Raw genomic sequence first — 282,171 nt, forward strand, 5'->3', positions numbered from 1 at the left:
TGGCAGGAAGATGATGACTCAGCTGTGGAGTAGCCCTGGGTGTGAATCACAGTTCTGGCTCTCCTTGGACAGGTAACCCTGAACAATTTAACTCACCTCTCTGAGCATGATTTTCTCACCTGTCCCATAAAGTGATGATGTTTCGCACTGCAGGGTTATTGCCTACATGTAAGAGAACAGCTTTGAAAACACTGAGCCTGATGGAATATTTATTTCCCAAGAGCATCTGAAGACAAGGTTTGCCAGGAGAACAACCCCAGCTTCACTTACTTGGAGAATTAGAACTTGGACCTCCCAGCCACGATCTTTACCTGGCCTTTTACCAAGCCCAGATCTTTATACCCAGGGGCCCTTACCTGCTCATATTTTACAGATGTCAGCCACTTTGAGCAATGAGTTGGTAAAAGTTATTCAAAGTTAGAGAGCAATAGCCCTGCCTTTTTTAATTCCTTCGATCAAAAAGTATTTATTGAGCACTTATTATGTGCCAGCCATTGTTTTGGGCACTGAGGATACAGAAACACATGATGAACAAGATTCTTCTTCTACTGAGCCTTACCTTCTACTGGGGAATGCAGACAGTCAGTAGATAAGCAAATAAACAAGAAACAATATCAGGTAGAGACTGTTACAGTATGGAAAATTAAAATAGGACAGTATGATGAAGTATCAGGAGCCACTCTAGATAGGGTGGCCAAGAAGGCCTTTATGAGGAAATGACATTTAATCTGAGAATCAGATTAGAACATTTAATCTGCTTAGAAGGGCCTACCCATAGGAGAATTGAGAGAAAGGGCAAAGGCCCTACAATGGACATCAGCTTGGAGTTCCCATGGAATACAAAGCACAGCAGTGTGGCTGGCATAAGCCAGGGCAGCTGGAGTCTCAGGGTGGGGAGGGGTTGGCTGGAGAGGAGTGAGGAAGGAAGAAACCAGACCACACAGTGCCTTGTCGGTCAGGAGTAAGAGACACGGCTTTGTTCTAAGACGAACTGAGTCCAAGACTAAAGAATGCGTTAACTCAGGCTGCCCTTTGGAGGGCCAGGACAGGAGCAGGACATCTCTTTGAAGGTACAGCAGAGGCCCAGACGGTAGAAGGATGTGGCTAGGCTACCAAGGTCGTGGTAGAGATGGGGAGAACTGGACACACTCAGAAAGTATCTTGGAAACTGTGTTTGACAAGATCTGGGGGTCAGCATGGTAAAGAGAGAAACCAAGACTAACCCCACAATGTTGGTTTGGTCAAGTGGAGAGTTGTGGTGCTGTTCACTAAGAAGAGGAAGATGGGGAAGGAACGGACGAAGGGAGGGAGAGAGGAGGAGATTTCAATGTACTCTCTGCACTTTACTAAAAGACTGGATCTTGGGGCTAGAGTCGGGACTAGATCTCCATCTGCAGGACCCTTCATCTTTCCATCCCCAGGGCTGAGTGCACGACTGTGCACAGCCCAGGGGCCCCAGTAACTTGTATGCATGTGACAGGGAGGAAAGAGCCCAACCTTGAAATTCCAGATCAGCTCCATTATCCACAAGCCTCTTAATGTCTCCACACTTCCATTTCCTGTCCTGTAAAATTGACCTAAGAAGACCTAGTTTGTCTATTCCATGGAATGATGTATCAAAATTACATGTGCAGGCAAAAAGCATTTTGGAAGTATAAGCACTGGGCAAACCTAAGTTTTATGGGAAGAATATGGTCCCATGTAAGAAGGTCAGCTTCCTGAGAATAGGGACCCGTCCATCTTGGTCATCATCTCCAGTACCTAAAACAGAGGTTCTCAATAAACACGTGTTGAATGGATGAATGAATAACAACATATTGTTATAGAATGGAGGGCTAGAGGTCATAAATACTAAAGACCCCCATAGTATTATGCCATAATACTCATCTGCCTGCTCCACCGTCCAGGAACTTATCTTATTCATCTTTGTAGGGCCACTGAAGTACAGCACAAAGTAGGTGTGCAATGAACACCTAGTGAAACTGATTCTCAGCAAACCAGAATCACCATCAGCTAACTCACAGGCACCGTGCCTCCCCAGATGGCCACATCACGCAGGGCCCTCGGATCTCCCCCTGCTTCCTGGGGCTCACAACCTCACAGCTTCCCCTCTCAAGCCTCAGTGCTCATGCAAAGCCAAGGGCGCCAAAGAGAAAGGGAACGTGGGACGCCATGGGACCAGCACGGCGCCTCAAGGAGAGTGCTAATGTCAGTAGAAAATGGAGTGGGGAAGTGGGGACAAAAACATCTCACCTCTTAGGTCTGACTTGTTCATTAATGTATCCAGTGCTTGGGCATAGCTTGTTCTCAAAAGATTTGTTGCACGAATGAACAAATAAATTCATGAATACATATTAAGACACACTGGGAGAGATCATAAAGTAGAATTTATATTTTTAAAGATAAACAGATTTTTTAAGAAGAATTCAAGTTTGAGGCAAACTGTATTCACCTGTGCCCTCTAGATTCCAGTGGCTACAAGGGGACTAAACATTCTCTGCACTTTGAGGGGCATTTGTATGAAAGGGGATTGAAAATGGAAGTTCCAAGTCAGCTCAGGTCTCTCCAAACACCATCTCCAAATCCTCTTAACTTGGCATTTAGGGAATTCACCCCCCAGAATTTATGCTCTTTAACTCAGCACCTTGCATGATGAGAAAAAAGTGGGTCATCTTCCAGGGACCCATGTAGAGTCAGCTTCTCCGATGCTCCAAACATCTCTGGCTGTTTCCTCATCTTAATATGAGGAACTTTCTCATACGGGTTGTAATGGTATCATAATTATACTGGAAAATCCCTTATGGTTTAGAAAATATTTAGGGGTGAAATGTCATAACGTCTTTATTTTAAAGTAATTGTGGGGAGAAAAGAAAGTACAAGTGGAAAATTGTTAGTTACTACTGATATAGATTGTTGGTAGCCATACCTGCCGCACCCAAAAATGGCGCCCAGCTTGAGAAAAAGTTGTAGGCAAAACAAAGACTACTTCTGGATAATCCCGCCACTTCCTGGCCGCATACCACATGCTAATTAGACCTTCACTTGCTAACCAATTGGCGTATCGTAGCAGCTATGCTAATGAAGCATCACAGGCAGCGCGCAATCAGCTTGGAGCATGAGAACTATATAGCTAGCCCAGTCTTTCCCTTTGGGTCCTTCCCCTGATGATTGTATCACAAAAGAGCTGAAGATTAAAGCTTTCTGCAGAAGAATCCTGCTGTTGTTGCGTGCTGTTCTTGCCGGCGAGGACGGGGCGTGCGACAAGTGGTGCCGAAACCCGGGATCCAGAACATCACCGGCACAGGGAGGACCCTTCAGACATCTGGAGAGGATTCAGAACTGCAGGACAGAAGAAAGCCCGGAGAGGTAAGTTCCGAGAGACGCGCTTTTAAGGGTGGTGGCTGATGGTTCTCTGTAAATAAAGAGGCACCATGGGAAACGCACCATCGTTAGTCTCAGCATTACAGGCAGTTCTCAAAGAGCGAAATTTGAAGGTCTCCACCAAAGTTTTAGGATCATTTGTAAAAGAAGTAGACCGTGTTGCCCCCTGGTTTATCTGTTCAGGGTCCCTCTCCATCCCGAGCTGGGACAAGTTAGGGAAAGATCTTGATAGAGAGGAAGAAGAGGGACACTTGAGAGGAGGCACTAGACCACTATGGAAACTGATTAGAGCTTGCCTGCAGGATGAAAAGTGAAAAGGTGATAAAAGCAGGTCAGAGAGCCTTGTCAGACATCCAAGAAAGTATGTCAGAAACGGAACGGGAGACAGAGCTAGCTCGCGGCCGAAAAGGGGCCGCTAAAACGAAAGTTAAAAAGCCCCAGAATGAGGGAGAGAGCCCGTCCAGGGCAAAAGCGAAAGAGCCCCGAGAAGCAGGTGACGACCGCCTCGGAGAAAATAGCAAATACCCCTGGAAAGAGTTGAGGGAACTCCAACTTTCCAATAGAGAATCAGAATATGAATTAATGTCCTCGGAACAGGAGGAAGAGACCAGAGTCTCTAGAACTGCTAAGTGCAAAGGTACAGAGGCCAGCAATACGGAGACGCAAACTAAAGGGAAAATGAAAGTGAGACGCTCCTCATCGCCCTTAGCCCCGCCGCCCTATGCGAGCGGCGCACATTCCTTCTGTGCTCCAGAGGATTTAAGGGCAATTAGACAGATGTTCCCCGTAATCGAAGACAATGGAGCACGTGCCCATCAGCCCCTAACCTATAAAGAAGTCAAAGACCTAGCAGAGGCCGTTCGGACCTATGGAGTCAGTGCTAATTACACCCTAGCACAAATTGAGAGGCTGGCAGAAACAGCTATGACGCCCTCGGACTGGCAGTACGTAGCAAAAGCCTGTCTTTCTAGCATGGGGCAGTATATAGAATGGAAAGCATTGTGGCATGATCTTAGCCTGACACAAGCACGCACCAATGCTGCTGAGGGACAGCCTGTGTGGAATTTTGACATGTTAACAGGTCAAGGACAGTGGGTTGCTAACCAGACCGCCTTCCCCGTACAAGTGTATGCGCAGATAAATGCGTGCGCAGCCAAAGCGTGGAAGGCTCTCACTAACAAAGGGGAGGTTTCAGGCAATTTGACGAAGATTATTCAAGGGCCAAGCGAGCCATTCTCAGACTTTGTTGCTCGCATGATGGAAGCTGCAGGCCGAGTGTTTGGAGATCAAGAACAGGCCATGCCCCTCATCCAACAACTAGTGTTTGAACAGTGCACCAGAGAATGCAGACAGGCAATTACCCCCTGGAAGCAGAAAGGATTGACTGCTTGGTTGAAAGCTTGCAGGGAGGTAGGAGGGCCCCTCACCAATGCAGGCCTAGCTGCCGCTATATTGCAGAGTCATAGACAAGCTAAGAACCTTAATAGGAATGTTAAGTGTTTTCAATGTGGGAAATTAGGACATATAAGGAGAGAATGTAGAAGCCCAACTTTAGAGCACACAACCCAAAAGACCCCTGGATTGTGCCCTAAGTGCAAAAAAGGCAGACATTGGGCCAATGAATGTCGATCTGTTAAAGACATAGAAGGGAAACCCTTAGAGTCGCCAAAAAACTCCCAGAGGGGCCCCCGCCGCCAGGGCCCACAAATATATGGGGCAACCAGTACACAAGTATCATTTGGGAGCAACCAAGCCCCCCGAGGAGAGCCACTCCAGGTTCCGCGGGATTGGACATCCGTGCCACCACCAGAATAGTGTTAACTCCACAGATGGGAGTTCAACCCATCCCCTCAGACTTTAAAGGCCCCTTACCACCAGATACAGTAGGGTTGCTCTTGGGGCGCTCTTCTGCTACCTTGAAAGGCCTTGTAGTCCACCCCGGGGTTATTGATCAAGACTATGAAGGACAGGTAAAAATCATGTGTTCAGCCCCCAGAGGAATCTACCCTATATCCCCAGGAGACCGTATAGCCCAACTCTTAGTGTTGCCTAGTCTCCATGCCAATTATCCAGCTACCACCACGGAGAGAGGAGAAAAGGGCTTTGGTTCCTCTAATTATAACTCAGCCTTTATAGTATTAGATTTAGCAGACAGACCAAAATTGACCCTTAAAATAGAGGGAAAAAGTTTTGAAGGAATCCTAGACACTGGAGCAGATAAAAGTATTATCTCTGCAACCTGGTGGCCCTCCAAATGGCCTGTAACACAGTCCTCACACTCTTTGCAAGGTTTAGGATATGAGTCTAGTCCTACCATTAGTGCCAAACCATTGAGATGGCAGGCGCCTGAAGGGCAAAAAGGTACAGTTACCCCTTATGTGCTCCCACTACCAGTCAATTTGTGGGGGAGAGACGTTATGCAGGGCCTAGGCCTTAAACTTATTAATGAATACTCCACCCCTGCCCAAGGCATGATGATGGATATGGGATATATTCCTGGTAAAGGACTAGGGAAACACCAACAGGGACGCACAGAGCCTATCCTTCCCAAAGTAAAAAATGACCGTCATGGCCTGGGTTTTTCGTAGGGGCCATTGAAGACGCCATGCCCATACCTTGGCTTACAGAGGAGGCCATATGGGTTCCTCAGTGGCCCCTATCCTCTGAGAAATTAGAAGCAGCTCACCATTTAGTACAAGAACAGCTCCAATTAGGACATTTAGAACCCTCTGTATCTCCATGGAATACGCCCATATTTATAATCAGAAAAAGGTCAGGATCATGGAGATTGCTTCATGACTTGAGAGCAGTAAATGCTCAAATGAGGCTATTTGGACCTGTCCAGCGAGGACTGCCACTTCTCTCTGCTCTACCCAAAGAATGGAAAGTAATCATAATAGACATCAAAGATTGTTTCTTCTCCATACACCTAAACACCAAAGATAGAGAAAGGTTTGCTTTCACCCTGCCAGCTATTAACCATGAGCAACCAGACGCCAGATTTCAGTGGAAAGTCCTCCCTCAAGGGATGGCAAATAGCCCCACCATATGTCAACTGTATGTTCAGCAAGCGCTAGCACCAATTCGCGAAAACTACCCCAAACTGAAAATCATTCACTATATGGATGATATCCTTCTCTGCTCCCCACAATCAGCAGAGATAGAAGAGGCCTATGTAAAGCTCACTAAATCCCTAGAGACTTGGGGACTGAATATAGCCAGTGAGAAAATCCAAAAATCTAGTGTTAGCAAATTCCTAGGAGCCACCATTTATACAGATGTAATTTGCCCCCAAAAGCTTGAGATAAGACATGATCAGCTGCGAACTTTGAATGATTTCCAGAAACTCCTAGGAGACATTAATTGGTTGCGGCCATTTTTAAAGATACCTACCACTGACTTGAAACCACTGTTTAAAATCCTAGAAGGAGACTCACAACTAACATCTCCGCGCTCCCTTACACCTGAGGCAGTGCAGGCTATCCATAAGGTAGAACAGGCCTTAATGACAGCACAATTGAATAGGATACAATTAAATGAACCCTTTGAATTATGCATCCTTCCTACTCCGGGACTGCCAACTGCAGTCTTGTGGCAACGAGGGCCACTGCTCTGGATCCATCCCCAAGCCTCTCAGGCTAGAACGATAGAATACTACCCCGCTGCCATAGCCAATCTCGCTCTGAGGGGAGTAAAAAACTCATTTACATATTTTGGGAAAGCTCCAGCAACAATCATAACCCCTTACAATATGGAGCAGATACAAACATTATGTGCTATGAATGATGATTGGGCCATACTTGCTTATAGCTTCTCAGGAACCTTTGATAATCATTTCCCAAAACATCCCCTCATCAATTTTGCTAGAAATCATCCCCTGGTGTTCCCTCGAGTCACTAGCTTAACCCCGTTGCCACATGGAAAGACAGTCTACACAGATGGGTCCAAGACAGGTATAGGTGCCTATGTCCATGATGGCGAAATTGTAACAAAAAACTATACACCCAATACTCCACAGATAGTAGAATGCCATATAGTTTTGGAAGTACTACAAACCTTTCATGAGCCTTTAAATATTGTGTCAGACTCTAGTTATGTTGTTAATGCAGTTAATTCCCTAGAAGTAGCAGGACTGATCAAAGCATCTAGTTCAGTAGCTACCCTGTTCAAACAAATACAATCACAATTACTCCTTAGACGCTCTCCTTTATATATGACTCACATTAGAGCACATTCAGGCCTTCCCGGGCCTATGACCCAAGGCAACCACTTAGCAGATCTTGCAACTAGAAGCATAGCTTTCCCTCTGCTAGACCCTGTCGCCACAGCTTCAAAGTTCCACTCACAATTCCATGTCACTGCTGAAACATTGCGCAAGCGGTTTTGCATAACCAGAGCCGAAGCTAGGAACATTGTTCTTAGCTGCCAACACTGCTGCAGTTTTCTTCCCACACCTCATGTTGGGATCAATCCTAGAGGTATTAAGCCTTTACAGGTTTGGCAAATGGACGTAACACATATTTCTTCCTTTGGGAAGCTGAAATATGTACATGTATCTGTAGATACTTGTTCGGGAGTCATATTTGCCTCCCCATTGTCTGGAGAGAAAGTTTCCCATGTCATTCACCACTGTCTTGAGGCTTGGAGCGCATGGGGGTTACCCCAAATCCTCAAAACGGACAATGGTCCCGCCTATACTTCTGCCAAATTTGCTCAATTTTGTCATCACATGGGAATTAAACATATCACTGGTCTTCCTTACAACCCACAGGGTCAAGGGATCGTGGAGCGCGCGAACCGCACTCTCAAATCCTATCTAATTAAACAAAAAGGGGGAATTGAGGACATACCCCCCACACCCAAAACAGCTATAGCCCTAGCACTCTTCACACTCAATTTTTTGAACCTGGATGCTCAAGGCCATACAGCGGCGGACCGCCATAATCAGTGGCCAAAAGACCCACAAGAACTGGTAAAATGGAAGGATGTATTATCTAACCAATGGAAAGGCCCGGATCCAATTATAATAAGATCCAGGGGAGCTGTATGTGTTTTCCCCCAGGGTGAAGAAAACCCCTTCTGGATCCCAGAGCGCCTGACAAGGAAGGTCCTGGACAAAGGAGATGACCTCTCTGTGCCTACTGATCCTGCTCTCGTCGCTGGGAACCCCGATTCAGGGAGTACTGAGATGGGGAATATTGTCTGCCTTCCCTAAGCCTATGCCAGTCCGCTACAATGCAGCAGTGTTTCCACGTTTTTTCACTACTAGCTCGAACATTAACCTGCCATATTTAGCCCTAGACACAGTGACAGCGCCTTTGGGAGAAAACCGGACCTTTGCTACCAAAGGGACGTTATGTTTCACCACTGGTGTGAATTGTACAAACTGCATTCCCCTCACACGGAAAACATATGGCTGGTATGATCCCCATGACCGGTATTCTGACGCCTCCTCTTCCAGAACTGCATTCATTTATGCCGACCTTACCCTTGAAGTTATTTGGATCAATGGTACTTTTGTCCAGCCCCATACTCTTAACATGACCCGTTGCTATAATACAGCCAAGTCCTGTGGCCAGTCTGAAAAGACGACCCAGTCACCGTATTGCCATAGACCCTACCAGCCCAGATATGCCCCCCAGTGTTTGGGAGACTATGAAAGAGAACCATGGCCCTGGACGGAGTGTCAGTCCCGAGTAACTACGTGGGTTGACGAAGCACAGTACTTCTCTTTATCGCCAGATATGTCTAGAGAAACCCTGTGGAGAACCCAGGGAGAGTCTAGCATCTCACAGGACATATCGCTTAACCCATTCCATAAATGGATGCTATGTGGGGCTAACGGGTCATGCACTGACCTTTCTCCCCTTAGTTTTCTCCTGGGAGGGAACAGTAGCGTAGGGAATGTCTCCCTCCTCACAAAGTTGGCAGGAAACATAGCCCCATATAGCGCTAGCATGGTTCAGCGTTACGTTGGAGCAATGAGCATGGGCAACCTCTGCGCTTACCGCCTCTATCAAATTATTAATAACACTGTCTCTCAGACTATCCCGCCTACCCCTGTTTGTCTCCATCCCCCATTCCTGTTTATCCTGTCCAATTATAGTTTTGATCTGTGTTCCAATTCCACCTGCTTTTTATCACAATGTTGGGATGCACGTAAGTATACCAATGCCTTAGTAGCCCGCATTCCTCGTTGGGTCCCTGTCCCAGTTGATGCTCCTGACTCCATGACCTTGTTCCGCGAAAAACGCGACTTTGGCATCACTGCCGTCATAGTAATCATCATGTCTGTGGCTGCAGTGGCTGCCACTGCAGCCGCCATTGCCTTGGACACCTCTATAAAAACAGCTACGGAACTCAATGATCTTGCAGAATCAGTGACCTCTGCCCTTGAACGGCAATCCACGCTTGATGGCAAGCTAAAGGGGGGAATAATGGTCCTCAATCAGCGAGTTGACCTTGTAGAAGAACAAATCGATGTGCTGTGGCAATTAGCCCAATTAGGTTGTGAGAAAAAATTTCGTGCTCTCTGCATTACCAGCGTTCAATATGAAAACTTTACGCGAGCAGCTAATCTGTCCCGAGGCCTATCTCGGTATCTTTCAGGAAACTGGTCCCAAGATTTTGAAGGAGCACTAGAAGAGCTACGGCGAGAGATAATCCACATCAACTCCACCAGAATAGACATCTCTGTGGCAGAAGGACTCTCTTCCTGGTTCCACAGAGCTCTCTCCCATGTTAAAGAGTGGGCGGGCATTGCTGGGATGGGTGTATTCATGCTTGGAGGTCTCATGCTCCTACTCTGGTTGTTGTGCAAGCTCAAAGCCCAACAACGGCGAGATAAGGTGGTAATTGCTCAAGCCTTGATGGCAGTAGAAATGGGCGCCTCTCCCCAAGTATGGCTCAACATACTCAAGAAAGAAGCGCAACTTTAGGTTAAGGTAGCCCTTGCACCCTGAGCCCTTGTGGCATTGCACCAGGTTAGGGTACCTGTTCGCTTACCCGAAGCTTCTCATACGAAATTCGGTGCAAGAGGGTCATTGCACAGGCCCAGACCCTTTGTACCGGGCGGTCCCAACGTCAGCTAGAGGGTGCGAGGCACTGCACTGCAAGAGGTCATGGGCCCCTCTGTGAGACATGCCTGATTGCATAAGGGTCAGTGTCCGCATACCCTTCTCCACCAATAGGACATCAAATGTTTCTGGAGATCAGGCCTCTATCTCCGCCTCAGCTGACAAGTTCCGCCCTGAGTTTCAACAAAACAAAAAAGGGGGAGATGTTGGTAGCCATACCTGCCGCACCCAAAAATGGCGCCCAGCTTGAGAAAAAGTTGTAGGCAAAACAAAGACTACTTCTGGATAATCCCGCCACTTCCTGGCCGCATACCACATGCTAATTAGACCTTCACTTGCTAACCAATTGGCGTATCGTAGCAGCTATGCTAATGAAGCATCACAGGCAGCGCGCAATCAGCTTGGAGCATGAGAACTATATAGCTAGCCCAGTCTTTCCCTTTGGGTCCTTCCCCTGATGATTGTATCACAAAAGAGCTGAAGATTAAAGCTTTCTGCAGAAGAATCCTGCTGTTGTTGCGTGCAGTTCTTGCCGGCGAGGACGGGGCGTGCAACAATAGATGATGGAAATATGGATGAGTATTATATTATTTATAATTTTCTATATGTTTGAAAATTTCCATGATTAAAGTAAAATAAAAATAAATTGCAACATCATACAAAAGTAGCGAGCTGGAAAGATTATGGAGAAGATTAAATGCAATGCTTATCACACACACATAGTCAGTACTCAGTAGCTATTAATTCCACTAACTCATGAGCTCACACATAGGCACACACTCTTAGTGACTAGTCCTTTGAAAATGTTCATAAACTCTTACTTGTAGGCAACGTGATAAATCAGACAACTGAATCCTATTTCAAAGCCTTGTGTAGTAGTTTTGTATCCAAGATCTCTTGGGCACAAAGACTGATGACATTCACAATGATGGGCCATCACAGTTACCAAGCGTTTCTTTCTGGAAAGAGGGATGAGGCAAAGATAAGAGCTATACCTTTGAAGTTAGATAGATGTGGGTGCACCCCCCATTTCCACACGTAGTAAAAACATGAACTTGGGCAACTGAATGACACGGTGGAGCCCCAGGTTGGTGCTCTTGGTTAAGAGCTTGTGCACACAGGGGCTAAGGTGCACAGCAAGTGGTAGGTGCAAGTGATGCTAATTTCCTCTGGCCCAGCGCCTGGGGAGACTCAAAGAATGGGCTACCATTTGGGTAGCTTAGGAAAGAGTTTGGATTTAGGTGGTGGGTGATTATTGTACACACTGACCTTCAGTTAGAATCAGTTATTTTGCATTCTGTTTTTTATTGATTTTCTTTTAATTGATGTATATTATGCTTCAAGAAGAAAATGGGAAATGACAAGCAAAGATTATTTCAACAAATAAGCTACTTTTAGAATGTACCCTGGAAGCAGGACTTATTCAAGCCAAAGCTGACATCTAGCCTGGTGGGCAGGACAGGTCTTAGGGTCCTCATTTTACAGTCAGGGAAACTGAGTTATCAACTGGCCAGAAAATGGGGGAGTCCAGTCAAGCCCTGGGCAGTGGGTGTGGATCGAGTGCGGCAGCTGTTCTCTCGTGGACAAAGTGTGTTTATTCCAGTGACAGGAAGAATAGAGAATGAAAGCAGAATGCGTCTTGATTCACTGTTCCAGCTTGCAAGTGGCAGAGCCATGGCAGGGAGAACATTCCAGCAGTGCAGGTGTGAGCAGGGTGGCACTGCACAGAGCAGCTGATTAGTTGGGACAGGAGGTCAGGTATGAACCGTTTTCTGAAGGCACAGAGCAGAGTGGCGAGGCCGCCCTGGCATCTGTGAATGTTCTGAAACTGGCAGGCATTAAATAAGACCTGGGACGAAACGACTGATGCTTCTCAGAGGGGTGAGGCAGAGAGGGCGTTTTAGAGCTGCCTGTGGGGCAGGAGATGCCCACCTGAGATGCTCACACGTCCCAAGGGGAGTACGGGAGAGGAGGGATGACGTCCTCCCAGGACGCTCACGGCACACTCCAGCTCTGCCTTCCGAGGAGGAGGGTGAGCTTGGCAGGTGTGTGTTCCTGCAGCCCCGTGTGTGCTCAGAACCCACTGGAAAGGCTTCTGCCAGACTGTCAGGAGGAGTCCGCCAGGACCCAAAGAAGTGTCCTTCTCGCAGAGGCTGGAGGTGAGCCCAGGTGAGGAGCGCGTAACCTCTGGCCCCGCGTCTGACGCTCACAGAGGCGCCCACCATGCCTGTGTGCACTCACCCTCATGAACACCCACTGAGCATTACTCCATGCCAGATGCCATCCACGGCCCCAGGGGATCTGCACTGCAGCTGAGCCCCGTGCAATCACCGTTCCCTCACTCAGCCATTCACTGAGCAGGCATTCTGAGCCCTGCTCCACACACCAAGTTCCGAAGCTACAGCCACGAGCAGGACAGACCTCAGCCCCGACCTCCCTGACAGTCTAATGGTTATAGGGCACTGGGCTCAGCTGGCCTTTAAAGCCCTTGGACAGACAGCTTGGCCTCTCTGAGCCTCAGTCTCTTCACCTGTATAATGGATGTTAGCCCACCTCTCCCATCAAGTTGCTGTGAGGTTCAGAAGGAAAGCATGTGAAAGCCAGGACCCCTAGGTGATGAGTGTTCTTGGGGAAACAGGAGGCTTTGCAAATTCTCCCCGAGCTATTTAGGTACAAAGAAGGCACCAAAGCTGTATGGAGTTACTTGCTCATAAATGGGGGAACAGGGAATTTCATAAAGAGGCCACTGTGAATGCAGTGGTGACTTATTGAGTGTAGAAGCCTGTTGGGGCAGGGCAGAAACCATTTCCACTTACATCCGAGGAGCATTTGTGGTGTACAAAGGTGTTTTTGTAATCCACGGAGCACCACGACAAGAGTTAGCCTTGCTCAGGTGTGACTTTGTCGAGGAGCAGAAGCTGCTTATCTAGTGTACCCTCCCTGGAGGCAAGAAACTTAGCTGCAATATTCAGTTAAGATCCTTATACCTGATAGAATTTGAGAATAACTGAATCCAGACTATGGAGAAAAGAGCTATAGGTAGATCTCTACACGTGTGACATAAACCAACGCACGTGCTGCAATTCCTGTCCGAGCTCTCAGACTCGCTCAGACAAAAATACATGCCCACCAGTAATTTCTCTTTTGCAGGAAGTAATTTTCAACTGGTTGAGAGAAAGAGAAAGAAGAAGGAGAGGGGATGTCACAAAGGAGAAGTTCATTAAAATCCGCTGGGGTGGGCAGACATTATTTAACAAAATATTCTTGGCGATTCTGACACAGATCCTCTACCCCAAGCTGGTAATCACTGCTGGAGGAAGTAGGATTGACATTAGCCCCATCTCTCAGAGGGATCCTGTTCAGAGCCTGCACCGTATTTGCCACCTTGATACTGCATAAGTCCTAGCTCTCTCACTGTCCCATCACCTGAGTACTCAACCTGCATCAGACACAGTGCCTTACTTTGGGACTGAAATGCCTAATTGATAAGAATTCTCAGTCTCTTGATCTGCAATTGTTTAGCTTTTTCCAGCTGTGCTTTATGGTTCTCTCTGTTGCTTGCCTAATAGCTACTGAGCAGCTCCTTGTAATGCCAAAACTTGGGGACACCCGTTATCTTCCTATAGACACCTTGCAGGAGTGCCTGCAGCAGATGTCTCTAACTGAGGGTGATTCCCCTCTGTTCATCCCTGTGGTGTAGCCACAGGGGGTGTAATATGGATAGCCACCCTTTTTAGCAATAGCAGAAATTCTGCCCCCCTGTGCATACATGAACAACTTTAAGTTGTTCCCTGTACTGCAAACAAAGAGGCATGCTCCTGTCTGAGGCAGCCTCTGGCTTTCTTGGTGACCCACTCACTTCAGCTCACTCATGTGTGGATTATCCTCCACAGCTGATTCAATATTAAATCCTCAGTTTAACACTGTCATGGCCAAAAGACACGGCGCCATATTGGTTTTAAAAGAAGAAAGAAGGAACAGAATGGGGTGGTCTCATCCTACCATCTCATCTAATTCCAAGCTTCCTGAGAACCTCCCGTCAATCATATGCACTCTTTCTGATAAGCTGTCATAAAGCTTTCCTGACCCTCAGTCTCTCTGCCTGTATGTAACCCAGATGCTCGCCTCTCTGCATCCATAAATGCTGTTTCTGCTTTGACTTTGGCTACAACTTGATGCAGAAAATAGCTTCTGTGACAGGTTCCATAAGAAATAGAGCAAGAAGTTCAGGACTTTTTGGTGATCATAGCTGCAGATCAGTGAAGTCCTGGAAAAGTTGATCACGCACTGCCAGCAGCATTCCACCCAAGAGCCCATGCTCTACAAGGCTTCCACCAAGGGGTCACTTTCCTAGCATTCCCACTCCCTCATGCACCCTCACTGGTCGCCCTCCACACACAAGCCTCCCCTTCAGTAGCCCCCACCCCACCCACAGGAGAAGGATTTCCTGAGATGGGCTCCTTGCTTCCTGAGAACATCTCTGGTCCAACCATAGTTCCCAGGCTGCATTTAAATGTTTCTCCAAACAAAGACAGTCCTTTCTAGAAGGGAGAGTGGAGGATATAAGTCTATAAGAAGAATGGGAAGAGTACTAACACGGCCTTTCCTGCCCCCTTTTCTGATGAGGCCCATGTGAAGGAGTGGGTGCAAACATTCTTGGTAAAATGCATATTATCAAATGCAAGGGGTTCTGATGGTGGTCGTAGCAGCAATGTGGCCTTAAAGAGATGGAAAAATTAGTCCAGTGTTTTTACATATTTTTACCCACAATGAACAATAAGAAACATACCTGACATCTAGATCTAACATATACATGTGCACATACACACACACACACACAAACCTGAAACAAAGGTTTCACAAAGCAGTCCCTACCTTACTATGTGTGGTCTCTTCTACACTTTTACTCTGTTTCCTTCCATTGCATTTTCAAATGTCAGCTGTGGTTTATGAAATTCCTTTCAAAACCCACCAATGAGACACCAGCCTTACACAGGAGAACCCTGATATAGTCCCACTCTTATTCTTTAAAAAGAAACCAGGGACCACTCAGTTTTTTAAATTTACTGCTAATCTACCCACCCACAAAGTATGTTGAAGGTGGGAAATGGCAAGGTCATGGTGTCCATGAGGGCATCATCATCATCTAGCAAAGGGGTGTAAAGAGGTGAGTGTGGGCAAAGACCGGCCCAAGTTCCCACCATCCAGGGAAAGGACTCAAAAAATACTACTAAAAAAAATACTACTGTGCATGTTTTGTTTTAACTACTCACCTGTAGTTTTTAAAAATAACAAAACTTTTATTTCCATTGTATTTTTAAATATTTCCATTTGCAAACACAGTTGATAAAAAAAAACTTTCTTATAAATGTTTATGACTTTTGCTCTGTGTATATAAATCTGCTAGAGACTGAGATCAAAGCGCATCAACGTTAAGGGGAAGACTTGGCCTTCAGGAGCCAAAGAACACAAATTCCTAGTTTTTTATAGCATTTCTCACTTAAAATACTCTTCCAAATAACATTGTTTATTTCCCTGTTCATGACAGCCTCGCTGTGTCGTTACTCCCATTTTATGGATAGGAAGCCAGGGCACAGGCGACAGCTCGCCCAGGGCCCGTAGTCAGCAGGCCGCAGGAATGAGAAGACCCTGATGGGCTCTAACGGGAAATGAGGAGGCAGCGAAGGTCAGGACCGCTTAGAGGAGGGCTGGGCTTCTCTTGGGGCAACAGGTATGAGACGTCGCTATCCCTTATAAATAGGACATTTTTCAAGTCGTAAATGTCACCTATACTTTCCACTACATCATAAATGATCCTCGTAGTATTATGCTAAGTGAAATACACCAGGCAGAGAAAGACAATACTGTATGATTTCACTTATAAGAGGAATCTAAAACACAAAACCAAACAAAACAGCAATAGACTCCTAGACACTGAGAAGTGACTGGTGGGGTTGGGGGGAGTGGGTGAAATGGGTAAAGGGGATAAAGAGGCACAAAATCTCAGTCATAATATAAATTAGTCACGGGGATGAAAGGAAAGCATAGAGAATGCTGTCGTTAGCTCAGTGACATCTTTCCATGTTGACAGTAACTACGCTGTTGGGGTGAGGATTTCATAATGTAGATAACTGCTGAATCACTGTGTTGTACACTGGAAACCAATGTAAAATTGTGTATCAGCTGTACTTCAATAAAAAATAAAGATCAGAAGACAAATTTTTAATTTGAAAAAAATTAAAAATTAAAAAATTAATGAAGCTTATAAACTTCACTGTATCATCCCTTTCCAGGCATGGATTTTGATTCCAAGGATCAATGCCAGAAAGCAGGGCTCCAAGGCCACCCCCAGCCCCAAGTCTCAATGTGAGACCCTGAGACATACGCCAAGGGTTCGCTGGCTCCACACCCCTCCTCCCAACACGGCACTGACTCATATTCTCCACTCCCAGAGTGGGTTTCCTTCTCCAAAATGTTTATTTATTTCCAAAAATTCTCACAAGGCTAATAACAAAAAACTGACATTTGTCTAAAAGAGCTCAGACTAGGAGAAAATGCAAAGCCCCTGAAGGGACAGTTGTGTGAACTTAAGAGAAGGGATTTTAAACCCCAGTTGCAAATCAGAGCAAGAGGTCATTGTGAGAACTAGACAGGAGACAAGTTCAACTGCAGTTGATCTATGCAAGGCCTAGATCCCTGCAGAAAAAAATATAAATAAATAGAACATACACTTCCATGTGTTGGGCTTACGGAAGAGTTCTCTTTCTAAGTTTCTTTTGTCTGACATTAACACACACATTCACACACAAACTGCACAAGTAAAATTTAGATGCACTTCATCAAGAATAGTTTATAACTTTGTGATTTATAGAAGTCATCTCTGGTCCATTAACCTGTAAAGTTCTCTCCGTGTACATGTAGCTCCAAAAGTTATTCTTATAATAGTAAATGCATGATTATATTCATTTTTTAAGTGCCAAACATGTTCAGCACAGGAGGAGATAGAAGGCTGGAAAGGCAGGCAACAGCTGAGTCAGAAAATATTGTATGTGGCACAGCAAGAAAATCATCCTGTTGGAAATAAGCTGCCATTGACCAATCGTACACAATGGTAGTTGCATGACCCTGTCTGCACTATGAAAGCTTACCCCTGTAGCAGAGGAAGGGTGGGGTAGAAGAGAGTGAGACTAGGAGCAGCATGGCCAGTTGGGCAGATAGTGTAGCGTTCCAAAAATAAGCCATGGTTGTCCAGAGGAGGTGAGAGGAGACAATTCTCCGTGGCCCTCTACGTCCCTGCAAGTCTCATGACCACCTTCCCTCTGTCCCACACTGCCTCTTCAAGGACCTGCTGCAAACCCCACATCTTTGGAAGGCCCAGCATCTCCCTCTGGAACAAAGGGAAGATGTGCTCAATGCTGGAAGAAGATGGGGTAGCATCTCCCTGCACCCCCCCAAGGCAAAGAGCAGGCATGTTAACTGCCCATTATAAAAGATTTGGGCTCCCTAAGCCCGGGGTTCCCCTCCTGCAGTGCATCTCACTGGGAGTACAGGGGGCTTCATTCTCATTGCGTTATCCTATGGGAATTGGAGCTCAGGGAAATGACACAGTGGTGCTGACACCCTGCCTACTGCTACTGCTCTGAGCAATAAATTGTCCTTTGTCTCTGACCCAGCATCTTGTGCCTTTTACCACATCCATGAAACTGTAGCAAGCTGATTGTTTACTTACAACCAGGGAACAGTCTCAGGCTCCACCATTCTTGACCCTGGGATATCATTGTTACAGCAGGAATGGAGAGAAGGGGATGGATGTGAAAGAAACCCTAGTGATTTTGCCAGTGAGAGAAGAAAAAAATTTTAATTTAAAATAAATGCACTCTCCCTCTTCAATAGCTAGCCTCTTTCCAAGGACATGTCTGTGAATCTAGTCGATTTTTAGCCTTCTCTGGTGCTGAAAGAGGTACGAATTAGGGGAAAATCTGAGAGGGACAGGTGATTGTGGGTTGATTTATAGCAAAAACAGTCCAGAGTAGATCACAAAACAGCAAAACAGAAGGGGAATAAAAGATCCCTGGGGTTGGGGATAGCAGCAGGCAGATTTTGAAGAGTTTTGGAGCTTTTCAGGGGAAAAAAAAAAAAAGAAAAGAGCTGCTCAAGTATAGTTAAATTAGATAGACAGGTAGAGAGAGAGAGAGAGAGAGAGATGGGTGGATGAATAGAGAGAGAGACAAAAATCACCAAAGCAAATGTCAATGTTTGTTGCGTAATATCAATGGAACCTCTCTTTAGTTCTTTATAGGATTCAGTAAAGGTTAAAATTTTGTTTTTGGTGGCTAGACTGCTGGTTGGTTTGTTTTTTTCTGTGAATACAAGCCAAGGCTAACTTCAGGGCAAAAGCCAAAAGTCGAGATATATTTAGGTTACAGGTACAAGACTTACAAGACAGTGATTTATTAGATGTGCCAGTTTAAAAACAAAAAGAGAGGAATCTGCGATAGCACTTGAGTTTCAGCTTAAGTGTCTGGTTTATGGGGTGCCATTTACCACACTAGGTCATACAGGTGGGGAGGCAGGTTCTGGGTGGAAGGTACAGGGATTGACCTTGGCTGTGGGGAGCTGGGATGGGCCTGGGGTGCAGTGGCCTGGGTGGGGGTCCCAGACAGTGACACAGCCTCTGCGGCAGTGGGATTGCCGAGCATGGATCCCTAGGGCCTCCCCAAAGGGGCAAAGAGAGGCAGGGAGGTGAGAGGACTCCGGGAGAAGTGGGGTCACCAAAGCCAAAGGAAGATGGCACTTCCAGAAGGAGCATCAAATGCTGCTGTGGTCTGCAGGAAAGAGACACGGGGATTGTCCCATTACTTCCCAGTCAAAGCAATAAATAAAAAATAAAAACAGCAGCAAGAGGCGTAATATAAAAGACTTTTTAAAAAATAACCATATTTCAAAACAAGGCCAACACCTTTGCCAGCCACACATGGAAGAGAAACACACAGCGATAAGTGGGACGGGAAGTGGGGCCTGCAGGGCTCTGGGCCAAAAGCCAGCAAGGGAGGCCAGAAGTTCACAACTGAGATGGAAAGAGGCCCAGGTCCTGGGCTGGGGGCCAGCCTCAGGCTCCACGCGGGAAACCTGGAGCTGAGAGGGAGCCCTCCACCCAGGAGAGGAGGCGGACAAAGTGGTGGTCACCGCGCAGGTCAGCACACGCATCAGACCGCCGCCTGGGCCAGCCAGGCAGAGGCAGTCACGAGGCCAGCCGGGCCCCGGCGCCCTCTGAGCAGCTCTCCTCTCCAGTCCAAACTCCACCCAGTGGCCCCCCAGTTCTGCCGGCTCGTCATCTCAATGCGGGGAGCAGCCACATGCCACCTGTCTTCCCCATCCCGGCACCACATCCCGGACACTCCAGGCAGAAAGCTGGGGAAACCCCAGCTCACCTCGCGGGCACCCCCTCTCTCGGGGACACTGCCCCGCACTGCCCAGTGTTTAATGCACGCAGCGGCTTTCTGACCGTCTGTCCAGGCTTTTGTTTCCTCGGATGTGAAGGTACGTGTGGCTCCTGTTACTCCATCTTGGCAGACGTGGAAATGCTCCTGGGGCTTCGGAGCCCTCCGTGAGCCCAGGCTCACCCTTCAGCCCCTGCCTCTTCCCCCACCCAGCTAGTTACTCAAACCTGTAACACGAGAGGAGCCTGCTGACTTGTTGCCCGCACACGCCCCTGCTTCCACCTCCCTGGGCCGCTGGCCTTTCCTCAGGAGCTCCTGGCCCCAGGCCCGCCCCACCTGCACACACCTGCACACACCTGCACACCTGCGCACACCTGCACACACCTGCGCACACCTGCACTCACACGCAGGTGTCAACAGCCTCCATCCTCCATTCCCAGAACACACCAGCACCCGGCCCCTTCCTCCTCCACTTGGACCCCCAGCATCTCATGCCTCTCGTGTCACTTTGGCCTCCACGGGGTCTCTGTTCAATCCCTGCCTCTTCCCCACTATGTTCTCCTAAACAGATGAAATAATATTTTCAAACTGCTCAAACAGCCATATTACTCCTCTGCATACAATTCTCCAATTACCTTTCATCACACTGAGTAAAATCTGAGGCCTCAGAGCCGCATGATCCAGCCCTGACTCTCATCTCCCACTTTGCTCCCCACACGCCACCCACCCTGGCTTCCATCTCACTCCTGGAAGGTGCCACGCCCGCTCCTGTCCCAGGATCATCGCACAAGCGATTCCCCCTCCTCTGCTGCCCAGAGGCTGGCTGCCCCCACTTCCGGTCTGTCTGCTTGTCCCCTCCTCAGAGAGGGCGCCTACGTGTCCACTCCATCTAATGCAGGCCCTGCCCTTGCCCGACTCTTGGCCCTCACCCTTTCTTTTCACAGCACTTACAGAGTGTGCCATTCCGTTCTGTTCCTGCTGGTTCCCACGGTCGGCCAGTCTTCCTCACTCGAATGTCACCGGCTGGAGGGCGGGCACACTGCTGCCCTGGCTCGGGATTCTAATCCCGGAACACAGCCCAGCACCTGGCTGCATGCATGTGAATGAATGAGTCAGTCTGTCAATCAAAAACTCAATGAATTGATGAATGAACAAGAAAGTGTGACTTCATCCAGAAAGTAGGGAGCAGCCCTTTATGGATTTTAAGCAAAGAAGTAGCATAATCAGATTCATATTTCGCTCTCGTTGCTCTGGGTGGGGTGCAGACATCGATGGAAGGGGCACCCCTGGTGATGTGGGGCCAGCAGGAGGGGGATGCAAGGGAGCACCTACTGCAACCTCAAGGAGGCACTACCGTGGCCGTGCAGTGTGCAGTCAGCACCGGGCACCAAGCGCCTCCCTAAATGCTGCATCCTCAGCGGCCCCTTGTCTCACCGTGGTCCCAGCCCGAGCAGCAGCGTTGCTCTTTGGGAGATTGAAACAGGTCAGACAAGAGTTGGCGGTGGCCATGGCACTGAGAGAAGTGGGCCAGCCTGAGTGGCCGGGAGGAGGCCCGGGGGCCGCAGCCGCCCCTCCGGCTCATGCCCCGGAGTCCTTCCATCTGCCCGGAGCACACTGGCTTTCCTTCCCAGGTCCTTAACCTGACTATGTATAATTTTTCCCAAAGTCTCCAGAGCTAATTATCTTAGCCATCTATCCCCTTACTGGCCATGAGTGGCATTTTTGGTGGAAAGGGGGCTCCAGAAGGACATTCAGAAAGGGTTGAGGTGCACAGCCTGAGAGCTCCAGGGCCTGTAACAGAAGAGAAAGAAGAGGGCATTTGTGTCACCTGGCGGTTCTTGAGCCATGTACTCACAGGGTGGTGTCTTGGGACTGGACAAGGTGTTCCAGGGAAAAATCCAAAAATCATAAAATCTCCCACTTTGTGAGTAGTGTGAGTTTGTGAATGGGGAATTAAATAAACATACAGAAAATCATTTAAGTTTTTCTTTAAAACATTTTTCTCAACCATTTAGTATACATGCCTTGTTTTTACCTCATTTTAGCTGGTATGAGACTTAGCAGACATAAGAGCAGTTCTTTGTCATGTGAAACCCCACTATTATCCTGGATCCTGCTAGGAATACCCTGACTGCCATGAGCTCTAACTTCACACACGACTGAGAAATATCACTCGACCTCCCTTGTTTTCCCATATAATAAGCTGAAATGCCCAGTCACCCCATACGTTGACAGTAGTGCCCAAATCTGGAGGCTCCCACTCCAGCCAGTCCTATTCCTGGTACAACCTGCTCTTTTTCCTGTTGATGTTCACCCTGCAGGTTTGCTTCCCATATCAGTCAGGATGAGCTCAGTAATGCTGCAGTAACAAACAACCTCCAAATCTCAGAGGTTTAAACACACAAAGACACAAACAGCTTACCCGTAGGCACATCCCTGGTGCAGGCATACATGGTGGGGCGTCACAGGAGGCCTGTTATCCTACCCACTCAGAAGTCCAGGTTGATGGACAATTCAACTAGAGGCATGATTCCAAAAGTGGGAAAGGAATGTGGAAAATCATGCACAAATTTTTTAGTTTCTGCCCAGAAGGGACACGCCTTCCTTCTGTTCAAATTTCATTAGCCAAAGTGAGTCATGTGGCTATACCTGATTGCAAAAGTGGCAGGAAGTACAAATTTACCATGTGGAGAAGGATTTGGTGAACAGCCCTAATGACCTCTGCATTTCCCTATAGAGTTCACAAGAAGAGGAGGAGGAGGAGCAAGACAAAAAGAAAAACCACAGAAGGAGGCAGAAACATTAGAAAGTGCTTGCTTGAGAGAGTTAAAAGCTGAAGTTTCCTGAAGATGTGCCCTCTGGGGTGATTTACTAACCCCATGAAGTCTCGGTTTCCTCACCTATAAGGCAGAACCAGTAGTGCCTGCCTCAGGTGGTGGGCATGCAGGTTCAGTTTAATAATCTCTGCAAAGTGCATCCCCCATGCCAGGCACAAGGCAGAATGCTCAGAAAACTGCTCGTATCTGCCTCATGCAGTATAGCTTTCAAATCAGCACACCTAGTCCTCCTGGCGAGCCTGGGAAGTCAAGAAGAGGGATCATTATTATCCATATTTTACAAATTTGGAAATGGGGGTTCTTGGAAATGGAGCTGCCCAGAGCCAGGTCTTCAGCCGCTAACCCAGTGCTCTTGCCTGGGAGCCCTCCCTCCCCTTCTCCCTCTCTTTTCTGGGGCCTTATTTTAAAAATTCACTTGTGGTGGGTGGATACTTAGGCATATAATAAAGTGACTGACTGAAAAATAATAATGTAAACTGATGAATTTGGCCTGGGCCAGAAGATATAACACCTGTGTTAGCAGAAGTTGGTGGAAAGCCTCTGGACATATTTTTGGAACATTTTTCACACATGTTAATAAAAAACTCACTCAGGCTGCACACAGAAGACAGACATGCCCAAGGACTTCAGGGGTCCCTGAGTGAGCTCACCCCCTCAAGGAAGGGGGCCCTGGAGATGAGGGAATCATGCCATGGTGGTTTCCATCCAACGGCTGCACGCATTGTTGCACTTGATAAACATGAAACTATAAGCTATGCTGAAAGGCAGCTGGAAACACGTGACGCAAATACCTGTGCCCCTCGGCCTCGGTCTGTGGGAGGCTGATTCCTTGGTGCTGAAAGTGAGATTTACAGCAGGTTCTGTCTTCTGACAAAGTGCACCCTTCAAGAGAGAACTCAGGTTGTCCAGAGAGACAAGCACAAGCTTCACTGCCTCATGGGATCATCCCTAGCCCCCGGCACAGGGTGGGGAGGGTCTCTAGGTCAGGGTGGGGGCTGCAGCCCTTGTTCTTCGGTCAGGGATTAGTGGATACAGAGAGGAAAGTGTTAGGGCTGGTTGTTACTCAGCAACCTGCATGTCCTGAGAAGCAAGCCCACCTCCCTTCCCGGAACTTCGGAGAGGTCTGGAAGCCCATCTCTGGAAGCATAACTTCCAGCACTCCTAACAGCCCCCACACACACCCTTTTCTTTCTGCCTCATGACGACCTCACAGCTGAGACCTTGACACATCTCTGATTGTTTCACATGTAACAGAATCTAGGAAAATGCATTCCCCTCAATTTCTGGAACTCGGGGGTGGGCTAGTCAGCTGGTTGTGGCTGAGCCTCTAAGGAAGGACCTTGACTCTTGTGTCCCAGGGGTCATGCACAGCAGGTGTAGACATGTCCGTAGGGGGGGATTTGGAAGACAGTGAGTCTAAGGTGGAAGCCTGCAAGGTGGGGAAGAGCTGAGTGTGCTCAGAGACAGTTCTGCCCTTTACTCTCAAAACTCATTAAAGTTACTCAACTCACGTTTACCTGTATGCTTAGTTGTTGTCTTTATTTTTTACAAATAAAACAGCCAAGGGGCCGCTTTCCCACAGACAAGGTCTGACCCGGCACCCACCCAAGACAGTACACACAGTTGCAACAGCAGAAACAGAAGAGGCCACGGGGAAGTTGACCAAGAATTTGCAGAAACTGCAAGAACTCTGAATTCTCACCACCCAAACTCTGGGTATTCATACTAAGTCTTCCTAAAGGCCCAAGGGACGGCTGAGTCACTCCTGTAGTTTCCTGTTAGTTTAGCCTTCCCAACCAAAGCGTAGGCTTCTTTGATGGCAGAAATTCAGTCTTGATTGTCAGCGTATCATTACCACCCCAATACCTTTCGCACACAGTCAGTGCTTAATTTCTGCTGATACGTTAAGCTGCCTTCACATTCCCTATACACCCAGCACAGCTCACTTAAGACTTGATAATGGACTGAAGGAGCATGAATAGCAACTAGCGCCCTGAGCTAGGAGCCTGAACAGCGGCTCAGTCATTCGCTAGCTGTGCCACCAGGACAAGGCGCATAGCCCCCTCTGGGCCTCCGACAGGCATTCAAAGTCTAGCTGAAGACACAATATGAGCTACTTGATTAAGTGAAGTGATGGTGAAAATAATCACTAGGTGAAGTAATGGTGAAGATAGAAGAGATTCATAAATTAAAAATTGCTATACAAATGATTTTTAAATCTTTTGGTACTATTAGAACACCTTGGGGATGTGACAAGGAATAAAATGAGATTCAGCACAGGCCACCCGTGACCGGGAACATGGGCGGATGAACCACCCCTTGGAGAGCACAGACAGGTCGTCTGCTGGGCGGTGTGCACACTGCCTGTTGCCGGCCCTTCCCCGCCCCTCCTCTCGCGGGCAGCCACCATCTCTGCCTCTGTCCCCTGGAGCCTCAGCAGCATCCGGGGTCTCGGCGTGCCCCCCCCCCCACCCAGCTCTTTCTCGCTGTGCCCCCAGTGGCCGTCTCTGTGTCTGCGCTTCTCCACCTTCCCTGCTGGGGTTTGCCCTGATCTCCTGTCTCTCGGCCTGTCTTTGCCTCTCTCCCTCCATGGCCTCGTGTTCCTCCCACTGTTAATCTCTTGTCCTTTTCCCTCTCCCTGTCCCTCTCCCGTCTCCCCATCTCTCTGTCTGTCTCATTCCTCTGTTCCTCTCTGCTCCTCTGCCTTGTCTCTGTGCCTCCCATGCCCACGGCCGTCTCTGTCTCCCTGTCTGAAGTCTCCCTGATGGGTCCATCCCTGCCCTCTTCACGCTCTGCACTGGCGCTCAAGGGGACGGATTCACCGGCAGTGTGCCCTTTCCCGTCGGCTGCACCTGGACTGCCCGCACTCACCATGACCATTTCTCCTCAGACCTTCCAGGTCAGCATAAACCTTGCCTGTTTCCTTAGGCAGCCCCGAGGCGCAGCCCCAGCCCTGGGTCAGAGGGGTCGTGGACAGGGAGGCATGTGCCTGGCCTTGCTCTGCCTGGGGGAAGAGCCCTGCCTCCCCTTCCCCATGCGGAAATCAGTCCCGAGTCCAGAATCAGTCCAAAACAAGACCGCCCGGAGGCTCAACAGAACATGTGGACATTTATCTTTCATCAATTTCAAGTTTGGGTGTATTTTTTTTTGTACTTTTCTTGTTGTCCAAGCATATATGCTCATAGTAGAAAATTCAGACAGTATATGAAGCAGTAAAGATGCAAGAAGAAAAGTGACTCCATCTCTCCCCACCCAGAGGTGGCCCCTGCTAGCATTTAGCCATATTTTGCTCCAGGCTTTTGGCCCTGCATTTTTTTTCTTTATGTAGACAAGATCACACTTGATATGATACAGAATCATGCAACCTATTTTGTTCTTTGAACAGTCTGCATTTTTATTTTCCTTTGTCCCTGTAAGCTTTTCACAAACATAATTTTCTCTCCTCCTGGGAGAAAAAGAAATCTTCAGTGGCTCCCCATTTCTTATTCATATATTTTAATTTGGCTTACCACTGTAGTTCCATCTCTTCTGATTCCAAAACTCACACTATAGCCAATCAAGCTTTTCCAGTAACCCTAAGGCATAAACTCACCTTAACCCCAGGCCTTTCACATGCTCTTCTCTTTTCTAGAACACAAGGGCCTGCTTTTCCTCAGGAAACAGCGTAGCAATCACTTTCCTCTGGAAATCTTCCCTAATCCCACAGTTTTGCCTTCCTCACCCTGACATCTAGGAAAGATGCTCCTAACATCTCATACTTTCCTTCAAGGGGAACTTATTCCTGTTCTCCATGGAAGCAATATTGTCCTTGTTGGAGGAGAAAACAGAGGCTCACAGAATTCAAAAATAACCCTAAGAGTGAGTTTCAAGTTTCAATCTGGAGCTGAGATTCAACCTGGAACTGAGATTCAAACCCAGATGTGTGGTGACCCAGAGCCCATGCTAGTCCCAAAAATACCACAGCGACTTCTATTTACTCCCTGTGAGGTTGGACAAGTCATTCAGTGTATTTTTTAAAATACTATAGATCTTCAATAGATCATATAACATTCTAGAACACATAAACTGCCACGGGGGAGCAGAGCAGGGACACTAAGTCTGCTTGGGAGGAAAGGGGATATGTCAAGGGGGCTTCAGAGAAGAGGTGACATTTGTCTTGGGGCACAGAAAAAAATCTCTACAGAGAAGGGAGAGCAGGACATTCCAGGCCAAGAGAAGAGCAAGTAAAAATAACCAAAGGCTAACCTGACGGGCCAAGAAGCCACACAAAGGTTGAGCAGAAGGAAGAGAGGCACCAGAGGGCATAGAGAAGGTCATTCGGCCCTAGTTCAGTTACCTATTAGCCAATAACAAAACACGACGAACCTTAGTGGCTTAGGGAAATTATGTCTTCTTTACCATGAGTCACAAGTTGCTGCGTGGTTCTTCTGCTCCACCCGGTGTCACCTGAGCCCCTGATGTGGCTACAGGGCTGGAGGCCTCAGTTCTTCTTTCTATGGGCATCTCCATGCAGCAGCTTGGCCTGCTTCACGGCACAACATCTGGATTCCAGAATGAAGCAACCCAAGAGCGAGGGTGTGGAAGCTGCCTGGCCAATTACTGGCCACACTTGGAAGTAGCATAGTATCACTTCGGCCACATCTACAGGCCACAGCAATACAGACCCAGCCTGGGGCAAAGGGCAAGCAGGAGGGCACCCCACAGAGGCGCCGATTCCTGTAGGCATTGCTCACTGCGGGGAGCAGGGTCACCACAGTCAGAGTATTAGCAGGGCTAGTCACCAGACAATGAAGGGCATCGTCGGCCAACCCAGGGAGCGTGGATTCTGTGTGGAGGAGAGTCATTCTCACCCACAAGGCTGCAACACCCTGGGTAGTTACAAGGTTAAAGTTTATTCTGAAAAAAATAAAGGAGCAGGGCTTTTTTTTTTTAGTAAATTAGAGTATATTTAAGGTTTCCCTCACAGAATGTATTTGTTTTCACATGCATTCTGATGTGCTATCTTTCCCAGCACTCGGGGAAGTACAGCCAGCTGTCAGCCTAGTGTATCTGAGCAGCAGCCTGGGCAACTATCCCCACATGGTTACCACACTACCAGAGGCAACTGGACACCAATAGAACAGGGACTTGTTCTTGGAAGATCACCTGCTGCTGTGTGGAGCATGAATCCTGGAGACAGAGACGCTGGTTTGAAGGTCCGAGAGATGCGAGAGGAAAGCCGAACTAAGACGGCAGGGGCAGAGATGACGAGAAAGGTGGCCCAGAGGCGGACCTCCCTGACAGGTGCTTCTGGTGCCTGCACGCCACCCTCTCGGCCTGCCTGGATTACAGCCAGCCCCACCCCATCCCTTCCCACCAGGGCTGAGCTCTCTTCATTCTGGCCCCGCAGCCTGTTTCCGTGTCAGGGAGCTCAACTGGGTGCTCACAAGGACCACGCGGAGGATGGAGACCTGGGACCCTGGGAGTGACATCCGCCCTCGGGGAGGCTGCTGCCCTGCCTCCTGGAGCAGCAGCGCTGGGGTCACTCTTCGCCGCCTACAGGTGCCGGTGCATTGAGCTCCCCTCGCCCTGCTGCAGTGGCCTTGATAACACCTCTTTTTGTTGACTTTTCTTCCTTCCCTGTCTCTCTCACTGTCATTTCCAAGATAACCTCCTAAATAAACTTCCTGCTCTCCTGTTCTTATCTCAGACTGTGCTTTTGGATCTTGAAACTAAGACAAAACCTAAGATAGACTCAATTTGGGGTTTCATGCCATCTTGAATATGGAAGATGATAGGAGATGAGAAATGAGTCGACCTGTGCATTTTCAGTGGCCTTTTTGGCTTGACATAAACTGAACCATACTTTAAACCAAGTTTAAGAAGACATCTGCCTCTCTCAAGTTATGCTGCTTGGGTTTCAAACAACTAATTTTGAAGTTGTTTCTAACTGGATTTGAATCCAAATCAAGACCTAGCTTCAAACCATTGGTCTCATCTCCCAGACAAATCCTCTTTCTGAGAAATAAATACATCATTGACAATACAGATACTTCTTCTAGAAAGAACCTAGGATCACATGTAGTTTTGTAATATGTCCCTTACTTTACAGAGGAGGAAAGTGAGGCTCTGAGAGGTGGCACCGCTTCCCAAGATCACAGCTCTGCATCACCACCCAGGGAGAGGCCATGAGGAGCCGCCCAGGAGCCAGTTATACCTGGAACAGAAGAGGTTGAGGGAAAGGTTGGTAGAGAGGAGAGAATGATCAAGGTGGTGAGTAGAAAGAGGAAAATAAATCAGATGGGCAGTGAGGAAGTGAACCCCATTACAGCCACAGCCTTACAGAACAGCTCACCATGGACCCGTGTCTCTGGTCCCTGAATTACCTCAGCTCCAGCAAGTGCAGTTCTGGCTTTCCTGAAACCCAGTGTTCCTCTCAGTGAAGAATGTGATCCAATCCAATAGGTGCAGGATTAACGATTTGAATTTCTACTTCTCTTCATGTTTACCACAAAGTAAGAAAAAAATTGCACATTAATGTGTAAGTTGACAGTGATACCCTTGCTAAATGCACATGTCTGGTGGGCAGAGCGTATGAAGCCCTAGAACATTAGGTATGAGGAACGTCTTAAAGAATGAGGGAGTCTCCCGACATGGAGAGGCTGACACATGCATCAGGTTGAAGGGGACTGCAATGGACTGTTACGGACTAAATGCATATGTCCCTCCAAAATGCCTATGTTGAATTTGGAGGTGAGACCATTCGGAGGTAATTAGGTTTCGATGAGGTCACGAGGGTGTGGCCCCATGATGGGATTAGTGCCCTATAAGAAGGGGAAGAGAGCAGAGTGTACATGCTCTCTCTCCCTCTCTCTCCCTCTCTTTCTCCCTGTTATGTGAGGATACAGCAAAAAGGCAGCTCTCTGGAGGAGGGCCCTCATCAGAACCCAGCAACACTGGTACCCTGATGTTGGACTTACAGCATCCAACAGTGAAAAATAAAAGTTTGTTGTTTAAGTCCCGCAGTCTATGGTACTCTCTTATAGCAGCTAGAACTAAGACACCAAGTAAGTGATTTACAGATTATATTATCTAGTGATAGCTCTCCCAACCCTTACAGAACTGACTGTAGAAGCTTCCTGCAGAGAAAGCACACATCAAATAATGCTACAAGCACAGGCAAGTAACAGGAAAATGGCAGTGTGGTCACATCCCTTACTCCCAGTGTAAACTTCTCATGAGCCACATAATAAGGGAATTTAAGAAGATCTGACAGGGAGTGAGCCAAAAGCTCTTGAAAACAGTAAGAGGACTATTATGTGAATTATGTCCCCTAAAAAGATACGTTGAAATCTTAACCCCCAGTACGTAGATTGTGACCTTAACTGGACATAGGGTCTTTTCAGAGGCAAATCAAGTTAAAATGAAGTCATCAGGGTGGCCCTTGATTCAATATGACTGGTATCCTTATAAAAAGGGGAAATTTGGACACAGAGAAGACCATGTTAAGAGACAGAAAGAGAAGGTGGCATCTATAAGCCAAGTAGACAAGCCTGGAACAGACCGTCAGAAGGAACAGACCTGTTGACACCTTGATCTCAGAGTTCTGTCCTCCAGAACTGAGGGACAATAAATTTCTGTTGTTCATGTCACCAGTCTATGGCATTTTGTTGTGGCAGCCCCAAGAAACTAATGCAAGGACTATGTGAAATATAGTTAGATCTATTACCATTAATGATGAACCTTACCCATGATGTTATACTTTGAGAGATTAGCTAATAGTAATATAAGCTATATTAATACATTTTGGTGATATATAATTTATAACATATAGGTATGGGTTGAATTGTGTATACCCCAAAATTTATATGTTGACATTCCAATCCCCAGTACTTTACAATGTAACCGTATTTGGAGATAAGGTCTTTAAAATGGTGATTAAGTTCAAATAAAGCCATTGGTGTGGGACCCTAATCCAATGACTGGTGTCCATATAAGAAGAGGAAAACTGAACACAGATACCAGGGGTTGCAGATGCACAGAAAGACAACCACACAATGAGGCAGCAAGAACACAGCCCTTGCCAGGCAAGCAGAGAGGCCACAGGAAAAACCAACTCTGACCTTGGACTTCTAGCCTCCAGAACTATGAGAAAATGAATTTCTGTTGTTTAATCCCCCAAGCTGTGGTACTTTATGGCAGCCCTAGCAAACTAATAGACATAAAATATATACTTTATACATTCAATATATATAAAAGTACAGGCTCAGGTATATTTGCTGATAGGTCTGTGAAGTCAGAGCACCTTGCTTGCTTGGCTGTCCTGGAGCCCCATGAGGGTCTGTCCCTTGTCGTCTCCTTGAAATAAATCTCCCACCACCAGAGTGGCCTGGCTAGCACTCCACCCCCTGCAATCATTAAAACCTGGTTACACTCTCATGCCAGGCCTTTTACCCCAGAGAAGCATGGTGGGCATGTCTGAGACCTAAGTCAGACTTGGCATCTGCCAGACGTTGGCGTGGCCCAGCAGCTGTTTTGTGAGAAGCACATCTCATCCAACCCAGAAACTACGATTCCCGCTTCAGCTGATCAGTTGGACAGGAACTGGCCAGTGTGTGGTAATGACCCATCTGACCCCTCCATTTAAAATTTTACAAATGATGTGTTTTACAGGTGGTCCAGGTTTCTTGTTCCTTTTCCTTTTTTATAATGCAGGACTCTCAGCAGTTTCTGGAAAAAGGCCATGTGACATCAACCCCGTCTCACATGAAAAACTATCAATACACTTCGGATGATGATTCTTCCAAATGAAGTAGTAAAGATGAGAGAAAGAATTCGAGCAGATGTAATAAAGTATTGTTTTCACTATAGGAGCTAATATGCATTAAGTCCTCACTATGTGTCAGGCACTGTGCCACATATTTTACTTAGACGTTATTTCAAATAATCCTTATTCCAACCCTGTGAGTGGCACCATTATCCCCAGTTAACAGGTGCAGAAACAGGCCCAAGTTCACGTGATTGCTTTATGGAAAAGGCATCATTACAACAAGGCCCTGATTCTAAACCTTCGCTATATATTGGTCTTTTTTATTGCTTTTCTAATACAGTCACAACACGTATTTTGACGAGTGAGTTTTACTAATACAAGACCTCATGGTCAAATCCAGTTCTTGAACATGTTTGGGTGTTGTTGGAGCAGCTAAAAGTCAGGCAAAATACCAAAAAGTGGTTATACAGCTTCATGGATTTGGGGAAGAGGAGCAGTTTCAGCAGCAGAAAAATATTTGTTCATGATATTAAGTCTCACCCAGAACAAGGATCCATAGAGGAAGTGGCGGTCACCATGAGCACAGAAACTCAGAGGCTGTCCTTTGTTAATTCCTACCTTCCCATTTATTACCTGCAGACATTCAGGAAAGCCAAAAAGGTGCTAGGAAATATTATAGGAGACAGACTTGACATTGAGAAAAGTTCATCCAGCAGAGCCCAGGGCCTAGAATGAGACCTGATGCCAGTCCTGGCTCTACTACTGCAACCGTGCTCCATCACTCAGTTTCCTCATCCGTGAAGTGGGGATAATCCTAGAGAATGCCTCCCATGGTTACCAAATAGCACATGTGATACACTACAGCAGAAGTACCTTTACCCGAATTAGTCAGCAATTACTAACTACCATATTCATCATCACAAATGTGCTTTGCCCACAAAATTGGACTTTCCATTATTCTTGGCTTACATCTTAATGGCCATGTTCTACAGGAGCATATTTGAGACTATGGCTCCAAATTAATTTGAATAAGCTACTACCAAGGCTTGAACTGATTGGACATTGATGACCTCAGGGGTGTGGGACTAATGAGGGGTAATGAGAGGGATTAGAAATTTTTCTTTCAATAACTCCATACTTTCGGTTTGTTCCAAAGCACTTAATGCCATTGCACATTTTTTAATCTAACAAAATAAACAAGTTGCGATGACTTTGAAAATCAAAAATAAAATAATTTCCTTTCCCACTCTATTCAATATACATATTCAATAAAGTCAGGATTTGGGTCCATGGAGGTGGGAGAGGTGATAATCACAGAGCAATGGCTCAGAGTACAGAGGACTTGAAAAATGTGTAACAGGAATAAGTTCACTGAGAGTTAAGAGGTAGATTCCGCATATTCCAAGATATAGAACCTGATTGCTATTTTTGCAAAAAATAACACAATAATAACAATAACTCATTCCTGCCTTTCCAACACAGGGCTCATGTTTTGCATTTTCTTTTAAGATCTGATCTATAGGCTTCATGCTCCCCACCTCACCCCCTCCTTTCACCCTCCCTCTCCTGCAAACAAGCCGGCGAGGGAGGGAGGGAACACACAGCACATGGGAGGCGGAGGACAGAGTTCACCCTGTGAAAAATCATTAATCATCTTGAGGTCACCAGCCCTGAACACGTTTCCTTCTCAAGCCCGTCCTGTGGGCGATCTGTCTCCTAACAGGTTTTGTAACGCTGAGTTGTAAAGCGTTCCTGATGAATTATTGTTGGCATTCAGTCCAAAGGCTTGAAGGCTGGAGTCCATGAGAAGAAAAAGCAGACCCTCTGTCCCGCGCCTGTTGTCCAGGGGGCCAGCACAGGGCTTACACTGTGTGTGCAGGAGGATAGGCTGTGGCCCCTCATCCCTGCAGCCTCCACTCCAGGAAGGGTCTGCGACAGAGCGGGGTTTAGCACTGTGCTTTGAAGCAGGGGGTACCTGAAGGCAGGTCACACCCTAGGCCACCTCTGGGTAAGGGCAGGATTCATGCCCCTATTTGCCAGATAAGGAAACAGAGGCCAGGGCCACAATATGTCACGTCCAAGGTACCCTAGCTACTTTGTGGAAGAGCCAGGATTAGAACTCAGGTCTCCAAACTGCCATTCCTTTCCTGTCCTCCACACTGCTTGTGCTGGGCTGTGGCCCTCTATTGACATGGGCCAGGCCCCCAGGGGACCTCATCTGATTCCACCCCTGCCTCACCGAAAGCCTCCAGTCCAGGCCTCCATCTGCCTGGAATGCTCAGCTCCCAGCTACACCATCCCCCCACTGCCTCCTCCTGGGCCTCCAGGGCCAGCATAAGGTCTAAACAAAGTCCCCCAGTCTAAACAGCCCATGCTGCTCTTGATCACAACAGCCTCCATTCCTTCCTCGTAGCCTTATCACGCTCAGTGTTATCTGGTTGATGCATTTGCTTATTTGTTCTCTATGTGTCTTCTGTGTTCCTTCCAACCCCAGCTCATCCACAGTATAAGTCCAGGAAGGCAAATACCACAGAGGTCTGCTTCTCCACTATGTGCCCAGCACTGAGAATGGTGACAAACCCTTGGTTAATTGATAAACAAACACTGATCACCAGTAATGTCTTACCTTCAGATAAAGCCTTTGCAAATATATGTGTGTGTGTGTGTGTGTGTGTGTGTATATCGACAGATGCATATTCATAAGTTTTCCAAAGTATTTTCACAAGAAATATTTTACTGTCACCTGTCCCAAGTAAGTAGGAAGAATAGGCTCTATTACAACCATTTTACAGGTAGGGAAATTGAGGCCTGGAAAGATTTAGTGACTTTTCCTCCTGACCCTAAAATTAAGTGACCAGAGCTCCCTGCAAGTCACTTGCTATATAACAGTAAGAAAGTCATTTTTCTCCTTTCGGATTTAGTCTCCCTACAATGGAGGACTGCAAACTCAAAGATCTTTTAGGTTCTTTCCAGGAATAATATTCTAGGATGGTGCTCCCCAAACTGTGTGCTTGGAACCCCTGCATCTGAGGAGATGGTAACAGCTGTTCTGTGGAAGCATTTGGGAGGCACTACTATAGGGCTGGCTCTAAGTTTACTCCAAGGCAGGTACCGTATCTCATTTCAGGTACAATACATCCAGGCCTCCTAAAGAGTAAGAAATGGAAAAGGAACAGAAATCTATCAGCCCATGCACCATGCCAGGCAGGTGCTGAGCCCTCTCTATGCATCAGCTCATTTAATCTTCAAAGCCCCCAGGAAGTGGGTATTCTTACTCACACCTGAGGAAATTCAGAGAGATGATGTGTACGGTAGAGGATGGCTGATCGACAAAATGACCTCAAAGATTTGTTAGAAACCTTAAAGGGCTTTGGAAAGCTTAGTTGTTGACATTTATTTGCTTTGCCATCAACTATGGGGAGCTGTGGCTTCACTTTCACCTTCCAAACTTTAATCAAGTGCCTCTACCAGCTGAACCTAAAAGGGATCTAGAACTCTAGCTGCAAGGGAGTCTGGGCAATGAGGTTCTCTTACCTTTATGTCCTCTGCAGTACAGGATGGCACACCAGGAGGAGGGTGATAATGATGCCGAGGGCCGATGACCATATTCGTCATTCAACCCATGCAAGTTGCATTATCAAAGTCTCCTCCTAGACTCTGGGAGGAGTGGGGAATTAGGGAAGGGAGAAGGAATTGGGACACGGATGGATTTGGGGTGGAGGGTGGCAACCAAGTCCAGGATGAAGACACAGAGCTCCTGCCCAGTATTGCCACAAAAACAAAAGAACTGAAGAGGGAAAGAAAGGAATCAAGCCATCATGAGTGAAGGTCACATTCTCTCAGTCTGAAGCCACCCTGGGGGCTCTGCTGGCTCCTCCCATCCTCTCTCTGCAATCTTGGGCATCTTCTTGCCATGCCCCACTCCTCAATCCCTTCTACCACTTGTCCTTTCCTTCCAGTCTGAGTATCAAATGGGTCACAACACATGGACATGATTTGTTCAGGGACGCACACATGAGAGACACGATCACGTCCCACCCAGCAAAGCTGAGTGGCTCCACCTGTTTGCCTTCTGCACTGTGCTTAGTGGTCCTGGAAATTCTGTAAGTGGCAGAGTCCTCTTTCAATGCAATTTCAGATCAGAGGAGCAGGATTTCATGTGATTTTCATTTTCTAGTGATTTCATGTCCAAGAATGAATATGTCCTATTTTTATAATCAAGAAAAATCAGGTTAAAAATACATTATCTTGGGAGGGGTAGGTGAGAGGGATAAAGAGGCAGAACACAGAGGATTTTTTAGGAAAGTGAAAATATCCTGCATGATTCCATAATAGTGGATATGTGTCACCATACCATTTGTCCAAATCCACAAAATATACATCGCCAAGAGTGAACTGCAATGTTTTCTAGGACTTTGGGCAGACTTTTGGGACATTTGTCAGTGTAGGTTCATCAAGTGTCACAGATGTCCCACTGTGGTAGGGAATGTCAATAATAGGGGAGGTTCTGCTTGTATGGGGACAGGGGTTATTTGAGAATTCTCTGTACCTTTCCTTCAACTTTGAACCTTAAACTGTCTTAATTTTTTTAAATACAATGTCTTCATCAAAATAACATAAAAGACCCAGTTATAATCTCCCTCTAATACATGCACACACATATATGTTTGGGTAGTCATGGCTGTGATGTAGCATTTATAGTTCTATTTGTGGGATCACAGGAAGTTTGAGCCCAAAAGGACCTAAGAAATCATGTAGCCAAGTGGAAACAAACACGTCCTGAGGACCCCAGGAATCCACAGATACCTCAAGGGCGCCCAGAGCAGAGGAGGAGGTTGTGACCAGGACATCAGCTCCTGCCTGGACTCACAGGGCTTGGTTCTCATCCGTTTCACAGTTTGGATTCGCCTATATGTTCCGCTTTAAAAAGAAATTTCACTGCAACACACACACAAGCATGAAAACTTGCATGGCTTTCGTACATGTAGGGAATAAGCCCAAAGCTATCTAGCTTCTGCCACTGCTCAGAGGGGGAAGCTGAGGCCACAGGAGCTTCAAGCCCGCCTATAGCCCCACAAAAACAGAAAAACAGGGTCTGGAACGGATGATCTGATGCCTAATCTGTTTTCCGTCCATGCCCTCCAGCAAGAATCCCAGGCTGAGTGGCCCAGCAGACATGGCCCTGATCCAGGGGCCAGATTATTGTTTGTGCTGTTTGCTTGCACAGTGAAGAACCTTGTTTAAGACCTAAAGCTCAGAGACATCCCTGGGAGACATCCCTGGCAAGACTCTCCAAATGGAGCCCACGGGAGAGTGTTTCAGAGCTCGTGGTCTGGGACGGAGGGGGCCGTGGTGAAGACAGGGCGGCTGGTCCAAGGAGGGGTGCGTCCTGCTGTTCCACGTCACATCCCTCTGCAGTATTATAAACACAAGTCCACTGTATGTTTTTAAAACATGAGAAGAAGCAGGATCTACCCGCGTGTTTTGACATAGCCTGCAGGGAGGGAGAATGGGACAAGCGGATCTCGCCCGGGCAGAATGTAATTGCTTCCCGCACCTGATGGTTAATCTCAGGCAGGCCAGGCTGTCCGACAGTCCCTCCACCCGGCCGCCCACACCCCCAGCGCAGAGCAGCCCCGGGACCCACCCTCAGCGCTGCCACTCATGTGCTCTGGCACTTGGCTCATCGGTTCCTCTCCTGAAAAATAAGAGGCTCGGCTCAGACCACAGTTTTCAAGGGGTCAACGAGACTCTGTTAGGTCCATTTCACAAAGCGGGTGACCTTGGTAAGATTTAGGGTGAAGTTTCTGCTGTTAAAAGGAAGCTGGAAATCCTCTGGATGAGTTGTTCTCATACCGCTTTCAGCTCTGAGATACTGTAATTATACGTTTTCTTCTCCTTAAGGTGCTGGAAGAAGTTTCACTTCTATACAAGAGAGATCAAAAAAGGCACATTCAGCCCTTGGAAAGCTAACTGAGGACCTCAGGGTCTGGGGAGCTCGGCATTGCCGCCCACTCCCATCCCCCCAGCATCAGCTGCTCCCTCCTCTGCCTCAGGTCAGCACCTGCGCCAGCCGCACTGCTGCACGTTACGCACTGCTTCCAGCCCACCACTGCTGTCACTCTGCCTCCTACCCTCCATCCCCTCTGAGCTGCCTGACGCCCAGGGCTGTTTCTTATTCCTGGCTGAAACCCCAGTACCTGACACAATACCTGGTAAACAACAGTAAGTGGAGGTTGAACTGAATTGCATTCTGGACAACTGGACTCACTTTCATACCCAGAGGTTTAAAGCTGTCTTTTTTTTCATTTGACAGTTTTCTTTTATTGGACTTTGTGCATATACATAGTTGTGGCTATGAAAAATAACAAATGCATATATAGTACAAAAAAGTAATGCATTAATGCTTTTAATTCTTACTAATGTTCTTATTTCACAAAAAGGAAAAGCAACACGTTGAACAGTTGCAAAGGAGTGGGCCCAGGAGGTCCGAAGTGTGATTTGCCCATGGAACAATAGCACCAGGTAACTCCAATATGGAGCCTGTATTTGAAACTACATCTGTCCGGCATCAAGGTCAACCAGTTTTCCAGGAAGGCTTGATAATAGAAATTTTTTTGATATCGTTAATGTATAATTACTTGAACAACATTATGGTTACTAGTTCCCCCCACATACCCCATTGCAGTCACTGTCCATCAGTGTAGTAAAATGCTATAGAATCAGTACTTGTCTTCTCTGTATATACTGCCTTTCCCGTGTCCCCCCATCCGCTACATTATGTGTGTAAAGCTATCTTTTAAATGTATGCAATTTCAAGAAAGATATTCTGGCCTGGTATAGAGACAGTATTATTCTGTCAGTAAGCAGATGTTAAACATCAATTATAAGCCAATGACTACTCTAGGGACTGGAAATACAATGGAGGATAAAACTGGTCCCACCTCTGGGGCAAGGTACTAGATTTATGTGATAGAACTGAAATATAGTGAGAAGTGGGTGGTCCTCTCCTCCCAGAGAATAAATCTTTCTGCTGTCATGAGTCATATATGAAAGCTGGGGCTTAAAGTGTGAAGGTCTCAGAAAGGAGAAGTCATCAGCTTTGGCTTCTTTACTGAGATAAGAACCTTCCAAAAAGGAGCGCCAACATGCCAGTAGAAGAAAGCACCACAGAGAAAGGACCTAAAGTGAGAGGGAAAGACTGTGCACATTCCTTCACAAAATTCCTGTCCCAAAGACTGCAGCATGTGGCAGAACAAGGATGCACTTTGACAGGGCTGGGTCTGAATCTGGTCCCTGTGATCTGCTTGCTGTGGGATGAGAGGCAAGTTGCCCTAACCTTTCTAAGAACGTCTTGGAAGAAAGACCACGAGTTTGGAAGGAGATGCATTGAGTCGGAAGTGGCTTTGGTGTTGCCAAGGAAGGGCCCAGGAGGCACATGGACAACCAGGCCTGGAGGTCTGGGGAGGGGTCTACACTAGGAGAGAGATGCTGGAGTTTACTTGCATGTGTGTGTCTCTTGAAGCCATTGGTGTCTATGACACCCAGGGAGATGTAGAGGGACAGTGGAGGGGTGGTGAGGGAGGAACCCCAGGGAACACTCTCAGGACCCAGAAGCTGGCGCCTCGGGGAGACGGTTTCCTCTTCTGCTCTTCTAGGACCTCGCTCAGGCAGCCAGCATGGCTCCCGGCAAACTGCCTGGAGAAGCTTTGCTCCCTGCAATAGTGTGAACTCTTTGAGGACAACACGCAGGTTGACCATCTTTGCATTCCCCAATCTAGCCCAGGAATTTTTCAATGAGTAAATGAACAAATAAAGTCTAGAATATATATTCTTTGCAAAACAGTTGAGGAATCTGTAAATGTTACCTTGGAGAAGATTTGACTCAGGGAACCAAAAAGGGCTGGTCTGTGGAAAAAGGCAGATGCCATCATGTCAATGTTGGAGGGAAATTATTTCAGCTCAGCACTGTAGCTGCCCCATGATGGAATGGGCCATCTGGTCTACTTCAGTTAGGTCTTCAGCACTGGAAACACTAAGCAGAGATGGGTGACATTCCCCCAGGACTGGGGCCCTGGGTGGGAATCTCACCACAGCCTCTAGGGAATTCAGCTCTGAGAGTGTGTGATTCCAGTACAGTGCCCAGGCATCTCCTCACCTGTGCCGACCGACTTCAGAAGGGACGAATGAAGCCCAGCCTTAGCAAACGAAGATGAGCTCTGTGCCTGTGTGGGCCTCACTCCACAGAACTTCTGGAAAGCCAGCAAGCCCAACATTTCCCTCATCAGTCTGGGCCCTCAGTATGGGATCCCTGCCTGACATATCTACTACTCCTCAGTTCTGCTCCCAGCCCTGACCTTTGATGGGAGGAGTGAGGACAAGACAGGTCTCAGTCTTATTCTCTGGCAAAGCACAAGAGTGAGACCTTCAAGAGAGAGGACCAGGCCTCCCTGACTCACCAGCTGTTGCAGGGGATAAGAGCAGGAGCCCCATAGGAGACCCCCCTCACGCTGGAGCCTGCAAACCTGAGGCGCTCCTGGGGCTACGGTGAGGGCTAAAGGCGTAGTACACATAAAGTGCCTAAACAGTTCTAGCGGGTCCTAGAGCAGGTTCTCAGAAGAAGTTAGCAGCTTTTATTATATTAGTTTTTTCTGTACCCAGCATGGTACCTGTCAATAAAGGTTTGCTAAATTAAAAAAAAAAAAAGGAAACTAACAACTAAATATTGATGTTGTGATCACTGACATATCAACAGACATTTATAAATTTCAAATAAGCACCCAGTACTGTGCTGGGTACTGAAAAAGACCTAAGTATAAAAAATACATGGTTCTTATTTCCAAGGATTTTGCAATCTGATAATAAAGACAAACAAATATGGTTATATTTTAAGTTCATAAACTTAAAGCAAAATCTAACACAGCTTTATAAAGTAACACAAAAGTCAGGCCCTGCTAGTTTGCTTATCTGATTAAGTTATAATAGGTTGTCTTATTTGATTAAGTTTTGAATTGTGAGGTCCTGCTAATAATGCTTTTGGAGACAGGGAAAACCATGTGGGCTGCTTCAACGGGAAAGATTTTAACTTTCTTTAAAAATGCCCTTAATTTTCTTACTATTTTACAAGTTGCCCTGAAATATTCAAACAAGGCAAGATGGAGAGGTGAGGGAAGGTGGATAAGCCCCGGCAATGTAAAGCATGTACACTGCATGTACATGCTTTGCCAATGTCATTCATTTAAATCCCAACCCTGAAACTACTGAACAGGTGTGGTTTTCCCTGGGCAAACCCTGGAATTGGTCTTCCCTTTCTTCTCCAGTGTGAGGAGACACAGAGATGCCTCCCTGGCCTAAGAAGGAACCATCCGGGATTCTGCCTTCAGACCTACCAAGGACCAGGGGGCAAAATGGGCTTTAGCCAGTCACATAGAACAGATCCCTTGCAATTGGTCACGGGATTATGTGCAAATTCACCATCAATGTCCTCCCCAAAGAAAACATAAGCACCATTGATTACCTTCTAATAACCATTTTATTACACATTTTATATTTATGAAAGGGCACTAGGAGAAGACTGTTATTATTTCTCTAATGCAAAGCAGATGGGCCTGACAGAGGTAAATGGGACTTGCTGGGTGTGGCCCTGAAAGTTTGTGTTTTCCCAGAAGGTTTTGAGCTGGGGCCAAACCAGACCCAGAAGTTCCCATCCACCCGTCTCCACACATGACTTTCATTAACAAAATTGCACTGCTCTTTTCTGCAGAAAGTGGTACCATTACTCTAATAAAAACATGTCCATTATGGATCAATTGCCACCTACGTGGTGGTGAGGAGAACTCAGACACAAGAGGGCAGGACTAGTGAAAACAAACTGTGCAGAGGGAGGCCCAGCCTCTGGGCTGACTTCCCAGGCCCGGGGCTGGACAGGATGGGATGGATCAAACCTGCACCTCTAGCTTGATCACCCTGGGTTAAACCTCTGCAGGTAGAACTCGGCCTTCAGAAGGCTTCTGTTCCGGTCACTGAGCCAGTGCAGTGTGCTGCCTGCACCTTGTCGGTGGAGGCCGACGCCAGCTGCCCTCCCTCCAGCCCGCTCTCTGCGATCACCTCCACCCCCTCAAGTTTGCTCCCAGCCTGGCTTTGGCTCCATCCCAAGAGCCGTCCCTGCAGTTTCCAGCCTCACGGTCACCTTTTAAATTTAATTCGGATTTCTTGACTTGGCCATGGTCATGGTGTGTTCCTACCACTGGCTCCATCTACTCATGGCATGTCCCCTCCCTGGCTGACCAGTCTCCACCAATATCTACTTGGGTTCTGAGATAACTTAACCTTTTGATAACCTAGGATGTGCCCATGTTGGTGGAGATGTTTCTCTCTATACCTGTGATGCTCAAGCTTTTAGGTGCATAAGATTTAGCTAAGGAGTGGTACAAAAATGCATTCCTGAGTCCTGTATTCAGAAATGCTGCAGGTCTACAATGGGCCAAGGATCTGCATTTCTTATGGTGAATAATACAAATGGAGGAGGCATCTGGGGCTCCCTTTGGACTGCACAGCCTTGGATGTCCCCACGTGCCTTCCGAGGCGGGGGCCCAGCTGGAGAAATGACAGCCACCTTTTCATCGGTACGATGCTCAGCCCTTTTCAGGCACCTTCATGTCCATGTACCTTTTCTCTCCTCTCTGATTCTCTCTCGTTAAGGGCACTATTATGTGCCTTTTACAGAAGAGGGAAGTAAAGCTCACAGTGGTGATGGGAGTCTCCCAAATGCTAGACCTCAGATCCGACACGCAGGCTACCAGCCCAAGCCTCTCCTCCATTCCCAGCCTGCTGGACATCTCTGCTAGGATGGCTGACAGCAGAGATACCATGTCCACACGTGAGCTCCTGGGCTTCGTCCCGAACATACCCTTCCTGATGATTTCTGCATCCCATTAACGGCAACCCCATCCTTCCATGTTATTGGTTCAATCTTCAGTCATCTTTAAACTCCTTGTTTATCATCCACAGAAATTTTTCCCAAATACATCCAGGATCAAACTTCTCACTGCCACACCACTACACTCTATTCCACCATCATTTATCTCCTCAGTCAGCTTCTTGGCTTGCAGACAGCCACCTCCCCACTGCGTGTTCACATGGCAGAGAGAGAGCACTGGTCTCCTCTTATAAGGGCACTAATCCTGCCCGGGGGCTCCACCCTCATGACCTTGTCTGAACTTAATGACCTACCAAAGGCCCTGCCTCCAAATGCCATCACACTGGGGCTTGGGCTTCAACAAAGGAATCCGGGGGACACAATCCAGTCCACAGCACCCATTTAAGTCCATTCCCACCTAGCAGTCACAGTGAGTCTGCAAAGCATAAGTCACCTTGTGCCTTATGTCCCCCCAAGCCCTCCAGCGGCTCCCGCTCACTGACTAAAACGCAGACTCCTCACGGGGCTCGCCTGGGCTGTCTGGCTCTCCCTGGGCCCCTCGGCTTCACTGCCCTCACCCACCGCTATTCTCTCTGATCTCTCCAGTCCAGGCATATTGCTTCCTCGGATTCCTCCATCTCTTGCCTCAGGCCCTCTTCCCTCTCTCCTCCCTCTGCCTGGAAGGCTCTCCCTCTACAGTCAGTCCCCTGCAGCCCACTTTCTCACCTCCGTCAGGTCTTTACTCAAACACTGTCCCAGAGACATCTTCCTAAACTCTACATAAAATTGCTGCCTGCCCCCCACCCCCCACCCCCAAACACACACAAACTCAAATCCCTTCCCTGCTTTATTTCCACCTTCTAATCACTACATCATTTATCAAATTACTTATCACCTCCAAATACACTCTATGGCCCAACTGTTTTGTTCAAAATCTCTCTAGACTATTCGCAACACAGGTCTGCAGGTATGCATCGCTGACCACCCACCCCCAGTGCCAACAATGCCTGGCAGACAGGAGATATGCAACAAATCTCTCTTGAATGAACAGACTAGAGAATAGCCCAGGCCTCACACGACCTCTTCTCCCCCTGCCCTGTCTCTCTGCCATTTTAACAAGGGGCGAGCGCTGCTCCTACCGCAAAGCAGACCCTTGGGAAAGGATGTGTTCTGAGCCCTTGACCGTGGACTCTTTGGGGACAGAGACCATGGGTCAGATGCCTCTGTGTCCTCCCTGGCATCTGAGATGGGACCCAGTGCCATCAGGTGCTGGGTAACTGTATGCTGAAGTGCTGAATGGGATTTTGGGGGTGTTCTTTGCCCTAAAATCTGGTTTCTTACCCTAAAGAGGGAACCTATTCTCTATTGGAAGAATTTTGAGAGGCAGAGACCCTCAAAGCATGGCTCCATGGCTATGAGAGAGACAGCTCTTGTTCAGACCCCTTAGTGAGCTCAGAAATGTAAGGAGTGGTTTGGCCCCAAGAAAACAGGTTTTGGAACCAGACAGGATGTGAATAGTGGCTCCACCCATCTGCCCTCTGGTCACATTTACAGTCAACTTCTAAGACTTGGTTTTCCTGTCTGTAAAATAGAAACAATCCCTCCCTCATAGATGGGTTGTAAGCATTAGGAGGAAACATTGTGGAAAGACCCAGCACCTGAGAGGCACTCAGTCAGTGGGAGTTCTATTAAATTCTGATTCCTAAATTTAAAAATACCATATAACTAGAGAGCGAAGACTAACACACACACAAAAAATGTGAGTTGGAGCTTGAGACTAAACGGTCCGCAGGGCTCTGCGGAAGAGGCTCAGTCCCGCCAGAAGAGCTGTGGGCGGGCGCGGCACCCCCCGGGCCGCAGAGCACCTGGGGAGCCGGGGCACGGGGGCAGCACGGGCCTGGGCCGCAGCAGGGCAGCGTATCGATTAAGAGGACTATCTGGGGAAGGGAGTGTTTTTCTTATTTATTCCTGCTTCAATACAGAAAGATTTGAATAAAGTCAGGACCAGGAAGACTATATTTTTTCAGGTGAACGTCAGGCCCCCAAAATGGGAAATGGAATCAGAATATTCAGGTCGTGAGGCTACATCAGTCTGAGGGAACTGATTTCACCCTGAGTGTCCTGGCAGCCACAGGGGAAGGAAACCAGAGGCAGTTTTGTGACTCTTTCTGTCAGAGAAGGAAAAAACACATATTGTTCTTGGTAAGGTGGAATATTTTTTCCTAGTACTGCGTTGTGAAGGAAATTTCTCATTCGAGTTATTTCGAACAACGCATTATGTCTTGAGCCAGATTCAGTATGTATAGCGAGGTGTACAAGGCTGTTACTTGGCGATCCCCTCTATAGAAGAAGGGAGTACTCGTCAAAAACCAGCAGGACCGAGAAGACAGGGTGGCGCATGGTTCGGTCGCCTCTGCGCCCCCTGGCACATCTCTGGGATGCCGGGGCTTGAGTGAGCCCAGGGCGAGGCCGCCTTGACGGCCTCCTCGCCCGTCAGCACTGACGCGGGCCGCGGGGGCTGAGCTTCCGGGGGCTTCCCTCCCCTCTTCCAAGAAGTCCCCCTCCTTACAGTGGCCCGCAGAGGCCCGCAGGACCCGGCTCCCACCTCCCCCCAGGCTCCTTCCCGCCCCCAGCGCCTTGTGCCGGCTCACTCTGACCTCAGCTTTTTGCGTGGGGGCTGCGTCCTTATCCTTTAGTTTTCCACCTACGGACACTTCCTTCTGGGGGTCTTCCCTGCCTGACTCTCTAAATTAGGCCTTTCCTGTTATTCTCTAGTCGTGTCCAGTTTTCTCTCCTCCATGACACTGATCACAATCTGTACACACTTTATTCCTGCTTCTGTCTGTGTATTGGTATCTCCCCATGAAAATGTAAGAGGGCTGGAATCCTGTCTGCTTTCCTCCATTGCATCCCTAGGGCCCAAGGGCATCTGACACAAAGTAAGTACCCAATACATATCTGCTGAAAAAGTGGGAAAAAATGAATGCTGAGAGCTTAGAGGGCAGGCTTTTCTGCTTTGAATCCTGGTTTAAAGATCCAACCACTCAAGAAGATAACGTCTGAGGAAACAAGGACCCCCAAACATTCACTCCAGAGAGAAGGGCCCACCTTCAAGCACACTGGTAGCTCACAGTCCCTGTGCTGAAAGGTAAGATTTCTCTCAAAAACTAGTTCTGGGTAGAGTCAAGTGTGTTCCTTGCTGCGGTGTTTGGCAGGGGCCGGGTGGGGAGCAGCACACGGAAGGGCAGTGGACTCTGTTCTTCTCTCCTTTCCAAAGCAACCCCAAAGAAGAGTTCCCCAGGGGGATGAAAACAGACCTCCAATCCAAGCTCCAAAGAGTACTACAGGGTGTAACAAAATAAAAAAGAGACACTGTCTGGACATGGATGAAAAAAAAAAATGCCTTACTTGGCCCTTTTCTGGCCCCCAGGGTCCACTGGCAGGGTCCAACGCAGCCCAGGGCCGCAGCCTCTCGGAGCGGAGCTTTCACCCTGCCCCCCGCAGAGAGGAGCAGCCACCGGACGAGGCCACCCACTGGGGCCGGCGGCCCAGACCGAACTGAAGGCTTATTATCACACTCCAGCCCTCTCTGTTCCCTTTGGTTTCCTCCTCCTTTGCCACACTCTTCTCCGGCTCCAAACAGACCGTCTGGTCGCCATGCCCAAATTCCAGCTCTCCAGACTGTCCTGCCCTACAGCCACCTGGAGCTAGGAAGGCAGCCTAGAAAATTCTCCAGCTGGAGACCAAGGCGGTCAGAGACCTCATTCCTGCTCGGCCGCTCGCAAGCTGTGGGGTCTTGACAAAACTCTTCTCGCCTTGGTGCGGCAATCAGGAAAATGAGCAAACTGTTCTTCATGTACCACCTTCATGATTATTACCATTTCTTCATATTACTTATTCTATTATTTAAAACATGATTATTATGTTTGCTTTTATCCTTACTTGTTAAACAATATCATGGCTTTGCTATGTATATTTTCCTAATGCACATTCAAAATACATAACAATTAAAAATTCATCCATCTACCACCAAAAGTCATCTTGTATTCCATCAGTCCAACATATGCATACTTTTGGAAATATTGGATTAGCTAAGTGATCTCTAAAATAAGTTTTTACAGTGCATAACTCTTAGAACAGAGGGAACTACCTTTAATTCCTGAGGGCACAAACACTGCGGCTGGGATTTCATCACATCTATAGAGATGAATCCACTGCTTGGTATCCATGGAATCCCCAATCCGCTGGTAATGGTAATAAGCCCCAGGAGTGAAAGCCCTATTCTTAGCATAACTTGACTTTTCTAGCATTTTGCCCCTAGTATATGTCATGTCTGAGGCTACATAATTGCAAAATGGAAATAGAAGACATGTATGTGGCCTCATTGGGTCTAGCAGGAGACACCCATGTAAGCTATAAGTTCCTTTACAGTGTGGTAAGGAGACCATGCTGCAAAGTCCTTAAGAGGGGCGACTGAATATTATTCACCTGGGAATCCTAGCACCTGACACAGGGCCTGGCAGGTGGTGGAGACTTTAGGGCTCCTCGACTGAGGTTCTATAATGGGGATATTTACACAGTACTCCAGGGGAAGAGTGAAGACAGACATTCTTTCTGCATAGGGAATGTCACAGAAGGCTCTGCTAAGAAGGCTTTTGAAAGATGACGCATTCCCTGGTGAGGAAGCTCCTCTGGGAAGACAAAAATAGCTTAAGCAAAGACCTGAAAGAGACACAGGAGAAGGGTAAAGACCTAGGAGTCATTTAAAAAGAGCAAGGCAGCGGTTCACCATAGGGAAGTGATGAGGACCAAATATATCCAGGTCAAATAGCTGGCCAAATAGGAGGCGTGTAGGTGAGCCACTGGGACTGAAGTCCATCTGTGAGCAGGTACAGAGGAGCGTTTAGAAGGAGAGAAGACGGCACGCTGGACCAAGACCTCAGCCCCAAGGAGCCACATGGCACTGAGGTCCTGGGCTTTCTATTTGCCTCAGATATTCCAGACGAGGTGCTGGAGAAGCCAGATACCCCAAACTCCAAGAAGTGTAGACAAAAAACTAGTGAAGGTGCAGCCTAACAAGGTAGGAAACTTTAAGACACTAATTGCTGTGCTCCAGCCAAACAGAAAAACCTTCAGCCCGACTCCTACCACCACCAGCAGAGGCCAAGTGGGGAGCCTACACTTCTACCCTCAACAGTCCGTCACAAGACACCCACCCCACCCCTCCACCGCATGGGGTCAGAGGGCAGAACAGAAGCCTGAACGTCCATCCCTACCTGTTCTGCTCCTTGGTGCCAGAGGACACCTAGCGGAGAGCCAGGACTTCCACCGCCGCTCAGCGGTGACAAGGCCACTCTCTGCAGTGGGGGTGGAGGCCCCTGGGGAGCAGCGAACTTAAAGCACCTCTGCCTCTCTCAGCCAGGGTGGTATCGGCGGAGGCCAAGGGGGCACTCCTCCTGGGGGTCACAGGGCAGCGCCTCCCTCTCCCACCACCGTAGTGTCCGAGGAGGCTGATGACAACAGAAGACTGAAATCAGGTCCAGACGCTCATAGCGTCATTCCTAAGGTGACTAAGTCTCAATCAAAAAAATCACTCATCATTCTAACAACCAGGAAAGTCTCAACTGGAACAAGAAAAGACAACCAACCATGGTGAGCTGCACTAAGAGAGCCCAGATGACAGAGTCATATGCCTGAGATTGTAATGCAGCCGTTAGTTACATGAATGTCTCAGTAAGAAATTACACACAGTCCTGAAGCAAATGAAAAAAAAAAAAAAACAGTGTCAGCAAAGAAATGAAGAATCAGAGAGAAATTTTAGAACTGAAAAATAACAATAACAAAGATTTTAAAATGGAAGGTTAAAAATCTGTGATCCATTCCAGGGGTCAGCAAACTATGGTGCACAGGCCCGATCCAGCCTGCCGTCCTTCTGTGTTAATGGTTTTGTTGGAACAGAGCCTTACGCTCCTTGGATGACACGCTGCTTGGGGCTAGAACTGCAGTGTGGAGTGATTGCTTCCAAAACATAGAATGTTTAGTAACTAGCCCTTTACGGGAGATGTTTGCTGAGCCATCTTCTAAGCTACCACCTCCCAAAACTAGAAAAAGAAGAGCAAACGACACCCATAAAGGGCCCTGACAAAAGTTTCAGGAGTGAGGGAAAGGCCCTATACCTTGACTTGGATGATGGTTTCATGGATTTCACATTTTTCAAAACTTACCAAGTGATACTGTTCAAATCTGTGCATGTTACTGTATGTAAAATATACCTCCAGCAAAGAGGGTGTCACTCTTCTGCTCCAGACCTCCCAGTGGGGCTCCGTTTCAGTTAAAGTAAAAGTCAGAGACCTCTCAGTGGCCTCAAAACCCTGCATGATCTGCCCCAGCACACTCCCCACCCACCCTACTGTTTGTCTAACTTCTTCATCTTCAACTGCCGCTCTTTCTCCCCGCCACCCAGGCCTCCCTGGAGGTTCCAGCTACTCTCCCACCTCGGGGCCTTTGCACTGGCTCTGCCTCTGCCTGGACAGGACACTCTTCCCCAGATACTCCAGTCATCACCCCCTTCACCTCCTTTAGGATTTTGCTCCACAGTCATCCTGTCAGTAAGCCCCACCCTGATGACCACATTTAAAACTGTAACACACTCACCCCACTCCACCCAGAGGATTCCCGGTCCCTTTGGCCTGTTCCTTTTTTCCTTTTTCCACAGCATCACCTTTGACACACTCTGTCATTTACTTACAATGTTTACTGCCTGTCTTCTCCCACTGTGCCAACATGCGCTCAAATGGAAGCACAAAGGAGGTAAGAATCATTTTATGGTGCTCGCTGCTTTGTCACAAGTACTCAGAATAGTATATGACACTTGGTGGATGCTCAAGAAATATTTGCTGAATAAGTAAATGAATAATAGATAACGGTTTTGGAGAAAATTAAATGGAAGCAAAGCATCTATAACCTTTATGTGACTGTGACAGATCAAAAAGAGCACTGACTTCTCATCTCGACCTCACCCTCTCGGAGCCCACATCCTGCAAAAAAGGATTTAGGGCATCTTCAAAATGGGAGATTGTGTCCCCCAGGGAAAGGGAAACATGGGGTTGCAGTGTATTTTCATACGGGTGTGGGCTCCATTCTCTCCAAAGTTTGATTTGAGTCACTCTATTTGCATTTACCACTCTTACACATCATTAATTTTCAGCACCTTTTAAAAAAGTGGCCAAGAAAATGAGGCATGATTATCAACATGTGGAATTCGTTTCAACACTTCCTCAATTATTGCTGCAGAATAAGAACCAACCATCTCAGGTCTTATTGCATTGTACCCGTAAGTGTCCTGAACCGTTCCTGTAATGTACAAAATAAAAGGCGCAGTCCTCTTTCCTAACCAGGGGAAACAGCTGTTTCTAGGTCTGGAGCACATGCTCTAGACGGTGGGCCTGAGAGAAGCTGATGAGCTCAGCAGGAAAAAACAGTTAGCAGAGCTGACCAGTCAGGTTCTGTTCACACTCCGTCAACTCTAACCATGGTTTGATTCCGTCTTTCTTATCAGCATTAATCCCTGTCAGTTCTGCATTTCTCGACTGGGACCCAAGCTCAGTCAACATTTTCACACAAGAGCAGCAAGAGTTAACTGTGATAACCACCCCCTATGTGACTGTCCAGGTCATAGGGACCATGTATCTCTGGAATCTTCTCTCCCCGACCAGTTGCCCTTGGCAATCATGTTTAACCTTTCGACTCTACATCTCTGGTAGCTTGGATTAAAGTGGCACCTGACCCAAGCTTCTTGTTTTTGAACTTGGATTCTGGTATAAGAGTCTTTACATGTGGTTGTAACTGAGGAGATATAAACTCGAGACTTTGAAGGCTGTTATTTTCCCATGATGGGAGCAAACCATCAGTAGAGAGACAAAACAAAACAGCTTTCTGACAAAGCAGAAACGAGACAGGGGAGACTGCCTGGGTTCCTGCTCGTTTTCCAGCTCTTGGTGCCTGACCCCCACCACTCTTGGCCCCATGCCTCTTGGATGCTATGAGCCATCTAGTTGTCTTGCTTATAATGACTCATTTTTTGCTTAACAAGCTCAAGTTGGTTATTTGCCACAAAGAAAGCTTAAACTAAGAATTAAAAGTTATAATCACAGCTAAGCAAAGAAGGCTACACTGTCCAAAAAATATAGGATCCTAATTAATTTATTTACTAATTATTTTCCCCTGGTTTGAATAATAGTTCTAGAAACAGTCCTAAAATTCCTCGTAAGGAATTCTGATTGCATTAGCTTTATAACTGGCTTCCCAGGCTCCCACCTGTCCTGTGATTCTTCCCACTTATCAAGTTATTTCCCAGATTCATAGTTTCAACCTCTTCTTCAATGTTTTCAAAACCAAGCTCAGTTCTTGTGACATGTCATCTGACAACCACCAAGCCTCCTTTTTGCACCTTTCACCTGCTTCACTCAGCACCCACTCCCCCAGAAAACGAAGGCCTCACAATTCCCTGTGATGCTCCTAACTCTGACCATGGTGCAGGGGGTCCTGGAGGCTGTGCTGACCAGTGTGGCTGCCATTAGTCACATGTGGCTGCTTAAGTTTACGTTCACTAAAATTAAACAAAATTAGAAGCTCAGTCCCTCAGCTGCACTAGCCACAGTGTAAGTGTTGGGTGGACACATGTGACTAGTTGTTACTACAATGGATGGCAGAGATGCAGAACATTTCCAACATCACAGAAATTTGCACTAGACAACACTTGTCTAAAGTGTCCTCCTTTCTGCCATCCCTACTGGTCCAAACTTGTTCATCCTTTCAGGTGAGACTCTGCATGAAAGTCATATAGATACTTTGTGAAATTCCAACATCTTAATTCAGTCTTCTCTTGGTAGTTGCTATAGACTGAGTGTGTCTCCCCCAAAATTCATGCCGAAATACTAATCCCAAATGTGATGCTATTAGGAGGTGGGGCCTCTGGGAAGTGATTAGGTCATGAGGGTGGAGCCCTTGTGAATGGGATTAGTGCCCTTATAAAGAGGCCCAGGAAAGCTCTCTGTTCCTTCCATTACATGAAGACACAGCACGAAGACAGTCATCTGGGCTCAGGAAGTGGGTTCTCACCAGACACTGAAATCATCAGTACCTTGATCTGGGACTTTCCAGCCTCCAGAACTGTGAGAAATAAACTTCAGTTGCTTAAGCCCCACCAGCTGATGATACTCTGTTATAGCAGCCCAAAGGGTCTAAGACAGCAGGTAAGCATCCGGGCTCTGGATCCTGGCTGGAATGTCGGCACTGCTCACTAGCTGTGAAGTTGTGTGGATAAAGTGAAGGTTCCTGTGGCCAGGATTCTCACCTGGACCTGGTTGGCTAGCTCACTACACACATGTAGGCAATACATTGTTATTGACCCTATATAAAGAGCTCCGCCCAGTGCTCTGGGTGACTGGGTGACACGGTGGCATGGCTGCTGCATGGCTGCACGGCTATAGGAGAACAGAGGCTGGAGTGGTGGCAATGCCAAGGACAGAGATTGAGATGGCTGCGGGAGCAGAGAGGCCCAGAGGCAGAGACAGGCTTGCTGCCTGCAGACTCGTTCTGAGTGGACAGGATTCCAGTGATTGACCTGCCACCATGGGAATAAAGTTGGGTATAAATGCTTTCACCCCCAAGAATGTTCCACTGTCATTTCTTTGGTTTCACTGAATCCACAGTGAACTTGTCCAGGGCTGAAATCCATTGGCAAGACACACTGAGCAACTCATTTAACCAGTCTGTGCTAAGTTTCTTCCTCTCTAAAACAGAGATAAGATCGGTACTTGCCTGGTGGCATTATTGTAAGCATTAAACAACTTATTAATACATGTATTAATGTACAGTATGAAAGTATGCAGAGCTGTCTGCCAAAACCTGACACAAAGTAAGCTCCGATTTAGTGCTGCCAGCAGCAGTGTCAACCTGGTTTCGCTATTTAGGTTCGAGTCTCACCTTGCATCCCTTCTAGATTCATTCCTTGAGTAGAAGATGCAAGTCTGATTCATCATTGCACCTCCCGCAGTGCCTGGCCTGACTCCTGCCCCTCAGTAGATATGCATATCTGTTTTTGTTTAATGAATGACTTAGGAAATGAATTAATAAACTAATTTACAGATGAGGACTTAGAACAGAAATAGAGGAAAAATATACAGAAATAATCAAGATAAATATCAAGAATCTAAGGATCATCAAAGTTAAGATCTAATTTAGAGTCTGGCATTTAAGCCAACTTCTTTTCAAAGAGTTTTGTTGCTGGCACCTACATGTCAATGCCTTGGCCAGCGCCCACAGCTGCACAGAAATTGCCAGCAACTGACAAGATGATGTGCCTGGCGCCCGCTGGCAGACACTGGCTTCTGGAGCCAGTCGCCCTCTGGAGGTGGAGGGGGATGAGCTGTGAGAGATGCTAATGGAGGAGCAGCTCTGATGGGCAGTGACATGCTGCCCACTGTTCTGGTTGCTTCAAGCTGCAGTTTGCAGGGGCTTCTTCACTTGGATGGGCATTAACAGCCGGTCTTCACACCCAGGCTCACTTTGTCTCACTGATCAGCCCTCAAAGGCTTTAGCTCATTAAGAGGCCTGACCCCTTCGGAATGCAGGTCCTCTTTACAAGCATCACTGAGAAAGGAGGAGGGGAGGGAAGCAGCAAAGAGAGAAGACATTGTATTTGCTGAAACAGGCAAGATGAAACCTGGGTGACAAAAGCCCTCACTTCTCATCAGCATTTTTTTCCCATAAAGTCCATTGTGGATTCAGATGATTCCAAAGCAGATGGCCTCATGGGGGGACTTGGAGATTCATCCTGCCTCAGTCCTGTGGAAGCTCCATCTCACAAGGTGCACGCAGCAGAGAAAATGAGCCCAGGAGAGCCTCACTCACACTGGGGGTTAAATGCTTTAGCCTGGACGTGATGCACCTCTCCTGTGCTTACAGCCCATTGGCCAGGACCATCCGTGGCCCACCTAACAACAAGGGGAGCAGGGAGGGGTGGTCCTCACATGGGCCAAGATTCATATACGTCTCTACCAGAAGCCTCTACCACAGAGGTCCATGCAGAAATGACTTTCCCAGGACCACATGGCTAAGCAGAGGCACTGACAGGATGGACACCAGGTCCGGCAAACTCCCAAACCCATGCTCTTCCCCATACATCCCACTCTGTGACAAAGGGCTCCTTGGCAAATAAAGAAAACTCCTCTCAGGTCCCAGCTGGCTGCTGGGTAAGATCTGAGCCTGCAACACTTCCAAGGACACCAGTACAGTCTGTTCAAAGAAGCTCAAAGGAGCGTGGTCATGCAGAGTGTCAAAGGAGGGTCCTCCTGGACTCACAACCCAGGTGACTGAGTGTGTCTTCAAAGCAAAGACATCATATATGATGCTCTGGAATGCCTCGTCTCAACAGCATCCTCTGCACATTGTCAACAACCCACCCACAATTTCCAGGGCTGGGACTGCTGGGAAATGGCCATTGCTCTGTTCCATGATCTCTAGTCAAACCAAATATCTGGCTTGTGTCTCGTGTCTCTTTTATTGGGCAGCTGCACCATAATTGCTCTGGCCTTGCAACAGTCGAGTGGAGCCTGAGTTGAAGTAGAACCTGGGTGTGCAGAGAACTGACTTGCACACACTTAGATCGCCCAGAACGTGGCTTGGTTGCACCCCGATGCCAACCCTGGGGAGTCTCTATGAACAACAACGATCCCATTTTAGGCGAGATCCCAGCAGAAACAAGTATCTTTTCACAAATCTCTCAAAAACAATAATAGTGCTCAACAAGAGGAACTCGGAAGGGGATTTCATTTTAAACATATGCTCTGTAAAATGGAAACTAGAAGCCCAAGAGGATTTGTGTTTTCAAAGAATTACCTGAGTTCATATCTTGCTGCTTACATTTTCTGTCCATCTTCGGGCTGCTGACAGCCCAGCTGTGGTGAGAGAGGAAGAGCACTTGGAGAAACAGAGTCCTGAGCTCAAAGCCAAAGTGCCCCATTCTGGCTGTGCAACCAGAAGGGAGTGACAGTGGCTCAGTTTACTCACGTGTAAAATAAGGATGAAAATATTGCTATGCAAAGTTGAGTAAAATAAAATGACACAGACTAAAACACTTCACGTAGTTTCTGGCCTAAAACAACAGTTCGATATGCTGTGCCTGTCTTCTTAGCTATGGTGAGGACATTTGAAAACAAGGTTACGGCCACTGTGAATAAGGTGACATCAAAGGGTGACCAGCCAGTTGGCAGCCCTCAGTGGGGCAGATCCTTTGGGAATGTATCGAGTCCAGGGTCTGGTCCTTAGTCTTTGAGGTCTAGAAGCTGATTCAACACACAGCAGATCAGTCTGTTATTGATGGATGAACGTAAGAGCTCCCTCCCTGTCCTGGGATCCTTTTTAAATATCAAGGGTGAGCCATCAAAATCATCACATATGAGCAAAATGAAAGCAAAGGTACAGAAGGGCTGAATCCAGATGTGATCTACACCCCTGTTCCCAAGGATTCAATGTCATTTAAATTTTGTATTTTTTCTTCCATGATAGTCTTCAAAAAAAAAACATATAAGCATACTCTAAATCTGCACTACTATATAAGGCCACCAATATTTTAAAAGCAAATGAAAAAGAAATACATTTTAAAATTCATTTCTTCAGTCTCACCAGCCACACCCACAGTGCTCACACTGGGCCCCCGGACGGCTCAGGGGGTTCTGGCAGACAGCGCTGTCCTAGATCATCGTTTCATCAGCAAGTACAGCTGTGCGCCTGGAGACCTCGATGGTAATTTGTCTTTACCACTGAATCAGAGCCACTTTGGTAGAGGCTAACACTAAAAACAACCAAGAACCTGGTTAACCTGAGAGGTGCCTGTGCCTAGCTGCCTCCATAGCAGTACTAAGCATAGTCGCATTAGTACAGAGGAGAATGGGCTGAAACCACAGGAGGGGCTGCTGTGACGGCATCTGCACCCCAGGAGCTGACCCAGCACAGGTACAGTCTGTTCCAGCCTGAGCGCAGAGCCCACAGTCAGAGGAAGCAGTACTGTCAGGCCCTGCAGGAGCCTCTGCGTCCGGATTCCTCCCAACCCACTGCGAACGTCTCCACGGGGTGTCCCCTGAGCGGCTGGGAACACACACACTGTTGTTCGGAGACACGGTCTTGGCTGAGGGACAGAGCCAGCCAGTCCATCTCCTCCTGCCAGGCCTGTTCAGGTGCCACCTCCGCCACTCCCTGCCCCAGGGCCGGAGAACCCTGCGGCCTCCCCTCAGGCTGGGCAAGCCTAAGGTAGAAGAAATGTCACATGCATGGCTTTGCCTCATTAAGTGGCATCTTTCAGACATTTCAGTGATGTGCAGTCTCCGCTAGGGTGTTGTTATCACATCTCCTCCTTTCAGGCACGGGCATGTGTCCCCGCAGAAGGCAGGGGTGCTGAGGATCAGGGCTTTACTCACCCGACCCTCCATACCTAATGGTCTTGGGGAAAAAATGTGCATCTTCATTTTATTTTCCATCAGGCTGCACTCCAGCAGGCTAAGTGGGAAATTAAAATTAAAAAATAAATAAAAGAACCTAAGATCCTGTTAACAATGTTCAATATACATGTAAGAAAAGAAAAGAAAACCCTATACTAAAGCAGATTATGTGATTACGTCTGGGTTGTGGGACTCACTTGTTCAACCACTGTCTAAGCGCAGTGCAAGAACTAAGGATATGGCTGCGACCACAGCAGGCAGCCTGTTGGAACCCGGGGCCTGGAGGTGGGGGGACAAACAGTAAAAGCAAACAAGGAAGACGTGGGGTCTTATCAGATGGCAAAGGTGCCAGGGAGAAAAATGAAGGAGCGGCGGGAGAGAGGCAGGCTCAGAAGGTGGAGGTGAGTGCGGTTTGAAAATGAGCTCATTCAGGGAGGGCCCCACCGGCTGGTGGGCCTGAAACAGCAAGGGAGTAACCCACGCCGTGGAGCGTCCGAAATGCCTCCTTGGGGCCTCAGTGCTGTCTCTTTCAAATCCTTAAGCATCACTTGTCTTCCAAGTATCACCGCCAAGCAGTATTTCGTTGAGCTTTGCTTTCAGGAATTTGCATTAACAGAACAATATCCTGTTTTGTTTTTTAGTGTTCCAAATATTAAATTGTTACAATATTAAATATGCTCTTTTAAATCAGATAGCCACTGTCCAGAAATTGTTAGACTCTCTGTCCCCAAATAACTGCCTTATTGAAAGCAAGTTACAGCAAGTGATATTCTCCCAAAGCCCACTTTGGGTTTTTGTCTTTTTGAAAATCTGATTTTTCACATTCTCTCTCACTCAGACACTTTTGCTAATGTATATTCTTATTAGCCGCAGTCTACAATCAGTCAGAAAATACACTGCTGGTATTTCAAACAGGAAGGGGAGTGGGTTCTAGCAGAACCCCTGGAAGAGCTGAAGAAGAGCGACTGGGGAGAGCCCCCACAGCTCTCAGATTCCCCACTGGCTTCGGGAGGACCAGGAAGGGGAGGCTCACTGAGGACTGCAGGGTACAGAGAAACCGGTGACCCGCAGGTGAGACCTGGAGGCCGCCTCAAAGCCCGCCCATCTGCCCACCGCTGCCAGAGGGGCAGTAACATGGACCTGGCCTCTGTTCACCTTGAAGTCACCCCTCAGTGCCTGTCATAAGTGACGAAATCTAATTTGAGCCCTGCTGCAAGGAATTCTGAGCAATGCCATTCCCAGGCTCCAGCCCCGGTTATTCCTGAAACCCTCCCCCTAGGTGGCTGAGAACAGTGCTTATGCTGACAAGAAACCACTCAGCCAACCCACCATGCTCTTCAGCTGATAAATGCACCTTGTGTAACAGAGGCCCCCCTCCCCACTCTCCAGCTCAGGGTGAGCACTCCCATAGGTGCAGTTCAGTATGTCAAGTAGAGTGCTAGAACTTTCATCTCTTGGATCTCCTGAGTCTTACAACTGCCCCGAGGGAAGAGAGCAGGGAGGATTCTCCCGGGGGCAGAACTCAGCTCCCCAGCAGAGCAGCTGGCTGGTGGGCTATTCCTCCAGCACCATTCCCCCTTCGGCAAGAGTTGCCAGCACCTGAACAGGGTACCGGACATTCAGGTTCTCGTCCCTCCCTTTCCCTCCATCACCTGCTCCCACCACACTTGACCTCTCACCCAGAAAGCCCTGGAGTTTAATATCTCTCTCAACAGACTCCACATGCCATCAGAAAGAGCCCCCAGGGAGCATTAAAACAGATCCCTAACTAATGACAACGAAAGTTCATTCCCTTCTCGTTGAGGGGCCGTCTACACAAAACATTGTCTAAGGCCCATTCTCCAGGGGAGGGGCTTTCCCAAGAAAGATCACTCCCCTCTTTAGAATGGTCTAAGATTCTTTTAATTCTAAAAGGAAGACAAAACAAGTTGAGTGTTCATGTAATTTTGTCCGTTTTGAGCCCCTGCTGCATGCACTGCATAAGGGTTCCAGGGACTGAGACTGCGGTGGGCGACGACCGTGCATTTGAGACGCCTCTGAATTAGGACTCTCCAAGTCCTGACCAAGGAAAATTGTAGTGATCCTTTGGGGATGCACAGTCACAGCTGGTCAGGCCATGGTAAAATCACATGGTGTGCAAATTACATTTCACAGAGAACAGAATTGTTTTCATTTGGTCCAAGTGAATTGACAATAACCCTACTGGTAGACTGTACACATAAAGTGAACCCAAATACACTACACCTCCTAATAAAAAACTGAAGTCACAGACACAATTAAATAGCAGAGTACTCAAAGCACACTTAGTGGATGAGTAAAAAAATGTGTTCCTGAATAAAAAGCAAGTGTTCTGTCTTCTTAAGGTAGGCCAGAAAAATGGTTAATATGACCTAGTAGGAGGTCCATAATATGACCTTTGCCACTAAGAACACGTAACATTCTCAACCTTTTTGACCACAGACCCTTTGAAAATCTGGTGAATGGTAGCCTGTTTGCTATAGTTTTATGTGCTCCATCAGTTTTCCCATCTCCCTCTGGTGCCCAGGCAGAACTCATCCCCCACCCTACGTGTTCTGCAGGACCGTCAATATCAAAATTCGGGCATGGGGTTACGATGTGGTCCAGGTTGATAGACCAGGGTGGTGCAATGTCCTAGCCCCAGTGAGTGGTGAAGGCACATATATGTGACCCACGCTGGGGGCTGAGGGTCCCTCTCCAGCCACCCAGAGGAACTGAGCTGGGAGTGTGGAATCATTGGTGGCATTTTTGTCCAGCAAGAAGAAAGAACCCCAAATCAGAAAGAACTGAGGGGAAGACTGAGTTGAGAGATGGGAGAAGAGAAACTGAACAACCATACTCAGCCATTCTGGAAGCTATTAGTGTCCTGGGTATGAGCCCATGGAAAATAAGCCAGTAAATTACCTTAATGTGCAAGATTCTGTCTCATTCAACCAACAAAGTCCAGGATAAACAGATCCTTTCCCTAAAGAAAACACACATACCTACCTGTGCATAAAATAACTCATATAATATCAGAGGCTGAAGTCCTTCCAAGACCCTAGGTAAAGAGCCCTGCCCATCCAGTTTTCTAGATGTCCTTAGAGTAGAGCTGATTTTACTGTTAAAACCTTCTTCCTATGCACCAAGGTTCTGTTACATGTTAAAATGTTAAGCCCTGGAAAGGTAACTACCACGAGCCATTACTAGTCAGTAATGACCATTAACAAACAATTTGAGGATAATAACTATGACTCAGAACTACCTGAGCCGACTCATTTGGCCACAGATAACAAACAAGGGACGCTTGGCTCTTAGGATTTGAGTTCAAGCAAGTCACAAAGGCCCTTTCACCAATGTATAAATGCACCACAAGTGCTTCTTCCATTTTCTATTATAACATCATGTAAAGCGAAGTCACAAACGGAAATATTTCTTCAGTGAGCACAGCCCTTGGCACCCCCCATTCCGTGAGCCCCTGTTATTCAGATTAACTTGGGTTTCTTCACCAGTGTTATTAGAATAGTGTGTAGAGCAGCATAGCAAAATAATAAAAGGATCCCATTACCCTTTGTAGATGCTCTTTTAGTTTTTCCAGGAAGACTCCAAACTCACATTCTCTAGGTTCAACAATCTCCCTGGGAAGGTTGAGAAATGAATGTGTTAACAGCTATACAAATATATAAACAGAGCAAAGCATTTTAAGATAAAATGCCCAAACACACTGGCATATTATCATTGGAAGAATAAAATTTAGATCTTGCAATTGGAAACACAGAAGTACCTTATGCTACAATTGTCTCCAGAGAAAAATGAGATGAGTAACTAGCTGAAATGCAGTGTTTTTGTCTTCAAAATAATGTAACGAGCCTAGTCTGAGTCTCATCTGTGCCCATTTTGGACTTTATTCACAGCTGGCTGTGATGGAGGCCCAGCGGGATATATTTTTAAAAGGGAGAGAGAGATGAGAGAATCCTGGTAGGGAAAAGCTCCCCCTACAGAGAGTAAGTTCCATGATACAAGTCTGACCAGAGAGCACTGTGTTTGCCTCAGTGCTGTGGTCGGGGCACAGTTCATCACACTGTCGGTCCGATAACACTTAGGTTCTATATGCAGAGCTTGGGCCTGATTTGTGGTAAAGGGATTGCCATAAAGGAGCAAATACAAGTTAGAAGAATGGGACAGCTAGGTGCAAGGTAGCCGCAACTTTGACAGCCAGCAGCCCAGTCACCAATCGGACAGGATGTGTTCCAGCCAGTTTCAGCAGCTGTGAGCTGGCCCAGCAGTGCTGCTCAATCTGGACAAGCAATGCCCAGAAGACACACCATTCTAGAAATCAAGAGTACTAGAGGAACGCAGCTGAAGCCACACAACTCCAAAAGGACAAGTCCTTACAGGACAAAGGACGGACCCTCTTCCTGGGATTCTCAGAACCATTTGGAGGACTCTGAGGCGGTCTTGGGGGCTGGAGTTTCTCTCCCCTCCCACCCTCCCTCCTGCCCCCACCTCAGTAAGGCAGAGCTGCTTCATTTTTCATATCCCATGGGATTTCATGCAGACAACCACCCTATTTTTCCCTCAAAATGGTATGGCCTGGGCAGCAGAAATGCCAGTAAGGTAGGCCAACTGGAGCTTTGCCCAACAGTGGTCTGAAGATAATTAGAACATGGAAATCTTGGGTTGGGTTCTACCATTTGGGGCCCTCTGCCAAAGTCGACATTGTACATTCAAACTGAGGCCAGCTGCCAGATCTCCAACTCTCCTCTCTCTGGATTCCCTGTTTCTAAAACAGCACTACACCATTTGCATGGATACCTTCTAATTGAAATACCCAGTGATTGCCCAGGTGATGAAATGAGACTGGAATACTTCAGACGCAAATCAGTGTCAATGCTACTTACACACTTGGGCCTGACTGGAAGGAAGGGTGCACAGGCCTGTTCCTGGTGACTGAATACTGTGAAGTCAGTTACCACTGTTACCCGGTCCATTATTCAAGAAACTGCATGTATACAGCTCAACAACAAACAATATGGTTAAAAAAGGAGCAAAGGACACAACTGACATTCTTCAAAGAAGATTCGCAAATGCCCAATAAGCACATGAAAAGATGCCCAACATCATTCATCATTAGGGAAATGCAAATCAAAAAACCATAGTGAGACAGCACTTCACAAGACATGAATGGATCAACAAAACCAACATATATGCAATGGCATATCACTGGACCATAAAAAGGAATGAAATTCTGACATATACCATACATGCATGAACCTTGAGGACATGCTAAGTCAATAAACAAGATACAAAAAAAGACAAATATTGTATGATTCCACTTATGTGAGGCACCCGGAGTGGTCAAGTTCATAGATAGAAAGCAGAACAGTATAGAATGGAGGTTGCCAGAGGCGATGCCAGAGGTTCTGGGGAGGGGAAATGCAGAATTGTTCTTTAATGGGAACCAAACTTCTGTTTGCGAAGCTGGGAAAATCCTGGAGATGGTGGTGGTGACGGTTGTACAAAAAGGTGAATGTGCTCAATGCCACTGAGTTGTACACTTAAGAACGATTAAATGGTAAATCTTACGTCATATACATTTTGCCAGTTTTTATAAAAGACCCATACTTCCCATACTTTCCACATCTTCAAACGATGCCCATGAATCCAGGTTGAGAGTCTTTGGCTTTCGCTGGCTCCACACCATTTGTTAAGATGGATGCCCTGTCACCAAGACGGGGCTTAAATCACCCTGAGGAATACAGTTTACACTCCGAAGGCTCCCACTGCAGACATGACTAAGTGGATTCACAAGATCCTAAGCAACCCAGGCTACCACCCTGTGGCAGAGAACAGGAAGGGACAAAGAAAAATTGGACATCAATGTCAAAATGTTAAGCCCCTGCTGTCTCAAGTGGCTGAAGGAGCCATTAGAGGCATGGAGCCTGTTGCAAGGAGGCCCCTGTTTCCTCAACCGGCTTCTCAGCCTGCTCAGCTCTGTCTCAGAGATGCTGGCTTCATTTATGCAGTGCATGCGGTTTATGAAAAGGAGAAGCAGTGGTAAAAACCACACCACTCTATATGCATATGAAGCCCTTGTTTAGAGAGGCTCAAAAGGGAAGCTCTTAGTCTATAATATCTCTTCCCCGAAAATTCCTTCCGGACCCCCTCTGACCTCAGCACTATATAGAGACATCAAGTGTTTATCCAAATCGCCTCCTGCTGCCTGGGGCTCAGCCTGTTTCTAACTGCAGCTTCTCTGGCTTCTCTTGGACGCCCGTAGCTGCTTTTCCATCTTTCCTCTTATCTGCCCCTTTCAGTTTTCACATTTACTTTTACTTCACCTATTTGTCCAAAAGATGTGTGACGTGCACATATACATAAAGGTTAACAAAATAGACATATTCAGGACTGAGGAAGAAAATATGTAAACTGTAAAGGTTAATGTAGCTGTTAGAGCTGAGCTTCCGAAAGAGAGACGCGTGGTCACGTTAGCTGTCCTTGTCAAAACAAAGATGCCTACATGGCCCTAAGGGAAACAAAACTTTTGAGGCAAGTAAATTCTGAAGTTTCTTACCTTATAAAAGGGACATTGAGTGACATAGCAGGATATTATCAAGACTTCCATGGAATACGAAAAATTTTACATGGCTTTATCGTTTTCCAACTTTCACTGCCTTTGGAGATTTACCTGAGTGACACCAAAAGACCATTTTCTCTTGGGTTCCTATTCTCTTTGCAGTGGCCAAGTTGGGGATCAGGACATCTTCCAGTTATAAACTTTTCTATGCCATTTTTTCCTGTGGTGCAGAGAAATTCAGCTACTGTGGCAAAGCCGGTGAGGGGCTGTTGTGTCGGCTCGCACCGTGAAGTCCTTCCTCCCCAAAGTCAATATCACAGACTGTTAAATATCTGTGGCTACCTAGCCCCCTTACCCACTGACCCCCTACCATTCCCGTGTCTAAACAATTGAAAAGTGGATGCAAGAGCCATGTGCTATAAATTTTTAACATGGCTAATGATAAATTGGCCACAATGCTACACCTTATCCCCTCTTCCTTGATTTGAAGAGAATAGTGATCAACCTCCGTCAACCCTCAGTGAGACACCAAAGTGAACATAGAAACTCACCTCCTTCATCTACTGCCAGCCGGAAGACAGGTTGGGAAACCTGAGATAAGCCCACAGAGGAAGACAGAGAACAGCGAAGAGGGGAGGGCCAGCAAGGGAGCATGCTGGAACAAGGACCTTTAATAGGGTAAACCCTCCAGTTACTAATTTAGGATAGTAGCCTATTTATTAAAACTAACCCCATTGAGTCGAGTGTTAGACTATGAGGTACATTATCCCTGAACAGCCCTGCCTGGCGAATCATTCATTATTTCCCAATGTGGCAGACCCTGTCGGTTGGCTGACCCAGCTGTCAGGCCCAGCCCCTGCTACCTTATCCACGTTTTCTGTACTGCTCCGAAAGCTAAAACTTGACCTCCCAACCTGCTCTGAAACTTGAGATGGCCTAGTGACAGTCGAGCTTTGCCAGTGGAAGGTAGGAAATACCTAGAGAAGGTGCCTGTGGTAGGCAGAATAATGGCCCCTGAAGTTATCCTAATCCCTGGACCTTGTGAAAGTTACCTTCTCTGGCCAAAGGGACTTTGCAGGTGGGATTAAGATATGGGTCTTGAGGTGGGAAGATCATTTTGGTACATCCAGGGAGGCAGACTGTTACCACAAGGGACAGAGGGAGACAGAAGAGTCCCAGGAGATGCAACAAGAGCAGAATCAGAGCGACGTGAGGAGAGAACGCCGCAGCCAGCCCTCGCCCGCTTTGGGTTCAGAAGCCAAAGAATGCAGTGGCCTTTGGAAGCCGGTAAAGGCAAGGAGCTGGGTTCTCCCCTAGAGCCTCCACAAAGGCACGCAGCCCTGCCGACACTTCAGCCTTAGCCCAGGGAGCATCCTTCTGGACTTCTGCTCTCCAGGACTCTAAGATGGTAAGTTTGTGTTGTTTTTAGCCACTGTTGCTTCTGTGTCAAGTTTTTGGTAATTTGTTGGAGCAGCAGTTGAAAACTACAGTTCCTCTCCCCTGAGGTACACACCTCCATCCCCCTCTTCTCCTTCTTCCTTCTTGCTGCCTGGCGTCTGAGGCCATAGCAGCCATCTTGCAAACTTGCAGCAACACCTGTGAGGATGCAGGACCCACACCCAGGATGGTGGGGCGGAAGGGTCCCTGATGGCCTCAGCAAGCCACCAGCCCTGGGCTGCCTGCAGGAGCCAAGTAAACTGGGACACATTTAAATCACTACCCGAGAACTTCGGGCAGCGGTGTGCTGGCACTGACTCCACCAGCTCCTGAGAGAGAACCCTCAAATTCTCAGAAACTTCGTAGGCCAGGTAAACATGGAGATTATTAAAAATTAAGTTATATAGTCTTACAATCAAATAAAGCAAGTTAAAAATAAAAGGTAATAAATACTTAAAAATCATCAGTTCCTAAATATTTTATAAATTTTACTATTATCTATGCTCTGGAGGCTATGTACATGTATTGTATCTGAATGGTGAGATGCCATATATCTCCTAACTCTATACTATAGACTTACTATAGTATATACTGAACTAGATACAATATATCTGCCCAACTTCACAGTCAGTGACATCACACTAGTAGCTTGAAACCAGCCATGGTGGGAGTGTTTCCACCATGGAAACCAGCAACCACCACAAATCCAGGTTTTATTTTTCCCCAGAGAGTCAGCTGTTAAGCACTTACTGGCCTGCCTCTAGTTTTGTGTTTCCGCAGCCAAACACATTTCTAACCGATGCATCCCTAATGGTTTTGAATATTACTTGTAGTAAGATAAGAGCTGCGACTTGTCAACTCAAATTATATTTGTAGGGAACTGGATTCTCCTAGTTTCTCTTTTAAATAAACATGCAGGGACCAGGCACTGTGCTAGGCAGGCTCTTTCTTCTACTACCTCTCATAATCCTTCCTATCTCTCTGGAAGGTAAATATTATAACCCCATTTCACACATGAGAAAAGAAAGCTCGGGGACAGAGGGGTTTGCCAGTGGTGACCTGTGGCCAGTCGGGGGCCATGACAGGGTTGGAGCACCCTTTCGCCTGCCCCAGAAATCTTTGCCCATCATCCAGCAACAATATGTTTTGAACACAGGGGACACTGAGTGAATATTGGTTGAGTTCCTGAAACAAATATTAGCTCTTCCTTCCAGATAGTTAGGGACCCAGATGCTGGGTTCACGGGCAAGGCGGCTTTCACGCCACATGTCCAAAAGACACTGGCACCAGGCTACTTTTCCTGAACATCAAAGAGGGCCCTAAAACACTTATGGTCAGAAGACTGAGTTTCATGAAAGTATTAAATTTATGTTTTTCGAACGGATCACTGGGGGAGGGACCATGGTTACAATTCCCTCATCCTGAAATAGACGCAGAGTAATTTCCTCCTCTGCTGGTTGTCAGCCTGGCTCCCAATCATCCCCAAAGAGTTGGCAGTATTTCAATGACTCTAAAATTAATCTGTGGGGCAGAGAGCTTGTCCAGTGCCTTGAAATTCTGGGAGCTTTGCTTGATCTCCGAGTCAGTGCCTGGGATGGGAAGTCAGGAGGTCAGAGGTAAAACCCCAATTCATGGTCCATTGGGAACAATCCTGTGCACACATTTCTCTCCTGGTTTTATGATGGGAAGTCCCACAGATTATTCTGAACTGCAGTGATCAGCTCCTAATATAGAAGGGCAGGTACATATGTGGATTTTTCACTTAATTCATTTAACATTTATTTGAATTATTAAGGAAGGCAGACATGTGAACAGATAAACGATGTGATGTGTGAGTGAAAAAGACATGTTCAAGCTGCTGGAATTGCATAGAACCCAGGCTGACTAAGCCCAGTGAAGTGGGGAGGGAGAGATCAGGAAAGGCTTTCTGAGATGATGATGCCTGAGGTTAGGTTTAAAGAAAAAATGGAATTGGGTGGGTGAGAAAGGAAGGTAGGGGACTGCAAGTAAAGGGAGAATGTACTGGCTAAGTGATTAAGATGGTTAAATTACAAGCAGTTCAGAACTATAAAGCATAGAGTATAAGACAGAATGGCAGAAAAACAGAGGGGTAAGCAAGGGTCAGGACACACAAAGAGCTAGGATCTCACAGTAGAGTACCTAGAATTTATCCCATATGCAATGGAAAGCCATCAGAAGTTTTAACTGGGGGTGACATAGACATGTTTGTGCTTAGGAACCATCCTAAAGGCCCCCAGATCCAGTAAAAGGTCATTGCAAAAGGATAGGGGATGAGGGCCAAGGATGGCATTGCTGTGGCGGGGAGAGGGTCAGCACACAGGTTCACACAGATACTCACTGACCAAGCACAGGACACAGAGATTGAAGTTAGAGCTGGTAGTCTAGGATAATCCCTGAGTTTCTGGCTTGGGCAACTGACTGGATGGTGACACTATTAATTGAGCACAGGAACAGAAGCAGCTAGTCTGTGTGGGAGAAGGAGTTACAGAATAAATTCAGTGTAAGTTGTGTTGTGTCCTCCAAGCAGAGATGCCCAACAGCAAATGGACATATGAGTTTCAGAGAAGACCATAGTTTATTCATCTTTGAGTCAGATCATCCCAGGCACTGACTCGGAGATGAAATTGTGTTTAAAAGAGCAAATCCTGGCATACGTAAAGCTCTTGGCAAGTATTTGCAAACTGGAAGGACAGAAGCCTGAGTAACCTTAGGAGAACAGTCTGAAGAGGAGGAGCTCGCAACCTGCTGAGAAGGGTTTAAACTGAGAATGAGCGAAACTCCAGAGAAAGGGAGAGTCTCTAAAGTGAGAAGGGTGCCAAGAATAAGATCCTTGGGAGCAGCACCATGCAGGGAAGGGGTAAGACAGACCACAGCAGGGAGACGGAGACAGAGGGCCCAGAGAGGCTGGGGAGGGACGGAGACAGCCGTGTCACTGAAGCCGAGGAAGTCAGGCGGAGAAGCAGGACCCTCAAGATCCATCTGAGAAAGGGCCAAAGGAGCCGTCTGGGGGTCTCGGCAGGGGCAGTTCCAGTGGGGTGGAGGAGGGAGAAGCCAGAGCACCTGAGATGTAGCATCGGGGCGAGGACAGAGACAGCAGAGTGGCAGAGGGGCCTGAGGCTGAGGGACAGTGTTTTAGGAGAGAAGAGCCTTACCCACGGCTGGAGCTTTTAAAAGGTTGAAAATACAGGCAAGAGGATCACCTACCCTAGAAGATTCCACAGCAGGTGTCAATGGAAGGGAAGAGAATGAGGAATGTGGCTTCATCTCCAAGACAGTGAGAAGATAGCTGAGCACGGAGAGTCCTTTACAAGGGCTGAGGATGGAAACCGCATCATTCACTTCAGCTAGAAAGTTGGGGGCACCCTCCGTGTCCAAAAATAGGGGAATGGTTATGCAATTATGATGTATCTACCCAATGAAATATTTTATGCTCAAAAATAAGCTGTGAAACTATGTGGCCATAAGAAAAGGGAGTTGTAATATAATGCTAAATGAGAAGGATGGATGGTTACCAATTCAAGAGTTAGAATTGTTTTTAAAAGAAACTTCAGAAAAAGTTCTAAAATATTAACACCAACTGTGATTATGTTAAGGTATGGAGATTTTTGTGGGTGCTGCTTATACTTTGTTTTTTATTTCCTACAAGTTTATTGAATTCATTTCAAAAATAAAGTTAAAGTAGGACTTGATGATAGCCAAGTTTTTCCATAGGCAATATTCACACCCTTTTACACTAGCATATCCAAGAATGAAAGCTCCAGAGAGCATTTCTCTCTGCTTGAAATCTCTCTCCCACCCTTCAGGTTACACATGGTGGGGCCATCCCATCTGCCTCGTAATTTACTCCTCACCTTTCCCTTCACCACCTTTTCCTTGGAGAATCTGAAGGCTGACTCTGGCATGGCTTTCAGTTGCTATGTCCAAAAAGCTGTATCCAACCCACAGGAAAGCTTCTGTCCTCACTATAGGGCAGGTGGCCAAGGTGCCAGCCATCCCTGAGGTTGGCATATGTCCATTAGACACTTTGCCTAAGGTCTCTTTAATTGTGAAAATGTAATCAAGATAAGGATTTTAGTGGGAGAACCCAGGGGTTGGAATGAGTCAGTACTGGGTTAGAATCTCCACGCCCTTTCATAACAGGACACTTAAGAAAATGAAGCTTCAGTCTCTCCATTTGTAAAATGGGATAACAAAACCTACTTCCTGGACTCCTGAGAATTAAAAGAAAAGGCATCATGTATGTGTGTATATGTATATGTCTTAAATCTCTACATGACAATATCTGTATCTATATTGACTTTAGAATTTCATAGCCTGGGGTTTGCATTTTGATGTGGTCATTTATAAATGTAAGACCTTGAGCAAGTAACTGCCAATAACTGAAAACAAGACAAAATAACGGGGGTGTCTCTGTGCATGGTGGTGAAGATAGACAGTGCTAAAGACCAAATGGATCAGCCTCTTCAAAAAACTTCCAGAACTTCTCCACGCCCCTCAAGAAACATGGGACAGACCACTCAAGTGTAGAAGGGGTTTGAGACAAAAATTAAGTTCACTGTAGAAAAATGAAGGTATATTTCTAGCACTCCTGAATTTGTGCACTGAACACTACATGGCCAACTGGGTCACAGGGTGGATGTAGAGTCAGCTGCAGGTGTGGGAGCAGATGGCAAAACAGACCTTATGGGCCACTCCTCTCCTACGTAATACTCTCATTTTACAAACTTGTCAGTGGAGGTCCGAGAGATAAAGCAAATTGTTCATAATCATTAGGAAACTAGAATTAGGCCTTGGAAATCTCAGTTATCCACTGCTTCCCAGAATAGTGTGCTGCTGTTTTGCCAAAGGCAATAGAATGGCAATACTACACCCTAGGTCAGAATAAACCAAAGCACTGAAGCCGGGCCATTTCCCCACACTGTAACTGCCTGAGGGGAGAGTCATCATGGGACGGGCAAAGCCAGTATGCTCTGCATTTCATCCGATTCCTTAGCTGTGCATCTGAGGACACATAACCAGGACATCCTGACTGGCTGGCCTGAGCGAGTTTCATCTGTAGAGTATAGTTACATCAAATTTTGCTCAGACAGGGATATCTCCCCTGTGACTACCAATTGCTCCAGCTCTGTGACCACACCAATATCTTTCAACAGGGTTCATTCTTAAGACAGGATCACTTGTGAGAATCTCTGCCAATGAGCCTACCTTGAACTACTGATTCATGTGAAAAGGGTTCATTTTCTATCTAAATTATTCTGTTGTTTAAGACTATTTTGGCTGCAAGTGACTAAAACCTACCTTGAACTAGCTTAGGTAAGTACGTGAGTTTCTTATAAGGATGCTGGGTCTCACTCAAGGACTACAGGTATTTAGACTCCAATACATATTGGAACCAGGAGTTTGAGTGCCATCAAAAACTCTGTCTTCACACTGATCAATGGAACAGAATAGAGAGCTCAGAGATAAACCCATGCACATATGGTCAATTAGTACATGACAAAAGAAGCCAGAACACACCATGGATAAAAAAAGAGTCATCAATAAATGGTGCTGGGAAAATTGGACGGCTATGTGCAAGGGAATGAAACTGGATCACTGTCTTATACCATACACAAGAGTAACCTTGAAATGGATTAAAGACTAAATATAAGACCTGAAACCATAAAATCCTAGAAGAAAGAATAGGCAGTAAACTCTTGAACACTAGCGCTAGTAATATTTTTCTAGATATGTCTCCCGAGGCAAGAGAAACAAAAGTAAATATAAAAAAGTGAGACTACATCAAAATAAAAAGCTTCAGCACATCAAAGGAAGCCATCAACAATATAAAAAGGCAATCTACTGAATGGGAAAAGATATTTGTAAATGATATATCCAGTAAGGTGCTAATATATAAAAAACTCTTACAACTCAACACCAAAAAAAAAAAAATCCAGTTTCAAAAAATGAGCAGAGGACCTAAATAGACATTTCTCCAAAGAAGACATACCAGATGGCCAAGAGGCACATGAAAAGATGCTCCACATCACTCACCATCAGGGAAATGCAGATCAAAACCACAATGAAACATCACCTCACACCAGTCAGAATGGCAGATATCAACAAGACAAGAAATACTGTGTTGGCGAGGGTGTGGAGAAAAGGGAACTCCCCTGCCCTGCTGGTGAGAAGGTAAGCTGGTGCAGCCCCTATGGAAAGCAGTACGGAAGTTCCTCACAAAGGTGAAAATGGAAATACGATATGACCCAGCAATTCTACTTCTGTGAATTTACCCCAAAAAACAAAATCAGCAATTCTAAAAGGTATATGCACTGCTATGTTGATTGCAGCATTATTCACAATAGCCAAGATATTGATTCAACCAAAGTGTCTAAAAATAGGTGAATGGATAAAGATGTGGTATACATACACAATGCAGTATTATTCGGCCACTAAAAAGCAAGAAATCCTGCCATTTGTTACAATATGGATGGTCCTACAGGGTATAATGCCAAATGAAATAAGCCATAGAAAGACAAATACCATATGATTTCATTTACATGTAGAATCTAAAAAAACAATACAAATGAACAAAATAGATTTAAACACAGAGAACAGACTTAACCACAGGGGATGGGGTTAGGAGGACTGGCGAAATAGGTGAAGGGGATAAAGAGTTACAAACTTGAAATTATAAAGTACATTAATCATGGGGATGAAATACAGCATAGGGAATATAGTCAATAATATTGTGATATCTTTGTATGCTGACAGATGGTAACTACACTTAACATGGTGAGCATTTAGTAATGTGTATAATTGTCAAATCACTAGGTTGTGCACCTGAAATATAATATTGTATAGCAACTATACTTCAATTAAAACAACAACGAAACTCTGCCTCCATCTTTCATTTCTAAGCCACTGTTTCATTCCTAAATTTGGTAATCCTAGAGAAGGAACTCATCAGTGTGCTTGGGCCAAGAACTCACCCTGAAGTGACCAATGTGGCCAGAATGGGTGAGTCACAGTGGAAAGTTGCTGCTTCTGCTTAAGGATGAGGAGGGAGCAGTCACCAGGGTTCACTTCAGTACTGACTAAACACAGTGCTCTGTACTAGGTTCTAGCAAAGAGCAGCAAGGGAAACAAAAAGTTGGAGAAGAACCAGATTCCTCCCTCAAGGAGTATCTTGCCAATGAGTTTCAGCCCTGGGCAAGTTCACTATGGACTCAATGAGACCAAGGTATGGCAATGGAATGTTCTTGGGGTTTAAGGGTTTATACCCACCTTCATTCCCATGGTGGCAGGTTAGTCACTAGAATCACATTCACTCAGAGCAAGTCTGCATGTAGCAAGCAGGTCTCTGCTCTGGGCCTCTCTGCCCCTGCAGCCGTCTCAGTCTCTGTCCTTGGCACAGCCACCACTCCAGTCTCAACTCTGCTCTCCTGTAGCCATGCGACCATGCCACCATGTCACCCAGAGCACTGGGCGGAGCTCTTTATATAAAGTCAGTAACAATGTATTGCCCACACGTGTGTAATGAGCTAGCCAACCAGAGCCAAGTGAGAATCCTGGCCACAGGAACCTTCACTTTTTCCACAAGGAGCTTTCCACTTTGAAAGGGAAAATGACACTACAGCCTACACAGTGTCGCCACTGTGTTAGGGTACAGAATGGAATCCCATCTTACCCAGGGCTTAGATTCTGAAGTTAGCAAGCAAGGCAAAAAAAAGTCTACAGTCAATTATGGTCACCCTAAAAGCTTGAATCACACCCAAGACAACAAGATGCTCTTGGCATGAGAGACAAGCAAAACCAAACCTGACTCAGATGCCACAGATGCACATCTCCCACCTCTCACTCTGGGATATGTGCTCCCTGAACAGACTGGCAGGCAAATCACCCTCACCATTTATAGTAGTCTCTCTTCTTCCGATGCTCTTTTACCAAGTGTGTGGCATTAAAGCTACAGAAGATAAATATATATAGAATGTGACTCATTAACTTAGCAAAACCACAGAGCATTGAACTTGAGAAGCAGGATGGAATCCGAGCATTGCCAGACTTCAGTCCATGAGCAGGCCTCTGCCCTGCTGTCTCCCCCTGTTATTTTACTCTGTTCTCTGAGCCTTTTAAAGATGGAGGTCCCCACCTGTTCCTCCTTGGAACTCCCTTGCCCCCAGCCCAGAAGCAGCACAGAGCTCTGCTCAGGTGGGCCCACGGGAGCAGGGTTGGGCTCGGCCAGGCCAGGCCTAGCTGAATCAGGAGGTCATCTGACAAACACAGGGGGAATGGATGATTCCAGGGCAGCTGGTGGAATGCCATTCATTTTCCTCGGTTGTATATGCTATAAAGAGCTTATCAAGGAGATGTTTACAAATGCAGGGCCTCCCTGTTTTCAACAGATTAACTGTCATATGCTGGTTCAGCAACCTGACAGCCCATTTCCACGAACCGTTAGTTCACACTTGACTCTCTTCCTGGACAGTAGACAGATAAGGAGGCCACTGGGTGCACAGGGAGGAGGCTGGCCATGCCCGGAGCTTCCATTAAGCAGTTAGCGTCGGCTCTGCAGATTCATACACCCCAGAATCCAGCCAGAATTCACACTGCACTCTTCCGTACGTGGTCAGCAAAGCCTTCCACCAAACCTTGCCTACAGTCCCTTTCTCAACAGCTCTGCCCTGAGGCTCCCGTCCAAACAACACAGAGGATGCCGCTCTTGTTACTTCAGTCAATATGCAGGTCATAGCCACACAGACAGGCCAAAGAACTCCAGGGCAGGTCCAGTTATATTTTCTAATCTGGAATAGGGAAATAACACACCCTGAGTCCTCATCTCTGCCAGCCTCTCTCACTCCCCTGATGTCATTTAACTTCAAACTACTCCAAGAGGTAGATAGGATTCTCTTCATGGTTTGGTTAAAAAACTGAGGTTCAGAGAGACCAAGTGATCCAAACAGATGCGATTTGCGGGTGACGGAAGTGGAGTTCTCCAGTCTGTCGGCTGCTAGCATGTGTGGCTTTCCCAATACCACACGGCCTAATCCAGAAATCCTAACCTTGAGGAAAAGGAGGCCCTTGTCAGGTTCAGAAGCCTTGTGCTAATGGCGCTGACAATGAAATCCACTAGGCAGTTGTTTTCAATCAGTGAGCACACGAATCAACTAGGGAGCTTGTCAAAAGTGCGCGCTTGCACAGCTTGAGAGAGCAGAGCTGTACTTCGGCCGGGCCAGCTGCCTTCTCAGTAACGAGCAGCTGTGGTGGTCCGGGGGCTGGTTGGCCAGAGGGCATCTTACAACTTCGGGGCTCCCTCCCCCTCCAGGAGCGCAGGGTCTCGGGTGGGCTGGGCCAGCAGCTCCGATTCTATTCTTCCTTCCAGAGCTTCCCTAGCTCCCTAAAACCGCACCTGCTGGCAGATTCTACCGACTGTCTGCTCGGTAGCCATGCTCCCCTTTCCAGAGCTTCAATTCGGTGAGCTCTCCTGTGGCCATGTGCTTCAGCAAAGGCTAAGATACTCCTTATCCTGGGGGCAAAACTTGCAGAGTCTGAACCCATGATTCCCAACCCTAGAAGCTCACCTTGGAGTGTGTATACCCTCATGCACAAGCGGAACCCAACTGAGCCCAGTAAGTCAATCCCTAAAGGTAGAACCCAGACATCTGTATGCATTTTAAAGACTTGCCAGTTCACCTCAGCCAGCTGAGAGTCACTGGCCTCGGTTAGGCGCTCTTACCACTGGTCTGGGGTGAGCATTTGATAAAAGTCTGGCCAACCAAGGGAGTGAAAACTCTTCCAGGAGGTGGGGCTTTGGCGCAATTTTTCTTCTTTCTATAAAGGACACCTGAGGATGGATGGGGCCTCTTTCCTTTTTCCAACCTTTGGACTCTGTTGTATTAAGATGTGATGCCTGGAGTTATTACAGCAATCTCAGGACTAAGAGGAGGCCTCCCATACAGCCAACAGGCTGAGGATGCGAAAAAAAAAGGAAAGAATTGAGGAATTGGGTGGCATCTTTGAGTAACTTAAACAACCATGGAATCACCTTGCCCAGAGAATACTTGTGAGAGGTGATCAGTAGGATTGTTTAAGACACTTAAAATTGGATATTCCATTACTTGCAGCCAAGAGAGATCTTAACAGATGCACCCACTTAAGAGCTTCACCTGTTTACTGCCTGAGCTATTTGTAACAGGCAGGTACATCAGCAGCTGGAGCCCACCAGACAGTAAGGCCTAGACTCAGTGTCACTGCCCAAAGGACTAGTAACTAAAGGGAGCCCTGGGCATGTCACTAAATAACGGGTTACCTTGAGAGCTATTCCAGCAATAACCCTGACATTTATTACCACTTACCTTCATGCCAGGAATGGTGCAAAGTACAATATGTCATCTCATTCCATCCTTGAAATTACCCAGTGAGATAAGTATTATTATCCATATTTTATATATTAGGAACCTGAAACCTAGAGAAGGTAATTTAACCAAGGTCGCAAAGCCAGAAAGTGAGTGGCAGAGACCAGACCCTCACCCCAATCTGTCAGGCCTGCAAGATTTTTCTTCTTTCTATGGGACCACGTTGTTTCAGTTCCCTGTGACTTATGGTGCTCTGTATTCACACATTCACTGAAGTGCCTAACGATGTGAATAAAAGGCATTCATCATTGTAATCCCTAATGGAGATAGCAGAAATATTAGCAAAGGCCAAAGTGAAAACAGTTCAAGTGAGGCCTAATTTTTTACAAGGCCAAAGAATGATTTACTTTATCACAGTAAAGAATTTTATTTGACAAATGCATACTTTATCATCTCTGGTCTGCTGAAAATGTAAGTTTACATTTTTCCTAGTCATAAAATTAAAATAATTTTGGCTCCAAAAACTTAAATCCCATTCTAGGTTCAAGCCTTTCCCTGAAATTTAAATGCTAAATTTGGAGCATGAATAAACACCATGCCTGTCAGGTGGGACAGATCTGGAGTCATTACGAGCAGGGTTCCCATCCTAAGTCTGCCTCTTGCTGAGTGTGGGATGCTGGAAAGTTTCCCTCCTCCAAGTCTCAGCGTCCTGATTTGAAAGATGAGACTCACAGCTCCTGCAGCAGGCCCGGGTTGAGGATTACACTGGATGGCCATGCAAACTGAAGGGCAAAGTAGATGCACTACAAGGTTGCCTATTATTAAAAACACGTATGAAGTGTCTAGCTTGGTACCTGGGGCAGAGTAGCTACTCAATAAAACCTTCACACCTTCCCTCTCCTGTTCCTTGTCTTTGACTGTCCTCAACTCCAAAGAGAGTTCCAAAACCTAACTAGATGAGGTTCCCTCTATACTTGGTTGTGGAAGGAGTAATGAGACAGTGTGCACATCTTGGTTCACTCAGCTTTCTGTCAGCTTTTTACAGCATCATCCCTACACCCTGACCCAAACACAAGGCAGCTAGCCAATCTGTTAGCAGGCCACCTGCCAATTTGGAAGACAAATCTGAGAAAGTGTCAGAGGATTGGGATAAAAAACAAAACGGGGGGTCCGGGTGGGATGAGAGGAAATGGTTAAGATGGCTCAAGAGCCAAGGGTCTTTGGGAAGCTGGAAAGAGACAATCGCCCACCCCTAAGTTAGAAACGAATGAGGGGATTTCAGGGGAATCCGGACAATAGTGGGAGAAGCAAGAGATGGGGCCTCAGGAGGGGATTGCCTATCCAGAACAGGGGGTTCCATTAGTGCTCTGTTAGCATTGGTCAGCCAGAATTGAACTCCAAGTCTCACCGAGTAAAGCAGACAGAAATGACCAACAGTTCTCATTTGTTTGGAACTGTTGCAAGCTTTGGAGGTCCTTTCCCCCACGATTAGCATCTCATCTCAGCCCAGTGAAGTTCTCAGGGTCGTCGTCATGGTTATCATTCCCATTGTGCAGATCCTGCACGTTGATGCAACACTGGCAATAGATTCTAAGTCACACAGGGAGCGGTAGAGACACGGAGGATGAGTTTGTCCAGTGGTTCCCAAACAGAAGCCAGGGCCCCGCCTCCAGAGTGGAGCCCAGAACTGGCATTTTGTTTGGCTTCAGATAACCCTGGTGATCAGCAAGGTTTGGAAACCAGTGATAGTGCCTGACAAGCTCACTGCAGGGAAGACTCGGAGCCTGGCGAGGCGGAGGACCTACGGACGGCCGCACCGCTGGCCAGCTGCTCAGACAGGGCCTGGCTGGCGTCTCAGACGGCCCCTCCCACGCACCCCCGGCTGCTCAGTTGCACATGACAACCTACAATAGAGATGGGTTTCATTCACTCCGTAAACCTTTACTGGTTGCTTCGATGGGGCCAGGCATCAGGGAGACGAACAAAAACAGTGGGATTCCAGCCTGAGAAGTCCATGGTCTGAAGGGGACAAGCAGTTTCATGGCTGATGGACGGCACAATGGTGCTGCCCACATGGGTCCCGTAGCTCAGGGTCTCTGGCAAGGCTGCGGTCAGATGAAAAGATGGAAGATTCACTTCCATGTACAAGCAAGCGGCAGAAAAGGGCTTAGTAATTCCAGCCCAAGGTGGGGCAGAGGGTAGGGATGGGGGAGGACTAAAGGTTAGGAGGGAGAGGAAAATAAAGAAAACAAAGGCTCCTTATTTGGAAGGTTGGTTACTTTGTTTTAATAAGCCACTGGTGTGCTGTGACTTTATACAACTCAACTTAGAATAAGTGATTAAGGACAGGTTTCTAAGGATATTTACTGGGTCTATAAGAAACAATTTGACAAACTGAAGTACGTTAAGACCAAAATAAAGGCAGCAGGAAAATATCCCTGTAGGCACAAGTCTTCACTACCATACAGTCCCATCTGCCTTTGCTCAGGGCTGTTAATGGGAGTCAGTCCAAATCAGTGCTGTGTAGGGGCCTAGAACCTGCTAAATTTACAGGAGGAATTTAGTCTTTAATGTTGCCAAGGTCATGGAGAAGTGGACACTTTCATTTGCCATTAGCAGGAAGAGTTGTAAAACATTTTCTGAAGTAGAATTTGGCAAAATGTATGAGAATATAAAATGTTTTCAAAATACCACTTGAACTAGCAATTCTACTTCTGAGAATTCATCCCAAGGATACATATATAAAGGCAACTATAGAAAGATATACATAGGATGTTCAGCAAAGCATAGGTGACAATAACAGTGAAAACTTGGGAAAAAAACAAAAGTCCATAAACAGGAATGATTAAATAAATTATCATATTATAGACTTGAAAGCCATGAAGCCATTAAAAATTCTGATGTATCTGTATGCTTATGGATGTCAGATAATGTCTGTATATCACTTGGTGAAAAAGGTAAACTTCAAAAAGAGCTATTGAATGCGACTTATCCTAAATATAGTTTCTAGACTTCTGGACTAATGTCTAGAGAGTTATCTGGGAGATGGCTTTTCATCAAAATGTCAACAACAGCAAGCGAAGAGTGATTTTAGTGATTTTCCTCTGTGTAAGCACTTTACAACATTTTTATAATGATTCTGAAAGTTTTATTTTATATACTGAGTTCTCATAGTATGAGGCAGGGGTCCAGGCGTGTACTTACTTCTCCTGTTTGCTGATTACCCCAGTATTACTTGTTCGCTGGTCTACCCTTTCCCCACTGATTTGAAATGTCATCTGATAGTTATTGCTGGGGAATAGGAAAGTTACTAGGTTTTTATTACTGGATTATAATCGACATACAATATTATACTAGTATCAGGTGTACAAGACAGTGATTCAATATTTTTATGCATTATGAAATGGTCACCATGATAAGTCTAGTTACCATCTGTCACTACACAGTTATCAGAATATTTTTAATATATTCCCTATACTGTATATTATATCTTAATGACTTATTAATTTCATAACTGGAAGTTTGTACCTGTTAATCTCCTTCACCTACATGCCTGACCCTCAACCTTCCTCCCCTCTGGAAACCACCAATTTGTTCTCTGAATCTAAGTCTGTTTCTGCTTTATTTTGTTTGTTCATTTGTTTTACAGATTCTACATATCAGTGCAATATACAGTATGTGTTTGTCTGACTTCTGAACTTAAATACCCTCTAGGTCCATCTATGTTGTAGCAAAGGAATTAATTCATTCTTTTCTTATAATTAGTAGTCCATTGTGTGAGCACACACACACACACACACACATACACACACACACACATATGCACACACAACCTCTTCCTTACCCATTCATCCATCAATGGACACTTAGGCTGCTTCCATATCTTGGCTATTATAAGTAATGCTACAATGAACATAGGAGTACATATTTCTTCTTGAATTAGTGTTTTTGTTTTCCTGAGTAAATAATCAGAATTGGATTTGCTGTATTGTATGGTGGTTCTATTTTTATTTTCAGGAACTTCCATACACTTTTGGTAGTGGCTGCATCAATTTAAATCCCCACCAACATTGAACAAGTATTTTACAGTATATAATCAGAAGAAATTGATTAGGTTATTTTGATTTGGAGATTAAAATTTTTGAAGAAATTAATCCTAGGCAGTAAGAAACTCCAACCTGACTTAATGGAGAATGCAAATATTCATGCATTATTTATTTTTACAGACATCCCTTATGAATATGTAATTCACTTATATATTCAGTCATGAAAATAGTTTGTTCATTCATTTGAAACTGTTTAATAAAAATGATTCAGGCATTGGATACTAGTAAGCAAGGAATATAACACAGTAGGTGAGAAGTCAGGCTTCTGCACCAGGTAGACGTGCATTTGGCCCCTTGTTCCATCTCTCCCCAGCTGCACAACCTCAGACAGGTTATTAAAGTGTCCTGGGCCTCAGTTTCCCCATCTGTCAGAGATAATACAAACACCCACTGTATCAGTCACCTACTGCTATGAAGCAAATTATCCCAAGATTTAGTGGTTTGAAATAATGATTTCCTATCTCTCATAGATTTTTTGGGTCAGGAATCTGGGGGCATCTTAGCCAGGTGTGTCTAACTTGGGGTCTCTGGCGAGTTTGCAGTCAGACAAAGGGAGGATTCATTTTCCAAGCTGGCCCACCAAAGAGCTGGCAGGTTGATGCTGACTGTTGGCAGGGGAGTTGTTAGGGCTTCAGACAGCCCCCTCCACATTGCTGCTCGACTGTCTTCATGACATGGTGTCTGGCTTCGCTCAGAAGGAGCAATCTGAGGGACCAGGGTGGGAGCTGCAATGCCTGCTGTGACCTCTCCTCGGAAATCACACACCATCACATGTGCACTGTTCTGCAGGTCACAAGGATCAGTCCTGATGCAGTGTGAGAGGAGACAGCACAGGGTGTGAACACCAGGAGGCAGAGCTCCTGGGGCCATTCGGAGGACTACCACGTACAGCAGACAAGAAGCTGCCTCTGGAGAGCTCGGTGCGCCTGCCCTGCACCCAGACAAGCAGTGGTGACAAGGAGGAGTGCACATAGCCACACCCCACCAATAGGCCCCAGGAAACTACATGGTTCCTCTAGTCATACGGCCAATTGGTTTCTGAGTCAAGAAAAGAAGCAGATTTCCTGACTTCACATCTTCAGCGTCCCTCTTCCCCTACAGGAAACCCCAGCAGAGACACAGAGGTGAGGGACTACTTGCTAGAACAAAGTAGCCACCCAAGTTGAAGATGAACAGATGTCTCAGACGGAAGGGTGGGGAAGCTGTTAGAGGATTCTGGATGTCGGACTGAGGAAGCATTTTCCTTTGATGGAAAAGGCTTTGAGGAGCCATGGAGGGGTTTGGAACAAGACTGACTTAATTCAAACCCATGGGTCAAGTCCACTCTCGCAGCCGTGTGTGCAGCAGATTGTGGCGGTCTCTGAAGGAAGCAATCCAGGCGTCAGGGGAGGAGGGCAGCAGTGGTGGACGAGGAGAGAGGGCTGGAGGGCCACGGTGGCTAGGAACCCTATCCACGGGCACCCTGTGGACTCAGGTCAGCTAAGGATTGAAGCCAGGTCACCGGGCTTAAGGGAGAGACAGTGCACAGGGCTAGTGACACCGGCCTCCCTCAACCGCACCTCCAACCCCCAGTCCACTCAATTTACAGCATGGGAGGCCTAAGAACACTCAGAAAGACTTGGAAGCAGGACTTTAAACAAATAGTCTGCCTTTCCTCTCCTGTCTAGCTCTCCAGTGTGGAAAACTGATTCAGGGAAAGGCTAGGCAGAATGGAACGTCTGCTGTTCTGTGCTCAGCCCCAAAGACCTGCTGTGAGGAATGCATCAACAGTGGGGGTGAGGGTGCTGGGACAGGGGTGGCTCCCTCAGGGAGCCTCAGGCCTCACTTCAGTCCAAGCCTCAGGCCTCACTTTCCCTGCCAAGTCTGTTCTGATCACTCCCTCTCCCTGGTCCGGGAAGAACTGACCTGCTCCCAGTACCTGCACACCATTTACCAGGCTGGAGTCTCTCCTGATACCAAGGATGCCAAGGCACCCTACTAACTCAAAGGCAGAGGCTGTGCCCCTAGGCATTGTGTGTCCCCAGCGCCCAGCCAAAACACTATTATTTCGCTCTCTGAAAAAGTCTGCCAAATTATTTCCTCTCCTAATGTCATCAGCTTTACAACCAGATCCTGAAATTTAGTTACAAGGGTTGCAATCTGGCCACCAAAGGGCTAAATTCAGTCCGCCAGGAGAGCTGTCATTCACATTACAGGTATTGTAGATTTATCGCCAATTTCCCAGGGTGCCTCGTTCTAACAAAACAGTGACAATTTTCTAAAAGACAGGGGCAAAGTGACTTAAGCAAGGAGCATTTTTTCTAACTGGTACAATTGTTCTATATGGGCTATAGCAGTGGCCTTATCCACACAGGTTTTATGCGGCTCAAAGAACTTTAAAAACTGGGTTGTAACAGCTTTAGACAGGCACATAGGCACATGCTCTCCAGCTTACCACACACTCCCTACCATCTTACACTCCTAGTTACTTTTTATTCATTTATTTACCCACCTAGCTCCTGATGCCACATAAGTTTTCAACCCTGCAACATGACACAACACTTCATAAAGCAATTGTTCTTCTTTGGGCAGCAGATAATTTCAAGGGCCTTTCTTGGGTTGGATCAAAATCTTGCTATAGCTCCTACCTATCCATCCTGTTCCTGTGGTCCTACAGGTTCTAGAGCATAAATTAACTCTTTTGCTAAAGCACAGTCTCCCACCTCTTTAGAGTCTATTGTCAGAGTCTGAGGCCTTCTCTTTCCCCATGAAGCATACCGTCTTTCTTCAACTATTTCAGTGTGTCATTGCATCCCTTGCCAAAATAAGAATGTTTCCTGTCTTCCTCTTAAAGAAGGGTACCAGTTAACGGAAAAATACTACAGGCATGATCTAATCCCTTGCAATTCAAAATGTTAATTCAAAAGCCAACAGCACTGGTATCATTTTGGAGCTTGTAACAAACACAGAACCTCAAAACCCTTCCCAGATCTACTCTATCGAGATTTTCCAGGTGATTCAGAGGGACAAATCACCTTAGAGAACAGAGATGCTTTCTGCATTAACATAACCTAAGATTACACTAGCTTTTGAAGGCAATTATGGTACACTTGTTGACCCTGATTCCTGTAATCTGAAATCCTGTTTTTTCACACTCACTACCAAGCTACATCTTCCTATATTACATCACAGTTTTACTAAAGCATTTAACAGTCTGGTTACATTTTGATGAATTATACATGCGCCTAGACTAAGATCTTGAAGACAAAACACAGATCATTGTTCACCTCTGTCTTTGGTGACAAACAAAGGTCCTGGAACATAATAGTTGCTTATGTAATAATTAACCAAAAAGCACAGTAAACCAACATCAGCCAAAATGACAAAGGAAAGTGAGCCTCGCTGTTAATCTACAGTGTGGCCTGGCCTGGGGCCAGGTTCCCTCCATTTCTCATCCCTGCCCCCTGGCATCAGCTCTGCTCTTGTGCAGGCTCTCCTGTGTCCTCAAGGTGGCCGCCAGTGTTCTCAGAGCTACGACCTTCCTCATTCAATCCCAGTGGACAGAGAGTAATCTGGAAACTTCAGGGGATGGAATCTCTTTTCCTTTCCTGTTTTCTTTTTCAAAAACCTCAGCAAATGTTCCCTCCACTTCCCTCCAAAAGCTCTAGTGGAGTCATCCACTCACACTCCCAGAGCTGCAAGTTGCTGCAAATGGAGGAGCGCTGCATGTGGGCATCAGGACACTGCTGCTGGGAGAAGTGGTGACGTGGACGCTGAGAACGCAGTGGACTTCTGTCTACCACAACACTCAATAGGTCTGAATTCCCACTTCCTTTGAATCTTGCAACTGTTTTTCATGAATGTCCAACGTTCCAGCAATCACTAGCATGGGTTATGGCCAGAAAACTTTTCTATTTTTAAAAGACACACAAATTATTATGCTCCATCACATTGTTTCAGTGATCGACTTTAAAGGGCCCTGGCTTACCTCCTCCAGGAATAATAAAGCAGTCACAGGAGCTCTTGGGCCACTCCAAAAACCACTCCAGAGCGGTTTGCCACACATAATAGAGGGTGCACTTGAAAGGCAGCATCCAGTGACCAGTTCTGGCTGAAAACATTTGTGTTTTTCAGAAGTTCAATATACAACAGAAGTGACCACAATGTGTTTGAAACTTTATAGCATGTGTCTTAAGGAGACAAAGTGCCTAAAACTAGATGGAAAGACTTGTAATTTTTTAAATTAAAAACTGTAGACACGAGAGGTAACAAAGTAAAATAAGCATAAATCCTACATTTTTGTTTCAAAAATAAAGCCCGAGGTATAGGGAAAATTGTAATATGGAATTCAGAAATCTGCTCTGGCCGTATGTTCCATTGCACATTCACTGGCCCTACTTTCCTTGAGCCGAAAGCTCTCGATGCCTGATCACACTTAGCTGGGAGAGACATGAAACCAATGAGACCAAAGATGATTTTCTGTCCTCACCTTGGTGATCAGAGGGCAAACTTACCACCACCAGCCTCTTTGGACCGCATTGCTAGTCTAGATGGTGTGAGAAGGTGGACGGACCAGCACTGGCCTTCACCACTTCTCAAAAGAAAAACTTAACACCCAGGCCTGGTCAACTCCCAGGAAGGAGCTATATGATCCTCACCAACGGAAAGCGGCCGAAGTCAGCACCTAGCCTTGCCCATCCACCTATCTCAGAAATGGTTTGTGTGGATCCTGGCTCTACCACTTACACGAGGAGGGATGTGGTGTGATCACTCATTTTCAGCTTCAGTCTCCTCATGTGTAAAATAAGGACAATGCCCTGTCCTAGACTGGTGTGAGAAAAAAAATTGCTCACATTTCAAGTGCCCAGAAATGTCCAGGACAGAACAAGCCTACAAAGGCCATTCTCTCCCCTGCCCCCTGCTCAGTCCTATTCAGAGCTCTAACTTCATGAACACACAACTGAAGTATTTTAGTCCAATCACAGACCTTTTGTAATTCCTCTCTGCCTCCTCTAGAATGCCTGCAGCACTTAGCTTGTGCAACCACATGTGTATGTTAAGTCACACCTTTGAAGACTGCCATAACTGGATTTAAAACAAAAGCAGAAACTTTCAAAAATCCTCAAGTTTTCACAAAGATGTAAAAATGACACAAAGTGACCAAAAGAGTTTGGCCTCACCCCTTACTGAATGTAAAGGGCACATCTAGTTTAACAGCAGATGTTGGTCAATCATAGCTTTTAAAATACCAGCCACAAAAAACATCACCCCTACTGGACTGTGCGGCCCTTGAGGGTTCAGATCTCTTTTACTAACTTTGTATTCTGCTAAGAATATAGGGAAAACACATTCTCCCTAGCAGACCGACAAGCACACATTACGGGGTAGTAAACGGAAGGATAAACTGAACTGCGTCAAAGGGCTCATCACCTCAAAAGGCTTAAAAGGCTGCTTAATTACTAAAAAGTAAAAATATAGAAATCAAAGTAGACTAAGATTTGACCCACTGCCTAATGAGGGCCACAGTCACCATTTTTTTAATTTCTTAATTTCAAATCACTCTTAAAAAAGTGTTCCCTGATGTAGAGACAAAAGATGTCTTTTCAGGCCTAGCTCTAATTCTTTTTCTAAAACTTCAGTTTCCTTAGCCATACAGGATGTGAAATAAGCTTTCTAAAATCCCTTAGAACTGTAAACTAAGATCCCAAAATTTCTGCACACACTTATGGCAAATCTATGAGAAAGGCTCTCTGCAAGGGACTCCTGAGGAACGAGAGAAACAGGACAGACTCAGGACTTCCCTTCAATAAGCTTGTGCCTATTAAACAATAAAACACAAGGACTCAAATAACTGTGATTAAAGACAAGGAGGGGTAATGGCCATTTTAGAGGTACTCACATGGGACTTCCAGCTGTGGAGACGAGGACTGGCTTTGTGGACAGACGGCATTCATTCCCATTTCGATGAGGTAAATAAGAGCTTCCACCATGCCAGGCACTGTGCCTTGGCAAAAAAATCGTAACACAACTGTGGCTGAGACAAACCAAGCCTTGCCCTCATAGCACCTAAAGGCTGACTGGAAGAAGGTAGGCATTTGGAAAGGGGGGAGGAATGAGGGGCCCTGCGCATCAAAGACAGGAAGGCAGAGCATCATGAAGCACACCAGAGCGAGTCCATGGCTCTCTGCACAGAGGCAGGCAGTGCACAGAAGAGCTCCTGAAACGCCAGGCTACAGAGTCTGGATTTTAATCAGTCCAACAAAACAACCTAACAACACTAAGTTACTGAACACTTATTACACATCACAGGATCACTGATTTCATACCCATATACACTTTGTTTACTGTAACTAAAATGAAGATGGCCGAAAGAAAATTCCCCCAAAGAGTAATTTAAATAAATTTATTTGTAGGAGAAAAACATCTGAACATCAGGTACAGTCTGATCCACAATGATCCAACAACAGTCATAACTCATTCTGGGAGTGCTTATATGCAGTTTGCAGGAGGAAATCCACATGGAGCATCAGCTGAACATTTATCAAAATTCAGAAAGCCATCTAGCCCAGGTATTACATGATACATAATGACCATGATAACTGTAATAAAAACACACTATCAAATACTCACTACTTTGTGAGCTACAGCTACAATATAAACCATTTAGGATCTTTTTTAAAAAATGAAAAAAATTATTTCCATTACAGCTTCATTTCAAGCATTTTCAGTTGGATACAGCTTTATATATTTTCATTCACAATACACAGCAAAAGATTGTCTTCTTAAGTTATCTGTAGATCAAATATAGTACTTGTTCAAATGTTTGTGCTCTGAAGCAGACGTTGAATGTGTGAGTTCAGGGAAGAGAATGAACCGTGCTGTGGCAAAATCCTGGCTGATGATCAAGACTTGGATAGTTTGCCTGTTTGTTTAAAAAAATTTACACCAGGGAAAAAAGAAGTGAGGACATAAAGAAAACCAACATCATTCTTTTTCAATGAAGCAATCTAATTCCAAAGAATGGACTTTCCATTTTGAATTCAAAGTGTGTAGTCCTGAAGTTGAATTCTTTCCAGTCCAAGGAGCTGCCTGCGGCTGTGAGGCAACACTGAACAGATGAAGCAAGTTGGGAGGGAAGTGTTGATGGAACTACAGAGATGATCACTGATAAACAAGTTTCTAGAGGCCCCCCGGCCCACCCAGAGGTGAAGGGCAGCCAGCACTATCAATACAAAAGAAAAATGTGCTCACTGAACTGCACACATAGAGCTTCTAGGAGGGTTAACAGTTCTTGACATAGGTTCCTGGTTGTAGTTTACAATATCTGCCTTCACCACCCTCTGTCACAAAAGAAAGCAGAGTTATTATCAGGGCATCAGAATCCTTAGAAATAGCTCCTTAAAGTATATTTTTATTTTCTGAACTTTGGTGAACTCCTGATGATAGACATCATAAATGAAGCAGGAGCTGATATTAAAAGAATCAACCAGAACACACTAATGTAGAACTGGGGTGGGTAGGAAGAGAGTAGCATTGTTGTTGTTGTTAAGGACATAATAGCAATTCCTTTAATGAGTTTTCCCTGCTTTATGACATTAATTTGAGGTTATCACAAGTCTAATAAATAACTGACAAATCAACATGAAAAATTAAATTAAATGGTTATAATTTAAAGCAAAGGAATTAAAATTATTCATACATATACTTTAATTCATAGACAAGACCTCATCATTTCAAAGTAAAAAATGTCATTACTATTTCCATAAAATATCATACCCAGCCATAACTTTTTTTAGAATGTTTACAGGAATTTTGGAGTTGGTGAAGAAAAGCATAAATGTTACAGGGGAGTTACATATAAACCAGAAATGTTTTGAGCAACCCAATTTTTAAAAATTTCTTCTCAAGCCCCAACTTAACTTTCAAAAGGCAAATCATTGGGCTATCAATAATGACTCCAACAAAACACAGAATGAAAAATTTGGAAAATTACCTCATATTCACGTTTTTAAAGTAATTTAAACCAGAAGACACTTTTAACTCTTGCTTCTGTCTAACCCACACTTAAAGAATATCTTAAATGATGAATTTAGCAATATGCCGTAATACTTTTCTAAGTAATAATTTAAGTTAAAACAATTACAATAATTTAAATTAAATCCTTTACTGTTTTCAACTCATTTACCAAGTCTGCACACAGAAGCAGACAAAGAAGGGTAATTCAAGGCAAAATTTTAAAATACTCTTTCAATTACTAAGCAATTTCAGGAAAAATAGTAAGGCATGATTATGAAATAACAGCCTCAATTCTCCACCTCATTGCACATGTAATAAACAGGACCAAAAATATAAATATGCTGGAAACTAACTGAAATGTTATCTTAATTTGTTCCCAATTCCTTGTTTAATTCTTAAGTCTTCTGGCAAAGTATCAATTTTTCAAAGTTCTAAAACAAGACTTATACAATATTAATCCCCAATAATGTACAATAATCATCTGAACTTCTCTATTCATAAGAAATAAGGAACAAGATAGCATTTACTAGTTCTCCCCACCCACCTCTCCAAACAGCAATAATTTATCCATTAATACCTGTACTACTGTATTGAACAGATTCTGCTCTGAGCAGAGTTGGTATGTTGATTATCTTCTTCCGGGTACTTCACTATTTCTGCCCTGACAATACGCTGTCAATTTCGTACAACACAAACAAGATGAAGAAGAAAAAAAAATGGAAAGCACGTTCAATGACTGAAAATAAGAAGGGAGCACCAAAGCAGAAAAAGAAATACACAGATAAACATGTCACAAAAGAATAGAGTATGTGCACTAATAAGGAAAGAAAGTGAACACCCATGAAACATTATTCTTTAAAATTCCATTTAATTATTGAAATAGACATGTTTCCTGAACCTCTCAAACAAATTGTAGGTTCTATTTCTGAAAACACAATTACACACGATATAAATAATGCCCAGTATTTCAGAGGACAATGGAGAATTATGGAGTTTTTCTATGCTAAAGTGCAATAAAAGCATTCATTCCACTTCCTTCAATAATCATTGCTGAGGATCTACTGTGTCAATCACTCTATACTGAGAATGTATAGGTGAATTACATAAGATCTGCTCACAAGTTGCTGTGGACCTAACAGGAAGAGAAACGTACACAGCTAACTGTCATACAGGATATGTGCTTTCCTAGTGGAGTTAAAATATATTGTGGGAACATAGAGGAAAAGTTAATGAATTTTCTTTGAAGGTGGAGAGAGGACGCATAAATCAGAGGAAGCCATATGCCATTTACAATTTTTATATTTAATAATATTTATTACTTGTCAAAGACTTCCTTTTGATGCTCACTCCCCCATCCTTCACAACCTTAATCTTCATGCTTCCAAATTCCATATAGAAATAAACAATGTCAAAATGCACTTTTCTGTCATTAAAAAAAATATTCCTGACATACAATATTTAAACACAACAGCTGTTGTTTTCAAACATCTAAGTGTTTTTGCTAAATAAAGAATCAAACTACTTTGTTAGATTTTTGGTTGCCATAACCCTTAGTATGAAAAGAGCACATATGACAAATGTGTACAATAGAGATAACACACTCCCCAAATTGTTTAGATTTGAAACTCTCCTCGCATCTTTTTATGATCTCAAATATCTTATTTCAGAAAATTCTTCCTTCATAATGCTATTAACACATATAGAAAAACATGTTAATATGGGCTGTTACTTGTGATAACATTTATAAAGACTGGGTGAACAACTGAAAGAAACTGAATATTACTAGCCTTGTATGGGCTCTGCTTCCATGCTCCAGCTAGCAGTACCGTGATTTACTGGGCACTCAGCCTGATGCTATCAACAGAAGCATCACCAACTGCCACATGAGGCATGAGGCGCATTCACAAGTGACACACTGAGCACCATTATCTGAGCTCCCCAAACCTAATTGTTTTATGCCGAACTATGAGTTACAATAAAGAGAAGGAATCTTCATAATCAGTAAGCAAGTCATTAATCCTCCAAAATGGTTTAAACCCTATCCTATAAACACAACCAGGTTACTGACCTGTGGTCAAGACATTCTGGTCAAAGTACTGACTAACATAAATGACTTGGATTTTCACCATTTATTCTCATCAAACTAATGAAGAACTAACAAGGTAACATCTTTTTTGGGGGGCCTTGGCTGTCTGACATAATGCTCTGTACAGTTTCTGAACTGGAAGCCAGAACCAAGGCTCTGCAGATTCAAAACATTGCTTTCTGTGAATGGTAAAAACATCATTTCCATGCCATAAACCTCATGGTAGGCGATGTCACAGTACTTGACTTGTTTACAAGCCACTCATTGATGTTTTCAGAGAAAACGTTAACTATAAAACACCAACTTTTATTTTTGGAGCCACAAAGTACACTCAAATATTCTCTGCTATCAGTCAATGAAGTGAGAATAATAAGGTGGCCCTAAGAGGAAAGAAGCTGTGTGACTGAACACCATCTTCGTAACCTTTATTTTTGCCTAAGAGCATTTGCGAGTGGATGCTGGAACCGAAGTGGTAGCCACCCAGAGGGTAAGCAAGAAAGCAGCCTAGGAGTTCGGGGAGTGAGCTACAAGGAGCAGAGATGAACTCTTGGGAAGACACTAAAGATAAATCTGGTTAATTCTGCAATTGTGTCTTAATCCAAACAGTAGTAACATATTTACCATTGCAAAAGTCATAGTCTGTCATACTCAGGATATGGAGTAAGCACACCTTGAAGGTTAAAACACTTGTCATTATCATTCATTCAAAGCCAATCACTATTGTAGGTATAGAAAATATTCAGATAATACACGATCTTTGTTTTTGAGATGGATAAGAGTCTGGCATGGAAAACATACATAAACTATTAAAGAATATTTTTACGGATATACATTCAAAGTGCAACAAGATTATAGATTACCATTTAAAGCATGGATATAGCATTTTTAAAAGCACGGTTGGTACTTTGCACATAGTAGGAACTTAAGCTACTTTTCTTCTTCTTCCATGTAATATGCCATTTTATGCTGCTAGTAATATTTATAACTTTGAGCAAGTTACTTCACCTCCTTGGTCTTTACAATCTCCTCATCTATAAAACACAAGGTTTATCTACCTGATCTCCAGAATCCCATATGGGTTTGAAACTATACAGAAAAATTAATTTAAAAGGTAAATTTCTAGAAAAAGAAAAAAATGGCATAAGATATGGAAATCCACTAAACAATGTTCAATATCTGTGTACATACAAATTGAATAAATACATTCTTCAAGGAAAACAAGTGATATTTAGGATAAGAAAGGAATTTCAGTGCAATCTTTATAAACAAATTGGAGAAAATTATAAAAAGATTAACATCTAGGTAAGAAGAGTCTAAGTTCCTTATGGATCCTTAGGAAAGATCAATATCCAGTTAATGCCAAAGAGTGGGCCCCTAGGATCAGAGGTTAAATGGTCACTGTGTTGTTGTACAGTTAGATGTTAAGGAGGACTTAACTAAAATCTTGAGCATTTTTACTACATGCCAGGCCCAATGTTAGATACTTTCACATATAGTATGAAAATATTCAGAGGGAACATAAGGAATATACATGTTTAGCAAGTTTACTGAATATTTCAGATGAAAGAGAAGTTTTTGTCTTGAAAAAATTAACACATACCTAGTTTAAGCCAAACAAAAACTCATAATTTACTAACTGGCAAGTGAAAATATCAAGGCTTAACAATAATATTAAGAACTCTTAACACCTACAAGGTAAAACCTCCTTGCAAATCAGACTGAAAGAGATAGGATATAGGACTGTGCATTTTCTTCTTGGATTAGCTAATTTATTATTGAAGAGCTGAATTCTGTACTTCCTAGAGAATAGTGGCTGTAAATTTATTTTTTTCTCCAAAAGTTCTGATCAATTTGTAAACAAAAATAAATCTGAATGATCTGGGAAACTAGGACATTTGTTAACAGTCCCAATCATATACTATCTTAGAGAATAGTTGGAGAGAGAAAGAACAGATATATGATGCAGATGAAACTATTAACAAAATTAGGAATTGTGACAAATGCTTCTAGACCATATGTAATTGTTTGTTTTTCTGCCCTCATTTTTTCTGGGAGCTCCTGAGGACAAGGTCTTTAATTTATTCATCTCCATATCCCCAGATTCTAGTGTGGTCCTTGGCAAAATAGAGCCTCAAAAAAAGTTTGCAGAATTAAGCTGCATTCCCTTTCTTTTCCCCCTCTTCTTCTTTCCCTTCCTTTGCAAAATGTGCTGATAACTCATTTTGTATGACTCCCAAACAGGAACACTCTAGGTCAAAACTAAAATAGCAGAATCTCTTTAAATAATCAGTGAATGGAACTAAGACTAAAACCTTATTATAAATATTTAGGTCACAAACTAAATCACTACAGCACCCACTTCCATGCAACTGAAAAGTCTATCATCTAGTTCCTTCCTTATAAAATAATACAAAACACTTACAAACGTGACATTAAATTTTCTTGGGCATCTTCCAAATGGGATAAAAGCCACAGGAAATAAGCACGCACACCTCTCTCCCACCCTTCCTTCCCTGCCCCACCCCAGGCCCCTCTCCTCTCCTTACTCTAGCTTTCTCTACACACCCCCACACACACAAACACAGAGATCTGAACTTCTTGGACTTTTAAATGAACTTTCAGAAGACATCCAAATGGCCAACAGGTACATGAAAAAATACTCGATATCACTAGTCACCAGGGAAATGCAAATTAAAACCACTATGGGCTATCACCTCTCACCTGTCAGAATGGTCATCATCAAAAAGACAACTGAGAACAAATGCTGCCAAGGATAGGAGAAAAGGAAACCCCTGTGCACTCTTGCTGGGAATGTAAACTGGTGCAGCTACTGAGAAAAACAGTAGGGAGGTTCCTCAAAAAATTAAAAATAGAACTACCATTTGAACTAACCACCCACTTCTGGGTATTTGACCAAAAAACAAAATCACTAACTTGAAAAGATATATGTACCCCCATGTTCACTGCAACAGCATTATTTACAATATGCAAGATATGGAAACAACCTAAGTGTCCATCAATAGATGAATGGATAAAGATGATGTGGTACATGCACACAGAGAACATTATTCAGCTATGAGAAAGGACATCCTGCCCTTTGTAACAGCCTGGGTAGACCTTGAGTTGACATTAGGCTAATCAAGGTAAGTCAGACGGAGAAAGACAAGTATTGTATGATATCACTTCTATGTGGAATTTTAAAAAGCCAAATTTGTAAAAACAGAGAATAAAATAGTGGTTATCAGGGGATGGAGTAGGGGTGGAACAGATGTTATTTAAAGGTACAAACTTAAAACAAATTTGTAAAATTTGTAAAACAAATAGTAAATAAGTCTTAAAGATACAATGCCCAGGAGAGTAAACACAGACAATAATATTGTATTATAATCATCAAACTTGCTAAGAGACTACAATTTAATTATTCCAACTACTAAAGAGAAAGGTTAGCTATATAACATGATAAGAGTTCCTAAGTATGCTACAATGGCAATCATATTTCAATACACAAATGTATCAAACTGACATTATGTATCTTAAATTTACATAATGTTATATGTCAAGTACAGTTCGATACACTGTGCTCAAGGCAACTTTCAAGTACATCCTTAGAAAACTTTTTTAAAAAGTGAACTTTCAGAGAATCTTGCAAGAGAGATTCAAGATGGCAGTGGCAAGAGAGGTGAGACAGAGAATTCCTCCCAAAATCACATATAGTGTGAAAATATAGTTATTATAACCAGCCCTAAAAGAGCAACAGGAAAGAAGGCTGCACCAGACTGCATACAGACCTCGCGAATAGAGCAGACCTCACGAAACAGGGTAACTTAAGAAAGTCTTGATCGGCGAGACCCAAGCCCTTCCCCCACCCCAACTCACTAGCGGGAGGAAGAGAAACGGAGGGGGGGAGGGTGTGGAAGCCTAAGACTGCTGAACACCCAGCCCTGGAGGGCTGTTTTGGAGCACAAACCTACATTGTGTGGTGATCTGGAGGTTGGTGGGGTTGGGGAGCTGGGAAAGGCGGAGTGCTTGAGAGACTGAGATTCCAGCTGCTTGTGGAAGACAGGGACACACATCTGGCTGCTCTGGGACAAAGGAAAGGCATGTGGTCTGAGAGGCTTCCTAGCAGCGAGAGGGCTGCGAAAGGGGTGGGATTAGCATGGAGCTTGCTGCATGGAAGAAGGGATAGGTGGACAAGGTTGTCTGGGCACGCTCTGCCCAGCAGATTGGGAACTTTCAGGATCTCCAGGCGCTCAAACCCCCTTGGCTGCCTACTCAGCTCCGAAGCCCTCCACTGTGATATGCAGCCTTCTGTGCCTTCCTCCTGGCATGCCGGCAGCTGCTCCCAAAACGGCAGTCACTGCACTGCCATCAGGCCAGCCAGAGGGAGGCCCCACCTACAACAGCTAGGGACGTCAAGAGTAGAGGCTCACACCTGCATGCTCAGCCCACTGGCTCTGATACTGGAGACAGGCACTGCCACTGGGAATCACGAAACAGCTCTTTCCCCCCCTCAGGCACCAGCGCTGCTCCCCTACAACCTACAACCTCACTCTAGGGGCTGAGCACCTTCAGAGACTACAGCTTCTGGGCACTACAGGGCACCACATAGAATAATGAAACGTCAAAGGAACCTGGTTCATACCCAAATCCCACAAACCCCAGAAAAAGGGCTAAATGAAACTGAACTCACCAATCCTCCTGAAAGAGAGTTAAAATAAAAATCATAAACATGTTCATCGAGGTAAAGAAAATATTCAAGAACTCAGGGACAAATTTAAGATGGAAATTCAATTATTAAGATATTCCATATCTGAAATGAAGCATACACTGGAGAGATTTAAAGCAGATTAGATGTAGTACAAGAGATGGTAAATGGAATAGAAATTAGAGAATAGGAATACAAAGAAGCTGAGGCACACAGATAGAAAAAAGGATCTCTAAGAATGAAAGAATATTGAGAGAACTGTGTGACCAATCCAAATGGAACAATATACGCATAATAGGGCTACCACAAGAAAAAGAGAGAGAAAAGGGATAGAAAGTGTAATTGATGAGGTAATTGCTGAAAACTTCCCCAATCTGGGGAAGGAGATAGTCTCTCAAGCCATGGAGGTACACAGATTTCCCAACACAAGGGACCCAAGGAAGACAACATCAAGGCATGTAATAATTAAAATGGCAAAGATCAAGGATAAGGACAGACTTTTAAAAGCAGCTAGAGAGAGAAAAAAGATCACATACAAAGGAAAACCCATCAGGCTATCATCAGATTTCTCAACAGAAACCTTACAAGCCAGAACGGAGTGGCATGATATATTTAATGCAATGAAGGAGAAGGGCCTCAAGCTAAGAATACTCTACCTGGCAAGGTTATCATTTAAATTTGAAGGAGGGATTAAACAATTTTCAGATAAGCAAAAGCTGAGAGAATTTACCTTCCACAAAACCACCTCTACAGTGCATTATGGAGGGACTGCTATAGATGGAAGTATTCCTAAGGCTAAATAGATGACATCAGGGTAAATAAAACTACAGCAAAGTAAGACAATTAATTACTAAGGAGATGCAAAATAAAATCAACTACCCCAAAGTCAATCAAGGAATAGACAAAGAGTACAGAATATGATACCTAACATATGAAGAATGGAGGAGGAAAAAAAAGAACCTTTAGGTTGTGTTTGTAATAGCACATGAAGTGAGTTAAATTAGACTGTTAAATAGTAAGGGAATTAATTACCCTTGAACCTTTGCTAACCACAAATCTAAAGCATCCAATGGCAAAAAGTATATACCTATCAATAATCACCCTAAATGTAAATGGTCTGAAAGCACAATCAAAAGACATAGAGTAATGGAATGGATAAAGAAACAAGACCCATCTATAAGCTGCCTACAAAAGACTAATTTCAAACACAAAGACATACAGAGACTGAAAGTAAAGGGATGTAAAAAGATATTTCATGCAACAAATAGGGACAAAAAAGCAGGAGTTACAGTACTTGTATCAGACAAAATAGACTTCAAAACAAAGAAAGTAACAAGAGACAAAGAAGGACATTACATAATGATAACGGGGTCAGTCCAACAACAGGATATAACTGTTCTAAATATCTATGCACCAAAAACGGGATCAGCAACACATGTGAAACAAATACTAACAAAATTAAAGGGGGAAATAGAATGCAAAGCATTCATTTTAGGAGACTTCAACACACCACTCAGTCCAAAGGACAGATCAACCAGACAGAAAATAAGTAAAGAGACAAAGGCACTGAACAACGTATTAGAACAGATGAATGTAACAGACATCTACAGAACACTCCACCCAAAAGCAACAGGATACACATTCTTCTCAAGCACACATGGACATTTTCAAGAATAGATCATATACTAGGCCACAAAAAGAGCCTCAGTAAATTCAAAAAGATTGAAATTGTACAACCAGCTTCTCAGATCACAAAAGTATGAAACGAGAAATAAATTACTCAAAGAAAATGAAAAAATCCCACAAACACCTGGAGGCTTAATAACATGCTCCTATATAATCACTGGATCAATAACCAAATAAAAACACAGATCAAGCAATATATGGAGACAAATGACAACAATAATTCAACACTGCAAAATGTGTGGGATACAGCGAAGGCCATGCTAAGAGGAGAGTATATTGCAATACAGGCCTACCTCAGGAAAGAATAATAATAATCCCATATTAACAGTCTAAACTCACAATTAAAGAAACTAGAAAAGGAAGAACAAATGATGCCCAAAGTCAGTAGCAGGAGGGATATAATAAAGATTAGAGCAAATAAATAAAATCGAGAAGAACAAAACAATAGAAAGAATCAATGAAAGCAGAAGCTGGTTCTTCAAGAAAATAAACAAAATGGATAAACACCTAGCCAGACTTACCAAGAAAAAAAGAGAGTCTACACACATAAACAGAATTAGAAATGAGAAAGGAAAAATCAGGACACCACAGAAATACAAAGAATTATGAGAGAATACTGTGAAAAATTATATGCTAACAAACTGGATAACCTAGAAGAAATGGACAACTTTCTAGAAAAATATAACCTTCCAAGGCTGACCTAGGAAAAAAAAGAAAATCTGAATAGACCAATTACCAGCAAGGAAATTGAATTGGTAATCAAAAAACTACCTAAGAACAAAACCCCTGTACCAGATGCTTTTACTGCTGAATTTTATCAAACATTTAGTGAAGACCTAATACCCATTCTCCTTAAAGTTTTCCAAAAAGTAGAAGAGGATGGAATACTCCCAAACTCATTCTATGAGGCCAATATCACTGTAATAGCAAAACCAGGCAAAGACACCACATAAAAAGAAAATTACAGACCAATATCCCTGATGAACACAGATGCAAAACTACTCAACAAAATATTAGCAAACCAAATTCAAAAACACATCAAAAAGGTCATCAATCATGATCAAGTGGGATTCATCCCAGGGATGCAAGGATGGTACAACATTGGAAAATCCATCAACATCATCCACTACATCAACAAAAAGAAGGACAAAAACCACATGATCATCTCCGTAGATGCTGAAAAAGCATTTGACAAAATTCAACATCCATTCATGATAAAAACTCTGAACAAAATGGGTACAGAGAGCAAGTACCTCAACATAATAAAGGCCATGTATGACAAACCCACAGCCAACATTATACTTAACAGTGAGAAGCTGAAAGCTTTTCCTTTAAGATCAGGAACAAGACAAGGATGCCCACTCTCCCCACTTCTATTCAACATAGTTCTGGAGGTCCTAGCCATGGCAATCAGACAACTCAAAGAAATAAAAGGCATCCAGATTGACAAGGAAAAAGTCAAACTGTCCCTGTTTGCAGATGATAATGATACTGTATATAAAAAACCCTAAAGAAACCATTCCAAAACTACTATATCTAATACCTGAATTCAACCAAGTTGTGGGATACAAAGTTAATACACAGAAATCAGTTGCATTTCTATACACTAACAATGAACTAGCAGAAAGAGAAATCAGGAAAACAATTCCATTTACAATTGCTTCAAAAAGAATAAAATACCTAGAAATAAACCTAACCAGGGATGTGAAAGACCTATACTCTAAAAACTACAAGACACTCATGAGAGAAATTAAATGGAATACCAATAAATGGAAACACATCCTGTGTTCATGGATAGGAAGAATTAATATTGTCAAAATGGCTATCCTGCCTAAAGCAATCTACAGATTCAATGCAATCCCTATCAAAATACCAAAAGCATTCTGCAATGAACTGGAGCAAATAGTTCATATGGAACCACAAAAGACCCCAAATAGCCAAAGTAATCCTGAAAAGGAAGAATAAAGCAGGGGGAATTACACTCCCTGACTTCAAGCTCTACTACAAAGCCACAGTAATCAAGACAATTTGGTACTTGCAAAAGAACATACCCATAGACCAATGGAACAGACTAGAGAGCCCTGATATAAACCTGAGCATATATGGTCAATTAATACATGATAAAGGAGCCATGGATATAGAATGGGGAAATGACAGCCTCTTCAACAGCTGGTGTTGGCAAAACTGGACAGCTACATATAAGAGAATGAAACTGGATTATTGTCTAACCCCATACATAAAAGTAAACTCAAAATGGATCAAAGACCTGAATGTAAGTCATAAAACCATAAAACCCTTAAAAAAAACATAGGCAAAAATCTCTTGGACATAAACATGACCAACTTCTTCATGAACATATCTCTCCAGGCAAGGGAAACAAAAGCAAAAATGAACAAGTGGGACTATATCAAACTAAAAACCTTCTATACAGCAAAGGATACCATCAGTAGAACAAGAAGACATCCTACAGTATGGGAGAATATATATAAGTGACATATCCGATAAGGTGTTGACATCCAAATTATATAAAGAGCTCAGGCACCTCAACAAACAAAAAGCAAATAAGCCAATTAAAAAATGGACAGAGGAACGGAACAGACACTTCTCCAAAGAAGAAATTCATATGGCCAATAGGCACATGAAAAGATGTTCCACATCCCTAATCATCAGAGAAATGCAAATTAAAACCACAATGAGATATCACCTCACACCAGTTAGGATGGCCAACATCCAAAAGACAGACAACAACAAATGTTGGCAAGGATGTGGAGAAAGGTGAACCCTCCTACACTGCTTGTGGGAATGTAAAATAGTTCAACCATTGTGGAAAGCAGTATGGAGGTTCCTCAAAAAACTAAAAATAGAAATACCATTTGACCCAGGAATTCCACTCCTAGGAATTTACCCTAAGAATGAAGGAGCCCAGTTTCAAAAAGGCATATGCACCCCTATGTTTATCGCAGCACTATTTACAATAGCTAAGAAATGGAAACAAACTAAGTGTCCATCAGTAGATGAATGGATAAAGAAGATGTGGTACATATACATAATGGAATATTATTCAGCCATAAGAAGAAAACAAATCCTACCATTTGCAACAACATGGATGGAGCTAGAGGGTATTATGCTCAGTGAAATAACTCAGGTGGAGAAAGATAATTATCAAATGATTTCACTCATCTGTGGAGTGTAAGAACAAAGAAAAAACTGAAGGAACAAAACAGCAGCAGACTCACAGAAGCCAAGAATGGACTAACAGTTACCAAAGGGAAAGGGATTGGGGAGGATGGGTGGGAAGGGAGGGATAAAGGGGGAAAAGGGGGCATTACGAATAGCACATATAATGTAGGGGAGGGGCGACACAGGGAAGGCAGTATAACACAGAGAAGACAAGTAGTGATTCTATAGCATCTTACTACGCTGATGGACAGTGACTGTAATGGGGTATGTGGTGGGGACTTGATAATAGGGGGAGTCTAGTAACCATAATGTTCATGTAATTGTACATTAATGATAACAAAATAGAAAAAATTGCACTTCAAAAATGTTTCCAATGAGAAATGTTAATTGTTAAATCAATTTGGTTGACAAAGGCAGCAAATTCATTAGGTTCTGGAGAGGAGAAGGAGGCTTCCCTACACCAAGCATTTTGGCAAAAATAATAGTGGAGGCCTCCAGTAGCTTGATTTCATCTTCAAATGAATGAATTCAAAGTACATTCCACCAACAAACTAAAACTGAATTAAACTTCAGTTTAATGGGGGGCACTATTAAACAAGGTAGGGTGTGCAGAGAGGGTAGAGAGCCATGTAGTAAACACATCTGATACCTCTTTAGTTAAAATATGCCTAGAAGTCAAAATATTAACTTTTTGGTTGTTGTAACTAAGAGCAAGCTAAGAATATTAATAAAGCTTCCCTAAAATTTTGACTTTCAAAACTATCTAAGCCCCCCATCTCGGAGTTAACCCTGAATCTGATGCCCGTGGAGCTCAGCACTGTACAGAGCTCATTCTCAGTGTGCTGCCTGTGAGGCACCAGCACACCTCCTCCAGGATGGCCTGCCCATCACTGGGTCTCCCCTTTCTCCATTCTTCTAGGCGAGAAATCTCCTTCTCTCCTCTATCCACTCATTCCACAAACTGTACTGATTTTTCTTCAAAATGTCTCTGACATTCACTCTTTCCCTTCTGCCCTGCTTCTGGTCCTTATCACACGAGGACAGTAACCCAGCCTCCTTGCTTCAGTCTTTTTCTCAAGCAACCATATACCAAAAATCCTGTTAGATTAATCCTGTCTAAAAACTGCTTTCATTTCCCTGCCTAAAAAATTATTTCCCACTGTCAATATGTGAGATAAAATTCATCAACTTGGCATTCATAAATCTCCATAATCTTTCTCAAATTCCTTTCACATTCCAACACAGACGGACATTTATTTGAACCAAACTACTCTTCTTAAAATAAAACCTGAACTTTTCAATTTGTTCATGCCAACTTCTCTCACCCATTTTCTTACTCCCGACTTCAGACTGCCCAGTAAACCTTCCCCATGATGGTAGAACGGAAACAGTAGGGGCACTGCTACCAGACAGGCCCTGAGTCACCACTGCCTAACCACAGGTTGGTGGATCAAATAACTTAATTTCTCCATAGTCTAAGTTTTCTCATCATGAGAAATGCCACCTGCTCCACAGAGCAATTGTGAAGGTTAAATGAGATAACACAGTGTTTAACATATATTAATTTTCTTCACTGAAGGCAAAAACTGTATCTGAATTTCCTTTAACTCTTTCTAGACTCACCACTATACCACATAAATATGATCAACAAACATTTGGTTCTGTTTAATAATCATTTATGGACTCTGTAATTAAGAGACAAACATCATTTAAAAAGAGAAGCTAAAAAGCAGAGGAATCACTTGACCTCTGGGGTCTGCTAAGTTCTGTGCAATAAAGCAACTCACAGTGACTTTTCTTGAATCTATCCTCCTAAGCCAAAACCAAGTAATTATTTTTATATGTCTGGGAGCAATTAACACAGCACAAAATATCTTACTCTGCCTGGCCATAGTAAGTGCTGAAATAAATGTCTTTTGAATAATGAGAAATAAAAGTAGGGGATTTCCAGAGTTCCAAATATTGTAATTAAGTTCTAGAAAGCCACATCAGTATAACAATTTTCAGTTGATACTTGCTCTGCTTGTTTTAAAACATGCACACGCACGCACGCACACACGCACACACACAGAATGACCATGAAAATAAGACAAACAATTAACACTGACAGAATTATAGAAAAATTAAAGGATGAGAAAAAATAAGTATACCTTTTTAGCTGCATGGAGTGGGGGTGGAGTCAAAGGGATTGAGTAAAAATAGAATTTATTTGTTGCTTCTGAACACTTCTGAAGCTTAACTTTAAATTATAGCCTCTTGCTCTTGTTTTTCATTCTATCAAACATGTGAACTGGTGTGTTATCACAGTGGTATTTTTAAATGCTTGCCTATTGGTATTTATGTTTATTAGTATCAGAGAATTGTCTAGGAATAGTGAAAAATTCAGAAACCGTCAATAATTAATACCATTAACAATAAAATAACATCAAAAATTAGTATCATTATAGTAGATGATTTGAGAACAGAGAGCACAGACTTTAAAACATTTGAAAAAATTTTATCAAAGCAAACATTAAAGATGCCAAACAGAATAAACTCTAAAACTAAACTTTGATAAATAGCTGGGATTTGGTATGGAATATAAAGATAATATTGTATATTAATCCTGAAAGAACTTAAATAAAAAAGTATAAAACAATATGGTCAGCACCTTAACCCATTACTTAACCACTGATGAAATCTGTATTATATTAATTTCACTTTTCCAACAAAGAGGACAAAATGAAGAATGAAGGGTATCATAATTTGTCAAAAAGTTAACATCCTCCATCTTCTGCAATAAACACTGATCCATATACACCATCTATTTCTAAGGCTTTTAGGGATATGGACACAGAGTGCATAAATGTGAAAGGATTTAGGAGTCAAAATTAATGTCTTTTAAGAAACAAATTGTGTTTTTAGAATAAAAAGTTCAATACAATCACCTGTGACTGTTCTATTTCTGCTTTGTTTAACTTGATCCCAAGGATTTCAGCAGCAACTTTCTGAAAACACAGGAAGACCTACATAACAAAAATAGGTTTAAATGATTTAAAACAGGCACGCTTAGTTACCTTCAAATAAATTGAACTTTCTAAAAAATGACAAACAGTAAGAATTGAAAAAATATTATGTACCAGATTATTATAAAAATAGCTTTGTCAAATACAGCAATGTTTTTAGTGTTTTAATAGTTTTTGAAATTTTTTAACCATAACTTGAAAATCTATGCGATTTACCAAATGGCCTAAACATACACATTTATCCCTAAAAACTTACATTTTTAAAAAGTTAACATAAGACAATTAGTTACTGCTACTACATTAAAAACAAACACAGAGAAACAAACAAACCCTACCAGCATAACAAACTCCTGTAAGTCCTGAAGAAAATGAAAATAATTAGTCTATAGTTTAGTACTGGGTTTTTCACCACCAATTCCATGTTGGTCTTTTGATCTGGCTTTAGCCTATCTTAAAATTTCTGACTTTCCAACCCTTTTATTGCTTTAATCAATTTCAATAAATTCCTTATCTCAAACAAAATAACTTAGTAGTCTTTGCTGTATTGTATCAGTTTAGAATAAAGGAACAGTATATTCCATTACTGGAGCAATATACTTCACTGTAAGTAAAAATCTACAAATACTTTTCTATAAACAGCCTTTCATACAGTTAGCTTATGCTGGGCCCACTATGATTCCTAGAGCTCCAATCCAGACATTGACTATAATGTACAACTTGTCTTTACTTCATAAATGTCTTGTCATATTCTTATCTCTACTTATCTCATGATTTACTTACTGAATATTTATCAAATATACAAATTTAATTTTGATTTATAACCCAAAAGAGATACATATTTCTGAAAGGCTTATATCATTTGTACCCTAAAAAGCATTATCTATTATAGTTCACAGATGGTCAATGTTCATGGAAAAATGGGAAGGTAGCGTGGTGGAATGCAAACTCAGAGGAAGACTGTAAAGGAAAATGAGCAAAGATGTTAAGGGGATACAAACACAAAAAAAGGGGTAGCTTACTGGAAGCAGTTAAGCTTTTATTCCAAGTAAGAACAAAGATCCCCTGGTGGCTTGGTGTGACTTTTTTAACAGGGTCGATGTGGTTGTTGTATTGAGTACTCATTACAGAAGATCAAGCATAAGCAAAAGAAGAACCCAGCACCAACACCAATGAAAGAAATGATAGAGGCTTCAAATAAAGTGGTGGCAGCAGAGATGGTAAGAAATAGACACCAGATTCTGGATAAAGAATCAACAGGACTTGATGATCGAAAGATGTAGGGTGTGAAAGAAAGAGGAATCAAGGATGATTCCAAAATTTTCTTGGCCTTAGCAACTGGTAGAAGGTTTGCCATTTACTGAAGCAGAGAAAACTAAGAGATCTGAGGAGGTAATATCAAGAGCTCATTCAATTCTGGACCTGAATTAAGTTGAGGCTGCCTATTAGACATCTGAGCAGAGATGCTGGGCAGCCAGTTGGATATATGATTCTGGAGTTCAGGGAAGAGGTCTGGCCAAAGTCATGAGATGAGGTCACCAGAGGAATAAGTTTAGAAAGAGATATCCAAGGACTGAGATCCTTGGGCACCAATATGTATAAAGTTGGAGAGATAAGAAGAAATCAGCAAAGGAGACTGAAAGAGAGTAACTACGTAGGAGGAAAACTAGGAGGTGTAGTATCCTGGAAGACAGTAAAGACAGTACTTCAAAGAATAAAGTATGGTGGACTGTTTTATATGCTGCAACTAAATCAAGTGAGAGGAAGGCTAAGAACTAACCATTGAATTTAGCAAAAAGAAGGTCACTGGTGACCTTGACAACAGCAGAGGGTAAAGTATTGGAGGCAGAAGTCTAACTGGAACAGTTCAAAAGAAAATGGGAGGAGAGCACTGGACACAGCTATTTCCCAACACTCCACCGGGAAGTGGGAAAGAAGACAACGCCTAGAGAAACATGTGGGATCAGGGCTTTTCTTGTTTTTAAGATGGGGAAATCATGTTTTCTATTCTGACAGAATAATCCAGTAGACAGAAAAAAATGATGATGCAGTAAAGAGTGAGAGTTGCTAAGCAATGTTCACTACTAGCAAGCAGAAATGGGACTAATGCACAAGGCAGGAGTTGGCACCAGCTAGGAACATAGGTAGTCCATCCCATAGTAATCAGAGAAGATAAAGATATGGGAACAGATGCAGGGTGGGAAGAAGAGTAGGGGTAAACATGGTGGCAGGAGCATGTGAGAGCTGTCTTTTGTTTGTTTCAAATTTTTTATAAAATATGAAACGAGGTCATCAGCTGAGAGAATAGATGTGCAAGTTTGAAGATTTGAGGAGAGAAGAGAAGCTATAAAGCAGTCACCCAGGTGAAAGGAGAAATGATGGCCTAGGGACATGTGGTATAATTACTGAACAGAACTAGGGCCCACTTGAGGTCAATGATTGTGAATTTTAAGTGAAACCTCCAGCATGCCTCTGTTTTTCTCTGATCATCTTCAAACACATAAGTACAGTCACAGAAAGATGGGGGACTGGTTTAAATCAGAGTTAAGGTTTAGCCAAATGAGTCTAATAAGTGAAAGAGGGGAAAGAGATTGGAGGGTATATGCATGGCAATGATTTTGATTGGCCATGAGGTTGGAGTTAGGAAGAGAGGCAAATGAATACATGAACAGTGGTTAGGAACATTGAAGCAGTGTTAGGGTCAATGCCTTATAGGCCCTTCTGCGGCTGCAGACAGACAGATCAGGGCGTCATGGGCATGAGCTGCACGGTGGTCACTGACTATGCTGCCTGAACACTGCCATGAAATCGCAGAAGGGCCGCAGAGGTTTATAATGACAATGCATAGGAGTGAGTGGCTGAGGTGAGGTGGAGGACAAAGGCAGAGAAATCACTCAGCATTGTGATAAAGGTAGGATTAGACAAAGTTCAGTAAGTGGGAACTCAACTCCTCCAAGCCATGAGGGCAAGTACCTTGGAATTGGTGATGACTACAAGTCTTAAGGTGATTTCACAAGAACAAACTGTTTCAAAGTTGCATGTAAAAAGAAAAAAGTGAGTATTTTTAATGGTAGTTCAGCATAAGTACACAAGAAATACTAAGTGGTTAAATACAAGCTAGAATACTGAAAGTTAAAATAATTCTAAAACAGCAAAGACCCCTAGGAAGATAAGTGAGGGCAGAAGCCCAATCCACAGATGGACTTAACCAGAGTACTGATACTATATTTCTTTAAATGGCATGATGGGTATTTTTCTATGTTTGCATTACTCTGGTTACAAGGGTTCCAAAAGGTCAAATTTTTAAATAAGTCTTACCCCAAAAAAGATTAAGCACCCTTATATTACTTAATATTTATCCTAAACATAAATACCATGAAGGAAATCATACAGGAAGAACATCAAAAAAGATTCAAGCACAGAAAAAATTCAAACTTTCTTTGGTTAAAAATGTTCAAAAAAAAATTTGAGCAGTGGAGAATATTTTCAAAAATTATGACAACTGGCTGCTATCTCTAATATAAAAATGGTCACAGAAAATTTCAAACAGATTATAAGCACAAAATGAATAGGTAATGAAATTTAAAACTGTCAACCTCAATAGCAATCAAAGAAATTCAAACTTAAATAGCAAAAGGCCATTTTCATTTGCTTTTTTGCCTACCAAATCAACAAAAATTTTAAAATAAATAAATAGATCCTGAATGTTAAAAAAGAGTACAGTAATATGGTACTCATACAATGCTAGTGGTAATGTAGAAAAACAACCTTTCTGCTGGTAATATGGCAATATGTTTCAATTCCCTTTCAAGGAATCCACCTAAAGGAAAAAATCAAAACATCAAAGCTTGTGGACAAAATTTTACATTGCACCCAAAGCTTGGAAACAACCCAAATGTCCAACAATAGGGACGTGGGTGAATAAATTTGTGAATATTATTTAATGGATTATTAAATCTATTTTAGTAGCATTAAATGGTTGGCAAAATTTCCTACAGATAAATATATTAAATAAAAATGTAAACACAAAATTATTTCTATATTATGATCTTAATATTTTCCAACAGTTTAGTACATACAGTGAGCCCTGAAATGTCACTACTTAGGTTTACAAATCCTGTCTCTACCACTTATTAGCCATGTCCCTAGATCCCCATTACACAGACTCATCTATGAGAGAGGTAATCAGAGTAGCAGAGCGCCAATCACAAAACACTCAGTAAACACAATCTTCCAGCAGCCGTTGCACTAGGTGCTAGTATTTGTGAGCACCAGAAAACAAAGACTAGACGGAATCATACAACTTATGAATGGTCACTCCTGGATGATGAGATGATAGGTGATTTATATTTCTGAAACTCTCGTATTTTTAATTCCCTAAAATAACCATAGAATTATGTTACATGAACTATAAAATTAATATACACAGAATAAACATGTTTAATCTATGTAATATCTTCAACAGGAATTGGTTTATTCTATAAGTTAAGTAATGGAAGCATACTTCCTATGAATATTAGTAAATAAAATCACTTATAATAATCAGTATTCATTATTTTACTTACAGAGTCTCCTGTCTTTGCTGAGACAAAGTGGCTACTAAAACCATTTTCCTGGCAAAACCGTAAGTGCTTTTCAGGTTTTACTGTTCGCATATGTTCCAAATCAACTAGAAAGGTGGACAAAAATAACAAAATTCAATATTAGAGTTAAATGATACAATTTTAGCATGTTTAAATCTGACTTATTTTCCAATATTATATACCAGTTTAGACACCAGCTGTGTAATCTTGAGCAAATGAGTTAACTTTTTTATGCCTCACTCTACATATCTAAAAACTGGGAATAACAAATGTACCAACCTTATATAGAGTTTCTTAAAAATCAATCCATGCATACTGTTCAGTGACCAGCACAAGAAAAGTGCTCAAAAAATGAAAGCTATCATTCTTATTATCTGTATAGCTTCAGGCACATTGATGATACTCAAAACAATCTACTTAGTAGTATATATTTAAACATAATGACTTAATTGAAAGTAATCATATTTTATCTGAAACAGTTAAATTATTTTAATTAGAGTAGTTCTATAATCTCTGTAAACTTTAATGTTAACCCAAATACATAATTAATGTTCTGCTGAAAGATATCAATATTTCATTGAGTGTTTAACTTTTTATAGCCATGATTTAATTTCACAAAGATAAGACCTCAGTTGCTTCCCAAACCTAAAGTACACATTTTAAAAGTAATGGGTAAGGGAATAATTCCTTGAATAGCTGTAGGTGCTTTAAAGCAAAGTGCAGTACTCATATCCAATACTAATTTTGTACAGCACAGTCTATTTTCAAATGTGATCCTTTATTGAACAATTTCTCTTTTTACAACACTACAGACCCTATAAGGGTGTTGATTCAATGCCGTCAAATTATGAGGCAAATATATTCACAGGATTTAAGGACAACTAGGCTCTTTGAGTCAAATACAGGCAAAAAAACTTAAACTGATTTCCTGAGGAAGGGACCCAACTAACTTGTAAAAACTTGTAAATTTGCAAATCTAGTAAGCCTACACAATAGTGGCAATTGATTATCAATTAAAAAATGCTCTTAGACTACATAAAAGGCTTTATTTAAAATTACATTGAAGGTCTTTATTTATAGGCTCAAGAGATCTTTTTCTAGAAGATTTCTGATCTATTGAGGGGATTCCTAAACCTTGTTTATATTGCTTAGCTTGCATAATATGGATCATTTTTTTTCTTTTCTGGCCACAAGTTGCTGTTCCTTAGATATCACTGAGACCTTATTTATAAGAATAAGAAAAAAAAGTCCTGATACCACAAGCATCAATTTGTAGAAGACTAAAATAATATTAAGCTCTTATTAGCACTGACATTTATACTCTAGTTTACCATAAAACTGAGGCCAAAATACTTTCCTAAATCAACAAGAGTAAGAACAAATCATGTCACTACGAAAATTCCCCAATGAAATCACTATCTAATTTTTTTAAAAACATGTAGCTTTTTATTTAATGTGTGTGCATTTTTTTTATGTCTTTTCTAATAGAACAGCCTGTTGCTGTTGGGTTTCTTTTTCTTTCTCTTCTTTTCCTCTCTCCCTCTCTACCACCTCCAACCCCACAAACTCCCTAACTATAAATCATCTATAGCATTGTGGAATTTACTATATCCAAGAAGAAGGGTTTTTTTCACAATAAATATAACCATAACAGACTAGTACTATTCACTGGTCAATTTAAAAAATAGAAGAATATTTATTCAACAAACATGTATTAAGGACCTATTATATACCCAGCACTATGGTAGACAGTGGGAACCCAAAGATGAAAAAGATACAGTCCACCTCCAAAAAGAGTCACCACCAGTATTATGAACATAAAAGACCAATAAGAATCCTAAAGTTATTATAAATAACAGATTCTGACAAATGAAACAGTACATATAAAAGAGGCTCTCACATATAAAGTTTTCCTCTATTGTGTTCAAATTTAGTAAGCAAAATAAAGAGGACTCAGTTACTAGAGTACTTCATTCTAAATAATCCAGAAATGCAAATTCTGAAGATGAAGTTATAGTGAGATACTGGTAAAAATCTATTTTTAAGAACATCCTTAAAATTATTATCCAGCACCCATTACATGTGGTAACACTCTTACTGCTATTTTTTTAACTCCTTTCCATCCTTCAGTGAACCGTATCATTTTTCTGGTTTTCATATTTTATTTTTTTTAATGGAGTTAAAATTTTCTAATAACAGTAATACATGCTCATTTTCCAAATATTCAGAAAAATAAATATGAAAATAAAATTTAAAATGTCATTAACTAGAAACAACTAATGACAATATTTTGGTGTATTTCCTTCCAATATCTAAGCAACTGAAGGACAAAAGCATTAACACTGTATACACACAATTTCTTTTACTTCAACCACACTGCACTCTGCTTAAACATGTGCTTAACAATTTCAATGGATAACCACTTTATTGATCTTTCATCCATTCATTCAACAAATATTTGAGTGCCTACTATGGCCAGGCATTATCCTGTGTGCTAATGAGCTTACATTTTAATAAAGGGAAAGAGACCAACAAGCAAAATATACAGCATGGTAAATGCCTATAAAAATAAAGATATATGAGGACAAGTAACAACAGGGAGTTTGAACAGGTAGTTCAAAGACCTTATGAAGGCTAAGGAGCAAGAAATCTGGGGAAAAGCCTTTTCTAAGCAGAGGGAACTACAAGTGAAAAGACCCTAAAGGAAGATCACGTCCAGCAGATTCAAAGAAAATCCAGGAGGCCAGCTGAAATGAGCTAGCAAGAGAAGGAAACAGTGGGAAATTAGGTTTAAAAAGCCAGGAACCATATTACGCAGGGTGTGTAAGCCCCTGTGAAAGAGACCAGAAGTTAACTGTAAGAAGAAAAAGATGCAATCTGACTTTTATTTTAAAGGGTTTTTTTGGCTGCTTTGTTGAGAATAACTATAAAGAAACAAATATAAAGCACTGAGGAGACTATTGTAGAAATCTAGGAAAGAAAGAGAAAATAGTGTTTGGACAAGAGTGGGGAGCAATAGAGACAGTAAAAAGGAGGGAAGATTCTCAGTATATTTTAGGGATAAAAAGTGAATAAGAAATGCTAAAGGATTTGAAGTGAGATGTACAAAGTAATCACCTGAAGATAGTTACCCTGGATTTAAAATGAGATACAATAGGTTTTTGTTCCAGCCACAGTCAACTGAGTGAGTAGAAGTACTGATCAGACAAAGATTAGCATTTTAGTAGACTGAGCTTTTCCTCACCACATACAATTACTGAAAAGGAGGGCAGGCAAACTGAAGATCGTAAACATAAAGGAGTGATTATATGGATGGAGCACAGAATCTAAATTGGATAGGGACAGAATTCAGGAAAATGAAAAATTTGTAAAATCAACTGACGTTAAGGTCTTGTGTGGGTCGAAATATTATTGGACTTCAGTTAGTAAAGGAAATGAAGCTGAAAATAGGAGATAATGGACAGATTAGGCTGCATGAAATTGCCACTGATATTATGGAAAGGGTGCAGAAACTGAGACCAACTAGGTCTTCAGAATAACTGTAATTGTAGGTAGGGGGAGCAAGATGACTGGAGGTGGAGAATTCAAGGAACTGAGAGATATTACAAGGACACTCTGACATTACCAAGAATCACAACAGCATAGTAATGGACTATTTGTGACCCAGGAGCCAAAGTCTTCAAGAAACTCAAGGCAGTGATTCAAGGATTGGCTGATTACTCCAACTACTATATTTAGCAGGAGGTATAATCACATAATTTGATATTTAAATCGAAGAGTTTTTAGGGAAGATGGAGAATGATCTGGAAAGAGCAATATGGAACAAGAAAGTCACCTACCCCACCTCCTGTCCTAGAGATAATGCAAATGTGGTTGGGAAACTCAACCCTTGAAAGAGCTTCAGGAGAAAGCAGCACTGACCTCTGGGAAACAGATTATTCCATTACAAAAGACAATGAGCACACACATGAAATGACAGCTGTTTAAAAACATTTGCTTGAGGAAGATGTTGAGAATACAGGAGTTTTACTGCTGTCTTTATTTGTAAGCTACTGAAGGCACAGGAGAAAGGTCTCGGAAGTTAAGGATAGAAACTGGGGTCTGAAAAGGGCTCTATAGGTTAAGAATGCAGGAGATACCAGTGATATCAATGTCCTAGGCTTCCTCATACAGCTAACATAAATAGGAATAGAAAACAGGAAGATGAAAAAATTCAAAAACTGCATTAGACAGATAAGGAAATCCAAAACTTTTTATGTCAAAACCAACTGCAAAAAAAAAAATCACTTGGCTCACTCACCCTGAACTGGACATTAAAATGGAAAGGAAAAAAAAAAGCTGTCAAGGTACCAAAGCTGACACGTTCTTAAAATCACATGGTACATAAAATATATCACTTCACCCATAGATATTTTAGTATCATGTATTCTTAAAATATTTTGTTTTGATTTTATTGAGGCTCAAAGCTTTGTTTGATTTAGAAGCAACAATTAGAATTTTGAATCTAAAGTTGTCACCTTCATCTTTTATTTGGCCCTGTTGATTCCAATGGGACACTACCTCCCTAAATTGATGTGACGGTTCAAAATTTATTCACTTGGGTGATGTCCAGGATAAAGGGGTCTGTATATTAGGATAGAGATTTTCATGAGTACCAGGAAGTAAATGGTGTTTAGTAAACATTAAACAATGTTGATAAAATCACATTGTCAATTATCATCATAAAGTGTCATTATAGCAAAATATTTTACTACCCCAATACATGATCTTTGTTATTATTTTATTGATCTAGAGTGATGAGTTATGCATAAGAACTAGTCTCATATGAGAAATAACTTGTCTGTACTTCTCAATTGTTTGCATTAAGACAAATGCAGAAGAAACCCTGGTGCTTCAGTAATTCACCGATTCATTTGGAGAGGAAGTAGGACATGGTACTGAAATATACAGTCTCCAGAGCCAAACTAGCTAGGTTTGATTCCCTGTTGTTACTATTTGTGGAACCTTGAGCAAATCAATCTCTCCTTGCCTGTTTCCTCATCTATAAAACGGGGACACGAATAGTACCTACCTCATAATACTATTGTAATGGATAAATACATCTAAGCAGGTAAGGCAATGGCTGGCACACAGTAAGGCAGAGTAAGCATGTGACTGGCACATACTTGGTAAGTATTAGCTAGTGCTACTGTGGTTGTCTGTGCATCCATCTATTCATGGACTGTTTACCCAGCGCTTTCTAAGTGCTAACCACTGAGAAGACTAAGAGGAACACCTGCAGAATGTTACAATACAACAAAACTCTGACACTAAGAGAACAGTCATCTGCGTAAGCCAAAGTACAACAGAACACAAACGGAAATTTCTAAAACTGCTTAGGGGGACAGGAAAGACATCACAAAGAAGACATCGCTTTAGCTAACTCCTGAAAGATGAGGAAAAATTAGACAACCTTGGGGGTAGATAGGTTGCATGTTCCTTACCAAAGAAATATGTGCAAAAGATCCTGGCTTCCAAGAGCTGGTGATATCAGCAGGGCCAGGGCAGGAGAGTCTTGTATGTGAAGCTAAAAAGTTTTTATGCACATAGTTAACATCTATACAGCTATACTTTTCATCCATCTTACCTCACATATTCCAGTCCACCTGAGCAAAAATATAAACACTAAAAGGAAATCCCTGTGAGTGACATACATTAGAAACTCTTCAACTTCCCCCTGTTGGATTCAAAGCACTTCTACTTACTACACAGTGAAAACTCTGTTTCTAAATTCAAAGAAGAGTCAAAAGAAAATTACAAATGATAAAAAGAAAGTTGCTCTCCTACACATTTAATGAATATGACATTTTTTTCTGTTCACTATACATAGTTATCTATATATCATATATAACTCTATATCATAACTCTAAAAATAAAAGATGGTGTTACATACATGCAGTTAATTATTGTTCTTCCTGAAAGCAACTGCAATCCTACCATTAATCAACCTAAACATTATTCAGATTAACTGTGCAGTTGCAAAAATTACAAGTTACCAAAAAAAAGGATAGTTCATATACTTCTTCAAAAGAGTTAAGAAAAAAAAAAACTTAAAATTCAGTTGTTAAAGAAGTATAAATACCTATTATATGTCAAGTACTGTGCTAAACACAAACAATAAGAGAAGAAAATAGACACCATTCTTACTCTCAATGTAACAATGATCATGAAATGGGGGTAGAGGGAGGACAGATGGACAGTAACAGAGAGCAGGAACCAAGATAGCAGTTATGACAATTTTATATGGTAGCTCTGGGAGAACTCTCTGATCTGTAATTTAAAGGATTAAAACAAACCAACCGAACTAAGAGGTTGAAGGAGAAAAATGTCTCAGTCACTGTGACAACTAAAACAAAACCGAGAAGAGTAAAATGACTGAATATAATTGGGGCAAACAAGCATAATAAGCAAGAAGGTATGTGTTGTATAACATGAGAATATTACTCAAAAACACAATGCAAAATCCCTGAAAGATTGCAACCAACGGCATAACATGTTTTCTGCATTTTGAATAAATGACTGGCTCCTACAAGGAGAAAGGATGGAAGAAGGCAAACAGATGCAGAGAAGCCTATTTCAGGAGCCTTGTAAAGCAACCTACATTCTATTTTAGAATTTACAAAACACTTTGAGGCCCTGTAACAATCTTGGCAAAAAGGACAGCATTAATCTGGTTTCACCACAAAAAACTGAGGCCCAGAGCAACTTAACCAAAGTCCCAGTGCTAGTCATCTACCAGAATTAGAACTGAGCCATCTAATTAATTCCAAAGCTAGCTACTGTCTCACAAAGGAGAAAGAATATCAGCTTTGGGGATGGTCACTTAAAAGTCTTTTATTTAGTTTGTACTAAAAGAATGAAGACACACGAACTTTAAATGCTCATTACTTTAAAAAGTGATTATATAACTAGTTATTACTTATTTGTACTTTAAAAGTTTTCATTACTAACAGTAAATCATAAAACCGAGTTCATCTCATTATAAAATAAGATACTCTTTGCTTAGCACTTGATTATATAAAGTACTTTACAAAGTACTTGCAGCTGTACATACAAATCATGAAATTACTTAATGTTTAAAAATGATCCATCATGATTAGCCCAAACATGACATGTAAAATGCCCTTAATAATTTATTAAATTTGATTTACATGTGCTTAAAATTGTATATATATTTTGACTTCTAAAACACACTTACAATAATGCTAATAAACCAAGTAGACGACAACTTCTCTTTTTAAATCCTACTTGTTTGCAGGTATTCAGGAGCTCCATTGCCTCTACCTATATGATTACTGATATAATGAACAGATAGATAAGATACAGTACTAGATGTAATAAAGAGTTTAAAAACTAGATAATAATCAGAGCTACTGATCAGACCTAATGATGTAATTTTTTTTAATTTCAAAATTCTGAAAAACATTATAATAGTATCTATATTATTTTTCATATTGGTCTGAGACACTACAACAGTCCTTTTTTCCTAAATATTTATTACTTAGAATGCTATAAGAACATATTCTATAATGAATATGACTTTTCATTCAAACAAGAATGAATGAATTCATGATTTTTTTAAAAAGAAAAGTATTATATGATTCTAATTAATTAATAATATCTATTCCCTGTCATTGAAAAGAAAACATTAAAATTATAACCTATTTTTGCTCTTTGGTCCATACATGATGGCAGAAACAGAATATTCTCTGTGAAAGGATTGTAAAATATGCCACTAATTTAAAGAAGTAAAAGCAAAATACTTTTGCAAAATATAGCACTTCACAGATTTTCACAGTAATTTTTAGGTTATCAAGGAAACATCTAGAGTGTTGATCTGGTTATACTCAATTCAAACAAACTACTTGTCACATTAACTACCTCCAGGAAGTTACTCCAAACACAAAATAAACTGTTTATGCCCCTACTCAGATAGATAACATGACAGATTGTTATTAGTTGAAGACAGATGAAATACATTAATTTGATTGTGAGCATGTGTTTAATTTTACCCTGCCATGTACTCTCTAATGCTGTCTTTCTATGATGACATAGTAAATCATACTGTATTAGAACTGCTAATGCAAGAAAATAAAAAATTACTAGAACTTGACTTTGACTTTGTAGATTCTTAAACCAGACTTAAAAAATTTAACTGCCTGAACATCATTGAGTTCCACAAACAGATAAAGAAAAAAGACAAAAAGTTTTTCACTAATTTCTAGTAAAAATGTAAAAACCTCAGTGCAGTTTAACTGCATTTTTCCTGCATGCTAAATTTTATATTTATTGTGAAATGTCTCTTTCTTCTTTTCCCACTTTTTACTGTGCTTTAAGTGTTTGTCTTATCAATGTGTACAAGTGTTTCCTCAAGTAAGAACATCTTTGTTCCAACATTCCCCTCAGGTTAGGATTTTTCTTTTAAATGTTTCATGATGCTTTAGATACACAGAAATTAAGGTTTTTATGAAACCAAATACACTGAGATAAGCTCATTATTGTTTAAGCTATGCCTATTTGGTTCTTTTGTTAATGCAGCTAAAAACAAAAACAGATTAACAAAAAAAGTATTCTTAAAAAGAATAATACAATAGCCACTCATGATCTTTTGAATAAAGAAAAATATATTTTTAGGCTCAAGATATCGACCCTGTCTAAAATGATATGCATTCCTTCATTTTACAGAAATACCACACAGGACTGAAAAATTAACGAACTAGAGGCTCACGTCACTGTAACAATGAGTATCACAAACAAATATTCAGCAAAAGAAACAAGACAACAAGGATCACATGTAAATGACAGCATTCATATGAATTTCCAACATGACAGAATTAAAAATCACTTAGTGAAGCATACACAAACGATGAAACTAAAAAGAACAGCAAGGAAACCATCAGAACAAAGGATCAAAGTTACCTTTGAAGCTACAGAGGATGGACACAGGCATCTGGTACGGCCTCTTGGCATACTCTTATTTCCTGGCCCAGAATAACTACCCTTTTAAACTGTATATATTTACATACTCTCAACTATGTATATCTCACTATATTAAATATTCCTATTAAAATCATAATAATAATATGACAGTCTTCTCTTCAAACCTAATTTTTCATATAATCATAAAGATGGGTCACTGTTACAAAAATATTGGTGGGTTTCATCATTTTTCCAAGGACATCTATTAATCCTTTCATTATCAAATCATACTCTTTTGACCTACCTATATATGTCATGAGTCTTATAGATTTCTCTTCTATTATATCACCTGACTCTGCCAAATATTCATTTGTTACTTTGCTTCTAACAACTCTCCAGAATTTTTAAAGATTCTCCTAATTGTTACAAGATTTGTCCAATCACTTTGCACTGTATGTCTATTGTACAGTCATATATATCACAGCTAACCTATAAAGATTCTGAGGTAATAATGATCAATACTGTCAATGCTGTAGAGTCACCAGAACATGAACAACAGCAGCCAGTACGAAGAGGACAGGGAGGGAAGCATGTAAGAATTTGTATTACTTCCTCAACTTACTTAGCATCACTTATTCAATTACCTAAATTCCCTCTGGTGATGGATAATGGATAACTACATTTCCTCTAACTTCAAGCAAATATGAAATAACAGATCTAAATGAGGACTTAGCACCATAGAGTAAGTAAATCTTCCTACATTTTTGGCTGTCTACAACTTTTATTGCTTTCTATAACATTTGTGCACAAATCATGAAGATCAGCATTTGCCCACATTCCAAAAGACTGGAAAGGAACTGGCAGTTTGCCTTTCCTTATTTTAATTCATATTTTGGCCATTCTTCATAGGACTTCTTACTAGAGAATCTCATACTGGCACAGTACTGTATATATTTGTTTGCAAAGTTCTGAATGATAAATAAATATAATAAAGTTCAAGTTCACTTATTTCTTTCATACACAGATTTGCATGAAAAAAGAAGTGTATTTGCCTTGCCTAAGACACCAGTATATCCTGGAACTTTCAAAGAACAGAAGCCATAGTAAGAATTGCCTCAACTGGCAATTTTATTATGGTTATTTAATTCTTCTTTTTATTTTCTTTTATTTTCCAATTGCCCACAATGACCATATATTAGATCTATTGGGAGAGGGAGAATAATAGAACATCCTTTAAAATAACAATGAAAAATAAAAAGAAAAGACTGCCCAATAACAACAGAACTCAGAGTAATAAGAAAAACCAACATTTATATAGCATCACACTGTTCTATAGGCACTTAACACATACCACTTAATGCTCACAACAACCATCATCAGAGATGAAAAAACTGAGGCACGGAGAGGATAAATGATTTACATAAGGACACACATCTAGGAAGCAATGGAGCCAGAACTCAATGCCCAGGAAATCTAGCACCAGCATCTGCATTCTTAATTCTCACCAAGCCTTCTCTTCATACATGCAGCCTTCTAGAACTGTCTTTTTTACACAACACTGTTTCACCATGTCATCCGAACTAGAGTAATACTTCATCCACTTTCATTAGTATATAGTTCACCTTGTATAAACATACTACAATTCACACATATTTTCCCCAACTTATGGACCCTCAAGATTTTTCCAAGTGTTTGCTACTACCAACAGTGAAGCACCATGACTATTCAGAGTTCGTGTCATATGATACCTATGTGCAGCAGTCTAAGATATAGAGCAAAGTAAAACTGCTGAATCATGAAGTCTACGAATGTTCAACTTCAAAGAAGAATGTCAAATTATTTCCAAAGTGGTTGTATCAATTTATAATACATTCAGGAGTGAATATTAATTTCTGTAGGTTCCCCTTATGTCTCTATCACTTGTTATTCTTAGGCATCTTGATTTGTACCTTATTATTTACCTGTGGTCTTATTTAGCATTACCTTAATTAATGATGAGATTGCACTTATTTTCATATGCTTGTGGACCATCTTTCTTCTATGAAATTCCTATTTATGTCTTATGCCCATTTTTCTAGTGAGTTCTTTTTCTTGTAGATTTGTAAAAGTTACTAAACTTTCTTCATTTGTGTTATGTATACCTTCTCCCAGTTTGTGGCTTATCTTTTTGAATTCTATAATATGCTACTTGATAGAAGCAAATATGTTTATCTTATGTGGTTGATATATTCAATACTTAAATTTAGCAATTACATCTTGTTTAAGAAATAATTTCCATACCCTAAGAAATATATTATTTTTTTCTTTTAAAAAGTTGTGCCATTAATATTTCAGCCTTTGACCCATTTGGAACTGATTTCTGTGTATGGGGGTAATAGAGGGATCCATTTTCTTTTTCTCCATAAAAATAAATAACTGTCTCAGGACAAACTATTATACATTCACTTTCTCAAAGATCTTCATTACCACTTCCATCAAAGTTTATTTCCAATATCTCAATTCTGTTTCCCTGAATAAATTCCAATTGCCTTTATTACAAGCTATTTATGAAAAAGTCTTGATAACTGGCATGGCAAATGCTCCTCACCTTGTAATTCAGGAGCATATTGATTATTATTGGCCCTTTACCCTTCCATATACATTTTAGATTCAGTTTTTTTAAATACCACACACACAATTAACACTGGGTTTTGATTAAAATTATATATTGATAAATCACTTTGAGAAGAATTGATATCTTTATAATATTTAGTCTTTGTATCCTTGAACATAATATTTGTCTTCCTTTTCATTGGGTCTTGTTTTGAATGTCTTATATGAAAATTGTGTAATTTTCTCAACACAGTGATTTTCGGTGTAGCTAATAATAACACCTGAGAATTTGGTAGGGTTTTATTTATTTTTCTTCCTTTTTTATCTGGATGTCTTATATATCTTTTTCTTACTGTTTTACAGCTGGGACCTCAAGAATGATATGGAATACAGAAGTGGTGAGAATGGACATCTTTGTCTTGTACCTGATCTTAGAAGAAGAGCATTCACTCTTTCACTATTAAGTATGATATAAAGGTAGGTTTTTCTCAGGTGCCATTTATCAGGTTGAAGAAGTTTCTGCTCATTCCTAGTTTGCTAAGGGTTTTTTAAAATCATGAATGGATGTTGAATTTTATCAAATGCTTTTTATGCATCTTTTGAAATCACCATATGGCTTCTCTTCTTGAGCCTACTGTTATAAATTATAGTAACTGATTTAGAATACTGAACCAGCCTTACATATCCAGAATAAACCCCACTTGTTCATGATGTAGTACACTTTCTATATATTGCTGAATGCAGTTTGTTAATATTTTGTTAAGGATTTTTTTGTGCCTATATTCACAAGGGATATTGGTCTGTAGTTTTCTTATAGTGTGTTTATTTGGTTTTAGTATCAGATTAATGCTGCTGTTATAAAATCAGTTAGGAAGTGTTCCATTGTTTTCAGTTTTCAGGAAAACTATACATAGTTGGTATTATTTCTTCCATACATGTTTGGTAGAATTCACCAGTAAAACCATCTGGGCCCATAGTTTTCTTTGTGGGAACATCTTAAAACATGGATTCAATTGTTTTCATAAATGCATTATTCAGGCTATCTATTTCTTCTTGAGTGAACTCAGTTTGTATCTTCAAAGGAATTTGTTAACTTACCTAAATTGTAAAGTTTATGATGAAATTTTTCATAATATTCCTTTATTCTCCTTTCAATGCCTGCAGGATCTGTAGTAAATTACCCTCTTTCATTCCTGATACTGTTATTTGTTTTGTTTTGTTTTGTTTTGTTTTTTTCCCTCATGTTCAGTTTGGCTACAGGCTTATTATCCATTTTGTCTTTTCAAAGGACAAGCTTTTGGTTTCACTGATTCCATTATTGTTTTTGATTTCTACTTTTACTTTTATTTTTTCCTTTCTTCTGCTTAATCTAGGTTGGATTTGCCCTTCATTTCCTACATTCCTAAGGTGGAAGCTTAGATCACTGATTTTGAGAATTATTTTTTCTTTTCAAATGTAAGCATTTAATAATGCTTAACATTTCTCTCTAAACACTGCTTTAGCTGCAACCCATAAATTTTGATATAGTTTTCTTTTTTAGTCAATTCAAAATATTAAAATTTTGTGTTTTCCTCTGACCCACAGGTTACTTAGAAGTGGGTAGTTCAATTTCCAAATATTTGAGAATATTACAAATATCTTTCTGTTAGTGATTTCAAGTTTAATTTCAATACTGTCAAAAGATATATTCAATTCTTTTAAATTTGTTAAGGCCTTTTTTATAGGCCATAATATGGTCTATTTTGTTCCATGTGTATTTAAAGCAATGTTTATTCTGCTATTGTCAGAAGGAATGTTCTATAAACGTCAATTAGGCTCAGCTGGTTGATGATGCTCGAATCTTCTATGTCTTGATTGATCAGCTGTCTGCATGTCCTATCAGTATTGAAAGCAGTGTTAAAGCCTCAGCTATAATGGTGGATTTGTCCATTACTCTTCTCTGTTCTATCAGTTTTTGCTTTAAGTATTTTGAGGTTCTGCTGGTGGGTTTATATATATTTAGGATTATGATAGCTTTCTGTAATTTCTCCCTTTAATCATTACATAACATCTTTCTTTATCCCTGTGCTAAACTCTTATTTCTAGTATTAATTAAATAACTACTCCAACTTTCTTTTGCTTAGTGTTTGAGAATACATCTTCTTCATTCCCTTTACTTTTAACCTATCTGTATCTTTGTGTTTTAGACAGTGGACAGTCAGATCTTGCTTTTCTGTGCACTCTGACTACCTTTATACTTTAATTGGTGTGTTTAGAGCAGGTGTTGGCAAACTTTTTCTGTAAAGGACCAGATACTAAATAGTTTAGGCTTTGCAGGTCATGTGTTCTTCATAGCAACTACTCACCTTTGCCACTATAGGGAAAAAGCAGTCATAGTCAAGATGCAAACAGATGAATGTGGCTCTGTTCCAATAAAATTACTTATGGATACGAAAATTTTTCATATAAATTTCGGGTGTCATGAATTATCCTTCTTTTAACTTTTTTCTAACCATCTAAAAGCCATTATTAGATAATGTGCCATAAAAAAAGAAGCCACTGACCACAGTTTTCTGACCCTTCTACACTATTGCTCAAATCATTACTCTGCGTAAAAACCTTCACTGGCTTCTATAGCTCTTTGCAGAAAATCCAAACTCCTTAAAATACACTGTCTCCGTTTCTCAACTCTTTCTGCCTCACAATCTATGCTCCAGCTGTGATAACATGTTATAAGTTTCCCGTATACATTTGACCCCCGAACAACAAGGGTCTGAACCACACGGGTCCACTTATATATGGATTTTTTTTTCAATAAATAAATTGGAAAAATTTTTGGAGATTTGCAACAATTTGAAAAAAAGATGAAACACATAGCTTAGAAATTTTTTAAAAAATTAAGGAAAAGTTATGAATGTCATAAATGCATAAAACATATGTAGATACTAGTCTATTTTATCATTTACTACCATAAAATATACACAAATCTATTATGCAAGGTAAAATTTTCAAAACTTACACAAACACTTTTGGACCATAGTGGCGCCATTCAGTCAAGAGAAATGTAAACAAACATAATGATGCAGTGTTAAGTCATAGCTGCATAAAATTGACTGTGGTGCACACTATACTCCTATAATAGTTTCACAGCCACCTCCTGTTGCTATTGTGGTGAGCACAAGTGTTGTATCGACTTAAAATACCATGTGACACTAACCATCTCCGCATAAGCAGTTCTCTCCAAAAAACTGTGTATCAAAGTAATAAATGAAATATCGTGGTTCTCACATATTTTTCATCATGGTTAGTGCAGCACCGCGAACACTGAACAACACCATGGGACCCGTACAAAGTGCTGCCAGTGATGCTGGAAGTGTTCTCAAGAAGCAAAATCATGACATTACAAGGAAAAATTGAGCAGGTTGAGCTCTGCAGCTGCAGTTGCCTGCCACTTCAAGATAAATGAATCCAGGGTAAAGACCATTACAAAAAAGAAAAGGAAATTTCTGAAGCTGTCATTGCAGCTACACCACCAGGAGCAAAATCCTTGTATTTTTATAAAATACCTTTTTATTAAATATTAAAAATGCAGGTTTTATGTGACAGGTCTGGAATTGCTAAAAGAAAGGCATATCTATTGACTCTAACACAGTTGGAGAAAAAGCAAAGTCATTATATGACATCTTAAAGCAAAAGGAAAGTGAAGGATTAAAGATGGAGAATTTAGTGCGAGCAAAAGATGGTTGGATAATTTTATAAAGCGGTCTGGCCTAAAAAAATGTCAAGATAGCAGGAGAAGCATCTTCTGCCAACCAAGAGGCTGCAGGGTGAGTTCCCAGGTGCCACTAAGAATATCACTGAGGAGAAAGAATACCTGCCTGAACATGTTTTTAATGCAGGTAAAAGTTCTGTTCTGAAAAACAAATGCCACAAAGTACATATATTAGTAAGGAAGAGAAGCAAGGACCAGGATTTAAGGCAGGAGGCGATAGGCTAACTATACTGCTTTATGTAAATGCAGTCAAGTTTATAATCAAGGCTCTTATCTATTAAGCAGCTAGTCCCCAAGCCTTGAAGAGAAAAGACAAACACCACCTGTCAGTCTTCTGGTTAAACAGCAGGAAGACTGGGACACGAGTACCTTTTACTGGATTGGTTCTACCGATGCTTTGTCCTGGAAGTCAGGAAGTACCTTTCCAGTACAGAACCACCTTTTAAGGTTCTTTTGATATCAGACAACACCACTGGCCATATAGAAGCCAATAGGTTCAACACCAAAAATGCTGAAGTGGTCTACTTGCCCCCAAACACAACGTCTCTAATACGGCTTCCACAGAGAAGGGAGTTACAAGGACCTTTAAGGCTCATTACAGATGCTATTCTATGGAAAAGACTGTCAACACCATGGAAAATTTAGGTTCAACACCAAAAATACTGAAGTGGTCTACTTGCCCCCAAATACAACGTCTCTAATTCAGCCTCCACAGAGCAGGGAGTCACAAGGACCTTTAAGGCTCATTACAGATGCTATTCTATGGAAAAGTCAACACTATGGAAAAGAACTCTGATAGAACATCACCAAAGTAAGGAAGGACTATACCACTGAAGATGCCATTTACGTTTATAGAAAAAGCTGTGAGAGCCATCAAGCCCCAAACAATAAATTCCTGCTGGAGAAAACTGTCCAGATGTTGTACATGACTTCACAGGATTTACAACAGAGCCAATCAAGACAATCATGAAAAAGACTGTAGACATGGAAAAAAAAAAAAAAAGGTGGGGGGTATGAATGGATTCACAATATGGATCTTGAAGAAATTCAAGAGCTAACAGACACTACACCAGAGGAATTAACAGAAGATAATTTGATGGAAATAAGTGCTTCTGAACCAGTGCCAGATGATGAGAAAGAAGATATAGAAGCAGCAGTGCCAGATAACAAACTGACATGAGAGAATCTGGCAGAAGGGTTCCAATTATTCAAGACTGTTGTGACTTCTTTAACATGGACCTTTCTATGATACAGGCACTTAAACTAAAGGAAACAGTGGAAGAGGGTTTAACATCATATAGAAATATTTTTAGAGAAACAAAAAAGCAAAAAGTCAGACAGAAATTACGATATATTTCCATAAAGTTATACTGAATGTGCGTGCCTCTCCTGCCTCCCCTCCCCCTCTGCCATCTCGGAGACAGCAAAACCAACCCCTCCTCTTCCTTTGCTCCACCTCAGCCTATTCAACATGAAGATGAGGAGGATAAAGAGCTTAGATAATCTATTTCCACTTAATGAACAGTAAATAAGTTTTAGTTAATAAATTTATCTATTGTGTATATGTCAGTTGGTGTATCTGTTGTGTACATTTGTCACATGAGTGTCTCCATATGAAAATTTAATAACTGTATGGTAAGAACTGTATTAGACTTTTTTGTGTCATAATTATTGCCAAAGTATTCATCATGTAGAGCATTGTGTTAAGACTTGTATGAAAGTAGACAGCCTATCCTTATACAGGTGTACGGTGAGTGATATTTAACATAAAATTAATGCTGTGTTAGTTTTCTTATGTTGTATAACTCTGCTTTCAAAGAATTACATTACTGTATGGTATGCCTCTCACTCTCCTTATTGGAGAAACTGCAAATCACCCTATTATCACAGTTAACTGGTTTTTATAAAAATGTCACAATGTTTCCAATACTGTATTATGAATATGACCGTAATACTGTATGCCATAAAATTTTTATAACAATCCATTGCTGTGTAGCTAGGCTACCATGAAGCAATCATATTGATTATACCAGGCTACCAAAAAGCAATCATATAGGTACTGCCTCATTATCAATGCAGAACCATTATACTGTAAGTAATTATGAATTTCTTTTGCACATTCTTTTCATTTTTGATATCTACTGTTAGTAATGCATATAACATCTACAGTGTTTTGTACCATATGAAACAATAATGATATAGTTCTGACACAGATGATTCATCTTGTAAACAGATAACAAAAATTTATAGTATCCATACAGTATAGTACTATAAATGTATTTTCTTTGTGATCTTTTTAGTAACACTTTTTTCTCTGACTTATTTTATTATAAGAACACAGTATACAGTACATATAACATACAAAATTGTTTTATTTTTATTTATGTTATCAGTAAGGCTTATGGTCAACAGTAGGCAATTAGTAGTTAAGTTTTTGGGTAGTCAAAAGTTATAACTGTACAGGGGTTTCAATTGCACAGAGGGTCAGATGCACACCTAACCCCTGCGTTGTTCAAGGGTCAAGTGCATTTCAGACTACTTCCTAGCTTCTGTGGCTTCATTCATTCTCTTGCTTCTTCCTAGACTGCTCTTTCTTGCTCTTCTCTGAATGACACATTCCTGCATATCCCTTAGGACTCTGTTCAAGTATCTACTTCTGCTGTAAAGCCCCACCTGTGTACCAAGTACATGACTCTAGGACAGCATTATTATACCATCTCCCCTACCACTGTACTTAGTACATCAAAGGCCATAATGAATATGAATGAATATTTCAAAACATAAAAGGTAACTGAATGGGTGCAAATATTTACAATAATAAGAACAAATTCTAACACATAGTTATGTTTTTACAGTCATCAAAACTCATTTTAACCAAACTGATTTTAGAAAAAAATTCTCATAAAAACTGAAAGCATTTTCTTAATTAATGTCCCTTATACTTTAATATTAAACTTTAATGCAAGAAACTCTTACAAGATGGTGCTAGCCCAGTACGTCAATAAGCCAAGAAATAAATAAATAATAAGACAACTATCCAAAATGGAAAATGCTACCTCTAAAAATAATAATAATAGTTCTAATTAAGGAAAAGGCACAAATACAGATAATTCCTAACAGAAAACTTCTTTTGAAAAACTTTACTCCTGAACCTAAAACTAAATACAGAATTTAATCAATGTTTACCAATTCTTATTAAAATACAGAATTGTCATCACTAATCTTTAATGCTTACAAAAAAGAGAACCTCAAGAAAGGAAGCTTAAATGCACACACAGAAAACATTCATCTCCACTAAAAAAGAATTAAGTTCATATCTCAATATATTAGCATATCAAATTATTACTCTATGGATATAAATGGCAATGGTGGGGAAGAAGATGGACTGAAGAAGCAAACAAAAGTATACAAACTTCTTTGGTGTTCAGTTTTAAGCCAAAAAATACTTTTTTTTTTAGAAGCTAAAACGGACAGATTCACTTGACACATTCTAAGATAGGATTTAATAATCACTCCTGAAGATTTTTAAAACTCCATATTCTGGCACTCATTTTAAAAAGATACACCATGTTTGTGTAGAACATCTCTGTCTCCTAATAGAAATGTAAACCCATACTTGCAAAGTAAATGATTTGTGTTGGAAGATTAACCGAAAATTTTCTGAATGAGTAAACAAACGCACATAGCCAAAATCCCAAATCTAAGAATATCTGACTTAAAGTTACCAGTCTTTTATTTCACTGGGGTATGTTACTAAATGATACATTCTAACTTTAAGATACATTTAAATATAGCACATGATGCTTCTTAATTTAAAATTAAACCTCAGAAGTATGATTCATGCATACAATATGTCCTATGAAACTAAAACAATAAACACATGAATTTATAACCATAAAGGGCAAAAGAAAGATGTCACCCTAAACGAAATATATTGTAACTTAAAAAGACTACAGACAGTTCCTTGTATAGGTAACTGTTCTTAGGTTAGTGAGTCATCTCATTCTGAGACTGTCAAGAGATAAACTTGTTTTATTGAGTATTCCAAGAAAATACTTTCAATCAGAAAAGCTGATGACCTTTCTTCCCTTTATATATCAAAAATACAATCAGGGAGAGGGGCGGAAGATGGCGGCGTGAGTAGAGCAGCGGAAATCTCCTCCCAAAACCACATATATCTATGAAAATATAACAAAGACAACCCTTCCTAGAATAAACACCAGAGGACACAGGACAATATCCAGACCACATCCGCACCTGAGAGAACCCAGCGCCTCGCGAAGGGGGTAAGATACAAGCCCCGGCCCCGCGGGAGCCGAGCGCCCCTCCCCCCAGCTCCCGGCGGGAGAAGAGCAGGCAGAGCGGGAGGGAGACGGAGCCCAGGACTGCCGAACACCCAGCCCCAGCCATCCGGGCCAGAGTGCAGGGCGCTCGATACTAGGAAAACAGGGCAGCAAGAACAGTGAGCGGGCACTGGAGGCCGAGTGCTGGAGGACATAAGAAAAGCGAGCGACCATTTTTTTTTTTTTTTTGCTTTTTTGCTGTTTTGTTTTGGCGAGCGCTTTTGGGAAGTCTTAAAGGGATAGGGACCCCAATACTAGGGAAACAGGGCAGCAAGACCGGTGAGCAGAGGCCTGAGGTTGGCAGCGGAGAATAAAGAGAAACGAGCGACCACCTTTTTTTTTTAATTAAACAAATCTTTTTTTTTTTTTTTTTTTTTTTTGGTGGTCGTTGTTTTGTTTTGGCGGGTGCTTTTTGGAAGTCTTAAACAGGCAGGGCGGGACACTTAATCCAGAGGAAGGGAATCCGGGATCTCTGGGCACCCTAACCCCTGGGCTGCAGGGAGCAGGGAGGCCCCTTACGGAGATAAATAGCCTCCCAGCCGCTCCTGCTCCAACGCGACTCCACCACTTTGGAGTAGCTGCCCGAGCCAGGCCACGCCCACAGCAACAGCGGAGATTAACTCCATAGCAGCCGGGCAGGAAGCAGAAACCCTGTCTGCGCGCAACTGCCCAGCACAAGCCACTAGAGGTCGCTGTTCTCCCAGGAGACGAGGGCCACAAACCAACAAGAAAGGAAGTTCTTCCAGCCGTCACTCGTCCCAGCTCTGAAAACTCTTCCTATCACCATGAAAAGGCAAAGCTACAGGCAGACAAAGATCACAGAGACAACACCAGAGAAGGAGACAGACCTAACCAGTCTTCCTGAAAAAGAATTCAAAATAAGAATAATAAACATGCTGACAGAGATGCAGAGAAATACACAACAGAAATGGGATGAAGTCCAGAGGGAGATCACAGATGCCAGAAAGGAGATCAGAGAAATGAAACAAACTCTGGAAGGGTTTATAAGCAGAATGGATAGGATGCAAGAGGCCATTGATGGAATTGAAATCAGAGAACAGGAACGCATAGAAGCTGACATAGAGAGAGACAAAAGGATCTCCAGGAATGAAACAATATTGAGAGAACTGTGTGACCAATCCAAAAGGAACAATATCCGTATTATAGGGGTCCCAGAAGAAGAAGACAGAGGAAAAGAGATGGAAAGAATGTTAGAAGAAATACTTGCTGAAAACTTCCCCAAAATGGGGGAGGAAATAATCGAACAGACCACGGAAATACACAGAATCCCCAACAGAAAGGATTCAAGAAGGACAACACCCAGACACATAATAATTAAAATGGCAAAGATCAAGGACAAGGAAAGAGTTTTAAAGGCAGCTAGAGAGAAAAACGTCACCTATAAAGGGAAACCCATCAGGCTAACATCAGATTTCTCAACAGGAACCCCACAGGCCAGAAGAGAATGGCATGATATATTTAATACAATGAAACAGAAGGGCCTTGAACCAAGGATACTGTATCCAGCACGACTATCATTCAAATATGATGGTGGGATTAAACAATTCCCAGACAAACAAAAGCTGAGGGAATTTGCTTCCCACAAACCACCTCTACAGGACATCTTACAGGGACTGCTCTAGATGGGAGGACTCCTAGAAAGAGCACAGCACAAAACACCCAACATATGAAGAATCGAGCAGGAGGAACAAGAAGGGAGAGAAGAAAAGAATCTCCAGACATTGTATATAACAGCTCAATAAGCGAGCTAAGTTAGGCAGTAAGATACTAAAGAGGCTAACCTTGAACCTTTGGTAACCACGAATTTAAAGCCTGCAATGGCAATAAGTACATATCTTTCAATAGTCACCCTAAATGTTAATGGGTTGAATGCACCAATCAAAAGACACAGAGTAACAGAATGGATAAAAAAGCAAGACCCATCTATATGCTGCTTACAAGAAACTCACCTCAAACCCAAAGACATGCACAGACTAAAAGTCAAGGGATGGAAAAACATATTTCAAGCAAACAACAGTGAGAAGAAAGCAGGGGTTGCAGTACTAATATCAGACAAAATAGACTTCAAAACAAAGAAAGTAACAAGAGATAAAGAAGGACACTACATAATGATAAAGGGCTCAGTCCAACAAGAGGATATAACCATTCTAAATATATATGCACCCAACACAGGAGCACCAGCATATGTGAAACAAATACTAACAGAACTAAAGGGGGATATAGACTGCAATGCATTCATTCTAGGAGACTTCAACACACCACTCACCCCAAAGGATAGATCCACCGGGCAGAAAATAAGTAAGGACACGGAAGCACTGAACAACACAGTAGAGCAGATGGACCTAATAGACATCTATAGAACTCTACATCCAAAAGCAACAGGATATACATTCTTCTCAAGTGCACATGGAACATTCTCCAGAATAGACCACATGCTAGGCCACAAAAACAGCCTGAGAAAATTCCAAAAGATTGAAATCCTACCAACCAACTTTTCAGACCACAAAGGCATAAAACTAGAAATAAACTGTACAAAGAAAGCAAAGAGGCTCACAAACACATGGAGGCTTAACAACACACTCCTAAATAATCAATGGATCAATGACCGAATCAAAATGGAGATCCAGCAATATATGGAAACAAATGACAACAACAACACTAAGCCCCAACTTCTGTGGGACACAGCAAAAGCAGTCTTAAGAGGAAAGTATATAGCAATCCAAGCATATTTAAAAAAGGAAGAGCAATCCCAAATGAATGGTCTAATGTCACAATTATCCAAATTGGAAAAAGAAGAACAGATGAGGCCTAAGGTCAGCAGAAGGAGGGACATAATAAAGATCAGAGAAGAAATAAATAAAATTGAGAAGAATAAAACAATAGCAAAAATCAATGAAACCAAGAGCTGGTTCTTCGAGAAAATAAACAAAATAGATAAGCCTCTAGCCAGACTTATTAAGAAGAAAAGAGAGTCAACACAAATCAACAGTATCAGAAACGAGAAAGGAAAAATCACGACGGACCCTACAGAAATACAAAGAATTATTAGAGAATACTATGAAAACCTATATGCTAACAAGCTGGGAAACATAGGAGAAATGGACAACTTCCTAGAAAAATACAACCTTCCAAGATTGACCCAGAAAGAAACAGAAAATCTAAACAGACCAATTACGAGCAACGAAATTGAAGCGGTAATCAAAAAACTACCAAAGAACAAAACCCCCGGGCCAGATGGATTTACCTCGGAATTTTATCAGACATACAGGGAAGACATAATACCCATTCTCCTTAGAGTTTTCCAAAAAATAGAGGAGGAGGGGATACTCCCAAACTCATTCTATGAAGCTAACATCACCCTAATACCAAAACCAGGCAAAGACCCCACCAAAAAAGAAAACTACAGACCAATATCCCTGATGAACGTAGATGCAAAAATACTCAACAAAATATTAGCAAACCGAATTCAAAAATACATCAAAAGGATCATACACCATGACCAAGTGGGATTCATCCCAGGGATGCAAGGATGGTACAACATTCGAAAGTCCATCAACATCATCCACCACATCAACAAAAAGAAAGACAAAAACCACATGATCATCTCCATAGATGCTGAAAAAGCATTTGACAAAATTCAACATCCATTCATGTTAAAAACTCTCAGCAAAATGGGAATAGAGGGCAAGTACCTCAACATAATAAAGGCCATCTATGATAAACCCACAGCTAACATTATATTGAACAGCGAGAAGCTGAAAGCATTTCCTCTGAGATCAGGAACTAGACAGGGATGCCCACTCTCTCCACTGTTATTTAACATAGTACTGGAGGTCCTAGCCACGGCAATCAGACAAAATAAAGAAATACAAGGAATCCAGATTGGTAAAGAAGAAGTTAAACTGTCACTATTTGCAGATGACATGATACTGTACATAAGAAACCCTAAAGACTCCACCCAAGAACTACTAGAACTGATATCAGAATACAGCAAAGTTGCAGGATACAAAATCAACACACAGAAATCTGTGGCTTTCCTATATACTAACAATGAACCAACAGAAAGAGAAATCAGGAAAACAACTCCATTCACGATTGCATCAAAAAAATAAAATACCTAGGAATAAACCTAACCAAAGAAGTGAAAGACTTATACTCTGAAAACTACAAGTCACTCTTAAGAGAAATTAAAGGGGACACTAACAGATGGAAACTCATCCCATGCTCGTGGCTAGGAAGAATTAATATCGTCAAAATGGCCATCCTGCCCAAAGCAATATACAGATTTGATGCAATCCCTATGAAACTACCAGCAAGATTCTTCAATGAACTGGAACAAATAGTTCAAAAATTCATATGGAAACACCAAAGACCCCGAATAGCCAAAGCAATCCTGAGAAAGAAGAATAAAGTAGGGGGGATGTCACTCCCCAACTTCAAAATCTACTATAAAGCCATAGTAATCAAGACAATTTGGTACTGGCACAAGAGCAGAGCCACAGACCAATGGAACAGACTAGAGAATCCAGACATTAACCCAGACATATATGGTCAATTAATATTTGATAAAGGAGCCATGGACATACAATGGCGAAATGACAGTCTCTTCAACAGATGGTGCTGGCAAAACTGGATAGCTACATGTAGGAGAATGAAACTGGACCATTGTCTAACCCCATATACAAAAGTAAACTCAAAATGGATCAAAGACCTGAATGTAAGTCATGAAACCATTAAACTCTTGGAAGAAAACATAGGCAAAAACCTCTTAGACATAAACATGAGTGACCTCTTCTTGAACATATCTCCCCGGGCAAGGAAAACAACAACAAAAATGAGTAAGTGGGACTATATTAAGCTGAAAAACTTCTGTACAGCAAAAGACACCATCAACAGAACAAAAAGGATCCCTACAGTATGGGAGAATATATTTGAAAATGACACATCCGATAAAGGCTTGACGTCCAGAATATATAAAGAGCTCACACGCCTCAACAAACAAAAAACAAATAACCCAATTAAAAAATGGGCAGAGGAACTGAACAGACAGTTCTCCAAAAAAGAAATACAGATGGCCAACAGACACATGAAAAGATGCTCCACATCACTAATTATCAGAGAAATGCAAATTAAAACTACAATGAGGTATCACCTCACACCAGTAAGGATGGCTGCCATCCAAAAGACAAACAACAACAAATGTTGGCGAGGCTGTGGAAAAAGGGGAACCCTCCTACACTGCTGGTGGGAATGTAAGTTAGTTCAACCATTGTGGAAAGCAGTGTGGAGGTACATCAAAATGCTCAAAACAGACTTACCATTTGACCCAGGAATTGCACTCCTAGGAATTTACCCTAAGAATGCAGCAATCAAGTATGAGAAAGATCAGTGCACCCCTATGTTTATCGCAGCACTATTTACAATAGCCAAGAATTGGAAGCAACCTAAATGTCCATCGATAGATGAATGGATAAAGAAGATGTGGTACATATACACAATGGAATACTACTCAGCCATAAGAAAAGGGCAAATCCAACCATTTGCAGCAACATGGATGGAGTTGGAGGGCATTATGCTCAGGGAAACAAGCCAAGCGGAGAAAGAGAAATACCAAATGATTTCTCTTATCTGTGGAATATAAGAACAAAGGAAAAACTGAAGGAACAAAACAGCAGCCGAATCACAGAGCTCAAGAATGGACTAACAGGTACCAAAGGGAAAGGGACTGGGGAGGATGGGTGGGTAGGGAGGGATAAGGGGGGGGAGAAGTAGGGGGGTATTAAGATTAGCATGCATGGGGGGGTGGGAGAAAGGGGAGGGCTGTACAACACAGAGAAGGCAAGTAGTGATTCTACAACATTTTGCTATGCTGATGGACGGTGACTGTAAAGGGGTTTATAGGGGAGACCTGGTATAGGGGAGAGCCTAGTAAACATAATATTCGTCATATAAGTGTAGATTAGTGATACCAAAAACAAGACAAAACAAAACAAACAAAACAAAACAAAAAAAGGGTAGTTCCTGTGTGGTAACCTCCAATGAGTTCTACACAAGGGTATAAAGGGCATATAAAAGTGTAGGCAAAGGGTCTGTTTGCGTTTATACAGAAGATCAAAGCCTAATTGGGCTACCCCAAAAATGAACTAAGACACGATATGAAAGAGAACTTCCAACATCAGCACTCTCTGGAAGAGTCATACCAGAAGATGATCATCAAAAAACCTCAACAAAGATCCAGGCGATGCTGCAGTTGTAGCTGCATTCATCCCATCAGTTCCTGGTCTTGCCATGGGAATGAAGGAGATATCTAAGCTGGCCTGTGCATACAGTAAAACAACAAATTTGACTGGATCTATACTGTTGGAACTCAACCAAGAATTAGGAGAAGTGCAAATTGTAGCGCTCCAAAATCTTATAACTACAGACTATTTACTGTTAAAAGAACATAAGGGATGTGAACATTCCCCAGGAATGGGTTTTTTTTAATTTGTCTGATTTCTCTCAGACTGTTCAAGTTCAGGTGGACAATATCCACCATATCATAGATAAGTTTTCACAAATGCCTAAGGTGCCTAACTGGTTTTCTTGGTTTCACTGGAGATGGCTGGTAATTACAGATATGCTTTGGTTATGTAACTATACTCGTATTATGTTAATGTGTGTGTGCAATTTAAGTAGTAGCTTAAAACCTATACATGCTGAAGTTACTCTACAAGAAGATATGTCAAAGAAAAAATCAATCTTCCCATGTTTTCTTCCGCCTGCTACTTCTATAGCTTTTCTTCTTCCTTCCTAATTACAACCCTTAAATAGAATTCGTGCCTCATATCAAATTTACCGAGTATCATAATTCTTCCAAGTGGTAAAGATACCTCAAGACAAATGCTGGGCATAGAAGCTACAGGGCATAAATATGCAAAGAAAAAAAAAGCTAACCATTTCAAACAATAAGGCTTCTCTCTCACTTACCAACTTTACATTTCCCTGTATGGCCCCGGAAGATGACTGGTTAGCCAGAGACGGGTAAGATTCCTCAAGGGAGGAACAACCTAAGACAGGCACAGTCGCAGGGGGGTCATCAGGTGAGAAATTGGGGACCAACAGAGGTGAGGCTTAGAACCTCACCCCCCCGTTCTGAGAGAAATCTTCTGCATCCGTGGATGTTTTTTTGCCCTTGTCTAGCTTGGATTAACACATAGTCTACAGGCACACACCTGATCATCTACATTTGCTCTCTTACAACACTAAACTTTGTTTTCTACCCTTATCTTGTATCTACCTACCACTTCAGCATTTTATTAAAAATAATAATAATAAAGAGAGAAATGTGGTATCCACATATAAATCAAGTATAAAAACCAAATGAGTATTCATATTGGAACTGACTGTTTATAGTTAATAATACATGAGCAAAACCGAAAGTTTCTGTGATGACTGCCCTTGTACTGTCCACTATGTAATTTATTCATTATGTAAGAATTTGTTCTCCATGTAAGAACTTGTTTGTTATGCCTCAGAAGATTGGAGATTGACGAAAATTAGGCTTGGGGTGGATTAATGATTGTGCATTGAGCATTGACTCCCCTATACAGAATTTTATTGTCGTTAACAACCATTTGATCAATAAATATGAGAGATGCCCTCACAAAAAAAAAAAAAAAAAAAAATAGAGGACAGACTTACAATGGTAAAATAAATAAGTAACCGGGATGTAATGTATAGCATAAGGAATATAGTCAAGATATTGTAACAGCTTGGTAGGGTGATAGCTGGAACCTAGAATTATGTATATAAATGTTTTATCACTGTGTTGTACACTTGAAACTAATGTAATGTAATACTGTGCATCAACTACCCTTCAATAAAAAATAATTATCTAAAAAATAAAAAAATATAATACAATCAGTATTTATGGATAAAATTCTGATATTTTTTTTATTAAGGTATTATTGAAGTATCTTAATGAATACCATAATCATAGGGGGCGCAATGAAAGGGAACCTACAGACCCTGATTCCCACTTATTAGAATGCTCACTATTTGGAGAACAGATGAAGACTACACCATGAGAATTGAGAAGGAATAAGCTTTATAGCTTCTCAGGCTAGAGACCTAACAACAATTTTCTAATTCCTTCTTTTAACAGTCAAATCTATCACTTGCTCAGTTTACTGTGACTACATTCATTTAGGTTTGTGTCATGGTTCATTTTTCACCCTCTATAATATATTGCAAAAGTCATGTTTTTTAAATTCAGAAAAAAAATCACAAAGAAATAATCATACATAGAAAAATGAGTAAACTATGAGGCATCCAAGCAGCAGAAATTTTAGCAAGTGCTTCAAAACAAAACTTTTTTAAAAGTCTGCATAACTAGTAAAAAATATGTTGGCTTATTTTTGAATGGCTACAAACAATTCTGTCTATTGCCAACTAAAAAGTCAACCTCAAAAATCAAAATATACTGTCTTGACTATTAAATAATCATGCTGAAAATAAAATATATGCAACTAAAACAGGTGTTCAAACAAGTTGTCAAAAAGAAAAGCTTCAAACTTTCCTTTTTATTGATCACACTACATTATATGCCTATAGCATAATATGAAAACATGTCTGAATGCTGGTTTCAAACACCTCTGACTATCCCTCTGTGACAGTGCTGATTTAAAATGGCACTTCTGTGACTAGTGATTACCATGGGGGAGGGGTTGGGATAGATGTGCAGGGACAGTGAGGGGGACAAAGGGGCACAAAAATTCTCAGTCATAATATAAGTTGGTCATGAGGATAGGCAGTACGGCATGAAGAACAGAGTCAATGATTCTGTTAACATCCTCTTATGTTGGCAGATAGTAACCACGCTAGAGGGAGTGAAGATTTAATAATATAGGTAACTGCTGAACCACTGTGTTGTTGTATATTTGAAACCAACATAAGATTGTATATAACATTGTATATCAATGATACTTCAATTTTAAAAAAAGAAAAAAATATAATAAAATCGCACTTATTCTAGGTCAAAATAGCATTGAATACTAGATGAAATATTAGAAAAGACAATATATAATATAGCAGTATTTTTTAAAATAAGGAAAAGGTGCCAAGAAAAGAAAAGAAACAAAAATTTCTAGAAGATAATATGAGCTGGTACAAATAAAACTCTAAATATGGGATCTAATATCAAAGGTTACTGGTATGAACCCTGGAATAGGAGAAGTGTATCATTTAGGGTTTGATCAAAGAAGCAAACCAGTATAGGTGATAAAGAAGGCTTTATTACAGGGGTTTGACTTTACATAACTGAGGGAGCTGTTGGAGCAAAAGCTGTAGGCTGTTGCCTTTGCATCCAGTCGCGAACCTGAAGTCACTAAGGTCAGCCAGACCAGCAGTCAGAAAGGGAACCGGATAAGGAGAAGAGCAAGGACAAACTGCAAGCTGCTGAAAAGACCCAGAGTCAACACACACAACCGAAATCCTCAAGAACAAACTGGAACCTGTGAGAATGACAGGACTGGCCATAACAAACTAGAACTCACATCTCTCTCTCACCAGCTCTGACGCCGACGCCAAGGATGACCTATGGGAGAAGCCTGAACCCTTCACTAGGGAGCTGTACTGGGCAAGTACCCAGAGAAGCTGAAGGGGGAAATCTGGCAGCAGCTGAAGGAACTGCTGGTCCCCATGCTACGCCACACCTACAAGTGAGCAAGCAAATCAGTGATCCAGGAGAGCTTGGATCACTGGGACTCAGCACCAGCCCTCAGAGAATCAGCAAGAATGCCTGCCACTTCGGGTCATCCCTACAGATCTTGTGCGAAATGTATCTTGAGACCAATGTTAACCAGTACAAAAAGGGGGAGGAAATTTTGGAAAACATTTCCAATTTAGCCAATTTGACCTCATACGATGCCACCACAGAGAGAAAAAACTCAGTGCCCCCAAGTAATCTCAAGCTGCTACAAAGGTATAAGGAATAAGGAAGGACTGTAAAGAGAGGTAAAATCCTCTGAATCAGTCAAGGTAATTCCTTCCTAATTGCTACAGTGGACAGGTGGTTTAGTTACTGCCTTCCTATGTACTCATATTAAAAGCCTGGTTGCCAATATGGCACAAATACTCCATGGCCAGGGTGAAATATACTGCAAGCCCTAAAGTTCATCCTCACATTCAAGGTAAGAACTGCTAAGAAAATTCAATAATGACCTTCATCATAAATTTTCTCTTTTTCAATTTTTTCTGTTTTTGATTTTGTTCACTGAAGTATAGTTGACCATTATATTGTTTTCAAGTATACAGCAAAGTGATTTACATCTTGAATTTTAAAACCCAGATCAACAAGTAATACTATTCTATTTTATCTTCATATTTAAACAGGAATATGCAGATCTTAAGGCATCAAAAACATGAATATGAGGCCATAGAGTTGTGCCTCAAGGAAAATAGTCAATAACAAAAATGAAACACAATGTAAAAACCAAAAAAAGCAAATTCCCATCGTCCTCATTAACAGTCTCCTGCTTTGGCAGAGGGGTGGCTGCGGCTGCAGCTCTGCTCCTTTGGTTTCAGCATCGTGGTGGAGGTGATGCGTCACAGACCTGAATGTAAAACACAGAACCATAAAACTCCTAGATGATAACATAGGAGAAAAACCTAGATGATCTTGAATACAATGATACCTTTTTAGATACAATGAATACCAAAGGCACAATCCATGAAAATAAAATTGATAAGCTGGAGTTCATTAAAATTAAAAACTTCTACTCTGGGAAAGACAATGCCAAGAGAATGAAAAGACAAGGCCCAGACTGGCAGAAAATATTTGCAAAAGACACATATGACAAAGTACTATTATCCAAAATATACAAAGAAGTTTTAAAATTCAACAGTAAGAAAACAAACAATCTAATTGAAAACAATAGACCAAACACCTTAAGTGGCACCTCAGCAAAGAAGATATACAGATGGCAAGCAGAATGTCACATGTTCCACATCACATGTCATTAGGGAAATGAACATTAAAACAATGCCATACCACTATAACCTACTAGAATGGACAAAATCCAGAACACTGGCAACAACAAATGCTGGTGAGGATGTGGAGCAACAGGAGCTCTCATTCATTGTGTTGAGAATGCAAACTGGTACAGCCACTTTAGAAGACAGTTTGGCAGTTTCATACAAAACTTAACATACTCTTACCATACCATCCAGTAATGGGGCTCCTTGGTATTTGCCTACGTGAGTTAAAAAAGTCTGTCCATACAAAAACCTGCACACCAATGTTTATAGTAACTTTATTTATAATTGCTAAAACTTAAAAGCAATCAAGATATCCTTCGGTAGGTGAGTGAACAGATAAAATGCATTAAAAAGAAATGAGCTATTTAGCCATGAAAAGACATGGAGGAACTTTAAATACATATTACTAAGTGAAAGAAGTCAATCTGAAAAGGCCACATACTATATGATTCGAACTATATGACACTCTGGAAAAGGCAAAAGCTATGGAGACAGTAACAAGATCAGTTGTTGTCAGGGGTTGGGGCAGTGGGGAGAGGTGAACAGATGGAGTACAGAGGACCTTTAGCACAGTGAAAATCATCTGTATGATATCATAATGATGGAGACATGTCATTATATGTGCGTCCAAATCTACAGAATGTAAAATACCAAGAATGAGTCATAATGTAAACTATGGACTTTGGGTGATTATGGTATGTCAGTGTAGGTTTATCAGTTGTAATAAATGTCCCACTCTGGTGCGGGTGTTAATAACAGGCGAAGCTATGCGAGTGGAAGCAGAAGGAATATGGGAAATCTCTGTACCCTTCCTTCAATTTTGATGTGAATCTTAACCTACTCCAAATACTAAAGTCTTAAAAGTAATTTTAATAAGAATATCAGCAAGGAAGCTATTGATTCTGGATTAAATGAGCTTCCTTGGATATTACTAAAATTAAGGACTGAATCCCATATTAAATTATGTCAACAAATGTTGTTTTTCTGAAATCCTTCCTAGTAGTTTAAGGCAGATCTATTTCAGAAACTCCAACATTAGCAAATTCAATCCCCAGCATCATAAAAAAGCACACAAGATCCAACATTAAAGCTCTGTGTGTGTTGTATGAGTGCACATACAATTGAGCAAGAAGAATTTGTAGAGAAAGCCAAATTTGGTCCACATATGTTTTTTTCAAGAGCTTGATAAATTTTACATTAGTAGAAATTTTTAACCTCTGGAAAAGTTCTTCACTTTTACAGGTCCTGGCAGTTTTTTGGGAATTTTTTAGTTTAAACACATACATAGAGTTCTGTGGCAAGAAAAAACCTTACAATACAGCATCACATTTTGGAGCTGAATCAATTCTAAACCATACACAGTGATTATCCTCAGAGGATTATCACTTGAGGTACTACTTTCCCCTTTTATTCCATCTCAACACCTGATTGCATTAGAGCAGTGAAATGTAATAGAAAAAGAAAGTAAAGCTTAGGTTAAAAGCAAGATTTGATTTAAAATGTCATGTTTATTAAAACTGTAAATTAAGTCTTATGACTATTATATTGCTATCAAATTTATTATCTCTGGAGACTTAAACTTAAGATAATATCAAGCTAAAGAGGGCAAAAATTTTCCCAGTTGCTTAGTTTAAACCTGGTAAACCTCTCTTTGACATTCCTATATTTTGAAAAAATTCCTGTGAGGCCTTCATAAAGATTTAATACAAAATCTTTACTGGGGAAAAGAGGACACAGCAGAATGCATCTCCTTCTTAGCTTCAGGTTTCCCATAAGTACCATTCAATCTGAGATGATCATGCAAAAATGAGGATGCAACCTTGGAAAAGAATCTCTAAGGAGGGGAACATGAAATGAGACCTTGATACAATGAGAACCATGAAGAAAAAAATTCAATACTTTCATAATATCCCAAATGATGTTATCCACATCTATGACACTGACTTTTATTCCACAATCTTTACATGGTACTGATCCTTTACCTTTATCCCCTTTCAGTATCTTACCTTCTCCTGTCTGCCCATAAACTAGTTATTGTCCATTTTTAATCTTATAAATCCAACCTTTCTCATAATTTTCTGGCTTGAAAACTATCAAGTTTTTAAGGGTAAAGGCCAGCTCTTATTTTTTGTATTCCCAGTGTTTAGCATGACTCCTAGATAAAAAGAGATGTTTGTGAAATAAACATCGAACCTTACTTGTGCTGAGGGGATTATAGTCATATTATTAAACAGTTAATCAAAACATATGACTGACTTTTAAAATATTTTAGTTTTAGTTTTAGTCTTGGCAACCTTTACTTTCAAGATTATGAGTAGTAAGTGAACTTTCACCCTATGGATCTAACATGTAGTTTAGATGTTCAGATTTTCAAGACCACTCTCTAAAAAAATACATATTTCAGTTTGTGTGCTTTTAAATCATTAACATGGCCCTTCTCCTTGCTTTGCATGAAATCAAGGTATGTATGGTATAAGAAAAAGGCTCACCCTTATGATCAAATGATCAGAACTCCCCCATAGACCTGATATTCTGAAGTAAACTGATGTAGTACTGAGTTTTCCTAATTATTCATAATTCTTGAAACTCTCTTCACAAGAATAGTTAACCCAAAACATTGGTAAGTATAACCTACACTTTATTTGATATGCAAATGTGAAGATACAAAATATTTGAAGACTTTAAAACCTTCTTAAAATACTACTGCTTCCAGCTTTCCGGAATAACTGGGACAATTTTACACCTACCAAAAACAACTACAAAACTGGACAGAATTATCTGGACACTGAATATCAAGCAGGATGATCCCTTAGAGATAAGAAATAAATACGGTGGGCTTTATGATAACCCTGACTTTCTACCTAGAGGTACTTTATAGACAAGGGGAGGAAGAACACAAGGAGAGCACAACCAGCTTACTGACTAACGGAAATGAAGGTCACAGTTCAAATAAGCTGAGGCATGTGGAATTCTGTGAAGCAGAATACCAGAAAGGAGAGATGTACAAAGACAAAAATGTCCAGAAATCTTTTATCTTTTTAAGAGTCTTCTTGAGCCTGTTCGTCACTACCAAGCTACATGTGTATAGGAAAAAACTAAGGCTGGGCAAAGAAAGACCAGGAAGCTGTAACCAAAAATTTCTCAGAATACAGACAGACCTGGGAGATATTCAACTTCCAAACAACTAGAGGGGAAGGAACTCACTGAACACCCTGGGCATTCCATGGAGAACACAAAAAGGCAACACCTTGAATGGGGCTAAACTAGCCCTGAATAAAAAAAAGAAAAGCCTAAAAAGCACCCAAAAAAGTTTAAAAACAATCAAGGTACAAATAATGTAAGTGCCTACACCAAGGAACAAGAGAAGGTAATGAGGTCAGAAGCAGAAGATTTTTCTCTGATACTTATTGTAGGAATCTGGTTGAGCTCTTAGAGGTAGGTGAAGTAGATGGAAGTGGTAGGATGTTGTGATATATGCCCAGGTCTCCCCTCGGGACAGAGGAACTTACTCAGCCGCAGGATGCCCTCAGCTGAAGAAAGCCACCTCACCAAGTCCGTAACCTATAACCAGGGATAGCACCCAATGACAGGATCCAGCTTCTAGCTCTCATTGAAGAAAAAGAATGTTGACTCTCCTGGGGAGGATCACGGGAAGGTGGAGGAGTAGAAGGATCCTGAGCTCACTTCCTCCCACAGACACATCAAGGCTATAACTATGTATAATGCGACTCAATATGACAACCAAGAGAACAGATCTCCCACAGCTAAAGACATAAAGAGGATGCCACATATAGAAGAGGAAGGTCAGAGATTCAGCTGGGAACCAAATCAGTGTGGCCACAAGCCAATGGGATATTACAGGTGCAAAGGTGCTGCTTGAGGAACAAGGGGATCAACCTGCACATTGGACAACCCTGACCCTGAAGACTTGCAAGGGAACAAGCCCCCACATAAGGCCTAGCTTTGAAAATTAGCAGAGCTTAACTCCAGGAGCTTTGAGAATCAATGAAATTTAATTCCAGGAGAGCTAGAAAGCTATAGGAAACCAAGTCTCCACTCGTAAAGGGCCAGCATGCTATATCATTCAGTCTAAGATCCAGCACAGAGACAGTAGTTTGAAAAGCAACTGGGTAAAATATGAAGGAGGTTTATTGGTAAGTTGTAAGGCATGCGGGAGAGGAAGAGATCTGTAGGAGCTTTCTCTGGGAACAGAAGTGCTGGCAGGTGCCATTTTTCTTGCCTTCCTTCAATCTAGCTGGCCAGACACTTGAAGAGAGAGTTCTGACACTCTCCATCCACCTTGCAAGGACCACAGCCCTGCTACAGCGTTCACCTGAAGACCTGCCCAAGCCAACCCTCTCTTTCTGGCAGGCACCCCTCCAAAGCAGCTCACACCATACCATACCTGGCAGGCAGCCTAGTTTGGAAAGAGTGCCCCTCCAAAGCAACTCTTACCCCAGGGAGGGAAAAAGCTGGTCCCACCCATCAGCACACCTGATGTATTGCAGCAGGGCCTCTCAGCTCCAAACAAGATGAACCCAAGGAGGGCCACAGCAAGACACATTAATTATTAAAATGTCAAAAATTAAACAGAGAATCTTAAAAGCAGCAAGAGGAAAGTACTGAAAGAAAAAAGCTACAATCAAGAATATTCTACCTGGCAAGGTTATCTCAGAATTGAAGGACAGAGTTTCCTAGACAAACAGAAGTTAAAGGAGTTCATCGATAATAATCCAGCTTATAAGAAATGTTAAAGGGACTTCTCTTAGCAGAAAAGAAAAGGGCACAACTAGAAGTATGAAAATTACAAAAGGAAAAAATTTCACTAGTAAAAGAAAACATGCCAATCATATATAAAGCTAGCATGAAGGTTAAAAGACAAAGGTAGTAAAATCAATTTTATCTACAAAAAGTAGTTGAGATATGTAAAATAAAAAGATGTAAATATAATGTCATATACATAACATGTGGAGAAGGAAATAAAATGTAATGCTTTAGAATGTGCTTAAGTTTTAAGTGGCCACCAACTTCCAAGAGATTGTTATATACATAAGATGTTATATATGAACCTCATGTTAACCACAAACCAAAAATCTATAATAGTTATGCAAAATATAAAGAGAAAGTAATCTAAGCATAATACTAAAGAAAGTCATCAAATAGCAAAGAAAGAGCAAGAGAAGAAACAGAGAAGAATAAAAAAGCAAACAGAAAACAAAATGGCAATAGGTACATACCTATCACTAATTACTTTAAATATAAATGGCCCAAATGCTTCAATCAAAAGACATAGGATGACTGAATGGATTAAAAAAAAAGACCCATCTGTGTGCTGCCTACAAGAGACTCATTTCAGACCTAACAACACACACAGACTGAAACTGAGGAAATGAAAAAACATATTCCATGCAAATGGAAGTGAGAAAAAAAAAAGCTGTGGCAGCAATACTTGTATCAGAAAAAACAGACTTTAAAATAGACTGTATCAAGAGACAAAGGGCATTACATAACAATAAAGGGATCAGTCCAAGAGAATAAGTATATAACATAGAAGCTCCTAAAATATATAAAACAAATATTAACAGATACAAAGGGAGAAATGGACAGTAATACAATAACAGTAGATGATTTTTTACATACCACTTATATCAATGGATATACCATCCAGACAGAAAAATCAATTTAAGAAAGTGTCTTTGAATGACATACTAGACCAGAAAGACTAAACATAAATACAAAACATCCCATATAAAAACAGCAGAATACATGTTATTTCTAGAAACCTACAACCAACATCATACTCAATGGTAGAAAGCTAAAAGCTTTTCCTCTAAGATAAGGAACAAGACAAGGATATCCACTCTCACCACTTTTACTCAACATAGTACTGGAAGTCCTAGCCATGGCAGTTAGAAAGAAGTAAAAGGTATCCAAATTGGTAAGGAAGGAGTAATCATGCAGATCACATGATACTTTACATAGAAAACTCTCAGACAGTTTTCTGACAGTTTCTAAACATCTGCAAAAAACTATTAGAACTATTAAAGGAACTCAGTAAAGTTGCACAATACAAAATTAATATGCAAAATGTGCTGTGTTTCTAAACTAATAACAAACTAGCAAAAAGACAAATATAACAAACAATCCCATTCATAATTGCATCAGAAAGAGTAAAATACCTAAGAATAAAGTTAACCAAAGAAGTGAAAGACCTGTACTCTGAAAACACACATGACAATGATGAAAGAAATTAAAAGTGACAAATAAAGATATATTATGCCCTTGGATTGGAAGAATTAATATTGTTAAAATGCCCATACTACCCAAAGTAAACTACAGATTCAATGCAATGTCTTATCAAAATACCAATAGTATTTCTCCCTATTTTCAGAACTAATTTCTGAAATATTGTCTAGTTTCAGAACTAGAACAAAGAATCCTAAAATTTTTGTGGAACCACCAAAGACCTCAACTAGCCAAAGTAACCTTGAGAAAGAACAAAGCGGAAGAACTATCACAATCTCAGGTTTCAAACTATACTACAAAGTTATAGTAACCAAAACAGTATGGTACTGGAACAAAAACAGACACATAAACCAATAGAACAGAATAGAGGGCACAGAAATAAACCAACACTTATATGGTCAATTAATCTATGACAAAGGAGGAAAGAATAAACCATGGGAAAAAGATAATCTCTTCAATAAATAGCGCTGGGAAAATTGGACAGCTACATGCAAAAGAATGAAACTGGACTACTTTTTTACATCGTACACAAAAATAAACTCAAAATGCTTAAAGACCTACATGGAAAACCTGAAATCATAAAATTCCTTAAAGAAAACACAGGCAATAAACTCTTGGACACCAACCTGAGCAATATTTTTCTGAACCTGCCTCTTCAGGCAAAGGAAAAAAGACAAAAATAAACAATTGGGACTATATTATACCAAAACCTTTTGCACAGCAATGGAAACTAAAAGCAAAAAGGCAATCTACTGAATGGAGAAGATATTTGCAAATTATATATCCAATAAGCAGTTAATATCCAAAATATCAAAATATATAAAGAACTCACACAATTCAATAGCAAAAAAAAAAAGGGCAGAAGACATGAATAGTCATTTTTCTAAAGAAGATACACAGAAGACCAACAGACACATGAACAAATGCTCAGTATGACTAAGGAAGGAATTTGCAATGCACCAGAGAAATGCAAATCAAACCACAATGAGGTATCACCTCACACCTCATATACTAGAATGTTTAGTATCAAAAAGACAAATAACAACAAGTGTTGGTGAGGAAGTGGAGAGAAGGAACCCTCATGTACTGTTAATAGGGATATACTTTGGTGGAGCCAAAATAAAATGGAGGTTTCTCAAAAAAGTTAAAATATAAATATCATATGATCCAGTTATTCCCCTTCTGAGTATTCACCCAAAGAAAACAAAAACACTCATTCAAAAAGACATATGCACCCTATGTTTACTGCAGCATTATTTACAATAGCCAAGATATGGATGCAACCTAAGTGTCCATTGATAGACAAATGGATAAAGAAGATTGGTATATATAGAAAATGCAATGTTTTGCATAAAAAAATTAAATCTTGCCATTTACAACAACATGGATGGACTTAGAGGGTATAATGCTAAGTGAAAAAAGTCAGACAAACACAAATACCAAATGATTTCACTTATATCTGGAATCTAAAAAAGAAAACAAAAACAGATTCATAAATACAGAGAAGAAACATAGTTACAAGAGGGGAAGAGATGGAGAGATAGGTGAAATAGGTAAAAGTGATTGAAAAGTAAAATTTTCAATTATAAAATAAGTAAGTTATAGGGATAAAAAGTACAGCATATAAAAATATAGTCAATAATATTGTAATAAGTTTGTATGGTGACAAATGGTAACTGCAGTAGTGAACATTCTATAATTATATAATTGCCAAATCACTATGTTGTACACCTGAAACTAATATAATATTGTATGTCAACTATACTTCCATTAAAATTTTTCATAAGAGGTTAACAAAATCCAGCACTCAAGAATGTAAAATGTCCAAAGTCCAATAAAGATGTAAAAGATACATGGAGAAACAATAAAATATGAACAATAACCAGGATAAAAATCAGGGAAACAGATCCAAAAATGACAAAAATCATGGATTTAATCAACAAGTACTTTCTAAATAAAAAATTCACTAAAAGGGTTCAACAGTTTTAAACAGGCTGAAGAAATAATCACTGAACTTGAAGATAGGTTGGTTGAGATTATTCATAATCTAACTAGAATAGAGGAAAAAAAACAAGTGACTGTCTCAATAAAAAGCATCTCTTTTATGATAAAAACATGCCCACGATGGGCAACCTGTAGAATCAAAGAAAAGATTTACAAATCATGAATCTGATAAGGACATAATATCTTATGAAGAACACTTACAACTCAACAATAATAAGTCAATCCAATTAGAAAATGGGCAAATGATCTGAATACACATTTCTCCAAAGAATATATACAGACATTAAGTACATAAAATGCTAATCAACATCATTCATTGTTAGGGGAATGCAAATCAAATCCACAATGAAATATCACTTCATACACACACAAGGATGGCCATTAAAAAAAAGAGTAAAATAACAAGTGCTGGTGAGAAAGTGAGAAATCACAACCCTCATACAATGCTGGAAGAAGTGTGAAATGGGACAACTGCTGTGGAAAACAGCTTGGCAGTTCCTCAAAAATTCAAGAGTTACCATATGACCCAGCAATTCCATTCTTACCTATCTTCCCAAGAGAAATGAAATGTCCATGCAAAAAAACCTGTATAGCAACGTTTATAGCAGCATTACTCAAAATAGCTAAAAATTGTAAACAACCCAAATGTCTAATAACTGATGAATGGATAAACAAAATGTGGTAAGGTACATCCATACATACAATGGAATATTATTTAGCCATAAAAAGAAATGAAGTACTGATACATGTTGTAACATGAACCTTGAAAACATTATAAGTGAAAGGAGCCAGATACAAAATGTGACATATTTCATGATTCCATCTATATGAAATGTCCTAATAAGCAAACCCATGGAGACAGAAAATAAGATTAGGACTTGCCAGGGGCTAGGCAGGGGGAGTGGAGGAAGAAGAAGGGCAGTGACTTCTAATGGGCAGAGAGTTTCTTTTTGGGGCAATGAAAATGTTCTGGAATTAGACAGTAGTGAAAGCTGCACAACTTAGTGAATATACTAAAAACTGCATAATTTAAAATGGTGACTTTTATGGTATGTGAATTATATCCCAACACAAAAAATGATCCCATAACTATGACATCTTAAAATTTTTAAAGTATAGTGTGATAGTTACTCTCTTGAGGTGATAGAAAGTATTTTAATTCCTGTTTTTCAAATCTGAATTAATACATGGACAACAAAAGTTTAGATCATGCATACAAAATTCCTACATACTCTCATAATCTTCAAATTTTTCTCCACTACATGATGCATAATACCCTTAAACACAATTAAGTATATACAATTACCAAAGCACTAACTGTATCTCCACCTATTTCTCTCTCTCTTTACAAAGCATATCAGACTACAAGATAACATTTTATATATATCACATTATTATATATTTATCTACCTTATTATTATATTACTTGTAATACAGAGCATAACTGATCACATCAAGAGTGTCACTTCTGCCTTGTTGCATCTGAAAATTGTCTCTGTGATGATCCACTTGAAAAAAAAAATTTGTCAACATCAAAGTCTTTGGTCATATAGAGACTGATAGGTTATAACAATACTAAATAGAGCTTCTTATTAAAAACAGTTACTTTTAGTAGATGTCCAACAGATATTTTTAGTAGATGGTTGACTCTATTGTACCTCATCATCTTCCAAAAAGTCAAGTTGATAGTTCCATATGCATAACATTTATTAAATTTCAGAAGTCAATAGAAAAGAAGTAAAATGACCAAGCTTTTAGAATTAAACTTATCATACTCAGTTAAAAAAAAAAAATGCAAGTTCACTGGAATGTCATGTATGTTTCTGAAAGTCATATGTAATACTGAATTTCTAAAAATCAACTCACTTTCACCCTTCCTTTGGCTCTCATTATAATTTTAGAAGTACTGGAACAGAAAAAAAGGGAGGGCAACATTTACTTTTAGAAGCATTTCTCACTAATTTGCATAGTATTTGCATTTGATTCTTCTAATACCGAAAAAGTTATTTAAGTAATCTGACATAACACACACAATAATCCATATTTTTATATACTAAATATTTAAAGGTTGTTTACAAATTTAATTCCCACTGATTTTCATGTTTTCAAGAGAGCCCTAATTTTGGTTTCCACATTAGTAAATGCAATAATAAAACTGGAAGATTTCTAGATTCTTCTAGTTTCAACTTCTATGATTCTTTGAGATTTACTTCTAACATATTAAACCATAATGGTTCTCTTATGGTTTGAATTGTGTTACGTCTGTCCCCACCCAAATTCCTATATTGAAGTTCTAACCCCTGCCCCCTCATACTGTAACTGTGTTTGGAAATGGGGCCTTTAAAGAAGTAATAAAGGTAAAATTGAGGTCTTATGGATGGGTCCTAATCCAATATGCTGGTGTCACTAGAAGAGGAAATCAGGACACAGACATGCACAGAGGAAAGATCTTGTGAAAACAAAGGGAGAACACAGCCATCCACAAGCCAAGGAGAGAGGTCTCAGAATGAAAGCTACTCGACTAACACCTTGATCTTGGAATTCCAACCTCCAAAACTGTCAGGAAGTAAATTTGTATTGTTTAAACACCTAGTCTCAAATACTTTGTTATGGCAACCCCAGCACATAACAATGCTTTATAAAAGGGGACATGATTTCATCATCATATTTAAACAACTCAGCACTGGACCAAAAGAAACAGCAACCTATTTACTTAAGCACTCCTGAGAAAGAGAAAAAAAAAAAAAAAAAAACGCCAATGTTCCCAAGTGTTATTATCTAATTTTTACTATAATATAAATAATAAAGCCCAAATAAAATGAAAACTAACACAATAGTTTAGACTGCTTTAAAAAAATAGTAAATACCTGGCATAGACTGTATTTAATAAATCAAATACTTAAGGATTCAAGATTTCTGTCAACTTCTCTCAAAATATACTTCATCTAAAATGTTATATTTTGCCTGGAATTCAGTCCTTCTATTTATGTATCCAAGCCTTCCTAATTTTGCAAAGACTCCACATTTCTCTTAATCCTTAGCTGACAATTTTTCTCTCTCACTGATACAGAAGTACTAAATTATATGTTGTCTTTCTTTTGTCCTTTCTGTCCATTATGTTACTCTTATCTCCACAAGACTTTGTTTCCTAAAGATAGGATTCATATATGTTCCTAGGAAGCAGCCATGTGCTCACAGAAAGAACTTATTATTTTATGTGTATTATATTCATTTTGCTATTATCTTTCTATGCTGCTTAATTTAAAAGTATTTCAAAGTAGGGAGAACTGAGAACATGCCTTCAATTTAACACATGTATAGAATAACACACAGATTTGAAAGCATCCCAAAGAATCACCTAATGTAGCTTAACTGATCACCTAAATATTTAAAAGCAATTATCAGATAAATACAATTCACAATAACATTTTTTAATTTTTTAATTTTTTTCCATTGTTAGCAATAATATCTCTTCACAGTCTACAGCAGTTAATCTCTACCATTCCCTGAATGATAATGAGAATATATTTTCACAGTAGCAACTGGTGACATTTCAATAAATCAATGTGTTGTAGTGATACCTAAAGAAAAGCTTATTTCACTATAATGATGCTTCCAGGCTTCCCTCAAGTCAGGTGGTTACTTGCAGTTAATGATCTGTGACATACCACACAAGAAGTCCTAAAAAGACTTATTATCCACTGCATGTGCAACAATATTTGCTTTATGGATGGCTAAATGAATGAAGACATTCAATGTAACTATAAAAGTAAAATCAAAAGAAAACTTACAAGTAACATGTTTTCTTTAAGTAAAAGGGCTGTGACCATTTTCCATTAATACTTAACCTTTTGCTGGTGCAGTGCAACCACATATAATGCTCAAATCCATAAAGCCCAAGAGCTGTTCTGGGTTAATGCTAATTAACTGCCCCCAATCAAAAGACAAGTAACTTCCCCAAAATGTGAGATCATCAACCTCTATTGTTGACATCAAAGTCACATCATAAAGCTTGATGAACAACAAAAGAGACAAATTTATTTTATACGTAAATTGAGAGCATGCTTTTAATCAAGTTTATATATACAGATACAACACAAACATGCCGAGAAAAGAATTATTATTCTACGGCACGCAAAATTTGCTAATCTTAAACAACACTCTTTCATAGCTGCCAGACGTAAGCATTCACGTGTTTACCATTTATAATTTTATTTCATTTACTAGACTCGGCTTTTGTCCACCATATGTCCACTGTGGATTAACTATTCCCTCAGGTACAATTAAGGCCTTTCCATTTGTTGTAAGAAGAGCTAAGTATGAAGGACACAGCCAGAAATAACATTTACCCCTCAACGTAAAACAGAAGCACATTCAAGCTCAAATGATGGTTTATGCAGTATCTTTTTTTTCTGATACATGTCTACACAGCAAAATAAACGAGATAAAAACTCATAGCAACTATACACCCACTTTCACCATTCAGATTGGATATCAAAATTATATCACCTCTGTCAACTGAGTTTAAATAATTTTTCAAAAAATATACTTCTAGTAAGTTAAATGAAGATTAGCTTCCAACAAGTAAGTATAATGGAAATTTTAATCATTACTTATGTATGTCAAAGACATTTCACAAAATATTTCATGTTTTCGTTTTTAAACCCTTAAGTTAAAAAACCCATATACTTAGCAATAACCCCTCCCATTATGGGTAAAGAAATTTGAAGAGATAGTGGGAAATACAATAATAATTAACACATATAGCACCTATTATATATCAGACATGGTTCTAGGAGCTTTATATATTACTTAACTCTTACAACAACCTCCCTATAAGGTAGGTGCTATTATCATTCCCACTTTACTGATGAGAAAACTGAGGTACAAATAGGGTAGGTATCTTGCCAGAGACACATGATTAATAAGTGAACCTATTAGAAGTCGCCATTAACCACCATTCTACATTGTCTGTATATTATAAATGGTATTAAAATAATCTAACACACTACAAAATAAATATCCAAAAGAAAAATAAAATGTTTCATCTTTTTAAAATTAAAATTTTGTAACTAAGACATTAATTAGGGCTAAGAGTTTAGTTTTCAAAAGAACCAGTGTATAATATAAAAGACTTTTTACATGAACTTATGTAGTAGTAACTCATAAGCACCAAGCAAGGCTGTTATTATTAAACTCCTCTTCCAGATGCAAACCTGGGCTTAGTTTTACAAAAGCTAGAAAAAGAACAGTATTATCTTCACTTCATCATCTCAAAAGGCCCACAGCTCCACTTTTCACTGAGTACACAATAATTTTCTAGTCATTCATAACAAGTATTTACTGAGCACTTTCTGTGTGCCAGGGAGTGAGCTAGAAACTAGAGAGAGAGCAGTGAACAAGGAAAGCAGTCTCTGCCTGCATGGAGCTTTAATTACAGAGCACCTGCATAAATCCAAAGGAAAAAAAAAAATCTTTGCTCTAAAAGAGTGACTTTTTCAGAGGAGTCACACACAGTTTAAAAAGCAAAAATTAGCTAACAACTATTAAAATCAAGTGAGAAACGATCTAGTATTCTGTCCTAGTTCTTTTCTATTTGTTCATTTCCCTCATCCCTCCATAACGAGCTTAGGAACTGGCTAAATTCTCATAGGCCCCTCATGTTCTATGTTTTCAATTAATCAGAACCAATACAATAAACTGAGTAGTAAGGAATGGAGACGGCTAATTCAAAACTGTATCTAAAAATAGAACAAGTTCAAAATTTTCAGAAGACATGCATCCTGTACCATCAGGTATTTTACACACTTTCCCAAGTCTGTCTCTCTCTCTCTGCATGAATAAAAAAACATGCTGTAATATCTTCCATCCTTTAAAAACACCAAGAGTTCTGACCCCACCCTCCCTTCCGAGGCTACCCCATTTGTCAACTCTTTTGTACAATGGCATTACATATACATGTTGCCTTTATTCATTGTCTACATTTCCTTCCCCTCTCTCTTGAACTCACTCTGCTTGGCTTTCACCCACTACACTCAAAAATACCTACTCACCAAGGTCACTACCAATTGCCCCTACACTGCTTAATCTAACATCCCCAGTCCTCATCTGTTGACCACTCTCTTCTTAAACACCTTTACATTTGGCTTCCAAGACACTTCACTCTCAAGGTTTTCCTCCTACCTCCACTGGCCACATTTCAATTCCTTTGCTGATCACTCTTTTCTTCCCAAAACTTTAAATCATGGCTGTAACCCAAGGATTAACCTTTGGACCTCTTCTCTTTTTATACTCACTCCTATGTAAAGTTCATCCAGTCTCAAGGATTTAAATATCATCAGCATGCTGTTGACTCCTAGATTTCATCTCTAGACCTCATCTTGACCCTGAACTCCAGACTCATACACCTAACTGCCTACTAAACGTCTCCACACAGATGCTTAATAAGTACCTCAAATAATATGTCCAATAACAAACTTCTGATCCTCACCCAAAATCTGTTCCTCCTGCACCCTCTCTCATCTCAGTAAGTTCTACTCGAGCCTTCCAGATGACTAGGACAAAACTCTTGGCATAATCTTGCCTCTTCTCTCCTCTGTGAGAGAGAACCAATATATGTAAACCATACATCCATATATGAGGAAATCCATCACCCCACCTTTGAATATCAGAAGGCAACTACTTCTCACTACTTCCACTGCTATCACCCTAGTCCATGCCACCATTATTTTTCTCCTGGATTATGTCAAAAGCCTCTGTTTATGTCACTTCCACTCTTACTATAAGTATATCCTCAAAACAAGAGCTGCAGTGATCCTTTCAAGTTAAATCACTTCACTCTCAAATTGCTCAAATCACCACACAGTCTTCCATCTCATGCAGAGTGTAAGTCAAGGCCCTTACAATGACCTACAAAGTCTTTCCCAATCTGTCCTCTTCCTAGATCCTCCCTCTTTATATCCAATTTCATTGCCTACACTATTCTTTCACTCACTATTCCTTACACATAGCTACACACGCAGCTACAAATACACACACATATACACCTCTTCATAGTTCCTGGAAAAAAAGAGAAAAATGGAATCTAAAGGGCTTTGCACCTAACTCTTTCCCTCTAATTGCATAACTTTACTCCCAGATATGTATGTAGCATTCTCTCTCTACTTCTCTATGTCTTTACTCAAATGTCACCTTCTCAGACTTTCCCTGACTACCATATTTAAAATCTTAATACCCTCCTCCAATCCTTCCTTTTTCTCCCCTCCCTGCTTCAAAATTAACACCATTTAATATATTATATATTTTATTTATCTATAATCTGTCTTTCTCTGTTGGAGCACACCTAGATGACAGCAAGGATTTTTGTCTGTTCATTTTTGTAGCCCTAACACCTAGACAGGTATATGCTGAATAGCTATTTGTTAAATGAATAAATGAGAGAAGACATAAGAAACCAAAAAAAAAAGAACTGCTGAGTAGCTTTATTTATACTATACAATTAGACATTCATGTGAAATTGTATAAAATGTCAGAAAATGAAAAGTCATTAAATTCTAAGCTCAAGAACAATTTTAAATTAAAAGAAAATGCTATTTTTAGAGCCTCAAAAAACACTCCAAAGTTGGCCATATTTCCAGGGTATGACTGGCAAGTAGTACGAATTCAATAAATCTTAGCTAGCTTTGTTATTATTGCTGTTGCCAGGTATATACATCTATCCAGGTATATAGAAAATAGATTCTTAATAATCTAACAATTGCATGATAAAATGAGCCTAAGAAATCATCTCAGCAAACATAAGAAGATAGGTTTTAAACAACATATAAAGCTAAAATTAAACTCTCTTAAAATTGTATGGCAATAAATGTGTTTAATTATGCAGACTTGTAAAAATAGCTTGGGTCATATTTTAGCAATAAAAGACATATATGATTACCTAGTATAAACGCCCTCATTTTTACATAAGGATAATCCTAAGTGATTAAATTGCCCAAGGTAACGTAACTAGATACAATGACAGCCCAAGAACAAAAGCTGAAGTTTTCTGATTCCCATTCTAGTGTTCCTTTAATGTATGCTGAATTTGTTCTACAATTCACTGCAAATACAAATTAAAATAAATTATTAAAGGGGCTTAAATTACACTAATGAAAATTTTAAATCTCTTTATACAAAGACATCTGTTTTTATAGCTGTGTTCTTTTAATATTTTTTTAATATTAATTTAATATCTCAAATTTTAAAAATTCATCATGAAAGAAACAAAAGTAAGGTGAATAATGTTTTTTTAGCACTTAATTAACTTTCTCTGTCATGACAGCAAGAAGATGGACAGAAATCATAACAGATTCCTATAACTAAAATGCTTACATAATTCTTCCCAAACAAACAAAACCACAAAAAACCTGAATACTTCTCAGGTTAAGTAAAATATAATCCTGTCAAAATGGTTTGAAGTATTTACAGTAGCCAAGAAATGAAAACAACCTAAGTGTCCATCAACTGATGAATGGATAAAGAAGATGTGGTACATGTACATAATGGAGTATTATTCAGCCATAAAAGAGAAGAAATCCTACCATTTGCAACAACATGGGTGGACCCAGAGAGTATTATGCTAAGTGAAATAAGCCAGGTGGAAAAAGATAAATACCATATGATCTCACTTATTTGTAGAATACAAAAACAAAATAAAATGAACAAAATAGCTGTAGACTCATAGACACTGAGAAGTGACTGGTGGTTACTATGGAGGACGGATGGGGTGGATGGGTGAAGAATGTGAAGGGGAAAATGGGGCACAAAAATTCTCAATCATAATATAAGTTGGTCACTGTTTGGTAGTATAGCAGTGGAGAACAATCAATGATTCTGTAATACCTTCCTATATGGATAGATAGTAACTGCACTAGTGGGGATGTGGATTTAATAATACAGGTAACTGTTGAACCACTGTGTTGTATACTTGAAACCAATATAAGATATCAATGATGCTTCAATTAAAAAATGGTTTCAAGTAGGCTACCTAAAAACATTAACTATGAAAAGACATAACATTACTGCAATTGTCAAGTGAAAACTGGTTTTTGATTAGTATGATGAAAAACACTCACTGACATTTTCTTCCCCAATAATTATATCACAACACCAGTCTGAATGCAAGCTAATGCATTTGGGGAAACTACTAAACCAATTAAACTTGAAATATTACCCAAAATGTTCTGAAAGTACAGCAGGAGTGTGAAGTATCATTAAGAGAACAGCTGTAAGTATATATATTAAAATACTCTCTCACTCAGCATATAGAATACTGATACTAATACTACTGTATCAGAGTAAGATGCTATCAGCATCTTCCAGTAAGTAAATTATCACAGCTCTGTTTGATAAATTTATGTGTAAAGAGAGGGGAAAAAAAGTGAAGCAATAGAAACTGAAGTATTAGGTCCATCTGAAAAAGACACTTAGAATTGACACCTTGAGATTACTATTCCCAGAAAAAAAGAACCAAAGTATTAAAATAAATGGGCAAGGGGGCAGAATGTTTTAATTTAGAACACATAAACAGAATGAACTTTTCAAATCCTCAAGAGCTTTTGTTTATGCTTTATAAATTATAAGCTTTCTTAAGCAAACTGATAATGACTCACTCATTCATTTTGTTGTAATATTGTAGATGACAAATATTATAGAAGTTGATATGAATCCTTCAAAATATGAATCAAAGCAAATGTTACCTACTTCATTGTTTCATATTTCTATTCTCTAGATAAAATTAGAATTTCTGAAGACTCAAAAGAATCACAGTATAGGCAAGTACTTTCATGTATATTCCCATGAAGTTTGTCAAGCTGGACATATAACCATCTCATATTCCTCTATTACTGAGAATTAAAAATAGTCTTTTCAAAACCTTGTGATAATTTTATTGAGAATATCTACAAAATTTTCAAATTGAAATTTACTTGTTTTACTAATATATTTCCACTGAGTTCAGGGAACGTAACTAACAGGGTACATTAAAATGTAACCTTTGAACCTCACAGTGTAAAACATCACTTCCTGGGCAGAGATAGTACTCTGAGAACAATCAATCACTGTTAAGAAGAATATACACTCAACATTGTTAATTAGTGTTGATGCACTCTTCTCTATGCCCTCATCTGTCATGAAGATTGTTTAAAAATCTGAGTTATTAGTCTTTATTTGGGAAAGGATCTGGTTAATATCTTAAGAGTAGAAATCATTCATCCATCCACTCTATCCCTGAGCATGATAATTCTACCCCCAATACAAGTTACTGATAACTACCACCCCTCCACTAACTAAGAAGCTATAAATCAGTTGGAGGGCAGCTTCTATGCAACCCCTGTTAATTTCTGTTTACAATCTATCCAACTGAGAATGTTAGCTAGTCAGGGGAGAAACTAGCTGATGGATCAGAGAGTAGGAAAACATAACAGTTTAAAGATAGAAAATAACAAAATGACGAATTAAAATGCCATGGGGTTATAAAACATGGATTGAATTTAAAATTGGTCTTTAAAAAAATTAATATTCCTGAATGTTTATTTCAATTTGAACCTTCCTTGAAACACTGAAAGAAAAATTAAAACTGTAGTTCTGGTGAAGATGATGATTTTTGAGATTTGAACACAAAAATAAAAAATTTGTAAATAAAAAGTCAAAAGTATAGGTTTCTACCTTTACATGAAAGTCACAGGTTAGGAAAAAGAAACAAAATTCTTAATTATTTTATATTTATTTAACCTAAGATCATGACCTAAAAATCTATGACATTTTATCTCAGATACAATCCAACATTCAACTTTGATGAATTTCCTAAGAAACTCTCTGACATTATTCACCAGGGTGGAATTCAGTAGGCCAGTTGCATCTGAAAGGCCACCTAATATATTCCCTGTATCTATGATGTATTTTTCCTCATTAAGAAAACCATTTTCCCTGAATAACACATCTCAGGCCATAAACACTTCTAATTTTAACACAGTCTGCATGAAAAGGTTTTATTCATTCATTCAGTATTCATTCATTCAAGCACTGCTCTAAGTGATGAGGTCCTTAGCTTTAATAGAGCTTAGATTTTAGTGGGGAGAGACAGATATAAACCAACAAGAAACAATGATATTGTGCAAATAACTAAAACAGAATGTCCTGATAGAAAGGGACTAGCTGGCTCATTGAGATTGAGCGGTTGAGGAAAGCAGCTCTGAGGAGATGACATTCAAGATTAGATTCAAATGATGAAATGGAACCAGCATAGACAAGAGGAAGAGCATTTCAAGCAGAAGAAACCCTAAGGTATTAATTTTAATTTGGAATGTTTTAGGAACTGAAAAAAAGATAAATGTGCCTTTCGCATGTGGCAAAGGAGTATGTGGAAGAAAATGAGGTTTGGGAGGTAGGTAAGAGCCAGATCACCTAGTGCTTGGTAAACTAGGATAAGGAATTTGGAGTCATTGTAAGTGTGTTAAGAAAGCACTAGAGGTTTTTAAGAGTCATGTAATATGATTTGCCATCTGGGAACTGGACTTCAGGAGAGCAGAACTATGAGCAGAAACAATAGTTAGGAAGCTACCACAGTAGTTCATATGAGACATGATGGTGCTGTGTTAGGCCATGGCCAGTCCCACCCATAATGAGCCCACAAATGGATGTAATTGGCAAACTCCGAGGTTCTGCAGTGCAGGCTCTGATTAAGTGACAGAGCCCTGATGCTGGGAAAGTGAGACCTTCATAGCCAGAAAGCTAGGTTGAGCCTGGTGGACTTGGCTCCCTGAATCGCTGAAATTTCCTTAGAGGGTAATAAAATTGTTTCTTGGTGTTCGTGTGGCTGGATCTGTAACCTGTCAGACATGTCACTCACCATGGGGCTGCAGACTTCAACAAACTTCAACAGAACTTCCACAAATACATGGAATATGTAGAGGACTTACTCTCTTTCCCACTTTGAAAGTTACCTACCAGGAATTTATTTTTACCACACTAGAGAAAAGTAGGGCCTTCCATGAAGATTTGGACATTATTGTATTTATTAATCCTAACAACCAGACAGAGCCAATGAAAGGCAATCAAATTTTAGAAAATGTGAAAATGGTAGAGAAAAATAATAAAACTAAGACCTAGGTTAGCAGGTCCCAATCACTCCTTAAATGCTTTCTTGGTTCAGTCTTTGCACAAATCAAAAATAGATGGCTGAATATACATAACTGGTACTCAAGAATGTTTGCTGAACATTCTAACTGCCCTACACAACACATAGTATGAGAACTATCAATCTGGTGAGCAGCAAAAAACAAGGAATAAGATGATGACAAAGGAATCCTTTAGGAGCCATTTCCTTCAGGCCGCTTTTTTAAAATACCTACTCCAGCTCTACCAATCTGTAATCTGTGGTCATTCAAATAAAGGCTATATAGTCAGTGCTTTAAAAGGATATTGTAATTAACAATAATAGTGATAATTAATCATTATTCAGCACATACAATGGGTAAGACCACATTCTAAAAGCTTTTTATGTAATATCTCATTTAATCTTTAAATCAACTTTATCAGACAGAAACTATTACCCTTATTTCCAGAAGAGGATTGAGGCTTAAAGATACATAGTAACTGTCTGATGTCACACTGAAGAAATTGGGCTTCTAAGAAAATTCTCTCTAAATTCAAATCCCTATGATCTTAACTAAGACTCAATACTTCACTTAAAATTTTAAATAGAACAAAGAAAGAACACTAGTTTATAGTTTATAGTCTTTCAGGATAGAAAATGGAATCAAATAAATTAAGATGTCTTAAGTATTATATTCTTTTAAGTGTTATATACTAAAATAATTAACTTACTAATTACTAATTACCAATTTTATTTCATTAAAGCAAGTCCCTTACTCTACAGGTTATTTCGTTAACCTACTCTATTTACTCTATATTTAAACATAAATAAAGTTCAATTTTTTATAAAAATAAACCCATAATTCATCCATACCTAAGACTACTCTCAATCCTTGGCCAAATTTCTGAGAGCTTACTATATTTTAATAAAAAGCAAGTGATTTTATAACTTACTAATTATAACCTCTTACTAAATAGAACAAATGTTCTCTCTCACACACACACTTCCTCTATATGGAATGTTCTCTCTCTCTCTCTCTCTCTCTCTCTCTCACACACACACACACACACACACACACACACTCCCTCTGTATAGAATGTTCTCCCTCTTATCCTCCTACTAAACTTTGGTTACAAGTCAGCTACTGCTGCCAATATTTTCATAGCCTACAAATATTTCTTTTCAACTTATGTTTTCTATTCAACTGCAAACAATAGGACATAGTGATGAATTTTAAAAAGCACAATTAGGTAGAAGATCTCTCTGTGTAGATAACGAGCATAAAAATCCAGTTTCAGATCATCACGCTCTTTTTGTTTGTCATTAACGAACATGTAACATCTTTGCTTTTAATATAATCATATCCCCAAAGAAAAAAACTAGTACATTCTACTATACTAATGTTTCATCAACTTGGAAACATGAATCATAAGATCTTTCATTACATGACCATATGAAATCTGGCCAGTGATAGGTTATGCAGTAAATAATACCAAAGAAAATGTTTATCTATAATCTCTTCATTTTACATATATAACATTCTGTACGACTGCATACTCTATTATATGATCCCATTCTGAAAGAATGTATTATAAATACAAGGGGTAGAGCTAAGTGCAAAGTGAAAAAAACTCTTGACTTTTATGCTATTAAATCTCAAACATAACAATGCAATAATTATTTGCATAAATTCACATAACTTAGATAAATGTTTGTATTTAAAACCTCAGAATGGCATCACCAGCACAGTCCAACAGCCTGTCTAGTCAGCCCATCACATCACTGACAGTGACCAATGGTGGATGGCTCACAGGATCACATAAACACAAAACATAATGTATATAATTATGCACCACTACACCATTACCCCAGATGGTAGTCAGACTGTATCCTGAAAGAAACAAAAACAAGTCTCAACCCCCAACCCTTCCCTACTCTGTAATTTCCCAAAGGATGGGAGTAAACCTCCAATAAAGTACAAATGTAACCATAATATAAGCTAATGCTCTGGTAACACGACAACTAAGAAATTATCTCCCTAAAGGAAAGTTGCATTCAGAATCTAAGGTCATCAAAACTTAACAATTTGTAAAGGGGGACCTTCAATAAATTGAGAAGTATCTGATTCACTCAATTATAAGTATTTACAAAACAGATGAGCATAATTTAACTAAAAGATTTTAAATTTAAAAAAATTTAATTAATTTTTTAAAAATCTATCTTTTACCCAAGCCATCCATTTTGTGATACGTAATACTATTTTCTGGGAAGTATTTTAAATTTTTATTTTTAACTCTTCAGAAAAATTATGTTCATACCTGTTCAGTCATAGTTTTAAAAGTAAAGCTTGGATTTATTAAAATTCATCTAAGTATACAAAACTATATAATGAAGAAATCTTGTTTTTGACCTTCAGGAAATACTATTTCATAAACAATTACAGAGAAAAGCTGCACTATACTTTGAAAGACCTTTGGAGAAGATAATTCTCTTGGTAGCATACTTGGGTATTGATTTGATTTAACAATGCTTGTCATCAGGAAACAGTTCCTGACCTAAATCCTCCATGGTATAATTTGAATTCATTTTCTCTCTTTCTGACCTCAAGTAAGTTGCAGAAGATTGGGTCATTTCACAATATTTTATATACTTGAAAACCCCTATTAAGATCGCCTTTTCCCAGTAAGTGTATTGCAGGACTGCAAACCAAATAACAGTTCTGAACTGAATTCAGTCTTATAATTTTATATGCTTATATATCATAACCCAAGAGACAGGGCTCAAAATTACTTATCCATCATTTCTACCAAGCACTACTCTTCCCCCAATATAATAAACTCTTTATGTCAAAAAATCTGTATTTCAGAACCTCAAAAAATCAGAAAAAGAAGTTTATGAGAAATGGGAGCAAAGAACAACACACACAAAATTCCACTGCCACTGTTTCTTCCCTAGAATAGGGGGTCACTTAATGAAATGTATCTCTCAAAATCTCGGGGGCAGAGCTGAAGCTGTAGTGCGGTATCGTAAAGTCTGCAGTTTGTGTTGCTGTTCTCAACAGTCCACGCTGCTTCCTTAAACCACAGGAAGCCAAAACACAGAGTCAGAACAGAACTGACCGTAGCAGAACTGGCCAAAGCAGCACAGCAGTTAACACAGATCAAGAATCAAATCTAGTTTTGAAACAGTTCTGTATACATCTTTAGGAATTTTCTCCTCAAGTAATTTGCTCACTCCAGGAAAGCTGAATCTATTTGTGTTCCCAAACATCAAAACTTCTTTATGAATAAAAACTACAGGATAGGCAAATAAAGTTTACTATATATAAATAAGCATTAATAACTTACTTTTATTGCCCACTAAGGCAACCAGTGGCTGAGTTTCTGACTCCTCACTCACTTTCTTCACCACGGAATACCAGTCTTCTAAATTCTCAAAGCTTTGATAATTTGTAATATCATATACCAACAGGATTCCCTGTCACAAAAGAATTAACAGAGTATTTGTAATGCACTTCTTGAAAAAAAAAATGTAATACTGAATACTCTTAAGTAATGTTGCAGATGTATCTAGCAGAGTATAAAAATACAAATGTGGACTGTTTTTTATATTAGTAGACTTCCATTTAGTTACTAGGCAGACAAATACAATGCAAGCTAAAGAACAATTTTATCAAAATTTAAGTGGTTTCCAAATAAAATATCTGGGATATGCTTGGCACATTACAATAAATAAAAGAAAATCATTATCACAGAGATGGAAAAGCTGCAAGGTCTACAGTCCTGTCTGTCACTTTCATGAAGACAAACATTTAAACCTTTCAATAAATAACCATCTGTTGCTTTTTAAATATCTTCAAAAGTGGAGATTCCATGACATCCCTTGATAGTCAATTTCAGCATTTAGCACAATTTTCTTTAAATGAAATAAGTCGATTTCCTCTTTTAGTCCTCTGTGCATTTGGATAAGAACGTGAAAGTATCCTCCTTATAATAACCCTTCATGTACTTGAAGATAGTTAAGTAACTCCTTTGCAATGTCCTTTCCAGAATAAACAAACCCAATACCTTAAACTTGCCTCAAATGAACTATTTTCTATCCCTTTAATCAGAGTTGTTGGTTCTTCCCAGGACACACTACATACAATTTTTTGACATCCTCTTTAAAATGAGCAATGTAAAACTGGATATGACACTGTAATAAGAGCCTGAACAAAGCCAAATATAACAGAGGGATTGCTTCCTCCCTCTTATATATCATATTCCTTTTAATATATCCCATTATTTTGTGTGGGAAGGAAAAGTCTGTACACACACAAAAGTAAAAGTGCCACATTCTTGATTCTCATCCAGTTCATGGTCACACACTTAATACAAAGTTCTGCATACAGTATAAGTCTGGACCCTAATAGCATTTATGTCTCCTTTTTAAGTTATATTCATAAATGTTGACTATGTTTTTATGCCCTCTAAAAAGACAGCCAGATCTTTTCATTAATCTTCACAACACTCATGGAAGCTTGGTATTATTATCCTCAATTTAGTAATAAACAGAGATTAATATAAAGAAGGTCACACAGCAAGGTTAGCAATGGAGCCAAGATTTGAATAAAAGACTGAATGAATATAAAGCCCACTCATTCACTCTACAAAATTTATCTGCAAGGAATTCACAGTTTTGCAGCAAAGCCAGGTACATAAACAGACAAGGGTACAACGCAGAAGTCATGGCCAGTGATAAGCTGGTAAACATTAACCAACTGGTTCACACCACAGCAGGGATAGGAGAGTGTTATTTGTATACTTCCCTGCAGCCATTTTCAAGCTATCAGTGTCACTTAACTGAACACAGAATTGAGTAGGACACTACTATACTGCATCTCCACCACACAGACACAGTAGACATAAATAACCTCAAGAGCATATTTAACAGAAGTATGTAGTAAAATAACCAGCAAGTGATTAATTTTGACCATGTATCTTTGTTTTTAATATAGTTTATGAGTATATATAGATTTTTAATCATGAATACACTCCACAACTGGAACACAAAAATTTCTGGAAATTTAAGAATGAACTCTCCCAGCCAGTTCTAGCATAACTACCACTATGACCGCCCAGTACCACGCTCTTTTATTAAACTACATTGGCTCCCACGTCACTTAGCTTCTCAGGTCTCAGGCTGTTTGCCTCTAAAATTAGATCATTGCATCAAATAGTGTCTAAGATCCCCTTCAGTTCAAGTATTCTATAATTTCTATGCAAAAATCACTTCAGTAACTTAGACATTTGTCTTCCCAAATGCTTTGAAATAATGCCTAACACAGAATTATTTGAAATCATGAGCATAATCCCACTTTTTTTACTAAGAATAATCCCAGAACTGATCTCTGAAGAAATCTAATCTCCAATCTATTGACTCCACCTCCAGTTGACATAATTGATACAATATATTGTTAAAAGAGCTCTGCCCTGGAAATCAGAGTGCTGTTGGTTTGCAGCCCTGTCCCTACTATCTATTGATCTTAGGCAACACTTCTGTCATCTACCTTTATAATACTTGCCATGTCTAAGGGTTTAAATGAATAAAAATAGACTTATTTAAAAACTAACATACTACACAATTGCTGGGAATTTATTTTTATTACTCTGAGTAAGAATTACATTTTCAAGGCAACTTTGAAGTAGTTTTTACACTCATAAATTGAGCCTTGACCTATGATGCCTCCTTAACCTTAAGATATTTGGAACTCTTCTAAATAATATGTGAAAATTTCCATCTCAACAATGGTCAATATCTGAACGTGATAGAATATTTGCAAATAAAATAAGGACACCATCTCTTGATGATCAGTACTAGACCAGGGCTATAGAGTAAAAATTAAATACCACTGCTCTAGACCAGGAGTTGGAAAATCACAAATCTCAGGTCAAATCCAGCTCACAGCAAATATCTGTAAATTAACTTTTACTGAAACATAGTCACACTCATTTCTGTACCTATTATCAATGGCTGCTTTTGCATTACAACTGCAGTGCTGAGTGGCTGCAGCAGAGACAGTATGGCTTGCAAAACCTAAAACATTTTCTATCTGGCTCTTTAAGGAAAAGTTTATCAATTCCTGATCTAGACCAATGTATCCCAATATTTTTCAGTCAGCAATACCTATGAATCTTCTAGGACTCACAAGGAAGATAGAAGGGTTAACACCTTTTCAGTAATCTAGCTATCCACCAACCCAAGTATCTTACCCATTCATATACCCCATTATCAATAGATCTAATGTAAAAAGTATGATTTTTATCTTTGCTCCTAACATGGCAATATTGTACCAGCTTTGACCTGCACAGATGTGAAAATCTGAGAAGTGAAAATGACAAAACCAAAGACACTAAAATACAAAAGAGGTTCCAGGGCCTTAGATTTCCTATGAAGAGCTTTGGAAGCCATCATGTCTATCCTCACAATAAGAAAAAAGCTAAACAAACTGAATTACTTTTCTTGGACAACAGAGAGTTGAGTTTGTAAGGAAAATCACCACCCTGAAATCTGGACACAGGGGAATCCAGACAGTCTCAGCCAAAATCTTCTTATATGGAGCAGAAGCCATTAGAACCAATAAATGTTAGAACATTTAAATGGTAATGATGACAACTGCTGGAGGCTGAGTGTGGTCTAGCTTGAGAATGAGAAATTTCTGGGTACACAGTCTCAGGGGTACCCCCACATTTTAATGGGCTTTACCTTCAGGAACCCCACCCACCAGATCCTTCTGATAGAGTCAAGAAAAATTCCTTCACGGCTCTGACATGGGGAGGGAAAGGTAGCCATTGTAAAATATGCCCACAGAATTTATCCATAAAAAAGGCATACTTTCTAAGAAAAAAAGCTTAATCACAGTCTTATATTACATGGGGGAAGGGCAGTTCTAATTCCAGCCCTGTCTAGGCACTCTGCCTCACCTAAGTGGAAAGAGCTAAGAAACACCTATGGAGGTCACAGCCCAGAGACAGGCCCACTAAAAGGCTGTGACTTAAGTATAAAAGGAGAGAATGCTTCCCTTTCCCCATACTTTACCACACTGCCAACAGGGCTCCAGTATAATAGTTGTGGATTATGTACATTTGAAAGAGCTTCAAGACACAAACTTCAGCTAAGAAGAGTTCTCTGAGATGCCCAAAAAGACGGGAGGAAAAAACAAAAACACTAGAGGAATCTGATATCTGTAGCACCTATGGCATTGGCAACTATTAAACACAAAGCAACTCCTGGCCAAATTAACATAAAACCTCACATTAAAGGCCTATTTACCTGAGTTCTTTTAACTCAATACAACATGTCTAGCTTCCAACAATAAATCAGAAAGCACACTAAAAGGCAGGTTGAAGGAAAAAAGCAAACATTAGCAACAGACTCAAATATGATACAGACTTTGGAATGATCAAACCAGGAATTTAAAAACTATGATTCATCTTTTAAAGGTTCTCACAGAAAAGGTAGACAATATGCAGGAACAGATAGGCAATGCACACAGAGATGGAAACTCTGAAAACTAACAAAAAGGAAATGTTAATATCAAAAACAATGTAATAAAAGTGAAGAATGCCTTTCATGGACTCATCAGTAGACTGAACACAGTCTGGAAAAGAATCATTGAGCTTGAAGATTAGGTAATACAAACTTACAAAATTGAAATGCAGAGAGAAAAACATCAAAGAACTATGGGGCAGTTCTGAATGGTACATCATACAAGTAACAGGAATATGAGAAGAAAAGAGAACAGAGCTTAAGAAATATTTGAGGTAACAATGGCCTAGAAATTACCAAATCAATTAAAGACACCAAACCACTGATCCTGCAATCTCAGAAGACACGAAGTAGAATAAATACAAAAAAAAAAAACTACACCTAGGCACATCATATTTTCAAACTGCATAAAACAAGACATAAAGGAAAAATCTTTAAAGATAGTGGTGAGAGGTAGTGATTACCTTTTAGAGGAACAAAGCTAAGAAATACAATTTCTCCTCAGAAACCAAAAGTAAGAAAAGAAAGGAGTGAAATACTTAAAGTGTTGAAAAAAAGAAAAGAACCAATCTAACCTTCTATATGTAAAATTATCCTTTATAAGTAAGAGGAAAATAACAATTCAGAGATAAACAAAAACTAAGAGAATTCATAGCCAGCAGACCTACCCTGGAAAAAAATGCAAAACAGGTTCTTCAGAGAGAAGGAAATGATATGGATCAGAAACTCAGTTCTACATAAAAAGAGTACCAGAGAAGGAAGAAGTAAAGGTAAAATAAAATCACTTATTTTTCTTAATCTTAACTGGTGTAAAATATAATGCTTAAAGTAATAATAGTAACAATGCATTGAATAATTATATTATATGGATAAGTAAATGAATGACAGCAATACTGTAAGGAACAAAAGAAATGAATTGAGAAAATTATACATATAAGCAATATAGTGTTATATGAACATAGACTTAGGTTAAAAATGTATAATGCAAACTGTACAGTAATAGCTAAAAAGAATTTTTTTTAGGTATGATAGTCAGGTTAAGAGACAAGATAAAATGCTCAAATAAAACCAGAAAAGACAGAATGAGAAAATGAAACAAAGAGCAAACATAAAGAATAGGGGAAAAAGTGATAGATATTAAACCCACTATACCAATAACCACATATTTTGCATTTTGCATTTTAATTGTACTACAGATGGTACACTATATATTATATTGGTTTCAAATATACAATAGTGGTTCCACAGTAACACACATTATTAATTCCTCACCCCAATGAGTCAAATTACTATTTGTCATCATCAAAGATGACACAGTTCATTGGCAAGAATATTCTCCATGCTGCATTACCATCCCCATGACCAATTTAGGATTGAGATTTTTGTGCCATTTTATTCCCATCATGTTCCACATCTACCTACCCTGACCCCTCCCCCATGGTAACCACCAATCACTTCTCAGTGTCTATGAGTGTACTGCTATTTTGTTTATTTTGTTTCATTTTGTTTTTAGATATATGAAATACATCTAAAAATAATAAGTGAAATTATATGGCATTTGTCTTTCTCCACCTGGCTTATTTCACTTAGCATAATATACTCTAGGTTACCCATGTTGTTTCAAATGGCAGGATTTCTTTCTTTTTTACAGCTGAATATTCTATCGTGCATATGTACATCTTCTTTATGCATTCATCTATTAAAGGACAATTTGTTTCCATAACTTGGCTATTGCAAATAGTGCGGCAATAAACATAGTGGTGCATATATTATTTCAGATCAGGGATTTTGTTTTATTCAGGTAAATTCCTAGAAGTGCATCACTGGGTCAAATGGTATTTCTATTTTAAGCTTTTTGAGGCATGTCCATACTGCTTTCTACAGTGGCTGCACCAATTTACATTCCCACCAACAGTGTAGGAGGGTTCCCTTTTCTCCACATCTTTGCCAACACTTGTTATTTGTTGTCTTTTGGACAGTGGACATTCCAGCTGATGTGAGATGATATCTCATTGTGGTTTTCATTTGCATATCCATGATGATTAGTGATGTGGAGCATCTTTTCTGTGCTTGTTGGCCATATGTATTTCCTCTTTGGAAAAGTATCTGTGCAGGTCCTCTGCCCATTTTTTAATCAGTTAATTTGGTTAATTTTGGTGTTGAGATGTATGAGTTTGTTATATATTTTGGAAGTTAGCCCCTCATTGGATAAATCATTTACAAATATATTCTCCCATACTGTAGGCTACCTTTCTGTTCTGTTGATGGTGTCCTTTGCTGTACAGAAGCTTTTTAGTTTGATGTAGTCCCTCTTCTTCATTTTTTGTTCCATTGCTTGGGGAGATATGTCCAGAAAAAAAATTGTTCATGAAATTACTGTACATGTTTCTTCTAAGAGTTTTATGTTTCCACATCTTATATTTAGGTCCTTAATCCATTTCAAATTTACTTTTGTGTACTGAATTAGACAATAATCCAGTTTCACTCTCTTGCATGTAGCTGTCCAGTTTTCCCAACAGTGTTTATTGAAGAGACTGTCTTTTCTCCACTGTATATTCATGGTTCATTTACATATTAATAGACCATATTTGCATGGGTTTAATTCTGGACTCTCTATTCTGTTCCACTGATCTATGGGTTTTTTCTTGCCTGGTGCCATACTATTTAGATTACTGTAGTTTTGTAGTATAGCTTGAATTCAGGACGTGAAATACCCCAAGTTTTGTTCTTCTTTCTCAAGATTGCTTTGGCTATTTGGACTCTTTTATGGTTGCATATGAGTTTTAGTATTACTTGCTCTAGTTCAGGGAAAAACGTCATTAGTAGTTTGATAGGGATTGCATTGAATCTGTAAACTGCTTTGGGCAGGATGGCCATTCTACCAATATTCTTCCTATCCATGAGCATGAGACAGATTTCCATTTATTGTGTCTTCTTCAATTTCTCTTATCAGGGTATTACAGTTTTCAGAGTACAGGTCTATCACCTCCTTGGTTAGGTTTATTCCTAAGTATTTTATTGTTTTTGATGCAATTGGAAATTGAATTGTTTTCCTGATTTCTCATTCTGCTAGTTCATTGTCAGTATATAGGAATGCAACAAATTTCAGTGTATTAATTTTATATCCTGAAAATTTGCTGAATCCAGTTATTAGTTCTGATAGTTTTTTGGTGGAGAACTTAGTATTTTCTGTATATAGTATCATGTCATCTGCAAACAGTGACAGTTTTACTTCTTCCTTACCAATTTGGATAACTTTTATCTCTTTATTTTGTCTGACTGCTGTGGCTAGGACCTCCAGTACTATGTTGAATAGAAGTGGTGAAACTGGACATCCTTGTCTTGTTCTTAATCTTAGAGGAAAAGCTTTCAGCTCCTCACCATTGAGTATGACATTAGCTGTGGGTCTGTCATATATGGCCTTTATTATGTTGAGGTATGTTCCCTCTATACCCATTTTGTTGAGAGTATTTATCATGAATGGATGTTGATTTTTGTCAAACCCTTTTTCAGCATCTATTGAGATGATCATATGGTTTTTATCCTTTTGATAATGTGGTGTATCACACTGATTGATTTACAAATATTGTACCACCCTTGCATCCCTGAAATAAATCCCACTTGGTCATGATGTAAGATCCTTCTGATGTATTTTTAAATTCAGTTTGCTAATATTTTGTTGAGGATTTCTGTATCCATGTTTATCAGGAATATTGGGCTATAATTTTCTTTTTCATAGTGTCTTGGTCTGGTTTGGGTATTAGAGGATGCTGACCTCACAGAATGACTTTGGAAGTATTCCCTCCTCTTTTACTTTCTGGAATATGTTAAGGATGGGCATTAGCTATTCTTTAAAGTTTCCCAGAATTCTCCTGTGAGGCCACCTGGTCCTCAACTTTTGTTTGGGGGAGATTTTTGATTAACAATTCAATTTTATTACTGGTAATTGGTCTGTTCAGATTTTCTGTTTCTTCCTGGGTCAGTCTTGGAAGGTATTTGGGAATTTGTCCATTTCTTCTCGGTTGTCCAATTTATTGGTATATAATTTTTCATAGAATTCTCTAATAATTGTTTGTATTTCTGTGGTATCCATCATGACTATTCCTCTTTCATTTATGATTTTATTTGTGTTCCCTCTCTTTTTTTTCTTGATAACCTAACTAGGGGTTTATTTTATTTTCTCAAAGAACCATCCCACATATTTTGAACTGTTGTATTTTAGTTTTCATTTGTCTCCGTGTGTTGCTTGCTTTCTTCTTTGATTTATTCATTGATCCATTGACTATTTGGAAGCATGTTATTTAGCCTCCACGTGTTTGTGGTAGTTTTTTGTTTTCCTCATGTAATTTATTTCTAGTGTCATAACATTCTGACATGAAAAGATACTTGATACAATTTCAATGTTTTTGAACTTACTGAGGCTCTTTTTGTGACCTAATACATAATTTATTCTGAAGAACATCCCATGTGCATGTGAGAAAAATGTACATCCTGCTGCTTTTGGGTGGAATGTTCTATATATATCTGTTAAGTCCATCTGGTCTAATTTGTTGTTCAATGCCTCTGTTTCCTTATTTATTTTCTGTCTGGATGATATGTACATTGATGTTAGCAGGATGTTAAAGTCCCCTAATATGATTGTGTTGTAGTCTATTTCTCCCTTTATGTCTGTTAGTATTTATTTTATATATTTAGGTGCTCCTATGTTGGGAGCATAGGTATTTACAATTGTAATATCCTCTTGTTGGACTGATCCCTTTATTATTATGTAGTGTCCTTCTTTGTCTCGTTACTTTGTTGTGAAGTCTGTTTTGTCTAAGTACTGCTACTCCTGCTTTTATCTCCCTATTGTTCGCATGAAATATCTTTTCATAGCTTCACTTTCAGTCTACATATGTCTCTAGGTCTGAAATGAGTCTCTTGTAGGCAGCATACAGATGGGTCTGTTTCTTAAAAGATCTTTAATCTTTTAATCCATTCTGCCACCCTGTGTCTTTTGATTGGTACATTCAGTCCATTTACACGTAAGGTAGTCACTGATAGGTATGCACTTATTATTTTCTGGTTGTTTGGTAGTTCCTCTCTGTTCCTTTCTACCTCTCTTATACTCTTTCTATCCAATGGTTTTCTTTAGTGTTGTGATTGGATTTCTTTTTTTAATTTTTTGTGTATCAGCTATAAGCTTTAGGTTTATCGTTGTTACAAGGTTCATAGTTTCCTAAATATATAAAAGTCTGTATTAAGTTGATGGTCACTCTATTTCAAACACAATCTAAAATCACTTCTTTTTTATTCCTCCTCCTCCATCTTTATGTCATAATCTGCATTTTTTTGTGAATCCTTTGACCAATTTTGTGCATAGTTCTTTTTTTAACTTCATTTTTGTTCAGCAGTAATTGGTCTACTACCTTTACTGTAGGTTTATTTTCATTAATGAAGCTTTTCACCTACAGAAGTTCCTTTAACATACCCTGTAAGGCTGGTTTAGTGGTGGTGAATTCGTTTAACTTTCCTTTATCTGGGAAACTTTTAATCTGTCCTTCAGTTCTGAATGATAACCTTGCTGGGTAGAGGATTCTCTATTTTAGGTTCTTCCATTTCAATATATTAAATATTTCATGCCACTCCTTTCTGTCCTGTAAAGTTTCTGCGAAGAAAAGCTGACAGCCTTACAGGGTTTCTCTTATAGGTAATTATGCTTCTCTCTTGCTGCTTTTTAAATTCTCTCCTTATCTTTAATCTTTGCCATTTTAATTGTTATATGTCTTGGTGTTGTCTTCTTGGGAGTCCTTTTTCTTATGGACTCTCTGTGCTTCGAGGACCTGGGTATCTATTGCCTTCCCCAGATTAAGTTTACAGCAATTATTTTTTTGGAGACTTGCCAATCCTTTTGTCTCTCTCTTCTCTTTCTGGTACCCCTATTATGTGAATATTGCTTCATTTGTACTTGTCACACAGCTCTGTCAGCATTCTCTAATTTTTAGAAATTCTTTTTTTCTCTTTCCCTCAACTGTTTTCCTGTTCTCTAATTTCCATCTCATTGTCCCTTCTACTTACAATTATTTAATTCCCTCCATTGTATTTTTCATTCCAGTTGCTGTACCCTTCAGCTCTAAATGGCTCTTTTTCAACTCTTCTATATGTTTGCCTTCTCACTGAGATCATAAATTCTTTTTCCCCAGGTCAGTATGCATCTTTATGACTATTACTTTGAAATCTTTATCAAGAAGATTGGCAAACTGTTTCATTTAGCCCTTTCTGGTGTCTTACCCTTTTCATTTGTTTGGAACATATTTCTCTGCCTCCTCATTTTGTCTGGGTTTCATCCTTTATATTAGATAGATCAGCTATGCCTCCTGGTCTAGAAAGTACTGACTTCATGAAGAAGGCATTCTGTCACACCTAGCAACTAAAGACTCTGCTCACCAGCACCTGTTTCTCCTTTGTGGTGGAGCTGTAGTTGCTGATAGTGGGCTGTGGGTGGAGCCACCTTTCTGCCTGTCTGCTGGCAGTGGCTGACCTCAGTCAGCAGTAGCTCACACCTCACCTCAGCAGGCCCTTTGTCACTCAACTGGTAGATTCTGCTGGGATGTTCTTGGCAAGGCCAGTCTCTGTCTGCTGGGCAGCAATGGCAGCACTGCTGGGCTGGAGGGACAGGCAGGGCAGGTGTGCAGGGGAGCACATGCTGGGCCACCAGCAAGAAGGAAAGAGCATTTGGAGTTGACTTCCACAGGTATCTCTTCAGCTGGGCTAAGTGAGGGTCAGGAAAACTAGAAAAGCCTCCCTCTGCCGGCCAGGCAGCATCCTTTCACCTGCCAGGCAGTGAAATCTAACCGCTGCTGGGCCAAGCAGACTGGGCAGATGGGCAGGTACACAGGGAAACACCTCGGGGCTGAGCCACCAGTGACGGGGATGGAGCTTCTGGAGATCTTGCAAGTGCCCAAACAGTTGGGCTGAGGGAGGGCTGGGGAATCATTGTCCACTTGCCATTTCTCCTCCAGAGAGAGCTCTGTCATACCCAGCCTCTCTGGAATCCTTCCTGATGCCAGTAATTCTTTCAAACTGCTGCCTCTGGGTTGGGTGTCAGTGGAACCAACAGAGCATGCCTGTCCTCCACAGGGGCAGGAGCCTCAGCCTCCCAGAAAGAATGCTCCAAATCTCCCTGGTATCCAGCCCCATTAATCACCAAAGCTCAGTGCAATGTGGACTCATATTCCCAGAGCAGATCTCCAAGGCCAAGTATGCAGGATTCCTGAGCACTCATCTCCTCCCTGCTAGATTGCTCTCCCTCATTCCTGTAGACTAGGATGGGGGAAGGTTTCTGGTTCCCAATCGGTTGTGGTTCTGCCACTTTACCCTTCTTTTATTTAGGCTTCTCTTCTTCACCAGGTGTAGATGGTCTGTTCTGCAGCCTTCAGGTCATTTTGAGGGTTAGTTATATTACCTGTAGTTGTTTCCTTGGTGTGTATGTGGGAGAAGGATTCTACCTTGCCTTCCAACTTCACCATCTTTCACAAGCCTCCCCCTGTCTCAATAACCACTTTAAATGTGAATGATCTAAATATACCAATTAAAAGACAGATTCTCAAAGTGGATGAAAAACCATGACTGAACTATTTGTTGCCTACAGAAAACTATTTTACATATAAAGATAACAGGTTAAAAGTGAAAGGATAAAGAAATACCATGCTAACACTAAAGAGAGGAAAACTGGAGTAGCTATATTATTAATTTCAAACAAAGCATACTTCAGAATAAGTAATTAAGTATAATGATTGGTATATGATAAAGGGGCCATTTCTCCAAGAAGACATAATAATGCTTTATGTATATACACCTAACAACAGATTATCAAAATATGTGAGACCAAAAGTGTTATATCTATAAGGAATTCCAAATGCACATATCTACTACTGTAGCTGGAGACTTCAACAAAGATTTTCACTGATATGCCAAACAAGCAGAAAATCAGTAAGCTGACCTGAAGAATAATCAGCTTCATCTAACTGACATTTACAGAACAATTTAAATAACATTAGAATTTACAATCTTATCAAACACATGAAATATTCATCAAGATCAAGCACATTCTGGGCCATAAAATATACCTTAACAAATTTATAAGAATAGAATTCATACCAAGCATATTCTTAAGACTATAATGGAATTAAAGTAGAAATCAGTAATAGAAAGATAGAAAAACTCAAAATATTTGGAAATTAAACAGCATACTTCTAAATAAAATATTATCAAAAAAAGTCTCAAAAGAAATTTTTTTTACTATTTTAAATTAATAAAGATATAACCTATCATTAAATAAGATGGCAGCATAAACAAGAACCCTCCTCCCAAAACCACATATAACATGAAAATACAGCAAATACAATTAATTCTGGAAGTGTGACTAGAAAGAAGACTGCAACAGACTACCTACAACTGAGGGAAAGAGAAGACATCACAGAAAAGGGTAAAATAGCAAAGCCACTATCCGGTGGGACCCAAGCTCTCTCCTCACCCCAGCTCACAGGCGGAAGAGAAACATGAGGGAGTAGAAGCCCAGGACTGCTAAATACCCACGAGTGTAGATCTGCTCTGGGAGCACAAACCCACATTACATAGTGCACTTGAGATTACAGGGGTTGGAAAGCAAAGACAGTCAGAATACTTGGAGAGACTGAGATTCCCAGCCACTTGTAGAGCACAGGTACCCTCAACCAGCCACTCCAAGACAAAAGAAAGGAGGGCACTTTGAAAGACTTCCCAACAGTGACGGCTGCTAAAGGGGAAAGGATTACACAGAGCTTGCTCCTCAGGAGAAAGGGCAGGTGGACAAAATTGTCCCGGCACACTCAGCCTAGCAGCTTGGGAACTTTCAGGAGCTTCAGGCACTCCATCCCCCTGGATGGCAACATAGAGCTGAGGACCCCCACTGGGATATGAAGCCTGCTGCTCCTTCCCCCGGGCCCCAGAACTGGCTCACAAACATTCTGCCCTGCCATTGCGCCAGGCCAACAGGAAGGCAGCCCTGCCTAGGGCAGCTTCAGGGGCATAGCAAACAGGCTCCTCCCTGTGCACTTGGCCCACTGGCCCTGGCAGTAGAGGCAGGCACAGCAGTCAGGAAGCAGGAAAAAGCTCTTTCCTCCCAGCAGGCACTGGCCCTAGTTGCCTGTGACCCTCATCATCACTCCAGGGTCTCAGCAGCTCCAGAGAGTAGAGCTTCTGGGCACTGGAGGGTGCTGCCTACTTAAAGTTATTATTCCATAGAAATAATTAAAAATATGAAACATCAAAAGAACCTGGTGCAAACCAAAATCCCTCAAACACCAGCAACAGGGCTAAGTGAAAATAATATGACCTATCTTCCTAAGGAAAATATCAAAATAAAAATCATAAACATGCTCATGGAGATACACAAAAATATTTAAGACCTCAGGGAGAACATTAAGAAAGAGACAGAAACATTGTAAAATACAGTACCTAAAATGAACATACAATGGAGGGACTTAATAAAAGCAGATAAGATGAGGTTGACGAGATGGTACAGTAAATGAAACAGAAATTAGAGAACAGGAATACAAAGTAGCTGAGGCACAGAGAGAAAAGAAGACTTCTAGGAATGAAAGAATGAGAGAACTGTGTGACCAAACCAAATGGAACAATATTTGCCTTATGGGTTACCAGAAGAAGGAGAAAAAAAGGGATTGAAAGTGTCTTAGAGGAAATGATTGCTAAAAACTTCCCCAATCTGGGGAAGGAAATAGTCTCTCATGCCATGGAAGTGCACAGATCTCCCAACAAAAGGGACCCAAGGAAGAAAACACCAAGACATATAGTAATTACAATGGCAAAGATCAAGGATAAGAACAGAGTATTAAAAAGCAGCCAGAGACAGAAAAAAGATCACCTACAAAGGAAAACCCATCAGGCTATCATCAGAGTTCTCAGCAGAAACCAAACAGGCCACAAGAGAATGTCATGAAATATTTAATGCAAATGAACAGAAGTGCCTAGAACCAAGAATATTCTATCCAGCAAGACTGTCATTTAAATATGACAGAGGGATTAAAGAAATTCCAGATAAGTAAAAGTTGAGGGAATTTACCTCCCACAAACCATCTCTACAGTGTATTTTGGATGGACTGTATAGATCCAAGCACTCCTGAGGCTAAATAGCTGTCACCAGAAAAAATAAAACCACAGCAAAGGAGGCAGACCAATAAATTACTTAGCAAAGGCAAAATTAAATCAACTACCCACAAAGTCAGTCAAGGGATACACAAAGAGCACAGAAAATGACACCTATAATAAAAAGCATGGAGAAGGAAAAAAAACCAAACCTTTACATTGTGTTTGAAATATCATACACAGTGAGTTAAGTTACACTGTTAGATAGTAAAGAGGCTATCCTGGAAACTTTGGTAACCACAAATCTAAAGCCTGCAATGGTAGTAAATACACATCTATCAATAATCACCATAAAGGGAAATGAACTGAATGCACCAAATCAAAAGACACAGAGTTACAGAATGGATAAAAAAACAAGACACATCTATATGCTGCCTACAAGAGACTCACTTCTAACCAAAAGATATACACAGACTAAAAGTGAAGGGATGGAAAAAGTTATTTCATGCAACTAGTAGGGAGAAAAAACCAGGAGTTACAATACTTGTATCAGACAAAATAGACTTCAAAACAAAGAAAGAAACTAGAGACAAAGAAGGGCATTATATATGACAAATAGATCAGTCCAACAAAAGGATATAACCATTATAAATATCTATTCACCCAACATAGGAGCACCTACATACATGAAACAAACACTAACAGAATTAAAGGGGGAAACAGAATGCAGTGCATTCATTTTAGGAGAATTCAATATACCGATCACTCCAAATGAGAGATTAACCAGACAGAAAATAAGTAAGGACACAGAGGCACTGAAGAACACATTAGAACAGATGGATGTAACAGACATCTAAAGAACACTCCATCCAAAAGCATCAGGATATAGTCTTCTCAAGTGCACATGGAACATTTTTAAGAATGGATCACATACCAGGCCACAAAAAGAGCCTCAGTAAATTTAGGAGGATTGAAACTGTACCAACCAGCTTCTCAGAACACAAAGGTATGAAACTAGACTAGAAATAAATTACACAAACAAAATGAAAAAGCCCACAAACACATGGAGACTTACCAACATGCTCCTAAATAATCAGTGGACCAATGACCAAATAAAAACAGAGATCAAGCAATATATGGAGACAAATGACAATAATAATTAAACACTGCAAAATCTGCAGGATGCAGTGAAGGCCGTGCTAAGAGGGAAGAATGTTACAGTACAGGCCTATCTAAGGAAAGAACATCCCATATGAACATTCTAAACTCACAATTAATGAAACTAGAAAAAGAAGCGCAAATGAGGCCCAAAGTCAGTAGAAGAAGGGACATAAGATTAGAGCAGAAATAAATAAAATTGAGAAGAATAAAACAAAAGAAAGAATCAATGAAAATAGGAAATGGTTCTTTGAGAAAATAAACAAAATAGATAAACCCCTAGCCAGACTTACCAAGAAAAAAAGAGTCTACACACATAAACAGAATCAGAAATGAGAAAGGAAAACTCACTATGGACACCACAGAAATACAAAGAATTATGAGAGAATACTATGAAAAATTGTATGCTAACAAACTGGATAACCTAGAAGAAATGGACAACTTTCTAGAAAAATACAACCTTCCAAGGCTGACCTAGGAAGAAACAGAAAATCTGAATAGACCAATTACCAGCAAGGAAATTGAACTGGTAATCAAAAACTACCTAAGAACAAAATTCTGGACCAGATGGTTTCACTGCTGAATTTTATCAAACATTTAATAAAGACCTAATACCCATCGCCCTTAAAGTTTTCCAAAAAGTAGAAGAGGAGGGAATACTCCCAAACTCATTCTATGAGGCCAACATCACTCTAATACCAAAACCAGGCAAAGACACCCCATAAAAAGAAAATTACAGACCAATATCCCTCATGAACATAGATGCAAAAATACTCAAGAAAACATTAGCAAACCAAATTCAAAAACACATCAAAAGATCATCCATCATGATCAAGTACGATTTATTCCAGGGATGCAAGGATGGTACAACATTTGAAAATCCATCAACATCATCCACCACATCCACAAAAAGAAGGACAAAAACCACATGATCATCTTCATAGATGCTGAAAAAGCATTTGACAAAATTCAACATCCATTCATGATAAAAACTCTCAACAAAATGGGTATAGAGGGCAAGTACCTCAACATAATAAAGGCCATATATGACAAACCCACAGCCAACATCATACTTAACAGCGAAAAGCTGAAAGCTTTTCCTGTAATAGCAGGAACAAGACAAGGATGCCCACTCTCCCCACTTTTATTCAACATAGTACTGGAGGTCCTACTCATGGAAATCAGACAACACAAAGAAATAAAAGGCACCCAGATAGGTAAGGAAGAAGTTAAACTGTCACTGTTTGCAGAAGATATGATATTGTACACAAAAAAACTAAAGAATCCACCCCAGAACTACTAGAACTAATAATTCAATTCAGCAAAGTTGCAGGATACAAAATTAATACACAGAAACCTGTGGCATTCCTATATACTAATGATGAACTAGCAGAAAGAGAAATCAGGCAAACAATTCCATTCACAATTGCATCAAAAAGAATAAAATACCTAGGAATAAACCTAACCAAGGGGGTAAAAGACCTATACCCTGAAAACTACAAGACACTCTTAAGAGAAATTAAAGACAACACCAATGAAAGGAAATAAATCCTGTGCTCATGGATAGGAAGAATTAATATTGTCAAAATGGCCATCCTACCTAAAGCAACCTACAGATTCAATGCAATTCTTATCAAAATACAAATAGAATTCTTCAACAAACTAGAGCAAATAGTTGTAAAATTCATATGGAACCACAAAAGACCCCAAACAGCCAAAGCAGTCCTGAGAAGGAAGAATAAAGCTGGGGGATTACATTTCCCAACTTCAAGCTCTACTACAAAGCCATAGTAATCAAAACAATTTGGTACTGGCACAAGAACAGACCCGTAGACCAATGGAACAGAATTGAGAGCCCAGATATAAACCCAAACATATACAGCCAAATTAATATACAATAAAGGAGGCATGGATATACAATGGGTAAATGACAGCCTCTTCAACAACCAGTGTTAGCAAAACTGGAGAGCTACATCTCAGAGAATGAAACTAGATTATTGTCTAACTCCATACACAAAAGAAACTCAAAATGGATCAAAGACCTGAATGTAAGTCATGCAACCATAAAACAACAAACAACTTTTAGAAGAAAACATATGCAAACATCTCTTGAATATAAACATGAGCAAATTTTTCCTGGACTCATCTCCTCAGGCAAGGGAAACAAAAGCAAAAATGAACAAATGTAACTACATCATGCTAAAAAGCTTCTGTACAGCAAAGGACACCATCAGCAGATCAAAAAGGCATCCTACAGTATGGGAGAATATATTTGTAAACAACATATCTGACAAGGGGTTACAATCCAAAATGTATAAAGAACTCACACATGACTCAACACCCAAATAGCAAATAACCCTACTAAAAAATGGGTGGAGGATATGAACAGACATTTCTCCATAGAATAAATTCCGAAGGCCAAAAGGCACATGAAAAGATGCTCCACGTTGCTAATTATCAAAGCAATGCAAATTAAAACCACAGTGAGATATCACCTCACACCAGTTAGAATGGCCAACATCCAAAAGACAAGGAACAACAAATGCTGGTGAGGATGTGGGAAAGGGGTACCCTCCTACACAGTTGGTGGGAATGTAAATTGGTTCAACCACTGTAGAAAGCAATATGGAGGTTCCTCAAAGAACTAAAAATAGAAATATCATTTGACCCAGGAATTCCACTCCTAGGAATTTACCCAAAGAATACAAGACCCCTGATTCAAAAAGACATACATACCCCATGTTTATTTCAGCACTACTTACAATAGTCAAGATATGGAAGCAAACTAAGTGTCCATCAGTAGACGAATAGATAAAGAAGATGTGGTACATATATACAATGGAATATTATTCAGCCATAAGAAGAAAACAAATCCTACCATTTGCAACAACATGGATGGAGCTAGAGGGTATTATGCTCAGTGAAATAAGCCAGGCAGAGAAAGACAATTACCAAATGATTTCCCATTTGTGGAGTATAACAACGAAACAAAACTGAAGGAACAAAACAGCAGCAGACTCACAGACTTAAGAAGAGACTAGCATTTACCAATGGCAAGGGCTTGGGGAAGGTGGGTTGGGAGGGATGGAGAAAGGGATTAAGGGGTTACAATTAGCACACATAACTTAGGGGGGTCACAGTGAAGGCAGTATAGCACAGAGAAGACAAGTAGTGACTTTACAGCATCTTACTATGATGATGGACAGTGACTACAATGGGGTGGGTGGGAGACTTGATAATATGGATGAATGTAATAACTACAATGTTCATGTGATACCTTTATAAGATAATGTATCAATGACACCTTAATAAAAAAAGTTATTGGGAAAAAATACATATATATATATATATATATAAGCTACCAAAACTTGTGGGACACAGCAAACAGTGCTTAGAGGAAAATGAACTCAATACATATATTAGAAAAGGAGAAACAGTAATCTAAGCTTCCACTTTAGGAAAACTAGAGATGACCAATTTAAGTTTAACACAAACAGAAGAAAAAAATTTAAATAATACAAATTAGAGCAGAGATCAATGAAACTGAAAGGGGGAAAACAACAGAAAAAATTATCTGATAAATCTCTAGCCAGGTTATACAAAAAAAAGAAAAGGAGAGAGGACACAAATTAATGTGAGGTCATCACTATTGATCCTACTGCCATTAAAAGAATAATAAAGGACTTATATGAACTTTGTGACCAAAAATTTGAAAACATAGGTGAAATAGACCACTTCTTTCAAAGACAAACTACCATAACTCATACAAGCAACCACCGACTCCCACGACCTGCACCCCCAGCTTCAGCATACCACGGCCAGACCTCTAAGTACTCACCTCTTTGGGAGCCTGTAAGACAAGTGCCCTCAAAGCCCTGAATCTCTCACCGTGTCAATCAATCCACACCTCCTCTGACTCCTTCTAGATAACGATCAGAACCTTCTCAGACACAAGAAAATACAACTCCCTCGAAATGCAACACATCTTGGCAACAACTGAAGTCTGAGAAGAATCTACTGGAAACGACTGGAAATAATTTTCTTGACAATCTTGTGGCCATCTAAACCCATGTCCTGTGTCCCTGATACCCTTTTATTATGCATCTATCCACCAAATCTTTCTCCCATGACTTTCAGAAATCAAATTTCAAGTTGAATAAATCCTTCTATTATCCTTAAATTCTTCAACAAAAATTTCCTACATTTTCTGTGCCTTAACTTCATTTTTCCCCCTTTAAGAAAGTTTCCAGAATATACTACCACCCTTTGTCTTTATTTACTAAAAACCCCTTGTCTTTATTTACTAAAAACCTCAAAGTTTCTAGTAAATGTTACAGAAAGTTACTTTATATAGTATTTTGTCTTCATTTATTTGACTTATCACCAGAGCTAATAAGTATGATGAGTCAGTGAATCAAACGGACACCATTTTCAAAGGAATACCTGAGAGCAGTTCTGAAGGAATGCTGGTGACAGGCAGCCTTTGGCATTACTGTCAAGGCATTTCATAGATTTAGTTCTGAAACTTAACAGGCACAGTACACACAGAATTTAACCTTCCCAAAAATGAAAGGCTGTCCATTCTCAAAATGTAGGTATTTTTTCTCCCTGATTTGTATGGTAAACAACCAACTTTTGCCTTCAACTATATATAGAAATGAATTAAATCATATAGATTAAACAGTAGTCACAGCAACATGTACTTTGCTGTGTAAGTACAACCTGTAAGAAGAAACAAGAGAGGTCTGTCAATATAATCAGTTATAATTGGCAAATATCCAAATAAAAAAATTCATAGTAAAAGACAGCAGAGGGTCTTATGGAGTCAAGCTTTGAGATATGCTCTTCTCCCCAGTTGTCATATAGGCACCAAACTCTTTTGTTGGTGATCATCTGTGTAGTGCACAGGCACACAATAGTAGTTATGTTCTACCTCTCAAATTACTACACTTCACTGAGTTTATGCTCAGTTGGGCAGTGTTTGCAAACCACTTAGATTCCAAGATGGAAAGAGCTACAAAAATGAAACACCCAGTCCCTCTCTGAGGTCTGTTATTAGCCTCTGTTAGCCACAGGTTACAGGGCACTAAACACTAGGTACTGTGTTTGCTCGTAACCACTACGAAAAATAGCCTATAACATCTCTCTTAAGACTCCTAGAAAATTGTTAATTTTAAATCTGGGAACTTAACTGAGAAATACTTCAATTCTTAGAGCTAGTTCTTGTCAAAATACCTAATTGTTTCTTGGGTGTCAATTCAATTTTGTTTCACCCAACACTATTCAACAGGCTATTGCTAAAGTTTAATGGTACTGGGGAAAAAGTGAATGGGTAAAATAATCAATTTTATTTGAATCTAAGTTAATTCCCAGCCTACAGATAAGCTTCTTCCTGGATGTCAAGAGATGCTTAAAAAGAAGAGTCCAGATATAGATAATTATTTCTATACACAATGCATAAGTTAGATAAACTTATACAAAATCCTAAATAATACATTAAAATGGTATCTTCAAAACAGCTTGTCAGAACATTATTTCTGAAAAATTTCTTATCCTGTCACATGAGTACCAAACTCCAAAGTATTCATGAGATGGGAAATATACAACATCTACAAACAGTACAGATCCACTCAGAAGAATAATTATATGATTATAAAATATAAGGTCATTAAATATATTTAAACGCTATTTGAATGTTTTTGAAAGCATTGTTTTAGAAAAGTAACATTAACCCCAATTTATGATAGTGAACTGCAGTCAGAACTTCTCTTGCCTGGATAAAAAATTTACATATATCTTAACAAAAGAAACTACTGGTAAATGTTCTTTGTGCTCTTTACATAACATTTAATTTAGGATCTCAAGAAAACAGAGAACATTTATTATGTTATCCTTATTTTAAGATAATTCATTTTATTATCCCAGAATGTCTAGTTCCCAGGGCAATTTTATGAAAATGTTCATGAGCCTCTCAGGAAGACTATACTACATTGTTGTTTAATAAAACAGGATATATACTTGTAATAGTCACAGAAATTGTAAAATATAATAAGGTACCATCAAAAAAAGAAAAAACTCAACATGTACCTTTAAAACAGAAATCTTATATGACTAGTTCCAAGAAGAAATATAACATTCCCTTTTTCCAAAGATAATGAGGTACATTAGAAGAGAATAGACATTTTACTAAACTCAAACACTCCCAAAAAAGATGGAAATCTTTGAAACGTGTTCATTAATGCCTGCTGATTTTAAGCAGCTATGTCATAGCATAAAACATACTCTAAAAAACTTATCTGAGGGTATGGTCACACAACATTGTGAATGTACTAAATGCCACTAATTACATATTTTTTAAATGGTTAATTATATATTATGTGAATTTCACTTCAATATTAATTTATATAATTTTATACTAATAAACTTTAAATAAATTTACATAACTCCAATAATAATTTGTAAGTGATTTAAAGTAAGATAAAATTAAGAGAATGAAATCCATAAGCATTATATTCACTTTAATTTTTAAGTGAGGAAAACGTATTAATTCAATTTCATATTATTTACCCTTTAATGCATAAAATCTTCCTGTTCTCCACTAACTCTAGATAGATGTATAAATCTTAAAAGCTATTCTATTTGATATTCAGAGTAAAATATCAATAAAAGCTTGATTAATCTAATTTTCTTTTTTTAAAAAATCTAGTATGTGTCTTTTTACAATAGCCAAGATACGGAAGCAACCTAAGTGTCCATCAGTAGATGAGTGGATAAAGAAGATGTGGTACATAAATACAATGGAATATTATTCAGCCATAAGAAGAATACAAATCCTACCATTTGCAACAACGTGGATAGAGCTAAAGGGTATTATGCTCGGTGAAATAAGCCAGGCAGAGAAAGACAAGTATCAAATGATTTCACTCATTTGTGGAGCATTAAGAACAAAGCAAAACGGAAGGAACAAAACAGCAGCAAACTCAGACTCCAAGAAGGGACTAGAGGTTACCAAAGGGGATGAGTGGGGGAGAGTGAATGGGTGGGGAGGGAGAAGGGGACTAAGGGACACTATAATTAGTACTCACAATATAGGCAGGTCACGGGAAAGGCAGTACAGCACAAAGAAGACAAGTAATGACTCTATAGCATCTTAGTATGTTGAAGGACAGTGATTACAATGGGGTGAGGGGGACTTGATAATATGGGTCAATGTTGAAACCATAATGTTGCTCACATGAAGCCTTCATAAGATTGTATATCAATGATACCTTAATTTAAAAAAAAATGAAGTATGTGTCAAAAATAGATTTTAATGGAGCAAAGAGGGAAGAGACTGTTTTTACCAAATCCCATTTTATCAAGAAGGTGAGTGAAACAAGGACATAGCTTCCCACAAATCTCTGTCCAGCAATTTTCCTTTAGCTCAGTATCTACTTAAAATATGATCAGTTTAAAATAGAAAAAATTAAACAACAGAAAACCCAGACACAAAAATCTGAAACATACATTTTAAGAGAAAAATAAAAATGCATAAAATATCAAGTTATGGTCACAAGTGAAAATGTTAAATCAGCAGGAAGATTTCCCAGGCCACAAAGAACAATGGAGAATAAAAGGCAAAGAAAGAGCTCTAAGAGCCAAATCTACATCAGTAATGGAAAAAACAAAACTCTAGGATCTTTTATGTGATTCAGAACCAAACAGCCTCATTTATCCTTCTCTGAATATTTCAGAAAAATAATTCTGAATCCATTTTCCATCCCAAATTAAACAATGGTACTTGTCAGTCATCAAATTTCATACAGAAAAGTACTTAACATTCTGTCTTCCTCTTCTAGATTCATTTCATATGAGCAACATAGTTCCAGATAACCAAGTTATGATTCTACCAATTAAACCATAAAATTCCAATGAAATACTAAATGAGGATTATGAACATTATACCCCCTGATGCTTCATGATGACATGAAAGATACACACTTACTAAAAATAGAATAAAAAGCTATAATCTTTACCTCTGGGTGGGACTGAGATGGGAGGAGTTGGGGGCTGAATGAAGAATTCCAGGACCATCTGTACTACTTGATTTTTTAATGATAATATATTAGTATTTTTTTAAAAAGAACAAAAAAGGGGAGCCAAGATGGCAGCGTGACTAGAGCAGTGGAAATCTCCTCCCAAAATCACATACATCTATGAAAATATAACAAAGACAACTCTTCCTAGAATAAAGACCAGAGGAGTACACAGGACAACATCCAGACCACATCCACACCTGCGAGAATCCAGTGCCTCATAAAGGGGGTAAGATACAAACCCCGGCCCCCGGGACCCAGGCGCCCCTCCCCCCAGCTCCCGGCGGGAGGAGAGGAGTCGGAGCCGGGAGAAAGAGGGAGCCCAGGACTGCTGAACACCCAGCCCCAGCCATCCGGAAAAGAGCAAAGACACAGTGCATGCGCGGGGCCCTGGATACTAGGGAAACAGAGCAATAAGACCGGTGAGCGGGTACTGGAGGCCGGCACCGGAGGACAAAAGAAAAGCAAGCGGCCATTTTTTTTTTTTGGTGGTGGTGTTGTTTTCTTTTGGTGAGTGCTTTTTGGAATTCTTAAAGGGACAGGGACACCAATACTAAGGAAACAGGGCAGCAAGACCGGTGAGTGGGTGACTGAGGCTGGCGCCAGAGAATAAAGAAAAACGAGCAGCCATTTTTTTTTGTTGTTGTTGTTGTCATTTTGTTTTGGTGGGATCTTTTTGGAAGTCCTAAAGGGACAGGGATCCCAACACTAGGGAAACAGGGCAGCAAGACTGGTGAGCAGGTAACAAAGGCCAGCGCCGGAGAACAAAAGAAAAGTGAGTGGCATTTTTCTTTCTTTCTTTTTTTATTTATTTTTAATTTGTTCTTGTTGTTGTTGTTGTTTTGTTTTGGCGACTGCTTTTTGGAAGTCTTAAAGGGGCAGGGGGGGACACTTAGTCCACAGGTAGGGAATCCAGGGATCTCTGGGCACCCTAATCCCTGGGGAAGCAGGGAGCATGGAGGCCCCTTAGGGCGATAAATAGCCTCCTGGCTGCTCCCCCTCCAACAGGACTCCACCATTTTGGAGCAGCTGCCCGAGCCAGGCCACGCCCACAGCAGCAGCGGAGATTAACTCCATAGCAGCCGGGCAGGAAGCAGAAACCCTGTCTGCGCGCAGCTGCGCAGCACAAGCCACTAGAGGTCGCTGTTCTCCCAGGAGAGGAGGGCCACAAACCAACAAGAAGGGAAGTCCTTCCAGCCGTCACTCGTCCCAGCTCTGCAGACTATTCCTATCACCATGAAAAGGCAAAGCTACAGGCAGACAAAGATCACAGAGACAACACCAGAGAAGGAGACAGACCTAACCAGTCTTCCTGAAAAAGAATTCAAAATAAGAATCATAAACATGCTGACAGAGATGCAGAGAAATATGCAAGAGAAATGGGATGAAGTCCAGAGGGAGATCACAGATGCCAGGAAGGAGATTACAGAAATGAAACAAACTCTGGAAGGATTTATAAGCAGAATGGATAAGATGCAAGAGGCCATAGATGGAATTAAAACCAGAGAACAGGAACGCATAGAAGCTGACATAGAGAGAGACAAAAGGATCTCCAGGAATGAAACAATATTAAGAGAACTGTGTGACCAATCCAAAAGGAACAATATCTGTACTATAGGGGTCCCAGAAGAAGAAGAGAGAGGAAAAGGGATGGAAAGTATCTTGCAAAAAATAATCGCTGAAAACTTCCCCAAACTGGGGGAGGAAATAATCAAACAGGATATACACAGAACCCCCAACAGAAAGGATCCAAGGAGGACAACACCAAGACACATAATAATTAAAATGGCAAAGATCAAGGACAAGGAAAGAGTTTTAAAGGCAGCTAGAGAGAAAAAGATCACCTATAAAGGAAAATCCATCAGGCTAACATCAGACTTCTTGACAGAAACCCTACAGGCCAGAAGAGAATGGCATGATATATTTAATGCAATGAAACAGAAGGGCCTTGAACCAAGGATACTGTATCCAGCACGACTATCATTTAAATATGATGGCGGGATTAAACAATTCAAAGACAAGCAAAAGCTGAGGGAATTTGCTTCCCACAAACCACCTCTACAGGGCATCTTACAGGGACTGCTCTAGATGGGAGCACTCCTAAAATGAGCACAGAACAAAACACCCCACATATGAAGAATGGAGGAGGAGGAATAAGAAGGGAGAGAAGAAAAGAATCTCCACACAGTGTATATAACAGCTCAATAAGCGAGCTAAGTTAGGCAGTAAGATACTAAAGAGGCTAACCTTGAACCTTTGGTAACCACGAATTTAAAGCCTGCAATGGCAATAAGTACATATCTTTCAATAGTCACCCTAAATGTAAATGGACTGAATGCACCAATCAAAAGACACAGAGTAATAGAATGGATAAAAAAGCAAGAACCATCTATATGCTGCTTACAAGAAACTCACCTGAAACCCAAAGACATGTACAGACTAAAAGTCAAGGGATGGAAAAACATATTTCAGGCAAACAACAGCGAGAAGAAAGCAGGGGTTGCAGTACTAATATCAGACAAAATAGACTTCAAAACAAAGAAAGTAACAAGAGATAAAGAAGGACACTACATAATGATAAAGGGCTCAGTCAAACAAGAGGATATAACCATTCTAAATATATATGCACCCAACACAGGAGCACCAGCATATGTGAAACAAATACTAACAGAACTAAAGGGGGAAATAGACTGCAATGCATTCATTTTAGGAGACTTCAACACACCACTCACCCCAAAGGATAGATCCACCGGGCAGAAAATAAATAAAGACACAGAGGCACTGAACAACACAGTAGAGCAGATGGACCTAATAGACATCTATAGAACTCTACATCCAAAAGCAACAGGATATACATTCTTCTCAAGTGCACATGGAACATTCTCCAGAATAGACCATATACTAGCCCACAAAAAGAGCCTCAGCAAAATCCAAAATACTGAAATTCTACCAACCAATTTTTCAGACCACAAAGGTATAAAACTAGAAAAAAATTCTACAAAGAAAACAAAAAGGCTCACAAACACATGGAGGCTTAACAACATGCTCCTAAATAATCAATGGATCAATGAACAAATTAAAATAGAAATCAAGGAATATATGGAAACAAATGACAACAACAACACAAAGCCCCAACTTCTGTGGGATGCAGTGAAAGCAGTCTTAAGAGGAAAGTATATAGCGATCGAGGCACACTTGAAGAAGGAAGAACAATCCCAAGTGAATAGTCTAACATCACAATTATCGAAATTGGAAAAAGAAGAACAAATGAGGCCTAAAGTCAGCAGAAGGAGGGACATAATAAAGATCAGAGAAGAAATAAAATTGAGAAGAATAAAACAATAGCAAAAATCAATGAAACCATGAGCTGGTTCTTTGAGAAAATAAACAAAATAGATAAGCCTCTAGCCAGACTTATTAAGAGAAAAAGAGAATCAACACAAATCAACAGAATCAGAAATGAGAACGGAAAAATCATGACAGACTCCACAGAAATACAAAGAATTATTAAAGACTACTATGAAAACCTATATGCCAACAAGTTGGAAAACCTAGAAGAAATGGACAACTTCCTAGAAGAATACAACCTTCCAAGACTGACCAACCAAGAAACACAAAAGTTAAACAAACCAATTACGAGCAAAGAAATTGAAACAGTAATCAAAAAACTACCCAAGAACAAAACCCCCAGGCCGGACGGATTTACCTCGGAATTTTATCAGACACACAGAGAAGACATAATACCCATTCTCCTTAAAGTTTTCCAAAAAATAGAAGAGGAGGGAATACTCCCAAACTCATTCTATGAAGTCAACATCACTCTAATACCAAAACCAGGCAAAGACCCCACCAAAAAAGAAAATTACAGACCAATATCCCTGATGAATGTAGATGCAAAAATACTCAATAAAATATTAGCAAACCGAATTCAAAAGTATATCAAAAGGATCATACACCATTACCAACTGGGATTCATCCCAGGGATGCAAGGATGGTACAACATTCGAAAATCCATCAACATCATCGACCACATCAACAAAAAAAAAGACAAAACCACATGATCATCTCCATAGATGCTGAAAAAGCATTTGACAAAATTCAACATCCATTCATGATAAAAACTCTCAGCAAAATGGGAATAGAGGGCAAGTCCCTCAACATAATAAAGGCCATATATGATAAACCCACAGCCAACCTTATACTGAACAGCGAGAAGCTGAAAGCTTTTCCTCTGAGATCCAGAACTAGACAGGGATGCCCACTCTCCCCACTGTTATTTAACATAGTACTGGAGGTCCTAGCCACGGTAATCAGACAAAACAAAGAAATACAAGGAATCCAGATTAGTAAAGAAGAAGTTAAACTGTCACTATTTGCAGACGACATGATACTGTACATAAAAAAACCCTAAAGATTCCACCCCAAAACTACTAGAACTGATATCGGAATACAGCAAAGTTGCAGGATACAAAATTAACACAGAGAAATCCGTAGCTTTCCTATACACTAACAATGAACCAATAGAAAGAGAAATCAGGAAAACAATTCCATTCACAATTGCATCAAAAAGAATAAAATACCTAGGAATAAATCTAACCAAAGAAGTGAAAGACCTATACTCTGAAAACTACAAGTCACTCTTAAGAGAAATTAAAGGGGACACTAACAGATGGAAACTCATCCCATGCTCGTGGCTAGGAAGAATTAATATCGTCAAAATGGCCATCCTGCCCAAAGCAATATACAGATTTGATGCAATCCCTATCAAATTAGCAGCAACATTCTTCAATGAACTGTAACAAATAATTCAAAAATTCATATGGAAACACCAAAGACCCCGAATAGCCAAAGCAATCCTGAGAAAGAAGAATAAAGTAGGGGGGATCTCACTCCCCAACTTCAAGCTCTATTATAAAGCCATAGTAATCAAGACAATTTGGTACTGGCACAAGAACAGAGCCACAGACCAGTGGAACAGACTAGAGACTCCAGACATTAACCCAAACATATATGGTCAATTAATATTTGATAAAGAAGCCATGGACATACAATGGGGAAATGACAGTCTCTTCAACAGATGGTGCTGGCAAAACTGGACGGCTACATGCAGGAGAATGAAACTGGACCATTGTCTAACCCCATATACAAAAGTAAATTCAAAATGGATCAAAGACCTGAATGCAAGTCATGAAACCATTAAACTCTTGGAAAAAAACATAGGCAAAAACCTCTTAGACATAAACATGAGTGACCTCTTCTTGAACATATCTCCCCAGGCAAGGAAAACAACAGCAAAAATGAACAAGTGGGACTATATTAAGCTGAAAAGCTTCTGTACAGCAAAAGACACCATCAACAGAACAAAAAGGAACCCTACAGTGTGGGAGAATACATTTGTAAATGACAAATCCGATAAAGCCTTGATGTCCAAAATATATAAAGAGCTCACACGCCTCAACAAACAAAAAACAAATAATCCAATTAAAAAATGGGCAGAGGAACTGAACAGACAGTTCTCCAAAAAAGAAATACAGATGGCCAACAGACACATGAAAAGCTGCTCCACATCACTAATTATCAGAGAAATGCAAATTAAAACTACAATGAGGTATCACCGCACACCAGTAAGGATGGCTGTCATCCAAAAGACAAACAACAACAAATGTTGGCGAGGCTGTGGAGAAAGGGGTACCCTCCTACACTGCTGGTGGGAATGTAAGTTAGTTCAACCATTGTGGAAAGCAGTATGGAGGTACATCAAAATGCTCAAAACAGACTTACCATTTGACCCAGGAATTCCACTCCTAGGAATTTACCCTAAGAACGCAGCAATCAAGTTTGAGAAAGACAGATGCACCCCTATGTTTATCGCAGCACGATTTACAATAGCCAAGAACTGGAAGCAACCTAAATGTTCATCAGTAGATGAATGGATAAAGAAGATGTGGTACATATACACAATGGAATACTACTCAGCCATAAGAAGAGGGCAAATCCTACCATTTGCAGCAACATGATGGAGCTGGAGGGTATTATGCTCAGTGAAATAAGCCAAGCAGAGAAAGAGAAATACCAAATGATTTCACTCATCTGTGGAGTATTAAGAACAAAGAAAAAACTGAAGGAACAAAACAGCAGCGGAATCACAGAACCCAAGAATGGACTAACAGGTACCAAAGGGAAAGGGACTGGGGAGGATGGGTGGGTAGGGAGGGATAAGGTGGGGGGAAGAAGAAGGGGGGTATTAAGACTAGCATGCATGGGGGGGTGGGAGAAAGGGGAGGGCTGTACAACACAGAGAAGACAAGTAGTGATTCTACAACATTTTGCTATGCTGATGGACAGTGACTGTAAAGGGGTTTATAGGGGGGACCTGGTATAGGGGAGAGCCTAGTAAACATAATATTCTTCATGTAAGTGTAGATTAATGATAATAAAAAAAAAGAAAGAAAGAAAGAAAGAAAAGGGGGATTACTCCCTGATAGGATAAAACTAACTGTAAATCAACGATTAATGCATGCTTTAAATATCCTTAATTTTGATCACTTAAAGGGTGTCAGATGATCGGCTATGGAGGTACATTTTTCTGATAATATTCCTTTCTCTTAAAAAAAAAGTTTGTGTGTGGTGACCTCCAATGAGTTCTACACAATGGTATTAAGGGCATATCAAAGTGTGGGCAAAGGGTCTGTTTGTGTTTATACAGAGTATCAAAGCCTAATTGGGCTACCCCGAAAATGAACTAAGATACAATATGAAGAAGAACTTCCAACATCAGCACTCTCTGGAAGAGTCATACCAGAAGATGATCATCAAAAAACCTCAACAAAGATCCAGGCGATGCTGCAGTTGTAGCTACATTCATCCCATCAGTTCCTGGACTTGCCATGGGAATGAAGAAGGAGATATCTAAGCTGGCCTGTGCATACAGTAAAACAACAAATTTGACTGGATCTATACTGTTGGAACTCAACCAAGAATTACGAGAAGTGCAAGTTGTAGCGCTCCAAAATCTTACGACTACAGACTATCTACTGTTAACAGAACATATGGGATGTGAACAGTCCCCAGGAATGGGTTGTTTTAATTTGTCTGATTTCTCTCAAACTGTTCAAGTTCAGTTGGACAATATCCACCATGTCATAGATAAATATTCACAAATGCCTAGGGTGCCTAACTGGTTTTCTTGGTTTCACTGGAGATGGCTGGTAATCATAGGTCTGCTTTGGTTATGTAACTGTATTCCTATTATGTTAATGTGTGTTCGCAATTTAATTAGTAGTTTAAAACCTATACATGTTTAAGTTACTCTACAAGAAGATATGTCAAAGAAATAATCAATCTTCCCGTGTTTTCTTCCGTCTGCTACTCCTATAGCTTTTTTTCTTCCTTCGTAATACAACCCTTAAATAGAATTCATGCCTCATATCAAATTTACCGAGTATCATAATTCTTCCAAGTGATAAATATACCTCAAGATAAATACTGGGCATAAAAGCCACAGGGCATAAATCTGCAAAGAAGTAAAAAGCTAACCTTTTCAAACAATATTGCCTCTCTCTCACTTACCAACTTTACATTTCCCTGTGTCACCCTGGAAGATGACTGGTTAGCCAGACACAGGTAAGATTCCTCAAGGGAGGAACAACCTAAGACAGGCACAGTCACAGTGGGGCCATCAGGTGAGAAATTGGGGATCAACAGAGGAGAGGCTTAGAACCTCTCCCCCGCTGTTTTGAGAGAAATCTTCTGCATCCGTGGATGTTTTCTTGCCCTTGTCTAGCTTGGATTAACACTTAGTCTACAAGCACACACCTGATCATCTACATTTGCTCTCTTACAGCACTAAACTATGTTTTCTACCTTTATCTTGCATCTACCTACCACTTCAGCATTTTATTAAAAATAATAATAATAATAAGGGAGAACTGTGGGATTCACATATAAATCAAGTATAAAAATCAAAGGAATATTCATATTTGACCTGATTGCTTATAGTTCATAATGCGTGATCAAAACCGAAAGTTTCTGTGATGACTGCCCTTGTACTGTTCACCACGTAAGAACTTATTCACTATGTAAGAATTTGTTCACCATGTAAGAACTTGTTCATTATGCTTCAGAAGATTAGAGACTGACGAGAATTAGGCTTGGGGTGGATTAATGATTGTGCATTGAGTATTGAGTCCCTTATACAGAATTTCATTGTTGTTAACAACCATTTGATCAATAAATATGAGAGATGCCCTCTCAAAAAAAAAAAGAACAAAAAGCAAAAGCAAATAGCATGTCAATAATTTTTTAGAGTATATTATTACCATGCATATTTTGTTTGTATAATTAATTTTTAAAAGTAGCAATTATGTTTATATAAAAATGTTGCCAAAGAATTTTTATTATTCAAAATCACAATTCAATGGGTTTTATCTTACTCCACATAGATTTTCTTCCGAAGACATCACCATATTGAAATATTCTACATGCTTCATACATGTACGTAGTTATACAAAGCTTTTTGATACAACATATTGATATATCTATTAAATCTGAAGAACTTAAAATATTTCGTAGACCAATTCACAGCATAAAAATAGACATATAAATATGTTTTCTGTCCTTACAACTTAAAATGAAATTAAATTTTCCCTTCTATATTTTTCATTCATTTTACATATTCTGAAAGTAGCCACTATAACCAAATCAGCTAATAAATATCAAGGTATCATTTATCACTGCAGTAACTGAACTGCTGACAATAATACCTAGCAATATAAGGAGCACATGAAAGCTATTTGAGTCACACCGATTTCCTGGCCCAAATCATTCCAAACATAATTTGGGGAGGATGAAACCAAAGGATTAACACAAAGGTAAATTAGTTTATTTAGCAGATAAAAATCAAGTTAGAAAGAGGTGTGTGTGTGTCTGTGTGCATGCATGCACATGTGTGCACATACCCACTTATGTGCATTTGTAAGGAGAGTATCTCAGTATTGGAATAATCATAGAATTCATGTCATACCTGTGCTCCATAGATATATTTATCCAACATCTTGCCTCCTATTGTCTGCCCTCCTATATCCCAAACTTGAAGAGTAACATTCAAGTTTCCTAGAATATGAAAAAAATGAATATAAAAATGAGAATTAAAAAAAGTTAAGTAACAATATAACAACTGAATACTTTTTCACAGAACACTAAGTCACACTGACAAACTTTGAACTTAATTTGCCTTTTATTCTGCATGCATAAGGTCAGATATTTGAAATTGTGAAATAATGTTGTCAAAAGAAATCACAGTAGGGAATTTAGGTTTATAGTTTTATTCCATTTCCATGGAACCACATTCATAATCACCTTCAAAACAAAAGAAAATAAAGAAAGCTTTAATTCATAAAGTTCTTAAACCTTAAAAAAATATTTTCTTAAACAGAATAGAATAATAAAGCATTTGTATGTGCGATATGAAATATACTTTAAAAGTAAATATTGAACTAACAAACCCTATTTCACTTAATGAATTTTATGTATAAGTTCTAAGCTCCATAGGTTTTAAAACTCAGATTAATAGGCTACAAAAATGGACCCACAGTTTCAACTCAAAAGAATTTTTTTAATTTGAATATCAGCTATTATAAGCAACAGTAAACATAATTTTGAAATTACATGTTTTCAAATTTAACCTATAAAAAAGAACTGACATAGGATATATACTCAGTATATTAGTAAATATTATGATGCATTTATACCTGTTTAAAGCATTTCCACTGAAACAAACTACAACGTGTGTTTCAAAGTCTTTATAAAATACTGTAATAAATCTTCTTCCCCATATGAGAATTATAATAGTAAAACAGGAATACACAATCTTTAAAATTCTTTTGCCTATTTTGCAAAATATTTGTTGGTAACAAAAATTTATGAGATAAGTTATTCTCTCTTACCACTGTGATTAATGACTAAACTACCAAAGGTAAAGACCACGTTCAATATGCTTTTTAGTTTAACATTTCAAACTATTTCTCCTAATAAAAGTGTGCAGTTTTCCCTAAAGGCAGATAAAGTCTCAATTGGCAACTTCAAAATGAACTCCCATACCAAAAAATGTATCTTTTTTGAATAATTTGCAAATCAAGAAAACTCAAAACAAAAACTTAAGACACTAAAAAAAAATAATCTCAATTCAAAAACAAAAAGAAGGGTTATAAAGACAAACTTTTATACCAATGTAAAACACTAAAATCAGAGAATGTTAGTCACACCATTCAAATTTTCAACTGAGAAGAAAGTACGACACCATATTAACCAGCCAAGTTTTGCTCTTAACTCGTAAGTTTTGTTGGGTTTATATTACAATCTTTCCATTATTTGGATGTAGGTCTGTTCCATCTGCCAACATGCAGAGGATTTACATGAGGAACTTCCATTAGCATTAATGAGAGCTACTGAAGTTTATCACCCGTCATCATTCCCACATACACACACTCAAGGAGCGTAATGACCAAAATATTCTTAAAGCTCTATGAAACAAAAAAACGAAAATGTCACAGACTAAGACTTATCCAACAACTCTTATAAACCTAATTTCAAGGTTTACAAAACCTAGATTTTTCAAGATTCAAAGCTGAAATCATTCTCCTATAATGCTGTCTCAAATTAAGCAGGTGAAAAAGGGCTGTCACTAGAAATGTATCACATAGCTTCAAAAGCCCCTAGATAAACAGGCAGTACTCGATTTTACTTGTAAAATGCTTTACTCATTTGTTAACTTCAAAAAACAGTGCTTAGCAATATTAATTTTTGTTCGAGTAAGATTTTTGGCAACACTCAACAAAAAGCATTTAATCCCATTTCCTTCAAGTCCAATAAACCCCATCATTTAATTTCATATCAAAAAATATGAAGCTTATTTCCTTTAATTCTGATATTCAGATCCTCTTTGAAATTAAGTATTATGAACACTTCATCTATATCTTTAGGAAAATGATCTTCATTACACATTTTCAAATTCTAACTATATCATTTCAAGAGTCTAAATTGTTTATTCAATTGTCTCCCATCTGAGTTTATATTCCTGTGTTAAGGGTATTTTTCAAATCCATACATTTCCAAATAAACACAGTTAGCTGTTCTTGGCTTATTTTTTTAATATACACATTCTTGTGCCTCAAAAATAAAACTTCTATGCATTACTGACAACCCACTAATACACAACACTAGTCAGAAATGAAACCTTTGCTATTACAGCCTCAACAAATGATATTAACTTCATAGTTATTTCATATACCTAGAAATTTATTAACTTCCACATTTGAATTTTAGGTTTCATAACACACAAAAATAAAAATAAGTAGGGGTCACCTATTTGGGGAACAAATTCCATAAAGATGCAATTCAGATCAATACTCATTTTAGTTTTTGCAAGCATAAACATATGAAGTCTCCCAGTATATTTTCAAAATCGCATACCTATAAAGTTATATAAAAGTATTCAAATAATCAATATTGCAAATTTTTAAAAAATCCATCTCATAAGGACATTGTCAGCAATCTAATCCCAACTGCAAAATGCTATAAAATTCCTGTTCCTCTGTAAGAAATGACATGTAACTAAGGGAAAAAATTAATGAGGTGACAAAATACAGGTAAGTTGCTCTTGGTATGAATCAAAGCCACCAAGAGGATTCAACAGTGACCTTGTAGAAGTACACTTGGTGCCTTGGTTAACCTTACTTAAAGTGCTGCAGAGTCAAGATGGAACTAAAAACATAAGTCTGCCCACTTCTTGTACTCAAGACTTAGAAATCCTTTTCACAGTAGTACGCTGTTTACTGGACTGTACCCACAAGCTTCCTGAAAGTATTTTGACTAAGGCTCTTAAGAAGCTCTATCAGCAGAATCTCTGACTAACAGATACACTATTTTAAGCAGTAAAATCTGCACAGTGGTTGCATCCAGACTATACAGCATAGCGGATCATGAAATATACTAAAATGATGAGTATTTACAAAGTAATGACCTTGAAAACTTGCATGAAGAGAATGTCAATAGATGGGCAGGAGGTGTTACACCTCTAGCAATCTGAATGGACAAAAGACTTACTAGAATACCAGCGAATACTAGATTCACCTTCTATGCTGCTTTACTGTAAGTTCAATAACGCTGCCTGTAATATTTTAGCAAATGATACAGATATTAATCATCCTACATTTGATTTACAATGAAAGTAAGGTTAATTAAAATTAAGGTTAAATCATATAAAGGACATTTGTACTATGAACTTTGTAATTTATTCACCTCATTTCTTAATGTACCTATTAATTATATAAATCAAGTTACAATAAAACAATTTCTTCTTCCTGAAATTTCTACCATAATTTTGAGTACACTAACCAGCATAAAACCAATCACCTTTAAAAGAAGAAATAACTCTTTTTATGGAATTCTACCCATCAAAATAAAAACTTAATCAGGAAATTAAAATATACAATTATTGAAAGTATACATTTTGTAATGCCATTTTTTAACCTAAGTACTTTCTGAATCTAAAATATTATACTATAAATTTGGATTTCTAAAATACCAAATATTTTTTACAAAATAATCAAAATTTATAAATTGGTAGTATTGAGCAACAGATCAGAAATCAGCACTATATCACATACGGGGGTCCAAAACCAATCTTAGAATATTTTTAAAATTTGGGCAGGTGCTTGCTCCATTATTTAAGCCTTTGAACTAAAAAAATCAGAAAAATTAAATAATATTAATGGTACAGAAAGTTGGTGCTTTTGCTAATTAGCATCAAAACAAAACAGTCAATAATAAATACATATACTGAGATTTTCTGTGTACAACTGGCATCTCTGAAAAACACTAAAGCAAAAATAAGTTTTCAGTATACATATTATATGACTTGTGCATGTATTCCTCTAATGACAGCTGTAAATATTCTGAAATTTGCATTAACCTATCCACAAGAGTGAGAATAATAAAAATAAAATGAGATTTTCAATTTTAAATACACTAAAAGAAAATATAATTAAAATATGCATGTTTCTCATTAAACCTCTTGCTGAATGGTAACTTAATGGGAAGTCAGAATTCTTTTCTCATGCTGTATCTTCAAATTTATTTTTCATTGGTAGCTGAATACAGACAATCACAAAATATAACAGAGCATATTATTAGTAAGATATGCAGAAGACCTTCTACTACCAAGAGTTTTCATTAGCTGTTCTAAAACTTTCATGGAGAGCTGTCTGAGAAATGGGGTGTTTGAGAGGTTAACATATTTCAAAATTTATTAAATTCCCTTCCCACTATATCACTCACATTCCAGTATATGAATGTAACACTACACTTGCAACCGTTTTTATTCAAATGTGTTTCCTCAGAGAGGAGAGAGATGGACCGGTTTATACAATCAATCAAGATAAACTGCTATCATTAAAATACTTTAAGCATATAATTTAACCATCACAAGTGAATGGACAGAGCATTTTAAAGCCCCAATTGTTCAGAAACTAACTTAAAACAGAAATCACTCTTTTTTTGTTGTTATTTCCCTGTATTTCCCACAAAATGTGCTGCAACTGGCATCTAAATAGTTTCTTTGCATGGTGAACTGAAACATCTTGAATGCTCAAACTGTATTTTTATGAGTGCCTAGGGACCCTAAATTTTAGTGGTCTATTAAATGCCAGCAATTTCATGCTGCCTTGCATAAAACAGCATTCACATATTAGAACACAGAAGTTCCATAGCTAAATTATACTTCTATTCCAACATTCTCTCAAACAAAAAACTGAAGCAGAGGCTAATCAAAATAATATTTTTTAAAATAATCCTTTCCAGTCTTCTCACATCTAGTTTATACAATGTATGTTGATACTCACATAGCATTTGTTTTAAAACTTTTTAGAATTTTATAAGCAACTATTGTTTATACTCAAAAAATATGTAGTGTTCAAAAACAGTGGGAGAGTGGGGCAGTATATAAGCTTTTTTCTCACAACTATGGACAATATGTCTTCATGGTAGATGCTGATGAGTTAACCTCCCTAAGATAGATTTACTGATTATATTTTCATGCAGAAGGAGCCCCAAAATTTACTGTACACATTTCTGACTATGTCTCTTATTGTAAGGTATGTAAAATTTTCTATGTCGACTTTTTAGTCTCTTACCTGGCAATGTTATCCTTCTCAAAAAGAAATCCAGTCCTATAGTTTGTTTGTACTGTTTCCCAAAAGTTTCTTGAGCAAAACACGTAGCTAAGGAGGTCTACAAAATTGATACAAGGAATATCAAAATTAATGTTTGTTTTAGTAATGTAAACATAAAATCACTACTAAATCTTATTAAGTAATCTTAACATTTATACTCCCATTAGTCCAACAAGCAACTTTAAGCCGTTCTAATCAGTTATAAGGGGAGGAGGGACCTAACACTTCACAAGGTAAATTTCACTTGCCAAAGGCTGGTGACAACAGCGTAATCAGTTAGATATTAAATCTCCAGATCGTCAAGCGCCTTCTCCTTGCTCGAAGTTAGAATTGAGATTTATCCATAAGAACAGTAAAACAACATGGTTAACAATCTAAATCTTATATAACCATATATATCAGTTCAATACAAATTTCAAAGAACTCTGAATTTTATTTCTGAGATTAAATATTCTGAGTAGTTTGTGCCCTCATCAATAAGAAGTACTAATTGAGGAGAAATCCTGTTTATAGAAATTCTTTTTTTTCTCCACAAGAAAAGTATCTTTGCCTAATTTTTCTCTATATTAAAGATGTTAAACTAAAATTATTCCACAGAATGACTGATAATAATAATCTCTTAAATAAGGAAGTTGATATTTTAAAGATTAATATTAAGCAGGCAAAAATAAGTATTTTCCATCCAAGAACCATAAAGCTTAGAAGTCACAGAACATTATAAACAGAACAGATAATCTACATTTTTTAAAATAACAAACTCAGGGTTGTATTAAAAACTGGAGATTTCTTTTAGAGAACCATTTCTTATCAAAGCAAAAGAACAATTAATCATCCTGATAACAACTCACTAACTCAAATGCTTCTTAAACATTTTAAATGCACTATTTATTTGTAAACTTCCCCAAAAAGAAGAGAAAGGCAGCTTCACGAAGCTTTTACGCTCTTCAAGACAGACTCCCAAAATTAAGGCAAAATAGCCCTTTTTAATTTTAACAGTTAAAATTGGAGGCCAACTTCTAAAATAATGAAAACTATGATAAAATTTCCAAGATAGCTTACTGTAATTGACATCAGTTCAGCAGTGAAAAAGAAAACTTGGCCAAATTTCAATTTCTCTAAACAAAAAAATCTAAAAGTTCTTTGGCTGCAGGAACCCTATTTTCACATAAATGGCAATTTGCACAACCTAACTCCAAAACTTTTAATATTTATATACTAAGCATTTGCAATAAATTTATAAGATATCTGATTGAATAGCAACTGAGCATCATAAGAAAGATATTGTGGTAGACACTGAGAAACAAACTCACTACACCAAAATGAAAATGTATTTGGCTTCCTTGAAGCATATTGACAATAACATAAAAACTGAGAGATCAGAATAAAAAAGGTACTCATTCCTTGTTAACACCTTTTGTTTTTCATTTAGCTTTATTCATGCCATTGAGCTTGTTTAACTTAGAGCACAAAATCATCTATGAAAAGACTCAGAGTTCTAGAGAAAAATAATTATCACTACTTACACTACTACAGATATTTCAAAACATTTAATATATGGATGGTTTAAATACTTTTCTAAGTCAAAGTGAAACTCAAGGCACTGTAACATCTGCATAATGTCATTTAATGTAATTCTCCACTTTCATTTAAGATTCTCAAAGCTCAATATTTTTATATTGAATATTCAGAAAAATTCTAAGATTCTTTTCTTAGAAGTAGAACTTCTAGATATTGAAAGCCCTACCCTCACACTTTTGAAGCAAACATAAAGCTAAGATTTTCAGTTAAAATAAAGTATAATCTGTCAAAAGTATAGGTCACTGGGAACACAGAATATTAAAATGGGTTCTTACATCACCTGCAAACATCTAACTGTAAAAATTAAACAGAGGAGCAATTGAATAGTGGGAGGTAGTTTCTCTTTAATTATCTAGACTTTGTGCCATCTTTCACATTCAGTAATTTCTCACAAATCATTGTGTAAATACCCTTCTTAAACAATTATGAAATGAAGAAACATTAACCATACCTGAAACATTTTTATCTGATTCTTAATGGAGTTTTGTGATTTGGTGAAAGTTTACTAACAATATCTAGCCTTACTACATGTATTAATACCAAAAATAAAATATTTTGTCTCAAAACAGTTTAAGAAATATGTAATGAAATCAAAAGTGAGTCAGAATAGTGAAGAAATAGAAACATGTTACTAAAAGGAAGAGTGAAATTTTAATTTCTAGGAAAAACTGTTACGTAGTCATCTCAATTCTCTATTTCTTCTGTCAGTGTGCATAAAAATGCCTTGAGTTAGAACTACCAAGAAAAACTAATGCTAGAAAAAATGGCCATTTCAGTCAGGATTCAAATGAGAGGCTAAATTCATTTTTAAAAGGACAATTAAGGAAATATAATGGGAATGTTGGTAGCTGCCAAAAATTTTAGAGCTGAATAAGGTATGTATGAGTAACAAAAAAAGCTAGCCTTCTGATGCTGGTAATTGAAAATTTCTAAGCCTTTATGATTTTAAAATAGATTAGTCAAGATGATGAAGACTAAATCAGTACACCAGAAAGAGTATCAATGTTACCCTATGGAGCAGAATGACAGTCCTAATTCAACAATAGAGAAGGGGAAAAATTATGCTTTGTCCTACACTAGACAGAAATTTAGAGATGAAACACCATAACTATTCACAGTAAATTAAAAAGAGGAAAACCTATGAGAGGCTAAATAAAAAACCTAGATACAAAACTATGAACAAATTTCAACTGAGTAATCCATGCATGATAATGGAAAAATACTGAAAGAAAAAATGAACAAAAGTTTAAAGAATTATGATAGATAACAGGCAGGATAAAGGACAAGTTTTGCGTCTTTTTACAAGTGCATTAATGTTATAGTCAATATACTTTTAAACAGGAAATGCATTTAGTTAGAATGGACCAGAAAAATATTTTGGAAATGAAAACTCAGAAGGCATTCAAAAAAAAAAAGAATGAGGAAACTATAAAAATACATTTTTATTGAATAAGGGTGTTAGAAACAATGTTGATTTATATAAAACAATTCACTCAAAAAGTTGTCTTAAGTGTACAAAAATTTATATACTTAATGAAAGTGATCCCAAGTTCTTTTCTTCCCCAAAATATTTTGAAGTAATCAGAGCATATTAAGTTGGTTTTCCCCAACAATAACAAAGTATAGGGGAAAGCAAGAAAGAAATTAACAGAATCTCCAAATTCTGCATATGCATGACACATTTCCCAAGGACGCTAGGAACTCAAGTCTCACAACCAAAGACAGGAGCAGTTGTGCAGTGCCAAATGCCAGGGAAGATGCAAAAAGCAGTTCGTCACCCCAAAAACCAAGGTCCTAGCTACTTTCAGTAACACCGAGTCTTGAGGCCGGAAACGCGAAACTAGTAACAATAACCTGCGTTTCTGAAAACTGGCTGGGAAAACGAGAGGGAGAGGAAAGGAGACACACTTTAGCGATATTCTGAAAACAGTGCTGGCCCTTTTGACAAGCAACAGGTGTGAAGGCACCCCGGGCAGAGGCTCTTCATTTTATTTGGGGTTTGGGTCACAGACCCCCTTGAGATCCTATGGACCCTCTCCAAAGATCAAGTACAGGACAATGTTTATTCCATCTCAGGAGCTCCACAACCCTGGGTTTAAAAGCCCTGCCTAGGAGGTAAAGGGACGGTTGCCGGGTGTACCCCGCACGCAGGCACGCAGGTACTCACTCTCATTCCTTCACCCAACCGTCACCGAAGGCTCGACTTAAGGCAAAGATCCCCTTAGTCATGCTAGCAGCTCCACCCTCAGCATCCAGCCCTTAACGGGCGCTCAACAGAGAACTGCTGAATGAATGCTTGTGCTGACAGGTGCTGTGCTGGGAACAGAGATGAACAGGTAGGATACCGTAAAATAAGCAACTAACCTTTATTGAGTTCACACCATGTTGTGAGAGCTTTATGTGGATTTTCACATTTAATGTGTATTTGCACACTGCGCCCTTTGAGGCGTCCCCTATCAATACCCATCTTACAGATGAAGCACAAATAGGTCAGCAATTTGCCCTCCAGTGACCCGACCACTAAGGGATGGCGCCTCAGTTCTCACCCAAGGAACCTGAGGCATCGCAAACGATAAAGCGGGGCGGGAGGGAGCAAAGTGCGACCTGGACTATCGTGAAGCGGCAGGACGCCTTGGCAGATGCTGGCCAGTCCTCAGAGGCGAGAAGCGGGAAAGCTTGCGAAGGAGGCGAAGCTAGCCCCAGTCTTGAGGAAGCAGGAGTTCGCGATCCAGGCAGGGAGTTGGGAAGTGGCTTTTTTTTCCTAAGGGAAGCTGGACAGCTCTCGTCGGCCATCCCCAAGCACCTCCTCGGGGTCTGGCCCCAGGCCACCACCAGGTGGGCCCGGGCCCAGAGGCCCCGGGACGCGGGGACAGAGGCGACGCCGAGCGGCCGGGAAGTGGCGGGGGGCGCTGGGCCGGTTCCTCTGGCCCAGGACGGCGGGCCCGCTCGAGGACTGACCTTCCCGGAGGTGCCGTCCCCCAGCACGACGATTTTCAGTTGCCGGTCCTGGCTCTCCTCCTCAGAGTCCGACATGGTGTCCCAGGAACCAGGCCCGCCTCCTGCGTCCGGCCTCCCGCCCAGAGGTAGAGGGAGGAAGGAAAGGAGAGGACCCCGGGGGCGGGGGAGAGGAAGACAGGCGGTAGTGGGGACAGGACCCCCCCCCGCCCCGGTGTCTCAGCGGCCGCTGGCGGTATCCAGGAAGAAGCACTCGCCGGGCGCCATCTTGCCCGCCTCCCCACCCCCGGCGCGCGGCCCCGCCCCCTGCGCGCTGCGTGAGGCGCGCGCCCCCGCCTCTGCGCCAACCCGCGCGGACCGCAGGCGTCCCTGGAGAGCCGGCCCATCCGCGGACTGGCACCGGGGGAGACGTTGGAGCCGAGCAGGAGAGATGCTGCACTGCCCCAGCAGGGGTAGTTGTCCAGAAGGAAAAATCAAGTGTAACACTCAAACTAGACAGAGAAATGAGAGAAGAGTGGCTCGAAGATATTTATCGAGTTCCTTTTTTTCCATCTTCCCCTGCGAAGATCCCTGAAGCAAATGGTTTAGCCCTGGAATGGGTGGTGCCTGGGCTGCGCGCCCCGGTTGCCATGGAAGCTGAGAGCAGGATGCTAGGCGGTGGGCGGGGCTTGTCTCCGGGCGACCGGGAAGCCGGTTGCCGGGCGGAGCTGGAAGGACAGACTGGGCGCCAAGGCTCGCGCCGGGGGAGGACAGCGGCGGTTGCTAAGGGTCGCGCCGCAACGCGGGGAAGCTGCGAAAGGGGGCCTCGAGCGTAGTGGAGTTCTGGCACTGCCTCTTATTTTGGGCTCTCAAACCCTAGACTTTCTCGCCTGAACAACAGAATCCGATGGTTTATTCATCAAGCACATGCCCTAGAGCGGCAGTTCTCAAAGTGTGGTCCAGGGAACCCTGGGGGGGGTCCACATAAAACTATTTTCATAAAACATCTTTTTTTTTACTTTTTTCATGTTCATCCTCTCACAAGTATACAGTTTTCCAGAGAATGCATGATGTGTATGACACCATCACTCTGGCAGCTAAGGGAGCATGTACTTGTAATTCCGTTACAAACATTCCTTAGTATTAATTTCAATAATAATGGCTAAAATTTATATAAACAGAAGCTCTTTGGGGTCCACAGTAAGTCTTAAGAATGTAGAGGTGCCCTGAGCCCAAAGAGTTTTGAGAACTGCTGTCCCTGATGATCTCATCCCAACAGAGTAGGTAAAAGACAACTGAAAATTTCAGTATAATGAAATAAATTCCACAATAATAATGCTGGCCTACCATGTTTGCCTCATTAATTACATATATTATCACCATCAATCCTCTCTGAAACCCTATAAAGTAGAATTATCTTATTTTATGGATGAGGAAGCTTAAGTCACAAAAAGGTTTGCCTCCGAGACAGTAGTCCTGGAAAGAATATGGGAATTCCAATGGAAAGCAGTACAATGTGATGAAGTGGCCAGACCTGGAGACAGCACGAGTTCTAACCACACACCAGCATTTACTAGATGTGTGACCTTAAGCCACAGTTTCCTTATCTATAAAATAAAGGTCCTACCTCCTTCATAGGGTTAAGATTTAAATGGAAGTAATCAATGTAAAGTAACATAGATAGCACAAAGCCTGGTGTATGGTAAGCACTCAGTATTAACCAGTGTAACTATCACCCTTTTATCATCATTATTAGATATGGTCCATGCTGGGGCATCACTGCTTTTTAGCCATGTTACCTCAGACAGATTTCTTATGTAGAACCTCAGACTCTTTATTTGTAGATAGGGCTGGTCCAAAATAGTAGCTACCCAGTTAGCATTAGTTCCCAGTTTTTCTCTGCTACCCAAAACCACCATTAACAATAAGTTTCTACATCACTGGCTGTGTTAATGAGAATTAGAAGAAGAAAATAAAATGAAAGGGCTTGTAAAGTTCTTTGTAAATGTTAGTTTGAGGGACCTGTTTCTAATGAAGGCAGATTTAACCCCTTCTTGTTCATGAAGGAGATTAATGTGGCAGAAATTTGCTTTTCCACTCTCTTAACAGAGATGCTTATGTGACCCAGTTCTGACCAATGAGACAGAAGAGGGTGTCCTTTGGTAGACACTGGGAAAAATTTTCCTCTCTGTTGGAAGGAAAGAAGAGAGGGAAGGAGGGAAAGGAAAAAATCTCCCCCTCCCTTCCCTTACTAACATCATTTGGGTGAGGACATAATGTTTGGAACTGCTCCAACTTTCTTCAACCCACCTTCCAGGTTTCTTGTTAGAGAACTAATACTAAGGCATTTCAGTGATGTATTGCATTACTTGCAGACAAAAACATCCCAACTGGCACAACTACTTTGGCCAAAAACTAGATTTAGCAAAGGCCATAGGACTGATTTTCATGTGCAGTTTCACAGAAAGGGAAATCTATAAGAAAACTTGGATTTTCCAGTATCAATTTCCTAAACTGCTGCAATGGAGAGACAGCATTTATTGGAATATAGATTCATCCCCGGGACAATGTTGCTACATGAAACAAAAAGACAATTGCGTTATTTTAGTGACCATATTTTACGTATTTATGGTGAGATTTCAGGTTGAAAATTAAATTTTAAGTCTTAGAACCATATTAATACATTAAAAGCAGAAGAAAACATTCCTCTTGTGTGGAGGATACCACTAGCTAGCACTGAAAGCTTCCAGTAGGGTGCCTTACCATTTCTAAAGAGAAATAGAGCTGATCCACAGAAAAGAAAAATGTTCCCCTGGAGCCTCTGTAAACATCTTGCTAAACTAGCGGAATCATTTTCAGTGGTCTTAAAACTAATAAATTAACAAAATGCTTAGAGAAGATTTCTAGAATTTCAAGAAATTAGGGGACTTTAGATATGAAGAAATTCCATAAGATAAACCTAACTGCTATCTGTAAAACTCCCTTCCCACTTAACTTTAAAATACATTTCTAGCATCTGTAACAGATTATCTAAACTTTGTTGGAATACATCCAGATTAAAGGAGTTTATTCCCTTGCATAGCAACCTGATCTATGGACAGATACTCCTGGTCATTAGAATATTCTTTCTGAAATGAGCTGAAGTCTCTCACTATCATTCCAACTAATGTGTATGTCTTCTGGAGTAAAACAACTTCCCCATCCTAAAGGAAGGTCTTCAAATTGATTTATTATAATTAATTATTGATTTGACACATATTAAGTGAATGCCTACTGTGCCAGACATTCTTGTTCACAACTCTTCTAAGCAAGAAGACACAAAAGTGAAGAAAACAGGTCTCTGCTCCCATAGAACTTGCAATTTGGTGGAGACTAATACCATCCCAAAGATATACGCCCCATTCCCTGGCACCTGTAAACTTACCTTACTTGGAAAAACCATTTTTCAAATGTAATTCAATCAAGGATCTTGAGATAGAGAGATTACCTGGCTTATCAGGGTAGATACAATCACATGTATACTTATGAGATCAGAGGGAGATTTGATCAAACAGGGAAAGAGAAGGCAGTGTGACTGCAGAGGTGAGACCGGAGTGATGCAGCTACAAGCCAAGGAAGGCTGGCAGCCACCAGAAGATGGAAAAGCATAGGAATTCTCCCCCTGGAGCCTCCAGGGAACTGGAGCCTCCAGGGAAACCCCTGTTCTGTCAACACCTTAACTTCAGTCCAGTGAACACTGATTTAGGATTTCTGGCTTCGAAAACTCTCAGGGAATAAATATGCCTTGTTTAAGCCACCAAGTTTATGATAACTTGTTGCAACAGCCACAGGAAACTAATACAAGGAGAAACACAGAAATTTCATAATTCAACAGGAAAAGTTCAGATTAAGACAAAAAAAATCATACAACAGCTGATGGATGGGATAAAGAATAAAACTATCTGAACATCTTTATTCATTATTAAAAATGGTGAAAAAAATAGTAAATCAGCAAGTAAACTGACTTCAATAAAGAGCAATCTCTGCTATCACCTTACCAAATCCAACAGTCATTGGTCAGTCTTCTTTCATCTTTATGCAATATTTCACAATTTAGAAAATGCAGAGCTTAGGATTAAAATCCAAGTGAACATGAATTTGAAAAGAAAGATAAATTATTATCATGTAAGGTAAAATAATGGCCAGACCCCCAGCTTGTGTACTTGGTATTGCTGTATTTCTGCTGAAAACCTAAGAAAAATGGAGAAATGATCTCAAGAATGTATTGGTTTATTAAACTCCTGAAGATTAAAAAAAAAGCCTCCTTCCCTGAAATTCTCTTCTCCCTTGGTTGTATGTACACACACACGTGTGTGTGTGTGTGTGTGTGTGTGCATGTGTGCATAACCACCACCAAGATCAAGATATAGAGCAATTCAGAATCCCTGCAGTGTCCCTTGTACCATCTCTCTCTCAGTCATTATCTCCTCAAATAGTAATTCTGGCCTCTAGCACCATAAATTTGTATTACCTATTTTTGAACTTCATATAAATAGATTCCATTCAGTATGTACTCTTTAACCTCTGGTGTCTTTCACTAGATATGACATCTCTGAGTCATCCATGTTGTCATATGTAACAGTGGCTTCTAGTAGTCCATGGTATGAATTAACTGCAACTTACTTATCCAGTCTACTATTGATGGACATTTCAGTTATTATGAATAATGCTCTTCAGCACACTTTACCCCTCCCCCAGAGGAAGTGACAGTCCTCAAATAGCACTCTCCACACACACAAAAAAAATTCTTCCAAATACATCTTACAGTCTTGAGATGGTTGGAGCATTTAATAATCATGGAAGTGGTTTTTGAACATACCTTTTTAACATCTACATTTGCTGATTTGCTCATGGAGTGTCGCATCTATTGTATCTAGTGGTCTCCACTGAAACTTCAGTTTTCACATATTGTTTCGCTCAGCATTACAAAGATGTCGGTTCCACTCAAACAAATAGATTAAGCTCACTTTCAATCAAAACCTCCCTGACGTTTTCTTAATTGACAGACAATGCTAACTTCATCTGAGAAAACAAACCCATGAGGAAAATCAAGGGAAGGGGCAAGAAATGAAGGGATCCTCAACAAACAACATGATTTTTCTAAAAGACACCATTTACGATTGCAACTATATCATGCAATACCTAGGAATTCATCTTAAAAGAAATATATGTACAGAGAAAATTATAAAACATTGAAAGCAAACACTAAATTAATGGAGAGCTATCCCATGCCCATGCAAAAAAAAACAATATTGTAAATATATCAGTTCTACCAAATCACCTTCAGAGTCAATACAATTCCAATAAATTTTTTCATCAGATTTGAAATGATGTATATGGAAGGCAAATATCCAAGAACAAAGATATTCCAGGAAAATAAGATCAAAGAATTTGCTCTATCAGATAGCAAGACTTCACATAAATTTATAATAATTAAGACATAGTGTATTTATTGTTTCAGGAATAAACAAGTTGACCATTACAACAAAATGGACAGCCATGATATAGCCTCCCACATACGTGGAACTTTGATATATGACACAATATATATTACAGTAGTCAAAAGGAGAAAAGGTGATCATTGGAAACCATGTAAGAAAAGAAATTAAATCAGAATCCTGCATTTAATCACACACACACAATTCCAGTGGAATTAATCATCTAAATGTGAAAAACAAAATTTAAATAACTTGAAGTGATTTTACTATCTTAGGATAGGGAAAGGATTTCTTGAACAAGACACATATAGTTGATCATGAAAGATACAGAAAATTACATTAAAATTAAAAACTACTCCATCAAAAGATACCAAAAAGAAAGTAAAATTATAAATCACAAACTGGGAGAAAATATTTTCAAAACAAAACTTATAACCAATTGATATCTAGATTCCATAAAGAACTACAAATACATTTTAAAAAATCCAAGAGAAAAATGAGCAAATGATTATGAGAAGGCATTTCACGGATGAAACATATATGGTGAATAAATGTATGCAAAACTGTTCAACAACCTTAGTAAGAGAACACCCAAAAAAGAGCTTAATGAGATTATTAACTCATACCCAACAAAATTAGCAAAAATTAGGAAGTCCAACAATATCTTTATCAGTCAAGAAAACAGAAATTACATAATTATGCTTTCAGTGAGAATTTAACATAGGAAACAGGTTACATGGTATTGAAGGACTGAAAGAAAAAGGGACACTGAAGCAATAAGAAGTTATGGCAGAAAACTGAAGGAACAAAATAACAGCAGACTCGCAGACTCCAAGAAGGTACTAGCAGTTACGAAAGGGGACAGGTGGGGGAGGGTGGGTGGGGAGGAAGGGAGAAGGGGATTGAGGGGTATTATGATTAGTACACAAGGTGTGGTAGGGGGTCAAGGGGAAGACAGTGTAGCACAGAGAAGACAAGTAGTGACTCTGTGGCATCTCACTGAACTGATGGACAGTGACTGCAATGGGGCATGGGGTGGGGGGACCAGATAATATGGGTGAATGTAGTAACCACATTGTTTGTCATGTGAGACCTTCATAAGAGTGTATATCAATAATACCTTAATAAAAAAAAAGTTCCTGAAGAAAGCTGTGAGCACCCCCAAAGACCAGGAGAACAGAGGGAAGAGACCAGGGAGTACCATACCACTGAAGCTTGAAGGAGAAGGTGGGATCCACACTTCTGTCTCGCTGTTATTCTTCAGGAACATAGAGGAAGGACCCCAGCAGCTGAGAGTCAAAATTCTGAGGGATTCCGCTGGCCACTACTGGCCATGCACTGGAAGGTCAGAGAGGGGCCACGGAGCTGGGACTCACCTCTGAGGAGAGAGAACTCGCACTGCTTCTGATGCCTCAAAGCAAACACAGTGAGGCTGATTCTGGAAGTGTGGAAAGAAGCTGGAATCTGGAAATAAGCATGGGTATACCCAGCTCCTGCTGCTGAGGTGAAGTGCCATGTTGGCAGAACATTGATAGGAATACCACAAAAACAGGAAAGAAAGTCCCTTCTGCCTCCTCCTACCTTCCAAACTCCTTCGGGTGCTCTCTGCCATTGGTGGACGCTAAAAGGAAGCAAGCTAGCAAAGGCAATGTAGTTTGGAGAGGACTAGACCCATCCTATTATATCAGTGAGGAAACAGGTGTTTGCAGCTTAAAGATAATACCTCTTCAACCAGCACAATACCAACAGTGGAGGAGGATGTGGCTCAACAGAACTCATACATTTCTTGTATAAAGTACATGGAAATACTTTAGAAAACAATTTGTCATTATTTTGTGCAGCTGAAGATTTGCATCTGCTGTGACCTAGCAATTCCATTCCAGGGTGCATACCTTGGCAAATCACATGCATAATGGACAAGGAGAAATGTGCAAGAATTTTCATTGGCTCATTTTCAATCTAGAAATTATCCAAAGGTCTTTCAACAGCAAAACGAGAGCTTTTGGCACATTTGTAAAAGGAATTATTACACAGGAGGGGAAAATGAATGAGCTACAGCTAAGGGGAATTACCTTAGAAACATAATGCTGAGTAAAAAAAACTAATTCCAAAGACTACATGCAATACAACATCATATTTATAAAGCTCAAACAAGTGCCCAAAACTAAATGTATACATATTTATGTATGCACCTATATGATGACAACTGTTCAACAGGAAATAGAAAACATAAAATTCTAGTTTAGTAGTGATCTCAAGATGGGGAGAAGGTGGATGAGACAGGAGAGGAACAGTCACATTAGGTATTAGGGACTGGGTCTTCAACATATGAATTGTGTCCCCACTAAGCCCACGGTCAAAGGCTGGGCTTTTAGGAGATAACTGAAGTTCAATGAGGTCATCAGGATGGAGTTCTAATTCCATAAGATTGGTGGCCTTATAAGAGCTCTCTCTCCTTCTCTATACACACGCATACCTAGGAAAGCCCATGTGAGGACACAGCAGGAAAGCAGCCATCTGCAAGCCCAAAACAGATTCCTCACCAGAAACCGACCCTGCCAAACCTCGATATGGGACTTCCAGCATCCAAAACAGTGAGAAAATAAATGCCTATTATTTAAGCCACCAAGCCTAGAGGTGTGGAAGCCCAAGCTCACTAAAATAGAGTTGGGGCACCACTCGGTCCATAGCAACATTTAAAGGAAGAGTAAGTGGTACCTGCCTAATTTTTTAAGTATTGAAAAGAGATTAGAACTTCCAAATATTTCTAAGTATTATTAAACTACCATAACTAAAATTATGTGGAAAAGGCACTGGAACAGATAGAAGGAGTCCTTCAACAAAAAAGTTTAGAAAGTTCCCAATAAATGAATAAATTTAGATAGTGAAGGTGGTATTTCTAATCAGTGGGGAAATGTAGAAGCACACCCATAATTTTTAAAACTGAGCGCTTATCTCATTCCTTACTCCAAAAATGAATTTCACATGAAATTTAAGGATATTTTTTCATGAAACCATAATAATAGGGAAAAAAGTGGGTAAATATTTATAACCTGGAGTAAGAATAAGATCCTCTAAATATGGTATGAAGTTCAAGTCAAAAAAGTAAATACTGATAGTATGTGTACATAATATTTTAAATATCCATGTGGCAAAAAGGGACCATTAGGATCCTATACACTTTCAGCAAAGACTGATTAGATGGTTAGGACCAATCTTCCTGTGGAGGAAAATTAGAAAAGCTAAACATAATATTTGTCTTTAATATCTGTTTGAAATTATCGGAGAGTTTACCAAACTAAGATTTGAGGAGGAAGGAACCCAAAGAGGAGAAGCCAGCATTTGGAGCCACTTTCCTCAGAAGGGATGTTAATTCAACAAGAGCACAGTTTAGAGACAGATAAGCAGCACTTCTAGAAGTAGTCTCAGAAGGTTGGGAGAGAAGGGCTGAGCAAACCTCAGCGTTCAGGGCACATCAAGGAGGAGGATCCCCTACGACCCAGCCCCCAAGTCTTTCATCCAGACCCTGAGAAGTCCTTAAGACATTTTATTACTACTCCTACATTTTAGGAGTAAAGGAGGGGGAACCTGAAGTCAGTTTTTGTGTGATCTAAATTCCCTGCTGAACTACCATGATCTGGGTTGCTAGTGCCCCTAAGTGAAATATCAGAAGCAAAGCTATATTCTATCAGGAGGAATATCAGATTATAATTTTCCATAATCAATTTCTGGCGCTCAGTCAAAAACTTGGTATATGAGGAGCAGTACTTATGACTAAAAATCAAAAGAAATTATGAACAATAGAAATACACTACAGAAATCCAGAAAATGGAGATATAAAACATGGACTTTAAATTGCTAATATATATAAGCATTGGTATGACAAGACTGAGAATTTTGTAAGGGAATTAGAAACTATAAGAAAACCAAATGGAAATTAGCAATAAAAAAACATAACTGAAATTAAACTAATGAGTAAGTTTAATAGCAGGTTAGACACAGTTGAAGAGAGAAATAATAAGGTATAAGTCAGGAGATAATATCTAGACTGAAGGACACAAAACCAGTGGCATAGAAAATACGGACAAGACCATGAGAGACATGGAATATGCTCAAAATGTATAATCAGAGTTCAAAAATATATATTTCTTTGTTCCTGATTTATCACAAATGTGGCACTCTAGAGCAGTGAGAAAGGATTCTCTTTTCCATAAATACTCCTGGACCAAATGGATATTCATCTAGAACAAAAATGAATCTTGACTCCTACCTTATATATATTCAAATATCAATCCCAGGCATTTTATAAAACAGTCTAAAATTAAGAAAGCTTTTAAAAGGTAACAGGGAAATGTTTTTATGATCTTAGGGTGATGAAGATTTCTTAAAGAAGACACAAGAGACACAAATCTTTAAGGGAAAAGTTAATTCACTGAGCTGCATTAAAAATTTTTAATTCTGCTCATCAAAAGACATCTTTAAGAAAGTTAAAAATGAAAACCCCAGAGTGGACCAAGAGATTTTCAATACATGTAACACACAAGAGACTTGTATCTAGAATTGGAAATTTTACCAATTTCAATTAGATTGAAGACATAACTATAGAATATGGAAAAGGAGGCTTGAACATTCACAAAATAGCCAATAACATTAAAAAGGTTCTTAACTTCATTGGAAATCAGGTAAATGTGAAGGAGAACCACAGTGAGCTACCACTATACCCATAACAAACAGCTAAAATTAGAGACTGGGAAAACAATTCCATTCACAATTGCATCAAAAAGAATAAAATACCTAGGAATAAACCTAACCAATGAAGTGAAAGACCTATACTCTGAAAACTACCAGACGCTCATGAGAGAAATTAAAGAAGATACCAATAAATGGAAACACATTCCATGCTCATGGATAGGAAGAATTAATATTGCCAAAATGGTCATCCTGCCTAAAGCAACCTACAGATTCAGTGCAATCCCTATCAAAATACCAACAGCATTCTTCAACAAACTAGAGCAAATAGTTCTAAATTCATATGGAACCACAAAAGACCCCAAATAGCCAAAGCAATCCTGAGAAGGAAGAATAAGGTGGGGGGGGATTATACATCTGACTTCAAGCTCTACTACAAAGCCACAGTAGTCAAGACAATTTGGTACTGGCACAAGAACAGAAATATAGACCAATGGAACAGACTAGAGAGCCCAGATATAAACCCAAGCATATATTATCAATTAATATACGAATAAAGGAGCCATGGATATACAATGGAGAAATGACAGCCTCTGCAACAACTGGTGTTGGCAAAACTAGAAAGCTACATGCAAGAGAATGAAACTGGATTATTGTCTAACCCCATACACAAAAGTAACCCAAAATGGATCAAAGACCTGAATGTAAGTCATGAAACCATAAAACTCTTAGAAGACAACATAGGCAAAAATCTCTTGAATATGGACATGAGCAACTTTTTCCTGAACACATCTCCTTGAGCAAGGGAAAGAAAATCAAAAAGGAACAAATGGGACTACATCATGCTAAAAAAGCTTCTATACAGCAAAGGACACCATCAGCAGAACAAAAAAGGCATCCTACAGTATGAGAGAATATATTTGTAAATGACATATCCGACAAGGGGTTAACATCCAAAATATATAAAGAACTTACATGCCTCAACACCCAAAAGGCAAATAACCCAATTAACAAATGGGCAGAGTATATGAAGAGACATTCTCCAAAGAAGAAATTCAGATGGCCAACGAGCACATGAAAAGATGCTCCAGATCGCTAATTATCAGGGAAGTGCAAATTAAAACCACAATAAGATATCACCCCACACCAGTTAGGATGGCCAACATCGAAAAGACTAGGAACAACAAATGCTGGCGAGGATGCGGAGAAAGGGGAACCCTCCTACACTGCTGGTGGGAATGTAAACTAGTTCAACCAAGTGGAAAGCAATATGGAGGTTCCTCAAAAAACTAAAAATAAAAATACCATTTGACCTGGGAATTCCACTCCTAGGAATTTACCCAAAGAAAACAACTTCTCAGATTCAAAAAGACATATGCACCCCAGGTTTATAGCAGCACTTACAATAGGCAAGATATAGAAGCAACCTAAGTGTCCATCAGTAAATGAATGGATAAAGAAGAGGTGGTACATATACACAATGGAATACTATTCAGCTGTAAGAAAGAAACAAATCCTACCATTTGCAACAACGTGGATGAAGCTAGAGAGTATTATGCTCAGTGAAATAAGTCAGGCAGAGAAAGACATATACCAAGTTATTTCTCTCACTTGTGGAGTATAAAAACGAAGCAAAACTGAAGGAAAAAATAGGAGCAGACTCAGAGACTCCAAGAAGGGACTAGTGGTTACCAAAGGGGAGGGATGGGGGAGAACGGGTGGGGAGGGAGAAGGGGACTGTGGGGTATCACGATTGGTGCACATGGTGTGTATAGAGTCACGAGGAAGATAGTGTTGCTCAGAGAAGACAAATAGGGACTCTGTGGCATCTTACTACACTGATGGACAGTGACTGCAATGGGATATGGGTGGGGGGGACTCGATAATAAGGGTGAATGTAATAACCACATTGTTTTTCTTGTAAAACCTACATAAGAGTGTATATCAATGATACTTTAATAAAAAAATATTACAGAGACTGACTGTTGGAGATGTGGAGCATTTAAACTTTCTATGTACTCTTAGTAGGAGTATAAATTTCTATAACCATGTCAGCAGCCTATTTACCATCATCTGCTAAAGCTGAATATATACCCAATAGCCCACCCACTTCATTTCTTAGTTCCTATCCAACAAAAATGTGCCTGAACACATGCAGCAGAGTGCTCATAGGGGCATTATTCATTACACCCTAGAACTGGAACCAGTCCAAATGGCCCTCAGCAGTTGAAGCATGGTATAGTCACACAATGGCATATTACATGGCAATGAAAGTGAATGAATTGCTACACGTTATAATACAGAAGAATTTCATTAATATAATGAAGAATGAAGGAAGCCAGACACTAAAGAGTATATCCTCCATGATTCCACGTATATAAGTTTCAAAAAAATACCCTCTGGAATTAGAAGTTAAAATAATGATTACCTTTGAAGAGGGGGAAGAGGGTGGTGATCAAGAGGGGGCCCAGAAGCTTTTAGAGTACTGGTAAAATTCTTTATTTGGATGATGGTCATATGGGTGTGTCTACTTTCTTAGAATTCATGAAGGGACAGTATTAACATTGGTGCAATTTTTCATAAGCATATTATGTTTACATTCAAATTATAAATACATATAGATAATAGTAGATATTATAGTAAAATTGAATCCAGAGGATATAAGCCACATTATTAATAGCCATTAATAGTACTGAGATTACCAAAAACTATCACTTGCCATGTTATACAATCCTGTATTGTATGAGATTTTTTACACTGAGCATGAATGTGTTATAATCATTAAAAAAATAGAAATGATAAATGATAAAAACATCATTAACAACAAAAAGCTAGTTACCAACAGTCTTTTTCACAATGAGTATCTGAGAACTTTGTCATTGGATAAGTAGATTCCACTAATAGAGAAAACCTGTTAACTTCTTAATCATCTAAGAGCCTTTGTTTGAAAAGAAAAAAAAAACACTCTTACTGGTAACAGAACCCCAGGCTGGTGTGTGAGCTACAATTTCCCAGCTGCCCACAGTTCTGCCTCATTGCCTGGGGTCGTGCTTCGCTGATTCCTGAAGCAGAGCTCCAGACAAAACCAAAAATTTGTGAAGCAGGACAGTTCTCAAATCACCTCTACAGCTGTGAAAACCAGAGCTATCACAGCTTACCAGTGAGCCCGGCATGGTTAAATAAGGTAATATGTGTGGACACGTTTTGAAAAAGAGAAGATACAAATGCAAAATATTATTTGAAACTTGATTGTGGGAGCTTTTGGTCCCTGACCATCAAGAAGCAGTTGACAGAAGTCAGGGGTTTTTAAGGAAAATGCATTTCCAGATTCCATGGAGAGGCAGCGGCACAAGTGTTCTCCAAGGCACAATCTCCTTGACTTTGATCCATTCAGAAACCTTGTTTTACACAGCTCTCCTCTGTAGCATAACTACTTTACCTATGATGGCCCTTAGCTGTGTCATCTGGGTTTCCAGCTTATCTGCTTCACTAAATTTAGATTTAAGACATTCTGACAAGTGAGATGCTGTTATAAAGTGTTATCTTAACTGCAGAAAGGCATTTCCCAAGAGTGAATTCGTTGAGACACTAGTCCCGTAAATTGCCCTTCAATAAAGTTCGGAAACAGCTATCGCTCCCCACTTTTGGAAAGTGTCAGTGCACGTGAGCATACCACACTCTGAGAAATACTGCAATAAACAATCTCTTTGGGCTTTTTTAACCCAAAATTTCCCAAACTTATTTGACCACTCTTTTTCCAAGTAATATTTACTAATATCATATAGAAGTGGTTGCATAAAACATTTCAGAAACCTTGCTTTAAAACTAAAAAATTCCAGGGGAGAAATCTTAACAGTAGTTAAGAAACTGGTTTCTAATACTTAAATCCTCACTATGGAAAGGTTCATATGACAAAGGCCTCAATTTCTCCTTACATATACAGAGATTTCAGTCTTATATACAAATGCTTTGATTCAGAATGTATTTAAATCTTTCTCAGTAGTCTTAGTCATTCTTACTAAAATGAATTAGTAGCATAAGAACATGAAGAGTTGCTCAAACATAGTGGTTAAAACAGTAGCCTAGTTCAAATAGGCCTGATTTTCATTTGTAGTCATGTTTATGACTTTGGACAAATAATTTAAATGCTATGAGCTTCAGTTTCCTCATCTATAAAATAGGAATTGTAGTAAGTACTTACTTCATAGGGTTTTTATGAAGCGTATCAACAATACACATACAGTACTTCATACACCAAATGTGAGAACCTGTAATTGAAATGTCTCATTTTGATATCACATTAGAACATAAATGATAAGCACATTAGAATATAAATATTTAAATGAATTCTGCATATAAAGTAGTCACCATGGCAAGTGTCTTGCCAATGGGTTTCAGCCCCGGGGAAGTTCACTATGGAATAAAACCTTCTTGGGGTGAAAAGATTATACCCAACTTTATGTCCACAGTGGTAGGTCAATCACTAAAATCCCATTCACTCAGAGCAAGTCTGTGTGCAGCAAGCCAGTCTCTGCCTCTGGGCCTCTCTGCCCGCACAGCTGTCCTCTGGCTCTGTCCTCGGCGCTGCCACCACTCCAGCCTCTGCTCTGCTCTCCTGCAGCCTTGCAGCCCTGCCACCATGTCGCCCAGAGTGCTGGGCGGGGCTCTTTACACAGAGTTAATAACCGATGCATTGCTCACACGTGTGTAGTGAGCTAGCCAGCCAGGGCCAGGTGAGAATCCTGACCGCAGGAAACTTCATTTTATCCACAGCAAGCAATACAGTTAAGCCAGTGATGTTAGTATTTTCAAATACATTTTTTTGAAAGCTAATGAAGGGAGAGAGAATATAAGCTGACTAAATGTGGATAAATTAAAGTTTGTTGTGATACTTGAGAAATGTTTTCTTAAAATAATTTAACTGAACTCAAAAACATTCAATATAGGCCTGTTTATGCAAAGCCGTGAATTAGTACTGCATGCTGTATGATGGTTAATTTTCAAAACCTGAGGTTTCCTGAAGAAAAAGCAATTCTACCTCAAGGCTACAACCTAGAAATCCTGCCTGAGTTTCCAGCCTGCCAGCCTACTCAACAGATTTCAGACTTGCCAGTCTGCCACAATCAGATGAGCCAGTTCTTTGTATCAATCTCTCTTTCTCTACACACAGACACACACACACAGACACACGCATACACACGTGCATGCAATAGTGGTTCTGTTCCTCTGGAAAACCCCATATGATACATGCCATAAGGGATACAAAGATGAATTATGATTTAACTGGATTAGCATTTTTGCTACCTTGCAAATAAAATAATTTACCAATCCCTTTTTTCTCAAGTGCCCATTATGAACCAGACACCTTATAAGGAACATGGACATATATTATCTAAATTCTCATACTGACCCAACATATTAAAAAGTAGTAGATCTGAAATCATTAAATTGTAATTTATAAATTGCTAGATAGAACATGAGATCCTAAAAGAAGGGGTAGAAACATATTTTATAAAGCAAGAAGTAATGAAAAAAGAGAAAAAGAAATTACTCTGAGAAACCTTTGCCATTTTCTCAGGGAACATTTTGAGTTATCTTGACCTGAACCTAATTAGCTTTTTCCAAAGTTTAATTATTAAATAGTGGAACAAAGCACACCTTTCTCCAATTACTCAACCCTCCACTATCCCCTGGCATATACATGAAAATTATTTAAGGCTATATACTGCAGTAAACATGGAATACAATGAGAGTCATAGAACATGGGTTTAATTTCAGCTCTACTTACTACTAGCTTGGAGGCCTTAAGTAAGTCTCAGCCTCAGATCGTCATTCATAAAATGAAGATAAGAGTAAACACCTCACAAAAGTACTATGAAGATCAATATTAAGTACCAGTATTTTAAAGAACTCTGTAAAACTATACATATGCAAATACCTGTTTCTGTTAATTTGTGCTTCCTGGCTATTACATTTTATTTTGTCCTACAGTTTATTTACTATAACAGAAAGACACATAAAGAGTGGATACATTTCTGTTTCTATCACTTTTGCAAACTGTAAATTCTACAAAGTCTTCCCAAAACAAAACTTAAGACTTTCAAAGAAATAATACTTTTTTAAAAGGAACTTTCAGAAATGAAAACTATAATGCCCAATATTAAAGTCTTAGTGAATTGTTTAAATAGTACATTTGAAACATAACAGTAACTGGCAGGCAGATATATTTATCTACCCAAACGTAGCAAGAGAAGGTAACACAAATGTATTGAGAGATTTTTGTTTAAATGAAAGAAGGATTAAGAAACATGGAGAATAAGAGGAAGAGATGTAACATACAGCACTGCAGAGAGAAGATGCAGAAGTGATACTCGCAAAGAAGTGATATCGCAAAGCTAAAGTCTGAGCATCTTCAAAAACTAAAGAAGGCACTAAAATGCAGAGAGAGAAAAATGCAATACACTAAGGCAATAACATAAAATGCCCCAGGCTCACTGTGCTAACACTTCATAACCTGTCATAGACCAAAAAAGTTATGTTTTTCATGTTATATTCTATATGTTAATCAAAGACTCAAATTTACTTTCTTGTAATCAGGAAAGTATAAAATAATAAAGTCAATGATATTTGAATGTTTTTAAAGCATTGGGAGTTTTTCTTGTGTTTTGGTTTTTTTCTCTCTCTCTCTGTTTTAGGCCAATTCATTACTTGCTACAACTCATACCACAAAGCATTCTGGCCAACTATTTATGTTCTTTCCTTACTTAGGTAAAGTAAATCCCATACTTTCTCAGTGGGGTTAAGGTCAAGACTCAGAGGGGAGCCACTCCTTCCTAATTAGTTCCCCAGACTCCTCTCATTTTTTTCCCCTTTAAATGGCCACAACAGTTTAGAAAAATGTTTGGAGTCATAATCCTCCTGATAAATGAATCCCCGATCAAGCAGCTGGTTTCCAGAAGGGACTCCTTGCTGCGCTGCAATTATATTGAAGCTGAACTCCAGTAGTTCAGGTCACCACTGAAGTACTTGAGGGGAAAATACCTGTCTTGGAGCTCCAATGTATGATCTGCTAAGTTAAGAGATCTCAGCTTCTCCTCTCTGAAGCCCTCACATAAAATATAAATTCTCTTGATAGTCAATGAGAAAAATACTCACTGATCTGTGTGCATCTAAAGGTCCTCTACTGGTGACCCAAGGTCAGGGAAGAGCCATGCTTTCAGAGAGTAATGACAGTTTAATTCCCATCCTAGAAATCTTGAAAATAATTTTCTATTTAGATAATGCACTTGATTTCTGAGCTACTGAATAGTCATTTCTTAGTAACTAGTAACTAGTGGTATTATCTGTCTGAGATTTTGCAGGTTTTGAGTCATCCTAAAGGGAAATGTTCAGAAAACAAACTATATATCAAACTAAGAAAAAATACAGGAAATCACAAAAGGCTAATTCTTAAATACTATAAATAATGGTACTTTAAAACACATACACACAACACACAAATGCACACAGAATTTTTCACCTGCACAGAATTTTTCACACTGAATGTATAGATTTCAGGTGTTTTTTTCATAACTCTTACAGATTTATTTTCCCTCTCTGACTCCTCTAGGGTGATAAAAATGTTGTCTTCATGTTTCATCTGAAAATACAGTTTTTCCTCATTTGAACTGTCGATAATGTTATATCAATTATGAGTCTGATTAATGTTTTTCCTAAGAGACTTTCCAGCTGTTAGTGCCTCTGTAAGAAGTATAATTTTCTGTGATACTACTGTGATTCCACCTTTACCTTAATTACAGAAAGGAAATTTCAAATCTTCCTGGAAAAAAACTCAAAGACATTTTAGAAGACAATGGGACTCTGGCCTTCTCCTCCCTGTATCTCCCTCCTCTGCATGTCTCTTAGAATGACACTTGTCATTGCATTTAGAGCTCACCTAGATAATATAGGATGACCTCATCTTAAGATCCTTAACTTAATCATATCTGTGAGACATGTTTCCAAATAAGTTTAAATTAACAGGTTCCGGATGTTAGGACATGACATGTCTTTTTAGGGACCACCCTTCAATCCACTCTATCAACCAGACTTCTGGTTAAAATAGTTCTATATGCTTTTGTCTTGAGGCAGTTTCCTCTACTATGTACTTATAAGATTGAATTGATAAAGCATAAAAATAAAAGTAAAGATACAAAGCAGGTTGAATTAGAAGATAGAGTTGAAACGATGGGCATAAATGACTTCAGATCTTAAAAAGACAAAAGTTTGCCTCTTTCAACATTACAGAGACCAAAAGTAGATTGAGCAAGTGTACGTATTCATTCATGATTTTTTTTAAATCTTAGAAAATAAGAAATAGAAGGAACTTCTAAATTTGATTAAAAACAACTCTCAAAACACTAAATGGTAAAACTATTGAAGCATTCCTAAATCAGGAATAATCAAGGAAGTTTGCTATTCATTACTACAGGTAGAATAAACATTGAAAAAGACAAAACTATCTAGAGATGTTATGATTAACTACATAGAAAAGGCAAGGAAGCTTTCTAATAAACTCATAGTACTAAAAAGAGTTCATTAAGGTTGCTGTATGCAAGATCAACTTACAAAAAATAATTATATTTCTAAACATCAGCTAAATCAACTAGAAAGTATAAAGAAAAAAAGACACCATTTGCAACCACAAAAACTATAAGGTAATAAATGATATTAAAGAATTTTGTTGAGAAAATTATAACACACCATTGAAGGAATAAATGAAGATGTATACTGTATTCACAGATGGCCAACAGACACGTGAAAAGATGCTCTGCATCGCTAATCATCAGGAAAATGAAAACTAACACCACAGTGAGATACTAATCAGAATGGCCACTATCCAAAAGACAAGAAATAACAAATGTTCACAGGATGTGGAAAAAGGAAACCCCCCTACACTGTCAGTGGAAATGTGAATTGGTATAGCCACTGTGGAAAGCAGTATGGAGGTTCTTCAAAAAACTTAAAATAGAAATATCATATAACCCAGCAACTGCACTTGTAGGAATTTACATGAAGGAAACAAAACCCCTCATTCAAAAAAATATATGCACCCTTATTTTATTGCTGCATCACTTACAAGATCCAAGATATGGAAGCAACCAAAGTGTTCATTAATAAATGAATGAATAAAAAAGAGTGGTACATATATACAATGGAATATTATTTGGCCATAAAAAAGAAAGAAATCTTGTCATTTGTGACAACATGAATGAACCAAGAGAGTATTACACTAAGTGAAATAAGCCAGGCAGAGAAAGACAAATACCATATGATTTCACTTATTTGTGGAATCTAGAAACAAAACAAAATGAACAAAATAGCAGTAGACTCATAGACACTGAGACTCATAGACATGGTTACCATGGCAGAGGGGTTGGGTGAAAAGGGCAAAGGGGATAAAGGGGTACAAAAATTCTCAATCATAATATAAGTTGGTGATTGGGATGGTAGTACAGCATGGAGAATACACACACACACACACACACACACACACACACACATACATATTTACATATAGCCAATGATTCTGTAACATCCTTCTATGATGACAGATAATAACTGTACTAGTTGGGGTGAGGATTCAGTAATGTGGGTAACTGTTGAACCACTGTGTTGTATACTTGAAATCGACATAAGATTCTATCAACTATACTTCGATAAAAAAGTTTTAAGAAAACATATATACTGCATTCATGGATGGAAAGACTCAACAGTTTTTTAGAAGTTATTGTTGTAAAATAGTCACAAAGCTACATCTAGAATGCTACCCAATTTCAATTAAATTTCAAACAGGTTTAATATGGTACTTGACAGGATGATCCTAAATTTTGGTAGTCAAGTAATTTTGAAAAAGAACAAGGCATGCAGACAGTATAGAAGTAAGCACCCGTGGAAGAGAATAGAGAGCCCAGAAACAGACTCATTTGTACATAGAAACAGTATTTCAAATCAGTGAACCATTTAGTAAATGGCAGTTGGACTATTGATTACTCATTTGGAAAAAAATTAATTTTCTATCATACACCATAAATAAAAATAATTTACAGAAATTAAAATTATAAATGTATGGTATTTTTTAAGAAAATATAGATGTGTAATTTGGAGCAGAGAAGGAGATCTTAAGGTATGAAAAACAAAATTACAAAGGAAAATTGTAATGCTCACCTTAAAGTAAAATTAGTTCAGTAAAAAACACTGTAAACAAAGTTAAAAGGTGAGCTCTGAGGGAAGACATGTACTGCTTACATAAGTGATAAAATTCAAGCCATGAATTTAGCTTAAAATGGGTCTCCAATCTTAGTGTTTCTAAGCAATAGAAAACAAAAAACATCATCTCTGGAGGAAGGCATCCTTACCCCATGCCACAAAGCATCCCCACAATTAATTTTCCAAGAGAAAAGGGCAGTTCAAAGGATATCACAGAATATGAGGAAATCAGGTGCTGCAAAAGACAATCAGCTGATACAATAGACAGCATAAACAGACCTAAAATGACTAAGACAATCAAATTATTGATACATATTAAGAAGGAAATATGCTTACTATGTTTAACAAATAAAAGAGAAGCTTGAATATATTTTCAGGGAAGAGGAACTTATTAAAAATAACAGAAGATATTTAAAAATCAAGTAGTATTTATTAATGAAAAATTTTAAATAATTGAGACAAAAAGCACAAAGAATTTCACATAGATGAAAAAAGAATTTGTGAATTACAAGATAGTCCAGATGATAGTATCCAGAATGGAGCACAGAAAGAAAAAAGATGAAAAACATCAAATAAACATTGAGAAACCTATAGGATAAAGTGAAAGGGTCTATCAGATACCTAATCTGAGCCCCAGAATAAAAGAGAAAACAGGGTAGTTGCAATATTTGCAGTGATAAGGGGTGAGAATTTCCCAAAACCTGATGAAAGACATTCATCCACTCATTCAAGAATTGCAATGACTCTTAAGTTAAATAAAAATAAATCCACACCCAGATACATACTGTGAAAATACAGAACTTCAAAGACAAAAAGAGGGTCTTAAAGTTAGGTTATCATTAAAAGAGTGGCATATTGACCTATGACTTTGCAATACCATAGTGGAAGTCAGAAGACTAGGGAATGAGATCTTTAATGTTGTACAAGAAAATTGCTGCCATGCTAGATTTCTCTGTGCAAGGAAGGAGACAAAATAAGGATTGTTTTCAAGCTAACAAAAGTGATTTACCACCATTAGACCCACTCTAAAAAAATGTTAAAAGAAAAATGAACCCATATGGATTGAGACATAAGAAGAGTAAAAAAAATTATAAATATGTGGGTAAACAAACATTGAGCCTATAAAATAATAATTACAATAATATCCTTCAGTGCTTAAAAGGGTAGAATTAAAATACATGACAATAATAGCATGTAAGTCAGGGAAAGACAGACATAAATGGGATAAACTGATTTAAAGCCATGATGAAGTGGACTTGTCCCAGGAATGCGAGGTTGGTTTTATACTATAAAATTAAATAATGTAATATTCTACATTTAACAATTAAGGATAAATATTATGACAATCTCAATAGGTGGAGGAAAAGATTTTAATTAAGTAGAATTTAACCTCATTTCATGATTTAAAAAAATCTTTTTTAGCAAAGTAGAAATAGAAAGGAACTCCCCTATTTTGATGAAGGAATTTACAGAAAGTCTACAGCAAATATTATATATAGTGTTAAAATACTGCAAATTTCCATTTAAGGTTAGAAAGAGGATTCCCACTATCACTGATATTATTCATTGATGTACTTAATCTTAGCTAGCACCATAACTTAAGAAAAAGAAGTAATTATAGTGATCAGAAATGAAGAACCACATGACCCAGTAAGTCCACTTCTAGGAATTTACCTGAAGAAAACAAAATCCCTGATTTGGAAAAGATATATGCACCGCTATGTTACTGCCACACTAATTGCAATAGCCCAGATATGGAAGCAACCAAGGTGTCCATCAATAGATGAATGGATAAACAAGATGTTGTATATATATACAATAGAATATTAGCCAACCACAAAAAAGAAGAAATCTTGCTATTTGCGACAGCACGGATGGACCTAGAGGGTATTATGCTAAGTGAAATAAGCTAGGCAGAGAAAGACAAATACCATATGATTTCACTTATTGTGGAATCTAAAAACAAAACAAAACAAAATGAACAAAACAGCAATTGACTCATAGACACTGAGAAGTAACTGATGGTTACCATGTGGGAGAGGTTGGGATGGGTGGGTGAAATAGGTGATGGGTATAAAGAGGCACAAAATCTCAATCATAATATAAATTAGTCTTGGGGATGAAAGTACAGCATAGAGAATATAGTTAATGGTTCTGTAACATCTTTTGGTGTTGACAAATAGGAACTATACTAGTTGGGGTGAGCATTTAATAATGTATATAACTGACAAATCACTATGTTTTATAAAGTATATACAATATATATATTGAAACCAATATATATATTGTATATCAGCTATACTTCAATAAAAAAAAGACAGCTACTTAGAGGACGAAGAGCATGTATACCCAAAGAAGGGTAAGTAACCCCCTTATTCTTAAAGTCAACTAGTCCTGAGAGTGACTTTCCCATGAAGCTTTAAAACTTCATGTGATGTCACTTCTGCTGCATTCTACTGGTTACAGCAAGCCACTAAGGCTGCCCAGCATTCCAGGGGAAGGAAATGATATTCCATCTATCCATGGGGAGTGGCAAGGACACTCAGGAGAGTCCCTAGGACGTGAAATATCAGCGCAGCCCTCTTTGGAAGTTATGATCTACAACATCCAGAGCTCAAAAAACATCTGTGTCTGAACATATAAATATATTTTTATACACAACCTGTTTTAGGTTGAATTGTTCCCACCATAAAAGATGTATTAAACGTCTAACCCCCCCATACCTGTGAATGTGACCTTAATTGGAAATAAGGTCTTTGCAGATGTAATCAAATGAAGATGCGATCATTGGCATGGGCCTTTAATCCAATATAACTGGTGTCCTGAGAGGATAAAGACACAGATCAGAGAAACACCTTGCAAACACACAGAAGCACCTAGAGAGGCCACGTGAAGACACAGGCAGAGATTGGAGTGGTGCTACCAACAGCTGGAAGAGGCAGGGAGTCGTCTCCCATAGAGTCTGCAGACCGAACTGGCCCCGGGGACAACTTCCTTTCAGACTTCTCCTCTCCAGAACTGTGAGAATGAGAATAAATTTCTGTTGTTTTAAGCCAGTCAATTTGTGGTAATTTGATATGGCAGCTCTGGGAAACTAATACGCAATCCCTCCATTTTTTTGCACAAATATTATGTATACCATTCTAGATTTTGGTCTTTTCATGGGTAAGTGTTCATATTTAATCATATTTAAATGTAAAATGTGCTTTACTTCTATGTGCCATCTTAGGGACTCTCCTGAGTGTCCTTGCCACTCCCCATGGATAGATGGAATATCATTTCCTTCCCCTGGAATGCTGGGCAGCCTTAGTGGCTTGCTGTAACCAGTAGAATGCAGCAGAAGTGACATCACATGAAGTTTTAAAGCTTCATGGGAAAGTCACTCTCAGGACTAGTTGACTTTAAGAATAAGGGGGTTATTTACTCTTCTCTGGGTATACATGCTCTTCGTCCTCTAAGTAGCTGTCTTTTTTTTTTTAAGGAGTATATCACAGTTTCTTATCTGAAGATATAAGTATTGTCATCAATTTACTTCCTGAGCACTTTTACCTGATAAACACTGGATTTTTCCTTCCACGTCCAGTTCTTTCTCTATTAATCTCTATGGGATTGTGAGCAATGGTTTTCCCTTGGCAGTTTTCTTCTTCACACTCTAGTCATATTAGTCAAATCTATATCACTGCAGGTAACAAAATCCAGTCACTTTCCTGTGAAGAAATCTTCATTATTTACTCCATTTTACATCACTTCAACTGAGCTAATTCACCATGTTCTCTAAGAGGCTTTTTGCATCTTAACTTCTGGTGCCAATACCCTTAGTCAAAACTCTTTTTTTTAATGGAGATATAATTGACATGTAACATTATATTAGTTTGAGGTGTACAACATAATGATTTGATATTACATATATTGTGAAAAGGTCACCACAATTAAGTCCAGTTAATATCCATCACCACAAATAGTAGCATTTTTTCTTGCCATGAGAATTTTTAAGACCCACTCTCTCATCAACTTCCAAAAATACAATACAGTATTATTAAGTATAGTCACTATGCTGTACATTACATCCACAGAATTTATTTATTTTATAAATTGAAGTTTGTACCAACACAGAGAAGACAAGGAGTGATTCTATAGCATCTTACTACGCTGATGGACAGTGACTATAATGGGGTATGTGGTGGGGACTTGGTAATGGGGGGAGTCCAGTAACCATAATGTTGCTCATGTAATTATACATTAATGATACCAAAATAAAAAAATTAAAGTTTGTACCTTTTATCATTTTTAGATTCCACATATAAAGGACATCATATGGTACTTGTCTTTCTCTGTCTCTGACTTATTCACTTAGCATAATGCCGTCAAGGTCTATCAATGTTGTTGCAAGTGGTAAGGCTTCTTTTTCATGGCTGAATAATATTCATTTTATATATATATATATATATATATATATATATATATATATATATATATGACACTTAGGCTGCTTCCATATCTTGGCTATGGTAAATAATGCTGCAATGAATAAGAGGATGCATGTGTCTTTTCAAATTAGTGTTTCTGTTTTCTTTGGATAAGTACCCAGAGCAGAAACCTCTTTTGTTTAACGTAGTAGAACTTGAACTAGACCTAATTTGTTTACAGGATACAGGAGTGTCCTATAGAACCAAAGGACAAGAATGGAGCTAAGCTTCATAGTGGACTGTAAGCAAGCCTTAGAAATCCATGAGGAAGAGAGAGTATTCCATCTATCTTTCATATTTATTTTTCTCTATGTGTATATTTTATCCCACTCTGTCTATTTAGCCTGGTGCTCTCTGCTTTCTTGTTCACCCTGGAAGACAGCCATGCCTCAGCTCCCAGGTTTACATTACTCTAATTCCAACAGAGTGCAGAGATTAATTTTCTCTCTCTGAATTCTAACTCTAACTTACTGACTGCCTTAGTTTGGTTCAGGGGTGCATTCCAGGCCCAATCAACTGGAGCTGGGGGCAAGGTCTGCAGAGTCCTAGGTAGGGGAGGACACATCAGAGAAAGTGGGGGGAGGATGCCTTAAGTTGTATAGGCCATAGGAAACCACTTGACAAATCTCCCTTCAGGCTTTCTTGTCCTTTAAAAGTTATGTTTCACCTCCTTTCTACCTGGGTCTTTCTCTTTGTCTCTTTCCTCTAGCCAACGCCCAGCTGCCTGTCCCCTTTTTCCTTCTTCCTGATTTCCCTTAGAACTTTACATTCCTCTTCCTCTATACTCTGTGCTCTTGGTGCCCGGCCACCTCTGCATATTGGGGTTGATTGTGTGGGGGAAGGTTGGGAAATGGGAGAGGATTACACTAATGATTGCATTATCCCTAAATGATAGTCCTATACCTAAAAGGAACCCTGGTGAATAAAATGTCTCCATCCCAATACACCTATTTATTCATTGATGTTTATCCTCTCACTTCTTAAAAACATTGATGGAAGCAGGTCTCCTCATCTCTCCATCTCTCCCTCTATTCCTTCCTTTTCTGCACCTTTCCTTCTTGCATGGTTAGGTACAATGTTTAGCCATAAGTACTTAGGCTTAGCCGTAAAGCCTACAGGAATTACTAACACCACTGACATGCCCCAGTTCTGAATATCATTCTTTGTTCTATGTCTGAGCTCCCAAGTTCACATCTGGGGAACATAAATATGAAGCCATGTGGTGTCTTGGATTGGGATCCCTGGCAACAGATTTTGAGCCACAGAATTGCGTTCAAAAGGTGTGTCAGTGAGTGCTCCAGAGAGATACTTCTGTAGGAGGTCTGAATGGGCAGAGTGAGGAGTTGTGTGCTTGCAGTTGCATCTGAGATCTGAGCCCACCCAACATGGTGCTCTGGAGCTAGGGAGGCTCTTCAGAGTTGTCCCAAAGTGAAACAAGGGATCTAGGTGTTTGTACTCCTGAATTAGCCCTTTATTAGCCATGAGACACTCTCTGGGAAGGGGGTATAACCCTGGCCAAAGCAGTTTCCTGCATTCCAAGGACAGTTCTCTGTGAGGGCTGCAGCTGTGAGGTGTCAGAAGTGGACACCCCAGCCTCCGAGGAAGAGAGCATTTACCATGAAAAGAGGATCTGGGCAGAGCACCAGACCAGCCACCTTATATGGTATCACAGAAAGGCCAGTAAGCTGAAAATCGGGATACCTGGGCTTTTGTCCTGGTTTTGCCAAAACTGTGTGTCCTTAGACAAATCAGTTTCTCTCTACAGACCTTGGGTACCTCAATTATAAAATAAGAGGGAGCAATAAAATTGTTCCCTGGGTATTTACCCTAGAACAATAATCCTACATGTATACCAACAGAAGCAAGGGACATGGTTAAAACAATGAAATACTCAACATTTGGGAGGTGCTTACTGGTATGGATTTAGAAGCCCCAACTAAAAAGAATTAGGTATGTCTATATGTACTAATATGGGAAGTTCTTTAAGGAATATTACACAGTGAGAAAAAAGCAGGTTGCAAAAGAGGTATGATATGGTTCCATCTGTTTTTGAAATAAGTCACACAAAACAGAATTCCACATGAAAATGCATTTGTGTCTGAAAGGACCAACACTGGGTAACATCAGTCATCACCACTGGGAAGGTTCTAAGATTGAGGGAGAGCAGGATGGGGAGGAGAGAGGGTGAAGAGTAAATTCTTCTACTTTATATAACTTACACATTTTAATCGTCACATATTACTTATGTAATTTGAAAGTAAAAAGAAAACACATGACGTAGGTTAAAGTAAAGTGACTAAATATGAGCTCCAAAATTCCAACTCTGTAATTCCATGATTTTAAGGCCTCTCACCTACGTTATTCCACCTCCCTCCCTGGGGCAGCTATCCACCCAAATACTGGTGATCCTAACAAGACAGGGAGTTGACCTTAGCATCAGATCCAACCAGAAGGGATAAGGGAAGGTGAGATACCAGAAAACGAATTATTCTCAAAAGTGACTGCTCCTCAGATTAAGTGCACTAGTTAAGGAAAGCTTAACCATTTGACTAATATGTCCTTCCTCTATGCTTAACTCTAATTCAGCAGATGTAGCCATAGCAAGAGGTATTAAAGTTGGAATAGCTTCAAATAGATGTTAGCTGATTCACACAAGTCTTGGTGAATGGATTTTGACTTTAAATATGAAAAAGAAAGTCATCCTCCCAAAATATGACTCCTGTCTTGGTAATCCTAATCATTAAATATGTATACATTATTATCAACAGGTATTCTTGATTTCCACCATTTTTAAAAGTGGTTGAAACACTGAAGTTAACTGCTTTACATCTTCCTTTAAAATACCCTAAAACTAAAATCTTTTGGAGAAAGATTCTATGCCCACAGTAAATAATATTTTATAAATGTAAAAACCCTCCAATACTTACACAAGCACAGTATTGAAATTCACCCTTAACTACTTTGATAATGTACAGAACATTGCAATACTCTCCAGAAATTTAATCAAAGAAGGGATGACTGTCTCCTCTCTTTCTGCCAGAATGGGAATGTTTGGAGGGGGTAGGCTCCTTAAAGTGAAGAAAAGGGTCAGACCCAATTAAAAGTGCAAAGGAAACTTCGAAGGACGAATGCCATTAGCCCAATCTGGAATGGGGCCAAAATACAGGGTAATACTTCAACTCTTAGAAAAAATGCCAGGGGGATATTTAACAACTGCAGGTGGCCAAATGGTTTCTCCCGAGTCTCATCAGAAAAGTCATTTATAGCAATGATATTCACCAAGGGAAAGTAATATTATCTGACAAACTGCATATTCAATTACTATGTTTAAACTATGACATTCGTCAGGTATCAATTGAAACTGCTTCTCTATAGGACAATAAATAGAGAAATGAAATGCTTCTGTTATTTAAGCAAGGTTAGAACATAGAAAACAATTGTTATTTATATCTAACATTGGGCTTTCCTTAAATGAAACACCAATTATCATTTTGTCCAATAAACCAAGCCTTGACATATTCATGTTTTTAATTTTCCTTTCAGGTTTTAGAAATCTTTTGGAAGTTTTAAGCAAATTTTATTATCCACAATATGCTCTCAAAATATGCCTTTTATATGACTTCAATCAGGTTTATATTTTCCATCATCTCCATGAGAATGAGCTTGATTAGTTTTAAAAAATGCACCAGTTCATGTGATGAAATGTATATGATGCACTTATCTTCTTTCTTTCTTTTTCTTTTTATCTCTTTACTTTCTTTCTTTTAAACCTCTCCCCCAACCCTCCATTCCTCCCACCTCTTAGGGTTGTAAAGGAAACATTTTGTGAACTGTGGTATAAAGGCAATGGAAAATGCAGGCCTGTTAAGTGACATAACACATCCATTCTTGAATCCTGCAAAGGATATTGTGTGAGTAAATTCACATAGTCTAAAAAAGGTTCCAGTTTTAAAATACTGAATGCTCCAGAGCTCTGCTTTTGCCTGCTGTGATTTAAAAGGTAGAGGCCTCATTTCAAGCCACTAAAATTCAAAGTGACAGAAACCTACAAATTTTTATTGCTGTGCATTTAATAAAATTTACATTTACAAGCTGTCAGTTTGAAACGTTGAATAACTAGTACTTTCGCATTCAGACAAGCAGATTTGGTTGCATTGGGGGTTCATTACTACCTACTTACATGTTCCTTAAAGAGTCAGAATAATCCTTCAATCTATGACTTTTGATATCTCTTAATTCAACACTGCACAAAAACACCATTGAGTTTGCAGTAAGGTCAACAAAAGGAATTTATTGTGCTCTCATAAAACAAGGCGTAATTAAGAGCCCCCTTTCTGCTTGTTTTAATGTGCTAATACGAGAACATTAGAACCAACGAACAGCCAATTGCTAGGTGTCTGCAGCAGCTGCCTAGGTTTTTGGTAATTTACTTACTCAATTATGTAGACTCTCTTAAATCCACAACACTGGTGGGTGGTAAGGTAGAGGGATAATAAAAAAACATAGAGTAGGAAACGCCTTTAATGCACGTTTTATGTGCATCTGGGGTAACATTTTTTGTTTGTTTGCTTTTCAGAACAAGAATTAAAGATTGTAACTTCAGGTAAATCAACACAGGAATAAACGTCCATGGGTTTAAGCCACCTCTAAAAATTATGAGATGTCTAATAATCCTATGATTATGTGGTCTGTTCTGAAAAAGAGTATTAAACCAAGTGTTTGACTGAGTATTAAAAAAACAGATTATCTAATGGCTTCCAAGGGGGAAATATAAGAAAGACCATTCATAAAGTTCCTTAATAGTAATAAATTATACACACTTCCTTATTCTACACATAAATGGAAAGACAAAGACAAACTATGAAAGAAAGGATGTGTTCTCACACCTTCAAAAGGACCACATTTTAATTAAATAAAATTCCTCCAAATTGTTTGCTATCAATATATGAACTTAATGTTCTTTTCAAATGAGCACCAGAAAAATGCTTATCAAGTTGTAAAATGTCTCAGTTTTTCTTAATATTCAAAATGCCAACTTCAGAGTCTTGATTTTTAGAATGTATTTGTTTTATATGATAGTCGAAATACAAACTGGGAAAAAAGGCCCAAAATGCAAAATTCATCCTGATTTATGTTGCCATTATTCAAATATAGAAGATTAGACTAAACCTTGAAAATTCAAGTTATCTCATTTTAAATTTTATTTAAATCATCTCTATGATTGTGGCATTCATATTAAAGGACAGATCATAACCTGTGGATATAAATTGACACTTGGAGAATAAAGCAGTTAAGTAACATTCTCCAAATGTCAAAAATTTTGTAGTATACATCATCCATTTTCTTTTCAACTTAAGTCCCACAAAATTTATTTAATCAGTCAGACACTCTCCTTTTACGGCTTGAAAATTACAAATATCAACCAACTAATTTTGATTGCAAATTAGATATCTTTAAACTTTCCTCCTTGGAACGTTTCATTCTCTTAGACAAGGTGACATAAATAAAAAATAAGAGAGAACAAACAAATAACCCTATTTTGTATAACTACCTTTTAGTCATTGTGTTTGAAATCTTTTTTATCTTTTGCCTCTAAAATTTTTCCATTTTATCCTCAAGGGAATTGAAGGTATAAAATATTATATCATACCAAATTAATCCTATGCAGTATTATGTTCAGTAATACAAGTGCCTTTCTAAGTTTTTGAAAGCAATTTATGCCTCATTGCCTCATTTTTCTTTTTAGTTACCAGAAGAAAATTAAATAGTTTGGAAGGGAGCCTATGAAATTTTATTTTTAAAATGAAAAGTGAAACCTGAAAATGGCTGAGAGGCTACAAAATGACAGAAGAATGTTTAAAAGTCATTTTTTTCTCTTCTTCATTTTCCTAATAAAGAAGTCACTGAGCTAGAGGAACTATACTGAGTTTTGACCGGGCAAAAAAATCACTGACCTAGCTTCTATCTGGATTCTGTACATTCATGACATCCAACATGAGCTATTTGGCTCCGTATTAATAAGTCCATTCTGAAAGAGTACACCCTGCTCAGAAAAGGCGGACAAAAATAATATCTATAACAGAGGAAAATAAGTTCACCACTCAAAAAAGCTGACAATATAATCATTCGATGGCAAACACAGCCATGACAGATCAAAGATAACACATGCCAGTAACTCATCTACAGCACTGTAGAGTTAAAAAGAGAATTTTTTGCCCAAGTTCATCAGCTCAGAGTAAGCTCAGGTTGAAAATGAATAGGTGCATGCTCACCCTTTCTCAGACACTTGGTTTTAATGTCTGTTTAAATGCTAGTTTTATATAGCATTTCTAATGTATGTATTGAATGTGTCAGGTCTATATTAATTGACTGGTTGCCTTCAAGATAACCAAACTCTAAGTAACTAAAATAACACCAATATTAATATAATTGTATTTACTAAGCTCTTGCTACACCCTCCTGCCAGGCATAAGTGTTGGAATTGTAAGTCAGACAGGGCTGAGCAGCAGTCTTGGAGAAAATTACTTTAAATTGGCCTTTCATTAGCACTCAATAGCACTGAAAAACACCTCCAAGTACATGCCTTATGGAAGGTAAGCCCCCATAGCAATAGCTCCCTATTAAAAAGGCAGCCCATTAACCTGCTCAATCAGCATTCACCACATTTGATAAATACTATTAAACAAAGAATCTTCAACCGCAAAATAATTCTGCTATATCTAACTATTCAGACTGCTAGGGCTGAATTTAAAATTCCAATCTTCAATGGCATGCATGTTAACTCCAGTTTACTTTTTTTCAGTTTTACAGAATTGGATATTGTAACTGAATGCTTAAATTTCCTTTACATAATATTGTTCCTGGATCATAAAAAAAAATCAGTACTCTATAGTAACAAAGACTATAGAAACTAAAGCTTTCATAGGAAATTCAAACATTTCGATACCAACACCAAGAAGAAAATATATTTCCAAGTGAAGAAAAAAATCCTTCTGTTTCTGAGCTTTGCTTTGAAGGGCATGCTCTTTCTTGACATCTGCATAGGAAAAGGGAGTGTAACTTCTTTGGTCAACTATCCTTTCTGAAAATCCTGCACTGGCAGACTTGGAAATGGAAGGAATTTATCCTGGGGATTCATTCGCAGCTCTTCTTAACACTCAAAATGCTGAATATCTTCAGTACACAAGCCAGGGAATTTGGCCCTTGGAGTTACACTTTTCAGCAAACAAATATTAAAGAAAAATATTTTCAACAGAAAGAGGCCACATGAAATCTATCACAGGTAGGAAATGGTCTGATATGAAATTGATATACATATGAACTCCCCCAACTGAGTTCCCCCTGGTTTACAGCTTGAAAAAGTTCCAGCATTTCATCTTTTATATTGGCATTTCCATTTCTAAAACTTACCACTGGTTTTCTTCCAAAAAAATAACATTTCAAAACGGAACAGGAAAGTAAAACATTTTAGGCCTAGCAAATAAGACCACCTTCTTGTAAGCCAGGTAATTTTTCTCAAAATTGTAGTTCATAGCCAGTTCTTCCATTTCAACTAGAACCGTCTAATTTAATAAACATTTTTTTGGAATACAAAGTTCTGTTAATTCATGTCTGTTCAGTGAGACACGGCTGTTCATGTTAGTGGAGGGATGCAGCTTAGAGTGGTGGCTAAAATATGCATCTTAAAGTCAATTAATTCCAGTTCTGCTGTTTACCATCTACATGATTGTGAGGAAGTTACTTACACTCTCTAAGGCTCAGTCTTCTCATCTGTTAATAGGGACACTATCAAACATTTTCATAAGGAGGAAAGGAAATAATATTTCATCACTATAATGTGCCAAGCATGATGCCTAGCACATGAGCTCTCCATAATGGTAGCTGTTATCTCCATGTTCACTGTGACCATTTAAAAAATTAAGTGGAATCATTTTAGACCAAAATGGCTAGTCACATCTTTTAAAATTTTATCAATATTTAGTTCAGATTTCAATTGAGCTATCATAGACTGCCTAAAACCATCAAATAAAACGTGAAAACCTGTACCATTCATAAAACACTCCCTCACCCACCCACCCCACACACCCAGCACACACAAAGCCAGGTTTTTCCCTCCAAGATACGTGGTTCTGTTCCTGGAAGCAGAACATAAAGTGACAGACAGCATTTTTCACTTTTCTTCAAAGCCCTTTGCCATGCTAAAAACAACTATGGTGTTTCCTTCTTATGCCATTTGCATGTAAATCAAATTGTTTTTTAAAAATTTATTTCAAGATTTATTTTGGAACTGACTTCAAAATTTATTTCCATATTCCATCGTCAAATAGTCAAGCTAATTCTTTATGATAATTCTAGATTTAAAGAAGCTACCTTTTTTCTAGATTCTTAAAAAAAATCTAAGAAAAATATATATGGAAGGTAGAAGTGATAATATAGGTGTGCTTTTTTTCAGTTTTCTTGAATAAACAATTTTATTCAATGCAGATAATATAAAATTATTATCTAACATTGCAGCATCTATCAGGATCCAAGGTTATGTTTCTGTGCCAATCTACCTATTCTTTACTGAGTAACCCATTTCTAGGGATCAAATTACCTCACAAAAATTATTTTCAATTTTACAATTAAGAATAATTGAATATACTTCTCCGAAGAGGAAATACAAATGGCCAACAGGCACATGAAAAGATGCTCCACATCGTTAATCATCAGAGAAATGCAAATAAAAACCAATGAGATAGCACCTCACACCAGTTAGGATGGCCAACATCCAAAAGACAAGGAACAACAAATGCTGGCAAGGATGCAAAGAAAGGGGAACCCTCCTACAGGGTTGGTGTGAATGTAAATTAGTTCAACCATTGCAGAAAGCAATATGGAGGTTCCTCAAAAAACTAAAAATAGAAATACCATTTGACCCAGGAATTCCACTCCTAGGAATTTACCTGAAGAAAACAAGATCCCTGATTCAAAAAGACATATGCATCCCATGTTTATCGCAGCACTGTTTACAGTAGCCAAGATATGGAAGCAACCTAAGTGTCCACCAGTAGATGAATGGATAAAGAAGATGTGGTACATATACACAATGGAATACTATTCAGCCATAAGAAGAAAACAAATCCTACCATTTGCAACAACATGGATGGAGCTAGAGGGTATTATGCTCAGTGAAATAAGCCAGGCAGAGAAAGACAAGTACCAATGATTTCAATCATTTGTGGAGTATAACAACAAAGCAAAACTGAAGAAACAAAACAGCAGCAGACTCACAGACTCCAAGAAGGGACTAGAGGTTACCAAAAGGGAGGGGTGTGGGAGGGCAAGTGGGGAGGGAAGGAGAAGGGGATTGAGGGGTATGATTGAAGGGTATATGTTTAGTATACATGGTGTGGGGGGTCACGGGGAAGACAGTGTAGCACAGAAAAGGCAAATAGTGAATCTGTGGCATCTTACTACATTGATGGACAGTGACGGCAATGGGGTGTGGCAGGGGACAATGTTGCTCATGTGAAACCTTCATAGGATTGTGTATCAATGATACCTTAACAAAAAAAAAAAGATTTTTAAGTGAACCAAGAACAAAACATTGTCACGAGTGATTACTCCTGAAGAAAGCTAATTACAAACCCTTGGATTCATTTTTCTCTGCTCTGTCTTTTGCTTTACAAAGAGATGAAAAGAAGGCAGATTCAAAATTTTAACTGCAAGCAGTCAATAACTTGCAAATATGTATTTGTCAGTTCTGGTATTTAAAAAAAGCACTCATGATAGATTTTTAAAAAAGAGGTGTACATATACACAATGGAATATTATTCTGCCATAAAAAGAAAAGAAATCTTACCGTTTACAGCAACATGGATGGATCTAGAGGGTTTTATACTCTGAAAAAGCCAGATGGAGAAAGACAATCACCATACGATTTCACTTATCTGTGGAATATAAAAACAAAGCAAGACAGAAGGAACAAAACAACATTAGACTCATAGACACTGAGAAGGGACTAGTGATTACCAAGGGGGAGGGGAGTGGGGAGGGGTAGGGGGAGGGGGCCTGTTGAAACACTGTGATGTACATTTGATAAAATAAAATAAACAAAGAAAGCAAAAAGAAAAGACTATAGTAACCCAGGTTGAACAGGTGACTCATTGTCTGTGTAGATGAAAATTATCTCAGACTCATTTGCACTGAAGAAGAGACTGGGAACTCTGTTAACGAAGCAGGGCAGCTTCAATTAAGTTTCGTATTTGTAAGATAAAGTTGGGAGGTCAGCCTAGGCAAACTAACAGAAAAAAAAAGGATTACCTCCAATGTAATGATAGACTTGCCATGTGGTTTCTGAGAAGATGACTGGTTGAAGAAAGGTATCCAGGCCCAGTACTAGGAGGAGTCGAAAGTTTCCCTATGTCCTGAGACCAGGGCCACTGTGGGAGGCCGTTAAAGTTAGGCATATTCAGCAACACAGACTTGGTCAACTCACACCATGCCATACTTGCCTTCCTTCATCTGTGGAGGGCAGGCTCTGGAAGTCACTGGGAGTTCAGTGCATGTGAGCCATGTGTAAGGCAAGCCCATACAACCCAACCAAGCCCATAAAAACCAGGAAATGTGTTCTCATTGTGTGTTAATGTGCCCACAAATGTACCTAGTTTATACATTTAACAGCTCATGTGGTAATGAAAAATGCCATGTAGAACATATAGCTGCATGTGCAAGGGGGGGTGATTAATATGCCTATATGTACTCCTTAATTGGTTCATTCCCTTTATTTTGGTTAATGTAACATTGTGCAAACTTTTATATAAATCATTTATATTTTATATGGAATTCCATATAACCAAGGCGGAATGACGGGATAAGGGAAAACTCTAATGGCATTCTTATTGAATTTCATTAGCTTGATAGTCCACCTTTTTTTCACCCTATAAACTGCCAATACATTGACACAAAACTTTCAATCCTTGCTTGGTCACTCAGCAAGCCAATAGCCGGCTTAACAAGAGAAAAAGGAAAGTTCCAACTCTGTCGGAATTAGCATTTTATATTTTCAGTGATTTCTCAGCCAAGCCGTCTTCGTAAAACATCCAGATATCGAATTTGACATTTTGAAGTTCAAATGTGTTTGAGTGGTCATTTTGAAAACTGGGGAAGCCTAGGATAAAGAGCTGAATTTTTAAGTTTGCACTATTACTAGTGAAGTCTGGGTTTTGGTTGTTTTCTAGGAGAACTCAAAGGCCACTGAAGATGTTTTTCCATCATTTTTTCATAACATTTAAGCTAAAGGCAAAAAAAAAAAAGTGGAACGATGGAAGGACATGGTTTTCTTTGGGAGAAGGAAATTAGAAGTCACCGCAAATTATTCACCGGGATAGGTAAAGGCGAGTGAACACTGTTTGCTTGTGCATCTCTGACAACTTCATGCCTTCCACCCAAGGGAGAAGCAGAGGCTCTCGCTTCATTTCAGACGGGCAAGGAAAAGGCTTTCAGAAGAGAACTGGGGAGGGGATCCAGGTGTGGGTTCAGCTCAGCTCTCGCCAGCGGCCTCCGCAGGTGGCTCTCCTTGGCAGCAAGGGCAGGCGTAAACCCGCCTGCTGGGGAAGCCTGACTTGACCCCCGCCCAGGCTGGCAGGAAGCGACGCCCCTGTTCTCTGCGTGGAGAATGCGGCCTCCGCCAGCGGCTGCCGCGCGGCCCAGTTTGCTGCTGTGTTCCGGGGCAAACCGCTGCAAGACCTAAGGTAGGAAAACCCCACCCCACACCGCAGCTGCGTGTCCGCCTTCCACCCTCCGCCCGGCTCCAAGTCGGCAGAGGCCTCGCCGCCGGATTGAGTTCCTGCAAAGACCCTCCTCGCCAAAGCGCCCCATCCCCAGCAAAGCTGCGGTGCGTGACCGCTGCCTCCGCTGCGGGGGGACCTGGGGGCTCTGGTGCTGCCCCAGCCCCGCACGCCGTGAGCTATGAGATTCACAACGCGAAAGCTGCCGGGAGGCTGGAAGGGGTTCGGGGAACTGGGACCATGGGGGCGCATTGACGCTGCAGACTTCTTGGAGGGGCGGCCTCCCTGGAGGAAGTGGCTTAAATGCAAAGGCCTGGTCCCAAGCTTGATTTCCAAATGCTAATCTGTCACCTCCTTAAGGGCAGGTCTTTGGTATCCCTGTGTCCTCAGTGCCTCCAGGACAGGCTGATGGAATCGAGGCCAGACTCCACTTCCCTCGCCTACCCGCCGCGGAGCGCTCGGCTTCTCCCTGTGAGGTCTCTGAACCACGTGCACCAGGACCACCCGTGGGGTAAAAACGCGGATCCTGGGCCGCTCCCTCACCCACAGAAACCAAGCCCGTTCCCCACTGAATTTTAAAGTGTGCCGGAGTTGGAGCCTTGCTGGGCCCTGACACCAACCGCAGCTTTTTCATTTCGGAAGCGCCTTCGTCCCTGTTCAGCTTCGCAGCGAGGGAGACATTCTCAGTCTCGTCTTACAGAAGGACCTGCAGCAGAAAGGGGTGGGGTAGCCCAAAGCCCCACCCGGAGGCGGCCCTGCTCTGCAGCGGCTCTTCGTGCACGAGGGCAACGTGGGACTAAGCAGACGGCAAGGACTGGGGAGGGTCATTCCTCCGGGTCCCTCGCACTTGAATGCACTCCCCTACCCGCCCCAACCATGCTGGCTGGCGTTGCGAGGGTGTTGCAGGGGCCTGCAGTGAGCGCCTAGCACAGTGGGTGGGCAAAGGCCCCTCCCACCCGGCTTCACCTGGCAGCCCCTGCCAAGAGAGGAGTAGGAGGGGAAGGGAGGCGCTAGCCTGGCTGGTACCTGTGCTGCGGAGCCAGGTGACCTCCGCGAGAGCCAGAGCTGTGCCCCGCAATCCCATCGCACCCAAACCACACAGCGCCTGCGGCCCCTACTCCACTCCATCCCACCAACGTCGGGCCTCTGCCCTGAGCCCGGACTGGATTCCTGGCCTAACCCTTTCTGCCCGCCGCCCCCTGCTCCCCAACCCACCCACCCACCCACCCAACAACTGCGCACACACTCCCGGCTCGCACGCCTCGACCTCCAACACCCTGGACAGGCCAGGAATTGGGGAGGCTTGGGGAAACGGTGAGTCAGGGGAGAGTAACGTTGGCCTTCCCATCGGAGAGCTCAGAAATAAAACTATCAGCGTACCCTGCCTGCCAGGCCGAGATCCCTAATTCACAGACCTGATGGGACCCTTGGGCCGAAGGACCAGGCTATTGAAGGCTAGTGGCCCTGGACCACCGCGATTACCACCCCGAGTTCACCTGACGCAGGGGAGAAACACTCCAGCGCGGCCTCCGCCCCCTTCCCGGCCGGGGCTGTGGGCAGCGGTTCTGTCTGTTGGCTCATCGTCGGTAACACGAGGCTAACAGTTCCTTTCTCATTCCACATATGTTCAGAGAAGCCTGCCAGACGTCAGACGCCGTTCTGGGTCCCAGGGACACAGCAGAAAGCAGCATGAGACATGGTTAGGAACACAAGCTGTCAAGGTTCAAATCCAGGTTCCATCACTTGCTACCTGTAGAGAAAGTGATTGCCGTGGCGAAATGCAGTTCGATGTGCCTCGGTTCTCTTAACTGCAAAATAGGAATGATAAAGATTCATCCCTCATATAAGGGATGTGACAGATTATCTAATGGACAGTTTATGATGGCAGCTGCCTCCTAATGAAAGCTCAACTTAATCGTAAACTGCCACTCTCATTATCTTGCTTCAGAGATTAGCCTGAAGTCCACCAGTCCTGCCAACAACCTTTGCAGAAAGATCAGAGGGAAGGGGTACAGATGGGTAAGGACGCAAGGAGGAGCCCGCACCAGCAATGGCCCCTGCCAACAGGACCGGAAAGCAGAAAACACCGAGACCCTGCTCGCTTAGGCGGAGGCGATCCAGCAGAGCGCCCGGCCCCCGGCCGAACAGGGAGGCCCAGAACTAACCACCTGCGCAGACGCAGAGCAGCCGGAAGTTGCTGCAGGTGTGGAGGCTGCACAAACTCTTCCCAGCCTGTCCATCACGGGCGCTGGGCACTGGGGAGCCGGGAAGCAAGCGCCAAGAGGCTCTTTCGAAGTGAACCCCTGGAAAATTCCAGTAGAAGAGGTCTCTGAGCCTCAGAGTGTCCTTCAATGAAACGGACAGAAATTGCACCACAAGCTTTTCAAAGGCTCTCCTGAAAAGGCTTGTAAATGTACCCTGCGGCCTTCCTATGAATTCCAGAAGGTCCTGCTTAGGCCCTTTTATTTCAGGCATTTATAGTCTGACTTAATAATAGGGACTCCTATTTTTTCAGTATTGTGTGCTAGGCACATTGCCAAACATTTTACACTCTCTCATTCTAAATCTACAAAATAGGTGCTAATGCTTGCATACCTTTTGAGCACCTTGTGGACACGTGGTAAGTGGTTCATAAGATGTATAAAGTAATCAGTATTTCTGATCAGGATTGTCTTCCAGAAGAGGAATTTGGGAACCCCCTGTGAAGTCTGCCCTTTGGCTGGCATTTTATGAAGGACTAAGCAAGTGCCCCACTCAGTCAGCCTTTAATCCAGGCTCTCTGCTCAACCCAGAGACCTCACAGGTTACCATAGGAATATCAGCACAGCATTTTGATCTTTATGCATGGACTGGGCAGCTACACACCAGGGCCTGCGGTCTCTCCTCCAGTGGTTGACAAGCACACATCTAATCTAAATCAGGGGCTTGCCTTTTCTGCCAGAACACCTTTAAGACAAACTTCCAACTGCCCCCAGGCTCCAGAGTCCTTCCTATTAGGAAATTCTGAAGTCTCTGCTAAGTGGAGACTGCTATCCTCCTTGGAGAAGTGGCAGCTGGCTCTGAGGCTGTGGCTGTTGCAAGGCCACCCAACCATGAGTGGTCATGTCAGTCTTGAACTCAGATCACCCCTAAAGTCCATGTCCCTGAGCAATCACACCCAGTTGTATTAAACAATTACTCCATCTCCCTCTATACTGGCAGGGGCTATAAGGGCTGTTTACATAGCAAAAAAGATGTAAGAGTTAGCAATATTGAACCCTTACTGAATGTCAGGCTGTGAGATAAGTGCTTTGCATCTATCTTTTAAAAATCATTTTAGACAGAGCAAACCAAGGAACTCATAAAACTCTGTTGGTTTAAGTCACCTGGCTAGTAAGTGGCAAAGTTGAAATTGACATGAAGGCTCCTGACTGGAGATGGCCACTCCCAAACTGTCAATCTAGGCAACACTTCAAGTATCTCTTTGCAAGTCTCCTTAGTCCCCATTGGCGTGTTGTAGCCTCTATACTTGTCTGTTTAAATCCAGGCAAAGATCTCAGATTCCTTCCCATGAGAGCCCTGGTGTCTTTAAAAATACCTAACATGTATTGACTGCCTACTATACCCAAGCACCAGTAATTGAGTACTTATTATGTACCAGGCACTATTCTAAGCCTTTTACAAGTTTAAACTCATTTAATGCTCAGCAAAATGCTATGAGGTAGGTTCTATTGTTGCCCCCAATTTACTGATGAGCAAACTGAGCCCAGTATATACAAAAAGTAAAAGGCAGAGTTGGGTTTGACTCCCAGGTACTCTGGCTGAAAATGATTCTATACTGGATGCAAAAATGGAAGATCCTTCTGCTCAGAGGCCTCTGCACCCCTATCTACCATCTCCTTTCTTCCCAATTAGAGGGACATCCTCTCTGAAGGAGTTTCTATGCTGACCTAAAGCTTCAGGCAGCCTAGAGAAAAGAGGAGGGCCACTACCTTCAGGCTTGGCTTCAGTCTCCAAATTGGTAAAAATGAGCAGTCAATGCAACATTTGTAGGTGTGAGGCTTGCACATTGTGCCTGGAGCCTGAATGACAGGAAGGCCAGAGAGGCTCTCCACGCCATCTGGAAATGCTCCTATAGGTAAAGCAGGAGAGGGGAGGCGGTCAATTTCACTTGATGGCTCTTTGCATATCTGCTGGTTACAAAGCGCTTCCACAAACATCCCTCCATCTGCACCTTCCAGCTAAGGAAGGTGTCAGGGGGAATCCGTATTCTTTCATATTAATAAGGAACCGGATCTAGAGTCATAGTGACCGCGACCCACGTTGACTTCAAGCTGGCCAAGAGCATTAGCAAACATGTTCCTGGTTTGTCCTGATGGTTGACTGTCTTCAACCTCCCTCCGAGGAAGCTTCCAGCTTACCTGTGTCTATAGGGATTCACCAGACATTTGTTTTTTAATCAAATAAAGGCTGACTTTGAAGATAGGGTGGGGTAGGTGTTACAGAGGAGCCAGCTGCTTCAGCATGTAAGCTAGCTGACGCACCTCGGTCACATCTTCTCCCAAACCCTTCCCTGGTCATCCCCGACGATGCAGAGCTGGAAACGACAGTCAAGGCTGAGGCGATGGCCGCGTGGTCCCCAGCAGACTTTGGATGCTGAGAAAACGGCTCCCAGCGGACTGTGGAGCCCCTCGGGGTGTGGTGGGGCAGTGACTGGGACCGGGCAATGTGAAGGCAAAGACCCGCGCACCGCTTTCAGACCTGTGTGTGTGGTTTCTTTTCTCGAACTCTGTTTCTGGGGTAGATGCGGTTGACTTGCTGGGCCAACGCTGCTTCTGCGCGGGAAAGAGCGTGCTTAGACCCGAGCGTGCCTGCAAAGTCCGGTGTTCCCGCCCCGAGCGAGCGGACTGCACAGAGAGCGCCTTCACAGAGCGCCCTGGGCTCTTGCGCGACGTCCTCTCGGCTCTCTCGCCACCCTCAGCTCAGGGCTGGGCACGGAGGACAGATGGCCTCCAGCGATGCACCCGCACCCTCTGGGGTGCTTCCCTTAGCATGGGCAGCATGGCCCCGCCACCGCCCACCCCCCATCCCCGCGGGAGCGGCACGGCGGTTTCTGGCACTGCCTGAGGTGGAGCCACAGCCAACGCTGGCGCCTCCCCAGTGCCCGGACCAGGGGCCGCTTCCCATCCCTCCAGATTTGCGGAGGCGGGCATTTTAGCCCCTGTCTCTTGGCGGATGAATCTGTGGTCCTGTGACATATTCCTAAGAGCAGACACTCCTCTCTCTCCGTCGACCTTCCTGCTTTCCGAAAACAGAGTGCGAAGTAAGTATTAGGACCCGCAGGCCCGTGGGATGCGCGGTCGTCACTGAACCCCGGAGGAGGGATTCCGTCGCCTCATTTCTCCATCCCGAGGGCCTCGCTGAGATCCGCGCCTCAACGCGCTCGGGGTGGGAGGCGCCCAGGGCAGGCGGTTCCGGAAGCACACTGAGAATGTTGGCCAATAGCGGCGGTCCTCGGCTCCCCGGACCTCTGAAGTGAGCAAGCCTGGGGCTCAGGCAGACCAGCCTTGGTTGCAGCTTTCTGCCTGTAGCCTCATTCCTCACACCCTAGTGGGGATAGTAACCCCCACCTGGCAGGTGTGAGCGCTGAATGTGAGCGGTCAAGGTGAACTGCCCTCACCTAAAAAACCTGTGAGGAACAGCGTTCTGGGCCGGACTCCACCTCTAGCAGCGCTGCCATCTTGGGCAAATTACTTAACCTCTGCGTGCCTCCTCTTCTTCCTCTGCACTTAGCTCAGGCCAGTGTTCCCTAGGAAGCTTGGTTTCTTTTGAGGCTTGCAAATAAGCCAGGTCTCCCTTTCCCGGATTGAGGCGCACAGCCGTCTCACTGCTGGGAACCCCAGGAATGGTTCTGAGAAAAACTTAATCCTCCCATCACCATCTTGGACAAGCTTCACTCCCCTCTTTGCCTGTCTGTATCCCCATTCTGTGAAATGGGTCCCGAAAAATGCATCCGTCTCCGAGGTCTCTTCCAATTTCCAGTCTGTCATTGGTGGTGAGGGGGCCTCCTTTCGGAGGGAGGGGCCGGCAGGCTGAGCAGCCCGCAAAGCCGGGTTCATCCCTAGGGCCCCTCGGCTCCACCCCTTTGAGCCCCAATGAGGGGGGTGGGTGGAAGCACCAGCCCCTGATCTCTGCAGCCGCGGGGAGGGGATACCGCGGGGCCCAGAGTTCCCGCTGCCACATATGGTCTGTGGATTTAGGTGTCAAAAACCGGAGAATTAGAAATGGTAATTTTCCGTCATTATGGCTGAAATGCGATCTGTCACAACAACTGGAACATGTCTCCGTGCTAGCGAAAATAGTGTTCGTGATTAGGAATCATTACGCATGTCAAGCCGAGTCCATTAAGTTGTAGGGAGAAATTAGCCTTGACGGGTGGAATCAAACTACAAATATACAGGCCTCGCCTTCAGGAGGCTGAGCAGCGGCCCTGGGGAGGAGGCGGGCCAGAGCCGGTGTTTTCTTAATAGGAAACTGCCTAGAGAATGAATAACCCTTCCGCTCCCCCGTGGGATTCTTCCTCGTCTCCCCACCAGCCAAGACCCCACCCTAGGACTGGGAGTGGGACAGAGGTGTTGCAGGCGGTAGCTGGGAGCAAAGAAACCCTACAGGCCCTCTGGGCGGGTTCCTGCACTTGCAAACTGTGTGACCCTACTCCAGTCACTTGACCTTGCTAAATTTAGCTCCCTCACCTGTAAAAAAGATATAATCCCACCCATTTCATGGGGTTCTCCTGAGAATTAAATGAGATCAAATATAGCCAGCCAGATCAGAGCACTGGATGCTCCCAAACCTGTGAGAACCCCCTCTTCCCTTCCTAGAACTCCCTGCCTGTGCACCGTGGTCCCTGGTGATGGGTGCTGTGGGGTACGATGGGAGTGGTGGGTTGGAGACTGAAATGAGTGGGTGGAGCTGAGAAGCTCTTACCAACCAGGACTTGAGAAAGGAAGGCAGAATCTCCGAAGATCAGGGAGGCGTGAACTCAAAGCAACCAACGTGTCATGGATAGACTTTGTACCTCCCTTCCTATCATGCTACCAAGAAAAAGGGGTACTGAGTCCTTCAACCTGCCTCTCCCGGCCGTCCCAGCCACCAGCCCACGAGGATCCGTGATGTCACCAGGAACCACACTGTCACCAAGGAGAGGTCAACGGCTAAGGGACCCTAGATTAAGAAGCCCTCCTTTACACACTGCTGTTTCAGTTCCCCTAAAGAAGCCATTAACTATAATCACCTGATGTCTCCACATTAGGGATTTGGGGGGAAATACCCTTCCTTCTGCAGATGGGAATGAAGGGGAAGAGAGCAGGTAAGAGTCTAGGAATGCTGTTTCTGTTCAGCCTTGTGCCCTCCTCACCTCAAGAGCTTGCTGTGTGCCAGGCACCAGCTCCGCAGGGCTTTGCCTACGTTATCTGCTTTATCTCCCTGCAAACCAAGATCTTCATTGTTGCACTGAGGGAACTGGGGACCAGAGGTTAGGAACTCGCCCTGGAGCCATGAGGCTGAGAGAAGTGGAAGCCACGCCCAGAGCCGCCCCAAAGTCTTTAACACCACAGTGCCATTTCGACCGTTACCGCGCGCAACCAGCCCTCCCTTACCTGGTTCTCTTTCCTTTTTGGCTACTGACGCGAATTCCGACTCGAGGAGAGGTGGTGAAAATGAAATGAGCTAAGGAACGTAAAACACTTAGCTCCGTGCCTGACAGGGCTTACCCTCCCCAGGCCTCATTTTTCTCCTCTGTAAATGGGATCCTCAGCGCCGGGGCTCTGCGGTGGGAAACAGAACGGAAATGTGGCGAGCGCTGAGTGGTCTGGAGCCACACAGTCTAGTTCGAACCCCAGTTCCGCCAGTAACAACCGCAGCATAGGGTCGATCCCCAAAGCAGGGGAATAGTAATCAAGCTGCCGGGAGGCATGAATGAAATAATTCATGTAAAGCACTTAGGAAAACAGATTAAGCACTAAATTTAAAGCGCTGGTTACCAGGATGGTGATAGGTCCTCACAGGCTTGGAGGTTGCGGGAGAAGGAGAAACCGCCCCCAGCCGCCTCCGGAAACGTCGCGGTAGTGCTAGTAATCGGGACCTCAAGACGCCTCTCGGGGGCACCGCGTCCCGGGGGCTCTTCCTCCGAAGACGCGCTGTTTAAGAGCGAGGCTCGTCAGGAGCAGCCGGTGCTCACGGCTCTAGTCATGTTCTCCGCCCCCAGGCGCACACAGAGTAGGGAAGGCTGAGAGAGGGACTGAAATGAAGGGACTCAGAGGGACCGACTGTTAGCCCTGAATAGAGACCCTCAGATGGAGTCAGAGAGGCAGCAACCGCTCCCAGAGATCAGTGAGCACGAAAGGGCTCCCTCAGATACTTGACATTCCAGCGACCTTCCTTGACTAAGACCCCCAACCCCCAGTAATAGCCCTGCTTTGTTTCCCTGTTGGCACGTCCACCCTTGTCTTCCACCTACGGGTAAGCTCCACCAGGGAGGGGTCTTTCTCTGCATCCCTGGCACAGAATAGGAGCCTAACAAATATTGCTGAGTATTTGAACAACTAAATGAATGGAGTAAAATGACAAGGTCATTAGTGGTTTCATAAGGAAGCTATTTCTCTTCAAATAAAAATCTTTGTTTACTACTCCCCCAGGAGCTTTCTTTTGAGGTCTTCCCCTGGCAGGCACTTGCCCAAGTGTGTTCTGGGGTTGCGTTCTCCTCAGGATAAAACTGGAAGGTGGGACACCAGTCTCCTACAAACATTGAGGACCAGTGTGGGGGATGTCCCCCCACTCAGGCAGCATTGCATGGAGAACATTACTGTAAATCAAATAAATAATACACATCTTAGGAAATAATTATTTTAAGAGATTCTTCTGCAAGTTCTTGTGGACAGAAGGAATCCACTGGAAAGTGAAGTTCCCCACTTAGTGTATTTCTCTTCTAAACCTTAAAAGTCTGTATTTTGAACTTATGTTAAAACCACAACTGCAGTTGCAAAGGATGCACAAAAATGCACAGAACCTGTTGCCTTGAAGATTTCCAGTGGGGAGTTGACTCTTTGCAGTGTTTTGGTTGTGTTTGCAATTGCTCAGCACTCCCTGTCTACCCCTTATCATCTCCATAGATCAATATTTTTTATTGGTAAATATTTATGATTAACTTTGCAAAACTTATCTGTTAGGCTATGAGTATTTTGTGGTGCCTACTGCTCAAGAAGCACCGTGTTCTTAGACTACTCCATCTTCGCTGGGAGTAATTACCCATATTTTCATCTGAGCAGCTGGGACTAGGTCTTCAGGACCGCTTGGTCCCCAATCCAAGCTTGTTCCCATGGGGCTTTTCAGAAGGAAGCTCTTTCTGCCTTCTCTCTTGGAGAATAAAAACCGACCTTGGGCTTGAATACCCCGGTTCAGCTTTTCCAGCTGAGCACTCTTGGACACAGCTTCTCCCATTCCTGTGGCCTCTCCTGGAACCAGAACTACCTGCCATGAGATGTGAAGGAGGTGGCCCCAGAATCCATCCTTACAGCATAAGACTATACATAGGAATCTTTCATCTGAAAATATGTGAATGCTTCCTGTGTCGCCAAGCCCTTAAGCTAGGAATCCAGGAGCTTAGGAGGTCGCTCAAAGCGGCTATCCTTTCTAGCAGCACTGCCTTCAGGTCTCAACCTCAAGGGGCATGAGGCCAGCTCACGCCAAGGTGTCTGGGCAGCAGCTCGGCGGGGACGCTGCTGCCCAGACCCTTCGGCAGGGCCCGGCCACCTGACACTCCCCCCATACCTGTCCAAGGGTGTCCCACCCCCCACCCGGGTGTCTACTTCTGCGGACCAGCTTAGCCCTCCCCACACCACAGCATCTGTCCAATTAAGAATTAGACCCTTCCCCATGCCCATGTAGACCGGAAACAGAATGTTTATTCAAGGCCATGGATTTTCAGCTCTTAGCTAATTAGGTATTATGTGCATTTAATTTGATAAAGCATGGAATGGTGAGACGCTTTGTGTAGTTTGCTCGCACCTACGCCAGCTGCCGAGCTCCAGGAAGAATCTTGAACCTGAGGCCCGAGAACTTGACCCCAGACACACAGGACTCTCGTGCTTGGCCTTTTCCCTAAGACCCGCGCCCAATCTGCCGGGAGAAGCAGAATGTGGAGAGGCTAGGAAAGGCTCCGCTAGCGCTCCTGCCCCGCGCTAGCTTCGCGCCTGCGCCTGTGACCGAGGGCTCGGAGCCCGAGGCTGGTGGGTGGGATGTGCGTGGCCGGGCCCCACGAGGACAGAGCTGCAGGATCCTGGTCTTTATTCACGAGTCCTTACAGTACATTGAACGTCAAAGAGCGACAGGCTCTGAGCGGGGCGTTAGGGCCACCACGGGGGCAAGCCCTCCTGGCCCTGTCTTTCCAGAGTTCTCTAGGCCAGGCCAGACGACGCCAGCGCACGACGCTGTACCCAGTATCACTTATTACTGCGGCAGGTGATAAGGACCGGGGAGGAGAGACATACTCAGGAGGACTTTTAATCGAAACCTACGGGCGTGTTGACTTGGGGAAGGCCCCAGACCTGTGAGTCAGAACTTGGATACTGACGACGGGGCCAAGCGAGGTCTTCCCGTTAGCCCACTTTTTCTCTCACCTGCCCCGCGTGCTCGCACGTTCCTTCACCACCCTTTCTCACCACCTTGTACGTGCGTGTCTCTGGCTTTCTTTCCCACAGTCCGGGAGACCAAGAATGCGTCGCTCAACTTCCCCCAGAAATAAAAGGAGGGGCAGCGTCCCGGGCCCCCTTGCGGAGGAGAGACTCCCGGAAGTCAGTAGTAGCTCGGGTGATACTCCTACCCCGGGTCCAGGACGCTCGCGTTCCAAGCCCGGACGCCCGCGCACGAGAGCAGGGTTACCCGACACCTGCGCGAGAGTGGAGATTTTACTACTTCGTATTTTAATCTGCAGCGAGGAATGTCAGTTCCACCGACGCGCATTGCAAAAAACACACGCAAAAATGGTGTAGAGAGGCAAACCCCCAGACCTGCGGCTCTTTCCAAGCTGTAGGGGCAATTCGGGGCCGCATCTACGGTCACTCGAGCTCGTCGACGACATGTGACCCCCACAAAGCCCAGGATCCTCCAACGCCACAGTCTCCAAGACAGCTGGTGCGCGCAAAGGCGTGGCCCGGCCAGAGATACCGGGGTCCTGACTTGGCACTGGGGGTGCCGCCCAGCAGCCCCCGCCTCGCCAGGACCCCAGTGCCCAGAGAGGCAGTACCGGCGCGCGTGTGTGTGCTGGTTGGTGACTCAATATCCCCACCTCACAGCTCCGCCTTGCCAGCAAGAGAGGCCTTGGCGCGCACAAGGGGAGTCATTCAAAAATGTTAATAAGCTTATTAAATTAAGCAGCTTTACTGGCATGCCTCCCACCCTTGTTCTCCGTTAGACCATGGGAGAGAAAATACTTGTGACATTAATTTTTTTTTCTTTCCTTAACGCGTTTCCATCCAAGGACAGGGTCTCTCCGGAGCTCAGTCGGCCACAGAGGCGGAACAGCCTCCGGGTCTCTTCCCTCCCGAGCGCGGTGAGTGGGGAGAAGTCGTAACCGAGGAAAAGCTGGATTTTCCAAACAACTGACCACCCAGGCCTGGGAATCAGACACAGGGGACCCAGAGATAATGACCTTGGAGAGGCCTGCAAGGCAGCAACTCCAGGGACCTAACTACTTTTTAAAAAATGAAACAAAACAACCTCCCCTTCCACACCCCATCACCACCATTAAAAAACCGCTTCGGGAGGACATTATTTAGAGTAGAAAGGCTTTGTCCTTTTCCTCTGCTCCAAGCCAGAGGGGAGTGTGGACTCCACATGACTCAGAAGCTTTAAGCAGCATCTCACCATTTTTTTTAAAATAGAGATCCAGAGAAAAGAAGTTAATTGCTTAAGATCCATCAAGTTAATGGCAGAACTGCCTCCCACCTGTAGACACCAGGCCCGAGGCAGAATCACTCTACGGCCCTATGGAGCCATTAAACCGAATCTGACCACTTTCCACTCTCGTGAGTTTGCAGGCTGGAGAGAGAAGCTCTTACCCTACATCCCAGGTTCCCAGGGCCGGGACTCACCTGAGCGCTGGGTCCACGCCCAGCCCCGAAGCCTGAGGGGACCAGGTCGTGACCCGAAGGACTCACTGAGAAACCCCCAGTCCTGAGCAGCCCCTGCGCTGGATGCTCCAGTCAGAAGCTGTAGTTGCAATTGCAGGAACAGTAAGGAGTGATGCAGGCGCTCGCTGAAGACCGTGTGGCTTTTGCAGAGAAGGCGCGCTCTTGGCTTCCCAGTCAAGCTAACCGCAGCGCTGAGGGGCCGCACACGGGACCGTGGGCGGAGGCACCAAGGTTTGAAAACGGGGGTGTTTGTGGGAGGGAAAAGGTGAGAGCGCCGACCTGGGGCCGGGGGAGCGCGTCAGGCACCCTCACGCAAGCGTGGAGGAAACGTTTGAGCCCAGGAGCGAGCTTATCTTGACCGAGGCTTGAGGAAAGGTGACGCCCGGCTCCAGCAGCTACCGCATTTTCCCGTTGAACTTGACATTACAGCAGGAGCAAAGAAATGCCATTCACCTATGCGACGAAATTCGGGTGAGCTCCGGGAAAGCCAGAAGCCACGCTCCTGCCATTCCCTGATCACCCCAAAGCACAAAATGACTAACGCTTTCGCTGTTCACTGCAGCGCTAGCGACGGGTTGCAGGGCTGCAGAGCCATTTGCCTAGTCCTCCTTCGTGAATTGCCCCGAATTTGGACTTTTGACGTTTCTTTCCTAGGAGGCACAGCATCGTATACACCCACCAGGTTGGAAAGAAGTTCATGATTCACCTTAGCCTGTACCCCACACCTGACCACCCCTGCTTGTAGGGCTCCTGGGAATCAATCTACTTTTATAAATGTTTTAACGATTTGAACGACCCAGTTTCTGTTGAATAACTTCTGTGTGTAACTCCACGGAAAAAAAACTTAGTTACGTGGTGTAACCATTTACAATATAACCAAAATTTTTGCAAGCCTGCTTTGGCATTTCTTCGTTTTTAAAACATATTTATCAGAAGACTTGGAAACTGTTTGAGGACTGTTGAAAACTCCAAACTTCTGAGGGACCTTCCGCTGAACACACCACTTGGAACCCTTGAAGGAGCAGGAATTCAAGAAGATTGTTTCAGATCAGCTCATGCATTGGCCAGAAGTTCATCATACTAATCATCATGGCAACACTAATAGAAAGGCCATACCAGTTGCATAGTGCTTAACGGTTTCCACACCCCCACACTTCTGTGAGCCAACCACCCATAATCAAACCTGGTGGATGCCAACTCTAAAAGATTGTCCACCCTTCCACCTCAACTCCTAAAATACGCTGCTGCTGAGTTTGAAAGACACTGAAGAGACCTCTTGATGAATGGCTTGAGACTTTGGCAAGTCACACCTCCTTTTTAAGCCTCAGTTTCCCCACCTGTAAAATGGAGGTCCTGTCCACAAGGCCAAGGTGACCTCAGCAGGGAGACAGAAGCACTTTTTCCCGTGTAGCACCCCAGATCAACAAATGGAATTACAGTTATTGTTGTTAGGTATTATTTGGCTGCTCCTCCGAGCCTCCCTCGGATTAGGAACCTCTGTTCTTGCTTCGTTAGAGGCTCTCGGGCCCGGCCGCCTGCAGTAGCCGCAGGCCGCTAGAGTGCGTACCAACAGCCCCCAGGCGCCTCCTCCCTGCGCTTTCTGATTTTAGGGAGTGCCTGCAAGCATTAGCTGTGTTCTGCAGTTCCCCCACGCAGGTCGGTGCGGTTCCCAGTTAAGACTGTCAGCATGGTGAGGTTGGTGGCCTGCAAGACTTAATTAAGCCCAGCAGCTCATTGGCCCCGGAGCCCGTCTGTCTTGCTCCCCTCCTTGTCCTTTGAGGTCCAGGAGCTCTTCCTCCACTGTTTGGGTTTTGGGAAATTTCTAAATATCCTAGAGGCTCAGGCTCCGTCGGGGGCAGGTTTCTCCCGAGGCAGGGGCCTTTCTGTAAAGCTAGCTGTACTCATGGACTTTGTGGGAGGCCACGTTGTACCTTTTCGTGGAGAGCACCGATGAAACATGGGTGGGGCGGCTGGTTGGGGGTTTGGGTCACAGGACACCCGCTCCACAGAACATCTGCCGGCCTTGGATGAGGTCTTGCCTCTGCAATGCTAGTTGTGCACTGCCAGGCTTGCCAGGTTGGTAAAGGCTCCCCACTCCTCAGAAGCCCCCCAGACGTCACCCTCTAAGAGCCCAACTTCTCGGTGGCTGTGACTTGGCACCACTAAACCACCTCTGAGAGGTGGGGGGACGTCGTGTTTGAGCCCTCCTCCGACCCTCTAGAATGAAGTCAGATTGTTGTCACCCTCCACCCTTTGCTAGCTTGGAGGAGCGGCAAGTGAGCGGAGATTTCGCCGCAGTCTGGAGGCAATTTATTTTCTGAAATGCTGCCTATCCTCACACTCCCCTGCTTGGCCCAGTTCTTTGCAGATACCGTCTGGGGATCTCTGAGTCCCTCAAACCTCGTCACTTGGAGTGAGGCGCAGTTTGGGATCATCAAGGCCAATAGGCCTGCGGGTATGGGGTGTGGCGGTGGAGTGGGGTGGGAGGGTTGAAGAGAGACTCTCACCCTGCACCCCAGGTTTCCAGGGCTGGGACTCCACTAAGCGCTGGGTCCATGCCCAAGTGGGAGGGAGCCGTGGTCAGGACTGAAGCCTGAGTGTGAAGACCAGAGGAGGCCAGGCCAGAAGGGAAGGACTCACCAAGAAGCCCCCAGGTCTGTGAGGCCCCTGCTCTGGATCCTCGAGTCGGAAACTGCAGTCCTCAAGTGAGAAGCTCTTTCAATTCCTCAAGTCACTCAGACACACACACACGCACACACGCAATAGTGATATTTAGCATCATTCCATACTAAATTTGCTGCCCAGAGCACTATTTGTAGGCTGAGCCTGACTCCTTGGGACCGATTTTAGCATGTTCTGCCCCCTTTCCAGCGTTTCCTCCCGCCTTGGTTTACCCGTGCAGGTGTGTGGGTCGGTCCCAACGATCCCCAAGGCCAGCTCTGAGATTCGCTGTGGACAAAAGGACTGAGAAAGATGAAGAGGTCAAAAGTCCACTGGGCCCAGAAGGCAGCTGCTCGGGCGATCAGGCCCGGAGAAGGCAGAAAGGGCTGGGCGCAGCCCAGGGGGCGCCAGGAGCTGGTGGGGGCAGATGCCCTCGGGCAGGCAGCAGGGTGGGGAGGGAGCAGGACTGACTGTTCCTCTTCTTTTAAAAACAAGGCGCAGGGCGACGGAGTGGTAATAGAGAAAGAAAAGGAAATGAATAAAGTAATACTGCAGATTTCTAACCAAAGTGCGACTGAGGCCAGGGAACCAGGTCTAGACACGCATCTTGGGTCAGAAAATGCGGTGGGGAATCCTCGGAGCCGGGCTGGCCCTACAGGCTGCCTGGTTCCCGGATTCAGATCTCGGGGCGCTGGCGCTAACGCCAGCCTCATGGCTGCCCCGAGTGACTTGCAGCAATCCGGGTCAAACTGAATTCGTTTGAGTAATTTTGTCCGGGCGTCCGGAGCCAGCCCAGCAAACCTGACCCTGGCAGGGAGCCGGGGAGGGTACAGGGCAGCGAAGGAGCGGCGCCCGGCCTGCTCGGAAGACACTCTCTCAGCTGCAAATTCGCAAGGACGGGAAACTAACTACCGTCTTAGGACGCCGTCACGACCAACTGCCATTTTCGGACGGGGAAAATACCGACTTCCTCCACCCCGCAAAAAAAAAACCCTCTGGAGAGAGGCAGAGCCATCTGTGGACAGGGGAAGGGGGTATGGGGGAGATTTTAGCATTGTCAGCAATGTTCTAACTTTGTAGAAGGAAAATACTTTCACGATTGTTTACGAAATTAAAATGGATTTTTAAACATGTCATAAAGAAACAAAATGATTTCAGGAACCATTTGGTAGCTGGACTTGGGCGCGCCGGTGTGCCCATCGCGAAGGCTTCTGTCTTTCCCTTCGCGTTTTCTTGTTTCCAGAAGTGGGGATTGTTTCGTAAAACGTTTGTTGGGACCCTCGGCCCCGCCGTCCCGAGCCTCTGAGGTCCCAAGGCCTGAGGGTCCCGAGGCTGGGAAAAGCTGCGGGCGGGGTAGGAGGGCGCAGTGCGCTTTTCCGCTGCGGGCGAAATTGAAAGTAGCCAGGGCCTGGGTTTCCGCGGCGTTTCCCCGGCTTCGGCCGCGGACTGGAGGCCTCCGCGCCCGCAGCGTGGCATTAACTCTTCTTGCTCGCCCCGGACCCGGCAAGAGAGAACAGAGAGGTGAGCATTAGGCTCTGGTGAATCTGTGGCATTCTGAGTAGTCCTGAAACGCTGGCGGGACTATATTCATCCGTGAAATGGGAATAATACGTAATCTTGGCCCTACCTATTTTCTGCTCCCACTTTGGAATTCTGTGCGGATCAAATAAGGCCGCCTCATACAGAAAGTGGGAGCGCTTTGGGACAAGGCGAATGCCATTTGCACTCAGCACGGGCCAGAACGCAGGCGGCCGTCCCCGGGGAACACCTTATTATCGCCTTGTTCGCCCCTAATGTCTTCAAAGTTTCAGTAGGAGTTTTTGCTAGCTTATTCTCGAAACGAAATAAAGACAGAATCACTTAGAGAAACGCTGGGAGAATGAAAAGCAGAGGGAACGCAGGCAGGTGGAGGGGTCAGCAGGTTAGGTTGGGGGGTGAAAATTGCCTGCGGGTTCACCTATGCACCAATGCCCGCCAGAAAAAACGGAATACTGGGTATTTGCTCCCGATTCAGTGGGCTTCATCGGTGATCGTTGCAGAGTCTCGAAAATCTCGATTCCCTGAGCTGCCCGAGTGTAAACCCTTCCTGCGGGGTGGGCGGCAGGGCCTCTCCCTGCAGGAGTGAAGCGTCCTCCGTCCAGAATTGGAAAGAGGATGGTAAAGGAGCCCCAGAAATATTCTTTGTTACTGGATTCCCTGCAGCCGGTGGAGAGAGGCTCAGAGAAAACACGGCGTCCAGGAGGGCATGTTAAACTAAAAGTTTATAAATTAAATGAGAAAAGAAAAATAAAGCGAAGAGAACTTCCAAACTTCACAAATCTTTTTAAAGTTAATACTCTAGTTGAGTGCACAGTGCCTTGAAGGAGGCAAAAGCGGCGAAGTTGACAGGAGGTTGACAGGAGAATCTGTTTTAGGGGCAGGGACAGGGATGGGAGAATCCTGGGTCCGAACACAGGGATCCTGCAGAATGGACGGTAGACAGAGGGCCTGGCGGCCGAACTGCGGGCCAGCCAATAAGAGGCTGGTAGGGATATTCACATTGAATACAAAAATAACCGTCATTTGAGTACAAACAACTGAAAAGTGCTACAAGTTTTAACCTCCTTTTTAAAACTTAAAAAAAATAAAAAGACAGGGAAATTTCTACGAAGGGCTGCCGAGTTTGCTCTCTCTTGGTTCGGGGGCTCCCAGGCGCTCCCCAGTTGGTCGCGGCTTTGGACCTCAGAGAGGAAAGAGATTCAGGACCCCTGCCTGCCCTGAGCTCCTGGGCTCAGGCGCTCCTTTCCTTACATGTAGCACCCAATAGGGCGCCCCACCTGAGGGCAGGAGTGGGGGGCAGAGGGCCCGAAAACCAAACCCTTCACGGTTCAGATCAACTGGCCTGGGGCTCCTTGGGGCTGCCAGGGTTCCTCACCCCCTTGAAACAAATGCGATTTTCAAAAATAATAGATATGTAGATACACATAGATTGGTAGCATGGATACCATGAACTAGTGTGGCCTAGCACGAAGCTCCCGGCAGGCCTGAAATTCTGGGGATTCAGGCTATGTGTTCTCCAGGAGTTCTCTGCGCTCTGGGGAGACGCCATCCCCAGGCAGACACAATCCAAATTCAACATTGTCGTGGTAATAAATAATGTCCAAGGGCTTCCAGGCAGATGAGCGTGGGGCGGGTAGAGCAGGGCCCCCCTAGGCTATAGGGTGCCTCTGTCCAAATTAGAAAAAGGCGACCCCTCTGGACGTTCAGTCCCGCTGCCAGGGCCCACTGCTGGATAGCAGAGCCGGGGCTGGATTTTATGCACCACTTGCCCCCTCGGCGCGGCGCCTCTGTGCAGTACACAACCTGCACAGCCGTCAGCGGCCATCTGGAGCTGGGGCGTGGGGATCGTTTTCTGCCTCCACTCAGGTCGGCTCACTGGGTGCCCGCGGCGGCCGCGCAAGTGGAGAGTGCCCAGCCCGGGAGGCAGTAGTAAGGGTAATAATAAGAGGGCTGCAGAGGCAGCAGCGAGGGTGGCCGCAGCACCTCGCCGGGCAGGTACTGTCTCTGGTCGTCACGCACCAACACTTTCACCGCCACCTTCTTGGCGGCGGGCGCCGAGGCCAGGAGGTCGGCGGCCATCTGCCGGCGCTTGGTCTTGTAGCGGCGGTTCTGGAACCAGATCTTCACCTGCGTCTCAGTGAGCTTCAGCGAGGCGGCCAGGTCGGCGCGCTCCGGCCCGGACAGGTAGCGCTGGTGGTTGAAGCGGCGCTCCAGCTCGAAGACCTGCGCGTGGGAGAAGGCGGCCCTCGAGCGCTTCTTGCGCGGTTTGGGCGCCGCGGGCTCCTCCTCCTCCGCGCCGCCCGCCGGCCCACTGCCTCCGCCGCCGGCTCGGCTGCACAGTGTCGGCACGCGTGCGCTTCCGGGGCCACCGCCGTCGTCCTCCGCCCTCGGGCTGCGGTCGCCTGCGAACCCCAGTGGGAACAGAAACAGACGTCAGCACCGCAGGGGATGTGAGGTCGGGCCTCAACTGCGGGGACGGGATGGGGGTGGGGGGCCGAAGTACACTTTGATCCCACCGCAGCGGTGGGAAGGGCCTGGAAGCCGTGCGTCGTGAAGACAAGGCTCAGGACCCCTCGCACTCGCTTTCCGCACCTAGGCCCATCCTCTTGAGGGCCACGGACCCAGCCGCTGTATCAACTCTGTGCAGCCGAGATCCAGCTGCCTGCCCTCTTTGGGCCTCAGGCTCCCCTCGGTAACATGGGGGTCCTTGGCCTGAGCATCCTCACAAGCCTTCTCAGCTCTCTGCGCTGAATCCTGGGGTTCCAAATTGCATTTCGGTATCCTTCCTTGGGTTCACCCGCCTCCCCACATTCATGCTCTCACAGGCATGGTCCTGGCACACGCGTGGCGGCTTCAGGTAAAGGGAAGGTGGGGGCCGGATCCTGGGGACAGAAGTATTCCGAGTCTTAGGGCCCCAACCACCCGGGATCGTGTGAAGTCTGTGGCAACAGGATGCAACAAGGCCTTCGTGCGCTTCTCCTCCTCTTTTCTCAAAGAAATGAGAAGAGGGGCTGGGGGTTGGGACGAGGAGGGGGTGTCAGTTTTGATTCCTTGGACCCTCATCTGATGCCAGCTGCCCGGCTTCTTCCTCACAGCCCCCTAGCAGAGAATTCCAACTCTCTGACTCTGGCAGATACTATTTGCATGGGGCCGGCGTGAGGCTGACTGCAGCATCCACCCCACAAGGGCAGACGCAGGGTTCTCTCTGCCAAATGACGTGCCAGCTCATTGCTGGGGTCCCTCTCCCCGCTGTGCCTTGGATGACCTAAATCAAGCCCCTCTGCCTTCAGCTGGCTGCTAGGTTTGCCTGCAGCTCTTGGGTCCTCAGCCCAGGGCAGCCCTCCTGGGCTGGGACTGGGAAAGCTAAATTAGCTCTCCTTCCAAAGCTTGGGCTACGCTGATCGGCAGATCGTCGGCTCGGCCCCATGTTGGGGAATCCCTCGTTACCTGTCCTTGAGCTGTGGGGCGGGACCCTGGGACCTCGAGCCGAGAGTGTCTCTGCTCTCTGTGCCAGGGCCTGAGTACAGGCTACCCGAGGTCTCTGGGCCCCTCGCTCTTCCCCTTGGCTGATTTTGGGGAATTGGAGACAGACACCGCCGAAGGCACTGGCCATGGACTCAAAGAGCCGGGGTGCAGCGGTTTACCCCCAGCCCGGTGTGGACATTGCCCCATGAGGGCTCAGGCCTTGCTCCAACACTCAGGGCTCTGAGTTATTTCTTGGTCCTCAGGCTCAGTTCCCGGAGGGTTAGAGCAGTCTGCGCCAGCGCGCGGGGCTCCGGGTCTTGGTCAGCCCCGGGGCCCCAGGGCTCAGGGTGCTCACAGCAGGCCCACCCCACCTGGCTTGGTTGCCCTTCTTGCCCAGCCCCTCAGCCCGGCCCTCTTCCCCGCGAAGCCTCTGCAGACCTGAGACGCTGGCCGACATCTCGCTGTCGCTCCGGCCCGCGACTTCCTCCTCCAGGTCCTTGGCGGCTGGCAGCTCGCAGACCGGCTGGCCGAGGCCCACGGTTCCCCCCGCACGGCCGGCCCCACTGGCCCCCGGCGCGTCCGCGCAGCGCTGCCCGCCCTCGTTCTCCTCGCTCAGCGCGGAGTCCGAGTCCCAGCCGCCCAGGCTCTCGGCGGTCCGCCCCGCAGCAGTTCTGGTCCCGGCAGGCGACGCCAGCAGAGAGTCCTCGGAGCCCCCCAGAGCGCCTGCGTCTGTCTCCCCAAAGAGCCGCCAGCAGCAGACAGCGGGAGCCGTAGCCACTGCCACCGCTGTGCCCCTGGGCACCGGGCGCCCATCCAGCGCGGGCAGACCGCCGCGCTCTTCTTTCTTGTTGAGGATCGCCTGGATGGAGAAGGGCGTCAAGGTGTTGGCGCCGCGCACAGCCATCTGCGCCGCAGGCCGGGGCGGCCGGCCCAGCGGGCGGCGGGGCGCGGGGCAGCTCCGAGCTGGAGGGAGCGCGCGGGCCGCCGCAGCGCGAGTGAGCCCCGCGCGCCGAGGCCCCTGCAGCCCACTCCTGCGCGGCGCAGCAGCCCCCGCCCCCCTCTGGCCAGGAGTCGGCGCAGACCCTCACCCCCACTTCCGAGGCCCACCCCGCCCGGAGACCCCCTCCCCCAACGATCCAGCGCCAGACGCTCTCGTTTCGCAGCTCAGCTGGATTATCTCATCGCCTCGCGCCCTTAGGGGCGGGCTGGGGTCGGCCCCCGCGGAGGACGTGGTGGGAGGACCGCCGGGGGCCCCGCCGCGGCCGCAGTCCCCTCCTGAGCGCCTCCGGGGCGCTCGGCCGGAGTTAAGTTCTTCTCTGCGCCGCTGTCTTCCCCGCCTGCAGTTTTGGCTCCTCGACTTGTCCTCTCCCTTCCCTGACGGGTCGGCTCTTCCGGAGCGCACCCCCGGCGGCGGCGGCGGCGGCGGCGGCCGCTGGATTCCGAGGAGCGCGGGGCACCTTTTTACCCCCTGCCCTGGTTTTATCTGCTTCTTCTCTTTCCTTCACCAGCGTTCCACCGGGGGCCCCCTCCTCCCGCCCGGGTGTCATTCCTCACCGCTGAGTGACAGCCTTAGGCCACGCCCCTTCACGGGGTTGTCCCGGGCGCTCCCGGACGCCCATTGGCTGGCTCCAGCTGGGCAATGTTGACGGTAACAGACAAAACTGGGCACAGATTGCAGAGAAAGTCAGGGTCTGACTTAACCCCTTTCCTCCCAGGCGTCGTGCTCGAAGCATCTCCAGCGACAAGGCGGTTCACCCACCCAGACATCCTGCCCGAAATACCAGGTTGCTTACCTCTGTAGATATATACCCCTATTTCAGCGCTTTCATGGAACACGGTATTTAGTTGACTCAAAATCCGGGGGACGGGGGAAGGGAGAATAAAAGATAACATTGTCCCATAAACCGCACGCATAGTTTCTAGGAGGGTTCGTACTTATGAAGAACAAAGTGCTTCTCCTTTCGGGGCTTCCTAATTCTTTTCGCTGGCATAATCAATTAAAATCACTCTATTTTTATATTAGATTAGATTTGATTTCTGTATTTGATTTGATTTGATTTCTATAGAAGAATCAAAAAGGTAAAGACTGTACAGTTAGAGAACCAAATTCAGAGGAGAAATTAGAAGGCATATTTGAGAGAGTTTCTGGAAATTGCGCGGTTTTTCCGTGGGCTGTTAAAACTGCATTTAATTAGTTTGTTAAATTTTACACCAGGAAGGAAAATAAAAAACCTTTCAATTTGTTCTTTAAATATTCTGTTACTTGTAAATTGAATAAGATTAGAAAAAGATACCTGTTTTTTTTTTAAAAAAAGTATCTGAGAAGTACCATAAGTAATGATCCTGAACTTACATTAAGTGCTTTAAAAAAAGTACTGCATATTTTATGTAATAAAAGGAACCAAGCTAAGAAACACAAATGTTGTGGGCATATCAAAACATTTGTTACTTATTTGTTATTTATTTTTAGATAAGAATTTGCTCAAGTAGCATACTTTACTGTCTTCCGTAAGTTTTACCAGAGGTTTAACTTAACACCAAATGCTCAACTTGAATCATTAAATAAGTTTAGAGTACTGGATTTTAATTTAGTAAATTGCTGGGATTGGTCTTTTTGTTCTCACTAAAATAAATATTTCCCTTGTTTCTCTCTTTGTGGTGGTTCTTGTTCGGCACCACAGGATGAAATACACCCATTACTAATTTCGGGGCGGGAGGAGGGGTGGGAGTTCACAGCATCTATACTTTCCAATATTTCAGTCACATTTTGCACCTTAAATACGCTACAGTGCACACATTCTGTGGTGTATTTGGGGGAAAACTCACACTTGGAGAGGCCGTTGCCCTTTATAGTTCTTTAGGATTACATCAATTTTGAGGGAGAGGTGTTTAAATTTGATGTCAATATCCCCCAAATATAATGAAGGGGAACGCAAATGAATGTTTAGTAGGATTCACAAAAAGGGAGTCCTTTCCCCCCTCCCTCTGACCTTTATTTGTTCTTTAAATTACCCCTTCCCCCACCACTCTAAAGCAATTTCCTGTTATTCTCTGGGGGTAAATCCAGGAGAAGATTGACGCTGATCACCCGGAAGGTGAGAGATGTGCAGATGTGAACGCTGTGTCCTAGACAGTATCTCACTGTGAGGTTAGGATATAGTGTGGTGTGCAGAGATTATAATAAAGTGTGAGACATACAGGTAGGTGGAGATGTTTGGGAGTTGAATGACCGAATTAAGTAAATTTGGGGCTTTACCGAGACTTACTTGAAAATAATAACTATTATTTAGTTACCCCTTCCCCATTTTTTTTTTTTTAAGAAACCCAAATCACAGTAGGATATGCCCTTTGCCACAGGGTTGGAAAGATGCGGTTCGGTGATTTTGAGTGGTCCGTTTTGTGTGTGTGTCCAGGGTGTAAGAAAATGCCTGCGCTTCGAGTCTTCAGGAGGCGTAAAGCCAGAGTGGTCGTGTTATCTCGGGGCAACTGCGGCCGTGTGTCGACCTTCAGGTCTGGTGAACGGCTGCAGGCAGGGCCGGGAGGCGGTTGTTGGCGGAAGATAAACACACGAGTCTGGACTGCAGGTTGCTCCTAGCGAGGGGTCGGTGGGGATGAAAAGGCTTTGGGAAGACGGTGATCGGAGGTGGTCAAAGGCCAGCGCTTGGGGTTGTGCGGCGAGGGCTGAGCAGGTCAGCGCATATGGGGGGCAGGAGGTCGGCGGGGCCCCGCGAGCAGCCCACTGCGGGCGCTTTGCTCTCGGCGGGGCCGCGGGCGCCTGGAACCCCGCGGCTGCCTGGCTGCGCCTGACCCTCCGCCGGCGCCGCGCTCAGGCCTGGGCCGGCCCGGGAATCAGCAGCGCCCTGGTGGCCGCCAGTCTTCTAAAGGCGCCCGGGTAGCGTGCGGGTCCTTGGCCTGAGCATCCTCTGCTGCCCCTCGCCCGGCTCTTCCCTCGTCTTCTCCCCCTCCTCGCTTCGTACCCCACCCTGCATCTACGCGCATTCGCTCCTTCCTCCTCCGCAGTTTGGTTCCTGCGCGCCCCCTAGGTGCCCCTCCTCCCGCCCCGGGAACAGCCCCGAACCGGAGCGCTGCTGGCCGGTGATGCTTCCGCCGGCCGCGGCGCAGGGTGGGATGCAGGGGAGAGTCAAGGGGGGCGAACCCCGGCCTTCGGGCGCCCGCCGCAAGCTGCGCCCGCGCTTTTCGGCGCCAGAGTCCGCAGGGATTTTCCGGTAGGGTTCCCGCGCGCTGCGCCCCAGCTACTACCCTCCACCTGCGCCCTCGGTCTCCCGGGGAGATGACGGCCTTCGATGCCCGGAGCGGCCCGAGGGCGCGCGCCGCGGGCGGCTCTGCACGGGGAGGTCGCGTGGGACTCGTCTTTCAGGGCCCTGTTACCTTGACTGAATTCACCTGCGTTCTCTGGGCCGCGGTTTCCAGCCCTGTAAAATGAGGGCTTGTACATGGTGCTCTGGGAGGCCGCTGCTGAACTGCATGTGCTGGCGGGCGGGGAGGGCACGCTGGTGAGGGCGAGCCAGGGCCCGGGCTAGACTGCGGCCGCGCGGGTCCTGGGGGCGAACGTCTGTCACCATCCGCAGGCTCCCGAGGGCACTCCAAGCATCTGAAGCATCTCAGGCTTCAAGCAACCGTCCACTTCCTGGCCAGCAGACACCGGCTCCTGAGTTCCTCAGTCCTCCTCTTCCAGACCCCCACCAGGGCTTTTAACGTCCAGGTACATCAGACCGCAGAGGGAAGCATCTCATGGGCTAAGGTTTAGTTTTATATTTGAACAAATGCTTCTCACCAACAACATGCCAGGAGCGCAGGCCTTTGTTTTATTTAATCTACATGCCCTTGAGGGTATGATGAATAGTAAACATCATTATCCCCATTTTACAGATGAGAAAGTTGAGACTCAGGGACCATGTTTAAACCACTTGGCCATCAATGAGCGGCTAAATCAGGATTCAAATTTGACTTTGCCTAATGCCAGCCCAGTTGGGCTTTCTACTCTAACCGGTTTTTAAAAATAAACTCTCTCTTTTATTCTCATTAAATGTTTCCCACCATCTTCCTTACCCGTTCTGTGCTGCTAATTCATCAGAAAAGGAGCTCAGAGCTTAAAATATTCAGGCAGGCAACTCTAACGTCTGTTTTCTGTTCCATGCAGGAAGATCGGAACAGAAGGACGCACTGGCCTGCGGATCTGAACGTAAGCCTTATTGTGAAATACATCATTATTATTGTAATCAATAAACTAAACCGTGTGTAGAGGGAGACGCCAGGTGATGCAAGTTGTTTGGATTCAGAAATACGAACACCTGGGTTTTGCTGGAGACCCTAACGTGCAGCAGTATGACCTCACAAAAGAGACTCCCCTTTGGAAATTAACATGTTTTCTTTCCTGTAAAAAGCCAGAGTTGGAAATCACCTCTCTGGTTCAAAAGGAAAGGTACTAACCAGCTTGGGTACAGTGGAGGACGGGCGCCACCTAGCGGGAAGTCCTGAGGGATGCGTGGCGCTCCGAGAAAGTAGAGGCAAAAAAGAGGGCTTGATTTCACAAAACGGAATGTTTTTTCTCCGAGTTTTATGTTTCGCAGTTTAACGTTGCCAGTGATCTAATAGAGGAGGTGTGCCATTCTAAAAACTCACCGAGAGGCAGTCCGGACCCTCACTGACGACACATTTCGCTCACGGGGATGGGGAAAAGATTGGGGCCCGGTGAGACCGGTAAGATCCGCTTTAGAATTGGGGGCGTTGCAGTGGGGACGGCCCAGAGATACCCGGCCCAGCGCCTCCTTGATTTCCCTCTGCTGTCTCCTCAGGCTGCCGCTGGATGAGGATTTGGGGTGCATGAGGCCTGTGTGGTTTGTTGGAACCACAGGAAGGTTCTTCAGTACCTTCAAATACTAAGTTCTCCATAAGACTAGTTGGATTTCATCCAAACAGTAGAAAGTTCAAGCGTTACAGACAAACCTGTCTTCTTCCTTAGGTTTCATTTTCTCATTTGGGTCAGCTGTTCAAAAGGGGATGGAGGAGGGTTGTGTGGAATTTTAGGTGCTTGTAAAATTCAAAGAAAGTCTCCTCAATTTATTGTGTTTCTCTAAGTAACTATCGTGGGGACCTTTATGGGTGTGATGCCAGGTTCTCTTTGCAAAATGTTCTGATTGATTTCCCCTTCTCTAGTCTCTTCCTTTCACTCATTTAATTATTCGACAGGTATCTTCAGAGTGCTTGCTATGCCTCAGGTACTGTTTAAGGCACCCTGCAAGGTGCTGCGCTCGACAGGCTAACGTTCTAGCACAGGAACGACAAGAAACAAATGCCCAAACAAAGCAATGGAGGAAGCATCAGGTGGACCAAGTGCCATGAAGAAAATGAAAATACAGTGAGGTGGCTGAGGGTGATCTGGGGCTACTTCAGGTCCTGTGAAATTTGAAGCAGAAAGAGGAGGAAGAGGTTTTTCAGACAGAGGGAAAAACAGGGGCAAAGGGCATATGGCAGAAAGGATCATACTTGCTCAGGGACCCAGCAGTATGTGTCTGTGGCCTGAGTGTGCTGGGGGATGGGTAGAGTGGTCAGTGTTGGGGTCCAAGGGGTACCCAGAGACCAGACAGGGCGGGCCTTTATAAAGCCACAGTAAGGAGCATGAGCTTTTCTCTAAGTATGAGGTGAAGTCATGGGAAGACTTTAATAAGCAAAGAGTTATTTGAATATGCTTTACATCTTAAAAAGATTAACAGATGACCTCTGGCTATAAAGGTTCTGGGTTGGTAAAAGGAGAATCCGGGAGACCAGCTAGAAGCCAGCGGGTCCAGGCTGGAGGTGGTGACTTGTGTTAGGTGGTGCTGGAGATGGAGAGAATGCGGATTTGGCATCTGTTTGGATTGTATTCTTTTTTAAAAAAATTATTTTAAAAATCAAGATACATAACCAAATTCACCACTTCAACCATTTTTAAGTATGCAGTTCTTTGGCATTATGGACATTGACATTGTTCTGTGGCTGTCACCACCATTCCTCTGGAACACATTTTCGTTTTGCAAAACTGGAACTCATTAAACTCTGCCTATCAAACGATCCTCCATTCTCTGGTAGCCTGCATCCTGCATGCGGCTTCCATTCCCTTGGCTACTCTAAGTACCTCGTATATGGGGAGTCATTCAGTGTTTGTGTTTTTGCAACTGGCTTGTTTTACTTGACATCATGTCCATAAGTTTCATCCACATGATAGCATGTGTCAGAATTTCCTTTCTTTTTGGGATTGAATAATGTTCCACTTATGTGTGTACCACATTTTGTTTATCCATTCACCCATCAGTGGACCCTTGGGTTGCTTGTAAATTTTCACTACTGTGAATAATGCTGCTATGAGCATGGAAGTACAAACATCTTCTGAACTCTGCTTGCGATTATTTTGGGTATATACCTAGAAATGAAATTGTTGGACTATATGGTGATTCTGTGTTTATTTTGTAAGGAATCTCAGTACAATTTCCATTATGCCTGCACCATTTTACATTCCTATTCACATTACATGAAGGTTCTGATTTCTCCACATCCTTAACAACATTCGTTATTTTCTGCTGTTTCTGTTCTGCTGTTCATACCTAATGATTGTAAAGAGATATTTCACTGTAGGTTTAATTTTCATTTCCCTAATGATTAGTGATGTTGATTATCTTTTCATATGCTTATTAGTCGATTGTCTATCTTGGAGATTTGTCTATTTGGAGATTTAGACATATTTGTATTCATGTCCTTTGCCCATTTTTGAATTAGTTGTTTGGTTTTTGTTGTTGTGATTGACTTTTAGTTCTCTATATGCTTTAGATATTAATCTCATATCAGACATATAATTTGCAAATATTATATGTCCAAGGCACCCTGCAGGGTGCTACAATCATTCTGTGGATTATTTGACAGTATTCTTAAAGGACTTGATGGATTGAATGGAGAGATGAGGGATAGGGAGGAATTCGAGGTACCTCCTGGAGTTGGGTTTGGGTGACTAACGACCAAAGGATACTGGGACTCAAGTCACCAGTTCAGTAGACAGAATCAGGAGAGTTTAGTGCTTGAGAAAGCCCAGAGAAGAGAGAGTGGCCCCAAGGAGGGAACACTGGACTGTGATCAAATAACATGAGACAGGGTTGCGTCCTTTGGGTTTGGCAACATGGAAATCATTAGTCAACTTGATGAGGACCCATCTGGCAATGTGTTGGGAATGAGTTGGAAAGGAGACCAGGTTGGAGTGAGGTGAGAAGAGCATGCTATGGGGAAAAGTGGACATCGTGGACACAGATAACTTCTTAAAGAAGTTTGTCCACGAAAAGGAGGAGAACAATGAGCTGGAAGATGGAGGGACCCTGGGTCCAGAGATTTATTTTTAGATAGAAGATGCTAGAATATGTTTCTATACTGGTGTAAATAATCCAACAGAGAGGGACAGATGATAATGCAGGAGAAAAGAGAAAACCACAGAAGCAAAGTCCTTGAGAAAGTGAGAGGGGTTGGGCTCTGGTGATCACAGTGACGTGGGTGCTTGTAGGATGGATCAAGGTGACTGATGGTCAAGTATGACATCCATGGCCAAGTTTACTGAGCACATACTGTGAGCCAGGTACTGTTTGAGCATTTGTGCTTATTACTTCAAGTCTTTCAACAAGTATGAGATAAACTAAACATGGAGAATGGGGCAGGGGGTGGGGGGCAGTGAGAATTGAGAAGTAGTCATTTTGGACAAAGTGAAAAGAAGATACCAGGGTGGTAAGGTAAAACAGCTGAGCAGAGTTGAGTGCGTGTTTAAGATCATCCATGAACAACCGTGTGGCCAGTTAACAGAGGTGTACACTTTACTCCCTTACTCAAGGCAAAAAGCAAAAAACCCAGCATAGGGCTTGTAGACAAGTGGGCTACCCACGGTTGGGGCATCACTGGGCCATTAGCGGAGCACAAGAGCACCCAGGGATTTAAGGCTGGTTTGCAGGGGAAGGTTTATAATCCTAGAACCATGGAATCTAAGCTGAATCAGGGGAAAAGTAATGACATGAGAAAAATGATTGAGTGATAGATTTAAGATACATGGATTAATTACAAGTCCTGGAAGAGTAAAACACTTGCTGGACCATGAGTATTCGGGATATGAGATGGAAAGAGGCGTGGTCATAGATGTGGGGACTTACTCAAGATTTCAGAGGTGCTCGGACTGTTGGGACACCAAGGTCAAGGGTGCTGGCCATGGGTGGGAGCTTTGATCGGTGCTGACTGGAGGTGCTGCCTGGCCTTATTTTCACTGATGCCTAACACAGCACATGATTCCGTGATTGGTGTTCCTCTGAAACCCCTCCAAGCCTGGCTCCATGCTGGCTGCTGTGTTCCTCGCTGTGGAGATCCCGCTACCCACAAGATAAGGCAAAAAGCACAGAAACAGGCTCTCCGCCTGCCAGGCTCAGCTCACATATTCCTTTAGTCCCAAGTCTCTCTGGGATCCTCCCACCCCACCTGCTGTGAACTTTCTTCCTGGAAACAAGGAAACCTGGCACTTTATAATCCATTTGCAGATGTACCCAACCTGAGCACTTTGTCTTTAATTAAACCGACTAATCTGGGCAGGTTGCCACCCAGTGGTGAGAAACAAGGGTGCTCAATTTGACAGTGGTTTTTAGAGTAGCCATTTCCTAAATTACAGTCACTTGATGCCCCCTTTCACATTTTTGCCATCTGTATCCACCTCTAATCATTATGTACTTAACACCTTTATTTAAATGGCTACTTTTCAAACTTGAAAAAAACTTGTCAAGAGAATCCTTACATAAATAACATGTGAAGGATATAAATGCATATACATATATAAATAAATGCAGCATCAGGAACCTCTTGTCAAATATAATCTTAAAAGAATATAGAACGCTGACAGAACAGTGTTGGAAAACTGGCTAGAGAGAATGGGATACTGAAGGCCCTGGGCCCGAGGTTGGCCTTAGGCTATAAGGACATCTTGATGACAGTGAGAGACATGTGACCCTGCACTGGCTCCAACCTGAGACTTTCTATCTGACATAATTTGACTAAAAGGGAATTGACCCAACAGAAATGTGTATGTAAGTTTGCTGCAAGACATATGCCAGAATGTTCACAGCCTCATTTTCCGATTTCCAAAAACCCGGAAACTTCTAAATGCTCATTAAGAGTAGAAGAGATACATCAAGTGTGAAGTATTCACAGAATGGGGTATTCTGCATCCATGAGAATGGCCAGTCTCAGCTACATGCAGCCGCATGGATGAGTCTCATAAACACAATGTTTTAAATGACTCCCTGTTGTGTTCCCAATGCCTAGAATGGGCCTGGAGCACGGTAGGCTTTTGGCAAATATTGATTAAATGAATGGTCTCATTTTATCCTCACATACTCTATGAGATCAGCAGGACAAGGGTCAGACTTTCTCTTTACAGATGAGGAACCGGATATGTAGAGAGGCTGAGTGCTGGATTCAAGGTCACCCAGGACGGAGCTGTTCCGTCAGGACGCCTGCTAAAACTGCTCCGTGAGACGTGTCGGCCCACCTCATCCTCCGTTATATAGCTGTTCCTTAAGCCTCTTAGCACAAATACCATATTTCAGTTTCTTTTGTTGTTGTTAAATCATCTTCTGAGGCCTAACTTGGAGATGTTTATTTCCATCATGGAACAGTTTGGACTGGGCTTTGAAAGGAAAGGGCCAGAAGGCTGTGCTTTCAGAGAAAGGGGCCGTGGGCAGGGGGAGCCAGTTTAACCAGGAGATTTATGTCAGGGAGTACAGCAAGCTCTGTTATGCTGTCTGAGGGAGGGTGGCGAGAAGCAGGAAGGGGAAAACAGGATACCGTGGTAGCGCCGGACTTACCGGAACGTCAATTGGACGGACGGGACTGAGCTGTCCTGGAAACTGTCAGTGGCAGAAGTTTGAGGAGGCTTCTGAGAAATCCCCACACAATACCGGTGAACTGGGGCTGAGGACATGGGCTTCCTGTCGATTGAAAAAGGGATCTTAGTGAAATAACATAAGAGAAGAAGGCAAAAGCCCCCTCTGTCCAAGCCATCTCTCTAGAGTCCATCCATACACAGGTCAGAAGGAAGTAGGAGTCTGGTGGGTGGAGGATGGACACAATTACTAAGACATGATTTTCACTTAAAGGTTAGATTTTTTTTTCTTAATTTTAAGAATCTGAAATAACCAACGACATCTTTTTGAACTCCAATAGTGTTTGGGGAAAGAATCATTCTGAAGGGCCAGAAGATCCCAGAAGGTCAGGGATGAAATTAACAACAATTATTGAGGGCAAATGGGGACACATGAGCCACAAATAGGGAAAGGCAAGCTCTTGTCAAATACTTTGGCTGAAAAAAATGTTAATGTGACTATTTCAAGTAAGACCCCCAGAAGACTGACAAATTGGTTTCTGTAAATAAAAACAACTTTGAGCTTTGATGATGAAACTCATTTTGAAAAGATGATACTTATATATTAAAAAAATGCTTTAAATGGATTCTGCTAGTGGTTATAGGGACAGCACTTATTAAAAGCTAATGGAGTGGCTGACCCTTCAGGAAATATAAATTGAGAGAATTGTTTGCAGAGGATTTGAAAACTATATTCAGAGTTTCCACTTTAGAAAGCATGACATAACTAGGTACTTGTCAAGACCCTACTGCAGCAAAACACCCAGATGCTAGATTAATTACATGAATTGCAAAGTTCCAGGGCATCGCTGAACTTACTAGAAAATCAAGGAATCCACGAGCCACATGTTGCTCTTGTTGGGAATTAAATATGCACTGAAGGATGGGTGGGTGTGAATAGTCAGAAGTGTGGCTGTGCTGCTAGGAATCAGCCATAATCGTGAAGTTGTTGTCTTTGAACTGCAAAGCCACCCTCATATAGTCTGCCTTGTGGTGCTGGGACTGGGGCTCGGCAAACCAGGTTCTCCTTAGCCAGCTGGCTCTCCGTGTCAGTGGGGGCACTGAAGGGGGCTGGGAGGCTCAGGTTGGAGAAAGGCATTTCTGCTGCTTGTTTGATCACTTTGTTAGCCTTGCCTGGCACCCTGTCTTCACCATAGCCGCACCCACTGATTGCTGCCGCAGCTGGTTCCAGCTCCCCATTTCCCACCTGCCCACCCCTGCCGCCCACTCTCCCTGTCTAAGACATGCCACCACCATCAGGCAGCGCTTCTCCTCAGAGCCTGGGGCCCAGCTCTGCGTGCTTATCCTCCAGCCCCACTGAGCTCAGTCTTTCCCTTTTTTTCCCCCTGCCAAGCACTGGTGACAGCTGCTCCATGAAGCCACTCTGTACTATGTCAGTTAGTCCTCTCATAGCAGTTGAAGCCAATTACCAGTGTTAAATCATTTATGACAATAGCTGACGTGGTTTCTAATAGCTGACTGGACCATGATTGCAGCAGGTCTACACCGATCTCCTCTAATGCAGTATGAAGAGAGCATCTGGCATCAGGCCTGCAGTCCATGCGGGGAGAGGAATAAAGGGACTGGGAGTTAAGAATTCTTGTGAAGTCGCTAGTGATTGGCCTCCAGGCAAACGACTAATCATGTCTGCTAGTGGGAGAGTTGGTACACATGGAATGCTTTTAGCAGGAAGTACCTGGTCTCTCCAAGATTGCTTATAGCAACAGCACACACACAAAACCCTGTGGAAACCATTGATTTATGGAGCATGACTCCCTGGAAAATGTCACACAAGCTGTGTAACCATCTAAGTAGAGATGCTCATGACCGGATTTCCTTCCTTGTAAGTATCGGAGCTGCAGGTAGTTTTTAGAGCCATTCTGTGCTGATCTTGGTACAAACGTGTGGGACAGGGCCAGGGAGGTAGCCAGCTGTCCCAGTCTTCCATGCTGTATGTGGGCCTGGCAACTACTTATATTCTTGACATTATCGATAGTGCTTGATGATGGGTAAGATCTCTGATCCAGATCACTGATTTGACAGTTGGTCCTTTATGTTATTACAGAGGCCGTTTCTCAGAATACTACTGGTGCTTCATCAAAATATGGGAGTAAACAAGCATGAGGAAGATGTGGGCTCTAGGTTTAGGGGATCCAAAAAATGGGAAAAGTGAAGGGCATGCCCAGGACAGTGGTTGGGTGGGACTCAGCAGGAGGTGGCGGCAAGTCCACACTGGTGGAGTATGACTCAAACCATTGGTGGCTTGAGAACTGCTCTCAGCAAGATGCCTTGTGGATGTGGGCCATTTTTAAAACCTGGTGGAGGTAGGGAGTGTTTGGGCTAGATTCTTTTGATACTTGGCTTACCTGGTTCTTGCTTTTTTCTCCACATCCTGAACATGAGGGGCAAAACATCAAAACTTTTTGGAGATATCTTGAGCTTCAGTCTCGTGACATGAGAGTTAAATAAAAAATGACATTTATATTCAGTCACATAGAAATTAAACACTGTTCACCAAAAATACCACAGAGAAAGTGAAAAGATAAACCACACATTGTGTGTGTGTGTGTTTGGGGGTGGGTGCTATCTGCAACACATTTTCACAAAGGTTTATTATCCTGAATTTTTTTTTCTTTTATTTATTTTTTTATAAAAAAAATTTTACTACAATAAAAGATAAAAAAAATGAAAAACTAACCCTTTGGTAACTATTAGTCCATTCTTGGGTTCTGTGCTTCTGCTGCTGTTTTGTTCCTTCAGTTTTCTTTTGTTCTTATACTCCACATATGAGTGAAATCATTTGATACTTGTCTTTCTCCGCCTGGCTTATTTCACTGAGCATAATACCCTCTAGCTCCATCCATGTTGTTGCGAATGGTAGGATTTATTTTTTTCTTATGCCTGAGTAATATTCCATTGTGTATATGTACCACATCTTCTTTATCCTTTCATTTACTGATGGACACTTAGGTTGCTTCCATATCTTGGCTATTGTAAATAGTGCAGCGATAAACATAGGGGTGCATCTGTCTTTTTCAAACTGGAGTGTTGCATTCTTGGGGTAAATTCCTAGAAGTGGAATTCCTGGGTCAAATGGTATTTCTATTTTGAGCATTTTGAGGAACCTCCATACTGCTTTCCACAATGGTTGAACTAATTTACATTCCCACCAGCAGTGTAGGAGGGATCCCCTTTCTCCACAGCCTCGCCAACATTTGTTGTTGTTTGTCTTTTGGATGGCAGCCATCCTTACTGGTGTGAGGTGATACCTCATTGTGGTTTTAATTTGCGTTTCTCTGATGACAAGTGATGTGGAGCATCTTTTCATGTGTCTGTTGGCCATCTGAATTTCTTCTTTAGAGAACTGTCTATTCAGCTCCTCTGCCCATTTTTTAATTGGATTATTTGCTTTTTGTTTGTTGAGGTGTGTGAGCTCTATATATTTTGGATGTCAACCCTTTATCGGATCTGTCATTTGTGAATATATTCTCCCATACTGTAGGATACCTTTTTGTTCTATTGATGGTGTCCTTTGCTGTACAGAAGCTTTTCAGCTTGATATAGTCCCATTTGTTCATTTTTGTGTTTGTTTCCCTTGCCCAGGGAGATATGTTCAAGAAGAGGTCCCTCATGTTTATGTCTAAGATATTTTTGCCTATGTTTTTTCCTAAGAGTTTTATGGTTTCATGACTTACATTCAAGTCTTTGATCCATTTCGAATTTACTTTTGTGTATGGGTTAGACAGTGATCCAGTTTCATTCTCCTACATGTAGCTGTCCAGTTTTGCCAGCACCATCTGTTGAAGAGACTGTCATTTCCCCATTGTATGTCCATGGCCCCTTTATCGAATATTAGTTGACCATATATGTCTGGGCTAATGTCTGGAGTCTCTAATCTGTTCCATTGGTCTGTGGCTCTGCTCTTGTGCCAGTACCAAATTGTCTTGATTACTGTGGCTTTGTAGTAGAACTTGAAGTTGGGGAGTGAGATCCCCCCCACTTTATTCTTCCTTCTCAGGATTGCTTTGGCTATTCGGGGTCTTTGGTGTTTCCATATGAATTTTTGAACTATTTGTTCCAGTTCATTGAAGAATGCTGTTGGTAGTTTGATAGGGATTGCATCAAATCTGTATATTGCTTTGGGCAGGATGGCCATTTTGACAATATTAATTCTTCCTAGCCACGAGCATGGGATGAGTTTCCATTTGTTAGTGACCTCTTTAATTTCTCTTAAGAGTGTCTTGTAGTTTTCAGAGTATAGGTCTTTCACTTCCTTGGTTAGGTTTATTCCTAGGTATTTTATTCTTTTCGATGCTATTATGAATGGAATTGTCTTCCTGATTTCTCTTTCTATTAGTTTATTGTTAGTGTATAGGAAAGCCACAGATTTCTGTGTGTTAATTTTGTATCCTGCAACTTTGCTGAATTCCGATATTAGCTCTAGTAGTTTTGGGGTGGAGTCTTTAGGGTTTTTTATGTACAATATCATGTCATCTGCAAATAGTGACAGTTTAACTTCTTCTTTACCAATATGGATTCCTGGTATTTCTTTGTTTTATCTAATTGTCTTGGCTAGGACCACCAGTACTATGTTGAATAACAGTGGGGATAGTGTCCTGTTCTGTCCTGTCCCTGATTGCAGAGGAAAAGCTTTCAGCTTCTCGCTGTTCAGTATGATGTTGGCTGTGGGTTTATCATATATGGCTTTTATTATGTTGAGGTACCTGCCTTCTATTCCCATTTTGTTGAGAGTTTTTATCATGAATGGATGCTGAATTTTATCGAATGCTTTTTCAGCATCTATGGAGATGATCATGTGGTTTTTGTCTTTCTTTTTGTTGATGTGGTGGATGATGTTGATGGATTTTCGAATGTTGTACCATCCTTGCATCCCTGGGATGAATCCCACTTGGTCATGGTGTATGATCCTTTTGATGTATTTTTGAATTCGGTTTGCTAATATTTTATTGAGTATTTTTGCATCTACGTTCATCAGGGATATTGGTCTGTAGTTTTCTTTTTTGGTGGGGTCTTTGTCTGGTTTTGGTATTAGGGTGATGTTGGCTTCATAGAATGAGTTTGGGAGTATTCCCTCCTCTTCTATTTTTTGGAAAACTTTAAGGAGAATGGGTATTATGTCTTCTCTGATAAAATTCCGAGGTAAATCCATCTGGCCTGGGGGTTTTGTTCTTGGGTAGTTTTTTGATTACCGCTTCAATTTCATTGCTGGTAATTGGTCTGTTTAGATTTTCTGTTTCTTTCTGGGTCAGTCTTGGAAGGTTGTATTTTTCTAGGAAGTTGTCCATTTCTCCTAGATTTCCCAGCTTGTTAGCATATAGGTTTTCATAGTACTCTCTAATAATTCTTTGTATTTCTGTGGGGTCTGTCGTGATTTTACTTTTCTCGTTTCTGATTCTGTTGATTTGTGTTGACTCTTATTTCCTCTTAACAGGTCTGGCTGGAGGCTTATCGATTTTGTTTATTTTCTCGAAGAACCAGCTCTTGGTTTCATTGATTTTTGCTATTGTTTTATTCTTCTCAATTTTATTTATTTCTTCTCTGATCTTTATTATGTCCCTCCTTCTGACCTTACGCCTCATTTGTTCTTTTTTTTCCAATTACAATAATTGTGACATTAGACCATTCATTTGGGATTGTTCTTCCTTCTTTAAATATGCCTGAATTGCTATAGACTTTCCTCTTAAGACTGCTTTTGCTGTATCCCACAGTAGTTGGGGCTTTGTGTTGTGGTTGTCGTTTGTTTCCATATATTGCTGGATCTCCATTTTGATTTGGTCATTGATCCATTGATTATTTAAGAGCGTGTTGTTAAGCCTCGATGTGTTTGTGAGCCTTTTTGCTTTCTTTGTACAATTTATTTCTAGTTTTATGCCTTTGTGGTCTGAAAAGTTGGTTGGTAGGATTTCAATCTTTTGGAGTTTACTGAGGCTCTTTTTGTGGCCTAGTATGTGGTCTATTCTGGAGAATGTTCCATGTGCACTTGAGAAGAATGTGTATCCTGTTGCTTTTGGATGTAGAGTTCTGTAGATGTCTATTAGGTCCATCTGTTCTAGTGTGTTGTTCAGTGCCTCTGTGTCCTTACTTATTTTCTGTGTGGTGGATCTATCCTTTGGGGTGAGTGGTGTGTTGAAGTCTCCCAGAATGAATGCATTGCATTCTATTTCCTCCTTTAATTCTGTTGGTATTTGTTTCACATATGTTGGTGCTCCTGTATTGGGTGCATATATATTTATAATGGTTATATCCTCTTGTTGGACTGAGCCCTTTATCATTATGTAGTGTCCTTCTTTATCTCTTGTTACTTTCTTTGTTTTGAACTCTATTTTGTCTGATACTAGTATTGCAACACCTGCTTTTTTCTCTCTGTTGTTTGCATGAAATATCTTTTTCCATCCCTTGACTTTAAGTCTGTGCATGTCTTTGGGTTTGAGGTGAGTCTCTTGTAAGCAGCATATGGATGGGTCTTGCTTTTTTATCCATTCTGTTACTCTGTGTCTTTTGATTGGTGCATTCAGTCCATTTACATTAGGGTGATTATTGAAAGGTATGTACGTATTGCCATTGCAGGCTTTAAGGTTGTGGTTACCAAAGGTTCAAGGTTAGCCTCTTTAGTATCTTACTGCCTAACTTAGCTCGCTTATTGAGCTGTTATATACACTGTCTGGAGATTCTTTTCTTCTCTCCCTTCTTATTCCTCCTCCTCCCTTCTTCATATGTTGGGTGTTTTGTTCTGTGCTCTTTTTAGGAGTGCTCCCATCTAGAGCAGTCTCTGTAAGATGCCCTGTAGAGGTGGTTTGTGGGAGGCAAATTCCCTCAGCTTTTGCTTGTCTGGGAATTGTTTAATCCCTCCATATTTAAATGATAATCGTGCTGGATACAGTATCCTTGGTTCGAGGCCCTTCTGTTTCATTGCATTAAGTATATCATGCCATTCTTTTCTGGCCTGTAGGGTTTCTGTTGAGAAGTCTGATGATAGCCTGATGGGTTTTCCTTTGTAGGTGACCTTTTTTTCTCTCTGGCTGCCTTTAATACTTTGTCCTTGTCTTTGATCTTTGCCATTTTAATTATTATGTTTCTTGGTGTTGCCCTCCTTGGATCCCTTGTCATGGGAGTTCTCTGTACCTCTGTGGTCAGAGAGGCCATTTCCTCCCCTAGTTTGGGGAAGTTTTCAGCAATTATTTCTTCAAAGGCACTTTCTATCCCTTTTTCTCTCTCTTCTTCTTCTGGTACCCCGATAATGCGAATATTGTTCCATTTAGAATGGTCACACAGTTCTCTTAAAATTCTTTCATTCCTGGAGATCCTTTTATCTCTCTCTGCATCAGCTTCTCTGCATTCCTGTTCTGTTTTCTAGTCCATTAATGGTCTCTTACATCTCATCCATTCTGTTTTGAAGTCCTTCCAGAGCTTGTTTTATTTCTGTATTCTCCCTCCTTAGTTCTTGCATATTTCTCTGCAAGTCCATCAGCATGGTTATGACTTTTGTTTTGAGTTCTTTTTCAGGAAGACTGGTTAAATCTATCTCCCCAGGTTCCTTCTCAGGGGAAGATGTAGCAGATGCCGAAGCTGTCTGGGTTAGTCTTGTCTGGATCAAATTTTTTTGCCTTTTCATGTTGACAGTTGCTATTGATTGTCAGCTGGGAGGGCCAAGGCTTTCCACTTGCTCCTGGCCTTTCTTTACTGGGACAACTGTGACCCCTAGTGGCTATGGCGGGGCCCCGGAGGGGTAATGGACGGGGGGCTGTTTGGCTTTTTACCTCCGTGACGGGTCTCAGAGCTGTTGCCCAGGGGGTTAGTGCGCCCATAGTTCCCCGGAGTTTCCAGCTGCTGGATTGTGACCCGGGATGCTTCCGTCCAGCTGTGGGGTCCCTGTCCCTTTAAGACTTTCAAAAAGCACTCGCTTTTCTTTGTCCCCAGGGCGCCGGCTTTGGGACCCGCTCACAGGTGTTGCTGCCCTGTTTCCCTAGAATCCAGGGCCCCACACATGCGCTGTGTCTGTACTCTGGCCCGGATGGCGGGGGCTGGGTGTTCGGCAGTCCTGGGCTCCGTCTCCCTCCTGCTCCGACTCCTCTCCTCCCGCCAGGAGCTGGGGTGAGGGGCGCTCGGGTCCCACCGGGCGGGGCTTGTATCTTACCCCCTTTCACCAGGCACTGGGTTCTCGCAGGTGTGGATGTGATCTGGCTGTTGTCCTGTGTCTTCTGGTCTCTCTTTTAGGATTAGTTGTATTTGTTGTATTTTCAAAAATATATATGTTTTTGGGAGGAGATTCCCACTGTCCTACTCACGCCGCCATATTGGCTCCGCCCGGGGCAGAGACTGGCTGCAGAAACCACTGCACAATCTGAGCCAGGGTTGGGAAACGTGAAGAATTCAAACTGCCGTTGAAGAATTGCTGGAGGCTCAGGGCAGAGCACTTCGAGAGTGAAAAACTCTAAAGAAGGCAGAGGAAGGCCCCCTACAAGCCCTACCTCCCTATCCTGAATTTTTAAAGAAATCCTATAAAACAAGAAAAACGTAGAGAACCAAGTGGAAAAATGGACAAACGATATAAATAAGCATTTCACAGAAGAGGAAATAAAGATGGACAATAAAGACATTAAGAGATGAACGCTTCCTTGTAACCAATGCAAATAAGAGCACTTGAGATGTTTCACATCACTAGGTAGGCAAAAATCATGAAGTCTTACACTACTAAATGTCAAGGGACATAAGCACCCTGTTGGTGGGATTCAGGAAACAGTGTGGCATTACCTTGAAAAGCTGGAAGTACACTTATCCTGGGAATTAGCATTGTACCTGGGAGCAGACAGCTGGGTGTCTTGGTGCAAGAATTGAGGACCTATTAATTGCCTAGCCTTCCAGGTGGCTGGGTGGCCCGGTCCTCTGTTCACCAGCTGATGGTCTCAGGCAGCGACCAGTCTTGTCTTTCCCCTCACCTCAACGCCTATTTTCTACCTGTACAAAGATGTTAGTACTTCTGGAAAGGTCTGCCCACAAAACATTCAGACAAGCATTGTTTAACCTGGAAGCAAAACAAAGACCTGTGACAGGCAAAAAAAAAAGCTTAGTAGCTTGTGAGAGAGGGTTTCAGTGGAATCTACTGCAGAGCTGTGAGTGCCCAGCTGGGCTGCATGCTTATCATGGATGAACTTCAGAATGCAGTGTGAAAGGAAGGGCAGGTCTCAAATGATCCTTAAATGATGATTCTATGGAAAGTGCAGAAGCATTCAAAACTTAAAATATTATTAAGGGATCTATACACATGTAATACAGTGATAAACTTGTATCAGAATGGTGGTGACCTGGAAGCTTTCCACCCATTGGTGTGGTCCTATGTCTCAAGCCGAAGGGCAGGTAAATAGGATTTTTAAAAACAATTATTTATAACATATATGTGTACCTATATTATACACATACATATAAATATGTATTATATATCACATGCATGTACATATATTCATAATATATATCATAAATAATATCTAAGTATATCTTATATGTATGTACATACATTATATGTATGTGGGTGTATATGTGTATATATATATATATATATAAGCTTTCTGTCCTTTTGATTATAAGAAATATTCAATAAAGTTATTTCTTTAAGGGGTATAAAAAATCGATATGCAAAATCTCATTTTTGTAAAACACTTACATATCTCATGATTCAAAGGTATACTTTCTCCCCTCACATTTTAACACCTCTAAAATTAGGAAGTATCTTAAAATTGCCATGAAGAAGTGGCAGTTATGCTATAGTTGTTGTCATGTGTGAACGTATTCAAAACCAAATTGTTGTCATTTAACCTAAGTATGTACATCATTCTATGTGCTTTGATTGTAAACCAGTTAAAAAGTCTTTAAAAAGATTGTATTATGATTTGGCATCAAAACTGTTACTTTGCACTCTAAATGTCACAGAAACTCCATAGCAAGAAACGATTTTTTTATCAGTCAGGTAAACATTCAGTGTTGGAGAAATACCTGCCACTTTATATAACAACGATGAGATGCTTTCCGAGACCTAAGAAAGGAAGATACCCCAAAGCAGGTGATGCTGCCGGGATTTGTTTCTCTGACACGTGTGAAGGATTATCTAGCACGTGCCCAGTCTCAACTGAAAGCGGGAGGAATCATCAAGTCCCTTGGAACTGGAGAAAGATGCTCCAAAAACAAGCATCAAGAAGCGGGTATGACAGAATCATGCATCTCGTATCATGGATTTTTGTCATAGTTTTATTTTTTTTTCTTGGTAGCATATATGATGATGCATTTTGCAGTCAATAGCATTCCAGATGGGATGGAATGTAATCTGAGTTTTACATCTATGTGAATAGAAAATCTGGAGGAATTACCCATCAAAGTGACATTCTGACTTGTGAGATTCTAAGTTCTTTTCTATTTTTCTGTAATCAAGACATTACTCGTAGAACAAAAATACTACTTAGAGAAATTCAGATTTTCTAACATTTGTTAAAGAAATCAAGCAAACAACTAAATGAATGTCAAGGGAAACTGTAGCCTCTTCACATTCACAGGCCCCGCCCTGCAGGCACCATCTAGGCCACTCCTGTGAACCTTGGTGATGTGGAGAAAACCCTCAAACGAGACTCATGGGACCTGGGACCCCGTATTAGTAATGTGTCATACTTGTGTTCTTAAATGAGTTATATAAGCACTCTGAACTTCATTTCTCCCAACTATAAATTGGGCACCTGATCCTCCTTCCCACGGCTGTTAGGAAACTCAGGGAAGGGTTTTCAAAGTTGAATAACATCGATTTCCGTGGATGTTCAATTGTTTTGTTCCAGCGTGTGTGTGGAAACAAGCATTCATAGGTTTAATAAACTTGGAAAATTCTGGGTTAAACAAAGTTAATCAGACTTCTTGGAAATTTGTGTGTGCCAGTGTGTGAATTTCCAAGAAGGGCTGCAGTGTGAAGAGCCATCTCTTGGAAGGAGGGTTTTGTGTGCTGTAGAGCTATATAAAGTTATCTATATGGGTCTCCTCCTGGAAGTTTCTGGAAGGTTGACATGGTGGTAAAAATATCATCCTTCATTGCCTCCAGTCCTCCCTGCTCCTCAGCTCCCCAAATGCTCTCTTCCCTAGGCTCTAACTTTGCTTGAAACTCCATTGTATACTTCAGAAAATTAAACTCTCTCTACTGCCAGGAGTTAGTCTTTCATCCACTCCCCTCAGGAAGGTGTCTGCCATGTCCTGTGTCCCATGACTGGACACCAATCTCAATGCAACACAGCTAAGCCTCATGTTGTCACCCCTTGGGACTCGGGGTCAGACCTGCATCCTTGGTGTCGGGTGTGGGGTAAGAGCTCAACAGATGTGTTTCCTGGCACAGCAGCTGCAGAGGGAAAACGCTGGCTGTAAATCACTCAGTGTCTGTCAGCAGATCAGGACAAATTTTTTGTCCTTGATTCAATCATACAAAGATACTTACATGGTAATTTTAGGAAATGTAAGGTGCTCTGGCATATGGGTTTAACAAGAAATAAAAAAAAAAACCCAAACGAAACAAAAAAAGAAAGCAACCTTTGTCAGCATTTCTTTGAGTTCAGATTATCTCCTCCAGATCTCAGATCAGTCAGGCTTCTTCAGTTACAGAGACATTTGGACAAAACCTGCAGTAGGTTATGGTCTGGTCTGAAGGTTGGTGAACCTGCTGTTGAGGTAGAAAGATTGACATCTCCCCACCATGGGGCTTAGCAGAAAGAACCCAGCCTGGGGGTTAGCAGGGAAGATTCAGTCCCAACTTTGTCACCAACTCACTGTGAGATCTTGTTTTGGGAAGAGGAAAGGCACTTGATGGCCATCCCTAATCGGGGTGGTTACACCAAGCCACAGTTAGCGGGTTCTAGTCTCCAAGAAGTCTAGGTGGTGGGGTACAAGGTCAAGTGGCAAAACCCTAAGGAGAGAGGCCTTAAGTGGGGAAGGAAGGACTGTCGCGGCTGATGAGCTTTAACTGAAGAGGAATTAGCCACATCCCCCTCAGGGCAACCGACAACCTCCCTGCCCCTCCAGGACGTCTTGCTCGTCTCAGCTCTGTGATGGGGAAGGCAGATGTGCCATTGGTCATGGAGGGGAGTGGGGTCATTGTGGTGGTCACTAAGCTGAAATCAGGGAAATGGCAAATTTGGAGATGGTTGGCGAGTGTTCAGTAGGCTCTAGGGGAAGCCACAGGCATTAGGGGCTGTCCTGTGCATCAGAGGATTGAGCATTCCTGAGCTCCTTCCTTCTACTAAATACTAGTACCAAGTCATCATGCTGTCTGAGAACTGCTCCCAGGCCTTTCCAGTGCCCCACGGAGGGTGGTAACTCCTTCCTTCATTGGTTTCAGGGCCACTGGAAGCCAAGTGGTCTATCTAATTCCATGTGCAGTTAGTTCCACCTTTATTAAGTGGCAGCATTTCCTCACCCA

The 282,171-nt window shown here is 41.3% G+C and overlaps 2 protein-coding genes and 1 long non-coding RNA gene across 4 annotated transcripts; 1 reads left to right on the plus strand and 2 right to left on the minus strand.

Moving 5' to 3' along the window:
* Positions 1 to 84,739: 84,739 nt before the first annotated feature.
* Positions 84,740 to 202,630, minus strand: RAB28 (RAB28, member RAS oncogene family). 2 transcript variants are annotated; one of them, XM_036921103.2, is made up of 8 exons: positions 202,326 to 202,630; positions 197,751 to 197,847; positions 192,584 to 192,672; positions 160,024 to 160,153; positions 105,592 to 105,695; positions 100,952 to 101,029; positions 86,945 to 87,039; positions 84,740 to 85,691 (listed from the first exon to the last, which is right to left on the minus strand). In XM_036921103.2, the coding sequence occupies exons 1-7, from the start codon at positions 202,398 to 202,400 to the stop codon at positions 86,950 to 86,952; spliced, it is 663 nt and encodes a 220-aa protein (XP_036776998.1). In that variant the 5' UTR covers positions 202,401 to 202,630; the 3' UTR covers positions 84,740 to 85,691; positions 86,945 to 86,949. The 2 variants fall into 2 exon arrangements, with proteins under 2 accessions (XP_036776998.1, XP_036776997.1); XM_036921102.2 differs by lacking the exon at positions 86,945 to 87,039 and having other exon boundaries at positions 202,326 to 202,629.
* On the plus strand, positions 201,337 to 232,509 carry LOC118930182 (uncharacterized). Its single transcript, XR_005031913.2, has 3 exons — positions 201,337 to 201,703; positions 230,987 to 231,092; positions 231,758 to 232,509. It is a non-coding gene; the product is annotated as an uncharacterized LOC118930182 (long non-coding RNA).
* A 23,573-nt stretch (positions 232,510 to 256,082) lies between these two features.
* On the minus strand, positions 256,083 to 260,350 carry NKX3-2 (NK3 homeobox 2). Its single transcript, XM_036921101.2, has 2 exons — positions 259,223 to 260,350; positions 256,083 to 257,721 (listed from the first exon to the last, which is right to left on the minus strand). The coding sequence occupies exons 1-2, from the start codon at positions 259,686 to 259,688 to the stop codon at positions 257,192 to 257,194; spliced, it is 996 nt and encodes a 331-aa protein (XP_036776996.1). The 5' UTR covers positions 259,689 to 260,350; the 3' UTR covers positions 256,083 to 257,191.
* Between the last annotated feature and the right edge of the window lie 21,821 nt (positions 260,351 to 282,171).

Source organism: Manis pentadactyla, chromosome 5 (genome assembly GCF_030020395.1).
Source record: "Manis pentadactyla isolate mManPen7 chromosome 5, mManPen7.hap1, whole genome shotgun sequence".
In the NCBI taxonomy this organism is placed as follows: domain Eukaryota; kingdom Metazoa; phylum Chordata; class Mammalia; order Pholidota; family Manidae; genus Manis; species Manis pentadactyla.

Bases quoted from the DNA above. Each gene is read 5' to 3' on its own strand.
- RAB28 (XM_036921102.2), bottom strand. From the start codon at position 202,400: ATGTCGGACTCTGAGGAGGAGAGCCAGGACCGGCAACTGAAAATCGTC. The intron at 197,848-202,325 runs GTCAGTCCTCGA...TCAATTTTGTAG, and splicing joins GGGACGGCACCTCCGGGAAG to ACCTCCTTAGCTACGTGTTT. The intron at 105,696-160,023 runs GTAAGTTATTAA...CCACCTTTCTAG, and splicing joins TGCCTTAGTGGGCAATAAAA to TTGATTTGGAACATATGCGA.
- NKX3-2 (XM_036921101.2), bottom strand. From the start codon at position 259,688: ATGGCTGTGCGCGGCGCCAACACCTTGACGCCCTTCTCCATCCAGGCG. The intron at 257,722-259,222 runs GTCTGCAGAGGC...TGGGGTTCGCAG, and splicing joins GATGTCGGCCAGCGTCTCAG to GCGACCGCAGCCCGAGGGCG.